Genomic DNA, 288,358 nt, shown 5'->3' with positions numbered 1-288,358 from the left:
AGTGATAGATTGGGAAAACGTTATTTGGGGAGAAATTGTATACTGACTCTAAAGTTAATTTTTCTTCTTTTTTCCTATTTACCTTCAAATAGCTTTCTCCAGTATTTCAATCTTGCAAATAGATTCCACCAAATTACAGATCTCCTTGACTTTAAGACATGGTTCTATCCCGATAAACCCCATCATAAGATAGAAATACAAATCGAAAATGCATTTAATGCACCTTTTGAACATCCCACCTTAGCCAACCCACTTTAAATGCTCTCAAAATACTCACATTAGCCTATAGTTGAAGTCATTTTATACAAAACACTTTTTTATAATAAAATGTTGAGTGTCTCATGCGGTTTACCGAATAGTACAGTCTGTAGTTATTGATGGTTCCCCTCGATTTTTGCGTGACTGGCATTGTGCCAATGTCCAGCATTGTGAGAAGCTATCGAACCAAATATCTCCAACCCTGGAAAAAAATCAAAATTCAAAATTTGAAGAACAGTTTCTATTGAATGTGCACAGATTTGTGCCATCATAAAGTTGAAAGAACCTAAGTGGAACAATTGTAAGTCAGGGACGATCTATAATCCACAAAGCAATTCCATGGGGAGAGAATAAATTGAGTCATTTTGTAAAATGGCAAAACAAAACATCTGAAACCTTAAGGATCTTGAGATCACTTCACTTACCTGGAAATCATGTGTAGAGACCTCCCCAAAGGAAAGCAGAGACATTTAGTAAATATATGTTGCGGTGTGCCATTATCTTACTCGTGAGACTAAAATCATTAGCTTCTCATTCCAAGACTACTTGTGTACAATTCTCATAAACTTGAATGTAAGGTTGTACATTGCTTTAACAAATTATAATGGATTTGAGAGAGAGTTAAGAGATTTAAAAAAAAAAACAATAAGTGACGGCACAGATCCTGAAGATAAGGAGATTATAAACCATAAGCGTAGCCAATTAACTTTAAAGTGTAGCTTTTCCAGAGTCAGAAGCAAGAATTGTCTCCAAATAGAATCTCAAACATATCGTTAAACTAGCTCAACCGTTGCCATGACTGAAATTTATGAAGAAACTGGATCATCATGTTAGAGTTAAATTATGTCTACTAAATATGTTGAGTTTGTTTAGAAAATCGAATGCTATCAGTGCCAAAATAGAACATTTTTCCTCCATAAGACAATATTGATGAATTTATCCATGTGTCTGTGTAAATGTATGTACGTGTGAGGATGTGTCTGTCTTTCTAGATTCTCAATGCATTTGCATATTGATATCTAGATACCTGTTTTACTTCTTAAATTAACACCACCTGTAAGAGTCATTGATCTAATAATTACTTTATGTTCCAGCTAATAATAAATGCTGTTGAACAACACTGGATCTGGCATCGATCCATATATCTCATTAGAAATTTCCTTAGAACGCAATGCATTTCCTTTCATTAATTAATTTGCTTATGAAGCATCTTTTGGCTTTCATTTCATGCTTCAGTAATCAGTTTCAGACCAATCCTTGGACTAGATCTTTAGTTGTTTTGCACATAATTCTGGAACAGTCAGAGGATTAATCTTTACTCAGTTAACTTTTCAGTGAGCAAATCTACTTCATAGTCCATGTTATAACTCTCTTTCCAGTTGCCAAAAATATATTCTCATGTGGACATAAAAGCTCTGGGGAAAATTTACATATACTATGTTCACCTCACATGTTCCAGTCACTTCTTAAAAATTAAAAACCTACATGCAGGAACACCACCTTTTTTTTTTCTTAAAGATTTATTTATTTATAAAAGCACTGGGTACAGTCAGAAGCGCGGGAGGGTGAGAGAATTCACCAGAGCCAGAGCGGGGAACAGAACAGGCAAACTGAGAAATACACTGCTGAGGGGAGCAGCGGGCGGGACAGGAGAGGTCTGCGCCCCAAGTGGGACACTCGCCGGTGGCCGGGGATTGAATTGGCGCTGCAGAGGCTGCGGGCAGCTTCACAGCCCAGTGCTGAACCACTGTGCCACCAGGGGAGGCCCAATATAATAATACATTTTAATGTACAAAAGATTCTTTTTAAGAAACCTCATGGAATATATAAATTTGATGTTTTTGCTATTATTGTTTAAGATCATTTGTTTATGGAGATAGAGGGATGAGTTATAAAATAGCATTGACATCACAGTTCTTAGTTACCATTCAGGAATGCCTACCATTTAATATTAATGGAAAACTCAAAAGATAGCATAAACAACATAGAATCTTCCTTGAGCACTGTGTTATACTACTTGGAATATCTATTAGTTCTATTTTTCTTCAAAATGTAGAACATATTTCTTTTGAAGTGAATTTTAATGAGTTAATCATAACACTTCCCATTTTCATAATTTATTTTAATTAACAATAAACTGAAGTATTACATGCAACTATTTGAATACTACTACAAGGCAAGCATATGTCATATCTATTACATGGCAATTAAAGAGAAAACATGGCTCTAATGCAGAATGGTCATGGGGCTAGGAAGCATGACTTGTTCTAAGGTGTCTGACAATTCCTTATATTTAAAGGAAAAATTATAAGAACATTAATATGAATAGTACACGTTTTGAGCAATGTTAATTTGTCACATTGCTAAGAAAAAAAGTTGAACTCAATTACAGCTAATTTACATAAACTACCGGTATATATTCAGCACATTTGTGTTGTGGATCAAACTGTTTTTAATTACCAACTATATATATATTCTGTGATGTAGTTTACAAAAGTTATATGAAAAAGTTTGATTGTGTATCTCTGAGAGAATAATTAACTCATATTGATAGAGGAGATTTCAAGGCTCATGTAATCTTAACTTCATCTATTCTATAACCTCTGTTCCAGATATAGCAGTGGGGGTCAGTGAAGGGGGCAGAAATCACACAAAAAAAATTGTATCAGGAAATTTTAAACAAAGAATCGATAATGGAATTGGAATGAGAAGTTGGATAAGAAAGTTCAGGAATCACTGGAGAGAGTTCAGGAATCACAGATGTAAGAAACAGCCAACACCTTTAAAGCTGAGGTAGATTGCCTAAAAAAAGAGGTCCCCACAGGGTGGAGAGCTAAACCTCCTCTGAGGGGACACATTCATGGTTCACTGAATAGTGTTGATATCACCGAAGTATTGTACTAATGGAACCATCTTGGAATGTGTCCCTGAGGTGCTGAGGGATAGTACTTTGCAGAACTCTCTGGAAAGTCACCCCCTGGAAAGCCACTCACCCATCACCTGTGGCATTCTAGTGGGGAGATGGTGGGTATGTCTGGAGAAAATACAGGAACCAGATTTGGGAGAATTATTTTACTTTAGGAAACAGATATTGGAGAAATTCTATTCTATCTATTTTTATTCCAAAACCATACTGTTTCATGCTGTTTCGCCATACTAAAGATATTATATATCTTTAGATATTATATATCTTTGTATAGTTTTAAATATGGGAGTGTGATACCTCATTTCTGATAAATTTTAGCAACTCTGCTAAAAAATATTTCAGCTCTAAGATAAAGCAATCTCATTCCTAGTATCTATATGAAGTATGCAAATCACTAATTCAAAGGGATATATTCACTCCTATGTTCATTATAGCTCTTTATAATAGCCAAGTTATGTAAACAACCTAAGTTCCTCAACTGCACGAGTGGATCATACTCAGTGGTATACAATGGAATACTATTTAGCTATAAAAAAGTTGTAAGTTGCATTTGTGGCAACATGAATAGAACTGAGGGGATTATGCTAAGCTAAAAAATTCAGAGGGAGAAAGAAATACTGGAATATTTAACTTATATGTGAAATGCAAAGAAGCAAAACAAAGGAGAAGACAAGATTAAACCAAGAAATCTCACTGCAGAATTGAGGCTATCAAAAGGAGAGAGTGGAAAGATAAAGGGGCCCAATAAATTGTGGTGAAGGATTATGGGTGTTTTGGTGGTGAGTTTGGTGTGGTAACACCTGGAAAAGTGTGAATGCAACCCCTACATCACTTACAGTATTGTAAACCAATTTTATCCCCCAAAATGATACAGTTTATTTCCTGGTCCCTTATTTAGGTTTTCTAAATCCCTGCTATGAGTGAGACCATCCAGTATTTTTCTTTTTCTTTCTGGTTTATTTCACTGAGCATGATCCCTTCAAGCTCCATCCATGTTGCTGCAAATTCCATGATTTTATCTTTTTTGATTGCTGAGTAATATTCCATTGTGTATTATAATAAAGTAAAATCAAAATCAATAAGCAACTATAAACCAGAGACACACTACAGGGGGGAGAGTTGGGAATAGAATAAAAATCATGGGGTGGGTGGGCATTGTATGGGGACTATAACCAAAATGAAGATGCATACATTGTGCAAAAATGAAAAATGATGTAAAAATATATAAAATTAAAAATAATAATAAAAAAGATACAGTTTAAAAAATCTTATGCCACTGGAGCTGAGAATCTCATATAGCTGTGTGTTACAGAAGCCATATATCAGAAAACCTATGAGTAACAGTTTAGCTCTCAAAATCTGCGTGATGAAGGAATCTGAAAGCATCTCAGTAAAAATAGGAAGCGATAACCTTCATTCTTCAGTGTCCCTTCAGTGCCCTATATTGATAACATTTAACATTTTATCTACTGGCAAAGGCGCAATCTTTAACGGGCCTCGATACACATTTGCAGAGCAAGCACTGAAGTATGGCTCTGTAGTTGAGATGTCATATATTGATCCCCGAAACTGTCCATTACTTTGGCTGCACAGCTTTCAAATGTATGCTTCTATAACCATTTGAAATGCATGGCAATGAAATATTTGACAGTGTGTTTACCTTCATCTAAAAGGTATACAGGGTACAACTCTTCTTACAAGTGAAATAGATATCACATTTCAGGATTAGGAGAGGCACAGCCTGAGAGTTATTGTGTCCAAGTTGACATGAACTCTTCTTCAAATTCCATGACATTCCCATTGACTACTCACCACCCTCCTTCTAAACTTCCATAGTGGCCTTAATCTTCACAGTCCCTAATCTTCACATCCCTTAGGGATGTCATATTGCTTCTGGTTCATTATATTGCTATGGAGTTAATGTCCAGGGACCACCACTTGGTCTTTTCTGTAATGATCCTCTGCTCAAGGATGAGGGAGACAGGATGGAGCTGTTCCCAAGTATGTTTATTTCATTTATATTTCAGGCAACATAGAGTAGATCTGTGAACTGTTTGTGTCCATTGAGATCAGACTATACCTATAGTCTGTTATAGATGTAGTTATATAACATAAAAATCAGTTGACCACTATAAAATACCACTTTGGAAATTATGAAATTTTGGGTCTCTAGAAATTAGCATCATTCAACATCAATGTCTTAGAATCTTTAAGAAGTCTGGGTATTTCCCTTTTCTCTATGTCCAGTCCCTCTAGTAAAATGCTACAGGTTATTGAGGGGAGGTTTGAGGCATGTTTATGGCATTTACTTGCTGCAATAGTACAGGATATTTGCTCAAGAAATTCTACCCTTTTCCATCAAAGGACTCTGGATCTCTGTACTGACAAATGTCAATAGATATGTGACACCTCCAACCTCATTACCTTTAGGTCTGGAAACTGGAGAGAGGCTGTGACTCTCCATTTTAATCAAATCAATTCAAGATTTTGGACTAATCTAAATAGTTTGCTATTGTATAGCTCAAATGATATCCATTACATTCCTCAGAACACTGTGATCAATTAGCCACTGCTAAGACCCCAGAGAGGCAAAACAGTCTGTTCATCAATACAGCACTGTCTCCCCATATTGTGCATTTCTCCCCTGTCTTTGGTAGCTCTGCACTGCTACTTGTTCTCCACTGTGGCGTCTCACCCTCCCCATTGAACCACTCCGCACATCACAATACTGACATCACCTACAACTGGAGCTGGTCTAAAAAGGGAAACAGTCTCAGAGTCTTTCAAGGCTACAAATGTTCTCATGAATGAATTTCTCACTGCTTTATTGAATGGTGCGTCTTTTGGTTCTCTTATGGGGTGTATGTGGGAGATGTTGTGCATGTCACATGAGGGTAAGTTCAGAATTAAAAAAAATGTTTTTGGACAGCACCATTATAATATTACTTCAAATCATATATCTCAGTAGTTCCTTTTTTTGTGTAGGGATAGATTTCTATAACTGATATTATTGGGAAAGTTAATAACCATGCCAATTTAATTTTAACAGATGGGCTAATAATGAATTGACCATGTTGTCATCCATTTCTACCTTGACATCTGACATCACTTGTTGAGTGAGAAACAATTGATTTATGCCTATTTTGTAACTAACTTGCTTACCAAAATTTTATATTACTGCTAATCTTTCTACATTGTCTTTAAAGTTTTGCAAAGTACAATTATATTATCTGTTTACATATTTTATATGAATCATTTTCTTGTTTCTTCAACTCTCCAATATTTTTTGTTTAAAATAATTCATCAAAATATTTTTGGCATATAACAATGTATAAGTTTAAGGTATGTGATTTACTAATTTAAAATATTTTATAGTGTAATCTAATTGTCATTTTTTGGTTAGTTTATCTATTCCTTACATCACAGTCATGCAATTTCTCTTCTGTAGTGGGAATGATGGTGATGCATCCAAAATACACTGAAAAAAAAAATGTAGCGCCAGTGGTGATTTCTGGGTCCCTAATGTCAACAAAAATAGCTTTGACATTTTATCACTTAAGATGGTGCTTACTTTTCTTTTTTTGGTAAATATTTGGTAAATATTTTGTTTGATTTCATTGTTTGTTTATTTAATAGCTATCTCAAAAGCTGCATTTCACCTCCTCTCTCTCCCCACTTTTGTGGTTGAAATCATTAGTTCTTCATTTCCCTAAACTCTGTTGCATCTGGGCATGGCTTTGTGTAAATATCCTTAAGTTTTTGGAAAATATTTTCCCAGCTAAGGTGGTGAGTAGAATATAAAATCAATTTAATGAATGGCAACCAATTTTTTAAGCATTGAGTGAAATCAAAATGTCAGGATGTGATGCCATGTGTAGCTCTGATTATTAAAACAATTGCTTCTATTAGTATATATATATATGTGTGTGTGTGTGTTTGTGTGTGTGTATATATTTGTTGATATATAAGCTAAAAATGAATTTCTTTGTATGTTTTTTGTTTAAAAATTGTGACATAATTAAGCCATAGTTATTTGAATTTGCTGCCACTTGTAACTAAAAGCATCTGAGATGTTAAAGCATCTGAGATGATTCCAAAGTGGATACAACATACAGTGTGTTTTAGGTAATAGTCTTGAAGATGGGGCCTTAGTTGTATACAGGAGCAAAGGTGATTAATGATCTATTTCAGCTGGAAAATCTGTAGCCCATGAATGGAAGTGGAGAAATATTTTCTTTTTTAATCAAACTGATTTTTTTCTTGGGGTGCATACAGATGGGATACTCAAACCCAATTGAGGAACACTTTATAAATTAACTAATTTACAAATATGTTATGAAAAACTAGCAGTGGAATATAAAGTATTCTGAGGATATCAGTAGCTCAAAGACATTAGCAATGCCACACCTGAAGATGTAAGGGTCTAAAGTGAGGCTTGTGGGTCCTCCCTGGTGGTGCAGTAGGTTGAGTGCAGCACAGGTTTGATTCCCAGCCGGCCAGGGAGTTACCCACATGGCACAGCAGAGCTCTCCTGTCTCACCTGCTGCTCCCCTCAGCAGTGTTTTTGGTCTGTCCGACTGGTCTTCTCCCTATTCTGTCTCTGGTAAATTCTCTCACCCTCCTGCGCCTCTGGCTTCTACCCCAATTCTTGTATAAATAAATAAATATTTAAAAAAATAAAGGGAGGCTTGGAGCTGTAGAAGAACGTTTTATATAGAGGTTGTAGATTCTGGCAGGGAACAGTTAGCCTGCCCTTATATCTATGTCTGATGCCTCCATTTAGCTGGGTGCACACTGAAACTAAAGGCCAAAGAGATTTAGCTTTATGTCTATAAAGATAAATCTCTACCTGAAAGCAAACAAAAAATTAGAGATCAAAAGATATCTCTATACTGATAAAAGTTCAATAAATAAAAATGCAAAACCTGTAAACTTATAGGCATGTATCATTAACCTCAAAATATTTAAAGGATTCGCAAAATTGCAGAGGAATAATGGACAGATGCACCTCTTGAATGGGAGATTTTTAATTCATTTCTTTCAGTAATGGATAAATGAAGCAGAAAACATCACTAAGGATACAAAAGATTTGAATAATGCAATTAACTAATTTGATCTAGCGTACAAGTGTACATTATACTTGATAACAGCAGAATACTTTTTTAAGCTTCAGAGAGCACTTATGAAAATTGACCACATACTGGGGTATGAGGAAATCTCATCATATTTCAAAGCTTTGTTATCATGCAGAAAATATTCTCTCTGTACACAACAAAATGAATTAGTGATCAATTATCTCAAAAAGATAACCAGGTGTGTGTGTATGTGTGTGTGTGGGGGGGGGTGTTGGAGAGAGATTCAATATTAAATTAGTTTGTGGTGTAAGATTCCTCATGAAAGTAATAATTGACCGAAGACTTGAATTTAATGAAGGAGCTAATGAAGTCGATTACCTTGCACAATTCTATTCAAGGCAGGCTGAAAAGCTGGAGCAGTGGCCTTAATAGTGAATAGCAAGGAGGGAAAACATATACTTTCATTACATTAATATGTTGATATCGACAATTTATTACTGTTAACAGGAGTTGACCTTTATTTGCTTATTTATCTGAGGAACCGTCTTTTATTTTATTTTCTGTTTATGTAATATTGGTTGACAAGACCATGTATTTTAGGAGAACAACTTCACACCTCTAAAAATGTTTGATTTCACAACGTATCTGTCTGCCCCAAAGCTGTAACTCTCCACTCCTGTATATTGAACCCTTCCTCCTGATTCTACTCCAACCCTTCCACTCAGTTAGCCACTATCTTGTCAAAGTCTAAGGGCTATTTTTATTGTTCTTATTGTTTTGATCATACACTTTGTTTTTAATTCCATATGTAAGTGAAATCACATTTGTCTTTCTCTGGCTTATTTCACTTAGCCAAATGGCCTCAAGTTTCATCCGTCACAAATGACAAGAATTCATCTCTTTTTAGACAGCTGAGTAGTGTTTCTCTGGATATATATCTAGACATGGAAATTCTGGATCCCATGAAAGCTTTATTTTCAGTTTTGTGAGGCATCCCCATGCTGGTTTCCATAGAAGATGTACTTATTTACATTCCTACCAACAGTGAATGAGAGTTAGAGTTCCCTTTTCCATACCATCATCAGTACTTGTTGCTTCTTGTCTTTTTGAATTAGCTTATTTTAAATAATAGTTCATAGTACTATGCTACTACAGCAAAAAAAAAAAAAAAAACTAAATAATATCACAGTGAGTGGAAGATGAATGAAGAGGACATTGATTACAAATTGTCATTTTAGTGGTTCATGTTCTCATTTTGTAACAGCTCTGGTAAAACCATCACTTGTGCTAATTTGGGTGGCAGATCATACTCATTCTGAGCTTGAAAATCTAGTAGAAAATATCAGAAAAACAGCCTCATCATTTATATTGATTATTTAACACTTGACACTAGGAGATGACCTCCAAAAAGTAATAATAGAATAGAAAATAGATAAAATTGAATAGAGCAGGTGTTAATTTGTTGGGCTCAGAGCCCCCTTCAGAGTCACAATTTTTTCATTGCCATCAGAGAAAGGTGTGACTACATGCCCTACAAGTTATTGCTTGTAGGATGTGAACTGAAGTGGTCTTTGCTATAAAAGTTAAGGTTTGGCTCTTAAAGTTAAGGATTATGTGCATTGCTTCCTTTTTTTTTCTCTTTTTCCTTTGATTGCAAGGGATGCTCTATGCTAAGCGCCACAGCAGCCATCTTGGAGTAGAAATTAGAAGCTGAAGATGAGATGGTAGAACAAGTAATAGAAGGATCTAGTCTCTTGTGGCTGTAGTGGCATCACTGATCTCAGAGGGTTGTCTGTCCATACTTTTTAGATAAAGGAGACATACATTTCTACCTTTTAAATTAACAAGTATTTTGAGTGTCTCTGTTATGCAGCTGAATTCATAACCAAAATAACACACTAATTTAGCATCTATACACTAGTTTAGCCTCCACTTTATGAAAACACTGAAAGTTTATAAGGAATACTGATGCTAAACAGAATCAGGAGGTTTTCTATGTCAGAAATCAAATACTTCTTAATGAGTTATAACGTTTTGCAAGCCAGAAATTTTACAATATTTTCTATTTATCAGCAGAGCATGTAAGTTTTATAAATAATCATTTGGATCTGATAGTGAGTTTAAAAAATGTTGGGTATTCACAGATTGCTGATTTATTGCATTATGAATTAGGTGATTGGAGTCTGTGTATGGTTAAATATGCAGTAATTCCTTAGCTGTTTCACATGATTAATACTGAAACTGGCTCAACACTTTACTTCTTGCTATGTATACTTGTCTACCAGGATGATAAAGCACTAATAGAGTCTTATTGCTATCCAGGGGCAAAATGTGTTTCTCTTCAGCATTTTTGTGACTATCCTAACATTTTACAATGAATGCTCATAGCAAAATGAAAGAGTTGGAATATAATAGAGATGAAGCAAAAAGTAAATGACAAGGTAGGGCGCAGATAGATATTTTTCAGATAAAAATTATTCAATATAACCCTTTCTTCTTGATAATGACCTGTGAGAGAGAATATTTCAAATTACTATTTCATGGAATCATAGGTTGTAAAGCTGAAAGGCATATTGAATAATAATCTGTTGCAAACCCCAGTTCCTAGGCAGGTAAGGCATTAATATCCCTGTACATGCTGGTTAATAACATTTCCCAAGCTTACTGAGGAGAAAAGTCAGGATTAGATCCAGACTCCTAGACACCTGATGTGTGACTTTTTAGAACTTCTTGATAATGTAATGTAAAGTTAGATTTGGTGATTCATTTGTTTTTATTCACTTAGCTACACAATTCACTTACTTTTAAGTATATAGGATATAGGTAGGTGATGGATCAGTAGTCAGAGAAAAGAGGATACCATATGGCCAGTGAAACTATGGATCATATTAAAGTGGTAAAAAAAATAGAGAAGCTGGTACAATTATATAAGATAATTAGTTAAGTTTATAGATGAAGGGATATATGAGCTTGTTAAGAATACTCACCCATGTTTTATATTGGAGGAAAAGGTCAGAAAAAGAACATTTAAGCCTAAAGCAATATTGAGTGTAGGGTAAAAGCCATGCTAGACCATGGTTGATTAAAAACACAAGCTGTTGTTTGTAACTCAGAATTGCATGAATTGGTGGAGCTGTTCAAAGTGTTCATGGACAGAGTCTGCAGCCTGATTGTGAATTGCTTTGTAAGTCAGCAAAGAAATTTGGATTTTCATCCTGTTGGGCAAAAAAAAAGATGAAATGATTTGTCTTTTTTTTTAAGATGAACCCTGTCTTCACACTAAAAGGTAATACAATGAATTGAGAGGTGATGAGAACATACTTGTCCATACCAAATGCAAATTTCAGACAGTCTTTATCTTTCTGAGACTTGTTTTTTTTTTTAAAGAAAATAGCAATAAATATCTATCTCAAACAATTATTAAACTCACAGGAAATGTAAATCAGATAATAAGTTTAAAAAATGCCAGCTAAGTAATAGATATTGAACAAATAGTGTTGTTATTCATATTATCATTATTTCTTATTTTTACACTGTTCTTTTTACTTAAATTTAGAAATGAGTATCCTATAAGAAAAAAAATTAAAAAATTGAACCTGGAAGGGAGTTCAGAATATAAATATTTATTTGGCAGTCATTACTGTAGAGGTGTAGTTAAACATGCAAGATGAGACATAATTCTAATAGAATTTTGTTCTGTAGTTGTTTATGTTGAACAGGAAATTGAGTTTTATGAAATTTGAACAATCTAAGTTAAATGAATAAGCACAAGAGCCTGTTAGCTATCAGCAATATGAGTCTACAGAACTGGTAGAGTCTATGCCTGAATAAATAACTTTCAGGCTTCAAAGCATCCTCTAAGTAGTAAAGTAGGCTGGCTTTAGGCCAAAATTAGAAATATGCAAAGTTTTTCTTCAGAGGCTGCCTTTTCAAATCCATTTCAGGGAGTGATGGGGGAGGGTTTATAGAATAAGACCTAAAAAAATTCCCTCTGGGTTTTTAAGCCTGGAGCAATCACAGCTTATTCTATTCTCTCCATCATATATTTTCATAAAAGTGAAATCAAGTTAAATGAATATTTGAAATGACTTGAAGAAGAATGAAATCACAAAAGGGAAACATAATATTTAGGAAGCCCAGGGAATTGTATAGAAGATTTGACTTTTATAGTCTTGGTTGGTATTAATTACAAGTATATAAAACTCAAGATATTTGTAGTGGCCACTGACATAATTATACAGCAAAGATACTCATCACCAGCTTTTTAAGTCACTGGTAAAACCTGAGACTTTGGTGACCCCCAATACATGATCTCCAAAGACATAATCCCCAGAATAGGTGAGATACTTATTTGGGAACTACAGGCAAACGAATCCTCCTTCTATCCTTTAAAAGGAAAAACCAACCCCATCATCATAATCAAAACCACAGATACCTATAAAACAGTTAGTGAATCCATGTCCTTTTTAATAATTATTAAAAGGACTTGATAACTTAATAACTAATTATTAAGTCATTTAATCCAAGAGCAACCTTATGGGGGTAGACACTATTGCTACCTCTATTTTACAAGGCAGAGTTTACAAAACATCCCCAAGATCATATAAGAAAAGTCCTTTATTTATTTGGCATCATTTCCACAGACCAAGGAGTCTTATCCTCATTCTGACTATCCAGGGCAAGTCATCTTCTTGAGTCTTGAAGAATGGATAAAAATAGCAGCAGTTTAGATTGCATGTGTAAATGGATCCTGCTCTGACTAGCTCTCTGATGTTGAGTAGTATGTGTATCTATTTTGAATTTCAATTTCTACATCTGTAAAATGAACACAAGGGTGAAGGAGAAAAATGAAGTGTGTTGGGTCATTATGAATGCCCTGATGCGGACCTCGCAGGAAACCCATTAATTGGAAGTGGAAGTCAAATAAGATGGCACCAGTGTTCTCATTTGTACCAAGAATTTCCAGACTCAAAAACCACATATGTGGATTTCGGTAGATCCACCTGTTCTGCTCTCCTATACCCCAGCTCTTGTATGCATTAATAAATTAAATAAATCATTTAAAAATAATCCCTGAGTAGCAGAACTATTTTTATAGATAGCTGTATACATTCTTTCTGAGTGCTGATATGAATGGTAGGGGTGTAACTACTGAGAGCTCACAGTTCTATGATTCCCTAAACTTGTTGACATGTCACTCTATATGTTGCCAAAACCTCCAAACTTCAGATATCTTTTTTTGAAATGTGAGGCAGGCAAAGCCAGGGGGGACTCATTCATTTGCTACCATTATTATTTGTTTTATGGCTTTTACTTTGTTTATGTGATGACTGCCAAAAATACAATGCTAAAATAATTTTGAAGGATGTCTAAGTCATCATTTTTTACCCACACTTAGATGTGAAATAGTCTATGTATGAAAAAGTCATGTAGCCTCGCTCAATGTCAAGTACTTAGGACTCTTTATTAGGACACGCCTAATAAATGGCTATAATATTTTAAGACAGGGAGGGCTTTAAATGACATTTCAGAGCATATCATCTTTATAGCTGTCTAGTTATCATATATATCAGGTGCCCCTACTTAGTAAGAGGGCTTCTACATATGGTAGCCAATAGTATCTGTGTTTACAGATGAAGCTTAAACTTTTCTTGGTTTGAAACTTCAAAATTAAGTAGCTTCAACTTTTGCAAAACTCCCCAGAATTCTAATTAGCGACTATAAATCATTACTATGCTATAAAACCCAATTGAATATGTCTTTCCTCCTCCTGTGGAATATCTTTTTATTTGCTTATTTGTCTTATATTTACTTGCTGAGCTTCTGCTAATTGAGACAGAGTGTGCTATGATTTTTTTTTTTATATTCCCATCTATAAAATGAGACTTTCAATTGACCACAAATTTGAAAGCTTATAAATATTTTTCTCATCATTTTGCATTTCCCCATAGACTCCCTGAAATTAATAAACATTTTAAGTCAGAGGAATTGAGAAACAGAAGTGAATTATTTGCAAAGACTACAAAGTAAATTAAAGAAACAATTCAGAATCAAGGTGAGGTAAACCAAATCAATCCTAAATGCATTGAAGTTCGTTTTTACAAATATTAGATTGTGATTCTAAACTCAACTGATATTCCATTAATTGATATATTACTTTTGGCAGTATTTCCACTAAATATTTTTGGCAGATTTAAATCTACTTAGTGGACTACTCTCATGTAAATTGCAAACCTGCCTGGGTTATAAACAAATTCGGTTTCTGGGTCTAATTTCAAACAAACTAAACTAGGTTTAAGACTGGTATAAAAAATATTGTACGTGATTTTTTTTTTTAATTCTGGAATAATCATACAGACTTTTCTATATGGACTGGAGCAATTTACAGTCCCATGAATGTTTTAAAAAAATTTAAGTAAAATTTTATTGATTTGCTGTTGGTTTAAAATACTGTATGTTGGGAGTATTCTTGTCCTTTTGATGATAGCCATTCAAGCATGCAAGAAGTGACATTGTAGTTTTGATACAAATTCCCTTTGTGGTTAGTAATATTGAACATGTTTTCATGTATCAATTGGCCATCCCTTTATATATTTAAAAAAAAAATCTCCCAATGTAGTGTCCATTTTAAGATTGGGTTACTTGTTTTTTTTGTATGTTTTTTTTTGCCACTGAGTTTTATGGGTTCTTTGTATACTTTGATTATAAACCCCTTATCAGATAAAAGGCTTGTGTGTATTTTTCAAAGTCTATTTTTTGTGTTTTTATTTCTTTTGCCATGCAGAAGTTCTCATTTTGATGTATCCCCATTTATTTTTTTTAAATTTGTTGTATGTGCCTTAGATGTCATAGCCAAAAAATTACTGCCAAAACCCATTTCAAAGACCTTCCCTATGTTTACTTCTAAAAGCCTATGGTTCCTGGCCTTAGTCTATCTCCGCCATTTCACGGTATAAGATAGGAATCTAGTCTTATCCTTTTACGTGAATACCAATTTTGTCAGTATCATTTATTGGAGATAGTCATTCCTCCATTGAGTTCTCTACCCCCTTGTCAAATATTAGTTGACCATGTATCAACGGGTTTATGTTTAGGTTCTCAGTCCTAGTTTTATGCCAGTATCATAATCATTTAATTGCTATAACTTCATGATATAATTTGAAATCAGAAACTGTGTTGCTTCCTTCTCTAGTTTCTTTCTCAGGATTGTTTTGGGTATACAGGGTCTTCTCTTGTTCCGTGTATATTTTAGGATTGTTTTTTCTACCTGTGTAAAAAAAAGTACCACTGGAATCCTTCTAAATGAATCTATCATTGAATCTATAAATGGCTTTGTATAATATAGATATTTTAACATTATTAATTATTCTAATTCATGCATTTTCAGTTTCTTTCATCAATATCTTACTTTTTAGTGATGGGATCATTCACCTCCTTGGTTACATTTATTTTTAAATATTCTATTGTTTTTGATGTTATTATAAAATATTTTTCATTGCTAGTGTATAGACACACTAGTGATTTTGTGACCATTAATTTTGCATCCTGTAACCTTACTAACATTATTGATTAGTTCTAACAAGTTATTGGTGAAGTCTTTAGGATTTTTTAGGCAAAGCTTCCTTGATTTACCCCAATAAACCCATCATTAGTTGCAAATATCAGAAGTTGAAAAATTCATTAATGCATCAAACCTATTGAACATCATAGCTTTGCCTAACCTACCTTAAATATGCTCAGAACATATATATTTGCATAAAGCTGGGCAAAATCATGTAACACACAAAAAAATAAAATGTTGAGGCTGTCGAAGGGGAGGGGAAAAGTGGAGAGTAAAGGTGAGTGAGGGCCCAATGAATGCCTTTTGGTGAAGGACCATGGATGCCTTGTTGGTGAGTGTGGCTTGGTAATGTACCTATAAGGAGCTATGATGCTGTATCTCTGAATCATAAACAGTGTTGCAAACCAATATTACCACAATAAATAAATAAGCAAATGAGATATAGGACATCTCATGCATTTACTCAAGCCTTTACCAAGGGTGAAAACCAGAATATTTCATGGGTTCTCCCCATTAACATACACTTCTGAAAGTACAGTGGGTCTGAAGAATGTTTGAAGCATGGAACAAAAACATATTGCTAGATTATGAGGCAACTGCTGCTACAGGTTTATCAATTATTAAAAATGTGCTGCTATTTTTTTCTTACATGAGTCATAATTTTTTATTCTGTGCTAATCATCATGTACAAAATAATGATAGAAACTGAGGTATATGCTATTATTGCTTAGTAATGGACATTACCTTTCTCTCAAACTGTGAAAATAATGACTTCATCTAATGCCGAGATTAGGGTATTTTGTTGTTGTTGTTACTATAGTTATCTGAAATGCTCTACAGTTTTCCAATTCCTCCAGCACAGGGCAATTATTCTTGTGTGTTTAGTCTGAGATCTGGAGAAACAAAGGCTTTTTCCTCAGTGTTTCTGCACCATCCTTAGTGTTTTTCAGACATTATAATCTCAATGTCCTGTTGTTCCCTTTTCTGATAAATAAGATCTGGCACATTCTGCTTGTAGTTGTTGTTTTTTTATATTTTTGCTTTGAAATATATATTTTATTTGATATTGCATTTTTTCTATTAATTTTTCAGTGATACATTAAAATATTCCTGGTATTCCCTTGTTCTCTATGTTTTGCTTTCTAAAATGGCATGATACTTTAATAATGTCATCATCTACATATTTGAAAAATGGTGATACACAAACATAAAGACACTGTTGTCTTAAAAGCCATGAAGCAGCTGCACATATATTGATTATTGTGAAGTGAAAATAGCAGGTGGCAAAGCAGTGTATTTATTTCATTCCGTATGTATGAACAAAATTGATAGATGTGCTTATCTGTGCTTGATCTATCTCTGGAGTACAGAGGAAAGAGTTAAGAATGATTGGCTCTTGGAAGGGAAATCCAATAGGTATAGAAGTTATGAGTTACTTTTCACAGCATACACATTAATAGTTTAAATATTATCAGCCAAATTACCTAAGACAACAATGTAAGCAGTATAGTTTATGGCTTGAATTTTAATGTATTTATATATAATTGATGTGGAGAAATATTTCACTTCATTTGTAGAAAGTGTGTCTTAAATCATGGTCTTTCTGAAATAGTTCTAAAGCACACAGGGTTTTATGGGATAGCAAGAAACTGCTGACCTAGATCTGTAGATTTCAACTCTGGATACACACTAGGATAATTCAGATACTTTAAAAAATACCAGAATCTTCATCAGAATTATAATTAAGTTAGAATTACATGTGCATGATTCATTAATCTTTTATTTAACAGTCCTTATTATTTTCCATTGGGGGGAGCAAGAAATAAATAAAAATAAATATGTATAATTTAATAATTATAAGAATGTGCATATATGCAAAACTCAAGTGAAAAAATAGAATGTTTTGAACTTTCCAATCACCCAATCACAGTTTCTGCCTCAGATAATTGTTTAGATTATATAGATAATTGTCTGAGAACAAGGTCATTTTTTTAGGTAACACTCACTACTTGAGATACAACGATATTTTTATGAGATTCTAATATCCTTTTTCTCTAGATTTTATTAGATTATTTATGAACTTTTTCTGGAGGAAAAACTCCTGTTGATTGCACTGATGTTTTATTCACTACTGTATTCAGACCCCTACTGATCGCTTTTCCTCTCCTATGTTCTTTCTTTGTCTTCAGAACTTTTTCAGATTCATGCAAAATAGGTTGGATTCATGTTCTCTCCATTTCTCTCTAAGCAGCAACTTCTCCTTTATTTACTATGCACATCATAAACATATAGAAATTGTTGTTTTATTCTTCCTGATAGTATATGTGCTTAAAATTATCTTCCTACACTGAAAGGTGGTCTCAGGAGGGAGGAGAGTTATTACATATATTTTTATAATCCAATCTGAAAGCCAATTTTATGTATTTAAGATGATGGTAAATAAAACCAGTTGGAGATATTTTTAAATTCTCCTACATTAATGAATATTTTACTGGAAAATTGCCTTTTGCCTATGCTTTCAATTTCATTGTATTTTTCAATGCTGATCCTGTTAAAAGCCATGAGCTGCTAAAACAGGCTACATAAATTGTTATTTTCCTGCCTTTCTAGTTTCTGCCTTTTCAATTACATGATATAACTTAATGATCTCTGATGAAGCTAATGTAGACAAAGAACAGGAAGAAACTTGGTAAAGTTCCTACTATATGCTTGATTAAACATAAACCAAAAGCTTGTTATTAATATTGACTGGACTGCTGAAATAAGATCTGTTGGAAAGCATAGATTCAGCTGCAATGTCTGAAAATAAAGGCAAGACAAGCCTAAACTATGTAGCAAGGAATAATAGCAGCAATAACTAACTGTAACAGTGGTTCTATATATATATACACAATACAATAAATGGTTATATATATATAACAATGATAGTTTTAAATCACTTATAGATTTCTGAGCTGATTTGCAAAATTGGAATCTTTAAATTGAGTAGTCGATGAAAGATCTGGAAATGGGAAACATTCAAAATATTCAAGTTTTAGCCACTGGAAAGAGGCAATAAAGCTGGGATGGATTTTGTTCAATCTGATAATGGAGGAGTGTGAAGGAAAAATGGTAATATCTGGTTCAGTGTAGCCCTGTGATCCTCTAAGGCTCGTCCTCCATTTTAACCTCCAGGACAAGTCTACACATTGAGGGAGACTTTAGGGTCAAAACTGGGGGATAATAGTGACAAATATAGAACACAGAAAGAATGAACAGAAAGTGGAACAGATGCAGCCAATCTCAGAAAACATGAAAACAAGCCACTCTAGCAAATGAGAAAACTTAGCTGATCCGCAGGTCTGATTTGACTGAAACCTAAAGACTGTTTTTTCTACAAGTACATGAAAACAAATAACACCCCCTAAAGAAAGTCATAAAAAATGCAATTAACACTCTCTAAAGTGATCATGAGTCAAATAAGAAGGAAAAAATAAAATCATATTCTTACAGATTCTACACTGAAGGTAGAAACATTCCTAGGAAACAGAACCAAACTGTAACCTATTGTTTCAGATTGCCTTACATGAACAAAAGATCCTGTAAAGACTTTTACGACTTAGATTGCCTGACAATTTTCTCTGCTCATGTTGCTCTTCTTTGTCTTTTGTTTCTCTCTCAGATGATGATTGTTAGCATCAGTTATCTGAACTCGATGCTGGAAAACATTCTTTTCGCTTCATCTTTCACAAACCTCCTGTCTCTTATCTGCCACAAAGGTCTAGAAATGCTTCCTGCTAAAAAACCTATTGAATCCTTTTCCTTCTCTCTACCCTCCCGGTCACTGAGTTTAAGAATCTGCCATCCCTCACATGTATTTATTGAGTTATGCTCTTCATTTGCTTCCCTATTTCCAATTATTATATATAAATGTGTGTGTGTCCACATTGCAAATCGATTCCATAGAGAAATGATATGAAATTCAAATAAGCTAATATTTATCAAAGCATGCCATTAATCACCTTTAATTTTCTTACTGCCTGCTTCTCCATCTTTCCTTCTACAATTTCTTCTTATGCAATTTTAGAATAATTATATTTATTTGCATAAATCATTATCTTTTATATTTTATCTTTTAGCTTTCAGAGTTCTTTTTTCCTAGCATTATTGAGATAGAATTGACAAATATATCTCTACATAGGTTTAAACTGCACAATGAATTGATTTACATCTATTGATACATATATTTTAATTTACTACAACAAGCATCTTAAATATCTTAATTAATTACCACAATAATCCATTATCTCATACATATACGAAAGAAAAAAAATTTTCCCTTGTGATGCGAACTCTTAGAATCTACTCACAAAAATATCAAGGCACCCACACTGCAGTGTTAGCTACAGTCATCACACTATACATCATACCCCCAGTACTTACTTATCTTGTAACTGGAGTTTGTACCTTTGAACCCTTTTTATCTCATTTCCCCACCCCCTTTTTATCTAATCCTCCCCACCCCCACCTCTAGTAACTATAAACCTGAACACCTTTGCTATGAGTTTGTTTTTCAGATTGCACATTATAAGTGAGATCATGTAGTATGTGTCCCTCCCTGACATATTTCACCTAGCATAATACCCTCAAATTTTATTCATGTTGTTGCAAATGGTAGATTTCCTTCTTTTTTATGACTGAGTAATATTCCATTGGATACAGTGCATATACTACTATTTAGTCATTTATCTGTTCATAAACTCTTATGGTGTTTTCAAGTCTTGGCTATTAAAATGAATGTGATTATAATTATGGTGGTCCTATGTCATCTAAAGCTTTTACTATTTTTAAAAAATAAAAATTGTATATATTAATTTGTACATGATGATTAGATGTGCATATCCATAGTTAAATGATTACTATAGTCAAGCTAATCAATATATCATCTCCTCATGTAATTGTCATTTTTAGTGTGTACGATGAAAGTGTCCAAAATCTACTCTGTTAGCAAATATATTTAACATAGAAGTATTAACTATTTTTAATAGCTAATAATGCATTAGAGCTCTAGAGTTATTTATCCTACATAATTGCCACTTTGTGTCCTTTGGTAAGCATCAACTCATTCCCTCACCTCCACCCTCCTGGTAACCACTGTATTAATATTCATTATTTATAGAATAATGCTTATAGAATTGTCATTTTTTCTAGATTTCACATATAAGTATGATCATGCAGTTCTTTGCACTGTGTGTCTGTCTTATTTCCCTTAGCATAATGTCCTTCAGGCTCATCCATGTTGCAGCAGGTGGTAGGTTTCCTAGTTTTTGAAATGAAATATATGCATAATATACACTATATGATGTATACAATATGTATTAATTTTATATGTAATATATATATCACCACAATTTCTATGCCTTTTTATGCCTGGATTGCCCAATCCCAATTGTTCAAATGCCCAAATCCAGGGTGTAACTTCAAACTCAATTGAAATTTCATCTCCTCTTGGGATATTTCCTTGACTTCATAGATAAAACTTGACATCCGTTTTCTATCCTATTTTATTGCTATTACATTTTACATGAAAAGTTCTCTATGGTTAGATCAGTGGTCAGCACATTTTTTACAGTGAAGGCCCAGATAGTAAATATTTTAGACTTTGTGAGTCATATACTCTCTGTCATATCTATTCAATTATGCCATTGTATTGTGAAAATGACCATAAGTAATATGTAAATGAATGTGTACAGATAAAACTTTACAAAACAAGCAGCCAGATGAATTTGGCCTCTGGACTGTAGTTTGCCAGCTTTTGATTTAGTTGACTAAATCAACTTGCTGTACAATGTAGATGATGAAATATTAGTATTTGTTTCATTTTGATAAATATTAAAGTTCGGCGTGCTTAACCAGACCTTGAGTTCCCAGTGGAAACAACTTGTATTAATTGGCCATTTCTCATCACCAACAACCAAGTCTTGTGCATAATAAAACTAAAACATAATGAATTCTATGAATAATTATGTAGATCATAACAAAAAAAATAGATGTTGCACATTTTGTTCTAATATTGTTCCAAAAATGGCTGTGAAAGGAATCGGTCAAGAAATGCATACCCCCATTATATATGGACCTGCCTGTGTGAACATCATGACACACCAGATTGATGCCATACGGTGCTTAATTAGAGCACTGCCTTGTCCAATCTGTCTATGGGTCCCTCCAATGTCCTTCACTCTTGTACTGCCTTGTCCAATCTGTCCATAGGTCCCTCTGAGGTCCTTCACTCCAAAGGAAGAGTGTCACAGTTTGTTAAAACACAATCTAAGGCCAAAAATATAAGAAAAAAATTGCAATGGCTTTATTTTGATTGCAATTATTTTAGCTTGTAATGGAATATTGTTTAACTATGGATCGTTCATTTTATCCTAGTGATATCTGCACAGGATGATTTTTATGGCCACAGTAAGTTATTTTGGGTCTTACATCAACAATAATCTTTCCAGCCCTCAGGTCTCTATAATTCACTGTCTTTGACCTACAAAATCTAGAACAGGAGCATTACAGCAAACATTAATGCTTGCTTTATAGCATACCATAACAGATGGCTTTATTTCAAAGATTAAAAACCTTGAAAGCCAATGTTGGTCTCATTTAGGTACAAGAGATTGGCAGATATCTTGAGTGTGAATTCTATATTAACAGGATTTCACAAGCCCTTTGAAAATGAGCCAATGAAAGCAAAATTAATAAGGCATACTCTTGAAGTTTGCTATTAAAATGAAATGAATGAATATTAGTGTTTGCAATATTTCAATATCTATAAAACCCCAGTGGTATTTTTTAACCCTAAATTTAAATTACTTGTAATTCTATGGTCCTCATGAGGAACACAAGAAGTGGACAGTGTAAATCTATGTATTTCAAGTGCATTTGAGTGTTTGAGTGTGCATATGTGTGTTTTTAGCACATGTATAACTTATTTGAAGTATTAGGCATTTTTAACCCTTACCTTTACCATAACAAGGTGCAACAAGTGGGGCCATTTAACCAACACAAATTTACTATCTTACAGTTCTGATGGTCAGAAATTTGGGATAGATCCCAAGAAATGTCAACAAGTTTCTTTTCTAGACATTCTAGAGAAGAATTATTTTCTTTGCTCATTCATGTTAGTAGAATTCAGTCCTATGTAGCCATAGAAAATGGTCCCTGATTTCTTGCTATCAGCTGAGATCATACAAAGCTTATAGAATTTTCCATGTTCACTGGGTTTATATTCTCCTTATTCCCTTTCAAATCTAGAAAATGTAGATGGAGTCCATATGAAATTAGTCCCTATAAAGCTAGTTTACATCCATCCTACTACACCCAGTAATTCCAAGTAGCAAAGGAGTAATTGTCAACTGGTTACCAATCAGAATGTAATAGTAATAATGGTCATGTTTTGTATTTTTGGGTTATAATTTTTATAATAAATAGGGAACTAAAATGAAAGGTACCTAAAGAAGGTATTTGATATGAATACTGGTTATATGAGTTGTAGGCAAAAAAAAAATATATACTGCAATGATATTGATTGAGCAATAAATACTCTTTAATTTTTAAATTTTAAAGAATATTTATAGTTGTAATTTTTAGAACTGTGAAGCTTCTGAAAGTGATGAGAGCTTATGTTGTATTTTATGTTCTTCTGAGTAAAAGTTCTAGTTGTGTTATATGTGTGGATCTTAAAGATTATTTCTTAATTAAAAGTGAAAAGCTTTAATATAACCACCCAAGAAGGCTAGCCTGAAAACTTGTTGCTCTGCAAAATAAATTCCAAATGGTGCTTGTCTAATTTATCATCCTACTGAATTTTAAAAGATATGGATTTGGTTTCAATTTTAGCTTTTGAGGCTTAGTTTTTCATCCCTAAAAGTATTTTATAAAAATATTTCAGATAAACCAATATTTTTTATTGGCAATGTTCATTTAATTTTCCATTATAGGAATAATATTTGATATTTTCCAATATAATTTAAAATCAGTGTATTCAGTGTTTTCAGGGGATTAAATGGCATGTTGGAGACTTTCACCTGAGAAATGAAAAATATCAAAGATCAAATATTATTCCTATAGTGTGAAATTAAATGAACAGCTCCAAGATGGTTTTAATAGTTAAGATTAGGCAGTAAGAAGAGAAAGAGAAAACTGGAGAAAAGCTTAAAAGAAAACACCCAGATTTAAGCAAGAAAAGAAAAAAAATTATGGAAAGGGTGAGATGCATATGGAATATTAAATTGTATGTTTCTGGAGCCCTTAAAGAGGCAGAGAGAAAGAGGAGGGAGAATATTCAAAGATCTGAAGAACAACAATTTCCAAAATTGATGAAAAAAAATGTCATTTCAGAAGCTTTATAAATCTCCAGACAGAATAATAACAAGAGAAACTATATCCAGACAGACATATCATAGTGAAAAAAAATGAAAAATTAAAAAAAAGAAAACATTGTTTCCTTAGGTATGTTTGTGAAAACTCATTGAGCTTATGTATCTGCACTTCATTTTTTTTAAAGATTTATTTATTTATGCATACAAGAGCTGGGGCACAGGCCAGAGCTTCGGGGGGTGAGAGGATCCACCAGAGACGGAGTGGGGAGCAGAATAGGCAGAATGACTGAAATACACTCCTGAGGGGAGCAGCGGGCGAGACTGGAGAGGTCCGCCTTGCCATGTGGGCTGCTCCCTGGCTGGCCAGGGATTGCATCATAGTGCTGTGCTTAACCCTTTGCGCCACCAGGGAGGCCCTGATATGTGCGCTTTAAAACCCACACACAGACACACACACACACACACACACACACACACACAGTCCCGAGATAAAATACAGACAGCTGATTTTCAAAGAACAAGAAGACAGATACTAATTTTTCAGAAGATATTTGGGAATGTCTCATCCCCATTTTTAAAGTGTTGAAAAATAACTTCTAGATTGGAATTCTGTGCACAGCGAGTGTGCTCTTTAAAGAGATGAAGGATTAAGAAATTTTTCAGATAAACCATAAATGAAAGAATTCATCAGTTCCAAATTTACACTTAAGGAATTCCAAAGGAAAGAAAGAAATTCATCCCAAGTGGAAATACAGATGCTGATGAAGGGACAGAAGGAAAAGACAAATCATAAATATGTAGTAGGTATAAATTTACAGAACTGGAAAAGGTAATATCAACAGTAATGTCTTCTGAAATTCAAAATATATACATTTAACTGCAGAGAAACAATGGTCTAACAGGCAGGAGGTGGTAAGTGGAGAGAATGTGCTGTAATATCATGAACAGTATGGGGGGGCAAAAGCCTCATTTATACGGATTTCATCAAAGCTGCTCATCGTCATCTAAACATCTATCTGTTCTTTGTAAGATTCAATGATCTCCCCAAATGTTGCTTATTTCTGGGAATTCCATTAGGGTGTCTTTTTGATATTAAAGTTACTGGCCTGAGTTTTGTTGTCAAGACTTTTAAAGTGTGTTTTCATTTTGGATCTCATGTAAGGTGATAAGATATTGCCCTCTGGATTCAAAAAGTCATTTCTTGTGGCCACATAAACCTTAACAGGTGGGGTCCTATATGACTGAATCATATATTGTCTTGTAAACCAGTGTTCCCTTAATTAAAAAAAAAAAAAATGAAACACCGCTTATTCTATTTTTGTCTAACAATTATACGTGTTTTATAAAAATAACATTTTACCTATTAATATATTTTTTGGTCTGGCCTGTTAAGGTAATTGTGAAATGTTTTTACTATGATTAATCGCACAGGAGAGCATAAGGGTGCTGAGTTTTATTGCCTATCTCCCTCTTGTGCATGGTTTTGTCTTCTAGGCTCTCTCCTTTCATCAAATATATAATTGGATCTACTTAGCTCGATAATAAGTCTTGCTGCCTGTTGCGGTCTACCCTCTTTATAATTTTACTTACTTACTTCATTTATATTTATTTGTTTATTTGGAGTGTGGCCACATTGGTTTACAATACGCAGGTCTTAGAAGCGCAGGCTCACACTTCTTCAAATGCATTTTACCACCACTCACACCCACTACCTCCGCTGTTCTTTCTTTCCTATCCATTTTATTTTTCCAAATAGTCATTACTTTTTTTTACTCAGCCATTTGTTTCTAGAATGAGTTTGCCTTCTTCCATGAAATTCCCTTTTGAGGTTTTAATTAGAATTGCTCTGATTCATCGACCCTGGTGCACCAAGTTGAAAGCCCTGCAGTCCATCACTCCCAGCAGCCCTGATGTACTCAGGCGCCTTGGGCACCCGCTTCCTGTGGCTGGTAAACCACACTCCCCACCCCGAGTTTGAACACGGGTAATGCGGTTAGTACACACATTCATGATACAGAGTGAGCGCCTGCAATCTCACACTGAGTGTGTGCACACATCTGCACACACAATTATAAACACACCTGATTTCAATCTGCTTATAGGTTTTTACGTTTTCTCTTGTGAAGGTTTTAATTCCACATGGCAGATGTGAATTTCCTTTCTTTTTCATTTTTTAAGACAGAGCTAAGCTTTCTGCAATATGTGCATCCTAGTGCCTGCTTCAATTTGGAAAATGGCCAGTAGGGTGTTCAAATGCAGCCTCCACTCTGGCTTCCTTCCCTTCCTTCCTTCTGAGATTGACATAAAAGGTGTCCTGTTCCCCTTCCTTGCTCCATATTTCTTAAGAACTCATCTATTTTCCTCCTGATTGTCTTTATTGCTGCATTCCAGCTTACTTCTTCTGACCTACTTCCTAGTGTTCTTTTCCAAATTGTGTCTGCTTGACCATCAGAGCTCCACAGTAAATATTTAACTTTTGCTAATGTATCTTTCATTTCTAGGTGTCCCGCTGGGCGCTTTCTCCAGCCCTATGCCACTTGTCTTGCAGTGCTGGGTTGCTTGTAGACATTTTTAAATTTGACTTTCGTTTCAAAAGACAGTAAGCACCATTGATTTACAGTCTTAGGATCAGAAGTCTTCGTGGACTCTTTCTGTGTTGTTTGATATGTTACCTATTTTGTGTATCTTCTACCCTACAAGTGTTTAACTTTGGGCTGCCCCAAGTCTTTATTAACTGCCCAACTGGTTTCTTTCTTTATCCTCTGGAGAAGAGGTCTTGACATAAATGATCACAGTCACTTTAAATTTCATCTGAGAATTCCAGCATCTGTGTTATATCTGAGTCTAGTTCTGATGCTGGCTTTTTCTCTTCAGGATATGCTTTCTTGCCTTTTATCATGGTTTGAAATTTCTCCGGAAAGCTGACATTATGTACCAGGTAATAGTGACTGAGGTCAATTGCTCTTTAGTGAGAAATTTTATGTTAACCTGGGTTGTGTTTGGTGATTGCTGAAACTGTAGCTGCTGGAGGCTTCAAATTACACCTGTCCCTTTGTTCTTTCCTTGGGCCTCCCTAAGTATTCCCCAGAGAACCTGAATCTTAACCACTCTTCCAACAATCTCCACTATTACTATGTGTGGTGATAGGGGTAGCAGAACAGAAGCATCTGTGTTTTAATTTAAAAATTAAATCTTTGTCTATTATTGGACCTGTGTTTCTGGGATATTCTCTACACAATATTTATTATTTACTATTATAGTGTTCTTTTTTTAAGATTTATTTTTATTTATGCATACAAGAGCTGGGGTGCAGGCCAGAATTTCAGGGGGTGAGAGGATTCACCAGAGACAGAGTGGGGAGCAGAACAGGCCGATCTACTGAAATACACTGCTGAGGGGAGCAGCGAGCGAGACAGGATAGATCTGTTGCTCCATCTGGGTCAGCTCCCTGGCCAGGGATCAAACTCATGCCAGTTTCTGGTGATAGCCTGATGGAGCTGAGACTTTAACCCCTGCACCACCAGGGAGGACCCTGCTGTGGGTTTTGGCTCTCTATTTGCTTAGCTTAAATAAGACAAGAATATTAGAGGAGGCTGGCATGGGAGAACTTTTCCTCATTTAGGTGCAATAAGTTTCTGGTAAATGATTGTCTCCAGCTGAAATCCTTTGTTATAGAGAATGCTCTGGGAATCTTTCAAAATTATTATTTATCCCCAGCTACCCAAACCACCAAGAGTCTTTCTTGACTACTCACCATGAGAACATTCTAGTGGTCCCATAGATAAGTAAATACCAGGAAGGTTTGGGGGTATCTTAAACTTTAACCCCTAGGAGTTTCTTACTTTCATGAGACTCCAGTACATGAAAATGACCTTGGAGTGTCTCACCACTCCATATCCCTGTAGCTGCCACTCAAGGTAGGCAGATCTCTGTTGTCATTGGAGATTCCCCTGATGTTCCAAATTTCAGCGTCAGTTTGCCTTGTGACCTCAATTTTCTGAGGTTCTAAGAAAAGTCATTGATTATTCATATATTCATATTTTTCTTGCTGTAAGAATGGGAGTAATGATTTCTAACCAATCTTTGCACATTAGAGTTGTAGGAAGAAATTCCCACTACTAGATTTTCAGTGGTCCAGTTGTACATATATGTGTGTTTTTGATTAAATAAAACATTTATGTGGTTCAAACCATAGAACAAGTATAAAAACAGATACAATGTATCTGTTGTAAAGATGAGTCCTTTCTTTTTTACTCATCTGGGAGGTTAAGTATATAGTTTGTGTAACTTGGTAACTGATGTTATTTACCCTCCCAGATATCATTTTGCTACTACAGATTTGTATTATTTTACATTTTTTAAACAAATTCTATAAACAATATTGATATCTTCCCTTTGATATTATACTTCTTTCTAGTCCCAAGGAATTGGTCATTTTTACTTGAATAGCATGACCTTGTATGCCTTGATTTAATTAATTGATCAATTAATTGTTAGTATACAGTCAAGTTGTTTTCAAGATTTTGCTACTACAAATGTTCTTTTTTTTAAGATTTATTTATTCATTTATGCAAGCACTGGGTACAGTCAGAAGTGCAGGAGGGTGAGAGAATTCACCAGAGTCAGAGCGGGAACAGAAGAACATGCAGACTGATGAAATACACTGCTGAGGGGAGCAGCGGGCAGCAGGAGAGGTCTGTGTACCATGTGGGACCCTCACCAGTGGCCGGGGATTGAACCGGTGCTGCAGAGGCTGGGGGCAGCTTCGCAACCCAGTGCTCAACTGCTTTGCCACCAGGGGAGGCCCTACAAAAGTTCTTAATTGAATAATCTTGCCCCGGAACATTTTCTGTATGCATGATGATATCTGTGAGAGAATTCACTAGATTTTGACATAATGTATATTCACTTGCAATTTTGATTAATATTAGCATCATATCATCTCCATCAATGTATTGGGTCTACTTTTTTAACCGTCTCACTAATGTTAGGTTTGATCAAAGTTTATGTTTGCCAGTATGATTGGTGAAAATTACATCTTAGTGCAGTTTGAATTTGCATTTACTTTTTAAAAAAGTCATTTAATATAGTTAAGAGCCACTTTTGTACCACTTGCCAAGTTTTTAATTAGACCATTTCTCTTTTACTCACTTATATTCAGGAAAATTGACATTTTCACTGAGATATGAATTGGGAGTATTATTGCCCAGTTTATCATCCGTTTCTCTTTAATCTTTTGACTTTCTGTGTGTGTGTGTGTCAGAGTTCTTTTTATTTTTTTTTTAATTTAAAACCTCTTTATTGAAGTAACACTGAGTTATGACATTATACAAATGTCAGGCATGCATTGCTGTACATCAATATCTGTTTATACTACATTAAGTTCCCTAGTGAAAGTCCAACTCCATCCTTCATCATACAGTTGATCCCTTTTATCCCATTAGCCCACCTCCCTTCCGAAACCACTAATTTGGTCTTATACTAGTAGTTTATTTTTGTTTTATTTAGTTCATTCATTTGTTGCTTTATTTTACTGCCTGTGAGTGAAATCATTTGGTGTTTGTCTTTCTCCAGCAGTCTTATTTTACTAAGCATAATAAACTCTAGGTGGATTTTATTTTTTGCAAATGGAAGAATTTCATAGTTTTATAGTTAAGTAGTATGCTTAGGTGTATCTCACATCTTTAAAAATCATCTGTTTGTTTAAAAAATCACATAGATTGTTTCCAACTCTAAGAGAATTACTGTGAATAAATGCTGTCATGAGTATGGGGCCCATATATCTGTTCACCTCAGTGTTTTCTGATTCTTTGGGTAAATACCCAGAAGTTGGATGACTGGGTCTCCACATTATTTACTATAATGGCTGCAACATCTGACATTCCCAACAACAGTGCACAAGGATTTCCTTCCCTGCATCCTTTCTTAGCCTTGTCCGAGTTCTGTTTCGGCTGTGTGATTGCAGATAATTTCTTTCAATTTGTGGCCAAGAGATTTGTTATCCCTCTGTTGCCCAACCCACAAGAGACTATTGTGATGGTTCACGGGTGACTTAGTGGTGGAAATTCTACAGGGATTACACCTCAGAGGAGAAATCAAACATTGTGCAAAAAATGAACAAGGAAAAAATAACAAATATTTTTAAAAAGCATCTGCTTTCAACTGGTAAAAACAAAGCAATGATTTAAGATGGTTCAGTTTTTCTCTCAGAAACCAAAGAATCAGGGGGTATGAGCAAATGTTTCACCAAGATTTTATTTTAAAATCATGTAATTCCATGGAACTCCACATTAGAAATATAAAATTAATGGGCCTCCGTGGTGGCGCAGGTGGTTGAGCACCGCACTGTGAACTTTCTGCAGCCTCTGCAGCATGGGTTTGATCCCAGCCGACTGACGAGAATCCCACATGGTGCAGCAGACCTCTCCTGTCTCACCTGCTGCTCCCTTCAGCAGTGTATTTCAGTCCATCTGCCTGTTCTGTTCCCCACTCTGTCTCTGGTGAATCCCTCACACACACACCTCCCCACACATCTGACCTGTATCCCTGTTCTTGTATAAAAATAATCTTTTATATATGTATATAAAATTAATGCATCATATTGTCACATTTTTATAGTCTTAGAAGTAAATTTTTAGTCTTAGAAGCCAATTCAAACAGAAGATATTATGATATTTCCATTGTCATACAAAGATAGGGAAGAACATGCTTTTGATATCTGCTGTTAATTAAATCAATATACATGAGATAATCTAGCAGAGGCGATTATTTAGATACTTGTTATTTGATTGAGGCCATTTAATTAGCAATTAAAATCAGTTTAGCTTACTCCTAGTAGTAAAAACGCACATTATGGTTCTATTAAGGTTGTTGTATTAGACATGTAAAATATGTAAATTAAAGATTCAACATTTCTCCAGCAATGTTATTTTGGTCTGCTATATTTATTATGGTTAAATAATACATAGTTACTATCAAGTGATCTCATTGAAAGCCATTACTGAAAATTAGTATTCTATCTCATGGAAAACTTGATCAAGGTGTTTTAAGAATTCCCTCATTTCAATTGCCATGTGGTATCCTAATAACTGAGGGAAAGCCTTTATAACATTTGCTACTGCATCTTACAAAGTGTGAAAATAACTGAAGACAAGTAGAATTAATGGCTGGAGCATTGTCCCTGACCTTGAGTCATTTCTCAATTCCAAATGGTGGATTCTTGCTGTGGCCAATCAAGAATCTCTCTTAATCTGTCTCAACACTCACTCATTTTTAGGATTTGAATCAGTAACACTTGTTTATACACAGACTTATGCAAAGACTTTCTGAATTTATCTAGAAATAAATTGTTCTCTTAAGTTCTTTTTTCATTCGATATCAAATGAATGAAGTTTCCTCTTCAGACAGTGAGTTTAACAGTGGACTGATATCAGTGTTTAATTTCAACAAGAAGCATGCCATCAGGAAATTAAAGATTTTCTCTTCTCAAGCAGTAATAATTCATTTAAAGAATAAAGTGAGTAATTCCCTTAAGGTCTCTTAAGTCTCTTAGTACATCTGAAACCACTGGTCTTCTATCGAGATTTATATTCACTTATTCACATAAAGACTGGAATTTCATGATTTTTCTCAGTATCCGTCCTATTACCTAGCATTGTTAAATGGTTGAGCCCAGCCCCACTCACCATTTGTCTCCATTCTCTCTACTCTTAAATTTGATGTTTATATTTATTAACACATGTAAAGTACCTATTTAAATTTTGTTGTTAATATGATAAAACTTCTATTTCTTGCGCTCCTCAACACTTATTATCAGGGCAATACATATTAAAACCTGAATAAGATATCATTTCATACCCCTGAGATTGGCCCAAAAAAGACTAGAAACAAGTGTTGATGAGGGTGTAGAGAGAAGGGAGCTGGCACACTGTTGCTGGGAATGCAGACTGCTCCATCCCAGTGCAAAGCAGTATGGAGGTTCCTCAACATATTAAAAATAGGTGTACCATATGACCCAGCAATTCCACTCCTAGGCTTCTACCCAAAGAATTCCCAAACATTGATCTTTCGGGATCTAAGTACCACTGTATTCATTGCAGCCCTACTTACAATAGCCAAGTTATAGAAACAACGTAAGTGTTCTGGGACAGATGACTAGATTAAGATGTCTCACACACACACACACATACACACACAAGGGATACTACTTAGCTATAAAAAGGCAAGGTCTTATCATTCATAACAACATAGATAGAATTGTAGGCTTATGGAAAGGTAAATAACCCAGAAAGAGAAGGACAGATTCAGAATTAGAAGTACTTTATTCTGGAGTAATAAGATACTTTTTAACAGGGTTAATTCTTTCTAAGGTGCTCATTTAATATTTCTGTAGATGGGCTCACAATGCCATCCAGTTCTGTCTCTTCTCTCTTTGCAACGTGCAGGCAGATGACGTTCCCTTGTATTTCATTCCATTTTTCAGTCTTAATTACAATACTTTTTAATCACAAGTAGGATGGCTTTCTAGATGTCAGCTACACTGTTCAGACTCCCTTTTTTTAATGCTATTCTTATCTACCATAATCTGGAATTTGGGAATTAGCTGCTCTTTAAATTTACAACTATGATCCCATCTGCTTTTACTTTTACAAATAAATACATAACAAATAAATATATACATATATACATATGCATATATTATTTTACAGATAACTATCTATAGTTTATATTATATATATATATATCTCCAGCTCTCTCAATATGTTAATCCTCTGCCCATGCCATTCATTTTACATTTATGAGTTTATTCTCATTTTATACCTAGAATTTCAGCAGTGTCTTTAGATCATAGGGGTTAAACTAATACATTTTCTTGGTCTGCTATAATTCTTTGCCTCTATGCAGTGTACATTATTACCAATTCTAAATTGGTACAAAAGAGGAATTTAAAGTTATTTATCAAGATAATTAAAACTATAAATGTCTTCTGAATATGCAATTTTATTTTATCAATTTATATTAGAGATTAACTTTTTTTCAGATATACAGTTACAAAGATGATCAATGGCGGATTATTATGAAAGTTAAAATTAGAAAGCCTAATATTTAATAATGGAGATCAGCTTGATCAAATATCACACAAAATAATTTAAGCCATTATAGGCATAATCAATATTCTTGGAGTAATTCTGTTATTTCTACTTTGTCATAATAATTTTATAACTTTATTACATTTAAACTTCTTATTCATTTCATTTATTCACATTTTATTTATTAACACAAGACTTTGAGGAAGTGTAACATCAACTAAAATAAAAATGTGGCTAACAAATAAATCAAAAAACACAAAGCTTATCTTTTAGAGGAAAAGAGGATGAATATTTTTAGCAGGGATGTGAAATGCACCGATTTATAAAATTATGATCAGAATTTGATTCAACTATACATGGAAGGTAAGACAAAACAAAGATGGATGTTTCACATGTTATTAAACTCAAGTAGTAATTCATCTTCTGACTGATGTTCAGAAATGAGTCATTATGCATATAGTCTTTTTTGATATGATGGTGGAAGTTTCTGGACAGTTACTTTAAAAGTAGTACTCTTTAAAAATGCTGTTCTGGGCCTCCCCGATGGCGTAGGGGGTTGAGCGCAGTGCTGTGAAGCTATCCACAGTCTCTGCAGTGTGGGTTCAATTCCTGCCCTGCCAGGGAGATACCCACATGGCACAGCAGACCTCTCCTGTCTCACCCGCTGCTCCCCTCAGCAGTGTTTTCAGTCGCCTGCCTGTTCTGCTCCCTGCTCTGTCTCTGGTGAATTCTCTCACCCTCCGGAGCCTCTGGCCTGTACCCAGTTCTTGCATAAGTAATTAAAATCTTTTAAAAAAATTAAAAAATGTTGTTCCCCTAAAGGCCCTTGTTGTGGCCCTATTTAAGGACAAAGTTCATCCTCCTAAGTCATAATTTATTGCTGGAATATCTTCAGCACCACAACAGAGCCCTTTATGCTTTGTGTTTCAATAACTTTATTGCTGCTTGAGTTGATTTTCACATATTCTGCTCTCATTATATTTTTTTTAATTGAAGTCACTTTGCTTTAGAATAGTATGTAAGTTTCAGAATCTCATTATTGAAACTCACCATGTATATATACTACATTAAGGTCATTGGATAAAGTCCAATTCTGTCCTCCACCAGGCTTGTATTTGGGTGTTTGTGGAAATTGATAAATCTCTTCTAAATTCTAGGTGGTAACGTAAATAACCAAAAACCAGCAGAACTATCTTTAAGGTGGAAGGCATTGCTCTAATTATCACGAGACACCAATAGTTAAGATAATGTGGTAGTAGTGTCAGGAAAAACAAAAGGAACTTAATAGAGAATCTACAAACAGAGCCTAATAAATAGGGGCATTTGATTTAAATAAACATAACTATAGCTTCAGGCAAAGTTTTGGGGGAAATTTGAGACTTGTACCATATGTTAAACACCGGTAAACAATTTCAGGTCAAGTGTGCTATCTAGTTGAGAGACAAAACAATAAATAACCAGAAAATAATGTAGAACTTATATTTTTAGAGTAGGCAAAGTTTTGTGAGCTTATTTTAACCAAATGTTTCCCAAACTTATTTAACTACAAAGTGTAGATGTGTGTTTACACATGTGCAATCTCTGTGTGTGTGTGTCTAGTATGTGTGTAACACATTGGGAAAATAACATTTCCCTGAAACTCTTTTGGAAAAGGTTATTTTGGGCTCTTTGTTTTCTTATCAAGTTAGTAAAGGACTATCACTGTAATTACAGATCAATGCTTTATTTCTCTTAGCACACTCCCATGGAGCTCCATTCCAGTTGTTGCAAATAGCAACACTTCATTTCTTATAGCTGAATAATATTCCATTGCATATATATGCCACATCTTCTTTATCCATGCATCCATGGGCACTTTGATAGTTTCCATATCTTAGCTATTGCAAATAAAGCTTCAAAGACCATAAGGTGCATATCACTTTTCAAATTAATGCTTTTGTGTTCTTCAGATAAATACCCAGAAATGCAATTGCTGGATTGCTGGATCTTATGGTAGTTCTATTTTCTATTTTTCAGAAACCTCCATCTTGTTTTCCACAATGGCTCTATCAATTTACATTTCTACCTATATTAACAAGGGTTTTGTAATACTTTGTAAACACTTATATTTCTTTTTTTTTTTTTAATGGAAAACACTTTAGGAACATTTTTATTTGATAAATATAATTTCATAAACTAAAAAATTACTGAGCTGTACAGTAAGTATGCTGTATTTATTCATAAAATAGAGAATTTTTTTTTATTTTTTTAATAATAAATTTTATTGTTATATTCCCCATACAATTGCAGCCCCCCCATTCTGACCCCAATCCCTCCCCTCCCGCCCCGCCCCCCAAAAAGTGTCTCTGGTTCATAGTTTTTTGTTGATTTTGATTTTCACTTTCTTATAGTTATTCATTTTCCTGGTCCCTTATTTAAGTTTTCTAGATTCCTGCTATGAGTGAGACCATCCGGTATTTTTCTTTTTCTTTTTGCTTTTTTCGCTGAGCATGATCCCTTCCAGCGCCATCCATGTTGCTGCAAATTGCATGTGTTTATCTTTTTTGAATGCTGAGTAATATTCCATGGTATATATGTACCACATCTTCTGGATCCAGTCATCTATTTTTGGGCATTTGGGTTGTTTCCAAAGCTTAGCTATTGTAAACAGTGCTGCTATAAACATAGGGGTGCAGGTGTTCTTTGGAATTGATGTTTCTGTGTCCTTTGGGTAAATACCTAGGAGTGGAATTGCTGGATCATATGGAAGCTCTATGTTTAGTAGGTCCAGAAATCTCCACACAGCTCTCCACAGTGGTTGGACCAGTTTGCACTCCCACCAACAGTGCAGGAGAGTTCCTTTTTCTCCACACCCTCGCCAGCATTTGTTGTTGCTAGTTTTTTTAATATGTGCCATTCTCACTGGTGTAAGATGGTATCTCATGGTAGTTTTGATTTGCATTTCCCTGATGGCAAGTGATGTTGAACATTTTTTCATATGCCTGTTGGCCATTTGCATTTCCTCTTCAGAGAAGTTTCTTTTTAGCTCTTCTGCCCATTTTTTGACTGGGTTATTTTCTTTGTTGTTGTTGAGTCTCATCAGCTCTTTGCAGATTTTTGTGATCAGTCCTTTATCATTAGTGTTGGGTGCAAAAATGTTCTCCCAGTCAGTGGGGTTTCTCTTTGTTTTTGTTATTGTCTCTTTTGCTGTGCAGAAGCTCTTTAATTTGATGTAGTCCCAGCTGTTTATCTTTGCCTTCACTATCACTGCTTTGGGTGATGTGTCTGTAAAGATGTCTTTGATGTGCAAATCACGTAGTGTTTCGCCTATATTTCCTTCTAAATATTTTATGGTTTCAGGTCTTATGTCTAGTTCTTTAATCCATTTTGAGTTGATTTTTGTGTATGGTGTGAGGTAGTGGTCAAGCTTCATTCTTTTGCATGTAGCGACCCAGTTTTCCCAGCACCATTTATTGAACAAACTTTCTTTGCTCCAATGCATAGTCTTTGCTCCTTTGTCAAAGATTAGTTGACCATAAATCTGTGGGTTTATTTCTGGATTTTCTATTCGATTCCATTGGTCTGTATGTCCGTTCTTGTTCCAATACCATGCAGTTTTGATGATTATGGCTTTGTAGTATAGTTTGAAGTCTGGGAGTGTAATGCCTCCATTCCCTTCTTTTTTTTTCAGGAGAGCTTTGGCTATTCGGGGTTTTTTGTGATTCCATATGAATTTCATCAATAATTGTTCTATTTCTTTGAAGAATGACATTGAAATTTTGATTGGAATAGCATTGAATCTGTATATTGCTTTTGGAAGAATGGCCATTTTAATAATGTTTATTCTTCCAATCCACGAGCAGGGGATGTCTCTCCATTCTTTGTGTCTTCTTCTATTTCTTTTAACAGTGTTTTATAGTTTTCTTTGTATAGGTCCTTTACCTCTTTTGTTAGATTTATTCCCAAATATTTGATTTTTTTTGTTTCAATAACAAAAGGGATGGTTTTTTTTTGATTTCTTCTTCTTCAGATTTATTGTTTGTGTATAGGAAGGCTACTGACTTTTGCGTGTTGATTTTGTATCCTGCCACTTTACTGAACTGATTGATGAGTTGAATTAGCTTTTCTGTGGAGTTTTTGGGGTTCTCTATGTATAATATCATATCGTCTGCAAATAGTGATAGTTTGACTTCTTCTTTTCCTATTTGGATTCCTTGGATGTCTTTCTCTTGTCTTATTGCCCTGGCTAGGACTTCCAGTATTATATTGAAAAGCAGTGGTGAGAGTGGACATCCTTGTCTTGTTCCAGATCTTAATGGAATTGCTTTCAGCTTTTCACCATTGAGAATGATACTGGCTGTTGGCTTGTCATAGATGGCCTTTATGATGTTGAGGTATGTTCCTTGTATCCCAAGAATTTCAAGGGCTTTTATCATGAATGGGTGTTGCACCTTGTCGAAAGCTTTCTCAGCATCTATTGATATTATCATATGGTTTTTATATTTCTTTTTGTTCATGTGTTGGATAACGTTGATTGATTTTCGGATGTTAAACCATCCTTGTGCCACTGGAATGAATCCTACTTGGTCATGGTGAATTATCTTATGGATACATTGTTGGATTCTGATGGCTAAAATATTATTGAGGATTTTTGCATCAGTGTTCATTAGGGAGATTGGCCTGTAGTTTTCCTTTTTTGTGTTGTCCTTGTTCGGTTTTGGTATTAGTGTAATGTTGGCTTCATAGAACGTGTTTGGTATTGTACCTTCCTTCTCAATTTTTTGGAAGAGTTTGTGAAGGATAGGCACTAATTCGTCTCTGAATGTTTGGTAGAATTCATTTGTAAATCCATCAGGTCCTGGGCTTTTGTTTTTGGGGAGGTTTTTGATTACCATTTCAATTTCGCTAATTGTAATTGGTCTGTTTAGGTGTTCTATTTCTTCTTTATCTAGCTTTGGGTGATTGTAGAGTTGTAGGAATTTGTCCATCTCCTCTAGATTGTTAAACTTGTTTCCATATAACTGTTCATAGTAGTTACTGATTATTCTTTTGATTTCTGCTGTGTCCGTTGTGATTTCTCCTCTTTCATTGATGATCCTGTTTATTTGTGCTTTCTCCCTTTTTTCCTTTGTGAGCCTGGCTAGGGGTTTGTCTATTTTATTGATTTTTTTCAAAGAACCAGCTTTTGGTTTCATTGATCTTTTGGATTGTTTTTTTAGTTTCAATTTCATTTATTTCTGCTTTGGTTTTTATTATTTCTTTTCTTCTACTGGTTTTGGGGTTTTTTTGTTGTTCTTTTTCTAGATCTTTGAGCTTCGAGATTAGGTTGTTTCTTTGAGTTCTTTCTTGTTTCTTGATGTGAGCTTCTATTGCTATATATTTTCCTCTTATTACTGCTTTTGCTGCATCCCATACATTTAGGATATTGGTGTCCTCCTTGTCGTTCAATTCAAAAAATTTTTTAATTTCTTCTTTGATCTCCTCATTAGTCCAGTGGTCTTCCAGTAGTGTGGTTTTTAATCTCCATGAGGTAGGAAAGTTCCTTGCCTTCTTTTTATGGTTTATTTCTAGTTTGATGCCTTCATGGTCAGAAAAGATGGTTGATATGATTTCAATCTTGGTGTATCTGTTGATGTTTGTCTTGTGCCCCAGTATGTGATCGATCCTGGAGAATGATCCGTGTGCACTTGAGAAAAATGTGTACTCCGTTTTTTTGGGGTTTAGTGTTCTATAGATGTCTGTTAAGCCCAATTGCTCTAGGTCCTTATTTAGAGCTTTGGTTTCTTTACTTATTTTTTGTCTTGTTGATCTATCCATTGTTGATAGTGGTGTGTTGAAGTCTCCCACTACGTATGTGTTTTCTCTGATGTCTGTTTTCAGAGAGGACAACAGTTGTCTGATATATTTTGGTGCTCCTTCATTTGGTGAGTATATGTTAATGAGTGTTATTTCTTCTTGAAGTATTGTCCCCTTGATCATAATGTAGTGACCATTGGGGTCTCTTTTTATCTTTTTGAGTTTGAAATCTGTTTTATCTGATATAAGTATAGCTGTTCCTGCTTTCTTTTTTGGTCCATTTGCTTGTAGGATTGTTTTCCATCCTTTAACTTTGAGCCTATTTTTATCTTTTGTAGCTAAATGTGTTTCCTGGAGACAGCAAAAGGTTGGGTTTTGTTTCTTAATCCAGGCTGCAACTCTGTGTCTTTTTATTGAAGAGTTTAGTCCATTTACATTTAGAGTTAATATTGGTATGTTAACATCTGTATTTGCCATTGTGTTTGTCTTTCCTTTGATTTTATTTATTTATTCTTTTAATAACTTTTTTTTTTTTTGGCCTTCTTTCATTGTTATTCGTCCCTCTGAGGTTCTGGCTTTAGGACTCCTTGTAGTATTTTTTGGAGTGGGGGTTTAGTTGCAATGAAATTCCGGAGTTTCTGTTTGTCTGGGAAGGTCCATATTCTTTCTTCAAAGAGGAAGGAGAGCTTTGCGGGATAGAGTATTCTTGGTTGGCATCTGTTTTCTTGGAGTCTGTTGACTATGTCCCTCCACTCTCTCCTTGCCCGAAGTGTTTCTTCGGAGAAGTCTGATGTCAGCCTGATTGGCTTTCCTTTGAATGTTATCTGTTTCTTCCCTCTTGCCAGCTTCATTATTTTTTCCTTGTCCTGGATTCTAGGGAGCTTTACTATTATGTGTCTTGCTGTATTTTTTCTTTCGTCGTGGAAGTTTGGTGTTCTTCTTGCTTCTTGTATATCAATTTTCAGCTCCTTCTTCACATTTGGGAAGTTCTCTTCAATTATCTCTTTGAATATTTTCTCTGTTCCTACTTCTCTCTCCTCTCCTTCTGGTATTCCTATAACTCTTATATTTCCTTTCCTCATGGAGTCAGATAGTTCCCGAAGTCTTTCTTCATTCTTTTTCCTTCGTACTTCTCTTTCCTTTTCTGTTTTGGTTCTTTTTATTTCTGTGTCTTCAAGAGCACTTATTCGTTCTTCCATTTCATCAATTCTGCTTTCATTGCTTTTCCCAGAATTCTTTAGTTCTTCCACTAATTCTTTGATCTCCTGCATTTCTTTTACTTCCCTCTTTAGGGACTCAATTTCATTCTTCTGATCATGATTATTTTTCCCTTATCATTGTTTTCCTTTATGACTTCTGTCAGTTTTTTAATCACGGCAATTTTAAATTTTCTTTCTTGAAGGCTCAGAAGTTCTTCCAAGTTACTGTCGTTGCCATCTGGGGGCTGGTTTTCTTTTTGTGGTGTGCTTTTTCTCTGGAGAGTTGCTAGGTTGCGTGTGGTTCTTCTCCTCCCTACTGTCTGTTTTCTAATTTGCCGTGTGCGTTGGGACACTGTGTTGTTGGGACTGGCCGGCATCTTGGGTGGGCTTCTCTGCTCCCCTCTGGTTCCTCCAGGAGTCATCTGTCAGTTTCAAGCAGTCTTTATTGGAGAAAGGTCCCTGTCCTAAAATGCCGATGTGGGGACACACTCCCCTGTGCGCCTGGTCTGCCCCAGCGGTGGGTTCCTGTTCCCCCTCTGGGCTTGGACTGCAGGCCAGAGGGGGTCTGGCGTGGGCGAACTTCCCCTGCTCACCTCTGGCTCCTGAGGAAGCCTTGTGCAGGTAGTCTTTACTGAAGAAATGTCCCTGTTCTAAGATGGTGATGTGGGACACACTCCCTGCGCGTCCGGTCTCAGGCACACTCTTCTGCGCGCCTGGTCTGCCCCGGCTGTGGGTGCTCTCTCTCCCTGTGGGCTCAGACTACTTGTTCGGAAGGGGCCCGGTGTGGGCTCACTCCCCAGCTGGCCACTAGCTCCTTCAGGAGCCTGTGCTGGCTTCAAGTCGCTAGGTGGTGCCAGAGATCTCTCCTAGAGCCCTTGGGGAGCGATTTTCCACCCCGTGGGACAGGGAGCAGAGCGGGGATGGTAGGGTACACCTCAACGGCTTTGGGGTGCTGTGTCTGCCTTGTGCCCCACCGTCGTGGGGAACCCACGCCCCTAATTTCGTGCCCCGGGTCTCAGTTCCAAAGCCCTCAGTTCCAGGACGCGGGCTGTAGCCCAGTTCAGTGGCGCGGGAATGGCGCCTTTTGCACCGCTCCCGTGCCCGGGTGCCTGGTTCCTGCTCACTCAGGGAGGGACCTTCACCTCAGTGAGGACCTCCGTGCGTCTCCCCGCAAGCCTAGGTCGTCTCCCCGCAAGCCTAGGTCGTCTCCCAAGCCTAGGTCGCAGGCGCGGGGACCTGGGCAGCAGCGATCCCGGTCTGCACTTGCTTTTCAAGTGCGCTGAGCGCCGCTTTCCCGCGCCAGCTTACCGGCAGCCCAGGCTGTGTGCGCGTCTCCCGGGGTCTTTGTTCTTCTCTAATGGCACCCGGAGCCATTCGCTCACCGCCGCGGCGGATCCTGCAGGGTTCGCCTCAGCTCCCGTTCACGGGGTGTGGTGGCTGCAATAGTTCCTTTCCGCTCACGGTCCCGCTTGCTGCGTTGTTTGTTCTTGTGGGTCGTTTTAGTGTGTTGTTTCCCTCCTCTCTGCCGGTCGGAGAGTGCCGCCTCTGTGGGCGGGGGAGGGGAGCAGGGTTCTGCGCTTCCCTCCCTTCTAGTCCTCTTTTATGGCCACTTTCTTCTTTGGGTAGTTTGCTGGAGTCACCCGTTTATCTTCCGTGTCCCAGTTCTCACTGGGACCTGCCGCTTTTCCTCCCTATTAACTTTTTTTAATGGGAGATCTTACTCGCAGCGTCTCCTCGCCGCCATGTTGCTCCGCCCCCCAACACTTATATTTCTTATGTGTTTCACAATAGCCATTCTAATGGCTGGTTACTAGAAGGAAAGGGTCAGAAAGAGAGTGTGGAGCGGGTAGAGGGGTTGGATTGGATAGTGATGAATGTAAACTAGAACTTTGGAGCAGGCATGATGTGTTATTTGCAGATGTTGGGGTGTACAAGTGCACATCTAAAGCATGCACACTATTGTAAACCAATGTAACTCAAAAGTTACTATGAATTGGAATAAACTTATTAGAACAATTCAAAAGAGATCTGGATTCAGGTCTAGGGAAAGAGAATCAAGACAGGGGCCTGCCATTTTGTTTCACAGTAAGATCATAAGCTAGGAAATATTTTTGGCCATATCTCTAGAAACAGTTCAAGAGTGATAATAAAAGGATAACTAAACTCAAGTTAAGTGCATATGTAGCAATTTAAAGTCACCAGACAGTATTAAGCAGAGAACGGAATAAAATTTGTTAAGCTTCTCTTTAATTTTATTATTAGAAAAGCAGCCAATAGAAAGATGCATTTGTATCATTCATGCATAGATTCTTGAAAGTTCTCTACAATAAAAGCAACCAAAGTTTACCCTGTTTAAATAGATCAAATTTATGACATATTTGTACCAGACTCTCTCTAGGTCTATTTTTTTCTAAAAGGCACTTAATGTACTAAGACTCACACACTTTATTAAGCTGAGGATAATGTTACCTGCACTTCATTAAATGATAGAGATGTGTATTTCCATATAGAAGTTATGTCCTTTAAATAAACAAAACATAGTATCAAGTGTATAAAACAGGGTGGGTAATTACTGAAACATGCCTGCTCCAGGTAAACTTCCCTTGCAGAGAGCTTGGCAGGATGAAACAATCTATCATGGGTCCCATTCAAGGAGAAGTAGTCAAACTTATGTGGGGCAATTTGGGTTTTTAATGTAGGTTCTGAATCTTTTAACTGACTTGAGAATTCTGAATCAGGTATTTGGATTATAGCTCAGAGCTTATGTTAATAAAAAGGACTAGTCTGAGAACAGGCAAAGTTTTATGTCTGGGATCTCTATACTGTTCTGTTGTCCTATTTGTCTTTGTGCCAGTAGTTGTCTTTTTTGATGCATTGTTTTACTTTATCTGTGAAATAAATAAGTAAATACATAAATACATAAATAAATAAATAATAGAGACAGCACCCAGGGAACACTTTGGGCAGTACTGACATTTTAACAATGTTAACTCTTTCAATTCATAAGCTTGGAATGTGTTCCCATTTGTTTATGCCTTTGTTAAAAAAATTAATAAAAATGTTTTATTGTCACCTCCTTGTTTGATTCCTAGGTGAATATGTGAATGTACCTAAAATAAGGTCTAGTAAAGAATATAAAAACAGCTAGCTACATTTATTTATCACGGGTTGAATATTTTGCTAAATGTTTTACATATATAATCCACTTAATAAGATTTGGGGGTAGAATAATTTTTTTTTTTTTTTTAAAGGAGGCATGCTTTATTTATTTATTTGTTTGTTTGTTTGTCTGTTTGGTTACACATGCACTGGGTACAGTCAGAAGCGCGGGAGGGCGAGAGAATTCACCAGAGCCAGAGTGGGGAGCAGAGCAGGCAGAAGGACCGAAGCACACTGCTGAGGGGAGCAGCGGGCGGCAGGAGAGGTCTGCGCGCCATGTGGGACCCTCCTCTGGTGGCCGGGGAGCAGCCGGGGATCGAACCGGCGCTGCAGAGGCTGCGGGCAGCTTCTCAACCCAGCGCTCAACCGCTGCGCCACCGGGGAGGCCCGGGGGTAGAATAATATTTATCTTTATTTTTGATAATTAAAATATTAGGTACATAGAGATTGAATATAGTGCTCAGAGTTACATAAGTTTTAAATAAAGTCAGATTTATCTATGTTCCAGATATGTTGTGTTTGACCATTAGGCAACACAGTCACTTTTAGAACAGGTAGTTGAATACAAGCTTTTCCAGACTATATGGGAACCCATGCATGTGCAGAAATAAATAAACAATACATACATACATACATATAAATAAATAAAATTGGAATGATCCCAACTATTCTACATATTATGCTAACATCTTACTATATTGCTAGAAAACACATTTTAAAAAAAAATTCAAATTTGAATTGAAATTTGATTTCAAAATAGTTATATATTCTACCAATAAATATATAGCTTATAAATAAGGAGTGAAAAATTTAGATCATAATCTGAGATCTTTATGGGAACTTCAACAGCTGGATAAATCAGTCTATTATATTTAAATGATACAGGGTAAAAGGCGAAAGATTTATACGATCTGAAGAGAAGAGCTTCCATATGATCCAGCAATTCCACTCCTAGGTATTTACCCAAAGGACGCAGAAACATCAATTCCAAAGAGCACCTGCACCCCTATGTTTATAGCAGCACTATTTACAATAGCTAAGCTTTGGAAACAACCCAAATGCCCCAAAATAGATGACTGGATCAAGAAGATGTGGTCCATATACACCATGGAATATTACTCAGCACTCAAAAAAGATAAACTCATGCAATTTGCAGCAACATGGATGGTGCTGGAAGGGATCATGCTCAGCGAAATAAGCCAGAAAGAAAAAGAAAAATACCAGATGGTCTCACTCATAGCAGGAATCTAGAAAACTTAAATAAGGGACCAGGAAAAAGAATAACTATAAGAAAGAAAATATAAAAATCAACAAACAACTATGAACCAGAGACACTCTATGGGAGGTGGGAGGTGGGGAGGGATCGGGGTCAAAATAAGGGGGTTGCAATTGTATGGGGAAATAAAAATAAAATTTATTTAAAAAAATAAATGATACAGGGTTTTGAAATTCTGTGGATAGAAGTTAGGCTATAAAACCATTACTGTTATTAATATCAAACATTTATTTGATAAAATAGCAGAGTCTGAGATTGTGGCACTTTAAATAACATGAAAATTGTTAAAATATTTAGTAAGTGATGAAATGTGCATATGATAAAATGCTGCCTTCCATAGTCACAACTTTGATAAAGGACATTCTGTATATAACAGCTGTTTGCGAAGTTGGCTTTGGCTACTGAGAATTTCCTAGTACTGTTTTCAACCTAAGAAAGTTCACTCACTATGCTTCCAAAAAATGTTATGCTTTGTGTAGTACAGAGAATGAAAGATGGCAGATAGATAGATAGATAGATAGATAGATAGATAGATAGATAGATAGATAGATAGATACCAATATATTTATGTCACTATTCTTACTATGTCACTATTCTTATTAAGTGGGTCTCAATTTTCTTGATATTAAACATAGATTTTGCACTCATGTTTATAAGGTAGTTTTCCATGAACAGTTCATACCCACCATCTCCTGTGTATTAGTTGTTTTGGAGAAGAGTCGTGATCACTACCGTTGGTACACATAGCAAAATGTCACAAGGTTATTTTTGGTGATTATCATAGTTTGAATATCTTCAGATCAATTCTTTAGAAATAATTGATCAACTGATTGAAATAATTGATCAATTATTTGTAAAACCCCAAAGCAAGCCTAATCCAGGAAACATTTTGTTTTGATCTTATATATACTCATATTATCAAAGCATAACATTTTATAGTTAAAGATTCTGATATATATTGGAGATATTTTGGAAAACACCTTATTTTAACATTTTATATAAAACAAATATATTTTAGGGGTTTCCCCAGGGCTTGGGGGTTAACTCTCAGCACTAGCACCGCTGCAGCCTGAGTCAATTCCCGGCCAGGAAGCTGAGCCACATGGCGCAGCAGACCTCTCCTGCCTCACCAGCTGCCCCCTCAGCAGTGCATTTCAGTCAATCTGCCTGTTCTGTTCCCCACTCTGCCTCTGGTGAATCCTCTCACCCCCACACCTCTGCTCTATACACCAGTTCTTCTAATAAAAATATTTTTTTTTAAAAGGAAGAAAAACATTGTACTCAGAAAACAGAATTGGCAATGTTTCAGTTCAACTGAAAATCTACCAATGGTTTTAAGAGCTTACTATGTTTCCAGAACATGGAAAATACAGATATGGCATGTTGTGTAAGGAGTTTAGGTCTGGAGACATAAGCTCATAGATGGAGCAAGTGACATGAAGCTCCATGGCTTCACACACTAAAAGGTGGCAGCTAACCCAGACTTAGGATGAGGTAGCCGGAATGAGATAATGGTGTATTTTAAGCTTATTCAGTTGGACACTCCAGTCAGCTGCTGCCCCAGATACGGTCACATCTCTAGAAGATACAAGTCCAGCTCCTGGGACCTTGGAGTCAATGAGGGATCCAGTGAATGTTTTCAGCTCTACTTGTGTATGTAGACAGCCAGATCCATTCTATTTCTCTTAAAAAGGACAAAAACAAATTTGTGTTACTTTCCTCAGAGATATATCAACTCTCCAGCTCTCAGTGAAAATGTCACATGTATGACACAAAGGAATACTACTTAGCAATCAAAAATATTAATGTATATCATTTGCAGCAAATGGATGGAGCTGGAAGGAATTATGCTCGTAAAATAATTCAGAAGGAAAAAGAAAAATATCAGATGGTTTCACTTAAAGGAGGAATATAGTGGAACCAAATAAGGGATCAGGAAAAAAAAATAGACAAAGCTAGCAGGCAACTATAAATCAGAAACATTCAACATGGAAGGGAGAGGAAGATGGATCAAAACAGGGCCAGGGAGAGCACAAGAGGCTATGGTAATGGTTCAAGGGTGACTTGGTGGAGGCAATTTTACAGGGACTACCCCTGAGAGGGGAAACCAAACATTGTACAGAAATGAACAATGCTGTGAAACACGTATATATAAATATTTCAGAAAATGTCACATATAGGGATCATACTTGTTCCTCATTTCACATTACATCAGTGTGGTCTCCTCCATGGATGTCAGCACCTGGTTGGACCTGGTGGATGTATGGAATTCCACAGAAGCCTCCACAGAAACATACCTGCTCAAGGATGGAAAATAAAACCCCATGAAAACTCAGTTTCTAACCTTTAAGTTTCCAGGTTTTCTTTGGTCTTGGTCATGGAAAGTTATCCATATAAGGCAAGTGGCAGGAGACTGTATGTGGAATCTCCTACCACCAGGGAGGCATGATGCCTTCTGGATTTTAAAGCAACATATAATGAGTATATAACAGCTTGCTGCAGCAATATATTTACCCAGTAACCCTGAGGCTTACTATTTTGACTGAGACCAGAACAATAGAAGGCTCTAGAATTTGGAGACATGTTGTGCCGCCAGTGAGCCACATAAACCAGGAGATTTAGTGGCACTTAAAGCATCAATGGCAGTTAGGTTGTTTTATGGAACAAGCAACCTTTAGGAAACTCTGGCACATGCAATTTGAAGCAGTCACTCCAAAGTCTGAAGAGAGCTCTTCTTTGTTTGAAAATAGCAACAGTAGGGGCCTCCCTGGTGGCTCAAGGGGTTAAGACGCTGCACTAAGAAGCTATCCACAGCCACTACAGCATGAGTTTGATCCACGTCCAGGGAGATACCCACATGGAGCAGCAGACCTCTCCTGTCTCCCCGCTGCTCCCCTCAGCAGTGTATTTCAGTCAATCGGCCTGTTCTGTTTCCCACTCTGTCTCTGGTGAATCCTCTCACCTCCCACACCTCTGGCCTGTACTCCAGTTCTGTACACATAAATAAATAAATCTTAAAATAAAAGAACAACAGTAGAAAAATAACTTGTGTCTCCACCCGAGGTCCTGCTAGAGAGAGGAAATTTGAGTAGGATCTTGAAGATGCTGTATCTCCTGAGCTGCCTGTGATGCGCTGGGTGTTTTCTGACCACACAAGCTGTACATTTTGGCATTTTCAGTAGCAATCCGTCATTGAGAGGAAGAAGTTTCTGTTTTTCTGGACTTGGATATATCCTGAAGGTCCAATTGAGTTACAGGAGCAAGAGGCTGAGATTTCATGCATCTACTTGGAAAGCACATCTTCTCCATAAACCCACACTTAGGACTTGATGAGGAGTTACTTGTGACAAGTTCTCTGATAAAGAAGACATTAAAATTTGGGTTATAGATGGTGTTGCATGGCATTCCCACTCAGGCACCACCCAGAACACAGGTGAAGGGAAGCCTTCCAGAAGCAGAGCTTGGAGTAAGCATAACTGCTGGTTGACTCTTCCTGGATAAAGAGCTAGAGCGACCTCAAATCCACACTGATTTCTGAGCAGTGGCTCATTATTTGGCTGAGTGGTCATGGACATAGAAAGGAAAATATTGAAAGCTGATGACAGAGAGGCTTGGGGCAGACCTCATGGAATGGATGCTAGGGGGAAGCTATTTTTGTATTGTATAAATGTCCACCAGATGGCGACCCCAGCAGACAAAACTGTTAATAATCATGGGACAACATGGCCCATTAAGCAGATGCCAGTGAATCTCTTTGCCAAGCAAGTCTAGTTGTTGCTGAAAAAATAAGCCTATGGACCTAGTGACAGTGAATGCAAATATGGCAGCTATGCATGGGCTAGACAGCACAGGCTACTACTTACTATGGAAAAGGTGACCTCAACTACTGGTGAAGACCCAGTATGTCGCCCTAGGAGTGACACTGAGCCTCCTGTATAATGTTTCCTGAGTGAACACACTAGCCACCTGGTGACAATCTGGTTGTTTGAGTGTATCTGGTCGCTTCCATCACAGATGGGGAAGCAATTTATTCCTTTTGGAATGGACTCTCATCCTAGAGATGAATTTGTCTCCACTGCCAATGGTGATTTTGCCAAAACACCATTCATGACTTTGGAGCTTGCTTTACTCATTGTCAGAGAATTCTCCCAAGTATTTCTTCTGAACAAGGACCTCATTTTAGAGCAAATGGAGTGTAACAATAGAATCCTATCCAAGGAATTCCTGGTTCCTAACATACTCCCCATGCATGTGATGGAGAGGTGGAATGGGCTTCCAAAGACTCATACCTTGGGTTAAATCCATAAGCAGAAGTTTAATTTTGAATCTTTTTTAAAGATTAATTTATTCATGCATACAAAAACTGGGGTACAGGCCAGAGGTGTGGAGGGTGAGAGGATTCACCAGAGACAGAGCGGGGAACAGAATAGGCAGACTGAAATACATTACTAAGGGGAGCAGAGGGCGAGTCAGGAGAGGTCTGCTTTGCCATGTGGGTAGCTCCCTGGCTAGGGATTGAACTCATGTTCCAGTGGCTGCAGATAGCTTCATTGGTTGTGTCTTAACACCTTGTGCCACCAGGGAGGCCCTAAATTTGAATCTTATATACCAATATGTGCTCCTATTTCTCCCATAGTTACAATTTATGGATCCAGGGTCTAAAGAATAGAACCAAGAGTCATTCTACATTTTGGTACACCTAATGAGATATAAATTTGGCCTTTGATGGTTTAGAAGCCTTAGTTTGCTAAGAAGAAATGTGCTCACCAGGTGTATACAACAAGTTGCCCAGGGAATGCTCGCTGTCAGCTTTTATCTATGTGTATGTAGTAATGACCAAAAGATTTATCTTAGGTATTCCAACATTGCTTTATAGTTCTTTGTGGAGGCAGAAATATACAAGAATCACTTTAGGTAAACCAGTCCATCCTTGAGGACTGATATTTCATTTCCATTTATTCCTAATAATATGGTCTTCAAAATGAAATAAAGCTTAGGCCAGGAGCAACTCAAGAGCAATGAAAGAAACAGCAGGGCACGTTAGCAAAGGACACTTAAGGAGAGTTGGGCCAATTCCTTTTCCCAGTTTTAGCAACATGTATTTGCTCATTTCTTCAAGCACTTTTCAGGCCTAGCAGATAAGTGTTAGCCCACAGATCTCACAGCAACAGAAATTACTGCCATGGTTACCAACTATCACTGAAAATAAAAGGGTGGTTTGGTTGCTAATGGAGCTCAAAGTACTCAAAAAGACAGGTTTGGAAGGAGGGGTGACCTGAAAAAAGGGAGATATCTACTTGCCATAACTCAAATTCTCTCATAAATTTTCCATTTTCTGGTAAGTAACATTTCGGTTTTTTGTAATACAACAAATGAAAGGAATCCTATGATTCCAGAGCCAAGACAGAGCCTGTGGCAAAAAAACTTTGGGTCAAAAAAAATGAAAGAAAAAAATTTTGAAAAAGCTACAGCAAGTTGAAAATTGTAAACTGGATTTGTTGCAAGTTTCAATCTACCCAAGAGTAGATCATGCTGAGAATCATTACTTAAAGTTCCCTTTGAAAAATGCTACCAGCTCATGTAAATGAAGACCGGCACTGACTAGCATCACGCCATCATTCATTACAAGCAGGAATAGGTGTGCATGATTAATTAGCCAACCTATTCAGGCTTTCATGGTTGCAAACACTATGTAGGTTAAAAAAATAAAAATAGAAACCTTGCCTTGGTGTGTTACAGAATCTATCACCTTGAGATTGACAGCACCCCTCGAGATGGCCATGATAAAATGTAACCTGGACATTTTAGAATTACACATTAGGCGTCACTTCCTCTTGTTTTCCTCAGTACTCTTCATTCATTCTCTCCTTTCTCCCCTCTGCCTCCTCCCTCCGTCCCTTTCTATTTGAATCTTCGGTAGCTAAATAGGTGTGTTACACCACCTTGTTCCTGCTGGTATTGCATTCATAGAGACACACTCAACTCAACTAGCTTTTCAGGCTCAAAATAATTCATTGGGTTGAAATGAGATCACACAACTGATGGGTGGATAGAGAGATAGAGAATGATTGATAGATGCACAGACTAGATAGATAGAGAGATAGATAAATAGGATCAGAAAAGTGTGAAAACAGGGAATCCCTGGTGGCACAAGGGGTTAAGACGCAACCTATGAAGCTATCCACAGCCATGCAGCACGAGTTTGATCCCAGCCAGGGAGATACCCACATGGCGCAGCAGACCTCTCCTGACTCACCTGCTGCTCCCCTCAGCAGTGTATTTCAGTAGATCTGCCTGTTCTGCTCCCCACTCTGTCTCTGGTGAATGATCTAACCCCCCACACCTCTGGCCTGCACCCTAGTCCTTGTATGCACAAATAATAAATCTTTGAAAAAAAAGAGAAGTGTGAAAACAAGTGTGAAAAACCGAAAGGCAATTTTAAACCTATCCATATGATTACATTACACAGGTGTGCAGTCTCTGCCTGGTTCTCCAAGTGTTTGCATCAAATACAGAAAATAGCTACTCCTATGTGACTAACTGAGCTAGCATCAAAGTGATTTCAAAAATAGCTCAGGTTAAAGGTAACGGAATTAGATACCAGGTCCTTTCTCATCTCCAGCATCCACCTGTCACGGCTTACCTAGAATCACAGGTGTTCATTCAATACTTAAATCAATTGGACGTGTCCTCTTGCTCTTTAAATTACTCTTACCAGTTTTCCTCAAATTCTCATGTCTCCTGTTATCTTAGGATAATTTTTAGATAACGCTCAAACCATTTCATTCTCCCTGTTAAGGTGTCAATTTCTTCCCTCTCTGAAGTGCAAACCCCATACTTACTTCTTGGAAGGTTCTTTTTATCCATGATTTTGTCAAAAGCCAAGGGTTCCCAGGCATCTAATAACTTTGCAACATTAGTTGAATAACAAATAATAAATGAGCCTTTAGGGGTAGAAGTAATATGGAGGACTGATTAAATACAAAGGCATTTAGAACCCAAATAGAAGGAAAGACCAGAATTATTTATTTATGCATACAAGACTCAGTGTGGGGAGCAGAACAGGCAGACTGACTGAAATACACTGCTGAGGGGAGCAGCGGGGAGACAGGAGAGGTCTGCTGCGCCATGTGGGTAGCTCCCTGGTCAGGGCTCAAACTCATGCTGCAGTGGCTGTGTGTTGCTTCATAGTGCTGTGCCTTAACCCCTTGAGCCACCAGGGAGGTGCTACTTATTTTCTGTTCCCTCAGTGTTATTCCTAAATGGGTTGCAAGCACATATGTTCTTCTCTTGAACTTTATTTCCGAGAAATCCAGGCTAAGGCAGAAAGCAAGTTATTTTCCCAAAACTGAGAAGGGTGTGCTAGAGTCACAAGTTTGGAAAGGCAAAACTGGATTACACAGAAAATCATAAAAGAAATGAATGGCAAGATTTTTCCCCCTGAAATACAGGTTTATATTTTCGCCTCAATTTGACTATCTTCCTGAAAGTAGGCCTGTGCTTAATAATTCCAGTGTTTCCCCAATTGCAGATTGCTGAGAACATGACAGATACTAATAGACACTTGTTGATTTTCTGGTAACACTGATATTCATTATAAATGGATTTTTTAAAGTATGAACTATAAAGTCTTATATATGTCGTTATTATATTTTTATTAGAATAAACATATACCAAAATCTATACGCTGTTAATACAAAAGGATGTTTTTTAATATAGAATGATGGATTTAGAATTAACGCGATTTGTGGTTGTTATTTTGATTATTCTTTGAAACCTGGGATAATGTAATTGTTATAAATTCAAAAGATTGAACTGTTTTTATGTTTCTTTTTCCTCTCATAAACCAATTGATTTTGTTGAGTGGTATTATAAGTCCATGTAAGAGAAACAGCAATAAGCATTAATCAAATAAAGCACCTATAACAAAAGCACTAGATAGAATTATTGCAGTATACCCAAATAGTGATCAATTTTGAAATACAGTGAATTGCACATTTTTTTAGTGCTTAAACATGTAAATTTAGGGACAATTTCCAGAATAGTAGTATGAGGAACTTCCTGCCGCCCCTGTAAACAATCATAACCAGTGAAAAATTATTTTAAAAATCAACCAACTGCATGACCAAGGATGGAGTTAGACTTTTTTAAAAAAATATTTATTTATTTATGATTACAAGAGCTGGAGTACAGGGGCCTCCCCGGTGGCGCAGCGGTTGAGCGGTGGGTTGCAAAGATGCCCGCAGCGTCTGCAGTGCCAGTTCCATCCCGGGCGCCAGGTGAGGGTCCCACATGGTGCGCAGACCTCTCCTGCCACCTGCTGCTCCCCTCAGCAGTGTATTTTGTCAGTCTGCCTGTTCTGTTCCCCGTTCTGGCTCTGGTGAATTCTCTCACCCTCCCATGCTTCTGACTGTACCCAGTGCTTGTATAAATAAATAAATAAATAAATCTTTAAAAAAAAAAAACCAAAAACCTGCAGTACAGGCCAGAGGTAGAACAAAGTAGAACAGTAGAGTCTATGGCACCTGACCATACCTGCTCCCTCCCCCGCATCTTACTACGAGATCTCAACGGTTCTACTCTGAGTTAACGGGGTCAAGAAGATGGGACTCCAAAGCTCCCCACCGAGGGCTGTGTCACCACCCCAGCAGGTCCAGGTAGCCAAAGAGTCTCATTCTCTTTCCCCAGTTCCGTGTTGTAAAGGCTAAATATCAAGTCAGTACAGCTGAAAGGTCTGGTGATCCCTTTCTCCACCCAACTCCCATTTTGGGGGGACAGCAGGCCTACATATAGGGGTCCCTAATTGCTCTTGCCCTAGTTCACTCATAAGGTAAGAAAAAAGCACACAGAGAGAAGCAGGCAACTTCCCCCACCCCACCCTGGCTCTGGAATGGTGGTGCCATATTGACACACGGGTGCAACATGGATAAGCCACGAGTTATGCTCCGGGAGAGAAGCCAATTAGTGTGCCCTTCTGTTTATAAGAAATACAGAGAAAGGGTAAATCTATGCCGTTAACTGACCACATATTTAAAAACATTGAGGTGTATGCTTTATTTTTTTAATTTTTTTAAAGATTTATTTATGTATGCATACAAGAACTGGGTACAGGCCAGAGATGCGGTGGGTGAGAGGATTCACCAGAGACAGAGTGGGGAACAGAACAGGCAGACTGACTGAAACCCACTGCTGAGGGGAGCAGCGGGTGACTCAGGAGAGGTCTGATGTGCCATGTGGGTCACCTTCCTGGCCAGCCGGGGAATCGAACTCATGCTGCAGTGGCTGCGCACAGCTTCCTAAGTTGTGTCTCAACCCCTTGTGCCACCAGGGAGGCCCCTGAGTTGTATGCTTTAAATGGTTAAATTGTATACTCTATGAATTATATCTCAGTGGTTATATAAAATGAAATCAACATGTCACATGTTTTATTTGAATATTTAATATAATATCAAACAGATAAGCATATAATTTACCTGTGAGTAGCTTTTTATTTTTTGCAACACGTAGACAAAGGCAGGAAATTAAATTTTAAATGTATCTTAAAAGCTGAAATAGACTTCGATTTGAATAGCAATTCTGCACATTTGTAAAATAAACTCTGGAACCTTTATATAAACAGAAATAAATGATAGATTTGGGTGTGACTGAGCGTTACCCAATGTATAAATCCACTCTGGAGCTCGGCTCCTGGTATAAAACCTATCTGTGATTTTTCAGGTGTTTATAAAGCTGCACCTGGCAGGCTTGAGGGGCAGGGGAGGAGGAAGTTGCCCTCCGCACTTTACTAGGGAGCTGCAGAGTCAAGGACTCAGGTGGCCCTGGCTGGTGACACTCAGTCACATGTTAATTTCCCTCCCCCAAGACTTCATCCCTGGATCTCTTTATCTGAGGCTTGGGGCAGAAGGCTTCCTCAGATAGCTCTGCTGCTCGGTCTCCTTATGAAGGCAGCATGGGAAACCTTGAAGAAGTCTTCACTGACTCAGTATCCACACCTTTCCCAGCCCCACCACACCCCGCCCCCTTGCATTCTGCAATCCCAGGCTCCATAAAACAACGAGAACTTTTTTGTTTGAGTTCTCTTGGCAGAGGGATGACTCCCCTCCCAGGGCTGTGAGGGCCTCCTGACCTTGACTGACAGAGCAGGGGGCTGTGTCACCCACCCTCGCTGATTTTGGATTCTTGTTTGTGCCACTGCAGTGATTGATGCAGAGCTGAAGTCATATTTTTGGCTATTGCTTTAATTGGCTACTCTGACACCTGCCAGCTCAGCTCTCTCTTTCACAGCTCAGCTGAACTGACAGGTAACGACTCGACCGCCCATTGCCTCTCTTTGCATGATAATATGTTCATTTTAGAGATGGTCTCATCTTCACAGAGTCTCTAACCCACTATTTCAGGGCCTTTTCTAAGTCTACCTGTATTGGTTATCTAGTGTCATTCCCCTTCTACCATAAAACAAAATTATGCACACTGTGTTAGGGATTTTAGGATTTTCAGGTATGGAGTCACTTCTATATTGACCATTCCTTTACTTGCAGTATGTAGAAATTTCAAGATATAAGAAGAAGGAAATAAATCCAAGAGGTTAAGTGTTCCTTACTAAGCAGCATCCACATATTAACTGGAATCCTTCCGGCCTTTGTTATAAGTAATCAACTGTGATCCAAATTCCAAGATCCTTGTCTGCCTTGGTGTCAGGGAAAGACCCAACCCAGATCTTGAAATAAAGCCAAAGGGGAGACCTGTTTTGCCCCAATTTACTATCTTCTCCATTCAAATATCATGTGTCACTCATTTTCTTAGCAACGTTTGAGGCTGAGTCATCTATTCTGATTCTAAGTCCCTTATGTCAGCTGAAGAAATAAGACTAAAATTCATCTGTTTTCTCCAACTGGAGAAGTTTAAAAAGCATCAGAGTATTTTGTGACCAAGAAGAAATTTTAAGAGATTTTGTACTCCTCAGCTATTTTCTTCCTTTGAAGAGATATATAAAAATATATTTATATATAGAGAGAGGGAGCTTGAGATATACATTGAGCACATATTGAGATATATTCTGTTCTCTTCCCTTGAGAGAATATATATATATATATATATATATATATATATATCTCAAAGGAAGAGAATAGAATAAATATTGCTCTATTGGTTATTTGTGATGAGTGGCTGTCATGTGTTATCATATCAATTTTATCCAAGAAAATAAAAGGACACGCACTGCATGGTTGTGTCACAATCTGAAGGATATGAATTCCTTAAAGCTCATCCACCGGTGGAGTTTGCTGAATCAAAGTCAAACCCCCGTTCTACATTTTCAGGTGAGCTTTTCCACCATGTAGTGCTTTGAACTTTAGTCCCTTAAATATACATAACTGTGTTTGGGGGTTCATGTGGCTCCATCCTGGAGATTCACAAGCTTATAAGTACACTAAATCATCTTTGATCTTCTGTCTTTAACGCTGAATACTCAATTCAGTATTCAAGACAACATTCAATCCTTTATGTATTTCAAAAGGAACAAAGTTTTTACTGGTTTGTTTTCCAAACCAGATATTAACAATCACTGTTCTTTCCTATTTTTTTTAAATTATTTTCATGTTTTTATTGAGGTAATGTTGGTTTACAACACTGTATATGATTTGGAGGAATAAGTTCACACCTTCTCAGATGCTTGTCACCACAGCACACCTGCCCTCAAGCACCGAGAGTCCTCCAGAACAGTCCATCAGCCCCTCCCCATTTTGTTCCCCATCTTCTCTCACCCCTCCGGTAGCCGCTAATCTTTTTTTAAGATTTATTTATGCATGCAAGAACTGGGGTACAGGCCAGAGGTGTGAGGGGTGAGAGGATTCACCAGAGACAGAGTGGGGAACAGAACAGGCAGAATGACTGAAATACACTGCTGAGGGGAGAAGCGGGGAGGCAGGAGAGGTCTGCTGAGCCATGTGGGTAGCTCCCCTGCCGGCTGGGCTCAAACATGCACTGCAGAGGCTGCAGATAGCTTCATAGGTTGCATCTTAACCCCTTGTGCCACAAGGGAGGGCCTGGTAGCTTCTATTCTTTAGTCAGATTTCTAGGGTGTTTTGTCTGAGATTTTAGCATGAATTGACTACAGCTTTGTCCACTATTGATTACCTGTAAATAGTGAAGTTTATTTTAATGAGACGCCTTCTGAACAACTTCAGATGACTGCTATTTAAGAATGGAGACCTGGCTGATCATTGATTTCAATTAAGTGCAAATGGAATATTTCTTTTTTAAGGGTGGAGGAGATGGACCTACAGCATAGAGGAGTTGGAGAATAATCCCTTCTCACTGGTTTAAAAAAAATTTAGATGCCAGAATGCATGAAGATATGACTATTTTGTTTTATGGAAATAGCACAAACCTAATGGTTGGGAAGAAATTGAAATTGGACATTGTTGATTATGTAGTGTGAAAGCATTAAAAAAAATACATGCTATTGGTTAGAGGAGGGAAGTAAAGAGTGGATAATGACACTGATAATATTTTATAATTATGACACTAGTCCTCATCTCATTAAATGACCAAATGGACCATTGCTGGGGTATTTTTTTTTTTTAAGAAGCAATGTGAAATATGAAGGAAATTGCTTTAAATGTTGCAAAGAACTTGTAAGAATAACAGTCATGCCCTGAATGATCTAGGCTGACTCAAGCAAGGTAGTTTTTTTTCCCTGTGACAGATATTGAAATGATCAAAATACAAAGATGAAATGTAAAGACTGTCGCATGCTTCAAAAATAGATTGGATCTGGGCCTCCCCATGGTGCAGGGGTTAAAGACAGGGCGCTATCAAGCTATCCCCAGTCACTGCAGCACAAGTTCCACACCCCCCCCAACTTGGTAGGCCAGGGAACTGACCCATGTGGGGCAGCAGACCTCTCCTGATCCCCTCAGCAGTGGATTTCAGTAGATCTGCCTGTTCTGCTTCCCATTCTCTGGTGAATCCTCTCACCCTCCACACCTCTGGCTCATACTCTAATTCTTATATGCATACATAAATAAAATCTTAAAAAATAGATTGGATCTTAGTTAGATTATGATTTTACTGTGCATCTCAAGTAAAAATATACTGCACATATAGATTTTTATAGTTGCAATCATGAGCTTAATGAGGATGCTTAAGGATAAAATGACAATCAAACTACATTAAAACAAAGTAGAAAATCTTGATTTAGAAAACTTCATCACAGACATAAAAGACAATAGCACACAAAATTTTGGGTGGGGAAGGAATCACTTTACTTTCTATGAAATATTTGCAGTAGTCAATCCTTTATGTGGTGTTTAATTTTTTCCCTAATATTGCTGCATTTTGTTTTGTTTTGTTTTTGTCATCTGGAGCTAAAAAATGAGGATCATAAGATTTTTCTAAGGAATTCAAAAGCTTTGGGAAATTCTTGGGATATTTTCAAGATTATCATGAACTAAGAAACACTCACTAAACCTGTGACATAACACAGGTCAATTTCCCTTGTCCTCAATTTCCTTTCCAATTTTCTTATGTATAATTTTTAGTCTCCTCACTTGTATATATTCTGTCTATTGAATATCTATAATGCTGGCTTTATTCCTTTATTGATAATTATTTAGTCATGTTAAAATTGAAGCTGTCCAGTTAGGGAATAGGAGAAATATAGTGTTTAATCAACTATATAGCAACTGAATTTTAGCCGTAGGACTATTACTATCTTCCTCAATGATTTATGGGAGACTCCCTATATCTCAAATTGACTATAAAATAGTGGGAATGGAATTCATACTTGTTGAAATATTGATGCCTACATTGAAGGGTGTGTAATAAGAAAAGAGTTTTATTTCTTTCATTTTTTTTAATGGAACACAATATGATTGTTCTTGTTCTCGCCCATATTATTATCAAAATGCCTTCTTGGTAAGTTTCAAATTGTGTCAATTGCATGCCCCCCTGGGTTTTATTCACCAGATTTGAGGTATGAATTTCTCATATGTGAATATGAATCTGCTGAACTAATTGACTTTAAAATTCCATCAGTTCAATTTGAGAGGATTAAATATTTGGATTTTAGAGAGAAATGCTGTTTTTGATGGTTTTCTGTGAAACTTCTCTTAACAGTCATATCATTAATAGTTGTTTAATATGTGGTGCAAGAGAATTGTGTACTGAATATAATTTCTATTGCATTGTGTATACATTTTGTTCTTAGAAATGCCATCCTATTATCCAAATATTTCAATAATTCAATTGAAAGAACACTCTGTACCTAAGACATTTTCTTTTTTTTTTTTTAAATAATAAATTTTATTTTTATATTCCCCATACAATTGCAGCCCCCCCATTCTGACCCAAACAAAGGTCAATGCTTTACAACATTACAAATGCACTAAATGTCATTAATGATAAAAAAAAAAAAAAAGAAAGAACACTCTGTAGAGATCAGGCAATACATTCATGTTTTCAAGGACACAAACAAGATGATGACATGCCCTTTAAAGAGTTTACACTTTGATGAGTTTACACTTTAATGACTTACACATTAAAATTTACACTTTAATGACAATTTAAAGACTAAGCTCACATCAACTGAAGAAAATGTATTTGGTTCCCTTTAATTATTTTACAATTGTCAAGGGAAAACAATGTCATGGCTAATTAACAAATTAAACATAATTTAATATATTTACAAAAGAATAATAGTTCAACTTATTTTCTGTGCTTGTAAATTCTTCATAAACGTATGATTTTCACTAAAATTTTAAGAAAGCAGTAAACATGTATACAGTGTGTTTTAAAAATTGCATAGAAGATTGAATCAATCAGATATACAGAATCTATGTTATAAAAGTATATTTTATAATCATTAGCAATATTTCTAGAAGATGCCAGGAGACTATTTAGCATTAATAAGCTCTAAATGAGTTACAAAGTGCACTTAGAAGAAAATTGGGAGGGGGGAAATTATAAAAATTTAACCACTTTGGAATTTCTTCTCAAGCTGCATGTTCTCTTTTTAGTAAAGAGCTAAACATATGCTTTCTTGATTATTAAAACTTTTACTATGTAATGCAGTTTTCCCTCAATATTAAGCCATGCAGCACATGACAATAAAATGTGCTGAGTAATTGTTTTTAATCATTTTATCTGTTTGAATGGTTTTCTTTTCTTTTTTTAAGATTTATTTATTTATGTATACAAGAGCTGGGGTACAGGCCAGAGATGTGGGAGGTGAGAGAATTCAAGAGAGACAGAGTGGGGAGCAGAACAGGCAGATTGGCCAAAGTACACTCTGAAAGAAGCAGCGGGCGAGACAGGAGAGGTCTGCTTCGCCATGTGGATTTCTCTCTGGCCAGGGATTGAACTTGTACTTCAGAGGCTGTGGGTTGCTTCACCATGCGGTGCTTAACCCCTTGCGCTACTAGGGAGGCCCTGTTTAAATAGTTTTCTTTTTCTTCTCTTAATCACTTTGTCAGCCTTAAATGTTGTCATTTGCAAGATTATCTCAAAATCCTGTTGCTTTCTACATTGCTGGTCCTTTCTGTTGTGATAGAAAGCAAAACAAAACAGAACAAAACAAAACAAAAACAAACAATTGGATCAAATTTCTTTTTTTTTTAATTTTAATTTTATTTTTATATTCCCCATACAATTTCAACCCCCTTATTTTGACCCTAATCCCTCCTTTCCCCACCCCCCACCCCCCATAGAGTGTCTCTGGTTCATAGTTGTTTGTTGATTTTGATTTTTACTTTCTTATAGTTATTTTTTTTTCCTGGTCCCTTATTTAGGTTTTCTAGATTTCTGCTATGAGTGAGACCATCTGGTATTTTTCTTTTTCTTTCTGGCTTATTTCGCTGACCATGATCCCTTCCAGTGCCATCCATGTTGCTGCAAATTGCATGTATTTATCTTTTTTGAATGCTGAGTAATATTCCATGGTCTATATGTAACACATCTTCTTGATCCAGTCATCTATTTTTGGGCATTTGGGTTGTCTCCAAAGCTTTGTTATTGTAAATAGTGCTGCTATAAACATAGGGGTCAAATTTCTTTTTCAGAATTACATGCAACATAAATTTAGGAAATCTCCTCTGACTGGTTCATGACTCCTTCCCTGTACAAGCAACACGGAACACAACAGGCAGACTACTGAAATGCACTGCTGACAGGAGCAGCGGGGAAACAGGAGAGGTCTGCTGCACCATGTGGGTAGCTCCCTGGCAGCAGGGGATCAAACTCATGCTGCAGAGGCTGCAGATTGCTTCATATTGTAGTGCTCAACCCCTTGCGCCACCAGGGAGGCCCAATGTGTGCATATAATTTTAAAGGCTTTTTGTAGAGGCACTTGAGCCTACCTACTTCTCATCCTGCCTTCTTTTCTGCTAAATAAATTGTGTTCTTCACATAGCCACAAAAATGTGCTTTCTCAACTTTTTTGTATATAATAGATGCATCTGGAGAGATTGTATTCTCCAGAATTGCCCTTCCCCTTCCACGGGAAAACTAATTTCATTAATCTGAATGAATCTCAGTCTTTTTTAAGGTCTCCCTCCCACCTCTCACTCTCTCCAGCTGACACCAATATATAATCACCGTTGATAAACAATAGTAGATTTAGTCATGTGTTTGTGTTTTAATGGACATCGATTCTACAAGTTCTAATTAAGCAGCATAAAATATATTTTAAAAAATAAAGTATATTAGCAAATAGGGTATTAGACGGAGCAAAAAATCAGATTTCAGTGCAAAAACAGGAAATCACATCGACAACAACACGTCATCATGGAACTACTCGGGGATCAGGTACCATGGCAACCGCGGACACACCTGCACTTCGCCCCTGGTGTTACATTTTTTATGCTGCCACCTTCTCGAGACTTGATTTCACAAGTCCACCTTTCTGAATAGCTCATGATTGAACTGCCTTGAAGTAACTCTCATTCTGCCTTTGGTTGGCCGGTGAAGATTACCTGCTTGTGGTCCAGCTGCAAAGGATGCTGGGAACATTTGGTCTCAGGTAGCACTGAGGGAACACTAAGAAAATTGAGAAAGGCTGCGCTTATTGAAATGATGACAGTAATAGAGAAAAATGGGCCAAAAAAGACTCCTTCAGTTTTGAGGTTTGTGAAATAGATGGGAAAATTTTACTGAAAAGTGGGTTGATATTCATTGAAGACTTGTGGGGTGATGCACTGGATTATTTTAATATCTTTAGTAAGAAAATGAGATATTTAAATCATTTGGGGCAGATATCATTATACCAATAATCTGAAAATTATTATTCTGTAAGACATTTAGGAATCCTCAATCTATTACAACTAAAGCTTTTAAAAGAAGAAATTGCATGTCTGGAATTGGGATAGAACAGTTCTCTTGATAAAATCAAGTAAAATACTGAAGTTTTGAAAAAGCATGATTTTAACCAATGTTCAGCAGGCCTAAATGTAAGGAAACAAGATACTGAGTCTCCATATGGGATGAAATCAGGAAACCTTAGCATTCAGAACCCACAAAAGTGCCCTCACAGTGGGAGTTTCTGTTAAAACTTGAAGCAATTCAATACTTATTTGAAGACTTTGTGGAGTCCAGGGGGCCGAACACAAACCCCAGTGCTCACAGCAAAGGGAACCTGACAAAAGATCTCTGTACAGTGCTGCTCCCCCAAAGGCTATACCTGCAGTGTAAGAATGAAAAAGAAATAATAACTTTCACACAAAAGGTGAAAGCAAGAAACTTGTTTTCTCAGCACTTGAACTAGGTGGAGGGAAGAAGAAAAATTCCATCTGAAAGTTTATAAACAGCAGTAAACAATTGCATGGTTTGGCAACATATTCATGCTCTCTGCATGACCCAAGAAAACCTCAGAGAAAAATTCTTACAGAGAGACCCTGAATTGATGGAACCACAAAAATAAGTCCTTTGAGTAGGAACTCAAAGCTAATCAAGGCCATGGGGAATTTTCCATGAAGAGATGCCTTGACTTTCAGGAAGGAGAAGAGAGAGAAAACATCGGTAAATGTCTAGAATAATTCAGATCAATGTATACAAGACTTGACTGTGTATGATACCCAACAAAATGGTGTTTAGGAAAACAAGTATTTTATAAAAGGGGGAGATATGATGTACAATAGAAGTGTATTTGTGGAGTTAAATCTTTGTTCTGCCAGAAACCAGAGGGTGTGTGTGTGTGCATGTGTGTGTGTATGTGTGTGTGTGTGTGTGTGTGTGTGAGAGAGAGAGAGAGAGAGAGACGAGAGACAGAGAGAGAGAGGTGTATTTGTGAGGTATAGTGAAGTGCTAGATTTATAATTTATACAATTTATATTTACAATTGATTGCTGTATGTCAGAAGCCTTACTAGGTTGTTTTATAATTGTTATATTCAAGTAGTCTGGAATTAATAATGATTTTTTTCTTTAAGAAAAAAGCATTCATTCTAATGCTTTAGCATTTTTGTATTTCAACTTTTGTAATATTTTGGTTTATTTGTATTGTTTGTTGCCTTTTTATCAAAAATTATGGTCTGTGCTTGGATGATCAGGGAGGTGTGGTAACATGTATCTATTCCCCTAAGTCATATGCAGTGTTGTAAATCATTGTTACCTCAGCAAAGAGAAATAAATGGTCTGAATAATTCAAACTTTTTAATCATTAACAGTTTTTTTTGGACTAGTATTTGATTAAATTTTTCTAAATTTCCCATGAATAATTAAAAAGTTACTCATAGTCTTTGAGTCTCAAAGAATCCTGGAGAGGTTGGGCTGTCTAGAAAAACATTGTAAATTATTCTCTGATCTTTAGCTCAATCTACTGGTCATTGAGGTGCTGACTGCCTAGGTCAAGGTCATCCATTTGCACTTGCCTCCATACCAGGCCCTTTTCCAAGGCTCCAGAGTCTGTGATGCCAGAGGTTTAGCCTCTCCTGGTAATGAAATACATCAGTACCTCTGCCCCACTAAGAGGGTATGTGCAGGACCCCCAGCCATGACCCCTGGAGATGAGCATTTATATTTGATGCAATACCAGACCATAAGGATTTAATCCTTGACATTAGTTTGAACTCATTTCTCAATTTCTCTGATTTCTCTGTCTCTACAAGGAGAGATTGAGTTTGTTACTAAAAATTAGCATCTGATGGGCCTCCCCTACTGGCGCAGCGGTTGAGCGCTGGGCTATGAAGCTGCCCGCAGCCCCTGCAGTGCCAGTTTGATCCCTGGCCGCTGGCAAGGGTCCTACATGGCGCACAGACCTCTCCTACCGCGCCCACTGCTCCCCTCAGAAATGCATTTTGTCAGTCTGCCTGTTCTGCTCCCCGCTCTGGCTCTGGTGAATCCTCTCACCCTCCCGCGCTTCTGACTGTACCCAGTGCTTGTATAAATAAATAAATAAATAAATATTTTTTTTTTTTTTTAATAGAGGCATGCTTTATTTATTTGTTTTGTTTGTTTGTTTTTGTTTATACATGCACTGGGTACAGTCAGAAGCGCGGGAGGGTGAGAGAATTCACCAGAGCCAGAGCGGGGAGCAGAGCAGGCAGAAGGACTGAAGTACACTGCTGAGGGGAGCAGCGGGCTGCAGGAGAGGTCTGCGCGCCATGTGGAACCCTCCTCCGGTGGCTGGGGAGCAGCCGGGGATCGAACCGGCGCCTCGGGAGCGGGCAGCTTCGCAACCCAGCGCTCAACCGCTGCGCCACCGGGGAGGCCCAATAAATAAATATTTTAAAAAAAGAAAAGAAAAAGAAAATTAGCACCTGAGAGCAGGATTCTAAAGTTACTTTTCCCTTTTCCTGAGAAGCTGATTTTCCATGCTGTAACTGCATTGGCCTTTGACTACTGCCATAAATGTCTACTAATGAGCCTGCATTTCTCAAGATTTTTGAAGTATCCATTTGTATACTTTCAAACTCAGTTTCATTTGGATTCATTGTTTTCTTCAAATCCTCAGATTGTGAACATCTTCCTATTTTTCCTTCAAGACAATCTTCCCTGGACCTTAAATCTGTCTCAGTAGTTTTTGGGATTACATCCACAAAGTTAGTTATGCCATGTATTTTCTCTTCAATAGTCTTGGACATGAGCCCCCACCCTGAATGTAAACAGGACAGATCTCCTCCTCGCACTGATGTGTAGAAATAGCTCCTAAAACAAATGATTTGATTTAGTATCCATTTCCCTGACTGAATAATTCTCCTGGGGTGCAGGGGATTTAAGCTTTGTCTTAGATGGGGGGATGTCAATTTCTCACTAGCCCCACAGCATTAAATAACCCCCAATGTTGAGAATGATCCTTTGGCTTGAAGCCAAAGGACAACAATGCTTGTCATTAGTGTTGATCATCTTATTCCTCAAGGTCAGAGGACTCTGTGACTTTGCTTAACCCAGTGGCTGATGCCTGCTGCTTTTCAAGGCCAACTTGAAATCCTGCCACTTGAGATGTGCATCTATCCACTATTTACCTTAATAAAAAATAATGCAATGAAAATAAAATAAATGGCAAGAGACAATTTTACATTAAAAAGGAAAAATACATCATTGATAGCTATGAGATTCTAATCTCAACACATAGTGATCCAGGCTGTCATTGTTGGATGGCTTACAAAAATTCTCTCACAGTTCTAGAAGCCAAAACTCTGAGATCCAGGCATTGGCAAGTCCTTGGTCCCTCTCTAAGGTCTAGGGAAGAACCTTCCTTCTCTCTTCTTGTTTGGAGTGGTGGCTAATACATCTTGGAGTTCCTTGGTTTCTGACAGCAAAACTGAGATCCATTCTTCCTTCTCACAGCATCATTCCCTTGTCTGTTTGTACTTCTGCTCAAACTTCTCTCCTCTTGTGAAGAAACCAGTCATAGAAACCAGTCTAGTCCTGTACAACCCGGTCTCATTGTCATCTGAAAAACCCCTACATTCAAATCAAGTGGCATCGATACATACTTGGAAGGACACTTTTCACCCCAGGAGACAGGGCCATGAGCTCTGCAGGTTCGGGAGATCCAGCTTCTGTCTCCTGAAGAAGACCAATTTCCTCTTCTCAGATAATAGGTTTGTCTGACAAGGTCATGTTCTCAAAAAGTTCTACTGAGTTCCCACTAGTGGAAATAAATAATAGACATCATATTGGGCCACATTTTTTTTTTGTAGTGCCCAAAAACATTTCAAGGTATATATAGCAAGAGTATTTTAAGTAAATCCTATTCTAAACATTTAAATTCTGAACCTTCTCTTTCCTAAAATCTATCAGCCTGAGAATCTTTCATCCAAAGAGATGAGATGAGAAATCATTCCCCTCTCTCTTACTGCTTTGCAGAAGAAAGGATTTGCAGGGATATAAACCGCAGAAAGTTTGAAAAATTTGAATTGTTTTCCAGAATGACTCCTTTGAGGAAGCTTTGTTTGTCCCTGTCTTATGTACATATCTGTGTCTTAAGTGGCCTAAGAAATGGAGTATTTTGTTTGGAATTGCATATATTTTAGTGCAGGACAACAGAGAACCAATGACAATTTTCATCTAGAGATCTTGCCTCTTTTATTCACCAACTATTGTGAAAAAAATAATCACACCCTAGAGAATCCCAGGAAAGCAAAACTAGGGTGCTTCAGGAAGAAATATTGAAGATGGCAACAAAGCCTTTTGTTCATGCAAGATATTCATGGGAAGACTCTGTCTTCTGTCACTATCTCAGAACTAGATTTCAGAAATGAGCTGGCTGTCATAGGAATGCATATTAATATGTTTATTTGAATTGAAAAATGAAGTCAGACTTTCTCTGACAGAGAGAATTCTGATCTGGCTGATTAGTTTGAAAATATTGACTGGATTTGCCAATTAGGTTATAGAGTTGACATTTTCCAAATCGAATAAGGTCCAGATTTTGACAAACATATATAATAATGAGTGTGAGAAGATTAAAACATATTATCCAAAACACTTATTGGCAAAGACATAGTGAAATGAACAATATTTCAGTCTTCCCAGGTCTGAGTATATTGCATTAATGAAGGTATGTCAAGGTGAAAGATTAACATTATAATTAAGAGCATCTGGATAAGTCTCAGTAAGATTTTGCTTGTTTATAGGTTTATTTTTGGCATGTTCTCAAGAAATTGAGAACTGAATGAGTCAAATTACAGAGTAATAAATTCATTTGCAGGTGAGCGAAATAGCCACAAATTACGTCCGACATAATTTACACTTGTCTGTATTACCGACCATACAAGATAATTTGAAACATGTATTTTTTATTTATAATGAAAAATACATTGGAACTATTTAAACTGATGATAAATAATTTTAGATCCTAACTTAAAAAATGTGTGAGAGGACACACAGTGCAAGTTTTGAAAGTACAAGCTAATGAAACTATTTGAAAACCCTACTATTCTAGAAAATAGAGAATTGGTTTTAGTCTTATGAGTGTGAGTAGAGGGCAGGAGAGAGGTACAGAGAAATCCTCTAAAATACTTTTCAATTTTTTGTAATGAATTTGTGTCAAAAATTAAGATATACATACATTAGTAATAGATTATTCTGTTACACTGTTTCTTTGGAGCAGTGTTTGTGAATTTGAATTTTTTATTATTATTTACTCATATAAAATGACTCATATTCCATTTAATTCTTTTCCAAATTGGTCAGGGCCATATATTTTAGTACACATTTCTGCTAGAAATATGTTCCTGTTTAACTTGGATTTGATTATACTAAGAAATAGAATCTTCATTATTTAAGTAAAGTGGGACTTTTTTACACCCAGACCTCTTTATTGTGAAATATAGAACACCTTTATCAAATGGGTTAAAGTTAGTAGACTGTACCCACATACATTCCTATCAAACATGCTTTACCATATTGTAGAGAGAAATCCAAGGATTTCTGCCCAGTTTTATTTTTTTAAGATTTATTTATTTATGCATACAAGAACCTGGGTATAAGCCAAAGATATGGTGGGGAGGGGTGAGAGGATTCACCAGAGACAGAGTGGGGAGCAAAACAGGCAGATCCACTGAAATGCATTGCTGAGGGGAGCTGAGGGGAGTCAGGAGACGTCTGCTGTGCCATGTGGGTCAGCTCCGTGGCCTGCCAGGGATGGAACTCATGCTGCAGAGGCTGCAGAGGCGGTGGATAACTTCATAGTGCTGTGCTTTACCCATTGCTCCACCAGGGAGGCCCATTTCTGCTGTTTTAATCCCAGGAAGATAACAGAGTAGAGCATTGCAGTACAATACATCATGAAGTTAACATTAAAAATTGTAAGTAAAGTCAAATGACTTAACAAATATAGGTAATATCTACTAATCACACTGCAACATCCTCATTTTTTACTACACATACATCTAAAAATTGAGAAGAAAATTCTGCCAAAACCCACAGAAAAAAATGGGCAAAGGTATTAACAGAGGATTTTCTGAGATATGTGGGTCTTCAACAATGGAAAAAGACAACTCTGTCTTGACTGCAGAAATGTAAATACAAATGGCATGAACATATTATATCTCAATTATCAGGTGGGTAACAATCCAGGAGTTTACATGATTTATTTCAGAGACCACTGAGAAATAGACAACTAGACATACCAATATGTTGTAGTGCGCAATATGGTATTCTTCCTATGTCTGAATTTGGCAATATCTATCAGAATAAAAATTACATTTACCCTATGACTCAGAAATTGAATTTTTGGGAATTGAGCCTAATTCTGCTAGTTTGGCTATAGATAACCCTAAAATCTCAGTGACTTTCAACAAAAGCATCTATTTATTGCCTGAATTATTGATAGATTGGAACTGCAGGCCAGTTTCTGGCCTGTTGGTGCCTTCTCATTCCCAAACCTGGGCTGGAGTAATTCTGCTAACCTGGACAAAACTGTTCTTTGGCAGGAGGCAGAAACACAGAGGCTTCTGCTGGAAATGAATACTGTTACTTCACACATTCTATTGGACAGAAAGTCACATGCCAAAGTCAAGGTCATCAGGGTAGTGACTTATATATTCCATCTATTGGGAAGCGTTGCAAAAATCACTTGGGGGAGGACCTGGGTGACTAATCCTGTTCCAGCGAGGAGTATGTACCTACTTGCTCATGGATAAAAAGGAATATATGCAAGGTTATTTGTTGCATTATTGTTAATAAAAAATAAGAGCACTGATTTGTAAATATTTCTGGAAAGGTATCAGATAGTCTCGATAGATAGATAGATAGATAGATAGATAGATAGATAGATCTCTTATATCCTTTCTCTCTCTGCATAAATATCGTCCTTTTGGAAGAACACATGGGCATAGTTCACAATAATGCCCTCTGTGTTGAGTTCCTATTTCCAGCAGCAATTGTGCTTGAGTTATTTCAAGGAGCAAAGTGATCTTTCTTGGACTACAGATATTACATCATTTAAAACACGAAATTATGCTTCCAATTCATTCACTCAATGAATATTTATTGAAGGTCCGGTGTGGTTCAGCCTGACTTATGCTGAGAAAATCTGATGGATTAGGTATGTAAGATAGACATACTTAACAAAAAATCAATATCTCTAATTCCAGTTCTTCTTGCTAGCCTGCCTCTGCCTGTCTGTTCAAGTCCAGGTATAGGCATTGAGTGAGGAAGGAGAGAAAGGAAGACTTGGGGCAGGAGGGAAGAGTAGAAAAGGACTTATATTTACCTGACAAGTCCCCTTTCAGAGGCATCTAGGTTTTAAGGTATTATATCATTCATGCTTTTCCTGATTATCTTTTTTCTCAGTAAATATAGTATTTGATCCTCTAAGACCTCTGAGGAATAAGCAGAGGTTTAGAGCAAGTGTTTAAATGTCATGTGGAATTTGGTATACAGTCATGAGTTGCTGTGTATTAGCTCTCATAGCATTTAGAAAATTATTTTACTTGGAGTCTTTATTGCATTCCTTTCTGCAAATCAACAACACAACAAAAACAATAATAATCACACCTGCCTCATTTGTAAAAGTACTTGAAAATTATGTGCTTACTCAAAAGAGTACTTTCTTTTTTTTTTTTTTCCAGGAAAAGTTCCAGCCTGATTTCCATTTCTGATTTTATCATTGCCAATCAATGTACTTTAAAATCCATACTTGGTAATAAATTATACTTTCTTCATATTTAAAGTGATTGGAAATATTGTTTCAAAAAATGGTTTTAGTCCTCAACTAACCCATACCACCAATCCTCTCTACTCTCTGGCAACCAGTTAGCAATTTGGATTTTTTTTTTTTTTTTTTTTGGCAGATTCTTCCTTTCAAACTCCCAGGGTTTAAAAAGATCATTTAATTATATCTGGATAGGCTATCATTATGTTTTCTCTTCAAACTTAAGCAAATTCTCAGTTAAAATCACTCACCAGTTGGCTTTTATTTTAGCCTATCTTCCCTTTTCGTTAGGTATCTCTGTGTATCCAATCATTTTCAAACCCTTTCTCAAATATCTTTTAAAGATACGGAAAATGTCTGAAGATATATTTTCTAAATTCTTGACTTGGGACAACTGTCTTTCTAATCAATTAGAGAGATTTCTCAGTTCTTGGGTGACTGAAGGATTCTTGGTTATCTGAACCCTCTCTTCGGATCCACTTTCATGCACAATCCTCTCTCCACATTTTTCAGTGCTTTTTTGTTCCCTGTGTTGCATAAGGAAAGTTGGAACCAAGTTTGATTCCATTTCCACTGAGAGAATAAACACATTGCCATATTTTGTTGGAAAATCTGAACCATTTTTCCTTTATCCCTCCACACCTGGATTTTAACCAGATATGTTGATATGTGTGAATTTTGTCATGAATTCTGTTGGCTACTCAGGAACCTCTCAATCTGATAACACACACCTTACTTGTGTTCAGGGTAGATTTTAATGCTGCTAATTGTAACACTGTTCTCCATTTTTCTCCCTTTTGGAGAATTCTTTGGGGCTGTCCCCTTGGAAATTCTTTTTATATCTACCCTTGTCTGTTTGAGATTATTTCAGGTTTCATAATTTTCTCTCATAATCTCTCATGTGCTCTCTCTCTCTCTCTCTCTCTCTCTCTCTCTCTTTCTCTCTGTCTCTCTCCTCCCATACCCTCTCTTGCTCAATGGAAATGTTATTTAAAATATTACAAAATAATTCATGTAAAGTCTTTATTTGAGGAAGACTTTCTAATCACATACCTCTGAAAGCTATTGTATTCATTTTGTTTGATTGACTCTTCCTTTAAATCTAATTAAAAGGCAGACCCTTCTTCCAGGTGTTCAGCTGAACTTTCATCTTTCAGGGCTTGGTTGCCTTAGATGTGGGGTCTGTTTCATTTGTTGTTGTTCCTTTGCCACCCTGTGATGACTTGGCTAGAGTCTCTGGACCATACCTGGCCAGTGGGTGATAAAGACACAATCATTTCCTCCACTGAGGATTATCATCCACAAACAGACTCTGTTTGCTGAGCCAAACTTCCCTGCCACCTCTGAAATGGAAAGCAATCTAGTCTTCCCAGACTGCTGTCCATCCAGGGATTGGTGGGTTTAACAAGTTGTCTTGTAAGTTTCTGCATTAAAGTCCCTATAAAAACTCTTCCAGAGGGCTTCCCTCATGGTCTAGGAGTTGAGTCTCAGCACTATGAAGCTATCCACAGCCACTGCAACACCTGTTGGGCTCTCCTGCTTCTCCAGCTATTCTATCCCCAGCCAGGGAGCTACCCACATGGTGCGGAGACTGTCTCCCCTTTGCTTCCCGACAGCTTTGTCTCAGTCAGTCTGTTCTGCTCCCCACTCTGTCTCTGGTGAATCCTCTCAGCCCCACCCTCTGCATCTCTGGCCTGCACCCCAGCTCTTGTATACATAATAAAAACAAATCTTAAAAAAAACCAACTCTTTCTGAGAGGATTAATAATTCTGCCACCTACCTCTGCATGGAGGCAGGAGAGCACAGTTCCGCTGGAAGCAGGGGGCTCCAACTTGCATGCAGATGAACATGACCCAGGCATCCTTTAAAATTTTCAACATTTAGGTCAGCCCAAGACCTATTCAATGAGACTTCTTAGGCCTGAAGCCCCAGCAGCAGTTCTCTTTATATCCCCCAGTTAGTTCTAATGTGCAACCAAGTGATGGATACTCGCCTTGGAATGGCAAAGGCAGCCCCCTTCTCTGCCTGCATCTGTGTCCTCCCACTGGGAGAAGCACCTGTTGGGCTCTCCTGCTTCTCCAGAGGTCGATGTGCAGAGGGCAGGGAACTGCTCTTGAGCTGTGACTTCCCAGAATTCAACACTCTGTGGGCATTCTTTTTTGATTTTTTAATTCATTGCCTGTAAAAAAAGAAACAAACAAACAAACAAAAAAAAACCTCACATTATTCACTATGCACCAGATTCTCCCTTTCAAGAAAAGAATTTCCCTTCTTTTCTCTTTAATAAAACATGTTAGAAATCATTCCCAATGGTAATATTCTTTGATACAGTTTCCATTCCCTAAATACTCGGACAGCGTTTTTGCTGTTATGAGACATTTTTCAACCTCACAAAGGTTGAGGAGAAAACCTATAATATGCACTCTGTAAGCCCAGCATGAGAGTTAGTTTTCAAGTTCTGGCCTGGGGTTCTCCTTACCTCGGTACATTTAATTTAGATAGATAAATAAAAGGAAGTGATTCTCAAAGAGACAATGTGACACATTCCCACCAATTTTTATTTCTCAAAATATAGTTCTGTCATTCAGCTTGTCAGAGCAACTCATCAAACAGCTTTTTTCTCCATACTTAAAATTTCTAACACTGTTCTATTTTATATATTCTCTAAGGATTAATAAACTATGTAATTTATATGTGGTTTAAGAAATTGGGACTCTCCTTACTTAGTTTAATTCTAGAAATTTTCAGCCTAAATTGACCTAAAATATATCATACATTGACCTAAAATATCTAATCTGTGAAGATAGGTCAAATGAGATTCAATGAACTCCATGAGGAGAAATTCTCTTTTGAAAAAATTCACATTGCTTCAGTACTAACAAAAAAATAGTATGATAGCTTTTCTGTTGATAATTAGACAAAAACAAATGTATTTATTTTATTATAACCTCCTGCTGCAAAGGAATGACAATTTTTTATTTGGAGAGAATTTACAACTTAGAAACTTGGAAAACAAAACAAAGTGAATAATCTATTTTGTAACAATTGTCTACATTAGAAGCCAGGAGAACATATTCTGGCAGATTTCTTGAAACTCACATAGAAAAAGAGAATTATTCCTCCACAGCATCAGGGCCAACAGTAGGGAGCCAGCACATGTAACCCTTCCATGCATTTGTGTGTTTTTCCCTCTGTGTGCCTGTAGGGGCAGGAAGGGAAGGTGTAGGTTTTCTATGATCCCATGCAGATGGGTGAAGGAGAACCTGGAGCCCTCAGTGGCTTTTTCATGCTTTTATTGAGTTTACCAGGTACATGGCAGAAAGAGGTGCCAGGGGGCTGGGAGTGCAAGCCTTCACTCTTTCTGGGCTCTCCGGCGTTCTCTCTTGCTCTCTCTTCTCCTTCTGGTTGTTCTGTTCTCGTTCTCTTATAAGCCAGTCTCAGCCCAGGTGTACCACCTATGTATACCCACACCCCACTCCAGGTGCCCGCCATCAGGCATGCATTCAGGACCCCAGGGTTCCATCATCAGTCCTAATGGTGGGAAGGCAGAAAAGCCTGTTACTCATTTACCCTACAGTGCCCCCCAATACTTCTTTTGACACATGGATTGTTGGTTTGTTGCAATATGGGGTGATTCAATATATGAATATCTATATGGAAGTTCTTCACTGAGTTTTACTTGATTTTAAGTTGTCTTATTTTCAATATTTCTCAAAAAAGATAAAAATTCAAGTTTCAAGTCTTCCTGTGCAAAGTTGATCCTTGTAACATTGGTAAACATGCTATAATGATTCACTCGAATAGCGTAGAAATATTACATCTTTATTTTAGAACTCCTTCGGAATGAGAAATGATTGTGAAAGGGACTTGCACACTTCATGTTATTTGTGAAATTCTATTTGTATGTTCATTTGACAATTTGTTCTCATTAATACATTTAGATTTTTGTATATATAAAAATTAAACTTGGAAGGATTTTTAATCTGCTATGATAATAATGGAGTCCTATGTGTATGTTCAAAAACGAGTTAATACATCAGGAAACTACTAAGGACTTCTACTGCTGCTTTTTCTTGTTCTTTCTTAATACTGATTGTGCTGTGTTGCTCTGTGGTAGTGTCCAGGATGCATTCAGCTCAGAAAATAGTGCAATACTGCCTCTTATCTGTAATTGTGGCTACACAAGCTTTTCAGCCCTCCCCTGTGCTGGCAAAATTGACACAAGAATACTGTCTCCTGTATTTTCTCCTGAACCACCCTAGAAATAAATAATAGTAGCCAAAACACATAACCATGAAGATAAAGGAAAACCATTTTTTCTTTCTGATGATTCCTAGTGGGATTAACTATTTTTTTTTAAAGAGCATAGTTAACATTTACATCTCATACAGCTGATCCTTTTCTCTAGATGACCCCTAAAGTTGTCTTAGCTATAGAGAGATTTTCACTTGAGCAGTCCTTTTCTGAAGAATATTTCATACTGAAAAGTCTTTGAAATATCATTTTTCATCTACCCTCCAAACCTATTGAAAATGTCTCCGCAGTACCTGAAACATTTTCTCTGTTGAAATATATCATTTTACATTACTCAGATGTTCTGCAAATTCATACAGTGGCAATCATAATTTATTGAAATGTCTTCCCGCCAGTCAGAAATGAAGAAAACGATCCAGTGCATTCAAGAGGAAAAAGAAAAGACAGATGAAAAAGTAACAAAGCTACTCGCTTTAGAAGTAACATAAGATTGTTCTTGGTAAATAATCCTAATTCCAGCAATTCTCTGTGCTGCTGCTTATTTATTTAAAGTGTGTGAAAGATTGAGCCAATCAGGTGGCAATCTTTAAACTACTTACCTCTAATGAGCTTATTCTTCTCCTTACATCAGCAGTTATTAATATTTACCCACTGGATTCCAACAATGTAGACTTGCTTTCCTTTGCAACTAGACAGCATAGGATATCCTGTCCTTAAAATAGGATACACTCTCCTTAAGATCAGAAGGAATCCTGTGATCTTCATGCAACTTACTTAATTACCTATTTTTGGAAAGCTCTACCATTTCTTCATCTCTCTTCCATGACAGATCGGCCCCTGCCTTTATGCTTAGGCGCCTACCCCATCTGCTTCTAAGGCATTTGGGGGACCCCCATAGCTTCTTCCATCCTGCCCTCTTTGCTGAATTCCCCATGGCATTTAATTTATCTGGCACTTGTACCCCTTTTCTGGTCTCTGGATATGTTGGGCTACATCTCATCAGCTGCTCTTTATCAGATCGACAATTATGCATTATTTTTACCACTGGTATCCAACCACTTAGACTTCTTTTCTCTGTGCCTCAGCTGTATTTCACTTCTTTTATTTACTTTTTGCAAAATTGCTGGAAGGGTCCCTGCCACTCTTCACGTTTGTTGGTTCTGAGCTTAGAGTCTCTCTTAGATGGTTCGTATCTGTGCTACAGATGTCGGGCTTTTTATGCTCGTCTCACATCCACTTTTGGATTGTAGTGTTTAGTTGTGTTGTTTTATTATGATTGTTATTGCAGTAACATTGGTTTACAATACTGTACATGATGCAGGGGAATGTGTTCACACCTCCTCTATTGTTTCTCTTTGTCCAATTCCCCCTGATGAATGTAAAATTGATATTCCACTGAATCGCTCCTTTTCTTATTTTATAGAACCATGCAGGGTATCGGTACCATCAGAAAATTGTTATGAGGATAATATGAATTGATAATGGTCATGGTAACATTGCATGGTATAGCTCGATATCTATTCTTAGTGATTTTTATTGTTGTTATTACATGTTCTGTCATTTCTGAAAAAGGGGAAGAAATATTATTATTCCGATTTTATTACCTTGCTTTTTCAATACCCCATATTTGTTTATGTTAGAATGTATGTCATTTCAGCAGATAAACTCCTCAAAAATAAAACTGGGTGGCTATCTGGAAATGACACCATTTCACAATTAAATGTGAACCCTCTACAAGAAAAAAATATTTTATTGAATGAATTCACCATTTGGTTAACTCTGCTTACAGTAGATATTTTTTAAGGATTTTTTTTTTTCTGGGCACAATGTACAGTAATGAACTTACAGCTCTTTCTCACGATCTTCTTTAAGTATATTTATAAGCTTAAACCCAGAAATAAACTTGTAAGTTAAAAGACATGAGATGCTCTTTTTAAAAATTATCTGTTTATTTCTTTTCTTTCCTTTTGATTGCTGTAACATTGGTTCACAGCTCCATATATGATTGGGGCGGGGGTGGGGTAGGCTCACACCTTCTCAGAAACATGTATCCACACCCCACCCACCACCAAGGCCCCCATAGTCCTTTCAGATCCACATTACCAGATGCTTCTCTAACGTGTGTGCCAGTTTACTTGAGCACGAAGAATGACTCCGTGTCCCTGCTTCTCCATGCTTTCCTCACCACTGCTGAATTTATTTCTCAGTGTCAACAATTTAAGAACTGAGAAATGGCATCTCATTTTACTTTAGCTCTCTCTGTGACGACCAAATTCTCATACATTCCCCTGTGTTCATTGGCGATTTTGAAGGAGCTTTTGAAGGTGATTTTGCCCCAGCTGCTCTTCATCTTCCTCCTCAAGACCAGGTATTCCCCCTGCACTGAATTACCTTTGTCTCTTTCTGCTTTGTGTTCTTTTTTTAAATATAATTCCATCTGTTTTCCTCAAAATGTCATGTGTGTTGACATTTCTTATTTTATAGCACATTTAAGAATATATGTCTCTCTTGCTCTCAGTTGTGAGGACTAGATGAGTTCACACAACGAGGGTCTACAGAGGGCCTCGCACCCTGGCATAGAGCCTGGTATGGAACCTCGAATTTGCATTTTTATGCTCATCGTATAATATGTTGATTATCATAGTACAGCTAAGTTTTTTTATTTAAAGAACTCTATTAAGATAGCAATTGCCTTTTAATTTTTGTTTTGTTTTTATATGACTACATACACACAAATGTATCCATCGCTGGTTTTCTACATAGTTTCCATGTGTGGGATTTTTTAAAAAATGATATAAAATAGAGGAGAAAAATTGAAAAATATGAAAGAGTAATAAAAAATTAAAATAATAGAGATAAGAACAAAAACCCAGTGCTTCTTAGTGTAGGGGCTGGAGTGGGCACAGGGCAGGTTTTCTATGATTCTATGCAGACCGGGTAAAGGGGGTGTCCTGGGGAACCTCGGTGGCTTTTGCAGGCTTTTTTTTGGGATTACCAGGTACACACGGCAGGCAGGGATGCTGGGGGCCTGGGGACTGGCAGGCCTCCCAGCCCCCAGCAAGTCTTCACTCTTTCTGGCGTTCTCTCGTGGGTCTCCTTTCATTCTGCTTTCACTGGTGTCCCTGTGACGCCGCCCTTAAAAGCAGTCTTAGCCCAGGTGAGTCCCATCTACCTATGACCACACCCTACTCCAGGTGTCCGCCATCAGGCATGCATTGAGGACAAGGATCCATCATCTATCCTGATGGCGGGAGGGCAGAAAAGCCTGCCACTTTCACCTTACCCTACACTTAGCTAACGTAATATTGATTAAAAAACAAAACAAAACTTCAACTAGAAAACAAAGAAGAAATGAGATAATTTAAGTGAAGCAAAGTGGGAAAGCAGAGGAAAACAAATGAGAAAATTAAATGTGCTTCAAGAAGAGAAATTAATAGAAAAAGGTAGGCCGCCCCTCCCCCACCAGCCATGAGCACCAATTCTTTATGCCCAAATGTGCAGCTTTCCTGCGGGCCGTGGGCCATGCAGATCCCCCTCTCAATAGTCAGCCGGGTTCCCTGCTGACCCTCCAAAAGCAGGAACACATGCAGCTGTAGCATACAGATCAGAAGACCTAAAGTCAATACCTGGTATGAGGAAAATTAAAGCTTCCACACAAATGTTTGGAAACTGCTGATAAAACCTGAGCATGAGGGCCTCCCTGGTGGCACAGGGGTTAAAGGCAGTGCTATCAAGCTATTGCCAGCCACTGCAGCATGAGTTTGATCCCCAGCCAGGGAGCTGAACCACAGGGCGCAGCAGACCTCTCCTGTCTCCCCGCTGCTCCCCTCAGCAGTGTATTTCAGTCAGTCTGCCTGTTCTGCTCCCCACTTTGTCTCTGGTGAATCCTCTCACCCCCCCAAACTTTTGGCTTATACCCAGGTTCTTTTATGCATAAATAAATTTAAAAAAATCAATCAATCAATAGAGCATAAACACTCAGCTCGGCACATTTGGTAGAAGAGTTGCCTCTTCTGCCCTAGCCAGCAAAATAAACACCTGCTGAAGCAATGTCCAGAATGTGCTGTCACTGTTTTGAAAATGAACACTGTCATCAGCGCATCCTTCGTAAAGTGCAGGGAAATGTAGCTGGTTGTTGTGACGTGGGCAAGTTGCTTCAAGTCTCAGAGCCTCCTTTTCTAGGTGTAACTACCTCCCAGGGCCATAAATCTTCGTTTCTTCATCTTTTAAAGCACAGAACTCATGGCTGGTGTTCTCTTTTTATTCTTTTAATTCTTCTGTCAACATTTTATATTTTTATTTCACTCAGCTCTCCTTGTTTGGATGGCTTCTGAGTTGAATGTAATTCTTATTTTTGTTCTCTACATAAACTGTTTTTCCTCTGCCTTTCTCTGAGGAGTTTGTTTTTTATTTTTCCTTTGATTTTCTGGGCTGTAAAAATGCTGAGCCAGGGTCATAGCGTGCGGCTTTTATCCTACTTTGTGTTCTCTGAGTTTCCTGGATCTACAGTCTGGTGTCTGACATTCATTGAAGAAATTATCTGTCATGGCTTCAAATTTTTCTTATTCCTCTGTTTCTTCCCCTTCTGGGGTATCTGTTCTGTGTGTGTGAGATGCTCTGAGCTATTTCCCTCCAGTCTGTGGCTATTGTATTTTTCAGTTTGTTTCCAGATTTGGAAGTTCCAATTGAAACACTCCCAGAGCTCTGGGATTCCTTTCTCAGCTGTGACCAGTCTACCCATCCCCCATCAGACATTCTTTAAAAAAACAAAAGTTTTATTTATGCATAAAATAACTGGGGTGCAGGGCAGAGTTGGGGGATGGGTGAGAGGCTTCACCAGAGACAGAGTGGGGAGCAGAAGAGGTGGATCTACTGAAATCCACTGCTGAGGGGAGCAGCAGGGAGACAGGAGAGGCCTGCAGCACCATGTGGGTAGCTCCCTGGCGGGGGATTGAACTTGTGCTGCTGAGACTGGCAATAGCTCATAGTACTGAGTCTTAACCCCCGCACCACCAGGAAGGCCCCCAGCAGGAATTCTTGATTTCTGTCCCAGCATTTCTCCATCCCCAGCACTTCTTTCTCTAGCACCCCGCAACACACACACCCGAGGACTGTCTCTTTCCCCTTCGCTGCCCATCTATTCTCTCCAATTCTGTTTTTCCCATCAAAGCCCTCAGCATTCGAGTCACAGTTGTTTTTACTCCCCAGCCTGATCACTCCAACTTCCCTCCCTTCACTGTGCTCGGCTCTGATGCACTGTGTCCGGTGAGGCTTCTAGAAGGCCTGCAGCACAGGGTGCAGCAATAACGCCAAGCAGGGCAGTCCCGAGCAGCTGAGGCAGGTATGAGGCAGCCGCAGCCCCGGGTCAGGCCTGTGCTACCTCCGGGAGCCTCACCAGCGCCCCTGCTTCTCCTCTGCCCTCGGGTGGGGTGGGGGCTGTTGCTTTTCTCTCCTTGGTGGAAACTGGAGATGGCTGGGATGAGCCTTGCCGGTCCCCCAGGTGAGCCAGGATCTGCCCCAGCTGCAGCAGGTGAGCCAGGATCTGCCCGAGCTGCAGCAGGTGACCCTGGATAAATAGCTCCTCCGGGCGTGTTTGCTGAGAACACCACGGAGCTCTGGCGGCGCTCCAAGGGGTTCCTCACCCCTCTTGCCAGCAACCCTAAGAGCCATCCTCAGGGTCCCCCAGAGCGCCCCTGCCTCAGACCCTGGCTCCAGCCTCCCGCGCTGGGCGCTGCTCCGATTTCCAACCTCAGCCCAGGCTCCTGGGACCTGCTGTGGTGAGTCACATCCCCGTATCCCCAACCCCTGAGGGACGGGGTGACCCTGTAATCATGTCTCAGTCTCAGAAAAAAGGGGTGCGTTTTCAATTGGTTTAGTTTTTCACTTGCGTTAGTACCAAGTGGCAACTTGCACTGCAAATCTCTCCTGTGCTTTTATTTTATTTTATTTTTTGGTATTCTGCTGATGATTTATTTACTTTTATTTTTTAATTTTATTTTACATCATTTTTCATTTTTGCACAATATATGCATTTTCATCTTGGTTATATTCCTCCTTATTTTGACCCTAATTCCCACCCCCCAGCCCCTTGTGTCTCTGGATTATAGTTGCTTGTTGATTTTGATTTTTTCTTTCTTATAATTAGTCTTTTTCCTGGTCCCTTATTTAGGTTTTTTAGATTCCGGCTATGAGTGAGACCATCTGGTATTTTTCTTTTTCTTTCTGGCTTATTTTGCTGAGCATGATCCCTTCCAGAGCCATTCATGTTGCTGCAAATGGCACGTGTTTATCTTTTTTGAATGCTGAGTAATATTCCATGGTGTATATGTACCACATCTTCTTGATCCAGTCATCTGTTTTGGGGCATTTGGGCTGTTTCCATAGCTTAGCTATTATGAATAGTGCTGCTATAAACATAGGGGTGCAGGTGCCCTTTGCTTTTCAATAAACGGCGTGAGGCCTAATACCGAGGACTTGCCAGGCCTGCGTGTGGAGAGACGGTGCGTTCATTTTGAAGGCTGTGTGGTCGTGACTATTTGATTTATTACGCATTTTCTAAGCATTCAATGAGTTTTCTGTGGATGGGAATTTGGCGTCTTTCCTGGTGAGAGCGAATTGGGTGGCGAGAGAGTCTGTGCCGGTGAGGAGGTAGGTGTTTCCAGGCGGCCTTGAAGATAGATTTCTTCTGGATCAGAGAGTCAGTGTGTGTTACTTTTGCTAGATGTCACTGAGACGCTGCATTAAATTCCTCCACTGAGACTCTGCATTATTTCGGGAGCTCCCCAGGGGTGCTGGAGAAAGCCTGCTTTACTGCAGCTTTATGTAATCGTGTATGTTGTCAAGTGTATGGATTTCTGCTAACCTGAGAGGCCCCGGTGATCTCAGGTGGTTTTAATTTACATTTCTCTCGGTCTGGCAAGGTTAACCATTTTATGTGGAGAATGGCCATTTGAATTTATTTTGAACACATGTGTACATGGATCATTTATCTTCTGCTCATTGGGTTAGAGTATTGATTTTTTTCTTTTCTATTTTTAGGAGGTTTTTCTATGTTAGGAATATTAACCTTTTCAGTGATATAAGTTACAAATAGAAGAACCTTTTGAACAGTAATTGTATGGTAGTAGGTTGAAGTGTGGTATTTGCAGTGTTCTATTATCTGTGCTTTCCAAGTTTTGAAAATAAGGCAAAAGAACTTTAGTGGAATAAGTGATAGGTTTATTTCTATACTATGAGACATTTTTCTTTTATGATTCATATCACAAATTTTATTTTCTATGGAGAATAAGAGGCAGACACTAGTTTTCTTTAAATCTGAATTTTTTTTCACCAAGAATATAGTATATACTCCATAAATGATGGATTATATTAAACATACAAGTCATTGTCATAACTGAATTTCTTATGATTGTAGGGAGATATTTTTTTCAGGTTTTCAAATCCATCCTCCTTGCTTGGTGAATGAGTCACTGAGGACGAGAGACTTTGATTTATATTCTCCAGTGCGTTTCCATTTAGTCCAGTTCCTTGTAGCACAGCTGTGCTGGGGAAAGGTGAACAAGAAAAACAGTGTAATTTCTTCTTTCATTTTACTTAAAGTGCAAACAAGGAAAAGCCTATATGTTCTCTCATTTTACTTAAAGTCTAGTGGAAAAGTAAGTAGGGCATTCAGATCAAATGGTGTACCTGGGCTCCCATCTTGAAGGTGAGAGGAACTCTAACAAATTGTACAAGATGTGATAACAGGTGGAGAACCTGAAGTCCTAGCCCAGCTCCCACAATGTGAATTAAATAGTTTTCAAATAAATATTATAGTTCTCGAAATGCAGGTTTCACGGCTATCTGAAAGTAGAATGTTACTAGTTGGTATGATGGGGTCCATAATCTGGATGGTCTGGGAGTGCTGTTACCATGAACTTATAATGAAAATCTTTGCTAGCACTCTAGACTGCTTCCAAATACACCCTACCACATAATACCAAATAAGGTAACTCTAGTTTTGGATTGTGGGGGAAACCTGTAAGTTAACCACTGCTAATAATTCTACTGGAAATAACTTTAAATTCATTAGTTTTTTTGCCTGTCATTTTTCAGATTGGTTTTTGTAAGAATTTTTCAGCTCAGAATGGGGAAGATTATTTGTACCCTAAAAAATTAAGAGATATTTACAGAGAAGTTAGCTAGACATTGATAAAACATTAGATTTTATTTGAGTCTTCAATTGCGATATGTTCTAGGAATAAGAAAACAGGTTTTTAAGCTGGGAAGTTATATTTGTGAGGTGTATTTATGGATATATAACAAACAATATTACACAAACTTATTTCGCCTTGAAGTTACTCATGTGTTACTTTTCAGGAGGGAAAATGTAATGTGACAGTCTTGTTCATTTGTTCATACATTTTAATGATTTTTTGAATTGTATCCTACCAAAAGACAGGCCTTGTAGTAAATGGCTGAGTAATGAAATTCCTGTTAGGTGGTGCATCAGATCACTAATACATTCCAATACTAAACTACCTTTCCAACAAGTCTTTTATTTTTAATAAAAAATATCCTATTGTTCTGGAGGAACATTTCTTGAAAAACTACAAAATGAATATTTTTCTTTAATGAGATTAATTAAAAAATAAAAAAATTAAAGTCAACATTCTTTAATATGCTACTGATTAAATTTCTGTTTGCCAGATCTAATACCTGATATCATAATTTCCCCCTTGTTAGCTCTAGGATTAGGCAGAGTGAAAAGACCACATGACAGACTTAGCAATATTTTTTAATTTGGAAAACATAATATATAGATTTTAATAAAATTGAATTTTAATTAAAGTCATCCATACTTTGTAATAACTCAAATAATTTAAAATAGTTTTAAAGGTAGATCTTGTTCCTCCTGTATTTTTTTTCCTTTCCTCTTCCCATATTCATCCTTCAAAGGATTTTCATCTCTATTTATATTCCAACTACTTCCAAATATATTCCTGAGGCTCAGAACTCTTCCCTGCATTCTAGATATCTGCATTTATTTTCTTATCCGCTTCCCACAATAATGTGACTAAAATTTCAAATGCAACATATATAATATTAAATATATAACTTGTTAAACTTTCCCTTATTACTATGCTATTATATAGCTGTTATTTGCCTGTCAATCTACCCATTCTCATATACACAGACACACATACATATAGAAACTGATTCCCCTTCTTTCTATCTTAAAAATTTATATATTGTCTTTTACAATCATATGTGAGAAAATAAACGTGTAGATATATCTACATATGTGTACATATTAACTTTTTGGATTTTTAGTTTGCACGTTATGAAAAGATACTGTACTTGGTTACATAAATTTTAAATACTCTGACATCTCTCTTCCTGCTTTTTATGCATTTAACCAGCTCCAACTTAAATTATTGATTGGGACTTAGAAAAACATTAAAGCTATAGAGAGAAAGATATCTAAAAAGTGAACAACTCTTTGATATTTTGTTCCAAGTTCATATTTAGAAATTCTTCAGCAATGTTCAAGTAATATTCATTACAACAGACACTTAGAGTAGAATAAGGCTAGTTAATGTTTCTTTAATACATCTGTGGGTACTGTAATTTTTTAAGGGTAATGGATGATTTAAAAACTAAATTTCTCACTGCACTTCTCCCTAGAGCTTAGATTTTTTTTTTTTTTTTTTTTTTATAAATTTTATTGTTATATTCCCCATACAATTGCCGCCCCCCATTCTGACCCCAATCCCTCCCCTCCCGCCCCCGCCCCCCTAAAAGTGTCTCTGGTTCATAGTTTTTTGTTGATTTTGATTTTCACTTTCTTATAGTTTTTCATTTTCCTGGTCCCTTATTTAAGTTTTCTAGATTCCTGCTATGAGTGAGACCATCCGGTATTTTTCTTTTTCTTTTTGGCTTATTTCGCTGAGCATGATCCCTTCCAGCGCCATCCATGTTGCAGCAAATTGCATGTGTTTATCTTTTTTGAATGCTGAGTAATATTCCATGGTATATATGTACCACATCTTCTTGATCCAGTCATCTATTTTTGGGCATTTGGGTTGTTTCCAAAGCTTAGCTATTGTAAACAGTGCTGCTATAAACATAGGGGTGCAGGTGTTCTTTGGAATTGATGTTTCTGTGTCCTTTGGGTAAATACCTAGGAGTGGAATTGCTGGGTCATATGGAAGCTCTATGTTTAGTAGGTCCAGAAATCTCCACACAGCTTTCCACAGTGGTTGGACCAGTTTGCACTCCCACCAACAGTGCAGAAGAGTTCCTTTTTCTCCACACCCTCGCCAACATTTGTTGTTGCTAGTTTTTTTAATATGTGCCATTCTCACTGGTGTGAGATGGTATCTCATGGTAGTTTTGATTTGCATTTCCCTGATGACAAGTGATGTTGAACATTTTTTCATATGCCTGTTGGCCATTTGCATTTCCTCTTCAGAGAAGTTTCTTTTAAGCTCTTCTGCCCATTTTTTGACTGGATTATTTTCTTTGTTGTTGTTGAGTCTCATCAGCTCTTTGCAGATTTTTGTGATCAGTCCTTTATCATTAGTGTTGGGTGCAAAAATGTTCTCCCAGTTGGTGGGGTTTCTCTTTGTTTTTGTTATTGTCTCATTTGCTGTGCAAAAGCTCTTTAATTTGATATAGTCCCAGCTGTTTATCTTTGCCTTCACTATCACTGCTTTGGGTGATGTGTCTGTAAAGATGTCTTTGATGTGCAAATCACGTAGTGTTTCGCCTATATTTCCTTCTATATATTTTATGGTTTCAGGTCTTATGTCTAGTTCTTTAATCCATTTTGAGTTGATTTTTGTGTATGGTGTGAGGTGGTGGTCAAGCTTCATTCTTTTGCATGTAGCGACCCAGTTTTCCAGCACCATTTATTGAACAAACTTTCTTTGCTCCAATGCATAGTCTTTGCTCCTTTGTCAAAGATTAGTTGACCATAAATCTGTGGGTTTATTTCTGGATTTTCTATTCGATTCCATTGGTCTGTATGTCTGTTCTTGTTCCAATACCATGCAGTTTTGATGATTATGGCTTTGTAGTATAGTTTGAAGTCTGGGAGTCTGATGCCTCCATTCCCTTCTTTTTTTTTCAGGAGAGCTTTGGCTATTCGGGGTTTTTTGTGATTCCATATGAATTTCATCAATAATTTTTCTATTTCTTTGAAGAATGACATTGAAATTTTGATTGGAATAGCATTGAATCTGTATATTGCTTTTGGAAGGATGGCCATTTTAATAATGTTTATTCTTCCAATCCATGAGCAGGGGATGTCTCTCCATTTCTTTGTGTCTTCTTCTATTTCTTTTAACAGTGTTTTATAGTTTTCTTTGTATAGGTCCTTTACCTCTTTTGTTAGATTTATTCCCAAATATTTGATTTTTTTTGTTTCAATAACAAAAGGGATGGTCTTTTTGATTTCTTCTTCTTCAGATTTATTGTTTGTGTATAGGAAGGCTACTGACTTTTGCGTGTTGATTTTGTATCCTGCCACTTTACTGAACTGATTGATGAGTTGAATTAGCTTTTCTGTGGAGTTTTTGGGGTTCTCTATGTATAATATCATATCGTCTGCAAATAGTGATAGTTTGACTTCTTCTTTTCCTATTTGGATTCCTTGGATGTCTTTCTCTTGTCTTATTGCCCTGGCTAGGACTTCCAGTATTATATTGAAAAGCAATGGTGAGAGTGGACATCCTTGTCTTGTTCCAGATCTTAATGGAATTGCTTTCAGCTTTTCACCATTGAGAATGATACTGGCTGTTGGCTTGTCATAGATGGCCTTTATGATGTTGAGGTATGTTCCTTGTATCCCCAGAATTTCAAGGGCTTTTATCATGAATGGGTGTTGCACTTTGTCGAAAGCTTTCTCAGCATCTATTGATATTATCATATGGTTTTTATATTTCTTTTTGTTGATGTGTTGGATAACGTTGATTGATTTTCGGATGTTAAACCATCCTTGTGCCCCTGGAATGAATCCAACTTGGTCGTGGTGAATTATCTTATGGATACATTGTTGGATTCTGATAGCTAAAATTTTATTGAGGATTTTTGCATCAGTGTTCATTAGGGAGATTGGCCTGTAGTTTTCCTTTTTTGTGTTGTCCTTGTTCGGTTTTGGTATTAGTGTAATGTTGGCTTCATAGAACGTGTTTGGTATTGTCCCTTCCTTCTCAATTTTTTGGAAGAGTTTGTGAAGGATAGGCACTAATTCGTCTCTGAATGTTTGGTAGAATTCATTTGTAAATCCATCAGGTCCTGGGCTTTTGTTTTTGGGGAGGTTTTTGATTACCATTTCAATTTCGCTAATTGTAATTGGTCTGTTTAGGTGTTCTATTTCTTCTTTATCTAGCTTTGGGTGATTGTAGAGTTGTAGGAATTTGTCCATCTCCTCTAGATTGTTAAACTTGTTTCCATATAACTGTTCATAGTAGTTACTGATTATTCTTTTGATTTCTGCTGTGTCCGTTGTGATTTCTCCTCTTTCATTGATGATCCTGTTTATTTGTGCTTTCTCCCTTTTTTCCTTTGTGAGCCTGGCTAGGGGTTTGTCTATTTTATTGATTTTTTCAAAGAACCAGCTCTTGGTTTCATTGATCTTTTGGATTGTTTTTTTAGTTTCAATTTCATTTATTTCTGCTTTGGTTTTTATTATTTCTTTTCTTCTACTGGTTTTGGGGTTTTCTTGTTGTTCTTTTTCTAGATCTTTGAGCTTCGAGATTAGGTTGTTTCTTTGCGTTCTTTCTTGTTTCTTGATGTGAGCTTCTATTGCTATATATTTTCCTCTTATTACTGCTTTTGCTGCATCCCATACATTTAGGATATTGGTGTCCTCCTTGTCGTTCAATTCAAAAAATTTTTTAATTTCTTCTTTGATCTCCTCATTAGTCCAATGGTCTTCCAGTAGTGTGGTTTTTTAATCTCCATGAGGTAGGAAAGTTCCTTGCCTTCTTTTTATGGTTTATTTCTAGTTTGATGCCTTCATGGTCAGAAAAGATGGTTGATATGATTTCAATCTTGGTGTATCTGTTGATGTTTGTCTTGTGCCCCAGTATGTGATCGATCCTGGAGAATGATCCGTGTGCGCTTGAGAAAAATGTGTACTCCGTTTTTTTGGGGTTTAGTGTTCTATAGATGTCTGTTAAGCCCAATTGCTCTAGGTCTTTATTTAGAGCTTTGGTTTCTTTACTTATTTTTTGTCTTGTTGATCTATCCATTGTTGATAGTGGTGTGTTGAAGTCTCCCACTACGTATGTGTTTTCTCTGATGTCTGTTTTCAGAGAGGACAACAGTTGTCTGATATATTTTGGTGCTCCTTCGTTTGGTGAGTATATGTTAATGAGTGTTATTTCTTCTTGAAGTATTGTCCCCTTGATCATAATGTAGTGACCATTGGGGTCTCTTTTTATCTTTTTGAGTTTGAAATCTGTTTTATCTGATATAAGTATAGCTGTTCCTGCTTTCTTTTTTGGTCCATTTGCTTGTAGGATTGTTTTCCATCCTTTAACTTTGAGCCTATTTTTATCTTTTGTAGCTAAATGTGTTTCCTGGAGACAGCAAAAGGTTGGGTTTTGTTTCTTAATCCAGGCTGCAACTCTGTGTCTTTTTATTGAAGAGTTTAGTCCATTTACATTTAGAGTTAATATTGATATGTTAACATCTGTATTTGCCATTGTGTTTGTCTTTCCTTTGATTTTATTTATTTATTCTTTTAATAACTTTTTTTTTTTTTTTTGGCCTTCTTTCATTGTTATTCGTCGCTCTGAGGTTCTGGCTTTAGAACTCCTTGTAGTATTTTTTGGAGTGGGGGTTTAGTTGCAATGAAATTCCGGAGTTTCTGTTTGTCTGGGAAGGTCCATATTCTTTCTTCAAAGAGGAAGGAGAGCTTTGCGGGATAGAGTATTCTTGGTTGGCATCTGTTTTCTTGGAGTCTGTTGACTATGTCCCTCCACTCTCTCCTTGTCCGTAGTGTTTCTTCGGAGAAGTCTGATGTCAGCCTGATTGGTTTTCCTTTGAATGTTATCTGTTTCTTCCCTCTTGCCAGCTTCATTATTTTTTCCTTGTCCTGGATTCTTGGGAGCTTTACTATTATGTGTCTTGCTGTATTTTTCCTTTCGTCGTGGAAGTTTGGTGTTCTTCTTGCTTCTTGTATATCAATTTTCAGCTCCTTCTTCACATTTGGGAAGTTCTCTTCAATTATCTCTTTGAATATTTTCTCTGTTCCTACATCTCTCTCCTCTCCTTCTGGTATTCCTATAACTCTTATATTTCCTTTCCTCATGGAGTCCGATAGTTCCCGAAGTCTTTCTTCGTTCTTTTTCCTTCGTACTTCTCTTTCCTTCTCTGTTTTGGTTCTTTTTATTTCTGTGTCTTCAAGATTACTTATTCGTTCTTCCATTTCATCTATTCTGCTTTCATTGCTTTTCCCAGAATTCTTTAGTTCTTCCACTAATTCTTTGATCTCCTGCATTTCTTTTACTTCCCTCTTTAGGGACTCAATTTCTTTCTTCTGACCATTGTTTTCCCTCTCTAGGGACTCAATTGCATTCTTCTGATCGTTGATTATTTTTCCCTTATCATTGTTTTCCTTAGATTTTTAAAAACATTTACTATTTACAATTATACATAGCATCTTCTGTTAGATTTAAGAAAGCCCACTTTTTCAAAAAAGCACTAATAAAGTCAGCAATGGCTAACACACTCAGCCCTAGTAAATTCCAAATATTTTCCAGATTCCTACATGTATTACTCAAGTTAACCCTCAGACTTGCTATTATTGCAGGTGAGAAAAGGACTTTCTGATGAATTAATTAGGAACAGAAAGAATACATTAGAGGTGGAACAGAAGCAGGCAGTTTAACAACTGTGCTCTTTATACTAGCACAATAAAAGAAGAGTAAAAAAAAAATACACACTTTGGGTCTCCTGTTGGCCTAAGACTTAGTCTCAGCTATCACCACTATGGCTGAGTTCAATCCCCAGCCAGGAAGGTGACCCCACATATGATGCAACAGACCTCTCCTGTCTCACCTGCTGCTCCTCTCAGCGGTGTATTTCAGTGGATCCACCTGTTCTGCTCTCCACTCTGTTTCTGGTGGATCCTCACCTACACCCCAGTTCTTCTATGCAAAAAATAAAATAAATTAAAAATATTTAAAAATATACACAATTTCCTACCCTGTTACCCGGCTGGGGAATGGCATTTGGAGACTATGAGTGGTACCAAGAGAAGGCATATTCAGATATTAAGATTTGATTTGTCTTAAATTCAGTGATGGAATTTAGGGGCTTAGCATAGAATAGACTCATAGAACACTGCACAGGATAAAGCCTTGCAGTCTGAAGAACTAAAAGCGAAAGTGAAACTGTTTTTCTTGCAAGATGGAGGGCTAATGAGGATAGAAGGATGGAGATGTCAGTGTGCCTTGCTGAGGAATGAAGAACAGCTGAAGGAAGTCTTCTATGAATACACCCTTATTTTCCTGAACAAAGTTATGTTTGAGTGAGTGGGATTGATAGGAAGAGAAGAAACAGCTTATGTGAGTGACAGCGATGCAAAATTAACAAGAAATCAATAATGCTGTGGGACTAATATTCACTGAGAGCAGAGGAAAAGTTAGAAATTAATTGGTGTAAAAATATGGTGAAGAGATGGAAGCCAGTGGTATGATGAGAGCAGCACATTTCTCAGAGCCCAGAAGGTCCCAGCAGGCAGGAAACAGGAGCAAGAGGATTTGCAAGGGTCTGAGAGCTGGTAGGACTGATGCAGAAAAGTTGAAAGAGAAGGTTTGAATCGTTGATGGTCAAAGAAACCTTTGTAATAACCTACATATAGCAGAAATTCATTAAAAGTTTTTTATTTACTGTCAAGAAGTATTTAATGATAGAAAAGCTTCATTTATCCACATATTTGCATATGGTATTTTTTTATATGTGAATTACAGAAAATTTCTGGTGATTAAAAAGCCAGACCTAACCAAGAAACCTAAGGCATAGAAACACAATTGGGCCACTTTCAGGTTTTTGTAAAATGTTTATTTCATGTTTATTGTTTTTGCCACATTCAATAAATACATTTAGGGGTTTTAGCATTTGGCATGGTTTCAGAAAGAGTGGTTGTGAGTTAAATGGAGTAGCCATCAGGGTGGACCAGACAGACATTGTGGAGCATTGAGAAATAACCAGCAACAGCTGCCTCATCGATCCATCGAGTTCCTCCCGGTGCTGGCCACCATTCATTATGGAAACACTAGTGTTAAGTTGGAAGGGATGGATTTTGTCCAAAGCTGCTTAGAAAGTTTATTTTGTTGCAGAAATAAATTCTAGACTTTTACCCAGGCAGGGAAAAACAAGCAGTACTTCAGGAATGGTGATATCAGGAGAAGTTTTATTACTCATGCATGAGATCCCAGACCTGGGTAGTCCCGTAAGGTCTGAGCACCAGTCTGAGGACAAAGGGTCTCTTTTATACACAACCATCTTACATTGATAACATTGGTTAGTCAGCATACAAATTCTTGACACAGGACAAGGGGAAAGATACAGAGCTTTGAGGGTGGCCTGGGAGATCAATCAGCCTAGCAGGCTCCAGACCTTGTTTAGATCTGCTTATTAAGGAAGCAAACTTGCTATTCACTTTACATTTCCAGGTCTATGACTCTTTAACAGGGGATGATTTCCTTTTCTTAGCAGTTTCCTTTCAATTTTGGAGTAAAAACATCTTTACTGACACAACTTTGAGAGATGGTTTGCTTCCATTATATGAAGGGAAAATGTGGTCTTTATAAACCTAGTGGTACTTGAGTAAGAGAACAGGCAATTCATATTGAAAAGCAGAAGAGTAAAATTAAAGGAGAAAAATACTCCACATGGTCAATGGGAACAAAATTGACGTTTCTGATTAGCCCAGGCTGGTGGAGAAGCATGTGGATACTGGGGAAAAAAAAAACTTACATAGAGAGAAAATGGCAAGGATTGCAAGGAAAATGAAGTCACACCAAATGGAAAAGGATACAGAGCGTGTTCTCAGAAGTTAGGAAACCTTTGGCTAAAGTTGAGTTTTTAATAGGAAGTGATAGTTTCCTATTAAAAGTACACTCAAGTTAACATGCTCTTAAGAGGCTACCTAGTCATACATCAATGTTTTAGGTAATTGTTCCTAAACAAATGACCATCTCAACTCTTATTAACATGTTAATGGATGGAAAGGATTGTAAAGGTTATCTCACAGATTTCCATCCTAATTGATAAAGGGTCTAGTGAATCCTTAAACAAAGCTCTATTTCTTTTCCTGTAACTTGCATTTATTGAATCTAATTTTATCTTCTAGGCCAACCTGGAATACATTACTCTTTTCCTCACATTACACAGATTTAATTATTTTTAGAGCTCTTTTGTTTTCCTTCAAGTCTTCTTCAAGATGAAGATGCCCCATTTCTTCCACTATTTTAAAAATGATTTCACTAAATAAAAACTTAAGTTCTCGTCTCCTCTCCCTCCTATATTTGCCAACAGCTCCTAACGTGTAGAACCTCTAAGTCTAAACAAACTATCCAAAATATAATCTAAGCAGTTCAACAAAGAGGGACTATTATTCTTCTTCCTATTTACAGTAAAATCCTTAAAATGGTGTAAAATCTTTTTATCATTTCTACAGTAAATCACTCATATTTAATATGCAGGGAACTAAATTCTTTACATTTTGTTTCCGTATATCACACTGTTAAGTCATGCATTACCATCTTGCACTTGACATTTACATGCATCCTCTATTAAATGTCATCTTATTTCATTGTGTATTGGATTTTTTATTTTTTGCTAGCCTTCCCACATTCATGTTATTTAAAAATTAGCTAAGTGCATAATCAATGTTAGTCTTGAAGGAATTAGGTAAAATTTATTGAAATTACATGACTACAAGTTAAAGATAAAATTACCGGAATACATATTCTCGTACAAATAAGAGAAGAGAGGCATCTTACTGAACCATAATTGTATACCAAACTGTGTTTTCTGCAACGGAGTAGTTAAATTTTGGGGGAGGGTACTAGGGTTAAGATACTTGTACCTAAGTCATGCAACATGTGCTATTTAAATTTAAATATGTCAAAGCGTTAGAAGATTTTCAAGAGGGAGGGAGATTCACTGGGGATAGAACATGACAGTGAAGGGAGGTGGTGAGTGAATATGGATATCAGTGACATCGTAGACATCTTCTAGGATGAATGAGACAAACTTTGCACAATATATTCCATTTTCATTTAGACTTATTTCTGGCTGATGATTTTCTTTTTCTGACCTAAAGTTTATTATTTTTTTCCTCTGGGGAAATGTTATATATTTGAATCAAAATAGTGCCTGGACTAAGTGGTGTGATAAAACCAAAGACTGACGTTAGATAATATACTAGAAATAAACTAATCCATCAAAAGAATTCCTTTCTTAAATAATTGAATTCATAACCTATAACTTTGAATTTCAAATTGTATTCATTCATATAATAATGGCTTCCTAAATTACCTTTTTCCACTTGAAATGCCAAAAACACTTGATAGCCCAAATTTTCCCATTATAAAACTACTTTATTTAATAAACTATCTTTGAAAAAATAGGATCATTACTGGCAAATGGTAACGACACTGCAGTACTTGCAAATTTAGGTCACTATATACAGATCATCTCAAAGAAGATTTTGTAGGTGGGTGTTGACATTTTCTTGTCACTGGGATAAATATCATGGTGGATAGAAATAGTCCTTGGTGTGTTTGAAATCTCATGAGGCAGAAGAAATATTTATTCATTGTTTATTAAACATCTATTGATAAAATATTTTCCATGTGCCAGACACTTCTAGTCATTTGAGATGTTTTAGTTAGCAAAACAGGCAAATGTTCTTGCCTCCAAGAAGCTTATAGTTTAATAGTCAGAGATGGGCAATAACAATACAGGAGTTGAGTAATTGAAATGATGTGTTAGAATGTGATATTGCTGTGCATTAAAAAAAAAAAAACAGGAAAAAGGAGTCATTTACATTTTAAGAGGTGTCTAGAGAATGTGGTCTAACACTGGTGCCTAGCATAGGCTTCATTGATGATACAGGGGACTAGGTATTTAAGACAGAATAATGGTAGATAGAAAACCCATAGAAGGGACTTGGTTAGTGTGCTCAGAATTACAGAAATTGGCACTCACAAAGACAGTATGGTATAGATTGAAGATAAGGTAAGATAGGTTGTAGAAGGCATTGTGGACTCCTAGAAGGAATTTAACTTTTACTCTTCATGATCATTATTTTTCAGGGATTCTTTTGGCTGTTGTGTTGATAATAGACTGGTGATATCAGGGAAGAACCATTTAGGACACACTGAAGCAATCCAGGTAAGAGATGATGGTTCTTCGCATCAGAGTTGCTGTAGAAGAAAAGGTAAGAAGTGATTGTTTGATTTACCCTTCATTCTGAAAGTTAAAGACAATTTCCTAGAGGTAGGATTTGAGTCTAAAAGAAATATGTATATTAAGGGAGTTTTGGCATATTTGTGATTAATGGAAGGATTAAATTAACATCAAATGATATAGGGAAGGTGATGATTGGAATCCTGTTTTGTATAGGAGTGTTAGCAGTTCAAAGTTGGATCTGTTTGTATTGTGATCTCTAGTCAGCATTCAAGTGGAAATACTGGACAATTAGATGAATAAATCTGGAGCCACAGCCTGATCTACAAGTATAAATTTGGATGTCAGGACCAAATACTAAGTCTTACAACACTAAAGCTTTTGTGGATGAAGAGAGTAGGGTGTTACAGAAAACCAATTTAAGAAGTGACCAATGAAGAAGTAGGATGTGATGTTGTGGAAGTCATGTGAAAAATTGTATTTAGAATGAACGATGAATGTTTTACTTCAAACATTGCTGGCAGTTCCCCAAAAGATGAGAACTGAGATTTGACCTTTGGATTTAGCCACATGGAGAGCATTGGTGATTTTCATAAAGTATTAATGGGAGTAAAAATCTAGTTAAAGTTGCGTTTTTGAGTGTGTGTGTGTGTGTGTGTGTGCACGTGTGTGCATGTGTAGACCAAGAAAGTGAGAGGATTGAGAGTTCAAGAATCAGTGGCCCCAGGGACTCCTACCTCCTGCTGTTCATATCCCATGTAACCAGCTTCCAGCAGGTGTGGTGTGGACCTAGTTCATTGCTTTCAGTCACTAGGAGTACGGCACAAATGATAGGGCACCACTCCCGTGATTAGGTAGCAAAAGACTGAACTTTGTTTTGTTGCTGTTCTCTCCCTGGAACATTCTTGAATCTCTTGCTTGCTTGCTGTGATAAAATTCAGCTTCTTTGTTGTGAGATACTCTGGGGGCAGGTCCACATGGCAAGGAATTGAGAGACCTTCCACCAACAGCTCTTGAGGAATTGAGCCCCTGTCCAGCTCTCCGCTAGGAATTAAATTCTACTCACAAGCTTGCGAATGATCTAGAGACCAGAGCCTTCCCCGTTGACTGTCAATGGTTGAAGCCATGTAGGGTTGCCACATACAGGGACGCTCAGTTAAATCTTCACATAAATAGCTGTGTGTGTCAGCGTACAGTATATGGAACAGGCACTAAAATTATTCATTGTATGTCTGAAATAAAAACTTAATTGGGCTTCCTTTATCTAATCTGCTAAATCTAGAACTTCTAGCTGTGAAAAATCCAGAGTCAGATGACTGGGCAGAGCTTCTCCCTGATTCCTGACCCAGTGAATAATAAACATGTGTTCACTGCTGCTAGGTTTGTGGGTCATTTGTGACACAGTCACAGCTAAGTTATATAAGGCAATTTTTGATAAATGTCAAAGGAAAATAGTGCTAGCTCAGGTTTGCACAAAAGCCAAAGAAGCATTGAAGAAAAAAGTAGGGTTTGAAACTGTCATTTTTTGGTTAGAATGCTTTTGTAGATTATAATATACTTAGAAGTTTAAATGTGTTTCTTATTTAAATCCAGCCTGGTAGATACCATGACTCTTCTGTTCTCTGATTTGCTCATCTATGACAAAATAATTAGGAATTGTGCCTTTGAACATATTCCTAAAGTAGCTTCACTGTAATATCATTGCAAAAATGCAAATCATATTTTATGGTATCTCCTTACTGGGGTTCTATTCTAGCAATAGCCAATATATGCCTTTGTGCTAAGCACTGTTCTAAATGCTTCTACATATTAATTTCTTTAATCATCATAATCACTAAGTTTACATAGATGGGGATAAAGACAATGTTGGTAATTTTTCTAAGATTGTACAGATACTAAAAGAGCAATATGTACTGAGTAGACACCAAAAGTCTTGGAAATGAGAATAGACTTTCTCTGTTCTCTATCACCTGCCACAAATTCTAATCTTTTACTGTTTAGATTAGCATTTTTATCACAATAAACTTGATTTCTTGGAAGTGTCATTACTTTTTTCTGAAATCTTATCCTTGGAAAATCCAAGTAGACAGTCAGCTCCATGATAAAAATAAACCTTATTTATATTTGATTTGATGGTCCTCTCTGTTGGGTAGTCAATCAATCCGGGTTTAAATCTGTTGTGTCCCATATGAACTTCAAAATCTTCAGGAATTTCCATTCTCTTAGCCTCAGTTTTCTCAACTGTAAAATGGAAATAATAACTATTATTATAGGCTATGGAGAAGATTAAAGCTACGTTGTAGTTTAAGGGCCTGGTCTAAGAAGTACATAGACATTCCAACTCCGTGTCCTCTACCTTGCACTCATCATGGTGCCTCCTACCCAAATAGTTCCTTCTTAGTCACTGAAATCTGGCCAGAATTCCCAGCCAACACTGAAGTAATACCTTGAAACCCAGAAATTTGTTTTTGTTGAAACCCAGAAGCATTTTCTCTTTAATTTTCCTTGTTTTCTCTGGAGTTTTTGACCCTTTTACTGTCCCTTCACTTAAAAATTTATTGCACTCTAACTTTGTTTGCATTGTCTTTTACTGATAATCTCACCATTCTCTTTGATCCTTTCTTTTTTATGCTATTTTAGAAGTGCTGTTAATACAAATCAGTCACCGAGAGTTACTAAGAATGCCCCCATCTTTTCTGTAAGTTCAGTGAAATCTAAATTAAATTATAAGCCTTTTTTTAAATTTAAAAATGAATTTCAAATTTCATATGGAAACATGACAATCTCAAAGGACGGTTTGCCCTATCAGATAACAAAGGCAGACTACCAAGCATCTAAGTGTTCAAATAATTTGTACAGTGAAATTTTGGCACACATACATACAAATTGAGCAATGAAAAATAGTAACTACTCTCATCATTTACTAAGTGGCTTGCTTGGTGTCTAGACATAAGTGCTCTTCAATTCTCGGACTTCTATTTACATAAAAATATTAGCTCTCCAAGCCTCTTTCAAATCCTATCTTGTGTTGGCACGCTCTATTACCATATCTTCTATTCTGTAATTTTCCCTAACTAGGATGTTTTCAATAGTTCTTTGCATCTGATGGTGACTCACAGCAAGGAATTTTCCTTTGAAGTCCACTGTGTGATATTTATCCCCACAGAGATTCTCATTTATTCTAATTCTTTGTTTTAAGACATTTTTGAATATCGAGATGTCCAAAACATGGTATTTTTCTCAGTCCCTTACAAGTAAATGATTTTTTTTTTTTAGTAGTTATTGTGCTACTTTGTCAGATATTAACTGTAGCATCTCTCTATTAGTTTAGTGGCATAATTGTGGTTGGGAGGACATTTCATTTGATCAGCAGTGTTCCTAATAATAAAAATAAAGTGACAGGCTGGTATGATTTCAATGAAAGACATTTAATTTCCAAGGGCTAGTGTTATAGAGAATAGTATCACCCATTCATAGGAAACAGCAAGAGTCATTGTAACCAACATGCTCACCTTACAGGATATTGTTCTGCTTCAGAATCTATTTGAAAAGATCATGCCAGTTTCAGATGGCATTCCCAACGTGAGAAATTGAAAACTCTATTACAACCATCACTCATGCACATGTCAGCGCGGGTCCCGTTTTCCTTCCTACTGACTAATGTAATTAATCTTAAAAATAGTTTCACATTTTTTGTACAATTAAAAGCAATCTACTGCTGAAATGATCTTAAATGCATGAATTCTCTTGAGTGCTAGGTTTCTTTTTCTCAGTTTTTCTCTCTTCCTTGTTCGTATTAATCTAAAATAGTTGCATTTTAAAGAAATGAAGAGAAAGGTGGTTTTTCAAAGGAATGTAGGAATGAACATGGATGAACTGTTCTAAGAAAATGAAAGATTCCTTATTGTTACTGAAATATCTATTTTATTAATGGTTTTGTTTTTAAACAAAAGGTAACTAAAATTCATGGAGATATATGAAGGTAATTGGGAGAAGGAAGCTGACAGCCTCCAGCTGTTAAAATTACTTACAAGATTCTGCCTCTTACAAGCTGGGAGACCTGCTTGCCGAAGGGTGATGACTGGGCAAGGCAGGGGTAGTGTCGGGCTTGTTTTCCTGCGTGGATTGCAGCAAGCATGTGAGCAAGGCTGTCTTCAAAGGCCCCAGCCATTTGCACCCAACATGGGGCAGTGTTTAATCTGGATGCCCCTTTGACCTGAGACTTGAACAGTTCTTTGCGGGGAGCAGCATTGGAAGGGGTGCAGGACATAGGAAAGGTGACTCAAAGTCCACATGGAGCAATGAGAAGCCTAGAGGGGCTACCCTGGAAATGATGGGCCACCCTGATCCATGGGTGGCCTCATATTTATAAGAATAGGGTTCAGAGAAGGTTGACAAGTACATAGAGGAATATACATGTGCGGGGATACATTAGGGGGGTGTGTTATCATCTGGTGCAAGCTGGGGTGGAGAGACCAGGAGCTGTTGCTTGGTGAGCTCCATAGTTCCCACCAGTCAAAGCATTCGCTCTATTCCCTGTTCATATCTAACTTTCTGCTATTCCTTACAAGGAAGGTGTTGGAGCCGATCTTGCTAATCCGGCCATGACATCTGACTGCTGTTTTCAGCAGACAGTGGTTTTCCAGTACATTCCTCATGCCAGACTTTTGTCCTTGTTGAGCAGCCTCCTGCCTGACTCTACCTTTAGCTTGACCAGCAGGAACTCTGGACACAATAGTCCTGAGAACGAGGGCTGGGGATTGCACAGTTCTTCATGATTGGATGCTTCCCTTGCCCCCATACTTGTCCCCTCCGGTTCCCCCATGAGCTGTGCTCCTCCATAAGCCTTTTGCTCTCCCATCTCAGCTTAGAAAGGCAGCACTGTGCAAAGGGAGTTTTTTTTTAAGTCAATATGGAATCATATTACACGTTGGAGACAAAAGGAGATACACAGACAAAACAGACATATGGTACAAACCAAATAGCACCATATTTTTTATCATTCAGGTAAACTGGGCTTCAAATCCTAGCTAAACTGATTCCTTTGGATCCTGTTTGAACATCTTTGAAATGGTTTAGGTGAGAAAAGTAGGCAAGAGAAGAAAGTTCTTCAAAGCAAAAGCATATACATGCTGACAGCACAATTTGATACCAAACAATGACGATGATGAGATAATGGGAGATTGTTCTTAAAAATTACCTTTCATGTTATTTATTGCACGTTTTGAGCTGATGGCTCTCTGGAGAAAAACAGGTTTGTATCTTGATAGCATAGAAAAATCAACAAGTTCATTTGTGTGTTTCAGAAGTGACTGAATTCTTTGAATACTTGTCAAACATTCTGATTATTAAAATAAAAATTAAAAAATGTTTACTTGTAGATTTGCCACACTTTTGCTCAGTAGCAATTATTGCTGTGTGACTATTTTAACTGCACAAGCATATTTGAATTTAATGATCCTTGTTTTAATCACAATGGGCCCAACTGAGGAACTGCAGAGATAAATCAATATCTGCTACTACAGTATTATAATTGAACTGTATACAGATGTTAATTAATGTAATTGCTGGCTGCCCTTGTGGTATGGATAGTATCTGTCATTTGGCCTTTAGATGGAGATTTTCAGTGATTTTCAAATACATGTAATATGTGAAATGCACATACATCTTTATGAAAATGTTGCTAATAGAAAACCCTCCATTTCTTTTGTTTTATGGGAGTGGAACAGAGTCTAGTAGAGACACTGGCATTTTTTTAAAGATTTATTTATGCATACAAGAGCTGGGGTACAGGCCAGGGGTAGGGGAGGTGAGAGGAATCACCAGAGACAGAGTGGGGAGCAAAACAGGTGGTTTAACTGAAATACACTGCTGATGGGAGCAGTGGAAAGACAGGAGAGGTCGGCTGTGCTATATGGGTCAGCTCCCTGGCCGGGGATCGAACTCATGCTGCAGTTGCTGAGGATAGCTTCATAGATTGCGTCTTAACCCCTTGCACCACCAGGGAGGGCTGACACTGGCATTTATAGCCTACAAATGTTACCACTCTTTTCCCATTGCTACCTTCCTCTAATCTGAATTCTCTAACCCAGTGAAGAGAGGGGTCGTCCCAGAAGAGCTAGAAACTCGATGCCTTAGATAGGGTTTCAAGAAGTTGTGTTCTGGAAGAGATTGTTTCTCACAGCTAAAATACTTTTCCCTTTTGTTGGCATGTAGGGTTTAGAGTCCTGGCTCAATTTTTCACTTCCTTTAATGTTCTTTGTAATTCTCTTCTCTTTTCACATCAGGTAGCCCTTACTCAACTTCCTTGCAGTTATTCTTAGGAGTTATTCTTCATATGATTAATCTTAGCATTTGACTGGATTCAATTTAGTAAGAAAGTACTGTATTTTTGCATTATTACCTAATTAAAAAATCTAATAGTTATTTTTCAAAATACTGTAACTTTGGCGGGGAATTACCACACCATGCATTTGCTTTGTATGCATTTCCCCCACAATAATGTAACTTTAGTGTGTCAACTAAAAATCCATGAGAATGTTTAAAGTTTAATCACTTTTATTAAATTGACCTGACAGTCAATCTACTGTGGACATTACTATTCTGTTTTATCTTTAGTTAATCAAGTTGAGTGAAAGAAGCGAGCCAGTCATGGAGACTGAATTTCATATTTATGTTTCCCATTAATAAAATTTAGTATCTGTGGGAATCACTCTATTGATGGATGTGAAAATTAAAGAATAGAATAAAAACACATTTATTTGCTCTTACAATTTTGGGATTCAGTTATAGCTAGTGTGAGAAAATGTTACAATGCAGTTTCCTTGAATACAATTTGTTTTTTTTTTTGGCCGTGATCCTTGTTCTCTATCCTCAATTCCATTGGTGGTATAAACAGAATGACCTGCTCTTCCGCCATCTTGGTTTTCCCTCCCAGACTGAAGCAACCAGGCATGTCTCTGTGGTCTTAGGCAAAATGAAGATGGAACTAGCTTGCATGACTGTGTCCCTCTTAGCAGAATCTGCTGGGGTGTTAAAGACTTCTAGATGGTTGAAGAGTTCCTAAACAATCCCAGTAGCGTGAATGGCAAGTGGTATTTTTGCAAAGTCTTGGAACAACTGTTTTGTATTTTCTTCAATGTGATGTTTTGGGTATTTATTTTTATACAGGAATAGTGTAAATTTATTTACAAATAGCTTAATGATAAGAATGATTTTCACTTCATACTTTCTTTACTTCTGTGTTTACTCATTTATTCATTGAACAAATGTTATGAAGTCCTTGCCATGTTCGAGGCATTGTTCCAAATTGTTGGAATGTGATGGTAAAAAACAACAGATCTGTCTTCAGGGACTTAGACTATTGAATTTTTGAGAATTCAAATTATTAGTCACTTGAATATATGATGAGCAATTTTTATTATAATTTCAGGTGAAATTGACCTTTCTGAGCAATCTTATTGCTATACTGCTAAAGCATTATTACTTTGACATGTAAATCATCTCACATCTTGTAGACTTAATAGCTAAAAATCGATCTGCTAACATTCTGTTTTTACTGCACGCCTTGTACTTGGGGGTAACACATTTGTACATCATTAAGATTACACTACCATTCTACAAAATAATCTAGCAGTCTACAAAATAATCTAGCAGTCTACAAAATAATCTGGCAGTCTACAAAATAATCTGGCAGTCTACAAAATAATCTGGCAGTCTACAAAATAATCTGGCAGTCTACAAAATAATCTGGCAGTCTACAAAATAATCTAGCAGTCTACAAAATAATCTAGCAGTCTACAAAATAATCTAGCAGTCTACAAAATAATCTAGCAGTCTACAAAATAATCTGCAACTTATAAAAAGTCAAGGTCAAGACACAAGTGATAGATTGTACAGTCACTGACACACACTGACACCAGATACATGTGTGTGAGTGCCTGTCTGTGTGTGTCCCCAAAGCTGTTTATATGGATAATGACATTAGAGACTATTGTCGTTCTTGGAGTTCATGTATACAAAAATTAGAGACTGTCATTCTTGGGGTGCACATCATTTGCCTTCACATGAGGATGCTGGCATGAGGCAGTGCATTGCAAGAGGTACAATTCCAGTCCGTCAGGCAATGTGTGACAAGTGCAATGGGAAAAGATGGATTTAATACAAACATTTCAAGAAAGTTGTCAGTTTTTCTTACTTTTTGCTGAGGCGCCTCAGGGGAAAAGGAGAAATTACCCACTGAGATGAGTTGTGGGAATCAACATAAAGGAAACAAAAAGGATTCTGCTAATACAATGACACTTTCATCTAAACAACTGAGAAAGTAGAGGGCTCAGTTAGATTTCAGGAGATATTCTTTGCATTTAGATTTTTAATTAGATAAAGTGCACAATTCAATTCCCTAGAAATCAAACAAAAATAATAGACTCCTTGAACTACCAAAAATATTTTAAGGCATTTGTGGCAAAATGATAATCCAATATGGAAAAAAATCCAACATTCTCTAGTTTGTTTAAAACAATAGACAATAGATCAATTAGTGAATTAAATATATTGCTTCGTGTTCTAGTTTATTTAAATTGTTTTGGGATCAATGAATAGTCAATTGATTCTTTAACATCTATGATATTTGGTTTCCACCCATACTTGCATGGATCTATGTAAATGTAGTACTTTTCATATTCAGAACTTACTAGTCGTTTGAAATCTACAAAAATAACTGGTTTAGGTTTTGAGTGTCAGCCTGAGAAGAATGCTCAATAAAGTTTCTAGGTGACAGTGATCATTTTCTGTCAACAGGAACAAAAAGTTCAATGCTTGATCTTTATAGCTTTTCCTATATTTGGCTCATTTGTCGTTGGGTAAGGGTAATGGAATTCCATTTCTAATTGACTGAGAGTTATTCATAAGGAACAGTACTGACTGTTTCCTATTTTTTTCTGCATAATTATTGCTGAAGTGTTTTAAAAAATACTGGTGTCTTGACTAATCCTAACAGAATGGTTTCCCCCCAAAACATTTTAAATTTATTTGCTCTCATGACATGCTTTTAATCTCCCAGAAAAGCGAGAAACTCACAATGGGTGAGCTGGGTGTGTGTGTGTGTGTGTGTGTGTGTGCAAGTGCACATACAGGGTGTGTGTTTTAACTTTAGAAGAACTTAAGAAGAGTTACATCAATAGTAAAGGAGAAATTAGAAAGGAAGTCACATGTACTTCTAGACCTAATGTGTTTGGAAATCTAGGACACTGAAGTTTATTTAACTTAAATAGAGCTTATACTTCTTGTCACCCCACTATTACACATCCTTCTGGAGGACCACAATGCAAACTTTCTACAATTTGTCAATAGTGGTAATGGACATGTAATAGGAACATTTCGAATTTTTTCATGCGAGTATATAGGAGTTTCTCTTGGGAGTAACCTAGAGATAAAATTATTAACTAATGCTAAATCCATATATTCAACATTATTAGATATTCCCAAATTATATTTGAGGGTGATTATAGCAATTTAGTCTCCAAATTAATGTGCAAAAGTTACTTTATTTAGCATCTATACCAAAGCTTTTCATCAACACCCTTCAATTTTTGTCAATGAGTAAAAAAATAGATATCACTCTAAAAATTGCATTTATCTTACTCTTGAGTTTGAATATTTTGTCCATATATGCATAAATCTTGGAGTTTCTTATATCATTTTCTTTTTTTTACATACTCTTTAATATTTCTTTTGGATTCCCTAATTTGTAGTTTTTCATTTGCTGTATAGTAAGCATTGAATGATTCTTAAAGTATGTTAGGATTATCTGGCAGTGTACAATTTATATTTTTCACCAGGAATATAAAAGCTATTTTAAAAAATCTGTATCAACTTTATCATAATTAAAACAACTTATTATAAATACATTAAAAATGTATGTACCCCTAATGACACACGCCCTAAAAGTTATAAGGAATTTTACTCGTGTTTGTACCTTATATTTTGCATCTTCAAAATTTTCTCTCTAAATATGCTTTTACATCTGTGATCATAGACATTGTTCTAGATTTTCTAAATATTCTGGTACTTTGTTTTCACTTGGAGATTTAATTCATTTAGAGCTTTTTTTATGTGGTATGAACCTGAGACCTTAGAAGTGATGTTAGTTTTCTATTTTTGTTTGACAAGTGACCATTAAACTTATTATCTTAAGGCTCCACCCTTTTATTATTCAGTTTTGAGGGTCAAAAACCTGTGGACATTACTGGCCTCTTTACATGGCACCTCATAAAACTGAGACCTAAGTGCTGCCCAGTTGCACGAATTTGGGGGCTTTGGGTTTCAGAGCTTCTTTTTAAGACCCTCAGGTTGCTGACAGATTTCAGTTCATTCATTGTAGATTTAGGTCCTTATTTTCTTGATGATGTCAAGTGGGATCACTCTTAGCTTCTAGAAACCACTCAGGTCCTTTCCAAATGGCCCGTCCATCTCCAAGCTAGCATTTGAATCCCACACTCCCCTCCCTGTCACCCTGTCTGTCTATCTCTCTGTCATAATATGCTTCTTGCACTTGGATTTCTGACTTCCTCCTTTATTATCATGCACAGAAAACATTGCTTTTATTGATTTGTTTTTCACTCCTTGACTTATCAAAACTCTTCTATTCAACTGATAGGAAATTAAAGTATTTTCATCAAATCCATGTTTTCTTAAACAGTGTCAGTAGTGCTCTCTTTTCTTCCTAAGAAACTTTCCATGGAGTCCTCTGATTTCTTTCTATTTATTCCCTTTTTTCTTGAGGTAATGTTAGTTTCCAATATCGGATGTTACCTGTGGGCAGAGATTCGTAACTCTTCACATGTGTGTTACCACACCCACAAAGCTCCCATGATCTGTTTTTAAAGGGCTCACCTGAGTAGGCATGGTCTACCTGGGTAATCTGATGCCAAGGTCAATGCTTAGTAACACTTGAATCACACTACAAATGACTTTTATCATGTAATGTGACCAAATTTTGGATGTGATACCAGAGAATGGAGGATACGTGGGTCATCTTAGAATTTTACTCATTGGGAGTGAGTTTGTTACCCTATTATTTTACAGTTCCTACATGCCTTCTGTTTTAATCTTATCATTAGAGAGCTAAAATAGAAAAAAAGAGAGGCTACGTCCATGTGCCTCAAAAATTATCAGAAATTTTCAAAAATTAATTTTATAACATAATCACATAATGAAGATTACAGTACATTTCAGGACATGTTTATTTTTCTAGTTAAAAAATTATGTCTTTCAAATTTCCTAGAACTGAATCATTAACAAGGAAAAAAATTTATCTACTATATTCTTAGTGTGTTGAAGATTCTCTCATCACTTTTAATGTGCTACATTTAAATTATGACTACATTGATAGGGAAAGGTAGGATAGACATGTGCGTATTAAGCATTCTCAGAAATTAAGCTGCTGTAGAAATCTTTGCCCTTTCTCATTTTTTAATCCCAGCAAATGCAGCCAAGTGGAGTTTTGTGATGGATTTGCAAACTTTCTGCAATTCCTTAAATTATTGTTTTGATTTCACATAAAGTGGATGTTGCATGCAAGACTAACCTAGGCAGAATTGCTCTAACCACATACTGTCTTTGATATAATAGCAATAATTGAAATAAATGAGCTGTGTTTTACTTTGCAATTGAATTATGTAACTTTAGTTAAAGGAGATATATATATATATATATATATATATTAAGATTTATTTATTTATACAAGCTCTGGGTATAGTCAGAAGTGTGGGAGGGTGAGAGAATTCACCAGAGTCAGAGTGGAGAGCAGAGCAGGCAGACTGACGAAGTACACTGCTGAGGGGAGCAGCGGGCCGGTCGAACTGGTGCTGCAAAGGCTGTGGGCAGCTTCGCAACCCAGCACTCAACTGCTGCACCACCGGGGAGGCCCAAGGAGATATATATTTTAATGTAACCTGCATATACCTATATATAGACAGTGTGTATCTGTATGCCCTTTTATTTTATAAATTAAGAGAATCATCCATTTGTTGTAACCTAATTTCTTCTTTATATGAATGGAACTAAGTCTGAGCTGTATCCCTTTAATCACTCCCACCTTTTTCTTTAGACATTTAATGCCAGTTCTGTGTAAGCTTGAATGCAAGATGGTGATGATATGAATTTGCCTTTGCTATCCTTGATTTTAGTTTTCATGCAATTGATATTTTTCTTATTTCTCTAAGTCTATTCTTATTTTTGGTTCTTTGTTTCAAGTTCTTGTAACAGCCATCATATGTTCTTCCTACTTCTGGTTCCTAAGTTTTTTTTTATATCACTTTCCCACTAATTGTGAGTATTAAACTTTCATATTTTTTATAGCTAGGTAGTATTCCATTGAGTATGTATTCTGTAATTCCTTTTTCCAGTCATTAATTGGTGGGCATTTAGGTTGGCTCGATGACTTCACTTCATGAATAAAGCTACTATGAACACAGGTTTGCATAAAACTTTTCATATTGGCTCTTTCTTATTCTTCGGGTAAATACCTAGCATTGGTTTTGCTGAATGGGATGTTAATTTCCATTTTCACTTTTTCGAAGAATCTCCATACCATTTTCCATAAGGGCTGCGCCAAATTACATTCTATCATTGGTAGGTGAGCTTCCCTTTTATCCCCACATCCTTCCCCCCCAAAATGTTGCTAGTGTTTTTTTCTCCTAGGGGTTAAGTGTCATCTAATTGCATTTCCCTTATAATAAGTGATGTTGTGTGTCTTCATCTTCTTTGGACAATTTTCATGATTCATTATGTTTATTGGTCATTGCCTGTTTCATAGGCTTGAATTCAAACTTCATTTTGTGGGAATCTTTGGTTTGGGGTCACTAGATACAAAGCTATCCTAAGAATATGAGGTGCGTGTGTATACAAATATGTGTGTGTATATGTATAATGTTGAATAGTGATTGAATGGGTTCAACTGTGCTGTAGCTGAGCTGTTCTCTTGTCCTTTATTCATTAAAACAATTTTTGACTTTTGAAACATTCATATCTATATACAAGGTATTTAATATCAGTAAGTTGTCATAGAATGTTCAAAGCTAGCATATATTCACCATTGGGTCATTCATTTAAGAGGCTTGCACATGGTGGCCCATGAACTTCTCAAAACATGTTTGCACTTAACTTGGTGGAGGCAACAAGTATTGCAACAATTTTCCCAAGGAAAAGTGGTGGGACTGGGTTCCAGGACCTGTGGCTGGTCCCACATCCTGTGGCCAGTTCCACGACCTGTGGATACTAAGGTACAGCCAAGTGGGTCATGGGTGGGGGCACTGAATTCCTAAAAGGGAAACTGTGCCCAGTTCTTAGCAGCGCAGTTATGCTTGGTGGCAACATTTGGTTTCATACTGCATAAGCAGGTAATTCCTCTTTTCCCTTCCATCATAAATCTAATGAAATTGTTTTGTTTGTGAAATTGGATTGAGTTGTGAGATACTGCAATGGAAATAGCTATTGAATATCTAGAAATTTAACTCAGAGTTCAGTACTGCTCTATGAGCAAGTGAAGTTATTTGTTTCTATTACTATTTGGAAAGCTGACACAGTCAAGAGTACATCCTTTGATTTCTTAACATTCACATTTATTCAGTAGACACCTATGAAGTGTCTGCCATGTTGCAGACATTGAGACACACACACGCTAAATAAAGTCTGAGGGTGGACAAAAATGGATTTGATTCATTTCAGTGTTTCGGCATGTGCAGGGACTGATGTTGGGTAAATACTCATAAAAAAAAACAAACAAATTTTAAATGATAAGACATAAGTGCTGTGGAGAGGCACATCTTGCTATGAGAAATACTAAGTATAGAATATTTTGATGTTTAACTTTAAAGAATATTTTAGATCTCATGATAAATATGATCATAAGAAGCACCTTGGTTGAAACTTTGGGTGCATGCTGGGATGTGTGTTATAGGAGTAAGAGCATTCATTGCCTGATTTGTGGGCTCATTGTGTTTTTCTTGTTAAACTGCTATCTTGCTGTGAAACATAGTAACACAAAAACATCTTTTTATTTATTGACAGAAGAGTTACAAAGTTGGATATATCATTTGGTCTTATTTTTAGCTAATTTTAAATCAACCCCCATTTCCCCCTAATACCCGATTATTTTTTTCCATATAAATTGTTCTACCTATAAGTGGCCTATGGGTGCATGAACTTGCTTGATCACAGAAAGTGATTTTCTGTGAGCTTTCCTGAGATGAAGGTAAATTCTCTTTGACTCATTCATTTTTGGTGCATGTAGGTAAGCAACACAGTGATTTTTTGAATAACTATTTAAGTTTGTTTCCCTGTGTATTTTTCTCTAATTACTTGTGCAATATCATTGCCATCATTGGTGCCACCTCTGTTTTCTATGTAAAACTTGTTATTAAAAATAGCAAAAATTAGTAGAATAATTTTGTATGGATAACATGCAAAATTGAATCTTCATTATTCTAAAATGAGAAATTTATAATCATAACAGTGAAAATAATTTACATTCCATTTTTTTATGAGACAATACATCACTTTGTAAAATTTGTTTCCAGATGAGGAGTAACTTTATATAGTGGGTGATAAACACCTACAATTGTTTTTTTCCATTTATTTTTGTTTTTCCATTGTGACATTAGTTCCTTTTTATGGGCAGTAGAATGCTGAGTGTCAATTTAGATTTCATCACTAGATTCGTGGGAAATATTAACACAGGTTTGGGTCATATATTTAAATGATCTAAGAGAACATGCACTAAAAGAAAAATAATAAAGTCATATTCAAAAAAAATGAAATTAATTACATCCTCTAGTTCCTTGAAAAAAACATGTTCACTGCTCAAGACTTTTTAAAGTCTTCTTTTTTTGACCTTTTTAAAACATCTACCTGGTCACATAACACAGAAGCATTTTTCTATTCCAAAAGTGGATACAAATAGTGTTAGTGGTACACTAATATGTTTTTCTGAGAATCAAAAAGATTGTTGTTTTTTAATCATAAAACATGATGTTGTAACCCTCCCCCCAGATTTACCCACTTCCAATTCCCCCTGTGAATTGAAATATATTTAGTTACATCATACAAATGTGGTTTTATTTTTCAAGACCAGATTATGTGATGACAAAACAATTTTCTGATTGAAAGTTGTTTATTTTGCTTTATCAACTAAGCCAGGCAAAATAAAGCTAAGTATCATTCTTTATCCCCTTATAAGAATATACTGAAATCATATCATGAGTTTACTCGAATTCCAGTTGAAATCATGAATTTTTATCTAATTTTGCTTTAAATTGGTCACATTTTTATCTAATTTTCACCCAATGGTAATAGTGACACATTATTTTAAATTAAAACTAAGTGATATTTTCTATATCTTAAAATACTCATTCTAAATGATGAAAATTAAGATAAAGGAGATAATTTACCCAAATCTGTTTTGGAAGTTTGAAATTTTATTTCTGGTAATTTCCTATTCTTTATTTTTATCTAACCTATGAATCAAATACTAAAGCCCAAACAGAATCTCTCTTGGCTCTTTACAGCTCAACCTCAAGCCAGACTGCATTCACAACACTCTGAGTTCCTTTCTCACAAAATGTGGCTTTATTTTTCAAGACCAGAAAATGTCAGATAAAGTGTTGAGCTGTGAGAATCTTGTCTAAAAATGAAATGTCCAAAATCCAATTTACTCACTTGCTTCTCAAAATCCAAAGAATACATAGAAAACATGTTACATTTTTTTCCTAGTACATAGTCTTTTTGAATTTGGTTAAAAAAAAATGTTTTTTTTAAAATGTGTGCATTGTAGTTAGATGAAATCCCTATTTGACCCAAAACATCTGAGTTTTTCATGCATCATTCTAAGGAAGGGAAATACAATTGATAGAATGTGTGAGAAATAGCACAATATAGAGGTTGAATGTGGAGGTTGAAGTGAAGTATACAATCAGCAATTTTAGGATATTGTTAGATAACTTTGATTTATTGCTAATAGCAATCAAGTCCTTTTCACTGGTATTTTTGTAATAAATGTATTAAAATTAATAAAAAGTTGAGTTTTGGCAGAGAGAGATTTTCTTTACTTAAATATTAGAAATTATACATTATGCCTCATACAAATGCCTAAAACCTTTCTTTAGAGAGGGTGGGTAGAGAGAGAGAGAGAGAACACAAAAAGAAAATATATTTTATAAGTGCATTTATAAGAGCATGTAAATGACCAACTCTGTGAAGACAACAACGCTTTAAAAAGTAATGAAGTAGATGTGTTTCATGACGAGAGGAGTAAAGAAAGTACAAGAAAATAAGACCGGAAAGGGAGAAAAGCCAATGAAGGAGGGTAACGAGGCCCTGGAATAAAGTCATGGGGACAGGTTCAGTCTTATGGGGAATCTCTAGGAAACTATATGAAATAATCTCTCAAAATTCTCTTTCTCGACTCTTCTTCCACTAAGGATAGTAGGGAGTTCTAAAGACACAATTACTATATCCTTTTTTTTCTTGTTAATAAACTACAAAAATTATGAATGTTGTTTACAGCATTGAGAATGAGAGAACTGGGTTTGCAGGGCAAACAAGCACCTGGAATCTTTGGAAAGATCAGCCACTCCAAAGAGAATGGAGCACAGCCTTTGGAGGATCACTTTCCTCTGAAGCTTCAGTGAATAGGCAAGTTGAGAGTAGCACACAGGGGTCTCCCCGGTGGCACAAGGGGTTAAGTCTCAGCACTATGAATCTATCAGCAGTCACAGAAGCACAGGTTCGATCCCTGGCCAAGGAGCTACCCACATGATGCAGCAGACTTCTCCTGTCTCCCCGCTGCTCCCCTCAGCAGTGTGTTTCAATAGATCAGTCTGTTCTGCTCCCCATTCTCTCTGGTGAATCCTCTCACCCCTATACCTCTTGTGTGCATAAATACATAAAATAAATCTTTAAACCAATAAGTGGCACACAGAATAGCAGCATTGAGGAAAACCCTACAGCCATCTAGCTACCATCCTAGGCACAGGTCATGCAGGGCAAACACCGAAAGAATGCATAGAAGGTAACCATGTCAATGACAAATATCAAAACCCACCATCTCTGGCACAGATGCAGAAACACTGAAAATTGAGTCCAGAAAGTTATATTCTTGTCTAGGCAGCAATGCTATGACACTATCTCATATGATCAGATTAATAAAAAAAATGACAAGACAAACACAGAAAGCAAGAAAGTAGCACACTGTCAAGAGACAGAAGGTAAAGCTATACCTGAATAGCCAGATAGTGACCCTCTCAGCTAAGAATATTAAAACAACAGTGTTTAATATGGAGAGGGGGCTAGTGGAAGAGATGGGCTGTCTCCGAATTTCAGGGGCGAGATGGAACACACAAGAGGCAGTAGACATGGGAAAGCAACAGCAACTAGTTACAGGAGGACTTTGACAGACTCATAGACGGACAGAAACAATAGGAATAATCTGTGTGCATGAAGAAAGACTCATAAAAATTACCCAAACTGCAACATGAAAGGGAAAAAGCATGGACAGAAACAAAAACAAAACCCCCAGAACATCCAAAAGCTGGAAGACATATCAAAAAAATCCTAACATGCCTGTAATTAGACTCTTACATGAACCCGGAGGATATTAAGCTAATGGAATAAGACAGACACAGAAAGATAAACATTGCATAATCTCGCTTACATGTGGAATTTTAAATAGCTGAACTCCTGGAAGTGCAGAGTAAAATAGAACGGTGGCTGTCAGGACATGGAGGAGGAGGGAAATGTCGATCTAATGGTACACAGTTTGTTATGCAAGGTGAAGAGGTTCTAGAGAGCTAATAAATAGCAGGGTGAGGTGTGCTAAGAGGTAGACGGTCATGTTCTTATCATTGAAAAAGTAATCTGCATGAGGGATGGAGAGATTAGCCTGCTTTGTAATAGTGACTATTGTAACATGGATCAAAACATCAAGTGTATACCTTAATACAAAGAATTTCTACTTGTCAATTAAACCTTCAATAAAATTGAAGAAAAGGAAAAGCTCAGGTCAGAGAAGAAAAAAATTACATGTAGAACAGGAATTAGAATTACAGTAGTCTTTTCTTAGCCAACAAATAAAGATGTCTCTGTATACAAAGATAAATTACCATCTATGTCTCTGAGGAGCCAGGAAAGCAGTAACACCCAGCAATACTGAGGACATCAAGTTCCCAAGGTTCATTTCCATGTATTGTTCCCCCAACAAATCTAGCCAGGGCTCTTTGGTGAAGTCCCTTTTATTAGAAATTCCATTAGTTTTAAAAATTACACTTGTTTTTTGTCCATCATATCTAGAAAAGATACATTCTGATGAGTGGTTTCTTTCTAGGTGAGCTACTCTAGACATGACCATGTATCCCTAAAGAAAGTAGTATTAAGTAATATTGCATCCATTTATTTATTTTGTATATTTATAGGCTCAGCCTGGAGATAGTGTTTTTCACACATACAGTAGATTGAATTGTCACAAACCTCTCAACACGTATTTGTGCAATGTGAAATTAATATAAGTTGTAAAGTTCACATTGTAAAAAAAATTAGCTGGAGCTGATCACTTGAAAATATGAAATGAACACTCTATTTTAGAGATATAGATAGTCACAGTATTTTTTAGACTGAGTAAATTCTAGAATGAAACTCAAAGCATGCAAAATGCATTTTTTAATAACCCCCAAATCTAATAAAACCTGACACTTTGGAAAATTGACCACCATCCCTATTTACACAGGTTTGTATTGGCTTCAGCTACTATCATTCTTTATCATAGTTGTAGCCACTGAAGTCTAGTGTTTATTGAAACACTTCCCCAAATATAAGATTTCAAAGGTTTAATGGCTTGCATAATTTTGGAATGAAATGTAATTATTTTTAATCCATTTTTTTAAACCTAGAGTCCCTGAATGATGGTGGTTTTTAAAAAAAATCTCACTCTTGCTTGGTTTTGCATAGAAAATGAATTTTAAAAATTAACATACTTTCTATACCATATTTCTGCAAGCTAGATCACTTGTTCATTTCCAACAAAAATGTCACCAGTGATCCAGGTCTCAAACTTAAAACATATCTTTATTTTTCTTGGATTTATAGGCATTCTATAAATACAAACTTGATGAAAATTCATCTCGGGGTGATTGAGCCCAATACTGCTCAGTAGCTAGAATAGACTTACCTGATGCTTATTTAATGTGATTATCTAGGTTATCTTGGCAATTCTATTTCTTTGAGTCCCAGGATTTCTTAAATAATGAAAAGAATTTAGACATTGTGACCACGAAAGCATGTCCTATGTGGTATGACATATGCAGAACTTTAATGATTGTGCAAAGTCAATGCAGGGAGTTACAGGTCTTGAATGATCAACTAGTTGAAGGGGAAGTTGAGAAAAGCAGGGTTGGTCACCCAACAGGCTGTACTATCAAAACAGATATGACTGCAGAGGACATGCTTGTTTGAGGAGTGATGGGGATGCATGAATGATGCAGTATCTGTGACAAAAACCAAAGGTTTTCTCAACTTACACAAGATTTTGCCACTGTAAGTTGTGATAATAGCCATCTTACTGACACCTCTTCTTCTGGCAATTTCCTCTCTGTAGTGTTGTCAGAGAGCACTCAGTTTGCATATCAACATGACCCCAGCCTTAGATGGCCAGAACACAAATGTACATATACTAATGGTGCGTTTCTAGCAGACAGTCATCCCACTTGGTGCAGGGAGAGAGAATAGTGACTCCCAGACAGGAAGGCCCCATGTCCTCCCTGGTTCTAGTGGTTTTGAAAGGGGTTCGTTACTGACGTCTCTAACTTTCCTGATGTAGTGCAATAAAACTCCAGTTATTCCTTCCTTTTTCTGGAGTTTCACCTGAATCATTTAACTTTTCTGTCTAAAAATCTCACCAAATTTACTGGCGTAAGACAATTATTGCTTTGGAGTCCTGCAGTCTGTTGGCAGTCCTTCAGTCTGGTTAGGCCCCATTGATATTAGCTGGGCTCCCTCAAGTATTTGTAGTCACTTAGCAGACCAGCTAAAATCTGGCTAGACCAGCGTGGCTTCAGGTGCATGGCTGGTATCTGCTCCACCTTGTCTCTGAGCTTCCAGAAAGTCCAAGCTAGTCCAGGATGTTCACAGATGGATTGTTTACCTGGTGGCTGAATAGGATTTTGAGAGAAGTCAAGGAAAAGTCTAGGTGTGAGATCAGTACACCCTGACATCTGCCACCATTCTCCAGGCAATGAAACCCCAAGGGTTGGAGATATAAACTCTATATTTTTTACATCCCTATTAATTTAGAATGAAAGTATGTTTTTCAAATTGCATTAACAAGCTATACTCCCCCATCCCTTGTGACGCTTTGACCCTACCTTTCCTTCTCACTCTTCACCATGAAGCCCTCACGATGTTTGTTATGGCCACTGGATTTAAAAGTGCTTTACATTGGCAAATTGTTTGCTATGTGAATGTCTCATTTTTTTTTATCATTCTGACTTTATTGCAAACTATTCTTTCAAATTTCCTGCATTTTGACCAAAACCAAAATGACTGCATCCCATCCTTTTTATGGCTACATAATACTCCATAGTGTATATACACGTTTTCTTGATCTGCTCATCACTGAAGAACATTTAGGCTGCTTCTTTGTCCTTGCCTTTGTAGATAACTCTGCTGTGAAGATGGTGGAGCATATGGGGTTTGTGTTGATAGTTTCATATTCTGTGCATAGATGCTCAAGAGTGGGATTGCTTAGTCATATGGTATTCTATTTTAATTTTTAAAGATCAATCCAGATTGCTTTCCATAATAGTTTCATTAGTTCACATCACCACCAATAATGTAATAGGGATCCTTTATGCCACAACTCTCTAGCACTTGTTGGGGGTCTTTTTAATATATCTTTAATATGCCTTTCTTCTATGTGCCATTTTCATGGGTGTGAAGTGGTATCTCTTTATGGCTTTAATTTGCATGTCTATATTAGAAGTGACAAACATTTCCTCTTGTCTTTTGGCTTCCTGGATATCCTCTCTGGTGAATTGTCTGTTATGTATTTTTTAGTGTTGAATTGTATGAGTTTTCTATGTATATCTTGGGTATTAATCCTTTAAATATAATTTCCTGATGAGAATAAAACTGCAAAATCACAGTGCAAAAGAGCATAATTTGGCGAGCAATTCAGAATTCTGTCTACTTTTGAAATCCACCCCAGAAGAAATTGCCATCAAACTTGTCCTAACACACAGCGTCTTCATTATAAAGAGACTTTCGTTGTTGAAACAGAAGACTCAGTCATGCTGTGAGATTCACTTCACAATGCTTTCTTATGACTGGGAATTTATGAAAGCTTTGTTTAATTAAATTGTTGAATGATGGTATAAAACTTCGTGGCACTACTGTCCTATCTAATAATAACAGAAACTTTATTGCTAAAATAAATTATTAAAAATGACTAATAAGAATCATGCATTTGGATTAATGGTAGTACTGTTTAACTAAACTTTACCAAATTGCTTTGAACTAAAAGAAAGGCAATTTTTAACTACCATAGTGATGTGAGGCACATAATTGTTAGAAATAGAGATCAATATGAAACTTTGACTTAACAGGCTGCTTAAACTATTATACACAGAGAAAGCAAGAACTGCTCAACTTTAGGGTATTAAATGCATGAGGCACAGATGGACTGAGTGGATGAGGGAATTATATAATTACTACATAATTAGCCAGTTGGGAAAGATAACAGTGAAGACATCTTCCATATTATACTTTCCCATTACCACAGAGAAGATAAAACACCTAATATAATAGATCTGGATCCTGTTTAGAGCTATTAAGTACTGGTTCTCATTTTACTGTCAGTTGGAGGCAGGGGTCAGAGTGGGTTGACATTATTTTTTAATCTAAAATTATATAACCTTTGTCATACTTACAATCATCTGAAATCCTAACTATTTGAAATAAAGGTTGACTGCAAAATCATAATAATCAAATAAAAATATTAAGTCCTTATAGTGGACTTCTGGTAAACATGTCAATCCAAAGATTTTCTGAAATGAATTCTAAGCAAGACCAAAGTGTTTCTGGTGTTATCACCTCACCTCTTTATGCTGCCAACATTTGTGAAAGTTGATCTTTTTATGTCTTTCCTTTCTCCTGAGACTCTGTAATAATTGATTGGTATATGCAACTTTTTAAATCAAGCATAGTTCACTTGGTTTCTTCTTGAGAATACTAGCAATGTCTCTATGTAACTGTTGGCAAGCTTCTCTTCCCATTTGTCATAAAATACACTTTTAAGCAGTTCCTCATGGAAAAAATTTCTACAGATCATAAAACAAATCACTTGGACACATTGCTATGGCCAATTAAAGAGAGAACCTCAGGTAACACTAGGGCTGATCTATTTCATCTCCCCACCTACAGAAAGAGGGAGTGCAGAGCCTATTAAGAAAAATCAAGGACCTTGCTGATGGCCTAAGGGTTAAGTCTCATGCTATTACCGCTAAAGCCTGAGTGAGATCCCCGGCCAGGGAGCTGACCCAGTTGGCACAGCAGACCTCTCCTGTCTCGCCTGCTGTTCGCCTCAGCAGTGGATTTTGGTCAGTCCACCTGTTCTGCTCCCCATTCTGTCTCTGGTGAATCCTCTCGCCCTCCTGCCCCTCTGGCTTACACCCCCGTTCTTCTATGCATAACTAATAGATAAATAAGTTGTTTAAAAAAACCACCATGCAAATTGTGCTGATTTAAAAAAAATAAGATGATGTCTGTCTATATGATCCCATCTAATTCAAATTATGAAAGTGATTTACTACTCATAAGACTATAATATTCCTTGATTTAGTAGTTTCCAATTTTAGAGTAGGTATCATTAATTCAGTCTGAGCCAAGTTTTTACATTATTTTCATGTTTGTGTATTAGAAATCCCAGTTACCGCATAATAAGAATCTATGATGGTTTCCTATGAGCGTGCATGTTTTTGCACAGCCAGCCCCATAGTATAGTTTCTCAAACTATAACCTGTTCAAGCTATTCATCTAACCCAACTGGAAGCCAAGTGGGAAGACATAAAAAGTTGTGCCTTAAGCTGGTGCAAGCAAATCAATGGATACATTTTTCTTCTCACGATATGGCTTTGAAGGCCTCCTTCGTCTGATGTCTGTTTAGTCTCCAGGTATAGTTCATACATGTTTCCTTGTTCTTCTTGGTGTCATTTGCATATACCTGGCCTTTCCCTAGGTCACCTCCCTTTTGAAATTCCAGTAATGATTTACAAACCAGTAAAAGCAACACCTCCTTTATAAAACCTTCCCTTCCCAGTTTACCTCCAGCCCTGTTGAATTTCCACACAGCATAAAGACCATAGATGTCTTTTTACAAATGCAAAAAGTAACTTGCATCTTCTTTTATTGAGGAATTAATCCCAAATTGTGATGATTTGTTTATTTGTGCTTTTCCCCCATACATTGAGATTCTAGGAAGAGAAGCTATTTCTATTTTTTAACATAATCTGTATAAGTGGCCAGAGAGAAGTCAGATTTCCATTAAGTAAAGATGAGAGGATGAAGACAGATTGAGAATTAGAATGATACTAGAAATGTGCAAAGATTAAGCCCCGGTTTATTGATATTCCTCTTGGTGGCCAACATTTACTGGCAGTGATCAGTGTCTAGCAATACTCACCTGCTCTCTGGGACATTGACTATAAACCAGCTCATTGAAAATTAGGCATTCTCACATGAGATGTCTCAAGGAGAAACATTTAGTTTCATGATCTTTGCAAGGGTCAAATTTTAAAAAGATAAAAAAATGATTTGAAATTTTCATCATTGGCAAATAAAAGCAATATATCAATGTGAAACACACTATGAAACAAAAGATGAAGAACAGCGAAACAGTGAAAGAATCTACATGAACTTTTAAGCAAGCAACTGACAAATTAGATTCAACCTCTACAAGAAAAAGCTGCTGATTTTATCTGATTACATTAATTGATTCACAATGAATTTGGAAAAGTTGAGTGTCTCTGTTTGACAATGTTACTGTTTAATACAGAGGCAGGGAGAAAAGAAAGAGGGAAAATTTGTTCTAGCTCCAATAATATGTGTAATAAGTACATGAGGGATCTCCTATGGAAAACAACCAAAAAATCAAAAATAAAACATTTAAAATGTAAACTTTTTAGAAAAACTTTGATAACCTAGCATACTGTGAGGTTGTCTTCTTAAGTGTAGCATGAATTGAATATACACATGTGAGTTGTATCAATCCATATTAAAATATATTAATTGTTCATAATGTTATCATACATTGCACATTACTTTTTTTTATTAATTTAATACTTGAGTCTACAGATGTTACCTTATTCCAACTAGAAGCTAGAGCTTCAAGAGAAATAATATGCAAAAAAAAATTTCTATTTTGGAACTTATCAGTCCACAAAATCTTTTATCTCTATTATCTTACTAAGCACCTAGTTTCCCAATGTTGAGGTGAATTTTGTTATTTGGATCACATGTAGAACTAACTAGAATCCCTGCAGATGAAAGGAAAGGGGAAAACAATTGGCCAACATCTCTCAATGGGCTGTTTCTAAATGACGGAGTAGTCACATTTGACAGAGGAAGTCATCAGTAGGCCAGCGGAGAACTACACAGTACTATGGGTCTCTTGCCTTTTATTTTCATTTTTTGATTGACTTTTCTGGAATATTTCTGATGAAAATCTTAGTCCCTGAGATGTTCAGAGATGGACTATTTATAAATGAGATTATGTCCATCTCTGAATCTATTGTTAGTAGTTCAGAAAATATTCACATGTACTTACAACAACAGAAATTCCTGAGGGCTACACAAATAGTAAATCATTTGATCCCCTTAGTAACTTCCAGTAATAGCAAGTGAAAACTGAGAAACTGAGTCACAGGAATGGTAACTTTCCCTGAATCTAATTTAAAAAACCCTAATAAGTGTCAGAGCTGGAATTTGAGTGCAGATATTCTATCTCTACAGTCAGTGCACTTAGTCTGTTTTCCCAATTCATTCTACAGAGTACAGTGATTTAATTGCATGATAGAAAATTAATGTGCTTTAGTGGGAGACTTCCATGGTTAATGTACTTTTGGTTGCAAATATCACCTTGAACCACGGGAAAAATATGGGCCAAGGAGCTAACAAAATCCATCTCTCCCTGAGCACAATTTCCTGTAGTTCCTTGAGGTATTGATCCCTGTCCTTCCTCTTTCTCTTTAGGATAACCCGATTCCTCATTGCCACTTCTCTTGGTTTCTGCTTCCTGAGATCCCCAATCAGTCTTGCTGGTGTGATCATCCAGGTCTCATGTCTGTGTTGATATCTGACTGGTGCTCCTGGTAGTTGTCACATGCCAAAAAGAGCTGGGTTCTCTGTAGCAGGCTTTCTGTGGTCAAGGTGGTGCTGTCACCCCCATGTCTGCCCATGCCCAGGCAGTCTTGCTATGTAGTTCTTAGGTAGACATTTCCATTGATGGAATTTGTTTGAGTTTCCAGAGACAGAAGTAAAACCAATCTCATCATCTTGGAAGGTCATGAGGACAGCAGCAAGAGGCTTCAGCAGGAGGTCAACTTCTTTTTCTTTTCAAGATTTATTTATGCATAACATAGATGGGATGCAGGCCAGAAGTGTAGGATGTGAGAGGATTCACCAGGTCAGAGTTGGGGGGCAGAACAGGCAGATCTACTGAAATACACTGCTGGGAGGAGCAGCAGGGAGACAGGAGAGGTCTGTTGTGCCAACTGTGTCAGCTCCCTGGCCGGGGATTGAACTGCTGCAGTGGCTGCCAATAGCTTCCTAGTGCTGAGACTCAATCCCTTGTTTCACCATGGAGGCCCAGGAGGTCAACTTCTGACACAGATTTCACAAACTCCCAGCAGGCAAACACAGCTTCTCAGCCCCACTCCACAGCTTCCAGCCTGCCTCGGTGGAGAACACTGAAGATTCCCTCTGACTATTTTTCCACATGCTCCTCTGCTTTAGTCCAAGATCTTTATGTGAGTTTGTGTTGACTTGGAGCAGCAAGCTTCCAAATCTTCCTCTTTGATCTTTCCCAACCTTCTTCAGCTTCTCTTCCAGTCACGGAAGATCATAACTCCCTTTTAACTTTTTAATAAGAATATAGATAATCTTTCTCTCCTGCATGAGCCTTTACTAGTACATCCTTGTGATATCACAAGACATCTTTTGGGTTTTGTTTTTCATAGACAATACTTATGTAAAATTGGGGGCCAGCAATTTAAAAAATACTGGCTGCTCTTAGGAGAGGGGCAATGTATTTAAGCTGTTTCTTTTTTTCCTCCTTTACAACACACATTTAATGACTGAAAATACCTACACGGCCACATATGGATATAAACAGTGTCTTACTTGAATGGGTTTTTGGATAGCTCAATTACGGAAACTAGAGAAAACCCATCCCTGTGGGACAGTAAGGCTAGTGTCCCCTGAAATTAATGCACACCAAGTAGACTCACATTATTGAGAAAGAATTTAAATTTCCTTGTACTTGATTTAAACTCTCCCTGGAAACAGAAAAGAAAATGAGGGCATGAAAATACGGAACGTTACGTGTTAAAAAGAACTCCATTCATTTAAAGTCAAGCTTGCAGACCTAGTAAAATTATATTTAAGGGCCAATATAGTCAGCAAAGCTTATCTTTTCCATCCTAGATTCCTTTCTGTAATAAAACTTTCAGGGCAGGAAAATGCTATCTTGGTAAAGGAAAATGGTAATCCAACCTCAAAGTCAGGCTGAGGCAGGCCTACCTGATCAAGACAGCAATGATGAGATGTGCAGAATGAGGCGCCAAATTATTGCTTTGCTCATCACTTTTATAAAGAATCACATGCACAGGGGAAATGAAGGGAGGGGAAATGAAGTCACAGAAATGGGCCTGTATCAAAGAAAATAGATTTCACAATTAATTTTTCTATGCGTAATCACTATTTCCAATATTTAACAAGATAGTTTTTGCTAGTTCATTCTGATGGTAAAACTAAATTGAGGTGGGCCTCCCTGGTGGCACAGGGTTTAAAGACAGTGCTCTCAAGCTATCAGCAGCCACTGCAACACGAGTTAAATAAAGATTTATTTATTCATACATACAAGAACTAGGGTGTAAGCCAGAGGTGTGGGGATAAGAGGATTCACAAGAGACAGAGTGGGGAGCAGAACAGGTGGATCTACTGAAATCCACTGCTGAGGGGAGAAGCAGGTGAGGCAGGAGAGGTCTGCTGCACCATGTGTATCAGCTGACCAGGGATCGAACTCCTGCTGCAGTGGCTGGTGATAGCCTGATAGCACTGAGACTTTAACCCCTGAGCCACCAGGAAGTCCCTGAATTGTAAATGTTAATCTCATCTACAAAATACCCTCACAACAACCTCTCAAATCACAGGACCAAGCAGCAGGGCCTCCTGGACCGGCTAGGTTGAAACGTAAAATCCACCATTACGTGCACCTAATTGTCCCACATAAAGAGAATTCCATGTGGTGGAATTCATCGCTCTACAGAGCAATGATGAGCCATGAAACACAATGTGAAGAAATTTTTAAATTACAGAAAACCCTGCAGAGTCGTTAATCTTCTATATCAATAAGAGGATGGGTTGTGGGTCCAGCTGGGTGGTGACGTAATACAAGTCATTGGACTTCTCTTGCCTCAGTTTCCTCATAGGCACTCGTGTCACCTCCACTTTATGGATTTCCTAGGGGTTTTGTAAAGAGTCAGTTATGAAAAATATAGGTTACTTAGAAGATTACATACGTACCCTAAGATTACCTACCCAGATTATTGGAATATAACTCATAGGATTGCCTTATTAGAAATAAATACCTTTTTCTAAGAAAGTTATTTACATAATGGCAGACAGTCTATTAATGATCACTTAAAAATTTCTAAGTGAAAATGTTACTGTTGTTTTTTAACATAACAGTTACCACTGCCACTGGAAATTATAGTTGTGAAATGATGTAAGGTAAGCGCTTAACTAGCAGTGACAGGGGAGTTCAGAAAGATGCTTAGCAAAAAATTCACACTATAAAATCTGCCTTGGACGATTTAAATTGAGGAAGGTATAGAAGATATGAAGGTAAAAAAGACTAGAAAATACAGCACTGGACCCATTTTATGTTTTCCAAAAGGTTATAGAATACTTGAAACTGCTCTGAAAACAATGTACTCTGCTAATATTTCAGTATGAATAAAAAACAAATTATTACTTCAAAGAAAGCTTTTAATTGACTTAAATCATTGCATATCAGTAATTTGCCAGGTTAATACAAAATAAAATAAATTCTTACCCTATGATTTTACATCATTTTTTTTAACTCCAGTATTCATTCAAATGCATATATAAGTATAAAAAGTTGAATCTGAACATTTTCTATTAATGAAAATGAATGTAGTAAGTCATATATAATCTCTTGAAGCTCAGATAAGATATGACACTAGTAGTTAAAAAATATGTTAGATAAAGCTTATAAAGTAAAAGTCGAGGTAAAGAATGTAAGCCTGTTTTAAGTAATCTCATAGATTTTTAAATGCTATATGAGAGATTGAGAACCAAGTCTTGGTAATTCCCATAATGTGAAATGTAAACCTCTCTAATGTCATCATATAAAATGATACCATTAATTTTAAGCATTAGTTTTATTCTATCTATGGAAATAATATTTAAAGAGCTCCATGATTATTTTATTCAAACTAGCCATCATCAAAGATGTAGGTAAAAGCAATAAGTTATTTTATAGTTAGCGCTCTTTCCCGGGTTAAGAAAATAGTTTATTAAAAGGAATAAAATCCAATTTAATTTTATGTAAAACAGAATTTGTGTTGTAAATGTAAAAGTGCCAAATATTATTATTTTACGTTGGCTTTATATATTTACATAGTAATTTATTTTTTTTCAGTTTTGTAATGAAAATTACAGGTGCATAAATAAAGGAAAACATACAGATAATAGAACTTCAGGTCTAAAGACAGATGCCAACTCTTCCATTCTGCCATGAAATTGACAACTTCTGGCCCTTGTCTCCTACTGCAGGCCTCTCCTGTTCTCAGAATAGCTCTGCTTCTAAGCAAAGGCCCACCTTATTCATTTGAGTATTTGTACATGCATTCAACAGATTAGTGAGGTGCTTACTATGTGCTTGGTGTAGTTTCAGATCCAGGAAATACACAAAATAATGAATACTAGACTTCAGGGAGCTTAAATTAGAAATAGGACAGATTTTTTTTTTTTTTAACACATGCACAATTGAGCGCAGCAGACCATCCTCAGTGTTATGTCAGAAGTGTGTAGCCTCTGAGTATAGGATTGTCAACTCTATCCGAATCAGGATGGGGCAGGTAGGGAATGTTAAATCTAAATTTATTGAAAAATAAATATTTGCAGAGCTGTCTGTAAAGATATTTTATATAATGTGAATGGTTGGAGCTCAAGAAATTCTCTTGAGTGGCTCAAGAGAGAATTGAAGAATAAAATAAGGTCTATTAAGAGAGACTGAAGGGAAGTAACTGGTGGCTCTTAAAAACAATGCTGAACGGATGTCAATTTACCTTTTTTCTTACCCTACAAACTCAACACTATTCACCCTCTTCAGTTGCAGCCAACCCAGAAGTCTGTGTGATGAGGAAGAGCGTTCCACATTAATCTCCTAAAAAGCTTAATCTTTCTGTAGTAATTCCATTCTCTCTCCAGCCTTGCCAATGCATGCTCATTTCTCATTCAAATGATTAAAAACATTCATAGGCTTAGCATAAACACGTTTGTTACCTGCCTGATTTTTACTGCCTTAGTTGATTGCCTTGTACAATTTTTTGAAACATGGAACTAGCAGACACCTGTAAGTCAGACTGTGCTAAGTCCTGTCCCTTCGTAACACACTCTCCAACTTAACAGTGAATCTGGCTTTTATGACATCTCTTCTTTAATGTACTTCTACTTCCTGAATTAAACTCTTCTTCTTGCATATACAGCAACTCCCTAGGAGAATGTTATTAGGTATTTTTTTCCATTAGATTTGACAAGATTTTCTTGAAAAAAATAGTTAAATGTTAAGTCCAGAGAGATATTAACTTTATCACTTTGCTTCAAAGAAATGGAAGACATCATATTGGATCAATAAAAATGCTATGTGGATAATTTGTTTTCAAAAGGCAAACAAAAACACTTGAAACAAGTCTCATCCATGTTTAATTAAAAAAGTTTAATCTAAAATTTTGCTTTTGTTCCTTATAGTGTACACATTTAAGGAGAAGAAAGTGGTGGTTTTGTTTTCCTACAGAACATGCTACTAAGAGTTGAGGAAGCTTTTATCTTATGTGGTCACTTTGTTCACGTGACTAGGGCAGTGTAAAGTGACTTAGGATACAGGGAACATGATTTCAGTGTTTGTGTAGTTTCTCGAATATAGTTTCAGCAATTGTCCCATGAGGTAATCTTACTAATATTTACCTAGACACTTTACTCCACATGATGATTTGATTAAATAAATGGAAAATGTGTTTTTTATCGAATTAAAGTATTGCTTTCTGATAATTGCTGATTATCTGATGGCTGTTGATCCTTAACATATGAGCCGCATGGTCACCCCCAGATATACAGGAGTGGTTTTCAATATAAATGACTCGCAGAGGTTACATCTATTCCTCCAATAAGTAGGAAGAGGCTTGTATAGTAAATGTTGCATAGAAATGAGATACTGGAAAGGTAGAAATTACAGATGACATGAGAGTTTATGTCTGAGTAAATGAGAGTAGGAAATCTTTATTGGCGGAGAGATATATTCTATCAATTACTGAGAGAGGTGTTGATGTTTCCTACTAAAATTATGGGCAGGTTTATTTCTCCTTCCAGTTCTTTCAGATTTTGCTGCATATATTTTGAAGCCCTGTGATTAGTCCACATATGTTTAGAGCTTTTATGGTTTTTGGAAAGTTGACTCCTTTGTCATTGTATAGATTACCTCTTTTAGTTCAAGTACATTCCTCCTGCTGAAGTTCACTTTGTCTGAAATTAATATGTTCTTTTTTTTTTTTTTTTTTTTTTTTTAATAGAGGCATGCTTTATTTATTTGTTTGCTGGTTTGTTTGTTTGTTTTGTTTATACATGCACTGGGTACAGTCAGAAGTGCGGGAGGGTGAGAGAATTCACCAGAGCCAGAGCAGGGAGCAGAGCAGGCAGAAGGACCGAAGTACACTGCTGAGGGGAGCAGCGGGCGGCAGGAGAGGTCTGCACGCCATGTGGGACCCTCCTCCAGTGGCCGGGGAGCAGCCGGGTATCGAACCGGCGCCGCAGAGGCCGCGCGCAGTTTCGCAACCCAGCGCTCAACCGCTGCGCCACCGGGGAGGCCCAAATTAATATGTTCTTAATTGCTTTTTATTATTAGTGTTTGCTTGTATCTTTTCTATCCATTTTCTTTTAACACATTTATGCCACTATTTTTAAAGTGAGCTTCCTGTTGACAGCCTAAAGCTGTGTCTTGCTTTTTCACCTCATTTAGCAATCTCTGCCTTTTAATTGCCATTAATGGAATGTTTATTATTACCATTGATATGGTGGGATGAGAATACCTTTTTGATAGCTGTTTCCTTATTTTCTTTTTCCATATTTATACTGTTTTGGTTAATAATTTTTTTTAGAAAATCAATTCAATCTATACTATTGTTTATATATAGCTATAAATATTGTAAGTATTCTGATTTGTAAGGCTCATCTTTCTATATTAGGAATCTATTCTCGAATAATATACAACTTCATCTGCAGAGTTGAGCACCTTACAACTATATTCTTAATGCCTCTTCCCAGACCTCATAGCATATTTGTCATGTAATTTAATTTTTCAGGTGCAAAAAAACACATAGTAATTTCCAGTCTTTTGCTTTAAAGTCAGTTTTGTTTTAGGACAAAATTATTACAATGTTTTATTTTTTTGTATTCTATTTCCATATAATGGGTAGATCTTTGTTTCTGTAAAGGATCACAGTACGTTTGCCTGAAGATCTTTGGCATTTCTTTCAGTGACAATCTACTGGCAATTAATTCTGTCAGTGTTTGTCTCAAAGAGTCTTTGTTTTTCCAGTTTTGAAGTTAACAATGAGCACTCTGGTACAGGAATGAGAAAAGGCTCAAGAGCAGATGTTTTCTGCTGTCACAAAAATTCTGGTTAGCAAGCAGTCATGTTGTATTGAACTCTGCTAATCCAAGGATTAGTCAATATTATCTCAGTCGGCAGATTGAAATGATTGAGTTAATGAGAAATAAGCAGCTACTTTTATTGAGTTGAACTTAGGTGTGTACGTAAGCCCGTATAAACCTCAAACCACATCCCTTATGTAACCATCTTGGAGCAAAGGGCAAGAAAATGTTGAGCAAGATTGACTCCTGGTCTTGGGAGACTCCTAGTATTGTAGCCATGTGATTTTTTTAATGTATTCACTGAGCTACAACCAAAATCCTTGACGTCTGCCTCTGCCTAAACAACAGAAGATGAATCTAATAGTAACTATGCCGTGGCCCAAATGTACCAGTGTCCACTGCCAGTCACATTCATTAGAAAAAAAAAATCCCCTGCCTTTAAGACTAGGAAAGCAGAAGGAATAGGCAGCTGGTGCCACTATTTATTATTCTTCTAATTCATCTAAATATAAACATTTTTCCCTTTGAAAGACAGGTATTGATTCATCATTTTCCATATGTGAAATTAAAGGAAAATTGGAATAAATTCTTTGAAATTAAATTAATCTAGCATTCAGGAAACAAACCAAAAATCCATCTTTAAGTACTTGCCAAGTCCAGATACAAATAAACAACTTTTTATTCCTCCATAAGAAAAGTAAATTAGGCCATAATTTATGTTCTTGCACATGTTTTTACAGATTTCCTTATATACGTAATTATTAGGTTATTCCTAAGTAATATAGTTCAAAATATTAAAAGGTTAGATGATCACTGTTTTGATACTGAAAGTATAACACCTTATAATAGTAATGCCTAAAATGCAACTAAATAGCTAATTTTTTATTTTAATTTTAATTTTTTTAATTTATTTTAATGCTATTTTCTTTTTACTTGATCATTTTATATATATTATATATATAATATATATTATATATATATAATATATATATAATATTTATTTATACAAGCACTGGGTACAGTCAGAAGCGCGGGAGGGTGAGAGAATTCACCAGAGCCAGAGCGGGGAGCAGAGCAGGCAGAAGGACCGAAGTACACTGCTGAGGGGAGCAGCGGGCGGCAGGAGAGGTCTGTGCGCCAAGTGGGACCCTCCTCCGGTGGCCGGGGAGCAGCCGGGGATCGAACCGGCGCTGCAGAGGCTGCGGGCAGCTTCGCAACCCAGTGCTCAACCGCTGCGCCACCGGGGAGGCCCTCATTGATCATTTTTAAAAAATATTTGCTTCCCCCCAACCCCCTCAGGTTTAGTCCCCTGAGGAGTTTTCTTCCACAATGCACCTGTGCACCATCACCTCAGTCCCCTGTGCTCCTCCCTCCTTCCCTCTCATTCCTCTCCTGCCTCCTCCCCTGCAGGATGTCTCTGGTTTATAATTGTCTGGTTTTGCTTTGCTGTGTTTTTGTACTGTTATTCTTTTTCATACCGATGTCTAATTTGGTTCCCTTATAAGTGAAACCATCTGATTAAAAAGCTAAATTTTAAAGAAGAGAAAAAAGGAAGATAAGACAGCACTAGTGTGATGCATGCATGTGTGATATGAGAGTTTTATAAAGGAAACTCAAGATGTGATTCCAGGGATTTCAATCCTCCTAAAGTCTCAAAGATCATATTCAAAGTACTGTAGAATTCTGGTTCAGTTATCTGTGTTCCCACGTAGCTATAGTCAGCTTTTCTCTCCAGTTTTCTTTACAATTTTGCTTCCTGGATGACTGACAATCCTTGGGGGTCTCTTTTCTTCCCTCCAACACCCTGTTCCTCAGGCGCATTTGGCTCCTGAGTCCTGCAGACTAGGCAGTCAGCCCTCTGGGTGGGCAGATCCTCTGGCTTGGTTCAAAGAAACCGAAACAAAGCCATATATTCTATAACAATGAACTTTGCTGTTAGACACAGTTTGTCAGTTTTTGTGAAAGTACCTTCTGTCAATAGTCTGTCCTGTGATTTTTATAAGGAAGAACAAAACTTTGAAAAATATAAATCATGTACTTGAATAATTGAAGCCAGACTCAAAGACAGACATGAAGCAAGTGACAGTGATGAGACCACAACAATAACAACACCAAATACCGGCTTCCCTTCTTAATAAGTTGGGAACTGCCGCTTAAGAGCAATTACCTGCATCATTTATGCATTTACAAAAGAGAAGAACCAAAATGTGATTCCATCAGTAGCATCCCATACCCTTTACAATCACTCTTTGGTCACTGCTAAGGCAGGTGGCCGACTTCCACATTGTGAAAGGTATGACACAGCTCAACCAGCCAGGGGAAGGATAATCTGGCTAAGAAAGTATGTGAAAAAACATGAATATAGCTTAGATTTAGTTTATGGGGTATATAACACCAGTGTAAATATCATAGGATGGTCTTCAAAAATATTTTCAACACAAAACTACAAATATTACATTTTAATGTATGAATCCCTTATTAATGAAGTAAAAACTACAGTTGATTTTATCCATACTTGGAAAATAATACTTTTTTCACCCACAGAATGCACCAATACTTTTTTTTAAAAAAAGATTTATTTATTTATTTATACAAGCACTGGGTACAATCAGAAGTGCAGGAGAATGAGTGAATTCAGCAGAACGGGGAACAGAACAGGCAGACTGACAAAGTACACTGCTGAGGGGAGCAGCGGGGAGACAGGAGAGGTCTGTCATGCCATGGGGGACCCTCGCTGGCAGGCTGGGATCGAACCAGCGCTGCAGAGGCTGCAGACAGCTTTACATCATGGTGCTCAATCACCTGTGCCACCAGGGGAAGCCTGATTTCAAGATTTCTTTAACTTTTTTTTTTTAAAGATTTATTAATTTGCATACAAGAGCTGGGGTGCAGGCCAGAAATCGGGGGGAGGTTGAGAGGATTCACCAGAGACAGAGTGGGGAGCAGAACAGGCAGACGGACTGAAATACACTGCTGAGGGGACCAGCAGGGAGAGAGGAGAGGTCTGCTGCACCATGTGGGTAGCTTCCTGGCCGGAAATCAAACATTTCAATTGTTTCAGTATCTTGACTGTGGTGAATAATGCTGTGGTGCACATGGGTGGGACTGCGAGCTTAAGTTCTTTGCAGTGTAAACGTGTTGCTGTCCCTTTTTGGACTACGGCTTCCCCAGACATTGCATTGCTGCCTGTCTCACTTTTCTCTGACCAGCGCCCTCCCACCAGCGCTGCCTCCTCCCCTTAAACACCTGAATCATAACCCATTTTCCATCCACCTTCCTTTGCTCCTTTTCTACAAGTATTTCCAATGACGTTCATCCCATTGTAAGATGCTTTACAATTTATTTTCTGTTAAGTTTTTTGGAAGTGAAACAAGAGTATTGAAAATCTATGCTTTGGAATGCAATACATGATTTTTTTACATAATCTTTATACACCTAGTGGAGTTTTTTCTACCCCTTTCTGTAGTTCTGTGTCCCCGACGTCTGCACACAGTAGCCGTCTGTTGTAACTTTCAGAGCTGACTGACTTTGCTCTGTTGTGACTGGGCTGTGATTGTGTGGAGCTTCAAACTGAGCTGAGTTTTCTGCCACCACCTGCCAGACTCCACATCCTCCACATACATACTCTTGCCACTGCATACCTCGGGGAATCTCTCTTACTACTTCTATCTCTGATCTCACTTCCTGGGAATGTTGCACACAATCTAATTCTGTCCATCTTGTCATTAATTTTTATAATTTTGCGAAGCCCAGCCCTCTCTATGGACCCCGTGTTACTTCCATCTCCCAAATTAGGTAAATCAGCACAAATGAATTTACATAAATTAATCAATTGGTGCAAATTAATCTGTACAAATTCAGAATCCTGGTTCATTCATTCTTGCCCATGAAATGCTATCTTCCAGTTATTTGTTCAGATGTCTATTGCTTACATTAAAAAGTACATTCATTATTCATGAAGTTATCCAACTTTTTTTTTGGCAATTCATAATAGACTTTTAGTAGAAATCAGTACCGGGAATGAAATTAGCTGAACATTCACCGGCAATTTCATCCTTATTTTCACTTGTTAAATTTATCAGAGGGAGTCATCATCTTGTAAGGCTTTGGAACTGCTTTATTAAAAATTTTAAAAGGTTTGTATTTCCTCAGCAACATGTACCAGGGGTGTGGAGTTGGGCGTGATGTGCAAAGTTTGACAGTTGTATATTTTCTGTGCCTGTGATTATGCACAAATTCACTGCCTGATAACTGAGGTTAGTCACTTTGATACAAAAGTAATCAAATACTAGAAAATGGATCCTAGCAGATTAAATTAATGAATGATATGCCCATAATATGTAAAGAAAGAAATGTAGGACTTTGTTTACTCAAAGATAAAATCCATTCAGTCGCTCATTATGTGATTATTTAGCCCCTTGAAAACCCAGACATTTTCCTGAGTCTGGTTATAATGAGAAAATTAATCAAACAAGTGTGGCATTTATGTCACATGCAGTGTATCCTAGAATATCTAGGCTAGAAAGTATTATATCTTTATGAACTGAAAAATACCAAATAATGCAAAAGTACTTCAAAAGTATCAGAACAGGTTATGTGATTAATTGACAATCTGTCCATATAACTTGTTTTTAGTTTTCCTCTTGTAAAATGATGTATATATTTGTACAGAAATATGACTGGACCATCATATGTATTCATCCGTACAATTTCCTTATCATGCTTAGTTTGGCTACAAGAAATAGGGAAATTGTTTTTCATTTATTTTCTGTTATCTTTACACAGGAAGGCCCACCTAATTTAGGAAAATAAAACTGCTCTTTTTAAGCTTCTGTTTGCAAGGGTATTCCACACTGCCACCACAAACTATTCCCGATTCAGATATGGTTTCCATGACCTCATAGTTTTTGCTTATAATTTATGAAGCAGGCAGGATTTTGTTTGATTTCCCTAAGCTTCACTGAACTTGTAGGCTTGAGAACAACATTTATTTTGACTTGAAAGCTGAATAAACACAATTTTACACAATTTTAACGAGAAACATTTATCAAACCCATTGAGTTAAAATAGTGGGATAATTCAACAGAATATTTATGGGTTTTCATCTTTCCTTAATGTTAAATATGTCAGTAACAATTCAGGATATGGATTAGGCTACAGACTCTAACCTATGCAGAATAAAAGTGGGTATAGGTTGATTCTAAGAAATTCACATCTGTTTTCATCTGTGCAGCTTATTAAATCTGCTTACTTGTCTAAGTTCCATTCAGTTTACTTGGCTGATTTGATTTTGGCATGTCTTCTTGAATATTAGTCTGTGTTTTAAACAAAGAACTATAAAAGGCAATTTGGAAAGTGAGAAAATTGGACAATTCTATGAGCATGTCATCATCTTAATGAAGTACTTAATTCTATAATCACATTTGTTTTTTAAAAAAAATTAGTGTGAGTTCAAGGGATTTTTAAAATTTCTTAACTTATAGCCCTCAAAACTTGTATCAAAGAAACCGTATGCTCTGACTGGTAACAGGATGTAAAAAAATGTTACCACTATATTTCAACCAGCTCTTTAAAGAGTAGACAACCTATGAATGGTGCATCGTAGATTTTATTCTAGTTTCCCTGGAACATTACTCATTTAAGATGAATGAAAGCTAATAACTATCCTTTCTCATAAGACAGAAACATAGGGTGACACATGAAACAATTTTACTCAGTTTTTCATTACAAAAAAATCATATTCTGTTCAAAGTGAGTTATATGGATATAAGATAGTGTGAATTAATTTGGACACAGAGTAAAATTAGCTTTGGGTAAAGTGATTATTCAGAAGCTCCTAAAATTTCATCTCAGATGGATTTGTAATTGTGTTTAATATCATTAAAAGCAAATTTCAGGAGCTGCTCCTTGGAATTGTTTGAGGCACTGTATCCATGCTTTAGTATTAGGGAAAAAAATGTTTAGTGCAAGTCAGATAAATAGAATAGGAGGTTGGCATGATTGACATAGAGTCAGCTGGGTCTCCAGTAGAGATAGAGTGTGGTTTGAGACGTGGTCAAGTATGGAAACAGCCACAAGTGACATTCCCATAGATCCACACCTCCATTAAGAATGAAGCACAGGATATGTTGAGTAGTCTTCTAGGAGCTGACACACTCAGATGAAGGGCACACATTAGATTAGCTGTGAGAAACTGACATTTTATTAACTTCTACTATCCCAGAAGAGGATAATAAATATGGTGCATGTCAAAACAGCATCGTCTCAAGCATCACGGTAAATATAAAGGTAGACACTAGTAAATGAATGTTGATACAGTATCTCACATCTAAAAAATGAAAATAAGATGCAATAAGTAAGTGGAAAATCCTGCTCAGAATATAATTGTATTATGTGAATAAATTTTCCTTCGATTGGCTTTGGGAAGAATCCTAGTTGATATTCTTATTCCTTCTTCATCTCCCCAGAAGTCTAAATTAATTACCTCCTATTGATTCTCTCTTTATGTCATTAATATTCTCTTCAGTTTTTCTACTTAAATGCAGCTATATAGTCTACGGCCTCCAATCCTGTCCATTCTAGGAGACAATGAAAGTTTTAGTCAAATTTACTTCTCAAACACATAGAGTTGATCTGAAAAGACAAGTTTAGATGGGGAGAATTTTTTGATTAAAGACAACCAAGAAAAATGACTCGATTGCAAAATACATAATTTAAGCTTCCAATAATAGGAAAAGTAAACATCCCAATAAAATATGCAAAAGAGGAGTCTCTAAAGTGCCTAGATAGCACCTATATTCTATATTCAAAGTATTGGTATTATCCAAAGTATCTGTGCAAGGGAAATAGACTATAGATGCTTAATATCATTCATCAAAAGGAAAATGCAAATTAAAACCACAATAAAATACTTGTGCAAAACTTAGAAGACCTAAAATCAAAAAATACATCCAGACAATATGGATAACATGGATATAACATGTTGGAATGAATGCAAAATGATGGCACAGCCACTTAGGAAAATATCCCAGCGGCTGCTCATAAAGGTTGACACATAATTACATATATGTAACATATAATATGTCACAGCAGACCCAATCTTAGATGTTTTGTTTAATTATGAAACATCAAAGACATGAAAATGTATGTTTGTGCATATTTTTATAGTTAAATCCATTATCACAAAGAGTGGAAACAAATTAGTGCTTTTTAACTGGTGAGTGAATAAGCAATCTGTGATACATCAATACAAATGACTATTAATCAGCAATAAAAAATGAATAGACTAGTGATCCACAGCGTGGCTGAATCTCAGATGTCTTAGCTGAGAAAAATTCTGACTGAAAAAGCTCTATAATGAGTAAGGCATTTTGGAAAGAGCAAAATTATAGTGATAAAAAACTTGGATCAATGGATATTAAGGCCTAGGAGTGGTGAAGGTGTGGGGATGTGATGGAATTGGTCTGTAATTTGATTGGGGGGTGTGCATCACTATTTTCACTGGTCAAGATTCACCAAGCGTACCCTAAAATGGTGAGTTTGCTGTGTGTAAATGATCTCTCAGTAAATCTGATTTAAGAAATGATGTGGTCAGGGCCTCCCCAGTGGCGCAGCGGTTGAGCACTGGGTTGCGAAGCTGCCGGCAGCCTCTGCAGCGCCGGTTCGATCCCCAGCTGCTGGGCGAGGGTTCCACATGGCGTGCAGACCTCTCCTGCCGCCCGCTGCTCCCCTCAGCAGTGTATTTCGTCAGTCTGCCTGTTCTGCTCCCGCTCTGGCTCTGGTGAATTCTCTCAACCTCCTGCACTTCTGACTGTACCCAGTGCTTGTATAAACAAATAAATAAATCTTTAAAAAAAAAAAAAAAAGAAATGATGTGGCCATTCCATTATTTAAAATCCTCAATGATTCCACATTATCAAAGAATGAAATCCACACTCCGTAAACTCCTTACTTTCCCAACCAAATGCCTAAAGTACCTAGTTTCCACTCCAAGCACCTTTCTGCTTTACACGTGAGTCACATGGTTTAAACTTGTATATTATTACTCGGGTGTGTAAAACAGTGATTTTCTATTTTGTTTTTCTCTAACTGAAATCAACTTTTTCTTGAGCTCTCATTTCCCTTCAGTAGAGGAAAATACATAGTCTGACTTCATTAAGGAAGCGTTGGGCAGTACTAGTTAAAGCCATCTATTAAGGTTAATTTCCCAATCACAGTTAATTAATTTCCCAATCACAGTTAATTTAAAATTCAAATCAAAACATTGTTACCTCCACATGATCTTTCATCCCACTGTGAGCCTCAGGAGAAATGATCACGTCACAACCCCAGGGCAGGAGAAGGTGAGGTGGGGCCCTGCATTGGCACCAAGGCCATTTGTGACCTCTCCTATGTGCCTTGACCTCTCCAGCCTCTGGTTCACCTTTAGCTCCAGCATCTGCTGTGGCTTGGCGTGTCTGTCCACAGAGGCATGTGTGACTCCTGTGCTGCACAGGGTAGTTGCTATTCAACCAGTGCAAGGGCCAAAAGACTTGCATCCTCTTCTGCAGACCACAAGCATCTTCTAGATAATTCCACACGTCTATTTCTTCTCTGAATCACAACTCATAGAATAAAAACTTAAATTCCGTCTCCAGAGCATTGAATTTGACTTAACTAGCTCTTAGAATAAAGAACCCATTTGCACCTTCAAATGCCTGTGTCTTGTCATGTCAAAAAACTAGATTTTTAAGACAGTTTATTTTGAATTGGACTTTACCAATCTCTTAGAAAATCAAAACTGAAAAAAATGTTGCCTTTTTATTCCAATCTTAAAATACTTAGTCTTTCCCCTTTAAAACAATCATCTCTGGATGAACAAAAAACGGGAAACAAAGATGTAAAGGAAAAGTAAGTAATTATCTTGGATTTTGTGATAGAGCTGCTCTTCTCCCTTCCTGAACAATTCCCATGAATCCTTTGGGTGTGTCTTTAAGTAATACTTATAAGAAAATTCTGATCCCCAAAGACCACTGCCTCTTTTTGTTGGCCCATGTTTTCACCATAGTTTATATTATCAGATTGATTGCAAACTCTTGAATTAAAAATTCAATGTTGATTCATTTTTTAATTTATGAGGTACTTGGATGAGTTTTTATTCTACAGTGACCACTCGGTGTTCTTTTCAAGTTCATGTCTAATTTGATAGCATCTTTTTCAGGGAAACTGGCTTGGTGATGCGACTGATATGACATATTTTGGAATTGGCTTGATGGACTGTGTGTATAATAATGCTTTTTGACTATTCCATGTATTCATTAACTAGACACAGAATCTTTGCATACTGGGTGCACGGTCATATATAATATTTAGAAGCAATAAGCAAAGTATTTGAAAACCAATGCTGTCTTGGTCCAGCCAAAGGGAATGTAAGTTCAGCCCACCAGTCCAGATGCTGGCACAGGTGCCTGGCTCTGAGGTGGCAGCTGAAATCAGCGCTGTCTGGTGCCCTTGGTGAAGCTCCTTGTGTTACGCGGGTCACATAGCTTTAATGTCTTTTTGAGTGTTTAGTTTATAATTGAGGGCATTGGTATTAAATGTCTCAGTATATGATGATGAGTTCCACAATTTCTCAAAATATGTGTTTCCATTTCTGCTTTATATTTTGTAAAGCTCTGCTTTTAACTTATGCTACATAAATAGGAAATAATTATAGTGTCCTCATGAGTGAGTTTCATTTCTTTATCCTGAGCAGTGTTGTATTTTCAAGTGTATTTTTCCTGAAATGCATATGTTTTGTACATACATATATGTACATGTTTTATAGCTCTGCAGTGCTGTTTGTTTTTTTTTTTGTTTTGTTGTTGTTACTCATTTGTTATACTTATGTCAGAGTCACACTTAAATTATAGATCACTAATATTTTCCCATTGTGTCTAATTTGTCCCAATTAGATCCGTATCATTTTTGCCTTTTGCTTTTTACTTTTTCTTATTACATTTTATAATATTGTGACAGAGATCCCTTTTATTTTAAAGCTCTTGTTAGTGTAGACAAAACATGGATTTTTAAATACTATTTTATTGATTTCACGATATTTAACATAATGCTACGTATTTTTTATAAATGATCACTATTTCTTTTGATAACATTTTCCTTTCATGAACACCATTATAGAAGGAATTCTTCCTCTTTACTATGTCTTTTTAAAAATATTTAAAACTTTTTAATTGAAATAACATTCCATTGTAACATTATACACATTTCAGCTGTCATCCTTAAAAATCAGAGGGTCTATATACTATAGTAAATTCACCAATTGAAGGTCCACTTGCCTCTGGGAACCACTAATTGGTCTGGCAATCGTAAATTTGTATTTTTATTAAGTTCATCCACTTTCTATATTTTAAAAAAAGTATCTTTAGCATTCAGAACTGCAGTTTCAATAATTCAATAATTTCTTATGTGCTGACATTTTTCAAGAAATTGAGATTAAGGAGAACTGTGTGAAAGTCAAGGCACAATATTTAAGTCTTTTTTGTGTATTGACCTGTAAGGACAGAGTACAACAGGATCCAACTAAATAGAATAAACTTGTTTCTCAGGCGAGTCAGCTTGGTCCTCAAGAGAAAAAGATAAAAACAAATTGAGTGTTTCAATGTCAACAAGGTCTTTCAACCAGGGTTACAAGCATGCATGCCTAAGACACCTCAAGGTTATAAAACAAATTCCTGAAAGTTCAGGTTTATTGTTTTGCACTGAGTCACTGTAAAACCTTCTGAATCCCATAGGGAACCTTTTATTTCAAAATCAATGTTAGAGTCTTGGAGAAGAGCACTGTCTCGGAAGTGATGGGCAGGCAGTCGGAAAGGATTCCAGGTAACTGAAGTCAACTTCAAAGGATATTTTCAAAATGTGAAGAATGCTCATCACAGCTCCCTTTTACACAAACACCCCAGAAACACTATCCAGTTCACCTACAAATAATTCATAAATTCGTCACTAAGGATATCTTTTGACCTGATGAGAAAGCATTTTTATTTGTTCAAAATAGAGATTTCAATGTGTCATTTCTTTTTATTTATTTATTTATTTATTTATTTATTTGTTTGTTTGTTCGTTTGTTCGTTTGTTTTGTTTATACATGCACTGGGTACAGTCAGAAGCGCGGGAGGGTGAGAGAATTCACCAGAGCCAGAGCGGGGAGCAGAGTAGGCAGAAGGACCGAAGGACACTGCTGAGGGGAGCAGCGGGCGGCAGGAGAGGTCTGCTCGCCATGTGGGACCCTCCTCCGGTGGCCGGGGAGCAGCCGGGGATCGAACCGGCGCCGCAGAGGCTGCGGGCAGCTTCGCAACCCAGCGCTCAACCGCTGCGCCACCGGGGAGGCCCTCAATGTGTCATTTCTTCAGTAGACACCCAAGAATACCGTATATTCTGTAATTTTGTTCAAGGCTCAGCAATGCACTGCATTTAGAATGTACCAAGTGTGCAGGTATTTGAGGTGAGTGGCTGTAGCCAGACCTAGTTTGGAAAACAGTAATAGGATGAATCAGAATAGTTGACTCCAATATCTGTTTAACTCCAAATATGTTTTTGATGTAAGTGAGCACATAGAAATGATATGTGAGGCTCAGCAACCACCCTCCAGTAAAGATATTTAGTCTTGGTTGTTGTTTCTAATAACTTCTTAACTGTTAGGCAATGAGGTAATTCACTTACTAATAGCCTATAAAAATGAATGGGTGACAAGCTCAAAAATGTACCTCTGCCTTGGAAGACCAGTTTAATTTGCTCACTTGTCTTCTTGTGTCTAAGACAAAATACCACAGTGGTTGTGCAGATTCACAACCTTGATTTTTTCAGTTAACACTGAGTGGTCATATGGGACTTCCTTAAGTGCATGCTGAAAGAAAATGTTACCTTTATTTTCTCCTGAGAGTTTTAACTTGATATATGTAATATTTCAATAAAGAGAAAAAGGTTGCAAAAAATAACATTTTTGGTATTTTGTAGATACTGGTTTTCAACAGAGAATTGGCATCACTTTTTGAAAAGTGTCCAAGAATAGTACTTTGCCAATTTGTTACCCACAATCACCCAATTAAAAAATTCAAAATCAACTTATTTAACATTCAGTTTCTTGCTGTTTTTATGCATTCAATATTTTATGTATTCACTGACCTTATTTTTATGTATTGATAATCTCTTAATCACATATTATAGATAAATGCAAGATAAATGTAAATATGACTTTAAAGAATATTTTGTTTTTTTCTAACATTTTCTATGAGTTAATATTTTTTAGGATTTTCCCCCTACATTTGAGTTAGTATGAAATGTGAGTTCAAAAATTATCCAAACATGCATTTTGATAGTCGAGTAATTATTAAAAGTACACAAAAAATTAGTTATCTTTTATGAATGGAGGGAGCTTTTTAAAAGGGTGATTATTGCCTATTGCTCTAATGAGAACTCTTTCTAGTTTTCTAGATGTAAATGTTGAGAAAACTTGTATTTCAATGGAAAGATAAAAATGAAGGGAGTTTTGTGAAAGCATTGTTACTCAGTTCTTTAAACCCTCTTCAAATTATATTCCAAATAACATAGTCATTTCTTATAAAACCTATTTTTAATGTTCTATCAGCTGACAAGTTGATTACTTCCTGCTTCACTTTTATTGATAGCAAGGAATTGGAAATGACCTAACTTTCAAAAAGATTTGTTACCTACCCATGAAGATCAATCACCTACCCAGTTTCTAGGAATTGTACCTAAAATGGCTTTACTAAGACTTTTTAAAAGACAATTATTCCTTTTAATTCCTCCTCAATTTAGAGGCCAAGTGTTTAACCCAATATATTAAAATTCATTAGAATAAAATAGATATAATTTCAGGGTACCCTTCTCAGAGCAGTATGTATTTTAATTCTTTTTATATTATCTCATGTTTTCAGTACATTGGAGTGATGAGGAATGATGGTGAGATCAGCTGATTGGCAAAGTCAATCCCTGTCAAACACATGGCATTTACTATTTCTTAGAAGGGTGAAGGAAACTATGGGGATTACACCTAGAGGGTGGGGGGAAGCAAATATTGTTTAAAAATGAGCAATGATGTTAAATGTGGCCCTCTTAGGCAAACCTGGAGAAAAGTAAATGTGTGAAAGGATGCAGAGAGGAGAGGCCATAAATGAGAACTTTCCCTCAATTGTAGACTGTCATAGGCCAGTTTCAAGAATACTTTTTCTCTTCAAATTACTTGTGCTTACGGAAGACTTGAGCAGTAGTGACACACTCCTGGTTTTACGGGCCAGCTTGAAGGTGATGGGTATGTGGTGTGAGGTGGGGTTTGTTTTTATTTTCTGTATTTTCATCTGAGGGAGGCATCCCAAATATTGAGCAGGCCTACTGTGTGCAGTGGTAGTTGGGTCCACACTTCCTTCCTTTCAGGATGCACATCGCTGCTTCAGGGCTCTGCGTTGTGTGATGTTCTCTCAGCATCAGTATGACTGTGAGTATCACAGCTTTGCAAACATGCTTGATGTGTAATATGGCAAAGCAATAACTTTTATACTCTTGCATTTTTCCTTTGCTTTTAGGAGTTTCTTAAATATTTTCTTTCATTCCAGCTTCCAATTAAACCAACGTCCAATTAAATTGGAAGTTAAACTTCATGTTTTGGATGTTTTCAATTTTAATAATATTGAGTCCTCTATCCTTGAGTATGGACTGTCTTCATGTGGGTCAGTTTTTTAAAAGTTGTGAGTTTCTACATATAGTTCTTGAACATTTTTGCTAGATTTATCTGTTTTTCTCTTTTAGTACAACTGTTAATGATATTGAGTAGATGAAATAAGTAAATAAATCAAACTGGTCTTTAACATTAGGACATAGTGGTTTACTTCAATAAGGTTGGAACTGATTTGGTCCTTAGTGGCAACACAGTTAGCTCTTTTCTAAAAACACTGATAGTCTCCATCTTTGACACTTTTAGAGCATTTGCATTTGAATTGATTATTGATATATTAGATTAATATCTATCATGTTTGTAACTGTTCTTAATTTCACTCGCTGTTTCTTTCACTATCACCCCCTCTTTTTCTGCCTTCCCTGGTTCTCCTGGTTTTAATTAGGCATTATATGATTCCATTTTCTTCATTCTTTTAGCATACTAAGTCAGTAATACTTCCTTTTACTTTCATTTTAATAGTTGCCATGGAATTTGCAATGTATATTTCAACTAATCTTAGTCCACTGACAAATAGCACTCTCAATTTCATTTACTTATCTTTTGACTTTGTTATTTTCTTCTGTTAACTGTATTTGTTCTTTTTCTAATTCCTTGAGGTGTAAAAATTGGGTTGCTTATTTGAAATTTTCCTTTTTATGATTTATTATAAACTTCATGTTTAGAAGTAATTTTTGCACAAGTTTTGGTTTGCTGTGATCCACTTTCATTTGTTGCACAATGTTTTTTTTTTTTTTTTCAAATTTCTCTTAATTTCCTCTTTGAAATATTGATTGCTCTAAAGCATATTGCTTTTTCCCACATATCTGTGAATTTTGTCATTTGTCTCCTGATTGATTTCTGGTTCCATACCATATGGTAAGAAAAGATTTTAATTAGCTTAAACTTGCTAAGATTTGTTTTGTGACCTATCCTGTGATTTATCCTTCAGAATATTCCATTCATACTGCATAAGAATGTGTATTCTGCTATTACTGAATGAAATGTCCTATATATGTCTGTTAGGTCCATTTGATCTAATGTATTGTTTGGATTTAACACTGTTTTTATGCCTGGATCCATTGTTCAGAGTGGAATATTGAATATAATGATCTTCTTTGTATCTTCTTAAAGCCTTTGAGTTTGTCAAATTTTCTGACAGAAGTGAAACTCCCCCTGCTCTCTTTTGGCTTGGGCTTGGATTGATTATGTTTTAACATCTTTAATTTTATTTGTGTCCTTAAAGCTGATATTAGTCTATCTTGGGCATAATAGGTGTTTTTAAAAATCTATGCAGCCCCTTAATGCAGTTGGAAAATATGATCCATTTACATATAGAGTAAATATTGATTCATTGGGCATCCTACTACCATCTCATTAAATGTTACCTGGTTGTTTATTGTCACCACATTTCTTCCTCTATTGCTCTATTCTTTTGTGAATTGATGATTTTCCATATCCTTACACTTTGATTCCCTCAAATTACATTGTGTGCATCTCCTGTAGATTTTTGCTTTGTGGTTACTATGAGACTTACATAAAGTATCTCATAGATATAAATCTGTTTTTTACTAACTTTAATCTCATACAAAAACTTCACCATTTCCCCTTTTTGATGTCATGATTGACCTCTTTTTATATTGTGTATTAAAAAAATTTGTATCCATAGTTAATTTTAATGTTTTTTTACTTTAGTGTGATACTAGAACTAATTGGTTAACAGGCTACCACATTACAGTATTTGAGTATTCTGAATTTGATTATATGTTTAAATTAATATATGCTGTGCCTGCTTTCAAGATTATAAATTAAATCAAAATTCTAATTGTGTAATTTGCACAACTGAATTTGATATTTCATAGTAGAAAAATCTTGGCTGCAAGAAATTAGACTACTGTAGCCCTACCATGGAAGATAGCTGGTCTGAGGTGATGGGTTGAGTTAATACTATAACCAAAACTCCATAGGAGCTTTATTGTCATATACCAAAATCAACCATAGGTAACAACCTAATACATTTTGATGCCAGTATATGCTATAGATCATTATGATCCCATTTTCCAAAAGCAAGATGTTCAGCAAGACTATGATGACTTAAATCCAAAAATTTCCAAAGGAAGGACAGACTCCTAGCACCACTTCTGGCACCAATTCTGTAGCAATCAAGGTCATGTCACAAAGCAAAAATGATATAGTGCTTTGGAGAATGATTTACTAAGATGTATATTCCTCAGTGAAGCATAGGGTTAAGAAATACCCTATTTACAATTGCAACCTCATGCACTGTCTAAACACCAGTTGATGTATTTTCCTCCCAAATTCTCACAGCCATTTATTAAAACATATATTTTATTTTTATGTGTTTATATGCTTTATTATACTAAAAGGTAAACGCCACCACATCAGAGATGTTTACCTTCTTTGTCCTTTGTGTTATTCCCATTACCTAGAACTGTGTTTGGGATATGACAGTTCTCAGCAAACATTTGTCAAATAAATGGAATGACTTTCATTTCAAGTAAGCAGTGCCTTCTATAGAAGGAGAGGCTTAAATTTTCTTCTTACAATTAGGACAAATAATGATGTCAATTTTAAGAGATATAGATGCATTTTTGGAAGTCTGATGAAGCGATACTATGACAGGTTATTATTCTAAGAAAAATGATGCCTTCATGGATGTTTTTTGACCTAAACATTGAAAGCATTTTTTGTGGGATGCACACAATTTTTTTTGCTACCATCTGAGAAAAAGTAGAGGATTTTTAAAGATTCATTTTAAAATTATGTTTATAATAAAATTGAAAGTGGTGGCAAAGAGCTAATGACACTGCAATGTAGTTTTACATTAGGAAATGTTTACATACTTTTAGCTTCACTAAACAAACTAATATTTCTGACATTGAAAATTAATATGTCCTTACATCCTGCTTTAGAAAAAGTATTCCATCTGCACATTGGTTATATTTGTCTTTTCCACTTATGTCCTGGCCTTCTTGCCCAGAGCAAAAGGAGTAAAAAGGAACTACTAATGGTATTTATTACAAAGAGTAATCAACCATAAAGACTATAATTGAACATACAAGTGTAGTCATTACATGATTAATTACTTTGGTGAATCAGCCTCCTACATATATCATAAAAATATTCAAAGGAGCTATAACAAAATGTACAAAAATCTGTCCTGTCATCAGCATAATCACTGTCATCTGTGGCTTATTTGTTTTCAATGTTTTTCAGTTTCCGCCATTTTCCCGTCCATGCTAATCCTCTATATTAATTTTATTTTAAGATGAATGTTTTGACGATAAAGTGGTAGCAAAGCAGACATTGACTGAGACAAATGGTTTTCAAATTTCTGTCATATGCACAAAAGATTAAACTCAATGATTTGACAATTTAGGCATCTATTATTGATTTCTAACATTTCTATAATGCTTCCTTTTAGTAGGTGATATATCACTGCAATTTTTTTCTCAAGTTAAAACCAATTCACTGCCATATACAAGGTTCTAGAAAAATAGTGCAGAGAATAAGATTAGATCTGATGAAAACTGATTAATAAGTGATGATTTCTTCTGCTCTGGATGCTCTCATTTTTAAATAGAAAGCCCAGAACATCTACAGCCCTCCCACTGCATGAGGGAAACTGCCTGAGGAGAAAAACTGTCCCACTGCAGATGACAGATCTGAGACAGAAGCATCCATGTCATTGATGACATCCTTAAACTTTGGAGTCAAGTAAAGCTAAATTGTGCCCTGAGTATGAACTTGAGTCTCTTAGATTATTTCTCTTGCCTGTGCTATTATTAAAATTATTTAGCTTTACAATGAAAGGTAACAGGAATTTATCTCCCTAATCACTTCTCACAATCTAACACAGAGATCTTTAGTCCCATCATTCTATTCAAACCACTCATTTTCATCTGAAATTTCCAGTATTTATGTTTTGATTAAATTATCCTTGGATGCTATAAGATCTTCTTTCTGTTTGTTACAGATGTGAGTAATCACTTCCACACCACTGAAAACTCTTTCCAGTGATTCCTGTCGCAGTATCGGGCATTTCATAGAACTTGGGTCATACAAGTACCCCCTTGGATTTTAGAAATGTCTCTCAAAAATTCCACTCAGTCTCAATGTTCCAATAAATCATGAAGCTATTCCTCTGTAGTATTAGTGTGAGGCTTCTGTTAGAAAGATTTGAGAAACTGGAAATTCAAGTTAATTGGAAGAATGATAAGAGTAGCGTGATAGAGCAGTTTGAAAGAGAACACAACACATTGCATATTGCCTCATAGTTAACTCATGTTACATATTGAAAAAGAAAGAAAAAGCAGAGAGACATAAGGGCAATATGGTTGTATATAAAACAACTGCTTTATGTTTTTTTAAATTTTATTGATGAATACTTGACAATATAATTGTATATATTTCAAGTGATTTGATATACATAGATAGTGTAGAATAATTACCAAAATTAAGATAATTAGCACATCCATTAGTTCACATAGTTAACTTGGGTAATTCTTTTCTGCCTATGTGGGTATGGATAAGAATACTTATGATCTGCTTCTCTCAACAGCTTTCAAGTATACGATAATATAGTATTAATTATGTCACCAAGATTTACTCTTAGTAACATTCAAGTACACAATATGCTATTGCTAACCTAAGTCATCATTCTGAAGTATAGATCCTTAGAATGTACTAACACAACTGGAAATGAGCATCCTTTGATCTTTAACATCCTATTTCCCTCCTCTCTTAGTCACTGGCAAGCACATATCGTTGTTTCTGTAAAATTAAATTTTCTTTTTTTATTATTTAATTTATTTTATGATTCTTACATCATTTTTCATTTTTGCACAATGTATGCATTTTCATCTTGGTTATAGTCCCCATACAATTCCACCCCCTTTATTTTGACCCTAATCCTTCCTTGCCTCGCTCCCTCCATAGTGTGTCTCTGGTTTATAGTTGCTTGTTGATTTTGATTTTTTCTTTATTATAATTAGTCTTTTTCCTGGTCCCTTATTTAAGTTTTCTAAATTCTAAATGAGACCACCCGGTATTTTTCTTTTTCTTTCTGGTTTCTTTTGATTCACAGGCTGGATTAAGAAACTTTCTTTTAGATTCCAAATATATAGTCTCATAAGCAATATTTGTCTTTCTGTCTTATTTCACTTAGAAAAGTAGCTTCAAGATGCATCCATATGGGTAGAAATTTCTTAAATTTTTGGCTAAAATTCCCTTAAGTTTTTATGTGTGTGTGTACACATATACACACGGTAGATTGCTGTGTGAGTATAAACATTTTCTTTATCCACTTATTAAAGAACATAAGTTGTTTCTGTATCTTGACTGCTGTGTATAATGCCGCAATGAACATGGATTTGCAGGTATCACTTCAAGGTACTGATATCAGTTTATTCTGATATATACCAAAGAGTAGGATTACTAGCTCATGTGTCAGTTCTATCTTTAATTTTTGGAGGATCATTACACCAATTTCCATAATGGTTGTACCATTGTACATTCCCACTGATGATAAAAGTGTTCCCTGTTCCATCCTTGCTAATATTTGTTATCTCTTATCTTTTTTGATGATGCAGAGTAGCACTATGGTTTTGATTTCCCTGGTATTTAGTGATGTGGGATTGCCCAATCATGTGGCACGTCTATTTTTAATCTTTTGAGAAACTGCTGTACTGATTTCCATGGGGCTTGGACTGGTTTGTATCCCCATCAACAGTGTGTAAGAGGGTTTCTTTTTCTTTACATACTTGTCAACATTTGTTATTTCTGGTCTTTTTTATATTGGTCATTTTCACAGGTGTGAGATGGTTTTTGATATTGGTGGACATTTAGTTATTGAGTTTTATGAGTTATTTTTATACTTATTGGATCTTAGCCCCTTATCAAATATAAACACACAGACCACTTAGAATAGAGAGTCCAGATATAAAGCCACACCTATGTGGTCAGTTAATATTTGACAAGGATGCCATAAGACACAATGGGGGAAGAAGTCTCTTCAGTTAAGGTATTGGGGAACAGACACTCACATGCAAAAGTATGAAATAAGACTCCTATTTTGCAATATTCACGAAGATTAACTGGAAATGGATCAAAGATCTAGATATAACACCATAAACCATAAAATTCCATAAGACACTTGAGGAAAGTAAATCTGGCAGTAATTTTTTTTTTTTTTTGGATAAGACATCAAAAGCTCAGGAGACAAAAACTAAATAAATGAGAATACATCAATTAGAGAGCTGCTGGGCAGGAAAGGAAATGATGCATTTTTTAATATATTTTTTTTAAAGATTTATTTATTTTTATACAAGAGCTGGGGTACAGGCCAGAGGTATGGGAGGGTGAGAGGATTCACCAGAGACAGAATGGGGAGCAGAACAGGCAGACAACCAAAATATACTTCTGAGGGGAGCAGTGGGAGCAACAAGAGAGGTCTGCCATGCAATATAGGTATCTCCCTGGCTGGCCAAGAATTGAACCCGCAGTGCAGAGGCTGCAGACAGCTTCACAGCCCTGCACTCAACCTGCTGCGCCACCAGGGAGGCCTGGAAATAATAGATTTAAAAGGCAACCTACAGAATGGGAAAATTTTTTTGAAAAGTTAAAATTGACCTGCTAGAGTAAAAATATATTTATTACAAAAAAAAAAGAAATAAACCCCAGTGGATTTGACCAAGAGTTTATGAGAAGATATATGAACAGGAATTACAAATTTCTGAGGAAATCATCAAAATATAGCCCAAAGATAAAAATATATGAAAACATCAGAATAACTTAAGAGAAATGGGAAGACAAGAGGACAAAGTCAAATAGTTGAAGAAATAACTAAAAGGGAAAAGGCAAAAACTTTTAGTATATATATTATCAAATGGTATAAAAATAATTCTAAAATTCAAGAAGCATACTGAGTCCTGAGTCAGACTAATAAGGCATTACCACTAGAGAAAACAGACTTTCTGAACAGGCACTTCATAGAAAAGATCGATTACATTGGAGAAAATAAACGTCAGACTATAGCCTTACAATTATAAGTCACAAAGAGTGCCAAAAAGCCATGGCATGTATTCAAAATGCTATAAAAAATAATTTCTACCTAGACTTTTACACCTTCTGGAAAATAAAGAAAAAGAGGAACAAATACAGAGAGGATGTAATTCCCTGAGCATAATTTAAAAATTACTAAAAATGCATTCCAGTTAAAATAAAATTAAACACATAAAGGACCAGGAAACTAATGAATAAAGAAACTGATAAATACATTGTTATGTCTAAACAACCATGAAGTGCAAAAATATCAACAAATATTGAAAGCCCTGGGTGGAATAAACACAAATATTTGAGCTTTCATGAGTCTGGCTATTGTGATCATTTTTCCTACAAGGACTGTATAAAAATGTTGAATATGTTTCTTTAAAAAACATTTTAAATTCATTATGCAATTGTAACAAAGGAAAGGAAATCAAAGATGTCTAAGAAAGAAGCTTTGGTATCTGGAAACTGTTATTGTCTTTCTGTAAAATTAAGAACTTGTTTAAAATAGATAAAAAAGCAAGATAGATATAAAAAGCAGACATGTCCCTTCCTCTGTGATGGTGTAGACTCACTGCTTTGTGAATGCAGTGAGCAGATATCCAATCCTGTTAGAATTGTGGTAGTTGATAAATTTATATTCCATCTTTTTTTCCATATCAATGAATTCACTTTTAAAACTTTACTGCCTTTTGTCACGTTTACTGTGCTCATCATAGATTTGAGTTTTCTGTATAATTTGTTGGTTTTTCAAGTCGATGCTCTTATATTAATTTCTTTCAATAGGGATTACACAAACAATATTTTTTTAGTGCTTGTTTAGTATGATCATCTTACTGGATATAGAAGTCCTAATGGAGAGTTGTTTTGCTTTGAAAACCTTGGAGATAATGTTTTTGGGTTGATTATTTACTGAAAGTAAGTCTAAATTTCATGTAGCCATTGCCCCTGTCTACATAACTTTTCAGTTATTCTGTAGTTTTAAGAACGTGTCTATTCCTGATCCTTCTTCCTTCAGTATTAAGTGTGTAGATGGGGATTCACTTTCTTTTCACTGCTTAGAAATCAAAGTGCGTTTTGGATTGGCCACCAGTGAGGTAATAGTGAGCCAACTATATTGCAATGATTTTGAGGATTACATGTAAAATTAAGCCGTTGTCATGGACTCAGGCAAGTCACTTCTTAATTCATAATTATTGATTACTCTGCCCTCCGTCCCCCTCCAGGACAGTATTCATTTTATCTTACAAGTAAGCTACTTTTACCTGAACCATCAGTCTGTGGAAACCAAATGTAATAATTGAATTTCTTTACTAATAAATAAATGTATTTCCTCCTTTTTTCAGGACCACTTAGTACTCAAGCCCAGTTCCAGAACCATGACCTTCCATGTTTTCTATCCACTCTCACATTCCTACTTGTCTTACCCATTCCTGGGCTTTGAAAACCATCAAGACCCAATTCCTTCCTGGAACTACAGACGCATAGTCCCATCACCCATAAGAGCTACTCCAACTAATAACAATCATTCCCCTATCTTCTCTTTGCAATTTTTGCTTGTCCAATGATGCCAAAGGCTTGAACCCAAAATTTGGAGAGGACCTCGATACTCATTCTTTTATCCACCACCTCTACAGATGTCTTTTCTACCCTAAAAAATTTATCCAAAATCATCATTCTCCCGATTTCTACTTCCATCACTGTGGGCCAAGCCACACAGCCCTTCTGCCCATGAGCACCAATAGCCTCCTGCCTGGTGTCCAGCAACCACCACCTCAGTCCCCTGTAGTCTGTTTCTAGAGCATCTACAGAGATCTTTCAAAAATGTCTGATCAATCTTCTCCTGTGTGTAAAATACTGAATTTTTATCTCACTCAGAAAATCCAAAAAACATACAAGGTCCTGTAAATCCCCACCAGCTGAGGGTGGCCACCATTGCTCTGAACCCCTCTTCTTTACTCCTTCCCTTTATTACTCTGTTCTGGCCAGTGTTTCCCCTTCTTGAATGTTCTGTACATGACTCTCCCACTGGCTGACCTAACCATCTTCAGTATCTTTACAGAGTTTTCACTGAAGAACCTAGTTGAAGTTGTAAACCACTTCCACCCCATTTACTTATATTTTAATACCTTGGATCTTGCTTTTGATTCTTAATTTTAACAACATATTAATACACTATTTTAATAGTGTACACTATTAAATTGAATACACTAATAATCATATTTAATGAATTGTGACTTTTCGCCAAATAGAATATTGGCTATGTGTAAAAATGATTCTTGTCTTTAAAAAAAATTGAATTACCATTGGTTTTCATCCTTGCTAGTGTTTGGTAGTGTGAGATTTATGAGGTAAAGCAAGCAACTAGGATAGTTTCACACATATTAAATGCTCAATAAATATTTCTTAATGAAGGAATGAGGCATGTGTGTGTTTCCATAGTAAGTTCTGAAAGGATAAAAAAGTAGCTATGAGAAAACTCAAGTTTTAAAACATGAGAATGAAACCATAGAGAGGCAGATGGGAATAATGAGTTATAGAATATACCAGAAGAAGCGGGAAGAGATCGGATGAAGTTCGTTGATTGAAAAAGATGAATTTTCAGGCAGACTGCTCAAGATCAGTTGAGAGTGAACTAGCCTTGAGCACTAAGTGGTCATGAAAAAAGGGGGAAATGCATTTACTTAGTAGTAAAGAAATTTTATTACATTTGGTTTCCCCAGACTGATGGTTTGGGTAAAAGTAGCTTACTTATAAGATCAACATATTTAAAATGCACACAGAGTCTAGCATACCTGATTTGGTCAATGAATGTAAATGACTGTCTTAAACATTGTCTCATAAGGTGTGATATTGGGCTTGATAATAAACCAAAAATATACTAAATGCAACAGAATGACATGTTTCCTGGCCTGCTAAAATTTATGACCTGAAAATGACACCACCAGTAAGTAAAAGTATCCAAATAAATCAAAGTATATGTGTACAATGTAATAGCTTCAGTAAAGTAAGTTTAGTTCAGTTATAGTGAGGACTTTAAATGATTTACCAAGGATTTTTTTTTTTTTTTAATTTTAGAATCAGTTGTATTGGTCTCTATTTTCAGCTAGTAATCTGGGAGAAGTATATGGTAAAATAAAAATCTAGCCCTGATTTTTTGTTGCTCTTATTCCCATTGAATTCTTTCTTAGGTACTACTGATGTTTCCTAGACTCATTTTTCATTCTGCGATTACCCTGGGATCTCACACTGGGATCTCACACTGAGCATTCATCAGTATCACGTGCTCATTGTGAATGGAAACAGTCCTGTGCATGTGTTACAGCTTATTAATTAAATACACAAATGGCCCCCCTTCCACGTTCTTACGATGATCTGGAATTTACCCCAGAAATTAATTAAATCCCTTTTTACCGTTACTAACGACACAATTCAGGGAAGTTATGAAGATTAATTCTAATTTATTATATTGTCAAAGAGAATACTATATGATGTTAAAATGTAAATGACAAAATATCTCTAATTACCGTGAAGTCATTGTTTTGGTTATCACCATAGCTGATTTGATTGCTCCTGTGAAATTGTTTTCTTTAGAAATCAGACACAGATGTCTCCAGCAGCAACTGCAAACAGAGCATGTTCACATACGCTTCTTTTATGGAGAAGTCAACTATGCAGCAAACCTCCCTTCTGAACAGGAAAGCCAATGAATCTGGCATAAATAAAGCAAAATTTTTGAGCAGCCGCAGCCAGTGTATCCATGATGTAAAGATGACAAACACAAACAGAAATGTAGGAACACATGGAGGCCAGTTCAATAACGAATACAAAGGCATTATTATAGGCTAAATGGGTCTATAACTAAGCATGCACTTAATCATTTTTTATGGCAATTCCTTTCAGTGATCATCTCGTTTAGGATTGAGCTAAAAGAAATCTCTCAGGAATGGGCTTATAGATAACAACACTTGCGTGTTGGGATGGGATGTTTTGACATGTGAGTCTTTTGACAATAGAATCCCCTGTGTGCTTTTCACTGATTTTCCAGCTATATCTGACACTTAACATCATATTAGTTTCAGGTATACAGCAACCTCTTTAGATGCTGTATATGTTGCAAAAGTTTTGTTAGTATCTATCACTTCACACAGTTACAATCCTGTAATGAAAATCTTCAAGATTTTTGAAACCTCTACGATTGCTCTCTTAGTGACTTTCAAACATGCAATCAAGTATTTATTAGCTGTAGACACGATGCCGTACATTCTACCCTGTGACTTGATAACTGGAAATTGTGGCTGTGACCACCTTCTCCCCATTCACCCTCCAGCCTCCCTCTAGTAACCACCGGTCTGTTTCTGTATTTCTAATTTTTTTTTCTTAGATTCTACAAATATGTGAGATTATACAGTATTTGTTTTTCTGACTTACTTTGCTTAGCATAATACCTTCATAATATTGCAGATGGCAAGATGTTCCTTTTTATGGATGAACATATTCATACAATATAGATAATATATATAATATATATTAAATATATATATTAAATCATCCATTTAATATATATAATTCTTTTCAATAAATGGTATGGGGAAATATATGTCATATATATGTAAATGAATATCATAAACATAGTCTCAAAGTGTGATGGTGGGCTTGATAGTAAATCAAAAATATAAATGCAACAAAATATTATACAACAAAACAAATGCAACAAAATACACATATGTATGTGTTCACCCATCACTGGGCACCAGTGGCTTTTGCATCTTGGCTGTTGTAAACAACACTGCTAGGAACTTGGGGCTGAGATTATCTTTCAAGTTTGCTTTTCTGTTTCTTTGGACAAATACCCAAAAGTGGAATGCTGGATCCTAGGGTAGTTCTAATTTTAAATTTATTTGCTTGTTTATTTATTACATCTTTGTCCATTTTTGCACAATGTATGCTTTTTTCCTCTCAGGTGGAGTCCCCATAAAATTGCAACCATCAATACACCCGTGCACCATCACCATAGTCCCTTGTGCTCTTCCCTTCCCGGCTGTGATCCTTCACCCGCCCCTTCCCCTGCAGAATGTCTCTGATTTATAGTTGCCTGCTCATTTTGGCTTTTCATTTATTATTTTTTCCTGATCCCTTACTTGGTTCCCCTATAGCCTCTAATTTTAAATTTTTGAGGAAGCTTCCATCTTGTTCTCTCTAGCAATGATATCAGTTTACATACTCATCAATCGTGCACAAGTTCCCCTTTTCTCTGCATCTTGTCCACTGCTTGCTGTTTCTGGTCTTTTTGATAGGAGCCATTCTAACAGGTGATAGCACCTGGCAATTTGACTTGTGTTTCTCTGATCCTCAGTGACACTTGGCATTTTTTCATGTACCTGATGGTCATCTGTATGGCTTCTGTGGAAATAAGTCTGTTCACATCCTTAACCAGTGTTTCTATTTTGCTCTTAAGTTATATGAGATCTTTATATATTTTGGATATTGATCCTTTATTGTCTTTTGATTTTGCCAATATTGCCTTTTGATTTTATTGCTGGTTTCCTCTGCTATACAGACACTTCGGTTTGATGTAATCACACTTATCTTTGATTTTTGTTGTTTGTGCTTTTGGTCTTAAATCCAAAATTATTGCTAAGATTGGGCAAGGTGTTTAGTATCTGTGTTTTCTTCTGGGAGTTTTGTGGGTTTCATGTCTTACACCCAAGTCTTTAATCCATTCAGAGTTAGCTTTTGTGTGCTGGTAAGATAGTAATCGAGTTCATTCTTTTGTATGTGTCCAATTTTCCCAACACCATTTATTGTGAAGAATGCTCTGTCCTCAATGTATGTCCTTGGTTCCTTTGTTGTAAATTAATTGACCATAATATGTTTTCCTGATTTTTTAACTACTATTTATTTTATCTGGATATTTAAAAACTTTTATTCCCAAACGTTTCTTGCTAGTACATAGAAATATGACTGTCTCTTATATTTTAAAATTTACCAGTGATAATGCTGAAAAAACTCCAGTTCCCATTAAAAACTATATATTTCAAAAGACAATAAAGTGATATCATTAAAATACTGATTGGGGGTGGGGGAAAAGGCCTGTAACCAAGACTTATGTGCCCAGAAGTGAAGTACAGTGTTGGTGTAGAGCTCAAAAACAGAGTAAAGAGTAGGAGGTGAGTTAGGAATATAGGAAATAATAGCCAGACACTGGACTTATTTTTATATAGTGATTATATTACATTTCCATTGATATATCAATAAATACATATGTAATTTGGGGAATATACAGTATAGATACAAATATTTGACTATCTTTTAAAATAGAGTATGTATAAAATAGGAAAGCGTTAAAAATTGAAAAGCTAAAAAAAATGATCGAATTCATAGAAATAAATTTAATGTATAATTCAGTGCAAAATATTGACCTTCTCTTATAAATAACCAAAATGGATAGCTTGTATCACAGAAAAAAACATTTTGCTGTTTACAAGAGGACATCTTAAAATGTCACAGAAAGCTAATAAGAGCAAACAAAAATAAAAATAAAGGTGTTTATTGCCATAAGTTTATATTAATTAAAAGTTGAATTCATAAAGGAGATAAAATTGTCAATGATAAAGTATATAACATAATAAAAATAAAGTAATAAAAGACACTTTCAGAAATCATACACAACCTTAAGTGTACTAAAAAAACTTAAACACAGCAATTAATAGTTTTTACATTCATTCAATTTATTAATGCTTCAGTGCAGAAAATATCTTACATGCAAGCAACTGTAAAACTTTAAACATAAAATTTTCAAATGCAGAAATTCAATTATCAAAACATAATGGGATTAGGATTAATAAAATAATCATGGAAATATTAACCATCTTAGAAACTGTAGGCGCTATCCTAGTAATTACTCAATTAAAAATGTTATTATTGTTTAAGACATTAAAATTAACCATCTGAGAAATAATGAAAAACATCAGAAAGACCAGCAAAATTAATTCCTTGGCAAATAGAAATACTATAATAACAAAACAAGATAGCTGTGTATAGAGGGATTGGAGGAACAATATTGGTTGTTCATCTGAGTTTCCCGTAGCTATGGAAACTTCTCTTCATCCACAAGGAAGAAAAGTTTTCTGTATTTCTCTCTTTTATTCCACCTCTCTGTCCTCTGTGCCTCCATAATAAACCTTCTATTTTATACCATGTTTCACTGCATTAAGGTTAAAAGATGCCTCCCTCTTTTATGACTTCTGAAAACTTGTAGCAATTCAGCGTGGTGTTAGTGACCTGATTTTTCCTAATTTTCAAAAAAAAGTTTAGTTTCATTCAAATTTTGAGATCTTGAAAAGTGAGAAGGATGAGGACAGTTCAAAGCCTGGGAATGTCCTGGGACGCATCGGGATCCTCTCTCCACAGGTACATAGTGAAAAGCCCTGGAGAAAAGGGCTGCTTGGGGGGGCAGGTAGCTTGTGAATTGCTCAGAGGAGTTTCCTAAATCTTCCATCAAAACAAGTGACAGATGTTTATATTTTTGCTCCAACATTTCTGCAATAAAGGGCTCCTAGCTGGACTTTTCTAAAGAACACTTCACCTTTCCATAAATCCACATCTAGATAGGAAATAGGATTTGCTTTAAATCTTCAACCAACCCTCCTAAATTTTGTGAGCTTCTGATTTCTCTCTATTTATTGTGTTTTTCTCTTCAAACTTTCAGTTAAATTATGCTGTGAGGCGAATTATTTTACTATATAGAAAAGAAAATATTAAGTGGTATTGAATTTTGTAGACCTTCTTCATTAAATCATTGTCGAATTACTGACCCATCCACAAGAATTTTTTCCTCATTTTGTAATTGGATGAAAGATGCAGGCCCTTTAATGAATCAATTTCCTAGTCTCATTGTACTTTTCAATTTTAAATGTTTCATTATCTACGGTTTGGCACTCCAGATAGCCTGTTTTTAGAGATTTGTTCCTCTAAAAAAATAATTCATTTTCATATTATGAAAATTAAAAAATTGATGAGGACTTACTCATGCATATAAAACTATCTTAATTATGTAGCTTCCACAAGTGAGGAAACTGAATTATTTCTTGTCTTTGATGTTTATACACACGCGCGCTCACACTCACATATAAATGCAGGCAAATCCTTCTTCGGTTCTTAATTACCTCTCAGATCTTCATTGTGATAGTGTATGAAATCACTTCGGCAGTGTTCTCTGTGATAGTATATGAACAAATTATTTTAATGTTATAAAAAGTGTTAATCCCTTGGCCTGAGACTTTCTATCTCATTTGAAATGGTTAGATGTTTTTTTCTGACTTTCTCTCCCATCAGGACTTGCAATTCCCTGTTGGCAGGGTTAGCTGTGGCTGGCAGAACCTAGGAAAGCAATGCACTGTAGTTTTGTTTCACTGCACCTCTTCACTAAACCTTTTTATGTTTGTTTTTATTTGTTCTACTTACTGGTTTTAAGTAAAGGGAACCTCCCAGTAATACTGTATTTCTTCTGGGCAAAGGACCTAATAAAATCATTTTTTTGTTAGCCCATATTTTTCTAGAATAAAGGTGCATATTCTCAGTCCCTTTTCATTGAATCTGTCACATTTCCTTTGCTTACAGAGTAGTTCACAATCAAATGATTGGAAATATCTTTTAATCCCTCAGGCTTTTGGAATTGAGTTAAATTATAAAGTTTGCAGGCATAATAACATCAACAGTTTTTTTTTGGAAACATTCAAATTCCTTTTAAAATCTAGGTTAAGTGCCCACCTGTAAAAGATATGATCTCATTCTGAGGCTTGTGAATAGATGATTCCTTCAGTGAGATAGCAGCTCATTAGATTGTGGAGTGAGACGGGAACTTGGGTAACTAGTGTTGATAGCTGCATAGCTATTTTCAGAATATACAATCAACTTCATGCTTCACACTGCAATCTAATATAAGTCCCAAATATATAACATGCACTAGCAGGAAACACGTAAATTCTTTTATGACTATAAGGTAGGAATGCCTTTTTAGCTGGAACTTGAAAACTAGAAGTCATTAAAAAAAATTGGTAAACTTAACTACATAGAATACCATAGAAATAGTGAAAAACAAGTGAAATAATGAGACTATCCATTAGAGTCAAAAATAAGCCATATGGCAATGAAAGTATCTTTAAAATAGGAGAAATATACTTATTCGTATTTGTATTCAAATTCATTTTCATGATTAGGCAAGATTCTGGAAGGAAAAGAAAGTAATGAATGCAACTATAACATGTTAATTTGGGGAGAGGGAGAAGCTGAGATGACATGAATGCATTACACCTCAATATCTTTCCCTAATTGTAGTTGTGAATTCCACAATGGTTTACATTTTCAATAAAATCAAAGGAAAAATAGTAAATGAAACAAAGAAATGGAAACAAATTTAATACAATGAAAAAGAGGAAAAATGCATCTTTAGGACATGTTACTTTAATGGTATATTTTTAGTGGAATATATTCCAGGGACAAAAAACACTGCCCCCCCCCCAAAAAAAAAGCCCTTAAATTTCTTAGTGTTCTTGCTTTGTGAAAAATTTAGGTATACTGGAATATTATATGAAATTAGTAATTGCTCAAATTATGTTAGAAATGATTATTTTTATAGCCCCAAAGTCCTAGCTAGCACAAGAGCAGGAGGCATCAAGCAAAATTTACACTCCAGAAAGTGATTTCTAAAAGCCTTTTCCCACTAAAGTCAATAATGGTTCTTAGCAGAACAGCCCTAATCTGTAGATGGATCTTATCAAAAGTGTGTAAGGTCCATGAGGAAAGGTGCCCACTGCTCAGCCAGGAACTTCAGCATTAGCAGTGACAAGCCCCAATCACACTAACAACCAAAAAGACACCCATATGTTGCCAAGGGAAGCGGTTATTCCAACAACATCTTCTCTAAAATGTTGTAACTATATTTAATTCTATCTTTCAAAGGGAACTCAAAATGCAGACTGTCTATATTCCCAGTTACTTCAGAAAAGTTCTACTTTACAGAGATGCACCAGTTTATTACTATAAAACACCCTGATTGAGTCAGACAATAATGACCAACAGATACTAAAATTATTTGGTGAACATAGATGTGGACATGAATCTCCACAAAGCGCTAAGGCATTTGTTTGTACGATAATTTAAGGTGGCGATTTGTAAACTAATTTAGGAGAGAATAGAACTTTGCAATGAAGTAATGTCTCCAGTTGAACAAGTGATTGGCAGCATTGTTAATGGAGGTTTGCCTGGACAATGTGTACAGTCTACCACCCTGCTGTGTTTGAATAAATACACAAGTCACCAATTGTATATTCTTGCTAAAATGCTTAGTCTGAATATAGCTCATCATTTAAATTTAATTGTCAGTTTATATAGACATTATAAGAATTTACAACATGTGTAGTACTCCCCCACCAGGAGAGATATCCAGAAGACTTGGCATTTTTTAAATAGGAAAATTAACCTAATATCTTCCAAAATCTCAATATATTAAGAAATGGTGGTGAAGAACTGCCGTCAATTTAGAGAACAAAATATATGAAAAACAATTTAAAGTGTGGAATTTATGTAGATACTAGTTTGATCTGGCCAGGGTCTAATAAGCCTTCATTAAATTAAAACCTTTTTTTTTTTTTTTTTGAGAAACTTTGTGGAGGAATCTGAGATACAAGGCTTAGTTTAATTTTTCATTGTCAAAATGATGTATTGGTTCAAGAGTTCAGAGATTTTGTCTGAAAATGACATTGACATCTTCCTCTAGTTCCAGGGGTTTCCCAATTCCTTCAGGGCATAGAAATTGATAACTAAACCATTATAATACAAATTTACACCTGATCCTTACTGGTTGTCATGGCTGTGTCCTGCGATGGAATGGCAGTGTCGTGAATACTGAGACACTAGTTTCCTGCAAGCCTTTGATCACAATGTATTCATAAATCAGTCAGTCCCTGACATAGCTAAATGTGTATTTCTTTTTAACAACTCCTTAATACACATTTTTGATTTATTAACATAGAACTTGCATCACTATAACTCATGCTTGAATGAAACTTCTGTAATAACCATGTTCCCCCATAAGTTACTCCGTGGGTGTCTGGCACTTAGGACAATTGACAACACTTCAGTGTGACACGTAGAGGTATTTTTAGCAGCAAAATCAAAGAACAAAAATATGGAAAAAGTTCCACTAAATAGACAGTAAAAAGGATTCTCGTTGACATTATGAAAGCTCAAGCAAGAAGACTTAGCATTCCCTGTTTCATTCTGTTGTGAACAAGCTTACCGATCAAATGATTAAAATTTGTTGTAGCTCTGTGAATGTCTGAATGACCATGAAAGTTACATCAGTGTGAAATTTGGGGACACAAATAGGCAAATTGCAAATAGGAAACCCACAATATATGAGGATCAACTATAATTTGCTCTTTGATAATATTACTATTATTATGAACACCAGCATTCCCTCTTCACATCCATATCAAATGTAATGTTAATAGCTAGTTATGTGAATACAATTTTCTATAAATGCAAATGGCAGACTTGTGAACAGAATAACAGATGTGATTGTAAGAGCTACGTTGCACCCTGCACTGAGCAATTACAAAATTATTCAAAATGAGTTCATTTTTTGAATCACAAGAAAGTTCAAGATTTCAGTGAATTAGTATCATAGTTACCTTAATCTGAATATATGACAACAATGTTATAAATCCAGATTTGATGGGTAATATCAGAAGTTCAAACATGTCAGAAATTTAAAAGTCCACTGTGATTTCTGCTCTGAACTAGGATATATAAAACTGCAACGTCACTCCCTCTGTAACTGCAAAAAAAAAAAAAAAATTATCTACAAATTCATAACTTTCATCCAATCAGAAATGAGGCTGTGGGCCCATCGCCTGGCCTTGACCCTCAGGGCAGACAGTTCAAGGGAGAGATGAAGCAGAGCACAGAGGAAGGAAAGTAGATTAGAAAAGAAAGTAGATTAGAAAAACGACAAGTTGCTAAAAACCAAATGTGCAAGAAAAATATTTCCATCACTTAGCTTCTTGAAATTATTTCTACTGAGTTAATATTGGTTTACATCATTGTTTCCCTAAGTATAGGGCTCCCCGCCCCCCTCTTTCAGGCACTGTTGCCAGGGTCAGCCCCCCACCAAAGAACCCACAGACCCTGTACCCCTCCCTTTCTTTTCTCCTGTTCATGTCCCTCTTTCTCCCTCCACCCCCACTCCAGTAGCCCCAGTCCGTGTTCAAGGGTTTAGTTTTTCCTATATTAAACATAACAGACTTGAGATGGCTTGCCTTAAAAGAGGCGTGGCTGTGTGGTTTGACTGGGGCTGGTAGCTGGGAGTTGTAGCTTTGGGGGACACCCCCACTTTTTCATAACAAGAAGGGCTCCTGTGTCTAAATTGTGTGAAAATGGTTTCTGTGAAATGTCATGGAATATTATACATATATATGTTTAATTAGAATATTCTTCAAATTGCATTTCCTGAGAGTCTGGAATTTTGGTAAAGCATGTCGGAAGTGCCTATGTGACCCCATAAATTCTTGGGCAGGCAGTCCACCTTCAGTTTCTCCTACATATAGCATGTCTTATGAGGTGTTACAAATTGTAGCTAGAGGAATTAAGCATATTTTGAAAATATTTATATATTCATTTGGGAAGGACTTCCTAAGCAAGGCACACAAATGTATTAATCAAATAGAAAACACTTGTAATATTAAAATTAAGAATATCTAGAAGTCAAAAGACTGAATAACTGAAAAGTAAGACACACGATTGAATAACTGAAAAGTAAGACACACGATTGATGTGAAATTGACAAATTGCTAGAAAAAATTGATAGTGGGGCATATAAAATGTCCTTAAAACACACAAACATACTGTCGATGTGAAAATGGATGAATCATGAATAAAAAATAGATGTGCAAAGAATACTAGCCTCAGTAGTTACCACATAAATTCAAATTTAAAAACCAAGAGATGCTGCTTCTCCCTGCCAAACGGGTAAATCATACAAGGGTTGTGGATCATGTGGAACAATTGTGTTCTTTGCAATTTTATGTAGCACCATCTAGTAAGCTTAAATATGTAAATACCTTCTCTGCAGCAGCTCCATTCTATGCAACCTGCAATAACTCATGTGCATATATATTATCCCAGATGTGTGTGGTAGTATTAGCTTGTAATAGCAAGAATTTAGGTGTGATATCAGTGATCATAAATAGTGGTGCAGGCATCCCACGGAATATTATGCACATATATATATTTGATTAGAATAATCTTCAAATGACTTTTCCTGAACATAATTAAAGTAAATGGATATCCATTACGGAATTTTTTGAAAGTCTATAACATTATTTAAAAACCATCTGTAAGCTCACCACTTGAAAATATGGTTATTTCTTCCAGTCTAATTTCTATTTGTTTGGATACAGACGAGGCAGCCAGCACTTGCTCTTCCACTTACAGGCACTTTTACCTGGGGTTATTTAAGGTGCGTTACCTAATCTGTTTGTTTTTTTAAAGGAGGATAAGATTATGTCATAGTTTTTTGGTGATAATGACATAAATTAGGTAGTATTTGGCTTCCTCTACATTCTGCCTTTCCCTGATCCCCTCTCTCCTTCCCTGTTTCTCTTACACACACACACACAGACAGACACAGACAGTCTTTCTCCCTGGGAGGTTCTCCTTTGGACATCATTTGGACTCCTGCTGAGAGCTGCACCCCCTCTAGGGAAGGGTCAGGAAATCTTGGAGTCTCTTCAAGAAAAATAAGACTGTTTTACTGACTATAAAATTCTAATATGTGCAACTGTGTGGTATGTTTCTTCCCAAACAGTCACATATATAAAAAGTCAGGACTAAAGTTTTGAAGATTCTCTTTTTACTTACTGAGTTTTGTGTTAATCCCTTCTCCTATTTGTCAAACTAACAAGCAGCCAGATTGCACATAGGCAAATTGAAAATATGAAATCCACAAAGTATGAGGATCAACAAGCTACTGCTCTATATATTATATGACTATTAATATTACGAACACCAGCACTGCCTCTTGAACACAACTATCAATGACTGTTTCAAGGACTTGAAATGCCAGGCTCAGGTGGGTGTGCCATAACCTACTCTGACCTTCAGGATGCTGCCTCCTGTGTAGCACAGGACTTAAGAAAATAGCTTGAAAGAGTTGGCCACAAGTATTGTCTCTAATCAGAGCTGATAAATGCACCCACGCTAATACAGAAGACTTCATCCTTTCCATCCCAGCTATATTCAACACCAATTAACTCTCAATGAAATGAACCTGCAAGTCATTGGCAGAGATTCTTCTAGTCTTACTTTTTTTAATCTCTGCTTCCCTACTAGCTCTAACTTCAATTTATCAACTGGAAATGATAATCAGAGGTTGACCACATGACACACTTTCATTTTTTTCTGTAGTACTGGAAAATATTGTAATGTTACAACCTTGGTTAGTATGTAATCTGCCTTCTAAGATATGGGAGGCAACACATTGAACAGCTATTTTGCCATCACATAAAAAGAATCACTGTCTAACTTGCAATATCTGACCGTTTAGTATTTGCCTTTTCATCTTCTATATTGTCAATTTCAAGGTTGGTGATGTGTTAATTGCACTGGTCACTTTCAGGGACCAAACTCTGTATCAGTTATGACTAAATGTATCCCTCTATAACATCCAAACCAATAATAACATAGAAACTTACTGAAAGTAGTTTTTCTTGCTTCTTTGAAAGGGTTCCAGATATAGGCAGTCCAGGATCGGTGTGGTTTTTATGGAGTGCTTAGCATTGTCAGGAAGCCAGTCTCTATCTGAAGACTTGTACCCTGGATCACAGAACAAACTCAGGGCTGAATCATCTTCCTAAGAAGCCGTTGTAGCTCTGGTCATCAAATCCATCTTCTTAAAAGCATGAAATAGGGAGAGGGAGGCATAAAATAAAGAGCCAGTGGAGTTGGTCTTCTCTAAGGAGATTTCTGGAAAACAGAATCCAACAGTTTGTATTTGGAAATATAACTTCATAATCAGGACATCTCCACATCTTTAGTTTCCTAACGGAAAAAAAAATGCAATGGAGACTATATGGTGGGCAGGTAACTAGATTCCTCTGCAGTCTAATCCATAATTTTTGCTTTTATGTGGCTGATATGTTCCACTTTGCAGGCTCCCAAAATGTAGTTATTATGAATGAGGATGGGTTGATATTGATTTTTGCCATCATCAAACTTTTGGGGAATTCTGTTAAAGCACATGTTTGTAAATTCAATAAAACAGCAAATGTTTCAATATATTAATTTCCTGATAAGCAGACTTTAGTATTCCACAACATGTAGACCACTTTCCATTTTTCCTTTTATGACAAGTAGCAAACGCAGATATGGCTTTAAATGAAAATGCCCTGCAGTAAATTTTAGATTAGATTTTGTTTTTATATCGATGCTACTGTTATTTTTAATGGAATTTTCTGAGACAATGAAACAACTCACAAGATTAAACTTTTTAATGAAACCAATTTTATACATTAAAAATTAACATATTTTGAAAGATAACACTGCCTGTCACTGGTAGGGATAACACTCATTCAGTGTTCATTGTTTGCACTACACCGAGTTTTATCTTGCTGTACAACTGGGGAAAGATACCACCTGGCATATATACAAATCTGAAGCAAATACAAAGCAGTAATTTAAAAGTGAAAAAGTAGGTCCATTTATTTGTTCAGTTTCACTAATTGTGGTCAACTACACATAGATTATATTTCCCTTTTTGTGTCCTAACTTTAGAAGACAATATTACTTTCCAAGTCTTCAAATTTGAAACAGAGGAATAGTTGCCAAAATAACTTATAATAACGAAACTCACAACTGGTCAACTCTTGGATAAGATCATTTGGGATTCAGTTTTGGGCAATGATTATCACTTATCCATCTTATATTAGAACTCATTTATTCACCTACTTGGAAATAGTGTATAAATGCATAGAACAAGAAATACTTTCGTAACTAGCAGTAGTGCACCAATGATCACAGCATCATTCACAACAGCCAAAAGTGGCAGCAACCCAAGAGGGCTTCAGCAGATGGGTGGATGAGCAAAATGATGGGGGTATATGCAATGGAACCTTATTCAGCTTTGAAGGGAAAGGAAATTTTCACAAATGCTACCTGGGTCAAGCTTGAATGGTCTGAATAAAAGATTGAATGACAGGTTGAATGAAAGAAGGCAGTCTCAAAAAGACAGGAGCCCTATTATTCCACCTTTGAGTAATCAAATTCACAGAGACAAAATGTAACTGCAACCAAAAAGTTAATCTGGAGCAGAACCTGCACCACAAACATGATAGTGTTTCCTCTGACTCAGTTAAGAAACACAATTTCACATTTTTTCTTACATGGCAGACACACTAAAATATGTCTGGCCAAGTTTCTGATTTAACATAGTGTATAATTGAGTAACTGTGTGTTCGTGACATTTTGTAGCTTGTATCTGTATTTAAAAATTAATATGGGTTTATGCTTTCACACTAGGAAACATGATAATTGTAGGCTTATTTTCTTTCCTTATTCATCATCATTACCTCCTTTGCTGTTCTATCCATGGAGATTTTTGCAATGTTATGATTAGTTCATCTCACAGAATATTATTAGGATACTGTCCAAATATTATAGTCAACAAACATGCCATTGGAGATAGGGAGATGATAAAACACTTTCCCTTAAATTAATATTCTATGTTTTCATAGAATTTAAGGGAATGAGACACTTGCCAAATATGTTCAAGTGTATTTTATTACTTGACTAAAATATCACAAAATGGAACATGAATACAATACAAGAGGGAACATTTAAAAAAAACCTTAATATATGAATACTTAACCATGTTTCAAATAAAGAAAATAAAATCTATAATTTTCCTGTACATGAAATTAACTAATTAACAGATGAGTGTGTGAAATATCACTAGAAACAAATATTTACTAATGTAACTTTATAATATCAAAAACAGATTTTTAAAGAATATTTCATTGATGATTCAGGTAACAGTTATAAATTTTTTTCCTAGCAAAATGATTTAAAAGCTTATGAATATGAATGGACTATTTATATAGAATAATAGCATTAGTATGGGAATATATATAGGAATTTAGATCATCTGAAATTTACTGCAAAATTTGCCTTCTTAACTTACATTTTTCTATATCTATTTTTATCTTAAAAGAATCCTTCAGCATGAAAAAATTACAGCAGGTTGAATTACAAAATTTAAGAAGTATAAATTGCCTATTATACATACATTTCAATGATGTTCAAAGGAACATGATTATTCCATTTGCAATTCAGTTTTAAAGTCTGAATACAACATATACATTTTATGTCACAATTTTTCTTTAAAAATTAAGTTCAGAGTCTTAAAAAATATACCCAAGGACAGAAGCAAGCTGAAGTACTGGAAGACTATAAACAGTGCATTTTTCTCTCTAAACTTCTGTTTTCATAACAATGCTACATGTTACATCTATAAACACTGTATATTTACATTGTGTGTTGCATTGGGCAGGAGAGATATGTGTTCCATGAATGGGGAACATTTTGATTTTATTTGGTTTGACTGGTTACTTATGTCATAAGGTTATGTTTCCAACCCTAGGAGTTGCCGATTGAGTGGGGGCAAAAGTGTCAAGACTGGACTATGCTGGTGGCAGTTGTAATAAAATGAAAAGAATGTAGATATGAAATTTTGAGGGAAATTATTTTCCTTGTCTAATTGCTCTGATTAGGACTTCCTGTCCATATTGAATGGAAACGGTGAGAGTAGGCATTCTTGCCTTACTGCAGATTTTAGATGAAATGATTTCAGTCTAACTTAGCATCTTCATTGTATTGAAATAAGTTCTTATCTAGTTTGTTGAGAATTTTTGTCATGAAAGGAAGTTAAACTTTAAATGCTTTGTCTGCATCTATTCATATGATAATGTGATATTTATGATTCATTTTAATGTCTATCACCTATATTGATTTGTGCATGTTGAGCCATCCTTGCATGCCAAGGAAAAATTCCACTTGCTTCATGACCTTCTCATGGACTCTTGAGCTTAGTTTGCTCATGTCTTGGCGAGGATTTCTTGTTCCATGTGCTTAGGATCCTCACCTATAGCTTTCCTTCTGTGTGGTGACTCCCAGCCTGATGTTGAACTCATGAAAAGAGTTTGGAGGTACGCTTTCCTCTTTTATTCTTTTTTTTCTTTTTAAGAAGGATTACTAATTAATTCTTCTTTGAATGCTGGGTAGAATTGACCTGCCAGGCCACCTCCCCCCGCCCCACTGAGATTTCATTTTGGCGATTATTGATTAAATTGCCTTAGTTTTTACTGGTCTGTTCAGGTTTTCTATTTCTCCTTGATTCTGTCTCAGCAGTTTGTATGTTCTACAAATTTATTCATTTCTTCTAGGTTGTAACATTTTTTGGTGTATAATTGTTTATATACTCATTTGTGATCTTTTTATTATTTCTGAGGCTTAATTGTAATGCCTCTGCTTTCATTTTATATTTTTATTTGAGGTCTTTTTTTTTTTTCTCTTTTATTAGTTCCTTCCTTTTGCTAACATTTGGCTTAGTTTGCTTTTTATCTAACTCCTTGAAGTGTAAAATTAGGTTAAATTTATTTTAGTGTAGGTGGTTGTCAGGATAAATTTATCTCAGTACTGCTTTTACAATATCCCATAGGTTTTGGTGTATCATATTTTCATTTTGTTTGCTCAAGTTATTTTCTGATCTTTGTCTTATTTTCTCTTCCACTCAGTGATTTTTTAGCAGTGTGTTTTAAAATTTTCAGGTATTTGTGAGTTTTCCCATTGTACTTTTGTTACTGGTTTCTAGAGAATTTCACAACACATTGGTCAATTTACTACAAGGATAAGGGGTGGGGAGCGTGGTATGTTCAACTGAAGCACTAGAATAATAATGCCACTAAGAGAAGCAGAGAAGCCAGTTTGGTTTATCAAGGCAGTAAGAGCTTTGGGGAAGGAAGATTTACAATCAACGTTTAGAATGAATTCAGTTTGGAGGATAGATGTAATATTCAGATGAAACTAAGGTGTAATACAGGTATAATTGCATCCTGAGAAAAAAATGCTTTGAAAATTACATTTTATATACAGATTCTTTTTTATTGTAAGGGAAGTCTATAAATTTGGGTTAATTATAGAAAATATTGTAAAATTGTTTTCTCACTGTTTGCATCATTGAAATATACAATGTGTGTTCTAGATTCTAAGTTGGAGTAGTGTCTACCCCTGAGTTTTGCTGTTATTGTCAAGGCTACTCTGATTCAAGAACTCTCTACAAAAGGAGCTGGCCATCGCTCTTTTCATAGGATTATTGCACCTGCACTCCCAGCTTTGCCATCATGGAGTAGTTAATGACAGGAGAACAGCTTGCAATATGGACCAATTTTAGGAATTTTTGACAAAATTTAGGGGGGAGGAGTCATTTCTACAACCCAGATTTTATTAATCAAGTCGAGCATCTGATGTTTACCACATTTGATTTAGATAGTATAGGAAATATTCATTATCTGTAACTTTCAAAAAAGAAATCGTGTGTATGCAGCCTCAGCTTTCTCTTGTAACTTTAGTTTATACAGTAGCAGATGTTCTTAATGTTACAAAGTGAAGAAAATATTAGATAGTGTCTCCTTTTTTAGCCTGGGGCTGAGGCTGCAAATAAGAGGAAGAAAATATTATCCAGGAGACAAATGGAACTGTACTATAGTTCTTTAATTCCAAGGAAATGAATAATTATGCATAATAAATTCAGGGGAAATATTAACATAAGAATTTGTTTCAAAAACCTGGTTTTAGTTCACCAGGTAACTTGGTTTACCTCCAGGGTATATTTTATTATTTAAATTATAGAAAATGTGATGAGCAAAATGTTTAATAGAAACTGAAATTTATTTTAAATGAGATTAGACTATGCCATTGTTCCTAAACAATGGTAAATGAATTTATCATTTCAATACCCATTCTTTAAAAAATCACTTTGTATCTTTTGAGATTAATCAGCTTCTCAAAATTTCCTATCTACATATAAAGTAGTAAGCAAAGGACTATCCTTCATGATAGCTGGAGGAGTCTTTCCAACACTTAAAGCAGCTTTGCAAGGACATGTTCACAGGTACCTCAGGGGTATTAATGAACCAATTTTTAAAAAAAATTTAGTCATGTTTTTTAAGAGGTTATAAGGAATTATTCAGAAATCACTGCATTTATTATATATATACTAATGTACATTTTTTAAATAAAATTTAAAAATTCAGACAAAACCTGACTTACAGTTAGTATAATAATATTCACAGGGAGTCTCTGCTTTAGGATAATTCCATTTCTAAATGAGCTTCTGATTTGCTAATAGAACATTTTAAAAATGGCAGATGGAATTTAGGGATAGCAAACAAGAAAAATAAATGTGGTTATCTTTTGAAAAGGAATGGTATCCAGATAATTGCTAAGTAGAAAGGTATTTTCCTCTAATTTACTCTATAGAAAATGATTCATTAAAATTACTAGGCTTAGATTAAAAATGAATTATTATATAAATTTAATATAACAGAAATAATCATGATTCATATTTGTATAATTAATGTAGTATAATAATGAATCATAATACTTCACTTGAATATATACAGGAAAATATGCAACTAAATACAATGTCTTCCATCCTTGTCAATTTTTCTTATTTTACTAGTTCGATATTACTACTTGGGCCTTAAAGTTTGCTTTATGCTAAATAAAATTGTCAATGGAATTTTAAGCAGTTTTGGTGACCACACTTAGACTCTGCGTGTAAGTGAAAGAAGATTTGATTATAATTAGGGCACATACTACCCAAAGATGAAAAAGCAAATCAAGGGCCTCCTAGTGGTGCCAGGGCTTAAGTCTCAGTACTCTGAAGCTCTCAGCAGCCACTGCAGTATGAGTTCTATCCCTGGCCAGGGAGCTACCCACAAGGTGCAGCAGACCCTCTCCTGTCTCCCCGCTGCTCCACTCAGTAGTGTATTTCAGTCATTCCTCCTACTCTGTTCACCATTTTGATTCTGGTGAATCCTCTCACCCTCTGCACCTCTGGACTACACCCCAGCTCTTGTATGCTTAAACAAGTCTTAAAAAAAAAAAAAAAGCAAAAACAAGCATGTGGTAAATGTGGTATTGGCAAGAGGTAATGAAAGGGGACTGAAACCTCCCATTAACTGTTTCACAATCTTTTTTTATGATTTCACAACCTCAAAGATACGACAGCTCTTTTTTTCCTATATTATAAATGGAGATTACATCTTCATATCAAGAAGGGAGGAACTCTTCTCAATCTGTTTCCATTCTGAAAAAGCCAAATGAATGTCACACTAAAAATGGTACCTATTAAAAATTCCTGGGATATGGTATAATCAGTTTTAGATTTAAACATACTTTAGTTTCATGTCAGTTGTAAAGAAGTTACTAGCTTTGAAATGGCATTAAAAAGAAATAAATGACACAAAAAATGATATATATTTAGTCAAGTATTATTAAGGTTCCTTCACTTTTATAATGAACATTCACTAAAGGACAATATTCCCTTGCCTATTTCTAAACTCATCAAAAAATAAAATAAAATCCATGTAGGCCTCCCCTGGTGGTGCAGCGGTTGAGTGCTGGGCTGCGAGTGTCCCACAAAAAAAATAAATAAACAAAAATAAAATCCATGTGTAACCCCTAGGATATCTTTTCAGATAGAGGTTTACTCAGCTATCATGGCTGGACTACAATATTACATAACTCAAATGTAACATAAGAAATGATTTTCTCAAAGTCATTATTTTGAGTCCTCATTATTGTCATGTAGTGTCGGTGAAAGTATATTTTGAAACAAAGCATGCCTTGTTACTTATGTTTGCATATTGTCAGTCTTAACAGAAATTGATATAAAGCAAAAAAGCTTTAAAAACCTACTTCCAGTAAGGCTATACTTACAGGGGCTAGATTTACACTACTGACTGAAACAACCAATTTGTATACCTAATTAATGACTCAGTGGTTTGAAAGGTATTAGCTATGGCAATGAAAAATGGCAGTCCATAGACAACGTCAATAACAAGGTGAATACTAACCCAAATGTAGTGCTTTGAATGAATCTTTAGGTTGTCACAATGAGAAAGGAAGAAAAAAACCATGTGATCCCAGCCAAGCCCATTTATGTCCCTGAGTTGAAGAAATAAAGCTGAGAATACAGGCAGATTCAGTGTTTAGACCTCACAGTATATGCTGCTATAGGGGAGAGGACTGCCATTATAAAATGCTGGAAATTTGTAAAATACAGATTAGTACAGAGATGTTAAAAATAAAAAAAGAACTATTCAAGGCTAGAGCAATAGAAATACGAGGTTTTATTAGGAAGATAAAATGGCTGGAATTCTCAGGGTGGCAGAAATATTGTCAATCTCCAACAATAAGAACAGAAAACCTTAGGATGAAGATGGGCTGGGGAAGACTGTATGAAGGTTCCTGATTAATTCACATTAGCTTGAGCACCTTTCTGGAAGTATCTAATAAGCTCTCAAAATAAAATCCAAGAGATGGAACTATTTCCAACTTTTTTTTTTTTTTAACATTTTAAAAGGCCAGGTTGATTAGGAAAAGGAACGGTACCTGCATAGTCACTGTGGGCAGGAGGTCTACCTGTGTCCAACTAACTTAACTGCATCCCAAACAAAAGTTTAGAGTATGTATAGGGTTTCAAATGTATTCCACAAAGAATACCAAGAAACCAAAGAAAATTTACATTTGCATGCAATGAAAATTAACCATGCAAGACATAATGAAAAAAGACAAATCAATAGATATAAAATCAGAACTGAAATGTTTTAGTATCTATATTTAATATATCCACAAAGGTATGATACAAAAGGAAGAGATAAACAACAAATCAATTAAAACCTTTAGAAATAAAAACAGTATGAGATGAAAATATCTCTGGATATGTTATTAATGACACAGCTCATCATTGCAGATAAAGCATTAAACAATAGAGTGTTGGTACATATTCATATGACCTAGTATGTGTAGGTTGGGTCCACACCAAAGAAAACAAAACACAGAAATGATACTTGAAGAAATAGCGGTCAAAAATTTCTTTAGAAAATGAAAACTAAATAGAACCTTTTCATACTCAGGTGAGTTACAAGAAGTCCTCAGCAAGAGACCCACCCTACAGCAAACATAACTTCAAGTGAAAGGAAAATGAAATTAGATGGAATACTGACTCTAGAAGAAGGAAGAGAAACAGAAATGGTAACTATGTGAGTAAATACATAAATTTGTACTTATATATTAGCAGATAACATTTGAAAACTGATTTTTCCTTGTGAATAATATATCAGTAAAATATAATAATTTATGGAAATGAAATATTTTTAAAGTATAGTACAATAGCACATAGCAAGGGAGAGCATACTTATAAAATTTTTATAATATATAGTACATTATAATAGAACTTGAAGGTAGACTGAGATAAGTTAAATATGTACAATAGCTTATAACATACAGATAAAATAACAAGTCAGACAGTTATAGTTGTTAAAACAAAGCAGATAAAATTAATTTATAGAAAAGATTCTATAAATAAGAAGTGTAACAAGACTAAATGAGACAGATAGAACATAGCTGGATCATAGGTTAAATATTTAAATAGAAAAATTAAAGCAAATCATCTTGAAAAATTCCAACTAGTAGGGAAAGATGGTCAAATTGCTTACAACAATACATTTCAAACAAAGACACAATACCTCAAAAGTGAAAGAATAAAAAAATAAAGCCATAAAGCATAGCACTAACCACAAAAGTGGGAGTCAATCTATTATATCAATAAAGGAGATTTCAGAGCGAAAGACATAGTAAGGAGTACAGGGTCACTTCTTAATTATAAGGGGCTAAATTAATCTAGAGTATATAGTAGTCCTAAATGAGTGTGTACATAAGAGCACTTCAAAACCATGAAATTCTGTTAAACCATAAGGAGGAAATAGACAATTATAGTGAGCAATTTCAATACCCTTGAGTATCAGTCTCAAGAATTGACAGAACAAGTAGATAGTAAGGATGGACCATCTGAACTCTACCAATCAACTTAACCTAAGTGACATTTATAGAACTTTCCACAACAACGACAGAAAATGCATTCTTTGCAAGTGTGCAAAGTCCTGACAATGGTAGAACGTATTCTATGACATAAAACAAATCTCAGTAAACATAAAATGATTAAATTTATAGAGAAATGTATCATCTGACCCTAGTGGAGCTAAATTAGAATCAATAACAGAAATTTCTTTGGAAAAATATCTACATACTATGAATGAATATCATATTTAAAAAACATAGATCAAATTGGAGATCAAAACAGATCTAGAACATTATGACATTATGCATGAAAAGTAACACAGCAAAATGTATGTGATTCTCTAAATATTGCTTTTAGAGACATAAACCACTAAATGCTATATTAGAACAGGAGGAAGATCATACCTATATTACATCTTAAATATATCAGCTAAGTAACCAGCTTAGGCAACTAGGAAAACAAAAGCAAAATAAGTGCAAATTTAATGTCTACCTACACTAATTACAATAGAAAATATTACCACTAACAGGAATGAGTTGCCATAATTATAAGATTGTTTTTCTTTTAATATTGGTATAATTTCTAAACAGTTTTTGGCCAGTAAATTGAATAACAGGAGAAAAAATGGAGCAATTTCCTAAAAGACACTAAGATTAAAATATTTCCCCCACCAAAAAAACCCCCCAAAAACTTACCTCTTAATTTGATCTTATTTAGAATCAGGGTCTTTGAGAGGTAGTATAGTTAAATATGGCCACAAGAGTAGATTTAATCTCATTTTGATTGATGTCCTTAATGTGTTATTTTGGAGTCACAAATCATGATTTCTTTAGTGGGACTTGAGATTCTAAGATCAATGATTCTAGAGATCTCTTTTTGCTTTACAGTCAGGTGCCTGCTTTACAAGGTCTGGTGCATTGTTTCATATCCCAGTTACCTGTTTTTAGATCACCAGGTAATTTTCTTTGCTCTCCATCCTTACTCCAGTCTTTCCACAACTGCAGGGTCTCTGCCCGCCCTGCAGCCCGGCCCACTGATTTACAGACCCAGTATAGTGCACCCACTGGGACTCTCACATTGCTGTGGGGTTCCTGCTCTCTACCACCATCCTGAATATTGAAGCATGTCAGGATCTCTCCTGTCTCCCACATTACACCAACATACCACACCCCCCAGTCTGGGTGTCAGTCATGCTTAAATACATGTCTTTCTCATCACAGAAAACCCACTCCTGCTTCTCAACGCCTCCAAGGTTATGACTTATTGTCAAGTCCCACGAAGGTGTCACATTCTAAAGATTATGGATCAGAAAGGAGGCTCAAGAAATACTCAAATCATGCAAACACTTCATGCCCACTTGTTTACCCCCAGCCACCTGCATATATTACTGGTCCTCACATTCCTGGGGTCTCTGTCCCTACATCCCAATGACAACCTTGTTTTCTCTCATGCAGTCCAACTTCCCCCTGACATCTCGGTACCACCACAGCCTGTGTCTTCTGCATGACGCACAAGATTATGGAATCACTCCGGTATCTCAGCTCACCCACAACAGGTTGCCCCCTGAGAATTTATGTGCTATTTTATTCTAGCAGTTTTTCCTCTTGAGGATCTACCACACAAAAAGTATATAGTCCATTTTATTTTTAGAGAGTGGGAAAAGATGAAATAATGCGAAGAGGGAAGACTGAACATTCAGAGAAGAATGTGCTTACCCTGCCCTATTGCTCTATAGAGAACTGTACTTTGTGCCAGTATTTTCCTTGGTGTTTGGAGTAGGTACTTATATGTAACTGTTTGTCTATAACCATCTAATTCCTTCTAAATTGCAACCTCATTTTTGTGTTGTTCTATGATTGTTGCCCTGCAACATCTTCCAAATGTTCTTTAATACCAGTGCATTTTCCTGTAAAGATAATACTCACATTGCATAACTGATTATAAAGGAAAGGAATTAGGTAAGGGATGGAGCTCAGAGAATCACACTATTCAGAAGCAAAAGGAAATATTGGGAAAAGAAACCCATGTTTGTAACACAGTACTGTGCTGTGAGAATGAGTGATTCCTTCCCCTCAACAGGAATGAAAAGAGGCTGCCACAGTTCCCTCTTCAAAGGTAGTTACCAGGATTGAAGTGGAGTAGCAAAATGCCCCTATGTATAGGAAAGGTATTTTTTATTTCACCTTTGACTTGTGTACGTACCTGCTGTTCTTGAAATGACCTAGATGCAGGAAAACATTACAGGGACACAGGTTTCCCAGTCATCTGTTACTAATCCTGCCTGATAATTTATATCGTAGTGTATTTAGCATAAAATGTGGATGTCAATGTATGGCATGTCCTCCTAAATACTTGTTACAGCCCCAAAGTGTTTGTTTTATAGATGCCTATAGGTCATGCCCAAACCTTTGATGTCCTCAGGTCCATGGAAAGACAAGAGTGATTAAGGTTTGTTTGTTTTTTTTTAACTTCCCATTGATAGGATATTGAAAAACCAGAAATCTGATGTTTGATATTTCCTGACTGTGTTACATGTGCCTAATCTGCAGCACTGACTGACGGGGCTGGGAGAGGGTGCATGCATAGTTTAGGAATCTGCACATCCACATTGTCAGACCTGTGGCCTGTTTGTTTAGCGTAAACTTCCCAGCCCAGACAGCACCTAGAAGAGAAATGGGCCACTTCTGCCAGAGACAGAACCATCCTGGAAGCAGTGAAGTGTCCTCAACCCAGATGCCCGTGGAGGGGAGACAGGGCCATCAAACTCCCAGAGTTGTTAACTACCTGGAGTGAAAGCCCACTCACTGATCATTAACTGCCTTTGTTTAATTCACTCTAAAACAGCTTTAGAGATGAGGTGTTTGAATGGTTTCTTTGGCGTGTGATGCTTGGCGTTCTCAGACAAGCTGGCTAATCGAATAAGGGTGCATAATAAAGATTCAATTCCTGTCCTGTGCCTTTTTTAGCTTCCTGGCCTGTCGCAGGCAAAGCAGCCGGATCTCAGCAACAATCCCATTTAAGACTTGATAACCTAGGCCCTCAGCGGTGTACCCGATCCTGCTGGCAATGCTCTGGGAGTGCAGTGACAGGAGAGGTAACCTGGGCGGGGGTGCAGTTAACTGGCTGCCACTCCCATGCCGAGAACAGACTAAAAGAGTGTGCACCTCTGGGGGCCTAGGTGCTGTCTGCCCTGTCCAGCTCTGGTGCCTTTGTGTGTTCACAGGTTGACTATGGTGGCATCAAGGAAACAGGTCTTAACTGTCCATTAACGGAGGACTCAGCGCAGAGAGAACAAACAGAAACACCTACAGCTCGTCTTCCCCTGAAAGTGAGTTCTGACTGCAAACGCTGCCAATGAAGGTCCACTTTCTAGTCTGAATGTAGGTGCTGACTGAGATCTTGGGGTACAGATAGGCCTGGGCACACTAAACATAAAATAGGATGCTTGGGCCTTTATAAAGGTGTAAAGACCCCAAAGAGCTTCATCTGCACAGGAGCACTCTGGAAGATGGAGGGAGCTGACACTGCATTAACATCCACTCACGCAAACGCTTTCCCTCGCCAGAGAAGGACAGATCTCTTTCTGTCCCCCCAGAGAAGCCCTCCCATTGCCTTTATTTACTCTCTAGGCTTATCAAACTTTGTTTTCCTATATCCCCAGGGAAAGAGCATGGGAAGATAAGAAACATCTGAATCTCTGACCAACAGGTGTGAGTGGAAACCTCCAGACACTTGTGCTACAAGGACAAACGTGCTGCTCACTCTCTGATCCTGTGTAACTCTCGACGAACACCCCACCCTCTGCCACAGAGCAGGACGGGGTCTTTCAGACACAAGTCTGCTGCCTGCCTCAATTTGTCAACAAATTAAACTATTTTCCTTTGCCTCAAACTCTGTTTCCTTTCATCGGGCAGGGGAACCGAGACCAGCATTCGGTATTAAAAGCAGGGGTAGAGGAGAAATTCCTTAGCCTTATAAAGCCTATCACCTGTGGGCATAGCAGTTGGATGCTTCAGGGCTAGGGTTAGAGCAATCCGTGCTTCCCCTATTTTCTGCCTCACCCCTGATCTAGTTTTCTTACTGATGATTGAAATTGTCAACTAGTTTCCTGTCCTATCACTTCTAAAGGTTAGGAAACACTTCCATTAGTTATGACAGCACTGTATGGTGATAACCACCATTAGCATGCTAGCTAACATCTACTTTTGTAGCATAATAGCAGATACTCACTAAACACTTACTGGGGACATATCTGTCAAGTACTGTGCTAAGCAGTACACATGGATTATCTTATTTCAACCTCAAAATAATTCTAGGTTTACCTTTGGTTCCTAGTTACACCTGAGGTTAAGACACAGGGGTAAGCAGTTTGACCAATGCTGTAAATGTAGAGGCAGCACCAAGACTCAAGTTCACGGGACCAGGCTTGGACTATAGCTGTTCTTCTTTGCAGGTTGAATTTCCCTGGTAAAACCCAGAACCTTTTGTCTTCACTGAGAATTTCTGGTTAAGACCTTAAATCTCGGCATCAAACCAAAGGATTAATTATAGAAGGCTGGAAATGTCAGTCTGCTAGTCTATCAGAGAGTCTATTTCCAAAAGTAAGGCAGTATTGACATGTATTGAAACTGGGTTTTTTGATCAAATCAAGCTCCATCACTTTGATTACCTTTTCCCACATCCTGACACTAGATTTCATATGAATATCATTGTCAGATTTTGTTTTTGTTCCTTTTATTTCACCATAATGGGAAAAACAAATTATGTCTTTAGTTGGGAGTTAGAAATGTTCCTTTCTAGCCAGAAGCTTAAAAACTAATTTTAATTAGTTTATAATAAAATTATCCTAAGCCAAGGAGGAGCTCCTTCTAGTGTTTTAATTTCCTGATTTAATATTTCTCATACCTCTAAAATAAAAAAGACATTAAATTTTCTGAAATCAAAATACTTAAAGCTATGAAATTATTTTCATGGTCTTCTCTATGATGGTATATTCCATATAGAGAAATTAATAGAGATAAATGGATTGTTTACTAAAGAAAAGCACAGAGCCCTAGCCATAGAATACTAGAATTAAATTACTAAACAGATAAAAACATTAAAATGCCAAATTATTCTCTATATGAATGTATGTTTTGTTAAAGAATAATACAGTCCTGTGTTTTATGGCAATTGCATTATTTTTTCTGGAAAAATTTTTTATGGAATAGAAGTATAGAATATAAAATTAAAAATGGTGAAAATAAATAAAAAATATACACCCTGTAGGTGAATTTGAATTTTTTTTTGTTAGGGATTTATTTGCTAATAAAATTAAGTAGGGAACAGATGAAAATTTGACAAAAGATATTCCAGGAGTGGGAGCAGGCATATTTAGGAAAAGCTTTCAAATTAAGTGTTTTTCTTTTAATGACTTGCCTCTAAAAAAAGCAAGGCTTAACTTTTCATCTCTCTTAATTAGTCTCTTTTGTGTCCTCCATAAAATGGTTGGAAACATATCCTTTAGCTTTCCATTTTTATAATTCTCAAATGCCTAATCCAAGCCCATCCCATACATTAGGATATACATTTACATATTTATTGCACTGAAATACGGATGCTACTTCCTTGCTGATTTTGAATAATTGGTCTATAGGAAAACTACATAAACTGTAGCAGATTTGTCGTAAAGTTAAGTATGCTTATTAGCGTTCTTTACCATGACCTACGTGCCTATTTAATAGAAACTGCACAATCTATTTCAACAGTGATTCTTGCAGTGCATGACCTTTCAATCACAAAAACAAACCTGTAAAAACATCTGCTAATGATTGAGATAGAGTAATAGCCTCTGAAGTTATATCCCCAGTTCAAACAAAATTCCACACATAATATGAAATAACACTTTTCAAGACATTGAATATTATGCAGTTAAGGACAGTATTTCCTAAAAGATAACAAGGTGACCTCTGTGATTCCCACAACACATTTTCTGGACAAAATGTTCAAGATGCATTTCAGTGAAATGAGACCAGGCAGAGATGCTACTCTTATTTACTTAATGAGGAGGTGAGAATCTGGGTAAAACAAGAGGATAGAGCTTACAGGAGAGAATCCTGAGAGGAAAAATCTCTAGTGAGAGCAAAGTGAAAGTATTTATAAGGTCTTCACCTGAATATTACTGATCAGATCTGGTGAGCACACAAGACCTTAGACAAAACCAACAAGCCGACACACGTGGAAAAAATTCCCAGATCCCAAAGTGTAGAACCTCATAATTGCCAGTTCCATCCTCAGGGATTTGCCCTAACAGTGAGGAAAAATTACACTGATACTAAACTGTTAGATCTACCCTAATAAAACTTAAAAGATGGGAAAATATCACACCATTTTCAGGAAAATTGTGATCAATAACAAATCCCAGTACTATATAGGAATGCAACAAGGTACAGATGCCACAAAATGTCCACCTCAAATTACCAGGAGTGTAATCAAGTAGGACAATATGACCCATGATGCAGAGAAAATCAAAATTAGCAGAAACAAGTTGTAGAATTCATTAACAGTAATGCCGAAACATTTATAACTGTATTCTATACGTATCAGAAGCTAGAGGCAAAAAGGGAGCACATTAAGTAAAACATGGAACTATAAAATATGCAAATTTTATTCTAGAGATGAAAACTACAGGGCCTCCCTGGTGGTATGGGGTTAAAGTCTCACCATTAACAAGTTATCGCCAGCCACTGCACCATGAGCTTGATCCCCAGCCAAGGAGCTGACCCACATGGCACAGCAGACCTCTCCTGTCTCCCTGATGTTCCCCTCAGCAGTGTATTTCAGTACATCTACCTGTTCTGCTCCCCACTCTGTCTCTAGGGAATCCTCTCACCCCCTACACCTCTGGCCTATACCCCAATTCTTGTAGGCATAAATAAAATCTTTAAAAAAGAAAACTACATGTTTGATACATAATACACTGGATAGTATTCATAGCATATTAAACATCACAGAATAAAAGATCCATGAATTTGAAGACATAGCCATAGAAAGTATTCAAAATAAGGAGGAGAAATAAGTGCACAGATTGTGCATCAAGTTATAGGACAAACCCAAACTGCTTATTACTATGAAGCAATTAAGAGTTCAAAAAAGAGGGAAGAAAAAACATTGAAACTTAAATTTGAAAATGGCCCAAATTTGATTTAATTTGCATAAAACTATTGATAAGTATCAAAAAGTTATCAAAGGAAAAATAGAAAAACCCATATAGGAAAACAGTGACAAGTAAACCCTAGAATCCTTCTCACAGATATAAGCCAGATAGTAGTAGAACAGACTCTTTAAAGCACTGGAAAAATGTGTAATGCTATATTCCTGACACATTATCAAAAACCAAAAACAATTCTATACATTTAAGACCTAAAATATTTCATCTACAAATATGAAATACAAGAAACATTAAATAAAAAAATTCAAGAGATAAAATGAGACCAAATGCAATCTACACATCCACAATGGACTGAGGAGTACCAAATAATAATTATGTAACCAAGTTGTGGTTATATAAATATCTCCAAATGATATATTAAAATTACCAACAATAATATTGTATTATGGACTAGCACATATGTGTGATCATAATGACAATTGTAGAGGGAAAATGAGATATACTGTAGTAAGGCCCTCAAATGTATAAAATATTTTTGAAATACCATTTGAGAGTAGACTGATAACTTAAAATGCAAACTAGAAATGTCAGCAAACATTAAAATAACCAAAAAGGACAACTGTAGTAATAATGCAACAAACCAAAAAACTTGAATCATAAAATACACTGAATTAATCCAAAATAATGCATTACAGAAGGGAAAAGAGGAGCAGATCCAATCAAAAACAGCAAAAGACAGAATGTGAAGAAACTAGAACAATGATAATATTAACTGATATAAACTATTTAATAGGCAGTGATTGTCAAAATGGATGAAAAAGACCCAACTATATTCTTCTTACAAAATTCTCATTTAAAATATTAGATGCAATGAACAAATAAACTACCAGAACTCATTCAATAAGAAACATGTTGCCTATACCCCTTTATCAATTAACTATGGTTAAAAACCTCTCTAGAAAGAAACTTGACAGGAAAAATGATAGACGTTAGCAAGCAAATTAAATCCAACAATCCATAAGGGGCGTGATAACCCATGTCTTGAATTATTTACAAATATTAATGTACTATGAATCAAAGACCCCTATAACTCACATATGACCACATAGACAACCATGTAACTCATAAAACCATATAGCCCATAACCACATAACCCAAACTTCTAGAAGAAAGTAGAGATCACCTATCATTAGACCAAGGTTTCTTAGAGGAATACATAAAACAGTAAGTCATATATTCAAAAAAGAAATGCTGACTGAGATTTCTGATAAACAATGTAAAGATAAGTCACATGTGAAAGAAATAATCATTTTTCTGATAAGTAACTAACATGCTGACTAGATAAAGAAATCTCAAAACAACAACAAAACCAGGAGCTTGATTGGAAATTGCAAAATATTTGAATAAAAAGTTTTCTGCTTAATAGGAAGAAATGTAAACTGCAAATAAACATTTGAAATGTTATTCATCATCATTATTAAAAAAATCATCAAAAACATAAAAAAGCGGCCTCCCTGGTGGCACAGGCATTTGAGCACAGCGCTGTGAGGCTGTCTGCAGTCTCTGCAGTGCGTGTTCGATCCCCGCTGGCCTCGGAGCAGCCCACATGGCGAACAGACCTTCCCTGTCTCGCCCACTGCTCCTCTCAGCAGTGTAGTTCAGTCAGTCTGCCTGTTCTGTTTCCTGCTCTGTCTCTGGTGAATCCTCTCACCCTCCCACACATCTGGCCTGTACCCCAGTTCTTGTATAAATAAATAAATCTTTAAAAAATTATAAAATGTATAAAAAATTACAATCACAACACCAATGGTATGACATAACGAAATGCTGACAGGGGATGTTGATCACTCCAATCTGGAGAAAAAACACAATTAGCCAGGAAAAGGATGCTCTTGGAAAACACATGGCACAAAGTTGAGGCTGAAGCCCCTCTACAACTCAGAGGCAGCACAGACTTCACTGGAAGGGACACCAAGGAGACCCACGATTATGTGATAATGTTGGGTAGAGAGATGTGTGGAGGTGGCAGTCTGGGGAGAGACCACCGGATCACCAGCCCAACCAGGACTCTGCAGAGGGCAGAACACAGTGTGAATGCACATGCCCTTGGCCCAAGTAAAGCCCAAAGAGGAGAGTTTCTCCCATGGTGCTGGACCTTGGTAAGGAGAACAGAGAAATTGACTTGGACTATACTCCCTCTCGCCTACCCATTGGGAACTATCCTGAAGTGCTCTTTAATTGACAATAGCACCAGACTCTAGAGCCTCAGATCTGGGCCTGCAGGCAGAGGATATCAGTGGTGCCATGAACACAAATCAGGCTCCCTCCCAGCATGTTCAGGATGCCAGCTAACCCTCTCTACATCCCTCTTCTTCCTACCTGACAATATAGCCTCTTTTTATAGGTCCAAACACCTAGGGTAACCAGCAGAAATGAAAAATAATAATAAAGCATCACCTTCTGGAAACTTCAAAGATAAGCAGCTCAGCTCTAAATGGCTGGTCCAGATTTCCAATGGGGAAGCTGGAAAACACAATACCAGCCCAAGATACATCAAGGTGATATGTTATAAGGAAAGAATGACTCTCCAGGTCAAGCTCAAAAACATCAAAGAATATGTCTTTCTAATGGATAAAAAGATAAAAGTACTATCATAAAGAAACTAAAATAGATACAAGAGAACTCAGAAAAGCATGTCAAAGAAAGCAAAGAAAACTCAAAGAGCTTAGGAATAAAATTATGTGGAGAAGGTACTGACTGTTTAAGTAAGAAACTAGTGTTGATCCAGGATATGATGTATTCAGTGAGTGTGATCCATAGTGCTATTGAAAACTGTGGAAGCAGAATAGACTAATAGAGGAATCAGTGAGGTTCAAGACAGAAACATGGAAATGACCCAGGTATACTAGAGAGAAATAAAATACATAAAAAGAAAAAGAAATGCTATAAGATCTATCAGATTCTCGTCGGAAAGGCAACAGGATGATAAGGGCTACTCTAGAAGCTAACGAGGGATAGAATGGAACAGAACTCTTAATCATATAAATAATGACTCATAACTTCTCAGACCTGGGGAAAGAATTGAATATAAAGGTTCACGAAACTCCTAACAGTATTCCTGGTTATCTAAATGCAAAGACCCTACTCAAAGTTACGTATCTGTGAAATTATCAGGAGTTCAAGGCAAGAAAATTAAAAGTAACTAGCGGGGAGAAAGGTTACTTATAAAGGTACTCCCATCAGGCTATCATCAAACTTCTCAGCAGAAATTCTATAGACCAAAAGACAGTGATGTGACATATTCAAAATACTCAAAGAAAAAACTGCCAGCCAAGAATACTATATCCTGTAACATACTTTCAGCAACAAGAAACAAAGACTTTCCCAGACGAACAAAAGCTGAATGAGTTTCTGACTACTAGACCTTCCCTAGAAGAAATATAGAAAGTAGCTCTTTTAATTAAATTTTAAAAAAAGTCCATTCCCACCAACAGAGGAACATACTGGTCCAGCCTATGAAAAGAAGTGTGGAGATTATTAAAAAAAACTAAAAACAGATTTACCATATGACCCAGAAATTCCACTCCTACATACCTCTCCAAAGAGCACAAAAACACTAATTCCAAAGGAAACCTGCACTTTTATGTAAACATATTTTGAAAACTAGTTTGTTACATTCGTAAGACATTAAATATACATGTCCCAGCCATTGCACTCCAAGGCGGGCATGCAAGCAAAGAAACAGGCAAATAAAAGGCGCATGACTTTAACTCATGCAAAAGTCAAAGTAAATACCTTAGACAGGTGAATTACCACTCCAAATCTCAACAGCAGGTAAACAATCCTCTAGTTTCTTCAAAACTTGTGTGCAAAATAAAATACATGTGAAAATGCGAGAAATTTCATCATACAAATTAAACACTAGGTTGAAGTATATTTACCAACATATTATTTAGAGGGACTTGATGTATCAAAGTATATATTTAAATAAATGTCTAGAACTCTTAAGAAAGCCAATGCAATTCAAACAAAATCGGTAGAGAACATTAATGCATTTACATTAATTATTTAAATGCAAATATGCCACAGATTTCCATAAATATGGTCTCTTTCAGTATTAAAATATAAAAATAACAATTAAATGACTTATGTTTATATTGGCAACATTTAAATTGGTAACATTTAAATTGGTGAGAGTATGCTATGCTCCCTGTGTCCCAAAATCATTTAATGTGTGCTTATGTACATCAATAACAATATTTTCAACATGGAGAAAATGTTGTAAACATTTGTTACACGTTAGGTAGAGGGTAAAAAAAGGTAAAAGGAATATAAGTATAAATAATAGAAAGTGCTATTAAAAAATCAGAATGGCTATGTTCCAATAAAAAAAAAAAACTCAGGTAAAACATTTATAAAAATGGGGGGCAGTGTCCATCTGAAAGGAGTTACACCCATACACCCAGATAGAATAATGATATATGTTTGTGCAAATATTTGTTCAGCAATGTAGGTGAATTTTAGTAAAAGTATAACATCCACAAAAAGTTGAATGTAGGTGACTATTAAATCATAGCACTGATAGATGTTTTATTTTCATAATTTGTGCTTTACTTTAAAAACAACTAATCATTAAAAATGTTAATTTTAAATACAAAAAATCATACAGCTATATAAATGATTGACAAATCAATAAAATTGGAAGAAAAAAGATATTCTAAACACATTTTTGGTGTATCTTAGTAAATTGAGAACATATTTTGCTACCTCACTTTTTTATTATGTAATATTTTTTAAAAGACTTTATACTGAAAACATAGTGAGGAAACAAATTTATGAAACTATAGAGGTAAGAATAGATTTTTTTAAAAAAATATATATTTAGGTGGAAAATGTGTTAGGGAAGTTTGGTCGTTATTTTTAATCCCATGCAGAATGGAACAGTATTCAAGCTGGCAGTCTAAAAATGTAACAATTTAAGATTGTGTTCACTCACCTGGAAAGCCCAGTGGTAGCTCCAGCTTCCTCCCCATTGATACCTATGCATCACGAACGTGTTTCTGCATTGCTTCCTTTTGTGTAGGATTTATTTTCAGGCGAGATACTGAAGGTTGACAAGATGGCCAGAAGATGTTCTAGCCTCACAACCAACCAGACAAGGACACCAGTGAATATTTTTCCTCTTTAGCACATGTAACCACAAAAGCTTCAAGATGACCTTACCTTGCTCTTCCTTGGCTCGGATGGTCCATCCAACTTCGTGCATCTTGGGATGCAGTTCAGTCATTGGCAATGTTCACTGCTGAGTCAAACCTCAGAATCAGAGTGGAGTCTGTCTTACCTGAACCATAGCTCCAGGGAGTAGTCCTTCACAAAGACTGGAATGCCAGGACCAGGTGAATAGGGCTGTCCACAGATCAGGAGAGTCTACTACAGTATGTCCTTCCTAAAGGAGAGAGCAAATGACAAAAATATAAAGAAAAGGGTAATTCTGGCTGCTAAGTTAATATACATTGACTACAAGAAAGTCATACCAAGCATAGATAAAAGACAGATTGAAAAGTCCATTTATTGCAATAAAATTTCAATATTTTTACATAAAGAGTCCTTATGAGTCACAAGACAAAAAAAGATAATAAAAAATGATAAAGGACAAAGGCAGGAATTCTCAGTAACAAATGCTGATGGGTTTGTAAAGGACTCATTAGTAATCAGTAATGCAAATAAATGCGATCACAAGATTTCACTTTTCGCTAATTAGATTTGGAACTGGAAATGAAAATATGATCAATTACAATGGTAAAACAGTTTGAAAACTGATACTTGCATACATGGTTGATGGAAATATAAATTGGTAGAGCTTTATGTCTGGTACAGCTTTTAAGGTTGACAAGTTGACAGTAATCTGTCAAAATCGAAAATGTGCATTTCAAAAATTTTCACAAATACACACAAATGTATATTTATAAGAATGTTATTGCACCATGGTTTGAAACAGCAAAAAATAATGGGAAACTGAGTATCAGTAGGATCCTGATTACTAAATTGGGGGACTGCATAATTTCGACAATAGGAAAGTCCATAAAAGCATGAAATACCTATACGAACAGAAATGTAAAGCTCACCTGCCTGGCATATATGATTTTATGGAAAGTAATTATATAGGCCTGTGCAAGTACACATTATTCCTGATTATCCACAGCCATATCTCTGTGTGTAAATGCATAAAGAAAGAGATGATAGGCATACACTTGAGGGAGGCTGCTTCTGTGGAAGAGAAGGCACATGGAGAGGGAAGGGAAGTGTATCTGTGTTGCTAAAAGTTTTGGGACTATTTTCAAAGTTATGGTTAGCAGATAGAAGTTCTACAGATGCTAGGCAAGAGCTCTGGGAAGCAGATGGAAGCCAGGCTAGGACAGCCTGGTCTCTGTGGAGATGTGTCTCAGGCCTGGTCTTGTCTTTCCTGTGATCAACACACCATTAGGAATTTAGCCTCTATGTGTCTTAAGTTTCTGAAATTGTTCACATTTTCCCAATGGTTGAAGGAGCTAGGTTCAAGCACTACACACTTCCTCCTGATGCTTACTTTGGTTTCAAGGTAAGTTAGCTGTTTTCACTTTCTTTGTATGGTTGAAAATAGCCCAACAATTCACTTTGGAACAAATTTTTGTGTCTGGTGGGGTGGCCTGGTGAGCTGGCCTGTGCTCAGGTGAGCTGGGACTGTGCTCAGGTGAGCTGACCTGAGCTCAGGTGAGCTGGCCTGTGCTCAGAGGAGCTGGGGCTGTGCTCAGGTGAGCTGCAGTGCCAGTGGTACAGCGCTGCTGGTCAGCTTACCTAGATCAGCTCAAGAGAGTCACACAGCCCTTCCAGGGAGTCACTTCACTAGACCACTGAAAGGTGTTTTGTTTTTTTTTTTTAATGTGAGATGGAAAAGTTGCCCTTTTATTATAAAATATTCTTTTGGAAAAACTTACTTGTCTTCATTTCTTAATTACTTCTGAAGCCTAAGTTTTTGGGGAGAATAATCACTAAAGTATATAGAGCACTAAAATAATCCCCCAAAATATAATACAGGCAAAAGCAAAGTTATCATATGATTTATCAAACTATGATTTGATTTTGCATAAACTTCTAACTAACATACTTATATAGTTATATACTGAAAACATATACAGTAAGTTATATACATAACTCAGTGTAAAAAGCATTTAACATCTGCAATTTTAAGGCACTTAGCGAATATTTGGTTCCTTTTTTATACTCTTGCATGAATGTTCTGATTTATTGAATTTGCTTTTAAAAATACTATCAACTTTATCATTTTCTGTTGTGTTTGTTGTCTTCAGTTCATTCTTCTGTGTTTGTAAATTATCTTGCTATTGTGCTTCCCCTGGCCTGAGTAAAAAATTTTGAAATCCTGTTGCTGATTCTGTGGTGATAAGAATGTTTAGTCTAAATGTGCCTTGAGGGGAGTTTTTGGGATCCAAAGTTTGGATTATTTCTGACTTTTGGAAAAGAAAAACTAAGTTCCTTAATGTCACTTTAATGTATTATTTAATGACTGCAATAAATCCTGATGCATTTTTTTCTCTCTACAAAAGAAAAATCATCACTTAATATTTAATACAACTTCTCAATTTATAATTAGGGTTACAAGTATTCATTTTCCTGTTCTTGAGACAAACCTTTGCATTACACAAAATAGCTGTGAAGAAACTTTTATTCCACTAATAAATATAACAAATACTGGAACTTATAACAATTTTTAAATCAAAATTACTTCTTGCATAAGGATCTTTTTTCACATTGCTTCACACAAAAGTAAATGCATAAATTTGTTAGATTTTCTACCTCACATATTTTAAGTTCATTTTTACATTGGCAAACTATTTGGCTATTGAAGTTATAGGAGGGAGTAGTCATTGTATGAGAAAAGAAAATACTCTAAAATGTATTTGACTTTTATAAAAATTTTGCTAGGATTCCACAAAGATGTGCATTGCATGATAATCCCATAATGCCACATAATTCAAAGTAAAGGAACAGTTTATTCTATTTTGGGGACTAGCATAGAGTAAAATAAATAGGTCAGAATAAGTAAGACTTATTTAGAGAGAAGCTCACGCACATAATAGTGTGGCATCTGCTCCATGATGAAGAAACAAACACTCTTATAGAGTAGTATATTTACTAATCATTATATTCTATAGATTTTTTGATTTAAAGTAGTGTTGTATTACCAATATCATAATTAGCTAAACTGTCCCAAAATAAATATTATCCAACGAGTGTTTTTTTCATGACATTAAGAATATCTTAAAAACCCCATATTAGTAGTGGAATAATATATTATAAATTTATACATTTATTTTAAAACTCTAGTTTTATACATTTAGGTTCTTGTCCACTTTTCTCTATTTAAAATAACTATACAATGCTATTCCATGTAAAGAAATATACTTATCTATATTTATCAGATTATGTCCAAAGAATTCTGGAGAGGTAATAATTGACTTAATGAGCTGACTTAATACTTAATCTATTTATCCTCTTAAAATATGCTGCTTATTATTTTTGAAAAAGACTTACATATTTTCATCTATAACAACAGGAAAAAATACTTTCCGTTCTATTTATTTTGCCACCATAATAGATGAAGGATGATTCCTTACTGACTTGCTTGCACTTCCTTTTTCACACTCAGTTAATTTAATTTTGATTCCTTACATGCTATTGCCCTCAAATAATTATGTACCTTGTGTTTTATGTTTTAAGGCATTGATTGAAGCTCCAGAATAAACTAAAATACTTTCAAAAATGTGAAGAAATTTTACGTCAGGCATTTCATTATTCCTCAGGAATAATAGATATTTCCAGTGTTTTTTTTTTTTTTTTTTGAGGGAGGGGAGTAGAATTTGAGTTTGATATCAAAGATACTCCCTTTTAAGCGTTGTTGAGATATAATTTAACAATGACTAAGTTTAAAGTGTATAAGGTGATTCATTTTGTATTTGATCTGGGATTGTACTGAACCAGGAATAACCACTTCTGGATCCTGATAGAAGAAAGTTTCTCTCATTTATTTTGTGGTTAAAGGATTCTTAAAAGTTATACTTTACGCTCAGGGGTATTCTAAATTTATCCACAGAAGATAATTCCAAAATCTGTAAAGACAATTATAAATTTATATCATCATCAGTATGCCCCTGTGACAAATAAATAAAAACTAGACAAAAGCAGCATGGAAATTACCAGAAAAAAAAGAAGTCACCTTGGAACTTACTGAGATGGCTCTATTTTACATTTAGGAAAATCACTTGACTAGTTTACTCAGGCTTCTCCATTTATGCTCTTAAAGAAGGACATTTTGTTTATTCACACCTAGTTAATAATGTATACATTAAAACCCATTCTGACTAAGATCATGTTCAAAATAACAAAACATTTAAACATTATCAATAACTACATACTGCAGACTGCTCTGTTCTACTCAATTATGTATCATTTTCTGAATAACAAAGTACTGACTAAGAGAAATGTGTTGGCTGTCCCTGTCCTCATCATTATTCACCTAAAACATCTCTTGAATAACTACTGTATGTTAAGCCACATATACTTGCACTGTCCTATACAATAGCCATTAGTCACCTGCGCTGTTGGACACTGACATGGCCAGTCTCGCCTGAGGTGTGCTGAAGTGAGATGGACACAGCGGACTTCAAAGTCTTGGTATATTAAAATAAAAGCAGCTACCTCATTAATAACTGTTATAGTAATTACATATTGAAATAATCTTTGGATATGTTGGGTTGCCAACAGTATTATATAAATCTCACCTTAAAATATTTTAATGCGACCAAGAAAGTTTTAAATGACATATGCAGTTTACATGCTTTTGATATTAGACAGAGTGGTGACACTTAGGACACAGATAGCAAAGTGCATGTGCTTTGCTGTCAAACAGTGACAACTATTCATTATTTCTGATGCTTTTTCAGCTTAATAAAAACTCACAGGTGCCTAAACAAGTCAGCCTTTGTAGTTATTTGACACTCTAGGTAGACGAGGCTTAAAGTAGTTAAATAATCCCGTCTTTCACAGTTGGTAAATATGGGAAGTCAAATTTAAACCTAAACCTATATAGTATTCAAAGGCATTTTTTCTTTCTTGCATATCCAGAAGGGGCTAAGACTCAATAGAAGACTCATTAAAATATAAGATAATAGATTCTGTCACATGAGCTGATTCAGAGCTGCTTCCTGGAGAAAGTTTTAGCTCTCTCTACACTTCACCCCATGCAAAAGCTGAATATTTGTACAATAGATAAATTTGATATTTCATAATTTTAGCTAAAAGTCAACTTTTCACCTCCACAACTTTTTTTTTTTTTTTTGGTAAAAATCTTATGTCCTCTATGGCTAATTCTCACATTGAGTAGATTCCTTTCCAGCAGTGATAAGCTTTGTGACAGAAGTGAGATATCCTAAGCTTTCATTCTTTTGGACATACAAGAAAGCAAAGTCTTATATCAAATAAGATCACCACAATACGGTAGACCTCCAAGCTGATACTTTCGCTCTCCCTTTAAAAAACTTTTGATATTTAGAAATATGCCCTTGGATTTTGATCATAATGAAATATAATAAATAGCCAAAAAAGAGAAAGGGATAGTGCACCCACATTTATGTGAGCAGCATGAGTCAGAAGTTGCTCACATGAAGTATGATCACATTTCATTCCCCTGAATTTAGTGCTATGGGGTCTGCTGCTGGAGTGGAGGCTGGGAAATCTAACCCCTGCTGAGCAGCTGTGCACCCGGGGAGGCTACTTCTGAGTAGGACGGAACTGACAGACTCAGTTAGTGAGTCCACCACAACATGTTTGCCTAAAATATTTCTAAAAAACTTTCAAATTGTTTTAAGAAGATTGTCTTCGCAGTGCCATCACTTCCTATTTTGTAATTGTAGCCAAATGTATCCATAAATGTCCAGTTCTTTCTAGTAAAATAAAGATATTTAGCACAATAAAGTGAATACTCCAGAGTTATTGGGAAATCTTAAAGATTATAATGTATAAAGGTACACTGTGAACTTCAAAGCTCTAAATTCAAACAAATTGTGATTTCCTTCTGTTAATTGTGAAGCCATTATTGAAAAGCCAAGCACTGTCATTGAAAAGCTATTCAAATTGAGATTTAGGGTTACTAAAAATATCAAAATATCATCAATGTCGTAGTGATCAAATTCTTTGAAAAAGATAATTCAAGATGGAAATAAATAAAAATAGAACAAAGTTATTTCAGGGAAAATATAAGACATCATAGCTGAACAGACAACACAAAACATTCATACTTAATGATTGAATCAAACATTATATTATTAATGAATCTCTTAAGTTTGAAAGTTAAGATTACCAAGAGATTTTATTCCTTGAGTTTAATCTAAAAATTACTTCTTTGGAGCAAACAAATTCGAAGATTTAACTTGGTTACTAGTAACAAAATAGAAAAAAAATGTACCTTTCCTATTTACCTGCTTAATGCACAATATTTTCTAAGTAAATATGAATCAAAGAGACACACTACGGTGGGGGTTGGGGGGAAGAGGAAGGATTAGAGTCAAAATAAGGGGGGGTGCAATTGTATGGGAATATAACCAAAATGAAAATGCATACATTGTGCAAAAATGAAAAATGATGTAAGAATTATATAAAATAAAATATTAAAAAAAATTTATCTTAGTGATGTGGATTGTATGATTTTATTGATTCTGTTAATTTTTCTAAATATGAGATATCTACAAGTAGAACCATATTTTCATATGCTGTCACTGAATGAACTGAAACTAAATTTGATCACTTATGAAATATGCACATTTTGTTCAGTTAAATCTAAATCAATATTGACTCATCATCTTTAGTCCACAGAAGACAACATCCAAGTGTCAAACTCCAAGCTCGTCAGCTTCATCAGTGATTAAATTACCTTTAAAACAGAGATGTGGGGAATTGAATTTGCTGATTGTAAATGGAAAAAAGATTGGATTGTAGACGGGTTCCCAGAAATGATTGAATCCTTTCTGGTTGAAGCAGTATTAAATAAGATGATTAACAGGAGACTGTATTTTTTTTTCTTTTATAATGTGGATGGATCAGCTTTCACAGTGAGTGCCAGAAAGTACACATACAGCCTCTCCATTAGTTGGAAAAATGGGTAATGGAAACTTTATGGAAAGTTACATTTTTTTAAATGTCCAGATTAGCACAAACATAGCCGGTTCTATCTTCTGATTATATAGCAACAGAAAAATATACTGAAATCAGTTCTTTAACTCTAGAGAGCACAGTTACTTGGGGAGGTGGGGAAAATATGTCCATGAGGTTTCTGAATGTTGCTTGCCCATTCCTGAAATCCATCAAAACAATGAACAATTCACACCTGTGCTAGGGCATTGCTACTTTACTGAAGCATTTAAACCTATCAGCTTTCTTTGAATACTGGGAAATAAACACATCAGTAAATAGAAATATAATATGAATATAAATATAAACATGGAAATAAACATCTGGAACCTCTAAATTCTTAAATTTCATTGATGTATGCGTTAATCAAATGTGTAACAGAAAAGTGAGGATGACAAAGATTAAAGCATTTTTATGAAGTGTCATGTATATAAGGATGCAAGTTTGAATCGCTTCTCAGAGACCATCTCAACATTGCACAAAACCATTGCTTCTTAGTTCTTAGGAATATGGCTTTGGCATAAGGTTGTGAATTAACTACTCTTCAGCCCCCTTAATAATCCTTCACTATTTCATCATGAGTTCGATAACATAATACTCTTTCCCAACATTTATTTTTAACATTATTTTCTCAGCTACTTTGCTTCCATTACCTTACAAATAAAAAGTTCTAAAATGTATAGTAAGATTATACCACGTCACTCCATGCCTCAGAATTAGTCCAACACCAGGGTGCTCAGTATCTACCACAATAACCCCCACTAACTAGGTAGATTCCCTCTAATGAGAAAACCCTCAAAGACTTGATTTTTTAAATATAATTTACAGATGTTTAACGAATGAAATATAGGCCATAATTTTCTCCAAAAAAAATATATCACTCTCACTTCTAATTTTGCCAACTCTGGTTACACATGGGCTTTATTTTTCTGAAATAATTTCCCTTTGTTATTCACACTGAATAACTTACATTAATAAGTATTTAAAGGCACTGACTTCTTCCAACTACAATCTGTCCAGAGCCCATCCATTCTATTTATTACAACAGTTGCAGAGAAAAATTTCAAATATAGCACAGAAAGTTCCCAGATTGCCCCACTTTCCCTTATTATTAACATCTTAGTTTTTGCTACAATAAGGAACCAATAGGAGTAAATTATCATTTTAATAAGTCCATACTTATCGTTTGTTTTTCAGCCAATGTTTTTGTCTTTGTCCAGATTATACAACTACATTTAGTCCTATGTCTCCATATGTTCCTCTTGGTTGTGATAGTTTCTCAATGTTTTTGTCTTTGTCCAGATTATACAACTACATTTAGTCCTCTGTCTCCATATGCTCCTCTTGGTTGTGATAGTTTCTCAATGTTTTTGTCTTTATCCAGATTATACAACTACATTTAGTCCTATGTCTCCATATGTTCCTCTTGGTTGTGATAGTTTCTCAGACTTGTCTTATTTCGATGACTTGACAGTTTTGATTGGTCCAGTTCAAGTGTTTCGAAGAATGTCCCTCCATTGTTATTAGTCTGATGTTTTACTTATGATTATATTGAAGTTATATATTGTCTGTAGGAAGAATCCAGAAGGGCCCTTTTCATCACATCATATCAAGTTCTATGCGTATCAACATGATGAATGGTTGTCAATATCGGCCACACTCACCAGGCCGTGGTCAAGTTTTTCAAATTCTTCCCCCTTTTGTCTCCCTTCTAGCACATTTCACTGTGTGCAGCTAAAACTTAAGGAGTAAGGAGTTACATTTCTTGAGGGTGGACTAGTAATACAAACTATTGGCTATTCTTCTGCCAGGAGGCTTGGCTCCACTCCAATTTATTTGTTTATATTAGTGTCATTTTATGGCAATTGCTATTATACTTATTTTATGCTTTTACCAGACAGTTAATTTATTTCAATGATTGTAATTTTAGGAAAAAGTGACCAGGGATCTCTTTTATAGTTTCTAATCATCCATTTCCATGTTCCACAAGCCCATTAGGATTTTTCTTAATATATATATTATATATTTTATATATATATATAATATATATATATATATATATAACATCATTGTTACTTATAGGGGAACCAAGTAAGGGACCTGGAGGGGGGAATGATAAAAAAAAAAATCAGAGACATTGTGCAGGGGAGGGAGAGAGGGAGGGATCAAAACAGGGGAAGGAAGAGCACAAGGGACTATGGTGATGGTACTTTTAATATATTTTTATAAGTATTTGAACATTTTATTATAGATGTAATTTGACAACCCCAGTATTTGTACTGTCACTGGGTTGACTTCTAATGACTACATTTTTTTTAGTTTGAAAGACATATTTATGTTTCTTTGAGCAATAATGTGTTTTAAAATTTTATATTGACATAGTGGACTAGATACCATGAAGGTGCTAGGCTGTCACTGTCCTCTCAATGATTTTTACTTTAGTGGGGAATTCAATGATCAACATGAAGTGAGGGAGGTCTCATTTGATGCCTTTTGTATCTGGGGAGCCTACTGATTTTTCTGACCTCTCTGCTTGCTTCTCAGTAAGAAGAAATCAAATTCCATCTCTAAATTCTTTTTTTTTAAGATTTATTTACTTATTTATACGAGCACTAGGTACAGTCAGAAGCGCGGGAGGGTGAGAGGACTCACCAGAGACAGAGTGGGGAGCTGAACAGGCAGAATGACGAAGAACACTGGTGAGGGGAGCAGTGGGGGTGGCAGGAGAGGTCTGCACACTATGTGGGACCCTCTCCGGAGGCTGGAGATCGAACTGGTGCTGCAGAGGCTGCCTGCAGCTTCACAGCCCAGCGCTCAACCGCTGTGCCACCGGGGAGGCCCTCCATCTCTAAATTCTATCTCCAAATTCTATCTCCCATATAGACATCATCGAAGTCTGGTTTCAGACTATGTGAGGTAGGTCTATGGAAGTCATGTTCTAGAATGAGGACACCACTCCTACAGCGTGGCTTCAATGGAGTATTCGATGGAGTCACTAGGTCATCAGGGTGCTAGCAATGGATCAGAACCCAAGGACTCCAGCACTTCCCAGTCTCTTGTCAGTGCTTAACTGTCAGCCTCATATGACAACTTCCATAGAGCTGCAGTCTCCTACTGTACAGTGTAGACAGCCCGATCCTTAGCTAAGAACTTTGGGGGACAGTTGTTTTGACTTTCTTGGATTCTTCTCTTCTATACCATTCTCATGTTTACATTACCACTGCTTCATCTGCCCCAGACTCTGAGTTTTGCCTTGTCCGCACAGCAGAACCATGTGATTTGTTGGGACTGCACTTTCCTGCACACCGGCCAGAAATTAAACAGCATTAAATGTGATATTTCCCTTACGCGTGTTCATACACTCCCGGGTATAAGGTTCTTGCACACGCATACATTTGTCCTATGCCATAAAACAGCTTACATATTTATATGTATCTGTGTAAATTCATACACACACATTTATTGTTTTAGTTTTTTGATCATTTACAATGAAGGCTAGTCTGGTTTTTGATGGGAAAAAAAAAGTTCTCATAAAAAGTGAATTAACATATTTTTTTGCTTTCGTAAAATGATTATAGTTTCAATCTTCACTATTGTATTTACAATTTTTACTGTATATTAAATCTCATCTTTCCATTATCTTTCCATGTAAAATAACAGTTTCGTTAGTGTTGGAGATTCCTTACTGACATGTTAATGCCATTTCTGTAGATCTGAATATTTCGTAATATTTCCAATATGATTTCAAGATGTATGTTCAGAAAAGAAAGACAAAGTGGTTGTTTACTGTGATTTATATATAGTTGTGTAAAATATTCTCTGAAGCAAACTTATTTTTTTAAACACAAGCATCAATTAAAGGGGAATCAACTTGGAATAAACCAATGTAAAAAAAAAAACACATTTTCATTTCACTGCAAGATTCCAAGATGAACACATCCCAAGATGAATACAAATCCAAAATCTCACTGCAAAATTCCAGAACTCAAATTGTACTGAGTTTTCTGTAGTTATATTTGTATCTTCATCCATCTTTAAATGCTTTTCTCTGTTTATTATTGAAATCATATCCGCTGTGTTTATCTACTATGTTTTTTAAAGTTTAATAATTTTAGGACTGTATTAAAAGTAATTATCCACTTAATATGTTTAATCACATGTTTTTTCAATGACTCTAATCCACTGGCAGAACTGCCTTGATCCTTCGTCTTCTGTGAACCTCCCCCAACAGTAAGCTTCTCTTAATTGTGAAGTTCCTACTAGCGTGCATACATGGATGACACAATGTGTTAATGAAATCATTAATTAAATAATCTAGGCACCAATTTTATATTTTTCTTGGTCTTTTAATGATGATAACTAATAAAATAAATTATATCTAGAGTTTCTACATTGCTGTCTAGTGGAACAGATTTCACTGCAGATGGTTTAGAGCCGGCATTAGCAGATACAATCTGTCAGCATCGACTCTTCAAGCTAAATGATAAGGAAATAATTGTTTCTCTCCTTAACTTTACTTCCCTCACTGGCAAATCTTTACCCTATAGAACAAGACTTTACTTCTAAGTAATTATGGATGTATGAAAAATTTGAGATCTTCCAAGAGATGGCAGAAATGTAGATACATGAAACAGAGTGGTGTGAGATAAAGATTTCAAAAGTAAATAGGTAGACCATAAAGAAAATGGTAAGGAAAAAATGTTATAAAGTAAAGCAAGAGAGGAAATATTCACTAAGGAGTTTAATTTTATCTACTATCCATTTGACATTATCCAAGAGTCTCTGAAGAAGTTTAAGCAAGTAGGTAATGAGGTCAAATCCTCACTTTGGTATACCAAAGGCACATTAGCCACTCATGTTCAAGGAGTGACTTCCCCAAGGTGAGTAACTGATCTTGGCTATGGTAACTGTGTCCTTTATTCCTTCTCTGTTCTTCTCTACTACTCTCAATTGCCAGACACATCCATCCCTGGGGCCATTCATTTAGAGTGATCCTTTTCTCATTGAGGGAGGGACAGTATCTAGAGAATTGATCTTAGGTTCACATAAGGATAAGCGATTTGATTAACTTAGCATTCACGGAGAAGATAGATTTCAAAACCTCTTCTGTGTTAACAATGACATGTCATTTATTACTTGAATAGTTTCAGATAAATGCCTTAATATCTGCTCCTGGGAACTTTTGGTAATTTCTAATGATATGAAATGTACAAAGAAAAATTCCTTGCAAATGTGAAAATCTCTTGACTCCTACATAGATTCTAGACACAGAAAAGAGTTTGGAGGATCACAAATAATAGAAGTTCACTTCTGCCATTCTTATTTGAGAGTATAATGATAAGAACACTAATGATGGAAAATACTAGATGCTTAAACTATACTTAGCATCGGAGTTGATAAGCAGTTCTGTTGTATCCCCAATTAGAATTTTAGTTGCACACATATTTGACAAACATGAATCTTGATATCTTGCCACCGAAAAAACCCAGAATTTTAGACTTGAAATATTCAGCCCAACAGTACCTTTTTTCTTTTATGAAACCTCCTCAATTCTCTATACTTCAAGTGTCAGTGTTTTCTAAAATTTCCCAATTTTTGCCATTCTCTCTAACTTCTAACTCTTATCCTCTAAAATGTTTCACTAGAAAATTAAATCATGTTAAGAAGCAGCAAAACATAAAAGGTAAGGACAATAACTGAATAACTTATTGTAAAATGAAGGAGTGTATCCTTAAATGTTTTGATCCAGTCACTTCAGAGATAAGGATTCCAGAAAGAGATGACTGTAAATAGGTTGACCACTGCTCTGTTGAATCTTGGACAGAATTTATTCCTATTGTCCTGCTATCACCTCTCATTGAAGTCCCCCGATGAGCAAAGTCACTAAAAATTAGTGACACATTATACTACCATTATAAATAAAGTAGCAGGATCAATTTTGGGCAAGTTCTATAAATTTACTTGCTTTTAGCCATATCTTCTTTATTGGTATCCATCAATGACCATACTATATCTTACTATTTCTTTTTTTTAAAGATTTATTTATTTATTTATACATGCACTGGGTACAATCAGAAGTGCGGGAGGGTGAGAGAATTCACCAGAGCCAGAGTGGGGAACAGAACAGGCAGACTGACGAAGTACACTACTGAGGGGAGCAGCGGGCGTGTCAGGAGAGGTCTGTGTGCCATGTGGGACCCTCACTGGGGGCCGGGGATAGAACCAGTGCTGCAGAGGCTGCAGGCAGCTTCGCAGCCCAGCGCTCAACTGCTGCGCCACCGGGGAGGCCCCATATCTTACTATTTCTTTTTCCTGACCTTACTATTTCTTTTCACCTTTAACATATAAAATACCTATGGGATGGGAAGCGGGGAGTCCCTGTTAAACTCCATCCAGGCTTTGCCTTACTGACATTCCTAAAATTTAACAGTGTTCTTGTCATTTCCCTCAGATGAACAGATTTTGAAATTTTTCAGGTAAGAGGCATCGCCCTTAATTGCTAGTACACAATCATCTCACTTCTCTGAGGCCAGAAGTGCATAAGCCCGAGTAAGTTTAAGGTGGTGGCAGGCAACGTGGAGAGACAAGAACTTGTCTTTAAAAAAATATTCAAATATATTATCCTTTTACCTATACTTTGATTTTCTGGACGTGCCTTTCATATAAAAGTCCTCATTAAACATTTGGGTAGTGAATGAATGACTGGGCATGAACTATGTCTGTATATAAAATCTGAGGTGACCAGGACACCTTCCAATGTCAGGAAAGAGCTTAGGCAGCTGTGACCCTTAGGAGACAATTGCTTCAGCTGGAGCTCATATAAATTCCTCTTGTTAAACAATGATCATCTTTTGTTGAATATTCAAAAGTATAGCAACTGGTTTGAAATTTCTGTCTATATAAGTGTTCCCAGCTTCAATGTGCTACACCCAAAATCAGTGGAGCAATTTCAGTGAGGTGATTTTCATGAGGACTCAGGGGGAGCTGGAGATGTGTGTGAAGAGAGTCCAAAGGACCATGTGCAGGTGTCATGGGATCTAAGGAAGAGAAGGGCGCCACAGCTCCTGCCTGGCAATTCTGGAGAAATGGTTGGGGGCTCAAAGTAGCAAAAAGCCTTCCTGTATTGCTTTGTGAACAGTGGAGCACAAACAGAGCTGCTTTGACGACCAGGTGACAATGTGTGAATCTGAATTAGAAGGAAAATTTCTCTATACACCTGCCTGGCATGGTATAGCTTTGGTCAGTGGAGGCTCTAGGAGAGTCAGTATGTCCCCGAAGTCTTGAGGATTGTGTCTTCAATACAACCAGTGTTGAATGGCAGTGATGGGGGGCCTGGCAGTGACAGGGGATGGACACTACTGATATTGAGGAGCAGGTGAGGAAGACCATCAAGACATCAGGTGAGAGAAGATTCAAATAGCCAACCAGAGTGTGGTGTGTGGCAAGGTGCTAATGAAGGCACTGTTCTTAATAATGATTAAAATTTACCATTAGATTTGAGGCATAAACTATAGAAACAAGTGATTCTTAATGCACCCACAATAATGCCCACCACTGTCTGACTGGACTCGATAAAATAGAGTTTGCATGATTCCCTGGTCTTTATTCCTCAAAGATCCTGACATTTACGATCTGGGAAGGATCCACTTCATAATATTCCCAGTCCAGGCTGACTCTGGGCATCCCTAGACTAGGATTACCAGATTAGCAAATAAAAATTCAGTGCACTTATTTTAATGTTAACCTCATATAAATAACAAATACTATTCAAGAATGCTCCAAATACTGCCTGGAGCACACTTTCAATATAAAAGCTTTTCTAACATTGAAATTTAAATTTAACACTATGTTCTCCTGTCTGGCAACTCTACCTACATCTCCACGCCTGTTACTTTCATCACCTCCATCTGCCAGATGGTCATCCCATGTATTTCTTTACAGAGGCTCGCATCAGGGAATCATACCTGACCCCAGCTCCCATCTCTGGTGGCTTAACATGCTCCCTCTCTGAAATCCCTGCTTCTAGGTGGCGCCTTTTGCAGCTCATGACTGGGCTGGTGAGCAAGTGCTGTCTTGATTCAGTTGTGCTTGGCAGTTCCTCTCCATTGTGCCTCTGGGTCTTCTGTGCTCACTCTCTGGCTGCCTTTCCTTCTGCTCACCTGTTATAGATGAAGTGTGACTTAATAAAAGGGGTTGTTCTTGTTCGCCATCCAGTGTTCTCCTTGCAGGTAAAGGAGTGTGGATGATGGTGATGATGGGCGTGGGGTGTATTCAGGGACCATGAGGCCCTGCTCAGTTATATGTCTGAAACCCTATTTTGGATACAATAAAGTTCCCTGCCTAAGGATTTCTGAGCCCTAAGTAAATTAAATAGAGTAAAACATCTGTTCATGTGTCCCCATGTGAAAATAAGAAGTTGTTTTTGTTGTTACTTTTGTTATTTGGCTTGTTTTTGATGTGTTTGAGCTGGTACAAAAAAATGCAAAGGATCTCAAACAGGTTTCACCTGCGCCTTTTCATGGCGCATTTTCTGTATCAGCTCAGCCCAGAAAAAACATTTAGTGCACTTTCTGGTTAAGTCCTTTCCACCTGAAGTGGAACGTTTTCAGTTGCATTTAAATTTTTTAGACTTTTTCAGAATAAATATTTATTAGGTTTTTCCCACTTTTTTCAAAGAAGATAGAAGGATTTTAAGTGTAGAGATTAGGATGTAAGTGTAGAAACAGCAGGACACAGAGCAACTTACTCTTGAATCTGTTACTTTCTAATGTGCCCCCCAACCCTGGACATGTTTTCCAGGGTTTTCTGTGAGAAGAGAATGATTATACTACAGTGGCACATGAAGAGAAAATGAGATATGTGGTGTAACAACAACTTTTTAAATAGTATACACTTAAATAGTGTCATCTCCATAAAAAGGCACGTTCCCTGCCCCACCTAATGACAGGTGAGCTGGACAGGGAGAAGACAGAAGGAGACCTGGAGGAGCAGAGACATGTGAAGTAGCTGCACTTGCTCCTTGGCCTTAACCTTGCACCAGGGACTTGGGGGACATGGAAGGAGACATTTGAAAGAGACAGAGACGTGGGTGAGAGCCCCATGGGGAGGCTGACAATGGCAGCCTTTATCTTGACTTGGATTTTGATTTTGCTCTTTTGCTTCCACACTCACCTGCCCCCTCTGAACCCTTTTCTGTGGCTCCCAGACAGAAAATGCCTTAGATGTAAGGTAAGCTTTTAGGCCTCAGTGGCCCTGCTTTAGGCCAATCCTGTTTGGCTGGGCATCTATCCACGAGGGGATGGGTAAATTTGGGTGTTTCACTGGGAACTATAGACTTTCTTTTCTTCTTCTATGCATACTGTCCTATTTAAAGTCTGTTAAAGGTCTTTCACACTAATAATACACTTTATGGGCCTTCCTGGTGGTGCAGGGGTTAAGGACAGCGCTATCAAGCTATTGCCAGTCACTGCAGCATGAGTTTGATACTTGGCTGGCCACATGGTGCAGCAGACCTCTCCTGCCTCGCCTGCTGCTCCCCTCAGCAGTCTATTTCAGTAGATCCACTTGTTCTGTTCCCTTCTCTTTCTGGTGAATCCTCTCAACCCCCACACCTCTGGTTTACACCCCAGTTCTTGTATGCATAAATAAATAAAATCTTTAAAAAAGAATACACTATGTGGCAGATGGCAGCACCTCTTTAGAGTGTGCAACTTTGAGGGCCCTGGGGTACCCCTCAGTCTGCACACTGACAGTAGGGTGTGTTCCATTCTGAAATCCATCAAGGAGTTACTTAGAACTATGTATTCTACTTTATTATAAACTCATCTAGCTTTCAAAGTGCACTCTTTAGTGGAGACTATAGGGTTTTGATCCCACGCTGCGATAAAGGATATGGCCTATTTCTTTCCTATAAAATGGTTGAAAGAAGTTAATACTCATCACACCCTTAAATGACTCTCTTTGATGCCTGATTTCTGCAATTCTCTGAATTTCTGTTTTAAACATTATTGCTTCCAAGGGGCAGATTGTCACAGGTTTCCTCAAATTAAGGCCCAGGCATATTTATGTCAAAGGGAACTTGGTTGTCAAATGGACAACAGGGGAAATGACCACAGTGTAGACAGGGAAGTTCTAGCACACTAAAATTGCAGACGCCAGTCCTTACTCCCAGTTTCTGCAACAAAAGGCTTTGTGATTCTGACAAACCTCTTCCAACCTTCTGAGGCCTCCATTCCTTTAAATATAAAATCATGGCGATAGATGTGTGTGGTTCCCAATTTCCAATGATGAAGAACACAGCCACCCTGAGATTTTCTCTTTTAATTTTTAGTTTCCTGGATCCCACTCCAGATCTCACGTATCTGGCAACAACCACATCTGGGGAGCTTCCCTGTGCCAGCAATTACCTTATGAAACAGAACTAGTCAAGGATCAAAGGACTTGGTGCTGCAGAAAAATATGCATTAGTAATAGAAATAGAATTAAGTGAAAAATATAAGGTACATGGATAATAAATAATGCACATCGAGATGAAAGAGGCTAGGGAAGCTGCAACATTACATCCTAGGCAGAAAATGAGATTTTTAAAAGCCACTTTGTGGGGCCTCCCTGGTGACACAGAGATTGAGCGCTGGGCTGCGAAGCTGCCCGCAGCCTCTGCAGCACCGGTTCAATCCCCGGCCACTGGCGAGGTTCCCACATGGTGCGCAGGCCTCTCCTGCTGCCCACTGCTCCCCTCAGCAGTGTATTTCATCAGTCTGCCTGTTCTCTTCCCCACTCTGGCTCTGGTGAATCCTCTCACCCCCCCGCGCTTCTGACTGTACCCAGTGCTTGTATAAATAAATAAATCTTAAAAAAAAAAAAAAAACACACTCTGACCAACAATCCTGGAAACCATAATTTTTATCTGTTCCCAGGTGATTTTGAAGGAAAGAATCCCTAGAAACCCTAAGAAGAATCACCAGGTTCATGCATGTAACGTTTTCATGTAAAGCTCTTTACAATGACAACTGGTCTCTTGTTTCCTTCTATAAAAGAGATGAACAGTAAATAATTGACAACAGTCAAAGTGCATGTTGCAAATAATTGACAACAGTCAAAGAGACAGTCTGAGTTTTTACAAACTGCCTTGACTAACAGACAAGAGGGAGTGATGTCTGTTTTATTTCTCACTTGGTGAGATATGGGAAGACAACATGGGTAAAATAAAACTAATCAAACCTTCTGTTGTAAGTCAGTCAGCAAATAAACTTCATATTACACCCCTCTATCAAAACATGCTTCCTGCACAAGAGCTCATCTTTTTCTGCTGTCTTACTGTTAACTGAGCACCTGTTATGTTTAGAATCATGCACAGAAAAATCATTCTCCTTGTGATCAAAGATGATAGATGGTGAAAAAAAAAGACATAACAAATGAGGCACAAGTAACTTTTCATCAGTATGAGAACAACAATGAGTAAAGTGATTATTAGACTTTCTGGAAGAAGAAATTAAGTGGAAAGAACGCACTCGACCGTCTGCATGACAAGAAGTGGTCTGAGTATTTGGTGGTGCTGAGGATGGGGAAGGAGATGCAGATGTGGACACGTCACACGTATAGGCACATCTTTTTGCTTTCGTAATAGAAGCCAACTTTCTAGCCTTTGGAGGAAAGCCTCATCTGTCCATCACACTCTTCTAGCAACTCCTCCCCCAACCCTGCCTATTCCAGATGTTGTACTCTGTTGGCTTTTCCTTTAGCTTCCTCTGTATATGACATGTGGACAATCTCTCTACATAGTATGTCATTGTCCTTCCTACTTAGTTCTTTTCTATGTTGTCTGATGCTTTGGCTTGTTTCTATGGCCACATTTAAACTTTTGACTTAAATTCTTGAGTTCTTAGAGTTTTAGTGTAATCTTAGTCTTCTGAGTTTCAAGCACTGACTTCCCAAACACCTATATTTCATCATCATTCCCCTTTCCAAAAAGTGAGGATGTGTAGATCAAATTATTTTTACTTCCTTTCCAGGCCAGGCCTGAAGTTTTGTTAAGTTGGCATCATAATGGGATATTAATTGATCCAGATATGTTGCTCATGTTCCTTGTTATTCTCGCTTCAGAGTCCTAATGTTTTATTACAATTCTGAAACTGCACCATCTAGGTAATTGCATATTCTCAACTTATCACTCTACAATTTCTACTTTTTTTACTTTCGGATCTGCTGCTCAAGTATAGTTAATGCTACAGCTCTCTAAACTTAGTGTCAGTATGCAGTATTTATTATTTGTGTTCATTATTTTTTACCTAAATGTGTTCTATACCTGTGACTTTAAATATTGTGAACTCATATTTTTCCATAGCACCAGTCCCATCATTCTTTGAGTTTTTCTATAATGAAAGGCTCATATTGGTCCAGAAAATTCTTATATTGGTAAAGAGAAGCCAAATAAAATAGTGGGTACCCAGTTAAATTTGAATTTCAAGTAAATAATGAATAATATTTAGTGTCATTATGCTTATATAGGTCATACCAGTAAGAAGAATATATTAAACATTTATTTTGAATTCTAATGTAAGTAGGCTTTAATTTTATTTGCTAAATCTGGCACTCACCAGAAAGTTATCAGGCTTCCCACAAGATAGCAGAACCATGTTTTCCTTCCTTCCTCTTCCCCCACTTTCTCCCTCTTGCTACTCTGAACAGGCCCTTCAGTTGTTGCTGCCACCAGGACAGTCTGGGTTTGTAACACTTCACTGCAGAAGAGTCACAAGTCACTGTCCTCTGACACATTTGTGCATGATGTCTGAAGTTTTTCTGTCATGCCCTCAGTATCTGTTCTATAACCTTCCATTGCTCCCAATTTCACTCAAGTCTAAATTTCTCAGCTTAATTTTCAAGCTCCTTCTTAAGTAAGTGTGTGTGTTTCTGTTCAACTGTCGTCCCACTAATTCCCCAAGTTAATACCTTACTGCAAAAGCTTCTGTAGAATAAACAGCTTCCGTAGTGTGTACCTCCAACACTGTGGTCATGCTATTTCTGTGTCTTAGATATCTCCTTTCTTCATAATCAGTTACTGTCAGGCTCTCGAATTTCCTCTTTTGGATGCTTCCTGTACTTTTTAATCTTCTTTGCAATTACCCTTCTGTTGAAGTTATCTGTCACAATTGCTTTAATACATGATGATATAATGCATTTGCTTAATAAGCCATCTTACTGCTTCCTCCTCAATGAAATACTAATATTGTTGAGGTCAGTGAATATGTCCATTTTTGGCTGCTAATCAAATCACAGAATCCAATAAACATATATTGAATGGAATGGAAAATGATAATGACCTCCTAATTTAAAGTGTACAAATTTCCACTGAGAAGAAAATGGCTGAAATCATGTGGGGTCCAACCTCACCTCTTTTCGGGTATTTGTTGCACTGGGTGAAAGTTGCATTTAGTAACTAGCAAAGTTGGGGGTGGGGGTTAAAACTGAAAACAAATCATCTGGCATTAATCATGCAGCTCAGAGTAAAAGGGTCAGGGCCTAGACACTCACATATAGAGTGTTTTTGCAGAGTTCAATGAAGTACTTGGAAGTCTAAAGGTCTATGCTCCTTTAGGGGAGGCCTCATCTCTGCAGCTCCAGTCCCACCCCTGCCCTGACACTTCAAGTTCAGATCCCACCATAGGTTGCTTGCTGGCCTTTGGGGAGCAGTCACTGCATTGAATTGAGACCAAAGCAGGGGAGGTCAAAGAGCAGCATACATGATTGAAGGTCTGACATTAGGAAAATGGGCATTTCAGTAATCATTCTGAGCTTGATCTGAAGACAAATAATAAGACACAGACACCTTTGATCTAGAGACTGAGGCCCAGACGTGGTCTGGTATTTTTTTTTTGCTCGCACTATATCTCTAGAGTTCATATAAATCAATTTACAGGAACATTATTTATTCCTCTCTCCAAGACGATTTGCCAGAATGAGGTCAGAAAGAAAGATTAATATGACACCTAATACTGCAGCAAGAAGAAAACCGTTTTTACAATTAGGGTCAAATCTTAAAGAGGCAGGTGTTTTTGCTTCACCAGAAAATATTCACATCACTGTCTCTCGCCCAGGCCCATAGCGGCCATGACAGTACCGGCGAGTGCCTGCAATCCTCATGCCCAACTACTCGCTCACCCTCTCTGAGCCTCATTCCTGTCATTTGAAAGTGAGACAATGTCCTGGGGATTTGTGAGAATTAGCACTGAAATAAGCAATGGAGGACATGTCTGGACCCATCCCTCAGCCACAGGGCCAATTGAGTGGCCCTGGGGCAGCCCTCCCTTGCCTGAGGCATCAAGGCTGGGTCTAGGAAGGATTTTGTACAGCACTTTGATGTGTTCTTTCAAGTGCATTTTCTCATGGACTAAACTAAATAAATACTCCTTTGGTAAGCAGGGTTTACATTCTTAGCCTTACATTTTTCAGAGAAAGAAACTGGATGACAGAAAAGCTGTACATACTACCAAGGAAAGATTACTAAGGAAGAATCAGGAAAGTTGGTTAAATCTCCAACTTAACCACTGATTACGTGATGGCCCGGAGTGCTCAGCCCTCTGTGAATCCAAGTTAAGTCCTGACCGAGATGTTTGCTGCAGCCTGGCAGATCTCCACAAGTCTGGATGGCAGCCCAGACAGAGACCGTAGTGTAAACAGAATTTGGGATTTTCTGGTTACTGGGTGGAATGGCTTTCCTCACTTCATAGCTTTGCTTCCTTTGCAGTTCCTGGTGGCATTGATTTCCTACATTTACATCAAGAAATAGAAATGTCTTTGCCCTTGAAAATCCAAATGCTGAGTGTGTGTCTTACAGTAAATGTTGCTCACCCACCAATGATTTGTTGTAACTGCATGGGGGACACACATAAATCAAAAATGCATTTAGAGCTCTGTCCAAATTATAAATTCAATAACTTGGTCCAAATTATAAATCAAATCACTGACTCCTATGCAAGTGTCAATCAATGGGAATAGATTAATAACCTCAAGCAGAGTGACTAGATGAACTGAGAAGTTATGGCAGCTACAGGATTTCAACTCTAATTGGAAGAGCTCGTCTTGGTGGGGCAGAGTGCTCCTGCACCCTGGTAGCAGGGGTAGAGAAATGTGTAGGTCACCTACCATGGGCTTTGCAAAGAGGTCTTCCTGTTCTCCCAATGGCCTTTCTGCAGGAGGAACACATTCCTATGATTATAGATCAGAGTGAAGTAGCTTGGCCACATCACATGTGACTCAACCACTTGAAGACTCTCTAGACATTCACTTCATAGCAATTGCACTAGCCTGTTTTTGCACAATTTCAGAATTGGAGGGTCACTTGTGGGAGGACTCTCGGAGTCAGATTATCTTCAGTAGAAATTGCCTCTATGGGTGGGAGAATATAAAGATTCTAAGAAGTCCCAGGTATATTGCATTTACCTCTTTAATGATGAATGGGTTTAATTTTCCTTGCTCAAATGTACTATATCAGCTTATCCAAATGTGCATTCCAACTATGCAGTTTCATCACACAGAACTACAAGATCGCTAAAGATTGCAGAATTAGATGCTTTGACTTTCCTTGTTTTTAGAATAACTTGCCGGAGCTAGTTAGCCATTACCTGCAGCTTCCTCCCCCGCCTAGACCCAAGAAAGTTCTGGCCATATCATGGGGTTTTATGAGGACTAAAAAGGGAGAAAATAGGTATTTTATGCCAATAACTCAGTATTCTGCTTCCCAGATTTCATATATTTGGTTGAGAAAATTGGATTTCATTTTATAACTTAATGTGAGAGGAGTCCATTCAGCAAGACAGGCTCTGTGCTAGCTATCTTCACACACATGATGTACTCTAGTTCTCAAAACAACACCACCAGGCAGTTCTTAATTACTGTCAAGACTTCTTTGGACGCCCTGAGCTCTGTGGAGTTACTTGGAAAATAGAATAAACACAGAATCTGTCTCACAGAAACTTCGGGGACTTTATGGACATGAATCGCATAGGAGGGATGATCCCACAAAAATTCACACAGGTGGGCCTCCCCTGGTGGCGCAGCAGTTGAGCGCTGGGCTGTGAGGCTGTCCACAGCCTTGGCAGTGCTGGTTCGATCCCTGGCCACGGAGAGGGTCCCACATGGCATGACAGACCTCTCCTGTCTCACCCGCTGCTCCCCTCAGCAATGTACTTCGTCAGTCTGCCTGTTCTGCTCTCCCCTCTGACTCTGGTGAATTCTCTCACCCTCCTGTGCTTCTGACTGTACCCAGTGCTTGTATAAATAAAGAAATCTTAAAAAAAAAAATTCACACAGGTGAAGCCTCTCTCCATCTTGCAATAACTTCCAACAAACCCCACCACTCACTAGTTGCCCAGTATAGTGAGAATCCCAGCATCACAAGAATACAGGCTGCATGCCCAGGAGACAAGAGAGATGGTGAAAGTGGAGATTCGCCTCCTACCTCGCTGTCCCTCTCCACTGCACTGCACAGCTGCACTCACTGTTGTCAGTAGTGGCAAGATTGCTATCTCCAGCCAGTGAGTCTTAAACAGTTCAGCCCAGGTCTAGGTGGACAGCAGATGATCCCAGCATCATCCGAAGCCATCACCAGCCACAAACACTAACTTAGTTATTGATGACTCAGTTATTGCTTCGTACATAGATGGGAGACCAGAATCCACGTTGAAGGGAGAGAACACTGGCTATTTCAGGAAAAGCAAATACCAGGTAACAAAATATGCCAAGGGAATACAAGAAAAGCAATACAAACCAAGGAGATAATTGAGCTATTCACTGTCCTCACTCACACGACAGGAGTACAGTTCTTGTCAATCCTCCTAGGTGAGTGCTATGAATTTACCTTTAAGCCACACAGTATTTTCCTCATTTCACGTTTGCCAAAACTGAGGTACAAAGAAGTTAACTAAGTTTCCCAGTTAACATGGCTAGAAATTGAGGTAATTGATCCATTTATATTCTACTCCAAAGCTCCTTTCAGTTGGAGTCGGTTCCAGAAACAATATAAAGAGCTCAAAAATGTAGTCAAGTGCTTCTGTGAAACAGACCGTTAATGGGACACAGGTTTAATTTGTTGTATAACTTCAACTTCGAACCCAACCATTTTTAACATTGCACTGTCCTGTTTCACATGAGGTGTTTGTACTATTTAATGAGTCATAATAGCTATAGGGGATTAAAAATATAGAAAAGTCCTACTTCTGGAACATTCCCACTATGCTGAATTTCATATCAATTTTGTCTTTGATTTTTGTCATTCACTTTGATAAGTGACCCAAAATAAAATACCTACAAACCTCAGGTGAACAGTTCAAGAGTGCTGAGTATATTCACATAGTGGTACAACCAGTCTCCAGAAATCTCCCACCCTATAAAACCCTGCACCCATCAACCACAGTCCCACCACCCCCTCCCAGCCCCTGGCATTGGTCTACCTCTGTATCCACGGATCTGATGATTCCTGCTCTCTCATATATGTACAATTATACAGGTTTGTCTTTTTTAGGATTAGTTTGTTTCACTGAGTATCATGTTCTCCTCAGAGTTCATCTACCTTTAGCAGGTGTCAGAATCCCCTCCCTTTTTAAAAACTAAGAGCCCATGTCATGAAAACAGCAAATTTTGTTTATCTGCTCATTGGCCAATAGATACTTAGCTCACTTCTGCTTTCTGGTTGTAAATAATGTTGTTAGGAAGATAATGCCAAAATAATAATTTCTTTGATTTTCCTTTTAATGTTATGGTGAATGAAAATATTTCTAAATAATATGTTATTTACTTGTAAGTGTTTTAGCTGAGGCTTGTATTCTGAATTGCATCTGTGTTAAAATTTCCCTGTCAGATTGAATTCCACTGTGTAATTCTCATTCCTGTTGACAAACATTTGGATTACTTCCATGTTTTCCTTGCTAATATGAGCATGCTAATTTGAACATTCTTGTACTTTGGCTGTTGTGTCTTCTACAAACGTGCTAGTTGACTGGAATAAATGATGAGAAATACCAGCATCATTTGGGCTGGATGTCACTTCTCTCAGTAACAAGTTATGCACCTGTAACTGAGTTTAAAAGTTATAATTAATATAGATTTTGAGGATGAAATGAGTTTGTGTGCCTAATTGATAACCGTATTTTAATAACCATATTTTGATATTTTGGTATTTAGTATGTCTTTCACATTTTAGTATGAATGAGCACACTGACATAAAAGGGTAAATGATGCCAAACTCAATTATATATTGAAGCTACAGAGAGAGAGAGAGAGAATATATGTGTGTGTTTAAGACATATACCATATACGTGTAATTAAAACGACAATAAGACTGTTGAGACATTAAATAAAATGTACCAGCTCTGTACATGAGTTTGAGGAGGCTATTCCTAGGATATTAACTATTTCAATTCATGACTTTCCATGTTTCTTAACTCATTAAGGTATTTTCTGTGTTGTAGGGTAGAATTTTATAGTCTTCATAAAGTTGTTTTTTGTTAGTTTGTTTTCTGTAGGTATTTTAGGTACTTTTTTTGGTACTTTAAAATCTCTTATTTTAAATGGTCTTTTTTATTACAGTTTCTAGCTGATTTTTTATCTTTCTCACAGAAATGCAATTTTTGGTATATTGATTTTATATCCAGCAATCATGTAATTGTATTAATTCTAACAAAATCCAATAAACCTTTACATGTCTCCAGAAACAATTACATCACTGGCATAGAATTAGTTTGATTCTCCTCTCCCAAACCATATTGTATAGCATTATATTGTATTTATATTATTGTCACCTTCCTCTTAAACTACATTGAAATGAAGAAGTTGGATTAGTGAGTGTATCTCTTCCTGATCAAAGAAAGATTGATATATGTACTTTTCCTTTAGATAACATGGGGCAGGGCGTAGGGGGGTGCTGTGAGTATTTAATAGGCTTTTTTACCAAGTTAAAAAATCTTCTTTCAATTAGTAAAGTGCTAACTTTTAAATTCTTAATTCACTTTAAATGTGTAGAACTCTCCTTTATGTATATTGGAGCTATCACATGACCCTTTCTTCTAGTCATTTGCATGCTTGATTATATTAGTACTTACCTAGTATTGAACTAAAGCTAATCCAAGATGGTTTTGTATGTTACTTAATTGAGTCCATTTATTTTTGGTTTAGAATTTTGGGAAACCGTTTTCTGTTCATTTCTTGTTATACTTATTTGAATATTGCATTGATGTTATGCTACTTTTCTAAAATGAGTTTGAGAATGTTTTTCTACTACCTGCAAGAATTTATTTAGGATTTTAATTCTAATTATCAGGAATGCCTGATAGAAATAACATTTTTCAGTCTTATGGTTTCCTAGAGGTAACCTTTTTAAATAAGGAATTAATTGCATTGATGACAAATTGTTGGTTTCCAATTTCACCTGGAGTCAAGATTTGATAAGTTTTATTTTATTAGACTTTTAAAAACATATTTTTCTTGTGTTCTTATATTTGTTGGCATAAATTATAACTGTTTTTGGCTTTTCCATGTCTTCAACATCTGTAGTTATCTATCCTTTTATCAGGTCAAAAGTCACTCTCTTTACAACATTCTTACTCATTTCCCTAAAGCACATAAAAATAAATACTAGTTTTAGTTTCCTCTTAGTATCTATTCCTCTTATTATCTATTCTACTTTTCTGTGCATTGCTTTCCCTATTTTGTAATGTAAATCCTAACTCCAGTATGTTTCCATCCTACATGACTGCACCACTTACCTTTATCATGCCAAAAATATGATCAATACCCATGGAATTTTCCAGTCTCTAGGTGCTACACCTCAGAACTTGCTCATTTTACCACTATCATGGTTCCATTTTCTCTTTTTTCTCCACCCTCTCCCTACTCTTCTCCCATCTTTCTCCTCCCCCAGAAATGTAAGGAATAATTTCCGCTTGAAGAATTGTATAAAACTTAACTGCTGATGAATTCTTGACTGTTGATGAACTTTTCATGTAACTTTAAGTTACATGAATTTGTGTCAAATACATGTATATACATATTCTAGATAAACAATGTGTATGCACACTAAAAACAAAATAGATACACTCTACATATGTGTATACACACATAAACATATAAGCATAACTACTACATAGATCAAATATAGAACATTTATAGTAAACCAGCAAGCTCCCTTCCTCCTACACAGTTAAAACTTCACAAAGCTAAATGCTATTCTTACTTCTATCATGAATTATTTTGCTTAGTTTTACACATCTCAAAATGGAATCATACTACTTGTTATAAGATCCATTTAAATTGTCATGTGCAGCAGATAGTTATTTTATATCATTTATATAATTTATTGATTTTGCAGTTGCTGTATATTTTAATTATATCCATTATCTTGTTATTAGGAATAAGTCTTCTAAGGATATCCAGGTGTGTGGTTTTTGGTGGATGAATGCATTTATTTTGGGGAGGGGTGGTTATATACTGAGAAGAGTAATTACTTTTAAGTACATATTGTATTTCCATTTATAAATTCAAATAGAGAAAAAGAAGGAAACTTGTCAACTTGGAGTAGGACAGCCTGGACTTCTGAATCTCTGGGTCTCTGTATAAGTCTGACTTCCCACTGACCCTCCGTGGGCTTCATTGCCAACCTGTAAAATGGGTTACTAGAGGCTTCTAAGTCTGTTTAGCTCTAAACTTTTATCTTTTCTCATGTGGCAACTTCAATATTCAGAAATGCCCTGTTATGCTTAAGGCCATAATCATTATTTCTGGTGTGGTTATTGGCCTAAATTTTTTTAAAAAATGTAATATAGCAGACTTGAAATACAAATTTTCTTCTACCAGAGAAAGTCCCCATTTTTACTTATGCTTATCTAGAATGTCATTCATTTCTTTATAATATGAAGAAAGTCCAAATACAGTGAGAACTTCTTATAGTCTTTCTTAATGAGAATAACAAAGATGTAGTTTGCTCCTTTATCATATATATTTACATATTTGTCACTCTTTTAATCAGGAATAACTTAACATAATGCTCTTTTTCACAATGGTTTACAGAACATGTAGACTTTGGCCAAAAGAAATATACAAAATAGGGAATTGTAGATGCACTACAATTTTTTTTTGAAATTTTCCATTCACTGTATTAATGTAAAAGTAGATATGAGATAAAGTATCATAAATCCCCCTCCTATCTGTCTCTATTAGTCTTTTTTCTCTCATCACTCTATAAAATTTTTGAATAAAGGAAATGTGTAGTCAGAAAAACTATTTATAATATTTTCTCAGAAAGGAATCATAAATCAGCTAGCCAAATTTATTCCCTAGAAATGTAGCCTGCTGTAGCCGTTCTAGGATAACATCTATTTTAGTTATTTATTAGTAGGTATTAGTATTCTTCAACATTTCCCCATTGGACATTTTATCTAAAAGTTACGAATGCTAACTACACAAATCGAAAATTGTACAGAGAACACTTCATGCTCCATCTAAATATATTTGTCACTTGTATAGAAGCTGTAATCTCAAAAAAGGACACAGCAAGGTTCCTTAAATGCTAGTCCTTCATACGTGATTGCCCGTAAGTGAAGGCTATTTTAAAATGCTTTCTGCACCAGCGGAACTTCAGACGACTTGGCTTCCCTCACGGGAAGTAAAGAAATGCTGGCAAAGACTAGGGAAGGAAAGCATATTGCTTTATCATGGGTGAAACTCAGCAATGGGGTATTCAACCCTGTACAGTAGATGAACACTCAGTGGCCTTTTTCTGGAGTTTATATTAATTCCCCCTCTTTCATGTTCCCGTTTCTACCAGAATAAATCCATGGGTACCGAAATAGCATTTAGTAGTGTCTGTGTACATATATGTTTACACATGTTTTCATGGGAGAGACAAAAAAGACAAAAGAGAAAACATGTTAAGTTAAAGATAAGGAAACTGAGACTCAGAGAAGTTTACCTGCCAAAGTAGGTGGGCCTGGAAAGCATGATGCTAAGGGAAATAACACAGTGCAAGACAAGTATCGTATAATAAATATTATTGCATAATATCTCCTCTATGTGGAAACTACAACAAAACCAAAAAGTGAACTCATTGTAAAGAATCATAATTTTGGTTATCAGAGGTGTGGCTAAATGGAAGATGAATTAGATGTAGCTATTCAAAATGTACAAACTTCTAGTTATAAGTCCTAGGGATCTAACGCTCAGCGTGGGGACTGGTTAGTAATACTATGTTGTATATTTGAAAATTAAGAGATTTTGCAAGTTCCCATTGCAAGAAAAATAAATTTAATGGTGTGTGGTGATGTGTGTGAAGCAGGGTTACTACTATGTCATCTCACAATACACGCACATATTGAATAATTATGTTATCACTGAAACCAGTAAAATGTGATGTCAATTATATCTCAGTAAAAATAAGTTCCTGAAAGAAAATAGTTCTCAACTTTCTGTGGGTCTATATGGATTTTACATCCATACGGGCTTCCTAGGTATGTTTTGTGTCCCAGACGTGGTATATTACGAGGCTGATAAATAAGAACCATTTCACAATTGTTTCAATGGGTTCACAAATCTCTTCTATATTCTCTTTTCCATTTCCTGAATGTTAAATTTCAAAATATCTGTTTGGGTTATTTTATTGTCACTCATATAGTCTTGCTGGTCCATGAGCTATTTTGATAGAAAGCTCCAAGTGGAAATTTCTTATATTATCCCTCCCTAGCAAAACAGCAAAAACAATGCTTTTGTGAGAATGACCAACCAACATGCATCATAAAATGATTGAGTGTCCAGTCACTATAGCCAGGTGTGGAGTTGCAGCAGCAGATTCTGGATTACAGCCACGACAGTAACATCAGCGACAGACTCCAATGCCCATTTCTACTTAAGAGAAAGAGGTTTCAATTCCCTATCTTTGCATTGTGGTTGATATAATATTTCACCAAGATGACACAGACATAAGGTAGATAGCTAAGGATGGATGAGTCAAGAAAGTGTTCGGATGAGGTGGTCAACAATGGAATTTTCAATGCTCACCTGCATGTGGAAGTGTGTGATGGAGACATTTACTCAAGCAGAAGCTCAGCCATAGCAGGCTCCAGCTAGTACAAATGGGTCAACATTGCTGAAATCCAGAGAGCAGGACAAAGACCTGCTGACAAACTGAAATAAGAGAGGGCAGAGGAGTCTCTGTCAGTGTTAGTACAGCAAGCAAGGCTCACCTCAGAGAACTGGATGTTGTTCTCCTTGAGACTAGCTGGAAAGCACTGCCTTTCAGAAAGATTTGTCTTAAAGGAGTCAAGTCCAATTTAAAGCAATAACGATCACATCTATAGAGTTGGAATTCTCTCACTTCATGAAAAAAGGATACTATGGGCTTGTAGCCTATAGAAGAAAGCGGATGGAGACTAAAAGAATATTTTTGGAAAGAAGGCATCACAAGATGAGAAACTGGCTCACTCAAGGCCAAAAGCTGGAGGTGGGGCTGGAAGTAATGAACATAGTTGGCAAAGTAGCCATAGAAGAGATCCAAGCACAGACTGGGGAAGAGATATGAAAATTGAGGCCCACTGTAAAAAAGAAAAATCACCAGCCTTTTCAAATCCACCTGCTATAAATTTGGAAGTCCAGATCAGAGGAGGGAATTTGGAGATTGAGAATCATCGGAGAATCTCACCTTTCAAATCTCACCTAGTCAATCAAGTTTTTTTTTTTTTTTGGTTTTTTTAGTCAATCAAGTTTTTAAAAAGTTACCCACTCTGCAAGGGACTGCACCTCCCCCAAAGAGGAGACTGTAACATTGCAGTGTCTGCCCTGGCAAGAGGCAGCGCCCTGGCAAGAGGCAGCCCCCTGCCCGCGTCTGTCTGTACAGGTGTCTCCATCCACCTTCTCCCCTTGCAAAGCAGTAGAGGCCGCTCCCTTCCCTTCTGCGACTGGGACTGTGCAGGCCTCTCTTTGAACACACCTGTCTCTTCCAGGGACAGCCCTTCCTGCCTGCCTGTGTCTGTGCAAGCATCCTTTCCTCCCCTTTCATTTTTATAATAAACCTGCCCTTTTAAATATAACTAAACATCTCTGCCTCCTGGGAAAACTTTCCTGGGGAAACACGCTGCTTGCAGGGAGCTCTCGTGAAACTTTGCTCGAGGTAACATAAGGACCCAGATCTCTGAACCCGACACCTCTCCAAACCGACATCAGAACGATGAAAGTTAAATGTAAACTTAGGTGTTTTTTTTTTTAATTTTTAATTTGGAGGATTAGAATTCATAAAGTATTTATTTAATCAGGATCCTGATAATTGTTAACAGGCAAAAGAGGAAAAGCATCTAGAAACTCAGAGAAGGAAAATAATGTTTTGCAATAAGGAATCAAAATATTTCATAGAGAAAATGTGTTTGATCTGACCTGAAGTGTCGGGAGAGATCTGACAGACGGGAGAAGAGCAGTGGGAACTAGGAGGCACAAATGAATTTTAATAAATGAAAGAACAACAAAAGCAAATGATGAAAAGTCGTGGACCAGCTTCTTCCATTCAAGGAAAGCAGAGTAAGGAGATTTAATTTAAAATTCTGTTATAACCCTTACCTCCTTTTTTTTTTTTTTTTTTTTTGTGGGACCCTCGCTGGTGGCCGGGGATTGAACTGGTGCTGCAGAGGCTGCGGGCAGCCTCGCAACCCAGCGCTCAACCACTGCACCACCAGGGGAGGCCCAATATAACCCTTACTTCCTAAGTAACCTACTTGACCTACCACTTGATTCACTGATTTGTAACAAATATCCATACTATTGTAGAAAGATTTAAATAAAGGAGCATAGGGGCTTCCCTGGTGGCGCTGCGGTTGAGCGCTGGGTTGCGAAGCTGCCCGCGGCCTCTGCAGTGCCTGTTCGATCCCCGGCTGCTCCCCGGCCACCAGAGGAGGGTCCCACATGGCGCACAGACCTCTCCTGCCGCCCGCTGCTCCCCTCAGCAGTGTACTTCGGTCCTTCTGCCTGCTCTGCTCCCCGCTCTGGCTCTGGTGAATTCTCTCACCCTCCTGTGCTTCTGACTGTACCCAGTGCTTGTATAAATAAATAAAAAATAAAATAAATCTTAAAAAAAATAAAATAAAATAAAGGAGCATAAGTAAAATGCTGAGCCTGTAACAATTTTTAAATGTTGATTTCTACAACCCTGAAACTATTTTATAATACTTTTCCTCTTTTTTAAGACTTTAGTTTTCAAAGAGAGACATTGTAAATAAAAATACACTCGAGGCAGAATAAGAGGTATTTTTTAGCTAAGATTTAGCTTGAGTAAAATGACAATTTTCTACAAAATGAGGCCAAGGTGAGTTCCTTGGAAGAATAAGTGTTAGCATCAGGAAATTCATACTTCTTCCTGCACCCCCCATACAGAAAAGTGGCTCGTCCTAATAATTTTTTAAGCATCTTTCAAACTGTTGCTCATACATTATCGAGGCCAAAATAGTTGCTTGCAGGTGAGGTAATTCACATGCGTGATAACCACACAGTCCAGCTGTAGCCCCCTTGGGACCCTTTTCATCTGTTGATGTGGTGTCCCAGCCCTTCCCCGAGAGTTTTCAAAATGAAAGGACCATGTCCTATTATAGCCTGAATCTGTAGCAATGATAAACCATCAGGAACATGAAAGGAGTCCACTAAAAGTTTGCTATAGAATAATCTAGAGGAAAATGCTGAAAGGGAAGAAGAATCCAAGTGCTAACCTCAAATTTTTGCTTAGAAATTTTGTCTAAAGCCTTTTATTTAATGGCATTTGTTGCTTTATAGAACATGCAAGCAAGAAAGAAAAGGAGGAGGGTAAGGAATGAGAAAAGAATTACCCCAAAACGAAACAAACAAAAAATGAAGTTCTATGCTAGAGCTATTGTGATCAGTAGGAATAAAAAAGGAAAAGTTATCATGCCTTATCAATTGTCAAAGATTTTTTTTAAAGTTTTATTTATTTATGCATACAAGAGCTGGGGTACAGGCCAGAGATGCGGGGGGTGAGAGGATCCACCAGAGACAGAGTGGGGAACAGAACAGGCAGACTGACTGAAATACACTGCTGAGGGGAGCAGCGGGCGAGACAGGAGAGGTCTGCTGCGCCAAGTGGGTTTCTCTCTGGCAGGCCAGGAATCGACCTCGTGTTGCAAAGGCTGTGGATTGTTTCATAGTGTGGTGCTTAACCCCTTGTGCCACCAGGGAGGCCCCAATTGTCAAAGATTTTTGAAGCCTCATGTAACCAGATTATCAAATCTCTTACTGTGAACCACTGCCAGGTTTTTGACACTTTTTTTCAGACATTGTCTTCCTTTTCTTCTGATGTCTTTTATGTGAACACCCCCATAATATGATGCATTTGTTTTAAAATGTTTCATGAAACTTTGGAGCTCCTTGCTTGAACTTATATATAATAGAAGACTGGGTAGATTCCTGTGACTTTTAAATGAAAATGTTTATAATCAAAGCCAACATATGGGGGCGGCAGATGGTCATCTCCCTCAATAATGGCTATGCCAGGAGTTCATTTAGAAAGCTAAATGGAAGAGCACTGAGTTCCAAAATGCAGAAGTTGCAAGGAAAATAGCATATTGAGGCCCAAGTCCATCAGTTATTAACTGATTCAAAAGAATGAACCCCACTAATCACCCAACGCTTTGTCAAGCAAATTCCACAGTGCCTTCCAGCATCCAAAGCACAAAGATCCAATTACCTATCAACTCATTCATAAGCAACTGGAGAGTGGGGAAGGAAGTTATTTCTGTAAAATGCTTAAAAATAGACTGTTTACTATTAAAAAAAAACAATTAATATGTGGTTTTATCTCTGATAACAGGATATGCCCACCTTGTCAACCTCCTAGCCACAGGCAAACGGGATTACATTGTTTCATGTAAGACTGGGAAATTGTGCTGATTACATGCCATTCACCAAATGAAGGTAGTAAGGAACTGGAGCTGCTGAAATCTCACTCAAATAAGAAAACATTCATAAAGTAGAAGACAATATTTGTCATGCTTCCTCCCAGCATCACAACTAAGGAAGAGGAGGCAGGTGTCCAATGCCCTTACATCCACAAGGCTTAACACACATTTTGTTTTTTTCCATTTTCACACAACCAAATGACATGTTCCTAGCAAAATGAAGAAAAGCAAAAATAGACATTTTTTAAACATATGAACATTATGGTTATTCTGTCTTCACAAGATACTGTCCTTTGCTGAAAGTGGATCGTCAGAAGGAGGAAACAGTTCTTGCTTTGTTAATATTAAAAATTTTATATTTCAAGAATTAAATCTCTCTATGTGATAAATAAAACATGTAATCATTTGCATGGATTTCTCTATTATTAATCTTTACTGAAAATATTGATTTTGGTCAACATCCAGTGCCTCGGTATGAAACTGTGAACACATGAGCTCCTCCCCTCTTTCCATTAAACATCAAAGAAGAGTATCCTGCTGTCCATAAAGTACAGATATTCTCAGATGAGATCCAGCAAGAAGCCAGATTTACAAAACAAAGAGTCTGCAGTTGCTCTGCAGCAACAAGGGCATCAATGTGGCCAGTGTTTGATTTCCATGCCTAAGAGAGCTGCATCCATTCAACGGAAGCAGACTTCCACTGACTAGTAGATACACCTGCACTGTCAAGAGAGAGGCTTGACAGTGACTTGACTCCATGTTCTAGTGATGTCCGTAACAAATCCCACACACTAGAAACTCCAGTACCTCCCCCAAAAGGCCTTTTCTTTTTTCCTGAATTATATTTGGCCTAATGTTCTGATTGTGTACTTCTTTGACTCTGCAACAGAGTTCTTAGCACAAATTAAAATTGCATTCATGGCCCTGTGTGTTGAAAGTACTATATTTGTTTACTCAAATATAAAATACAGCCGGGAATGATAGGTTAGGGCCAGTTGTTGAAGGGTATTGAGGACAGGTCTCCCAAGATGTTCAGAAAAGGTCCTAAAAGACCTTTAAGAGAAAGTTTTAATGCTACCATAACTACCTAGAAAAAATGAAGACTGGGGACATTGAGCAAATTCAAGTTTATCTGGAAAAACCTGAAATGGTTTTCTATCAGAGAAACCTATTTATAGGACAGAGCAAACACCTAGATTATCTGATTTTTGTCAGAGAGACACCCTACCTTCCACTGTTCCTGTAGCCCCGGTCTCTGTCACATTCCGTAGCACAGGATACAAACCCTCAGTTGTATTTACTCTAGAATTTACAGGTGTATAGATTCTCCATGTGCGTATAATTAAATCTGTTATGTTTCTCCTCATCTGTCTGATGGCTCACCAGTCTGAGAAGAATCCAGAAGAATTCAGCTCAGAATGTTCTATTCCTCCCCAACATTAAAAGCTGGACCATACAAAGACATGCTGTATAACTGATGTGGACACAACACATATTTAAAGGATTTCTAGATCCATAGGTAAGGTGATCACATTGACATCTTAAAAAGATGACAACATAGATGGGAGATTAAAAGAGTAAGTGACCAAAGGCAAGACTATCTGATAGGAAGCTACTTTACAGTGCAGGAAAATGAGGGTATGATGTACAAAAGGACAAAGTAAACACAGGTAAAATATTTTTGAAATGGAATCAATAAAACCTAGTGACTTATTAGATCCAGTTGGATGTGGAATGAAGGCCAGGCAGAGGCCACTCTCACCTGAGGTCAATACAAAGGAAAACAGGTGTCAACGGTAGTCTTTACATTTTAATAATTAAATGTTGTGTTGAATATGATCACCCAGATGGAATATATAGGGAGAATAAGGAAACATCTTAAATGTAAAGAGACGTTTGAAGACCATAACGTCCCTAGGGCAGCTAGAGAACAGAGGACCTACAAAAATACTATAAGGAATGAGGATAGAAGAAAGGGATCTGGGTGGAATCAATCTATAAAAGCCAAAGGAATAAGTAATATTTAAGGGGAAAAAAATGTGGGCACTACTGTCAAATGGTGCAGAGATGAGCAAGAAATGAGCACAGGGGAGTTGAGACCTAGGGAGGCCATCAGTGGCTCTGGCCAGGGGTCCCTCTGGGCTGGGGGTGACATCAGTCTAAAAGCAATTGATGGGGTGCAGAAGCAGGAGGTGCAGACACTGAGGTGGCAACTACTGACTCCCTCTGAGATCCCAATGGGAAAATTAGGAGGGTGTGTGAGTAGGAGAGAAGGAAGATGCAGACATAGCCAGTGGAACGAACAGATAAGAGACCATTTTCTGACTGTGCAGGAAAGACAGCAGGAGCCTCGCCTGCATTCAGAAGCCACCAAGGAGGGAACATTTGAATACATGAGAGTGCACACAAATATTGACCTGATCTCTGTGGGAAAGAAAGATATGGCTCATGAGCACAGCTGGAAGGATTCATTTTTTTAATAGAAAGAAATATTGCCCCCACCCACACAGATTTCACACGAGAAATATCAGAAATCCCTTTGACAAGTCTTCTTGCCATACTGCTCTGGAGTAGCAGAATCCTCAGAGGTTCCAGAATTAATGTTTCAAAATTCAAATGAAAAAAACATGATTAGATTCAAATGGAAAATGCGCTAAGCTGAGGTGATCAGGGTGCCCCTTTCCATTCAGAATGTGCATGAGGCATCAGTCAGTACACACAAGGCAGCTCCAAATTTGAGCCACAGTCAGCGATAAAGAGGCAAGATGGCCTTTCTTGTGTCTCTGTAGAGAGCTGACCTCTCCTACACACAGGCTACCTCTTTATAGTCTACTGTCAACCCTACTCAACCAACACACATGCACCAACACACCCAGTCACTGAACATCCCCCCTTTTCTCTATTTTCTTAATTGTACTAGGCAGGATGCAGGGGTCCTTAACTGTGAAAGCAATTTCTGCATCTCCAGATACTTTTAATGGAGTAAAATTCTTATTTTCTCCATAAATTTTCAACACTGGCACTGAATTCCTACATCTACCTTTGTGGGGTCTGAAACTGATCCACTCTGGGGATCTTTATAATAACAAGAATGTGAATCTTGAAATTCAAAATTAGGTGCAGGTCTCATTAAAAGAAAAATGAAGTGACAGACACTGGAAAGCTTCATTAGCCTTCTGCTTAACTTAGTTAACCCAAGGGATTTTGTTATTCTCCAAAGATGAGGTATGGCGGTTTCTATCTTCCATGAATCTCAGACCACACCACAGCCCAAGCAGCACATAGACCCAGACAGAAAGCATGCAAGGAGCTGCTTTCCTAACCTCCATGCATGGAACTTTCACTACGAAAAAGCAGCTCCATAAAACTGAAGAATGTCTATCTCCTCTGGTCCAATTGCAATTTCACCACGGATCATTCTAGGGCTCATCTCTGCTATGCCTCTCTCCAAATCCAAGCACACACTTAATGGCTTGAGACCTGCCTTCATCCTATCTCCTGGTTCCCCCCCTCTCTCTGCATGTTCATTACCATTTATCTTGAACGTTGACTTAATTTTCCCAGTGGGCTTTCTGCCGGAAATCCTTCGCTTCTAACCGCTACCTCATTGACTCTACAATTTACACTAGATTAAATGTCTTAAAATTCTTCTTTATAGACAGCGCATTCTTGTTCCAAAAATTGTCCGTGGTTCCTCAGCCCTTCAAAATAAGATGCAAATAAACTGGCAATCAAGGTCTATCACAATCTGAGTCCTCCATTTACCCTGTTTACTTTCATTTACTACTACATTCTTTACAACACTACACTTTAGACTAATTGGTTTATTGGTTTTTCCACATCCACTTTAATGCATACACTTTTATGTGTCTTTCCCCAGGTGGATATCCTCAGCAATTTACACCTCATCTATGAAGGCGTGATCTATTCCAAATGAACACTACCAAGTGTTATACAAATCTTGTTTAAATTTTAGTAACTACTTTTTTAATTGCTTGATCACTGCTGTGATACCTAACATTTTGTTAATGTCATCTTCATTTTTCCTTATTTACTTCCTATTGGTTCATACAGAACATAAATACTTTGAGTTAGGAGCATTTAGTGAAATTTTTATTTCTCTGAACACTAAGCACCTTGATCGGTGGATACATGTTTGGAAAGATTTGAATTTTGAGTAGAAGATAGCAAAGCTAGACACCACTGGGCAATTATTAAGTTGCTGTTTTATCATGTAAAATGTATTCACTATGCTTTAAAATTATCACCAATACACAGGCTTTTGCTTCCAAGTCCTATATGTGCAATTAGTACATGAAACAGCTTTTTTATTTTATAATGTTATCTGCAGAACAAAAAGGTTTGCAAAGCAAGATAAGCCTCCTCTTGTTTGATGGTAGAAAAGTCAAGTGCATTTTCACACACACTCTTATGGATGGGCTCTGCAACGCAGGAGACTAACAAGTTGTTAACCACGTACTTTAAAAACTACTTAAAAACAGGAGTAATATTAGAATGCCTTGGAGTCCCAACGACGCAGGAGATGGAGTGCAATCAGGGCTCAACCTGCTCCCCTTCTTCATGTCTGCCCAGAGTGCCACTACTATTTATAACCTCCTCATAGGCTATTTCACAGATACTTAGCAAATTCTTATACAAGTTCCCAGTGTGTGAGCTATTTACAAAAGGTATTTTTGAAGATGTTTGACCTCTTCTTTTTTCAGTATTTTAAGTTGATAAATATCAATTAACGGGCTCCAGGTCTACTTCTCCCAAATAAATTTTGCTGGCCAATTCAACTGAATATTATGATTGAATATATAATTCAATGAAAGTAATAAAATCTTGACAAATTTCTGGAACGTTGGGTTGTTCTCAATCACGAGATCGATACAATGGTCAAGGGATTCTAAAAATTATGCCACGTTGTCATCAGTCTGCTTGCTTTCACATTGCCATCCAATTTCATGATCAAACCCTATACCTACAATTTCAAAATGTACCCCACACCAGGCCCCTTCTGGCCTCAGCCCCCAAGTTTTTAGAGGGTGCCTATAATGTACACATTTCCTTAGATGAGTTGTCCAGAATAAAGCTCTGCATTATACATTAGAGTGATTATTTATACAGCAAGTCCATAGTATTATGTTACAAGATACAGAAAATAGGTGTCACAAAAGAGAAAAATCAATGAATAAGCAAGTACCTCCTTGTTCCCCGACACTGCATCCCCTGCCGCCCTGTGCCTTGGCTCTCTCCCAGCCTGTCACTACGTCTATCAGTCTATCAGCTTTACGGAGATGTTTCTATGTATAATTCATTGGCACTATTTAAAAGTTCATAGATTAAAAAAATAGATTATTTTGGGAACACTCCGTAAATACCTTTCTCTGGAAAACCCATTATTGTGAATGGCAAAAAAAAGACAAAAGTGTATTATGCAAACAGCTCAGTTTTGAAATCAGAGGATAAGTAAGCACAATGGGCTTGGAAAGAGTCTGGCTCCCCTGGAGAGAATGCAGGGCCCCAACAGTGTGCTGGCCGGAGGGGTTTCCACTGAGCCTCAGCCTTGCCTTCTCCCTGCATGCTGGTCTCAGCCTTGGGTCTGGGTCTTTACCTCGGGTGCCCTGTGTCAGTAGCTCTGGGTCTTGGACAGGAATTTCTGCATCGAAAGTTCCCTTTATACAAGCTTATTCCCATTTCTAAGAAATGATTTCTGCTATGAGTACTTTATATAAAACTTTCTCTGTCCAACTGCTGAGTGATATCTGTCTGCTGACTGGATTTTGAATGATTCATACCCAAGGCCTCATGATTTAAGATAAAGATGGACTGGCCCGTGAGCAGAGGAAAGGGAAATCTATTAATAGATGAGGTTTGGGTATCCAGAAAGAAGAGGAAGAAAGGAATGAAAAAGAAAGGAAGGAACTCATGTTTGAACCAATATTTCCTGTTAAACACAAAGTCAATTCAGAAGGTATTAAAAATGAAATGTGAACTAAAAAATTATAGAATTTTAATGGAAAATATGGGAGAATATCTTTGTGAGTTTAGGGTAGAAATGTGCATAAATGAGACATAAAATGCATGAAGAGGAATACAGAGAAACTCAGTATGTGGACATCACCAAACATCCTGAGGAAAGTAGAAGACAAGAAATCAGGATGAAGACATCTTGTATTTCAAAAAGAAAGAGCCATAACCAATTTTAAAATGAATTAGACACTTGAAACACTCTTTCTTATAAGAAAAATCATCTAAATAGTTAATGATCACATATTCAACATTTTTACTCATCAGAAATTTCTAATCAAAACCACAGTGATACATGACAAACCTTCCCACTTGGCAAAGGGCAAAAATCCCGTATACCAAGTGTTGTCAAATTTGAAAAATAATTCACACAAAGAATATAAACCCTATTGAAGGGCTATATGGGTGCCTGCATTATTGCAGCTCTGTTTACAATTGCCAAGGAAAGATGAGTGGATTAAGAAGAGGTGGTACAATCTTACACCAGTGAGAATGGCACATATTAAAAAAACTAGCAACAACAAATGTTGGCGAGGATGTGGAGAAAAAGGAACTCTCCTGCTCTGTTGGTGGGAGTGCAAACTGGTCCAACCACTATGGAGAGCTGTGTGGAGATTTCTGGACCTACTAAACATAGAGCTTCCATAGGATCCAGCAATTCCACTCCTAGGTATTTACCCAAAGGACACAGAAACATCCATTCCAAGGAGCACCTGCACCCCTATATTTATAGCAACACTATTTACAATAGCTAAGCTTTGGAAACAACCCAAATGCCCAAAAATAGATGACTGGATCAAGAAGATGTGGTCCATATACACCATGGAATATTACTCAGCATTCAAAAAAGATAAACACATGCAATTTGCAGCAACATGGATGGCGCTGGAAGGGATCATGTTCAGCGAAATAAGCCAGAAAGAAAAAGAAAAATACCGGATGGTCTCACTCATAGCAGGAATCTAGAAAACTTAAATAAGGGACCAGGAAAATGAATAACTATAAGAAAGTGAAAATCAAAATCAACAAACAACTATGAACCAGAGACACTCTATGGGTGGTGGGGTGTGGGGAGGGGAAGGATTGGGGTCAAAATAAGTGGATTGCAATTGTATGGGGAATATAAAAATAAAATTTATTAAAAAAAAAGAAGAGGTGGTACAGAAACGCAGTGGAATACTATTCCATTGCAAAAAGATGAACTTCTGCCATTTGCAACAACATGGATGGCCCTTGAGTGGATGATGCTTAGTGAAATAAGAAGAAAGACTAATACTGGATGGTTTCACTCATATGCAGAATATCAAGAAACAAAACAAAGAAGAGACGAAACTAAACCAAAGTAAACTCTGGAAATCTGACTGCACAATTGAGTCTCCCAAAGGGGAGGGTGGGGGTTGGGGGGCACAGTGGACTATGGTGGAATACTGGATGCTTTGGAGGCAAGTGTGGTATGGTAACATATATGGGAGGGGTGTGAACCCATACCCTAAATCGTATGCATTGTAAATCAATGTTACCACAATAAAAATTGATACAATTAAACAAATAATAAAAACAAAATTTTGAAGTGGGGTTTGTGAAGGTTCCCAAAACAAAATAAATGAAAATGTATGAGGGTGTGTGTGCTAGAGTAAAATAATAATCTTTTAAAAAAAATCTCAATAATATACAAAGGTAGAGCAAAGGCAAATGGATGCTCATTTGGAAACAATATTTTTATCATCTTGATTAATAAATCATTCTTCAGATAGTCTACTCCTTTTTGGTGTGGTTTAATTTGACTGTGAATTCATCCAGCTCTTCCTGATGTTTTTGATTTAGATTTTGGTTTCCTCCTTTGACTAAGTAATATGTTATTAAGTTGCTGCAAATTTCTAGAGACATAAATGTATAGATTTCACACATATAGAATTTGCTTTTCTTGTCTATACACTTGTGCCTAGCAGCCACAGATGAATAAGCAAATCTCATTTTACCCTGCCAACATTGAATTTGACAATTTCCCATTGCTTTAATGAGAAACAGTATCGCATTTTTTTAATTGGCATTTATTTGTTGAACACTGAGTTTCAGCAAATTACTATTTAATGAAAAGAGAACACTTTTTTTTATTCCCATACTCTCTCCTCACATGAATATTTAAGTTAGCAAGATATGAGTCATTTTATTTATATGTGTAAGCCTCCTGGACCAATACACAAGTCCAGGATTTCTATCATTTGGTCATTTTTGCTTGGTATATACAGATATTTCTGCTCAAAGTTTCAGGTGTTATAATTGAAAATTACAGAGTATTTTTTATTCTACAAGTCCAAGTTCACACCACCTTCAATTATTCCTAAGTGTTATATCCTTGGGGTGTATTCAATTATCCCTAAGTGTTAGATGCTTGGGTTGTATGTATATATATATATATCAAGAAATAAAGGGGGAGACAAAACTAAACCAAAGTAAACCCTAGAAATTGAGGTGCCCAGGAGGGTGGGGTTTAGGGAGCACAGGGGGAAGGGGAGCCAATGGACTATGGCATATCGCTATACATGTATACGTACACATGTGTATGTACATATACACATATGCACTCACATACAAACATACAATCATGTGTATGTATGAAATGTACATGCTTGTTCCTAAGTGCATATTGTTAATGTGCATCAACTTCATTAATTTATTTTTGAATTTATTTTATTTGTCCACCAGGACCTGCAATTTGTTGTTGGCTGTGTAATCATTTTTCTTGCTCCTTCATAGACCTCCTTATGTGTGTAGTATTTCTACATTTTGTGTTTATTGGAGCTCAGATCCAATTGCCAACATATCTTAAATAGCAGTTGCCCAGAAAATTACAGAAAACACAGCTTTTTTTGTGATTTATGTACAACAGTTCGACAGCAGACAAATAAGACAATAAATGAGGTCACCATAAGCAACATTCTGGGAAAAATGGAATAAATTCACCACAAAAATTTGATAAGTATAATAATTGAAGAACTCATTACTTCATAAAAAAAGCATGCAAAAGTTGACAGAATATAAGAATAGGTAATTTGTAGAAGAGTAAATCCAAATGAATAATAATAAATGAAAATATATTTAAGTACAATAGTGCAGGGAATGTGAATTAAAATAGCGTGTTACATTTTGTACTTATCAGGCTGGCAAAAATTTAAAAGATGAGCTTATTGTTAGAAAGGAAACAGGAAAAAGAATATAGTCATAGACTTTGTATCTATAAATTGGAATTAATAAGTCCTATGTCTAATACAGATGAGTGAGCAAATCTCATTTACTTCTTGCCACCATCGAATTTGATAGTCTCCCATTTGCTTTGATGGAAACAGCATTCATTTTCTCATGGATGTTATTTGTTTAATGCTGAGTTTCACCAGATTACTACATGACTGATGAAAAGGAAAAACATACTGTTCAAAAGAAACCCTGACCCAAGGCACTTCTATTTCTGAAATTCAACGGGTTTTTAGTTAGTCAAACACCAAATTAGACAAATTTTCTATGAAAAAAGAAAACTATAATCTCCTTAAATATAATCTCCATTTCTTTTTCTCCATTCTACAGTATGATATAAAAAGAAGTTGTAACAAAGGGTAGTGTAACTTTTTTTTTTTAAATTAAGGAAAACAAACCCTTAAAATTATTAGGGCATCTGGAAAAGAGTAACGGGGAAAGCAGAAGCAGCAGAAAGAAATGAAGGAAAATAGAGATTTCCACGTGGCTTAGCAGTTTGCTATAATGCTTGTGAATGTGCACGGCCCGAAGATTTTCTATCCAAGGATGGTTAAGGTATATTTAGGACAGAAATATTAATATGGAGGGCCTCCCTGGTGACCTAGGAGTTAAGTCTTAGTGCTATCACCTTTACAACCTGAGTTCCATCCCTGGCCAGGGAGCTACCCACGTGGCACAGCAGACCTCTCCTGTCTCCCCACTGCTCCCCTCAGCAGTGCATTTGAGTAGATCTGCCTGTTCTGTTCCCCACTCTGTCTCTGGTGAATCCTCTCACACCTACATGATACTTCCATTTTTGTTCTTTTTCTCAGGACTGCTTTTGTAGTTACACACAAACTTTAGGATATTTTTGTTGTATTTCTGAGGAATACCATTAGGGTTTTGATGGATAATGCATTGAATATATATATATATATATTAAATATATATAGAGTTTTTAGGAATGTTAATACTTCCAATCCATGAACACAGCATGTCTTTCCTTTTGGTGTATTTTGTTTCATATCTTTCAATAACATCGTATAGTTTCAGTGTACAGATGTCCATGTAATGATACTCTTATCTTGTGGATATCCTTGCCTTGTTCTTGATCTTACAGGAAAAATAGTCAGTTCTTTGCCATTAAGTATGATATTAATTATGGGTTTGTCCTATGAGGTCTTTATTATATTCAATTAAATTCCTTCTAGACTCATTTTGTTGAGGATTTTTATCATAAAGGGATGTTGGCTCTTGTTAAAGGTGCTGATGATCAAGTAAGATTTATTCCACAGATGAAAATATGGTCTAATACATGCAAATAAATACAGGTGATACACCAGGTCAATGAAAGAAAGGACATAAATCATATGATCACTCAATAGATGCAGAAAAAAGCATTTGACAAGATTCTGTATGACTTATTTTTAAAGCATTGAAACAGGTAATATTGATAATAGAATTATAGTATTGTAGCATGTTATTATAAAATGTAATAACATGTTATGTAATTTAATTTATCACCTTCTATTTCTTCATTCTTTCTTCCGTCCACCCACTCACTTGATCACTGTTATTCTGTCTGGACATTCTGTTGTCTATGGTCTATAGGACAGTGATAGCTTATGGCTACATACACCTACCGTAAGTATATTTGCATTCTTTCCTTTTGAAATATTTCCATATTTTATTCTAGAACTGGAGTTATAAAATTCTGGGTAAATTATTCTAATAAGTAGTACCACCACCCACCATCCTACTGTCCCTTTACTTGACTCACCCAAAAAAGTAAATGAAAATTTCTGTTATCACTGTCTGAAAGATAGCTCTACCAGGGGAGACAATGCTAAATTAACTTTCTTGCATTTTTGCACCCTCTTGTTAACCATTCTGATATGTAGTGATCAGTTTTATCTTTGTAAAACAAACCAGAAACTTGGAGTTTAATTACTCCATGAATCTGTAGGTAATCATCAAATGCATTTGGTTTAAAAAAACCTCTCTGTAGAATTTAAGCATTTGAAAATAATTACACTTTAAAGAGCATTTAAACAATCTTCATATTTAATTCATGAATATGGAAATTCTTTGGATTTTATGACCAAATAATTTGAGATGCAAAACAACTTAATGTTTTCTCCTCTGACTCAAAATGTCTTTTTGCAACTAATAAAAATAATCACTCTCATTTTCTCTTATATAATAAACTGTGACCTGCACAGTTATAAGCACTGTATATATTACACTGATCATCACAACTATACAAAATAGATATTAATTTCTTCAAATTAGTAAGAAAAATCAGAAAAGTTATAACTTGCTTAAAGCTACAAAAGAAAGGTGGTTAAAACCTAACTTTGTCTTGTATTTTTAATTGTTTAAGTTGTATTCACCATTTCAGTACAGCATACAGTTTGAGGAATTTTGATAGTTGTGAGCTGCTGCTTAACTCTTACCACAAAGACTTGATCAAGAACATTGTCCTAAAATATTCTCAGTGACTTTTATAGATCATCTCTTCTTCCAATCTCTAACTCAGGCAAATTTCAGTCTGTTTTCTGTCTCTGCAATTTTTTTTCTATTGATAGAAGTCCATACAAATGAATCCCCCCAGATGAGTCTCTTATGTGATTACTCTCATTTCATGTGTTCTCAGATTTAGTAGAGCTCTTGTGCATATTAGCATTTTATCACTAATTGCTGAATAATATTCCACAATAGCAATGTGCCACAATTTGCTTATTCTTTCATTAGTTAATGACTATTTGAACTGTTCCAAGGTTTTTGGGTATTTTCCCCCCTTATTATTATAAATTATGCTACTGAAATATTTACACAGGAACCTTTAGGTAAGGCAATGTTTTCACATTCTTTTTGTGGAAAGTATCACAGTGGTATTGCTTATTGGTTCCTAAGGTTATGGTCCATTTTATAAAGATATTAGTACCCTAATTGTATGTAGCTGTGACAGTCAGCAATCCTACTAGCATTGTATGAGCTCTGGCTTCTCCATATTCTTGCCAAATTTTGATATGTCATTTTTTTTTTTTACTTATATGGTAAGACTGGTTCACATCATTATTTGTATATTAGAAGTATAGGGTCTCCCCCCATCAGACCAATTGGCCAGTCTTTATGGTGTGAATACTGAGCCTCAAATCACAGATATATCTGGAGATCCAGCTCAATTTAAACAGGATAACATCTATACTCTTTTTTTTTTTTTAGGGATTTATTTATTTATCTATACACGAATGGGAGTACAGGCCAGATGCGTGGGAGGGTGAGAGGATTCACCAGAGACAGAGCAGGGAACAGAACAGGCAGACTGATGAAATACACTTCTGAGGGGAGCAGCAGGCATGACAGGAGAGGTCTGCTGCAACCATGTGGGACCCTCGCTGGCCAACTGGCCAGGATCGAACCGGCACTGCAGAGGCTGCGGACAGCTTCACAGTGTGGCGGTCAACCGCCTGCGCCACCAGGGGAGGCCCACCATCTATAATCTTAAGTATAAAATATTTTTAAAAAGTAAGCAGGTACACCTCACCTTAACCATCTGACGACTATCTTGCCTAAATCCCACCCCCATGAGTAGAGGCATTCTGGCTCTTAGTGGACACAGATGCTAAACTACAATGAGCAATGCATTAAAATTAAGTCTTTGCATTTACAACTTGGTTCACCAAGTGGAACCCTCTGATGGTTCCTCCCAATTTAACCAGTGAATATTGGCCAATATAAATTAAAACAGTTTTCAAATACTGAAACCCATTGAACAAGGTCAACCGAGAGAAAGGTGATTACAAGGTCTTGAGTAGTTTGGTTAAGTCTGACTTTCCTCCATTCTGACTGAAGTTACCCAAGTCTCTCTTATCGAGAGCACAGCTCCGCCCTTGTCCTTCACCTGGGAACATTTTCTTGACTGCACGTTTGCCCTCTGATGATTTCCTGAGTTACATTCATAGCATGTTTTTGTCTCCTATAGAGCTGTAATCCTTTCTGCTTATGTGAATAATACCTGATGGGGTTAACTCCATTCTCCACTTGCTGTAATTCTCTATGTGTAATCTCCAATTCAAATCTCAATTTACTGTGTTTTCTCTGGAATTTCTAGAATATCAGAATATCACGTTGTTGGGGGGTACAATATAAATGTCATCTACCACAACAACTTCATGCTGAAGAAGCAAATCAAACATTTTCATGTTGCCTTAGAAGCAGCATAAAGATGCCCCAGGAAAAGAACCTTATGTGCTTGTAAAGTTGTACCTCATGCACATCATCTGGTTTTTGCTTTTAAAAGGCTCATAATGTATTAATGATTTTATATATGGTAAGATTGATGTTCAGTCAGATTAAGATGTTCAACCAAAATAGTAGGTAACAGGTGCAGGTGTCAAGTCAAAAAATCAACTTCTTGTCTCACCAGCTTCCCCATATCTTTCCACCATATCACAGGGCTTAACGATTTTACCATTTTTCTCTTGATACCATCTTTATCACTCTACTTTGTGATTTACTTTAGTGTCCCTAAGCACACTCAAATATCATACTCCCCACTGGCTCAGGTGTAATAAAAGCATTACTAATGCAAAACAACTGCACATCTTCAGAAATCAAACTTGGACTGAAGTATGCAAAGTGAGTGAATGACTGGAGTTGGGTTATAGAAATGTATTTACATTACGACAGAAGACTTCTAAAAATTTTCATCCATTCTAGCTAAGACAAGCAGATGATCATCCAAAATAAACTCTAGAAAAGCTCATGTGTCATTCAAATATTTTCCTAATTCAATTTAATATGATTATGTATCTTTGCAATATAGGGATAAGTCAATAATTTTATTTCAAAGGATCATACAAACATTTACATTTGGGTCCTTCAGTTCTTTCAGAAAACCCTAAGTCCAGGATTCTTTTCCATATTGACAATTTGTTGTTCTCTCTCCCTTTGCTTCCACAGTAAATAATCCATGAAATAACCATATTCTTTCTTTTATTTGCTCACAATCCTCCCCCATCCCTGTCGTCTTCTTCCTCTCCTCCATGACTCAGTCATATGTCTCAGGTTTTTGTATTTTTGTTTTTTCTCTTAGTTTACATACTCTGTTGATAGGTAAGAAAGCACAGCCTAGTCACTGTTCTTCCAAATTCTTGAAAAGTGAATTAAAGGTTTTTTTTTCCTCAAGAAAGGGTTTATAACCCAGGATTTATAAATCCTAACTCTTAGGATTTATGGATGGAGGTGATATCTATTTAATCATTTGCAATCTGATTAATATAACTATTTAGATGTACATAATGTCAGGACCAATTCATCAATACATTGAGAAAGAAACATTTATGTGTTTCAGAAATTTTTCTTGAGGATGACTATAAATAAAATATTACTAGTAAGGATGAGTAGTATGGAGATAAATATTATATTTACAAAACATTATTGGAACTGAAGAAACCAAATTTAACCTGAACAGATCAAAAGCAGAGTTTACATTTTAATCGTAACAATATTTCTTCATATATAACTGAACACCAAGGATTCCTGTACAGCTTAATATTCCCTAACACATGTCCTCTTGGAGTACAAAGAGTGGAGGGGTGAATACTGCAGGGGAGGATTGTGGGTGCCTGGTAGGGGTGTGCTGTGGAAACAGCCATCAAAAGACCTTTGAGTCTGGGCCTCTGTCCTATCCAGTGTAAACCAATGTTACCTTAAAAAAAAAAGAAAAAAAATAGGAGGATTTGTTTTTCATATATATTCCACTTATAAAATTCTAATAGTGGAGGGAAAAATTTAAAAACCCAAATATCCTCTTTTCCATTCCTCAAATTTATTGTCAAGAATCTTATTGAAACAAGAATTTTATTTTAAAGTAGTATTTTACCCTGCTGTCTGGCGTTATGAAAATATAGAAATATACACACACACATATAAATGGAAAAACACATCATTTGCTTTTTCAGTAAAACCAGGTCAGGTAAAAATCAAAAATTCTAAAACTTCAAAAGAAAATTCACATCAAATCACATTGACCTCAGTCCATTTCTGATTTACTTAACTTTGCCTGATTTATGCTGATTATGTAGCTGTAGGATTATGGCTTTTTATGAGCATAAGAAATCAATGGAAAGATAGAGCATTAATTTGAGTCTCTTGATAAATTGAGAAATAATAAAAAAAACAGGGATTATCACTAACCTAATATCACTAGCCTATTATAATTCTTAAGTTTAAATTTTAAAAATCAATTTCATTTTAAAATGGACACACGATAACAATTGGTATAAATATTACAAATAACCTCAGAGTTTCATTTGCTTTTCCAAGAGTTTCCATGACATTAATTCTAGCAAACTACTCCAGGCTGCCCTCATGCATAAACCACTGGTCCCTCATAATGGTGTATGGCATTTCAATTTCAGACCTGCCCTCAATAAACAGGATGAAGAATTACTGTGCTCATGTATTAACTGCTTTGTGACTCAATGTTTATCTACCATAATCAATAACACACAAATTTCAAAAAAAGGCAAAGCACATGAAAAGTAAAACAATTTTAATTCATATGCTAAGCAAATTCTTTTTTCTTTTCTGAAGAAGAAAAGATTATTAAGACCTTAAGTGCCACAAGATAAACTTCATTATTCAGAAGCTATAATGTAAATGAAGCAGTAAAGTGTTCAACCAATCTGCTTAGCTTCTAAAGGTGATTTTGTTTATGCACTTATTGATTTTTTTCAAATGTATAATCTAGTCTCGCTCCTCTACCTGCCCCTGTAACCCCCTCAATGTAATAAATATTATCTGGGGAAATACATTATGCACAAAGCAGTATCTTCCTGTGTAAAGAAATGCCTGGGGAGTAAATGAAGCAATCTAAAGAATCTTGAGTACCATGAGTTAATCACATTGAAAAACAATTTCATTAAAACAAAAACTTTGGTTTTTAATTAAATTCTAAAATATGTTTTTGAAATTTTTGCATGCTATAAATTCTGTATTCAGAAGACAAGATTCTTTCCCTCACTTATTTTCTTTCCAGCCCTGAAAGCCAATCTTTGAGGTAGCTTAGTACCATCTTAAGGGAGTACTAATGAAACATTCCATTAAGCTCAGTTTTTATTATGAGTACCAACAACTACACAGCATGTCAGTATCTACCATTGACTGCTCCTACACAAAAATGCTATTCCTGACTTTGCTGTCTACTTAAAATTTTAAAACCAAATGATATGAGAATTATCATCTTCCTTTATTGGCCTGAAAGTGAAAAAAAAATGATTTTAGAATTAAGGTTCTTGTGGCTTGTATGCTATATGGCTGTTCTTATTATTCATTCAAAACATTTTTATTTAGCAACTACTATGTGCCGAGTACTCATCTAGACTCTGGGGCTACAACAGTGAACCAACAAAAAGCACTTTCACATGGAACACACATTCTCATGTGATAATTAGCCCCATTCCATGGGAGACTAGGAAGAGTGACTTGGGGAGGGGTCCAGATGATAGAATAAGACAGGAATGGTTCTCAAAAAAATGCACAGAAAGAACCTTTGTGAAGGAATAATATTTGAACAGAAACACAGTTCAGGTCATGGAATAAAAAAGCTAATGGTAACCCTGGCAGAGGAAGAGCAGATACAAAGGCTCACCATGGGAGGAAGACTCAGGTTGGAAGTAGGAGAGAGTGAAGTGCAGGAGAAGTGGGGTCTGTCATGGAAAAGGGGGAACAGATGAGTTCAAGCCCGAAAGTACAAACCAGATCAAAGCAAAGCCCACTGGTTTTGAAGTGTACAGGAGGAGCATTTGAGGTACTAAGTAGAAAAATGACCTGAATATTTTTGCTGTAGAGGGCTCACACTGGTGGCTGATGGAGATTATCTGTTATTTACATGTCTAATCTCAATCTTTCAATTATGAATTCAGAAAAATATTTATTCCTAGGGTGTCCCATGATCATTAACTGACTTACATGTATAACATTTGACACAAAGTAAGATCTCAACAAATATTTAATTGTCTGTTTCTTTCTCTTGAGTTACCTAAAACAATATCCCTATTGCTTTCAGAGTGAATTTTACCCATCACGCTAAACCCTCTATTTCTTCTTTTTTTTTTCTCCTTCTCCTCTGCTAGGTTCTCCTGTCAAATATTTTCCTCCTCATTATCTTTCTTCCAAAGGCTTTATTCTCGGTCTAAAACCATATACATGTCCTCTTACCGCAAATAAAAGCAATTTTTTCTTCAATACTCTTATTTCAGATATCCCATTGAAATGCACCATTCCACTTCATTTTGGTACAAATTTTTTATAAAAGCAAGAGTCAATATATAATGTTTTCATTCCTTTCACCTTTCATCGTCCCCTCATGTTCATAGCCTGACATTTGCTATTACAATTCTGTCAAGCCTAAGTCCTTGATTGTTCTACCCCATGGACGAGGCCATGCAAGGCTTTAATCACAATGGCAATGAAATAATTCTGCTGCTGCAGGTTGAAGAGTAACATGTTGTCAAGCCTTCTGAAAGGTGCAGATAAATTTTACAAATGAGCAGATTTGTCATTTTTTATCCTTGGAAAAGAAAACAGCATGAACAATGTCTGGGTAACAGGAAAATAGAAATGATTTCAGAGAAGTGAGTGTGGAGAGTCCCAAGTGAAAAATGACCCTTCTGGGGGGTTCCCCTTCTGCCATGATGGGGGTGCTACTCTTGGACTTGTCTCCCTGCTCTAAAGAACCTGATAATTGCAAAAATCATTGTAAAACAATGGAGAATCGACATTGCAGAAATTTGATCATGCTACAAAGGAAATAAATGAGCGGAGGTTTATGATTATTTGGTTTCTACCTAGAGAGACTTTTTGGACTGCAGCACAGAGAGAGAAAATAACCAGCTTGATGTTCTGACTGGGCTGAGCAACCAGACCTTAGACTGGTGGAAGAGGTATCTAGAAAGAATGGTGGTCTAAGATGATGGACAGGGTTACTGTGACGAGGGGAGCGATGAAGAGAGAGACTCAGGAATCTATAGTAGCTCCCTGGATGCACAGCTGCAGGATGAACTACATATTTGGGGCGAATGATAAGCACACATCTAGGATGACAGCTACCAGGGAGCCAGCTACTAGGGAGAAGATAAAAAATAAAACAAACCTGGGAGTGCAAACTGGTCCAACGACTATGGAGAGCTGTGTGGAGATTTCTGGACCTACTAAACATAGAGCTTCCATAGGATCCAGCAATTCCACTCCTAGGTATTTACCCAGAGGACACAGAAACACCAATTCCAAAGAACACCTTCACCCCTATGTTTATAGCAGCACTATTTACAATAGCTAAGCTCTGGAAACAACCCAAATGCCCAAAAATAGATGACTGGATCAAGAAGATGTGGTACATATACACCATGGAATATTACTCAGCGTTCAAAAAAGATAAACACATGCAATTTGCAGCAACATGGATGGAGCTGGAAGGGATCATGCTCAGCGAAATAAGCCAGAAAGAAAAAGAAAAATACCGGATGGTCTCACTCATAGCAGGAATCTAGAAAACTTAAATAAGGGACCAGGAAAATGAATATAAGAAAGTGAAAATCAAAATCAACAAAAAACTATGAACCAGAGACACTTTTTGGGGGGTGGGGGGCGGGAGGGGAGGGATTGGGGTCAGAATGGGGGGTTGCAATTGTATGGGGAATATAAAAGTAAAATTTATTAAAAAAAAAAAATAAAACAAACCCAGAGCCCCCGCAAGACCAGGACGAGGTTGAGATTTTCCAGTCAAATGTGAGTGGCCACAATGAATGCGCAGAGCATTCAGTTACAGCCCCAGAGGCATTACATTCCAGCAGTCACCAGCACTCACTGCCCACAACTCACCCATTGAGTTGGTTTGACCTAGCTTTAGTCAGATTCCTCTCCTCCCCACAGACCTTCACACATCCTTAAACTTAAGAGAGTAAAAGAGGCAGAACATTCTTCCTAATCAGCTTGTCCTGGAAACGGGGCAACCTGATTAAAGAAAATTAACACTGATTATACACAAATTTGTGTATATTGTACAAAACAGGAGGAGGGGGAATAAAGTGTTTCCAAAGACCAGCACATTTTTAATGTCAGAACCTGGCATAGGTAAAGAGATGAACATTTCAGACAAATCTAACTCATGACCACTCACGCAAAGATTCCCTCAATATACTATGTTAAATTTGGGAAATATAGCGAGTAGAATATAGTCTCACTAAATGGGTTCTATTCCAGTGATGCCACAGAGGCATAATATTTGAAAATCCATGGGTAGTATGTATCATTAACAGAATAAAAAAAGAATAAATAGGAAAGAATTTCCCCTGGAATTCCCAGTGCTTCTCCACAAAACCCTAGTCTTTATATCTCTTCACATGTCCTGAGAGGCAGATTGCAATCATTTGTTCAGTCAATTGTTCTGACCCAAAAGATAATAAAATTTAATCTTGTTTCCTTGAGAGGACTGACTGGTTATACTCTAGTAAAATCCCCACGTCTCCAAATGTGGGAAGACTCCACTCCATGCTCCAGGATGAGAGAGGACCGTATGCTGTGTCATCTTGGAATTGTGAAAGCTGAGACAGACTCTGCTGCCAGCTTTTGGAGAGATTTTTTTTTTAAATGGGCCAAATGCTTAGAGTCAAGAGGAGATCTTTCTAGAACAGGAGAAGGATTAAAGGGTGTCCAGCTTCTCACTGAGGAAAGTTGAGCTCCCTCTCATTCCATCACATTAAGAGTAAACTCCAGAATAAAATAATGTCAGAAATTATGTATGTCAGAAAATTAATGAGAAATCTCTATCTGATACAGAATACCCCCTGTGCACATTCAAAATAAAATAAATATTCCAAAAAATAAACAGCCCACCCAAATATTCAGATATAAGGTCAATATTTCATATTTGATTATTTTCTAGATACTAGATGCACAGAAAAACATGCTAACTCTATAGACAAATAACTGACTAATTGTATTTTGTTAAAGTTAACATCTGTCGATAATAAGCTAGCATTAGGAAGAGTGAAAAAGCAAACTTCAAACTGGGAGAAGATATTTGCATTCTTAGATCCGACAAAGGTGTCACATTTACAACACTTGCAACTCTGCATGGAAAAAAACAAGCAATCTCCTGTAGAGATTTACGAAGATTCTCAAGAGGTATTTCCTGAGAGAGGATTTCCAGATGGTCACTGAACATATAAATAAGGACTCAACTTTATTAACCATCACCCCCCAAAAAAAATTGCCAATAAGATCCACATGGCCTATGTCTTCACACCCACCAGGAGAGCTAAATAAGACAAAGTGTTGGTGAGGCTAATGTGATAATTACAGCTCACACAAGGATGACAGTGTCCTGGATACTTAGAAGACAAACTTCAACCACTCGGTACTAAGTATTGTTCAGTGACACTACTAACCCACCACAGGTGGGAACACGGTATGGGTATGTATGTGTGCGTGCGGTTTTATACATGCGTATTTGCATATTCCTATTTGCATATAAAAGGTCTTATATGCAGAATGTAAAAAACTTCAAATCAATAGAAAAATGAAAGACCATAGAGAAAGTTTCAGAGACATGGCTCTCCAGTATAGGAAAGGATGATCGACTTAACTCACTTCACTCAAAATAAAGAAAACACAAATGAAATTTAAAGATACGGTTTCTCATAAATGTGAAGAAAAAACATAGAAGTTTGACAATTTCAACATCCTGTGCTGGTATTTAAATGTATATTTCAATATTACAAATTTAGCACAATCATGTGCTAAGATGCACTTTCTTTTGTTAATGAAAAAATTATAGTCAGTTAATAATTGCTTTACCACATTATCTCACAAAAAATGACAGCACTAAATACGTTTCCTTACTTATTTTTATTTTTTATCAAATTATTTCAGTTTACCTGGGAGACTCTGGACCAAAGGACTTGATATAATCTTCCCCGTTATTAATTTATTCTTTTTTCTGGATCTCTGCTAAAACATGCACATAATGCTCATCTAATTTAGATCTCATAAAGAAATATCGTCTCTGATTTTTTTGGTTATATTCTTGAGATTCACCAAGAAGCACTATAAAAAGCAGCTACTTCATAAATTTTCTGTATATTTTATGAATAGAAGAAGCCCACTGGGCTGCTCTTTGACAATTATATTAAAAGTAATTTAATTGACTTAATTAAGGGAAATATCTTTTAGAAATTCAAATTAGAAAAACTATATTTCTTCTGAAAAAAGTGGTATGTTTCCAGTTAGCTAGATTTATTGCCAACTTCACATTAAATAAAATAAATCTCACTTATAGAGATGCTAAATATTATATTATTAAAACATTTCATTATAACATAATGCTTACAATAGTATATGTTATAGTGTTTATATAGTGCATACACAGTGCTTGCTAGAAGCTATTAGTGCTTCTGTTTATATTAAAATTGACCTAAAATCATTTTTGGAAGTAGGCAGAACATATATCAGTGTATTTTTGTTCTATTGTAGATACAACAAATTACCAGTAACACCTTAAATAGCATAAATTTATTAGCTCACAATACTGTGGATGAGTCTGGGTTGACTTATTTGGTTTCTCCATTCCAGTTTGCACCAGTTACAGAAAATCAAGACGTCTGCTGACCGGGCTGTGAACAAGAGGCTCTGGGGCTAACTTACTTGGAAATCCAAGTTCATCATTTTCTGCTAAGAAAATTAGCAGAATCTAATTTTCTTACACCTCCTTCTGGGGCCATTCTTGCTCCCTGGAAGCGATGGTCCCTGCCCATGGTCTCTGTCTCAAAACCAAGAGAGGAGTTTCCAGTTCTTATCACTCTTGGAATCTCTCTGCCTTCTACCACATCTGTTCTGTCTCCAGCCCGATCTTTGCGGTATCTGCTTTAAAGTGCTATGTGATTAGTTAATGCCCACTCTATCTGGGTGCAGTGTAACCTTCTGTCTTCAGATCCATAACCTTACTTGCAACTGCAAAGTCCCGTTTGCTTATAATTCAAAACACCCTTAGAGCTTTCTGAGTCATGGATAAGCATCTTTGCAGGAAAAGGGGCATAAAAATAGCGTCACAATAAATAATGGAGCAAAACAACAGTTGACTATTTTCTATATTTACCCCCATTCTGAACACGAATCATTATAAGCATAGCTTATTATCACTCAATTAAAAATTCATGTAGGACATATCATTAATGTATTTCCTTCGATCAGTCAAGTAAATTATATTATTGCAAAACATTTGAAATGTTAAGGATGATAATCCTTTGAAAATTATTTATATTGGGGAGAGAAAATAAAAACCTTTCTTTAGTATTTTTTCTTATTGTATATTCTGGAATCTAAACTATGTTTTAAAAAGCTGCCCTATTTGTCAATCTGTCATGAAATATATTTCAGCGTCAAGCTTCATGCTTCTGGGGAAATCACAAAACATCTCATTCAGCTGAAGAGGCGGAAACTCTAAGCAGCGCAATTAATATCTTCCATTTTTGCCACGGGCTCGAAGGCAGCTCCTTGGAATCAGAATCACTAATTGTGTCTAATAGCTTACATCTGGCTTGTGCAAATTCAGCACATTAGGACTTGCTTTATGTGTCTTGATGCCTGGGCACCAAGGAGGTGGGCATGACCTGAGCTTCAGAGTAGCTGCTACATCCTAACCTCAAGAAACAGAATATTCATTTATGGATGAAACCTGGCTTCAGGAAACTGTAGATGTTCCTCTGCCGACTACAGCTTTATTCTAACTGGCAGGCTTGAATACGATGATAGAAACACCATAACAGCAGAAATCTTCCCTGGAGTGTGGCAAATGAAGTTTTGCTTAAAAAATTTGGAATAAAGAGGGTTTTACACTGATTCTCTTAATTTTATCTTTTTGTGTGCTTCGAATGTTTAAGGACCTGGCATACATTAATTATAATAGATCTATCAGGAAACCACTCAGCTAAGACACGATCCAGAATATAGGAAAAGCTTAGAGTATCTTGAAAAAAGGAAACTTTAAACCACTTCACATCCCCCCTAAGCACTGCACACCATCTTCTAATCCCCAAGTCTATGAAACTGACTATTTGAGAAACCTCCCAGAAGTTGAGTTTTATAATTTTTGTCCTTATATAACTGGCTGATGTTGCTTCAGCTAATGTCTTCAAGGTTCATCCATACTGTTGCCTATGGCAGAATTTCCTCCCTTTTAAAAGATGAATAATAATCCATGATATGTACCTACCATATTTTATTCACCCACACATCCATTAATAGACATTTAGGTTGTTTCCATATCTTGGCTATTGCAAATAATGTTTCAGTTAACACAGGATGAGGATACAGTGCCACAAGTTGGCAATGTGATACTGCACACTTAACATTTTGTTAAGATGGTAGATTTCATGGTGTCTTACAACAAAATGAAACAATCAACATCAAAGGAGTGCAAAGAAGCTTTTCAATATGATGAATATAACCATTACCTCGATTTGGTGATGGTTTCACATAATATATGCATGTGTCAAAATCATCAAATTGTATAAATATGGGTAGTTTTTGTACATTAATTATAACCTCAATAAAGCTGTTTGTGGGGGGGGTCTTCCCCGGAATTACTGATCTTCCCCGGAATTACTGCACCTCTCCTAGTTTGTCCTGGGTTCAGCCACTGGTCCACGAAAACAAACTTCCCTACAGGATGTGGTTGCTTAGCAACACACCCAGGGCTGTACCATGTACACATGTGCTCCTCCATGCGGGGGGATGCTGGGCACCAGAACAGAGAACAGCCTTGGGGAAAGAAGGAAGAGCGACTTTTCCTGGGTTTTGCTCACAGGTCACTTGGCATCGGCCTCCCTCAAGGATTTTTCTTTTGGCTCCTGATTGCCTTGCTTCCCATTAGCAGTTCTGTTCTTAAAAGGAAGAGAAGTTTCCTTTGCATTGCAAGTGCCATTGATAACACCTTTAGGAAGGAAGAGCACTCTTAGACCTCAGCTACTTGGCTAAGGGAGGAAATGGGTCACTAAATGTGCTATAGATGAGTTCCCTGGTACTTTATGGGGACTCGGAGTGTTAGAAGACCCCAAAGAATAGTCCATCAAGAAGACACCCAGGCACCAAAATTTTAAAGACAAAAATGAGAAAACCATGACATATGACTTACTATCTGGTATTGAAAAAAAGCACTCAACAAAACATATGGCACTATATAAATATATATGTATTTATTTAATTTTTGATTTTTATATGTAGAGAGCCACAGACTTTTTCCTTGCAGAGGGCAACTCAATTCATCCCTATGTGTCTGATGTGTGTATGTGTGGTGTTTCATTTTGATGATTTTTTCTTTACCAATAAAAAGCAATTACAATAGTTAATACCAAAGTTTTCCAAGACTATGCACCCGCTAGTGGAAATACTAAGTAACAATTGTTCATCCAGTCATTAAAACAACCCAAAAGTATGGGGAGTATCAACATCCCCATTTTTATCCCTGAGAAAAACCAAAATGCAGAAAGATGATGTCGCTGACCTGTGTTACCTATAAAAGAGATGTGATCAGGGAGTGTTGGTGACACAGAGAATGAAAAATAAATAGCCCTTGCTCTGACCATGTCCAGAAAGGGCCTCATGGAGGTGCAAAATAAACAGAGTGATGCCCAGAAGTCAAGGGCTTTGCCAGCAGAAGAGCATGCCCTTCTGGGGGAGGCTGCAGACCACATGGGAAACAGAATGTGGGGTGTGTGCCAAGGGGTGGAGCCAGGAGGAAGAGATGCTGAAACAGCACAGGAGGGGGTGGGGACATTGGCCCCTCCTCATGTCAGGGGCACAAGGTGACTCTCAGGTGGGCCCCTGACTGTGAGGAAGGGAGTCTCACAGAAGTAGGAAGGCTGCCCTGCTCTGGAGTCAGGCAAGTGAATGGCAAAGCAGCCACAGGGAGGCTGTCAAAGTAGGAGATAGCCTGGGAAAGAGTAATAAGAAGTGCTCAGAGAAGGACCTCCCTGGGGGTGCAAGGGGTTAAGTCTCAGCACTGTGAAGCTATTAGCAACTACTGCAGCATGAGTTCAATCCCTGGCTGGCCAGGGAGCTAACCCAGATGGTACAGCAGACCTCTCCTGCCTCCCTGCTGCTCCCTTCAGCAGTGTATTTCAGTCAGTCTGCCTGTTCTGATCCCCATTCTGTCTCTGGTGAATCCCCTCACCCCCTGCACCTCTGGCCTGTGCTCCAGTTCTTGTATGCATAAATAAATCTTTTTTTTTTAAAAAGTAGTGCTCAGAGAGGCTGAAGAATGGAGGATGCATGCAGATGGAGATACTGCAGCAATGCTTAGTGACAGGGTTGAAATGGCTCTTGCATTTTCTTTGGTCTTCCAGAAGGTTTAAATCTACTGAAGAATGCACTGTATGGGACAGACAGAATTGGACTTTTGGAGGTGAACTTCATGTAGTATATATACATGTTGATTTTTCAGGGATGCCCATCTGAAACATTAATAAGGCTAAAATTCAAGGTTCCTTCCATTTTTTAAAAAAACATTTAGTTAAAAATAACTGCATGCTCAAGTCTCAGTTGTTCTACTGGAATTAAAAGAGGAGATTTGTGTCCACCCCGAGGTAAAAGTTAACAAAGATGGAGGAGGCCGCTGGGCACCAGTGTGATTAAGTCAGCAGTAATTACTCCAAGACTCCCAAGGGAGAAGAAATGCAGGGTGACAGAACAGAGCCAATTCTGGTGCAAAAGTTGCTTTCTTTTCCATCAGGAGTTCATGATATAAGAATATGCACTTTCAGGCCTCCCCGGTGGTGCAGCGGTTGAGCGCTGGGTTGCGAAGCTGCCCGCAACCTCTGCTGCACCGGTTCGATCCCCGGCTGCTCCCCGGCCACCAGAGGAGGGTCCCGCATGGCGCGCAGACCTCTCCTGCCGCCCGCTGCTGCTCCCCTCAGCAGTGTGCTTCGGTCCTTCTGCCTGCTCTGCTCCCCGCTCTGGCTCTGGTGAATTCTCTCACCCTCCCGCGCTTCTGACTGTACCCAGTGCATGTATAAACAAACAAATAAACGCTGGGTTGTGAGGCTGCCTGCAGCCGGTTTGATCCCCACAGCCAGTTGAGGGTCCCATGTGGCGCACAGACCTCTCCTGCCGCCCGCTGCTCCCCTCAGCAGTGTACTTCATCAGTCTGCCTGCTCTGCTCTCTCCCCTCTCTCTGGTGAATTCTCTCGCCCTCCTGCATTTGACTGTACCCAGTGCTTGTATAAATAAATAAACAAATCTTTAAAAAAAAATACACTGTCCTATGTAAGCCTAGGATGAGTTTTTTTGTACATTTTACTCATTATTCCAAACATTCTTGAAATAGTCCACAATTTTGAATGTATAAAATCTATGAAAGCATGCAATTTTTGCTCATTGGAAAATGTCAAGAGACTGTCAATTTTTAGGCTCAGCTGAGTGAACAAACTTTGAGTTGCACTATTATCTCATTAAATATAGTACTGTTAAGAAAAATTTCATATAATAAATTCTACCCTAGAAATTCACTATGATCAACACTATTGTAATATACACTTACATTTCAGAAGATAGAGCTCATATGTTCGTATCACAATAAAAATTAATATAATTAAAAATAAACTCATTGTCTTCGGTGAACTCTGGGGACTTGACTCTAACAGCAAGGGAAACAAAAGCAAAAATTAACAAATAGGACTACATCAAACTAAAAAGCTTCTGAACGGTGAAAGAAAATACTAAAATGAAAACACATTCTACTGAATAGGAGAAAATATTTGCATATCATACATCTGACCTGGGCTAATTTCCAAGGTTTACAAAGAACTCACACAAGTCAACAACAGGAAAATAAATAACCCAATCAAAACAATGGGAAGAAGAACTGAATAGACACTTCTTCAGGGATGACACACAGATGGCCAATAGGCATGTCCCCACTTCTCAGGGAAATGCAAATCAAAACCATTATGAGGCCCATATCTGAGAATGGCCCATATCAAAAAGACCAGAACCAGTAAGTGTTGTTGAAGATGTGGGGAGAAAGGAACTTTTACACAGGGTGGTGGGACTGTAGACTAGTCCCGAGCGTCATATTATGGAAAATAGTATGAAGGTTTCTCAAGACATTAAAAGTAGATCTACCACGTGATCCAGCAATTCCACTCCTGGCTACCTGGTGAATTCAAACACTAGTGCAAACACTAGCTCAAGTGTATGCACTATCACTGCAACAGTGTTTACAATAGCTAAGTTACAGAAGCAACCTAAGTGCTCAAGGAAAGAAGAGTGGATAACAAAGAGATACATGCACACAATGGAATACTACTCAGCTATTAAAAAAAAAAGAAGTTTTGCTATTTGCAACAACATGAATGGAGCCAAATAAATCCAAAAGAAAAACACAAATACTGGATGATTTCATTCATAATATGAACTAGAGAGAAAGAAAACAAAGGAAAAAACAAAATAAACCCTAGAATTCTGACTGTAGGATTGAGTCGAGCAGGGGGAAAGGCTGGGGGTGAAGTTGGAGGAAGACGCAGTGGTTAGTGATGGGGATGACAGGACTTTAGAGCTGGGCACGGGCAGTGACATTCATCTGAAGAGGTGTGAACCTATAGCTCTAAGTCATATACAGTTTTGTAAAACAATACAAAATATTTTTAAACATACTAAATTTGAGCATAAAATATATGAGAATAGCACTCGATGAGAAAGATTCTGACAGCGCTATGATGGAGATGATACAGATCACGAAATACAAAAACTACATGAAATACTGACCTTTGGTGTGCATCTCGAGTAAACAGCAAACTTATCTTTATTAAGGTATACCTGACAAATAAATATTGCAACAATTAAAGCATCCACTTGATGTTTTAATGTATAGCCACATTGTGAAATGGTCAATTGAGTCAAACTAATTAACATGCTCCTCACCTCAGTTACCACCGTTGTGTGTATGTGATGAGAACACAGGATCTACCAGCTTAGCAAATTTTAAATAAACAACATAGCATTGATAATTGTAATTCTGATACTGTACACAAGATCTCCAGAACTTGGCAGCTCTCCTGCCAGCCTGGCTCTCTGCAGCTGTTTCTCTTCACAAACCTTTTCCCTTTGTAAGGCAGCAGTGGCAGCTCTCCTGCCCACCTGTGACTATGCAGGTGCCTCTTTGTTCTTTCTCCTCTTCCAATAAGCCTGTCCTTTAAAATTGTAAAAGGAAAAACTCTCCAGAATTTATTCATCCCACATCACTGAAACTTTGCATCCTTTGACCAAAATCTCCCCACTTCCCTCAACCCTACCCCCTGCTAACTACCATTCTGTTCTGAGCATCTGAGTTGGAGTATTTTAGATCCTTCAAAAAGTGAGATCGTGCAGTGCTTATCTGTCTGCATCACTGCATGTAGTGCAATGTCCTCCCAGTTCATGTTGTCACAAATGACAGGCTTTCCATGTTTTTAAAGCTAAATGTTCCATTGTGAGATATAATTCTTACATTGATAATTAAACTCTTGTAATTATTGCACTATTATTCTTAAAAAATATATGGTGTATAATATGGTGTATAAGTTTTATACATCATTCTTAGAAAAATGAATATATACATATATATATACACACATATATTCTTAGAAAAGAAAAAGAATATAAATATATATAAAACCTATTCATTCATCAACATTTAGGTGTTCCAAATCTTGGCTACTGTGTTCATTGTACTATTTACAATGAACATGGAATGCAGATACCATTTCAAGATACGTAACCAGAGGTATGTCTCCTTTAGAAATGTCTAACACATCTTTTGCTCATACTTTAATCAAGTTATTTGATTTTTGGCTATTGAGTTGTATGAGATTCTTATATAATGTAGAAATTAACATCTCATTAGTTATGCAATTTTCTTCCATTCTGTAGGTTACTTTTTCGCGTCATTTCCTTTGTTCTACAGTTTTTTTAGTTTATTGCAATGCCACTTGTATATTTTTTGCTTTTGTTGTCTATTCTTTTGGTGTCACATTAAAAAAAATCGCCTAGACCAAGTCAATAAGTATTTTCCCTAGATTTTCTAATAATTTTATGGTTTTATGCTTATGTCTTTGGTAAATGATGTGACAGATGAGTTCATTCAGCACTAGCCTGCCCTCATTGTGTGTTCCTAGTGTCCTTGTTGAAGATCAGTTGATGTTGAATATATGGGTTTATTTCTGGGTTCTCTATTCTGTTACACTGTTTTAAATGTCTGTTTTTATGCCAGCACCACATTGTTTTGATTACTGTAACTTTGTAATATACTTCTAAAGCAGGATCGTGATGCCTCCAGCTTTGATTTTCTGTCCTATACTGCTTTTGCTATACAGAGTTTTTGTAGTTCCATATGAATATTAAGATTATATTTTTTCTGTTTGTGAAGAATGCCATTGGAATTTTGATAGGGATTGCATTAAATCTGTAGATCACTTGGGTATAATAGATATTTTAGTAATATTGATAATTTTAATCCATTTTTGTCTGTCCATTTATTTGTATGTACTATTGATATTTCTTTCAGCAAAGTCACACAATTTTCATTGTACAGATCTTTCATTTCCGTGGCTAAATTTATTTCTAAGTATGTTATTCTTTTTGTTGTTATTGTAAGATTGCTTTCTTTATTTCCTTTTCTGATAGTGTCATCATTTATATGTAGACACACCACTGGTTTTCATATGTTAATTTGGATTACTTCAACTTTACTGAATTCATTAGTTCTAACAATAGAGTTTTCTACATATATAATCATGTCATTCACAAATAGAGATAATTTTACTTCTTTCTTTGCAATTTGGATGCCTTTGCTTTTTCTTGTCTAATTGCTTCTTAATTAGACAAGAAAATCTTTTGCATTTAAACTTCCAGTTCATGTTGAAATAGAAATGTTAAAGTGCATTCTTACCTTTTACTGAAGCTTGTAGGAAAAACTTTCTTTCCCCATTGTGATGTTAGCTATAGTGTTTTTATGTATAGTTTCTACTGTATTGAGGTAACTTTCTTATATATCTAGTTAGATAATTTTTATTATGAAGTGATGCTAATTATTATTCCACATCTATTACAAGTGTATATGATGTTATCTTTTATTCTGTTAACTTGTTGTAACACATAGATTGGTATATGTAAGTTGGATCATCTTTGCATCCAACAGGTAAATCCCATTGGGTCTTATGGGTCTTGGTATATAATCCTTTTAATATGTTGTTAAATTCTTTCTATGCAAATCCTGCAAAATTAAGAATTTTTAAACCTGTTCAAGAATTTTGACCTGTAGTTTATTTGTAATGTCTTCTGAATTTGCTGTCAGGATGATGCTGGTCTCATCAAATAAATCTGGAAGAATCCACTCTTCTTTTAGTTTCTTGAAGAATCAAAGAAAGATGGGCATTAATTCTTTTACTTTTTGGTAGAATTCAATTGTGAAGTTATTCAGTCCTGAGCTTGTCTTTGGGGCAGAGTTTTGTTTTGCTTTGTTTTATTACTACTCAATATCATTTTTGTTACTGTTCTGTCCAAACTTTCTATTTCTTGATGGCAACACCGTCCTACTTGTTATCTTTTATGTTTTTCCTGCTTGGAAGAATGTACAATTTAGATCTATCAAGACTGGAGGAGTTCTGAAGCACAAAATCTTATATTTGGATTTAGGGGACAAGACTTTTATTTTCTCATGAAAAACAGTTTTCTCAAAAGAGATTGCAAGTAGGAGGGTAGTTCAGAATGTTTCATCTCTTACCTTTCGTTAAGTAGAACATACAAAACAAAACACATCAGAATACCTAATTGATGCAGAGGAATCCTCAATAGAAGTTTCCATCATGTTCTTGAAATGCCCATTTCAAATCTATTTCTCACTTATATGAGTGTTACAGTTTTTGGTCATGATATTCTAGTCCTTGGATTATATACAACTCAGACTGATATTTCTCCTAACAATTATGACTTACAAAATAGCTCATGATAGATTTCATAATCAATCAAAATTAGGATATAAGTCACGAACACCTAATTTGAAGTTAGGAAAGTATTTTAAGTAATATATTTGAAACTATTCAGATTTTCAAAAGATAGTACTCTCCACACATCATATATTAAACCTTTTAAGAAACTGAGGATGCATCCTGCTAGCGAACACACCTGCAGTGAAACATTTAAGGATTCATGAGTCGATGAAAAGTAAACTTACAGTCTCACATTTCCACAGGGTCAGGTTTTGCTTCCAAACATGTTTGCAAGTCTTTTTTTTTATTTTTTTTTAAATAATGTAGTGTTTTTGGTTTCAGAATTGTGAATAATGGATCATGGAGCCTTATTTTGATATCTAATTTACTGTGTTTTAAGATTTTCTTTGCCCTGGTCTTCCCAAATAAATTTAAAAGATGTTTATATTATTGAATGCTAATTTTTTAAATGGAAACATACTGCAGATACAATGCTGACATTTAAAAACAAGCAAAAACTACCTATGATAGTGTTTTTAAAATCAATTTTGTTAAGGGTTGGGGAAGATAGTAATTATAGCTTTTCTGCCAGACATCCAGGTAAATAGGAATTGCTACTAAAAATAGATATCTATGAGGAGGCGTACAATTCTAACAAAGGTATTCATCTATTCTGTTTTATGAGCACAGTTGAATACCTCTTAAGGAGCAAAATCAGTTACTACTGGACAAGTCAATTTACTAAGTCCCCCAAAAGGCAAACAAATGATGCCCCATCAATCCATAGCTCATTTGAAACTACACGGACTCCAGATTGTACATTGTTCATGTCTGAATGTTAGTTATTGTAAAGAGGTGGTGACATTTTCCCCCAGGATCTAATTTCTACAGCATTTCTAATTCTGGATAATGTATTCATTCTCAAGGAGAAACAAAAAGGCAGTATCTTGGTTTTCTGACAGTCTAGATTATTCTTGTCCTATGTTCCTTGTATGTATCTGATTGTATTTCTAAACTCCCATTTATCTTATTCTATTTTTTGTCTTATCAACAATAACTATTTTAAAGTTCTTTTTAATACTTTTATGGAACATAAAGTTTAAGTGAAATAAAGATAGTCAGAATATCTTGTAAGATTATGTAAGCTAAAATGATTTGGCTGGCAAATAAAGTATTTTTAATAAAATGTGTGCACATGTGGATCTTATTCAGGATGATTGAATGTGATCAATACCTAATCCAAGAAGATGTAATGATACAGCTTTTATGTGTCCTCTCATAAAAGTAAGTTATATCTTTCCAGGTCATTAATAATATCACTGATCTTTAACTGTGATCATGGTTATACCTCCAGTTAGAAAATGAGAAGTATCTCCTGATGTCTTGGGGAGAAAGTACTGAAATCGGATGCATGTGTTTTGTGTGTATCTATGTGTTGGTATTTATGCTCTTCAGAGATAAAACAGGCAATTTTATCTCTTCATTTGAATGAGGTTCATGCTTCTTTAATGTCAATTTATCCTAAATATACAATATGGCCATGTTTACTCTTTACTCCAGAGGATATAATTTTTAATGAGGTTTTCATGTATGAAGCAGCACATAATGTCAGCTAAGCAGATAGAACGAAAATTGATGATACTCTTTAATCTTTGAAATTTAAATATATAAGGGACTTAAGAGAAAGTCTAATGAGAATGAACTAATTATTCAGCTTTTCATAGAAGATGATTATTAAAATATTGCTGAAACATTAAGAGAAATTTCAGTAAACATTTTTTTCATGTTTGTATCCTCAACAGTTGAAATATATCCTAAAGATGCATCCACTGTACAATTTTCTTGCTAGAAATTAAAGACATCAGTTATTTTCACTGTTTGACACATTGTTTTAAGTATCATTCGCCACTTAAATTTTATCTCTCTTCTCATCTTTTCCCCCATGCTTATTATATGTGTAAAATATATGTCCTTCATTTCCCTCCAACGAGCACTTCAGTTTGTGAGTAGACAAATACATACACATCCTCTACGCAAAAAGCAAAAGAAAGCCTCAGGGTAAGACTATCTCCCACCTTGATTTGAATGTCATATTTCTACTATTATGCCTAAACATCTTATATAATGCCTACTTCATTTTGGGAGGCTAAAAAAATATCTCAGTGGAAAGTCCAATTCTGGAATTACACAGATATACAGGTAGTTGTAATTAAATATTCTTTATATTATAAAAAAATTACAATCCTAATCTATTCTAGTACCCATTGCTTGTAAACTGTGTTTTAACGTGTGTTATTGAACTATATGGATTGACAGTTGCCATGAATATATTTTATCCTATTTGTTCAGAAAGGTGACTATAGCGAATAATGTATCTTTGAAATTTGCTAGTAAGGTAGATCTTCGGTGTTCTCACCACATGCATAAAAAATGGGAAACTGAAGTGATGGATATGTTAATTTATTGTGGTAATTATTTCACAAGGTATAACAAATCATCACAGTTGCACCCTTTAAACATAGGCAATTTTGTTTGTCTATCATACTTCCCAACAGCTGGGGAAATTAATTAATTTGAAAATTGCTTTTATTTATCTTATGAACTATCTCTCCTAATTCATTTTACCAATAAAATTAATGACTTTTGTGCCATTAACCAGGTTTTCACAAGTGTCAGAAAATACCAAAGTTAAGTCACACAAAGAACCAGAAGACTAGACATACGCTCTCAGCAATAGGTCAGTTTTATTTTATGGGTATATAAACTTAGTCTCAGAGCTACAACATGAGTAACATCAAAATTCTCAGTGTGAGTTAACAGTGGAATTAATTCAAAGATAAGACCTATTGCTCTGATTCCTAGTTTCCTTTTCTGACTGTGTACATTAATCGAACAAGCCAGTAAACACCGAATACAGGGGTCCTGCATTGTGACCAGTAAAAGACAAAGGTGATTAAGTCACTGCTTTATGTACCATGAACTTACAACTTATTGGGGTTGGGATAAAGGGTAAGATATTAATCACATAAGTTGGGATGCATGACATTCTCTAATATTATCTCCAGTTTTGATGAGGGTTGTGGGAAGGCTAGTGAATGAACATTGATGCTTGTATGTCTGATGCTTCAGAAACTTTCAAAATCCATTTACTAATATATTCTTTGATCAAATGAAAGCTTAATTCACTATTTACTATTACAATCACAGCACTTTGCAAAGTAGTATACTGATTGCAAAAAAAAAATCCACAATGTCAAATCTTATTTAAATAAGTACTCTGATAATTATTAGGGCATAAATAAGAGGGTCTTTAATAATTGAGAAATAAAAACAAAAATATATTTTATCTTCTTTGACAAAAATCAAGACATGATGGATAAGTTTAATGTTAGGTAAATAATTGCTTTTCAAGAAGTTGCCTCTTGAGTTTCTCACTTCACTCCAGAAACAAATTGTTAATGTTAACTTACACAAAAAGGAGAGTAGAAGCTGCTTATCTTTTCTCCTTGTATACATATTTTTTTGACTTAACTAACCATTTTCTTTTTTTCTCTCCTTTCTTCCTTTTTATTCCACAGAGGCTTGTTGGTGGCTAATTCTCTACGTTAATCCTTGGTTAATAGACTATCCGATGGGTCTGTAAGCTGAACCTGAGGCAGTCATGAATACGAGCTTGGGATATACGTGTCTTCTTTTTTGGAGAATGGATGAGAGCACTGTCTTTTACAAAAAAGAGATGTATGTAACTTCTTAGGTGGAGACAGTTGTTTTGTTATTGAATAGGCATCCATACTCTTGTAGAATGGAATATGTTGAAGGTGAATAATCAAAGGGGTGGACTGTGCCAGTTGTAATTCATTTCCTTTGCGCTTCCAACCCACCCATCTGTGTCAAGCTTTGTGACACTGGAACTGGATGGCGCAAGCTACATTACTGCTACCTTATTGCATAGATACTTTACTGTATACATGCAAACTGCATTGATTGTGGATCAGTATTAGGTTCCACAAATGCAGAACACTAGGACACTGCCAAATGGCAAGATGAGGAACTGACTCTTTTGTTGAGTTTTCTATTTCCCATCTGCCAGATCACCCACACAAGATCATCCCAGCAAGATCACCACGGTGGCAGGTGGTTCTGCAGCTAGTGTGACAGGGCACTCACTAGTTCTGCTGCTACAGGGACATATGCTCTTGGTTCTCACAGCTCAGCAGCTGAGTCCCTCACAATGTTTCTTCCTCCCGGCACTGGCAGCACCATGCCCCAAGGGCAAACTGATAGCCCTGGCAACTAGCAATGTCCTATCTTTGGTGACTGAATCTTGATTTCACTGGTCCCCTCCTCTGAGTTTCCAGGTCCCTTGCTTATTAACTTCCCCCCACAGTTCAAAGGTGAACTTCTATTTGACAACAAAATCCTCTCTACCCCTTTATTAGCTAAGGACATTTTATCTAGACATGAATTTTCAGTACTAAATTTCCCCTATTCAAATTATTGATAACCAGGAACGTGTAAATTAAAAGACCAAAGATACGCTCTTTCATACCTGGCTGATTCTTCAAATTCTTAAAACTCTTACAATGTAAGTTGCCATCAAGAACATGAGTATGGCAGCTGAATGCATAAAGACTGCAGCAACACATCAAGAAGCAAATTGTTAATGTCTAGGGAATGTGAACATCTTGATATCCTGGGGTCTCGGTCATTGTATGGCTAGTCTATTTTCTAAAATTATTCCTGTTTGTGGGCACACAAGAAAACAATCATAGATGCACTTAAAAAGACAAATTGAAAACCAAAAATTTCATCAATATTAAAATAAATTGTTGCATATTAATTTGATGGTAAAGCATATGGCAATGAAAGTAAATAAATGAATGCACATATTAACAAATCTCGTAAATATAATACTTAATGTTAAGAACTGATAAAGAGAGAACATTGTACAATTTTTTAATGTGCAAAGCAATGTTTTGCATTCATACATATATGTAAACTATCTACTGATACATAGCAATAATAATATATACATACTTACAACATAAAATGTTTATTATAGACATGGGGATGAAAATATCTCTGGGGATCTTAAGAAGAGAATGGCAGTGCCTAAAGGGAAACAGGGAGCTTTTTATAAGAAAATTATTTACTTATATTAATTAAATCTAAACCATTCAAAAATCTTGCCACATCTCTCTTGCCTCCAACGAAGCAGTCATATTAAATACATAAATTTCCCGAAGCTTGCCATGCATTGTTTTCACACAGCAAATGCTTCTTTTAAATCAGTCATTTCTCTTTATGCCTTTAAATTTACCTCCACGATATCTTCGACACCCAGAAACCTATCCTAACTTCTTTAAGTCAAAGTTAAGTGATTCTTCTTCATGGAAGTACATTTACTGCAACATTTATTATTCAGCATTTGTACTTTTCTCCTTTGTAATCTAGACATCTACATACATTTATCTTTGCTTGTCTTAGTTATAATACAATGCCTGGAATAGAGAAATTACTCAGAGACATGAGTGCAAGTTAGATTACTTTGGATACCTGAAAACACCTAACTAGGACTAAGACCTGAGAATTATAAATATTTTACCTAAAATAACTTATTTCTTTGAAGCATCTTAGTTTTTAAATCAAAAGATGCAAACCTACATTTATAGAAATTCTCAGTTTCTATTTAGCAGAACTAACGCAAAGGTAATGAAGTTCATTTATTCATTTAACAAGTATAAATTTAATATCTACTTTAGACCAGATATTATAGTAGGGATTATAGATTTAAGGATGAGGAAGAGGGACATGGCTTCTTCCTAAAAAGGCTTATGTTCTGGCAAGAAAAAGACCAAATATAGATAGATAGATAGATAGATAGATAGATAGATAGATAGATAGATAGATGCCAATTGTCATACATAATTATATTATTATCATTGAAGAGAAGAAAAGTCCTGGTTTCTTGGTATCTTTGTTAGATTACAGATTTATTTAATCATGAAACAATCCACTCCCTAAATTATTCCTAGGTGAATTAAATATTCATATTCAATATCACCTTTTAGATTCAGTTTTCTGATGCTTGCCACCAAAAAAAAAGTATCTTAATTGGTAGCCTTTGCATACATTCATGACTTCAATTAAGTAATGGAAGAATACTAATCAATACTAGGTGAATCTCTTGAGAAAGCTTTGCAATTGGTAATTTTCTACAAGAAGTAAAATTAGTCATCATATAAAGGCTGCACAAAATATCTATGGTTTGATTTCAACTCCTAAATAGGTTTTTTTTTGTTTTTGTTTTTGTTTTTGGTGGGACCCTCGCCGGCAGCCGGGGAACGAACTTGCGCTGCAGAGGCTGCGGGCAGTCTCGCAGCCCAGCACTCAACCGCTGTGCCATCAGGGGAGGCCCCTAAATATATTTTAATAACTCAAAAGGAGAATAAACTATTCTATCACCCAATATGGTGAGGAGACTTTTACCCCATATAATCTCCATCCATGGTGTTACCCCTCTATTTAAGTGATGTTTCATGGCAAAAGGATTTTGCAGATGTAATTTTCAGATGAGGAATCCATTCTTAAGAGCAGTTATCTGGGCAGGCGCCAACAGAAGCACAAGATCGTTGACAAGCAGAAATCTTTCTCTGTCCAGTTGCAGAAAGACTAGGCACAGAGAGCTGCACCCCAAGAAAGGTCAACATACTTGAAGAAGTGGGCGTCGACAGGGAAAGGCTGAGAAGAAAGTGAGAGCCACAAGCAGCGAGTCTGAGAAAGAAGGACCCCAACCCAGATCAGAGCCGCAACCAAAACTACTACCTTGACAGCAGCAGCCTGTTGACACCGCCGAGGACGACACCGTGCTGCCCCAGACTGGGAAAGTTCAGTTTTGAAATGGTGGATGTTTCTATAGAGAATGTCATTTTTGTTTATTTGTGTCACCAGACTATTGACTCTATTGAGCTTGTACTTCAAGATGCAACCTCTTTGGGTTGTAGTTTCAACTTTAGTTACCTTTCCGGAGCTTCTGCACTGCTCGGTGCCCGTGTTCTATGTCCACTCTGCAGGGGAGTCCCTGGGAGCTGGGCAGTGGCCTATGTACCAGCTCAGTCGCCAAGTCCCTGGCTCCTCTGATCACAATGGAGAAACTGCCTCCCTCAGAATTTTAGCTATTGCAGCAATGGTTGCTTCTGCTATGATCTCTGCGGCAAAAGCCTTATTTCCTGGGCCTTAGGGCTGATGTGCATGGAAAAGAAGGAAAAACACACACACACATGGGGAAAACTTCCCTGCTCCCTTACTCAGCCTTGAGGAGACCCTGTCCTTGAGCCAGAACTAGGGGAGCACGCCTAGAACGCTCTGTGCTGCCAATGCCATCTTCTGGATTTGGGAAGAGTATACTGGGGAAAAAAAAAGCAGTGCTAAACTCATAGGTACTTTGATGGCCTCACAAGCTCGAATAGATGTTCCAAGCCCTATGCCAAGGTTTTGTAGTGCATTCAGTGGGAAAGACGGGCTGGAGTGTGCTGACTTATTTCATCTGGGATTGAAACTACTGTGCCCATAACCTTAAAACTTAAAAAAGAATTAACTTATGCTTTTCCAAAATTCCATAGAAAATATATATTTAATAAGGGGCTATCCTTGTGATTTATTGCATTGTCTTGCAGGTAGAAGGAGTCATCAAGAATTAGCTGGTGGAGTTCAGTTCACACTAAATGTAGCATGATAAATGGCAGGACATCGGATACAGAGGGAAAGAGAATACAAAGAAAAACACCTTAAGAGGAGACAGAAAAGAAATGTGGAAGAATCTGAACTATCTCAATAATATTTATCTTAACATCAATATTTTTGCAATAAATAATTTGTAATCCTTATTGAAGATGCAATGAAACTAGAAATATTTAAAGGGAAATCATCATTACAATGAGAAATGTTTTTGAGCTTTTTTAAAATATTTTATTTTATATATTCAATGAGAAATGTTTTTGAAAATAGAATAAAAGAAAACAAGTCAACTATTGGATTTGAAAAGTGTACTTATTGACTACATCTTCAGAAATATTATTATTCTCTGTGCCAACAGAGGGGTGTATCCTACCATGTCCAAAAATAAAGATTACACAAATCTTAATGGTACCAAGATAAAACAGTATACTCGGTGTTGATTCTGTCTTGGTGCAGACAAGACAGAGTAGGCTCTATACTTCACCACAATTACCACCATGTGAATGTTGCTCTTCATGTCCCTTTAATCATCCGTTTTACTCAGCTGATCATTCTTCTCTGTTCTGGTAAGTCTCCTACTCTATTACTCTCTCTTCTTTGCTCTGTGGAGCACTACTAATATATCAGGAGATTTCCATTTAACTGAGACAAATTTCCACCTTCATTTTCTTTACAGCAATGAGCCTTGAAGACAACTTAACTCCTCTCTGACGGACCTCTCCTGTAAAAATTTGCCATCAACCAAAATCAAGACTTCCCCTTATCTGCAGCAATGAATAGTACCTCACATTCCTCCACGGGCTTAGGGTCAGATTTCTACTCAAGCAGAAAATGTAAGCAATCCCCCCACCCTTATAACATAGTAGCTCAGATCCCCATACAATTAAATGATCATTCATAATTCCAAGATCTAGAAAAAGCTCAATTTGAATGAGAAAAGACTCTTACTAGATTCCAAAATCAAGGTGGCACAGCTATCGGAATTAACTCACAAGGATGTTTAAAGCAGCTTCCATAATTTTTTTTCAATGAGAAATTATTACTATGGATAGAAGAATGGGAAATAGTCATGGAAAATAAACAAGAGATGTAAAGAAAAATCAAATGGAAATTCTAAAACTTAAATGCAAACACTGAAATAAAAAGACAAAATCTCACTATCAGGTTTACAAGTAGAATAGAGAAAACAGAGCAAATAAATCAGTGAAAGTGAAGGGAAAAAAAAAAATCAGTCAAACTAAACAACAGAGAGAACAGAGACAAAAAAAAGTACAGACCTGTACAGAACTTCAGGTTCCTAAAGGACTATAACAAAATATAGCAATTAACTATAACATTTAGCTATAACCATAGCTGTGACATATTACTGTAACCATAACAAAATAACATCAAGTTCCCCTCAAAAAATTTTCCCAGGATAGAAAACATAGAGGATTCATTAGAGACAAAAATGTATTAAAAATGGATTCAAAGGGCCTCCCCTGGTGGTGCAGCAGTTCGGCACTGGGCTGCCAAGCTGCTCTTAGCCTCTGCAACACCGGTTCAATCCCAGCCATTGGTGAGGGTCCCACATGGTGGGACAGACCTCTCCTGCTGTGTCCGCTGCTCCCCTCAGCAGTGTACTTCATCAGTCTGCCTGTTCTGTTCCCCGCTCTGGTGAATTCTCTCACCCTCCCGCATTTCTGACTGTACCCAGTGCTTGTATAAATAAATAAATAAATAAATAAATAAATAAATAAAATAAATAAATCTTAAAAAAAATGCATTCAAAGCAAATTATGCAACTGAAATTTTTATAACTAAGAATTTGATGTATCTAATCTACTAAATACACACAACAGAAGAAAAGATTAGTGAATAGAAGATGTGTTATGAGAAAATGCTGAGACTGAAGCAGAGAGGGGGAAAAAGACAGGAGAAAAACAAGCATAGCATGACTGTAAGATTCAATAGAAAGGTTTTACTGTACAATTGGAGTTTCAGAAAGAAAGGAGAGAAAGAATCCGTGGAACATTATTTGAGGCAATAATAACTAACAATTCTAACAATAACAAAGAACATTGTGGCACATACTTAAGAGACTACATACCCAAGCAAGAGAAAGAAAACAACACCTAGACATATTATAGAAAAACTGCTGAAAACCAATGAAAAAAAATCAAAAGCAAGAAATGTTCTCTTCCTAAGAATTAGAATATATATCAGTTTTATAACACAACTAAATCAACCTTCAGAAAAAAATACATAGCTTTAAATGCATAAAAAAACTTAAAAGATCAAAAATTAGTTACTTATCAAGAAACTAGAGACACAGAAATTAAAGCTAATAACAGCAGGTAGGTGGAGACACAAGAGCATAAATCAATGAAAAATATGTCCATACAAAAAAATTAAAGTCAAAGGATTATTCTGTGAGAAAATAAAAACGTATTAAAATCTTACAAAACATTAAGAAAAAAAAAAAAGAGTAAAACAAGTTTTCCACATCCCAAAAAATAAGCATCAACATTAAAAACATAAGGACAGTAAATGTGAATACCTTTATATGAACAAATTTAAAAGTTTAGATCAACCAAAATTTTTAGGAAATGCACAATTTACCAAATCTGTTAGGTAAGAAGAAAATTAGAATATTCTAATATCTATTAGGAATTTAATGCATTTTAATTGCAGAAAGTAAATAACAGGCTTGATAAATTCATCACTAATTTTCTTAAAACATTTGACAGTGACAATTTAGATGAAATGGACAAATTATTTGTAGAAAATCAAAAGGAATCAACAAAAAAAGCTTGGAAATAATAAGTATTTAAAATAAATTTGCAAGATAAAGGTTGATTTACGAAAGTCAATCATTTTCCTACATGCTAGCAATAAACAAATGGAATTTGAAATAAAGAATACAGTATTGTTTATATTTACACCCAAAATGAAATATTTAGGAAGAATTTAACAAGATATGTACAACCTATGTATGAGGAAAGCTACAAAACTCTGAGGAGTCATCACAGAACTAAATAAATGGAGAGATATTCCATTATATGTGTAGAAACACTCAAGATAATCGCTTCTTCCAACTTAATCTATAGACTCAAAGAAATCCCAATCTAAATTTTAGTAAGTTATTTTGTGGGAAAAAAAAATATATACATGTCTTAACTCAGGCTTATATGGAAAAGCAACAGATCCAGAATGCCCACAAACTCTTTAAGGAAGAGCAAAAAAGTAAGGACTGACACTATTTGACTTCAAGAATTTAAAGTGACAATAATATACACAGAGCAAAGCGGTATTGGCAAAAGAATAGTCATAGATCAACATAACAAACAAGAGAATAATGAACCAAAGAAACAGACTATAAACATACCCAACTAATCCTTTACAAGAGAGCAAAGGGAATACAATGGAGAAAATGCAGTCTCTTCAACAAACTGTACTGGAACAACTAAACATCCTCAGGTAAAAAATTAATCTAGATACAGTTCTATCACTCTTTCAAAAAAAAAACAAAACTGTAAAATGAGTCGCAGGCCAAAATTAAAAACAAAACTATAAAACTCTTAGAAGATAATATTAGAGAATAATCTGAATAACCCTGGAGATGGGAATAACTTCTTAGATACAACATCAAAGTCCAAACACATAATTAATGAAATAAGTAAATGACAAGTGGTATTTCATTAAAATAAAAACTGGTGTTCTTAGAAAGAAGATGTCAAGCCAATGATAAGACAAGTCACAGAGTGGGAGTAATATACAATGAACTCTTAAAATCAACAAGAAAACAACCTAATTGAAAAAGGAGCTAAAGACTTTAACAGACACCTCACCAAAGAAGACAGCTATTAGACAACAGCTGAAGGAGTTCACCACCATTAGTTGTCCTTACAAGAAATGTTGAAAGGAGCTTTTACAACTCTGTTGAAAAAACATTCACAAAAATATTGAAGAAGTTGATAGAATCAGAAAGTAGAACTCTGTACCAGAAGAGGGTATTAAACAATAATTCATGGAGCAAAGGATATAAGACACAAACAGCTAAACTAATTACAGACACTAATTTGCTAATGAGCTCACAGTATAAAAAAAGAATTTATGACAACAAAATATTAAAGGAGTAGAAAGGGTGGAACCTTCATAGTCAAATGAAGATATGACATTATCAGCAGAAAAAAAAGATGAATGATATGAGACATCCTCTACAAACTCATGGTAATGACAAAAAAAAAAAGCTGGAACAGAGAAACCAACCATAAACAATGGAGAAACAAGGACAAACAAAAGAGAAACCCATCACAGTAAAATGAAAGATATAATCACAAAGAAAAAATAAACAAGGGTTATTCAGAACCACCAGAAAACAATACATAAAATGGCAGTAGTAAGGCTTAATTTATCAGTAATCACCCTAAATACAAATGGGCTGAATTATCAGCAAAAGCCACACAGGGATTGGATGTATTAAAGTAAGAGGAGCCACGTATATGCTGTGTCCAGGAAATACAGCAGTTCTAAAGAGAAACATACACATAACAAAACAACAGAGAAACAAACATCAAGCAAACAATAAAGAAAACACAGGAACAACTATACTATTATCAGATAAAATATGCTTTTAGAAAAAAATAAACCTATCTATACTGATAAAGGGTCACTCTATCAAGACATCAATTTTCAACCTTTATATATCCAACATATAGCACCAAAATACATAAAGTAAATATTAACAGGTTTAAAAGGAGAGGTAGATGATGACACAATAGAAGTAGGGAACCTTTAATGCCCCAATTTTATCAATGAACAAATAGACCAGGCAGAAAATCAAAAAGGAAACTATAGGCCTTCCTGGTAGTGTAGGGGTTAAGTCTCAGCACTATCAAGCTATCACCACTATGGCCTGAGTTTGATCGCTGGCCAGGGAGTTGACCCACATGGTGCAGCAGACCTCTCCTGTCTCCCCGCTGCTCCCCTCAGCAGTGTGTTTCAGTAGATCCGCCTGTTCTGCTCCCCACTCTGTCTCTGGTGAATCCTCTCAACCCCCACACCTCTGACCTACACCCAGTTCTAATATACATAAATAAAAATAAATCTTAGAAAAAAGGAAACTGTAGCTGTAAATGACATATTAGACCAAGTGGACATAGGAGGCATGTGCAGGATGTTCCTTCCAAAGCAGCAAGATGCACATTCTTCTCAAGTGCACAAGGAACATTCTCAGGTATACACCATATGTGGGGACATAACACAGTTTCAATACATTTATAAGGATTAAAATACTATTAAGTATTTTTCTGATCATTAATGGTATGAAGCTAGAAATTAGCCATAAAGGAAAAGCTAAAAAATAATAAAATCACAAATGTGTGGAAACTAAACATGTGATTGAACAACTATTGGATCAATGAGGAAATCAAAGGGAAAATAAAAAATATATACTCCAAAACAAGTAATGAAATTACTGCTACCCAGAACCTATGGGATGCAGCAGAAGCAGTACTAAGAATTAGTATAGAGTAATTCAGGCCTACCTAAAAACAAGATTATTCTCAAATAAAAATCTAACCTTATATCTAAGAGAAATAGACAATGAAGAAAAAGCAAAGACAAAAAAAAAAAAAAAAAAGCAGTAGAGACAACACAAAAGAAAAATAAACCAAGAACTGGCTCTTTGAATGGACAGACAGAATTGACAACTCTTTAGTGAAACCCTTTAAGAGAAAAACTATTAAAATAATGAAAGAGGAGAAAGACCCTGGAAGAAATTTATTAATTCTTACAATTAATGCAACCTACCAAGACTGAATCCAGAAAAAATAAAACAAAATCTTAAGTCCATGACTAATAAGAAATCAAAACACAAGTCAAAAGCTTCCCAAAAGCCCAAAAATTCACTACCCTGGTAAATTTTACCTAACTTTCAACGAAGTTCTAATACCCTTTCTTCACAAACTTTTCCCAAAATTCAAAAGGAGGAAAAAAACTAACTCATTTTGTGAGGCCAACATTTTCTTGATTTTTAGAGCAGGCAAAACACAAATAAAGGAAATCATAATCCAATATTTCTGATTAACATAGAAACAAAAATTCTCACCAAATTTTAACAAATTGAAATCAACAATACATTAAAAAAATCATATACTATGATCAAGTAGGGTTTATTCCAAGAATGCAAGGATACTCCCTAGAATTAAATCAATGTGATATGTCACATCAGTGAAGGATGAAAACCACATGATCACCGCATAGAAGCAGAAAAAACATTTCCTAAGATTAAAATACCCATTTATCATAAAAACCCTGTCGTGCACACCAGCTTTGTGCACCTTCTTCCCCAGTGCAGTACGGGGACCCCAAAGAAAGTCAGCAACAGCAGAGGGCTCCAGCCAGCAGCCTCCAGCCTCTCCCTTCCCTGGTTTATTCTGCCCAATTATTGCTGCAACACTGATGTATCTGATAGGCGTTGGGTAATTTTTCAAGGGTTGCTGACTTAGCTCTGCTGCAATTTAGTTAAGAATATATGGAGAGGCGAGTCCAGAGTCTTCACTGTGTCTCCATATTGCTGGATTCCTCTCCCCTTAACTTTTCCTCCATGAAACTCCTTACTATGCTCCCAGAGTTCTGGTTATTTACCTACTGTCATTGCACTACATGACATAAAATATGGGTAGACATTTTTTTCTTCTTTTCTATTTGTTTCTTAGAGGGTGAGATCCAAGTCTAGGAATTCTTTTGTTTGTGACTCCAAAGAGCGATGAGAATAGCAAGTTTTAAGCTAGAAGAATAAGGAACATTTATTACTTCTGCAAACTTAGAAACTGAATCTTGTTTTCCTAATGTATGAAACAGGAAATATTAATGAAATCTGCTAGGTGGTGGGGATTAAGACAAAAGACACATTGATACTCATATCTACAAAAATCACCTTTACTTTCTTTTTGTTTCTACCTCATAATAGGATCCTTCTGTCAGGTAAGACCAAGTATGAACCCTATTAATGTAGATTACAAATATGGGGACCCTGAACATCTGAGATGCTGGTGCTATAAATATCAAATAATAAATGACAGTTTCCTTGTCTTTCTCAATTAAGTAGATATCTGATAAAAACTCAATTCTACAGAAAATTTTATTTTGCTGCAGAAATTATCCTTAAATTATTAAAAGTTATTGCAGTTTGAAAGGACTTTGATTTTTATAACCATTGATGCAAATGTCTTTGTAACTAGAAGAAATTCAAATATTATATATATAGGAAAAAAACACATGGCATTCCAGTCAGTAATAACAGCATTTTAAAATATGCTTCAAAGTTCCAGTCAGACTCAAGTGAGAATGAATTTATCTACAAAGAATTTGTATCCAATAAAAATGTATTTATATTTTTAAATATAGTGAAAAAGAGAACCCTAGTCTCAATAAGGAAACACATAAGAGAAATGGCATGTAGTGAAGCTATGGTAAGATGCATTCTAACATTAAAATGTAGGATTTTTAAGTTTTAGAATCAGTGAAAAATATCATTTTGAAGGCTGGGAAAACTGACTTCCTTTTCTCAAATGAAAAATAAGATTTGGAGTTTTTACATTTGTGGAGTAGTTTATCTGATTTGCTTTCCCAACTACACAGTGGTTTTGTCTAAACAATAAGACAACAATATTCTCCATGAAGCAGTGACAAGGCTTGTTGTCACAAAAACAAACTGGTACCACATAAGTAATCTAAACTACCAAAAACATATTCTCCTATCTTTTTTGGAGTAAAAGCAGGGAAAAACTGACTTTGTTGTCTGTTTTATTTACTGCCTATATTAGATACCTGAAATATTTTATAATTTCAAAGGACTTTAATGGCATTAATTTCATCAATATTAATTTACCAGGTAACACACAGTATTGTCCTTCCCCAAGGATTTAAAAATAAATAAATAAATGTTAAATGTGCTTTAATATGCATCAGAATAATTGATAGTAATTTGTTAATATGTCTCCTTCAGGGAAAAAAAGCTTCAGATGGACATGTTATTAAAACTTTAAATGGGGCCTCCCCGGTGGCGCAGCGGTTGAGCGCTGGGTTGCAAAGCTGCTCGCGGCCTCTGCGGCGCCGGTTCGATCCCCGGCTGCTACCCGGCCACCAGAGGAGGGTCCCGCATGGCGCGCAGACCTCTCCTGCCGCCCGCTGCTCCCCTCAGCAGTGTACTTCGGTCCTTCTGCCTGCTCTGCTCCCCTCTCTGGCTCTGGTGAATTCTCTCACCCTCCCGCGCTTCTGACTGTACCCAGTGCATGTATAAACAAAACAAACAAACAAATAAATAAATAAATAAAAAACATGCCTCTATTTAAAAACAAAAAAAAAAAAAAAAAACTTTAAATGAAAAAGAAAACTATAGTATTTGGCAAGGATGGTAATATTCAAAGTAAATTCCCAACTCATTTCAAAATTAAATCTACAGATGGAATCTTATGTTTTAGATTTTTTTTTTAAGATTTGATCAGGTAGCAAGGAGAAAAGTACATCAATGATTCTTATATTCTATAGTATGCCTACTTCTCCCACTTTCAAACCGTAATATTCAAATAGTCATCTGGCATGCAGACGGGGGCATGGATCATAACTATCAACATCACACATGATATGATGCAAATCATCTTTCTGAAGGAGTAGTTATGGCATCTTATTGTGAGGACTAAACAAAGGTCCCCCAAAGATAGCTACATCTTAATTCCCAGGACTCACGAACATGGTACCTAAAATTTCAAATATGGGCCCAGAAATTATAACTAAAATGAAAAAAAAAAAATCCTACTAGATGGCAGAAAATATTTGCATGTCATACAAAACCCAAGGGGCTAATATTCAAGATCAAACAAGACATACAATTTGAAGAAAAGAAATAAAGAACCCAATCAAAAAATGGGCAAAAGAACCAAACAGACCCTTCTCCAGAGAAGACAGAGATAACAACAGGCATATAGAAAAATGCTCATGAGCTGATCATCAGGGAAATGCACACGTGAAAATCATACCACCACCTCACACCTGTGAGAATGACCCATATTAAAAACCTATGCTGTCGAGGACATGGCGGAAAAAAGGTTGGGATGTAGACTGGGCCAGCCCCTGTGGAAAACAATGCAGTTTTCTCAAAATATTTACAATAGATATGCCACATGATCCCTCAATTTCACTCCTAGGTATTGACCCAGAGAATGCAAAAACACCAATTTAAGGAATATATGCACACCTGGGTGGATGGCAGGAAAAGAGACCTCACAAGACTAAAACCTGAGTCACACAAGGAGGTGGGGGTCAAAGGGAATAACAGGACCATTAACCCAGCTGCAGAGGTCATGACCCTTAGGTGCCAGTGCCTTGTCACAAGGCATGACACCCAAGCAGGATCAGACGCTCCAGGGAGTGGAGCACAGGCCTGAGGGGAAAGATATGGAGACTGGGCCCACCCTGGAATCTCTGGTCCCTTTCTAGTTTTGCCTGTTACCCAACAGCAGTGACGAGCAGCCACTCCGGAGGAGTGACCCCTCCCGAAGAGAAAAGGACTGTATCAAGGCAGTCTCTGCACAGGCTCGGGGCAGCACTCCCCCATTGCCCACCTGTGACTATGCAGGTGCCTCTTTTCACCAACTCTCTCCCTCTGCAGGGAGCAGTCTCCTGCCTGCCCATGACTGTACCTGCCGGGACTTCTCCTCACTGACCTCCCTCAGGGGAGGCCGCTCTCCTCAAGGCCACCTACCTGCAACTATGAAGGCCTCTCTCAGCAAATCTGTCCCTTTCCATTCCCCTAATAAACCTGCTCTTTAAATATAACTAATGTCTCTGTCTCGTGGAGAAACTTCCTGGGAAACTCCCCATGTGCAGCTAAAAGGGAGCTCTGGGGACATCTTTCCCAGAGTGTCCCCGAGGACCCGCAACTCCACAAAAGGACACCAGCAGCAAGAAACATAATAGTTAAGTTATGAAAACAAACTAAGTGCTCAATGTCAGATGAACGAATTAAGATAAGGTGTATGTACACATTGGAATACTACTCAACTATGAAAAAGAAATCTCACCGCTGGAAACAACAGGTATGGAACGGGAGGGGATTATGCTAAGCCAAGTCAGAAAGAGAAAGACAAGTATCAGATGATTTCATTCATTTGTGGAATGTAGAGACAAAGCAAAGGAATAGACAAAACTAAACCCAAGCAACCCTAGAAATCTGACTACATAATTAAGGCTACTAGATGGGGAGCAAGAGAGAGGGATCAGAGGACTATGGTGGAGGATTATGGATATTTTGGTGGTAGGTGTGGTGCAGTAACATACATCTGAGGAGGTGTGAACCTATATCATAGACACTGTTGTAAATCAATCCTCAATGAAAAATAAAAATAAAAACACAAACATAAAAATTAAAAAATAAACTTTGCACCTGACACAACTGCATGAGGTCAGAAAGGAGAGGTTACTATGTTGTTGGTTTTGAAGATGCAAGAGTCTGAAAGCCAAGGAATTTGTATGATCTGTTTAACCTGGAAATGACAAAGAAACATTTTTCCTGAAGCTTCCAGAAGAAACGTCAACATGCCAGCATCTTGATTTCTGGCATATAACCTCCAAAGCTGTAATATATACTTGCTGCTGTAAGCTTATGATAATGTTACAGTATTAATAAGAAACAAAGCTATTTTCTTTGTTATTTGTTATTTAATTATCCTTAATATTTACAATTTATGGATAGCAAACGATTTCCAGTAAGTACTTAGTGTTGCCAATCTCTTCCTATTATGATTGTACAAAAATCTGCAGAGAATTCACTTCTCCATCCTGTCCATTCTTCCCCTACAATCACCAAGCCTATGGGTCCTATCTACAGACACTTTAGTTTAAATTATTGAAGTTTTCAATAAGTAATTTTCCTATAATATTTTCTGATGTATGTGGTAAAAAGAGAATGCAGCTAGTTGGAACCTGTTTTTCTACTGCAAACTAAAGATTCTATTCGAACTATGGTCACTGATCCCTCAAAACACTTAAAGCTCAAAGACTGTTAAGCATCTATGCCTGACATTTTCTTTCAAAAGGAAATTAGGATAATCAATCATAATAGCCTCAGGGAGTTTCCAATGAAAAGAGTCATTTGAATATCTGACTTCTAGACTTCCCCTCCTAATTTGTTATGAATATGCATTTCTCTTTTTATAAAATAAAATGAATATTTTATTTTGTGGGCATCAACCTTTAATACAAACTCTTTTTAAAAGGGCCCTGCTTCATTTTGACCTCATGTTTACAAGAAGATGAAGCGACATCCAAAAGTTTACTTTCCATTGCCAGCTATTTTTCCAGTTTTGCTGTGTTAATTATAATGTCTTTGACTTGTACTGTAATAAGTCCAAACTACTAAGGTAGTAGTTGAGTGTTAAGTCTTGTCTATGTAAATTATCTTTAATATTAATTGATTTATTAAATTGCCTTGAGTATAAATATGAAATATTTTTTTAACATCGCTGCCCTCAAATACCCCATATCAAAACTCTCCTTTTTATAACTGAATTACATTGGTTTACACCAACTTTCTTACTAGGGAGCAACTCTAAGGATGGTATAGGTGTTAGGGGGAAAAGGATGTCCCAAAGCTAATTCCATATAGGCTTTGTGGACTCCACCCCCACCCCAGGTCAAAGTCAAAGACACTGGGAACTCCAAATCCCATCACCACCAAAGGGAAGGTGGCTGGGACCTGAGGGTGGGGTTCAGCAGCCAGGTGGATATAAAAGGCAGACACATGGGCTTTGGAGATCCCCCATTTTTGGCTCTCCGCCAGCTCGCAGCGTCCGGCCAGCTCTGAGAGTGACTTTGGGTTTCCAGGTCATAGGATCGGGTAGGATGCATTAAAGACTTTATTTCCCTATTTTCTCCCTGAGTTGTCCATTTTCCTTATTTCCTTTTCTCTTGTAAAGAAACCTTTTATTAACCTTTTGTGTGTGTCTGTAGTAGAGTATTCATAAGTCCCTTTAAAGCGCGCGGGTGAGGACCCACAGCCAGGAACCCGTTTAATATCAGGGCTGCTCTATAACATAGGCAGATGCCAAAATTTCTGAAGCACATTCAATTACTGATGATCTAATATAGTTTGAAACTTTCATTGTCCATCATATAATTGTAGCTTCCTCTCTCCTGAGAGGGGAAGGATAAACCCTGAATGCAGAATACAAATGACAGGACTAAACTAGCTCCCTCCCTGTTCTAGGACTAAATTTACCTACTAGATCAGGGTTATTGGGATTTTTTATTACATGCTGTGCTTACATACATGAATTATTTCAATATAGGAAAACTAAAAGCTGTTGATAGATTACAGAGATACAGTACTTCTGGAATATCTAAGAAAGAAGAATCAAATCATCTAGCAGGAATAAAAACAGTAGATGAGATTTTTAAAAAGAAAGCACAGAGGAAAGTGAATGTTAAAAATGGCAGTTCCTTAAAGAGATAATAGTTAATATTAATGTCTAATATGGTATGTAAATTATCTTTAATATTAATTGATTTATTAAATTGCCTGTATCTCAATGAATTACAAAATGATTATTACTAGACTTGTATCAGATTAAAGAAAATCTGTCTCTATTCCTCCAATTGGAATCTGGGTTACGGATATCCAGAGATGTAAAGAAGATGGTAATCAATGGTTTGCCACTGATAGATGTGATTATATATGCTGATAATTCACTCCTCCATTAGATGGAGCTGCTCATCCCCCAGGAACAGTTCTCTTGTCTTTTACTAGCCTAAGATCACACAGCAGAGCACCCATCTTAGAAAACAGACTAGACTGAAAGAGAAGAAAATGAAGGCACTAACTCAGTTTCTTGTCAGAAACTCACTAATCAGTCACCCCTTAATGGGGCAGTAAGGGGTAGAGGAGTGAAGGATGGAACACAATCCAGTTCAGAGACTGTCAAGATGGCTGCCCACTGCAATTACCTAAGAGCTTTACAAAATACATTGCCTGAATCCTTTTCCCTGAGCCTCCGATTTAATGGTCAAATCTTCAAAATGTTGTCTTGTTGTCTGCTTATTTCTACGTTTTAATGTGAAAATCTGTTACAGTGGGTTTTCATGAGCCAAAGTCAGCAACTGCCAATGAAAACAATTTAGAATGAAGCATGATGACCTGGGAAGCATGGTGACAAGCAGCCTGGGAGGTTTTAGTAACAACCTTTTGCTCTTTTGCTTCTTCTGGTATGCAACTTAGTTCCTGGTACGAATCTCGTTTTATGTTAGACCATGTACCGCCATGAGGCAGAATGGACCTGGGGGCGTCCCATGACTACTGACCCTTTACTCACTCCTTGGTGTGCAACCATATGACTCACCTCTTGGTATGTAGCCACGTCATATCTGACCATGCACAGCTGCCAGTGCAAACCCACCTGGAACCTTGTAGAAAATGAAAGTATATAGAAACCCCTGACTCCCCATAAACAGGGCTCAACCTTTGGGTGCATATCTGCATCCACAGGTGCAATAAACCACAGGAGCAATAAACCTGCTTCTTGTTAGCCCTGGTGTCTACTTTCTCTTCTGCCATATAGCAACACATTTAATAGTGAAGATGATGATTGTGTCCCAGGATTGTTGGGCACAATGAGTAATGACCATGTGTGAATGGAATTAGTGTGATTGTGCAAAGGTAACGCAAGGCTAAGATTTACCCTGGGATAGTGCAGGTTTCTAATCTGGTTTCTACCCCAGGGAGAGCTTTGGTCCCATTAAGGAGCTCATGGATTTGGGGGCACATGGTATACAAGCTGACCATTTAATGGTTTAGCATTTCCCCATTAAACCGAATACCAAAGAGTAAAGCAGGGTTAAAAATCATAGTGGGGCACACAGGAGAGGAAAAGAAGGAAGCTAAAATAGGAAAAATGGAAACTAGGGAGGAAGGATGACAGAGAGATGATAAAAGGCAATAGAAATGATTTTGCTCATGAATTGGTAGAAATGATAATAATTATATATTGACTGAATTCACTTCTATAAAGTGCTGCTGAAAATAAAAGGTCCAAATTGGAGGTTTTGTTCTGTGTCCCCCAAGACTTAATACCTAACCTAACTGCAGTTGCAAGCCCCCTGCACTCTCACCTACCCCAGAAATGTAGTCCTAAGTGGTGAGCATGGGGTCTTGTGGTCAGCACCAGTGAAGTAATCTTTTCCTTAACATCTTTTCCTTAATTTTTTCCTTAATCTTTTCCTTAATTTTTAAAAAAGTAAAGAATTTTATACAGAAAAAGAAATAGAAATGTATCTGATTTTCCTATCCCTTTTTAAATTTGGTTTCCAAACTTGAGCTAATTTGCTAGCTTTCTATGAATTGCTTGAATCATATTGTAAAATAAAAACAAATGTAACCTCTGATTTCAAATTGATTTGGTAATATTGGCTTCATGCAATTTCCACAACTTCCCATGAAAATAAATATAAATAAAAAATGAAAACCCGTAACACCATCAAACAAGCTATACCATTTGCAGCAACTTGGATGGAGTACGGAGGGATTATGCTCAGAAAAATAAGCCAGAAGGAAAAAGATAAGTGTCAGCTGCTGTCACTCATATGTAGAAGACAGAGAAACCAAACAAAGGGTCAAAGACTGTGGGGACCTTGCCAGTTAGGGTGCTCTGGAGGATATACCTGAAAGGAGAGATCCTACACTTCCAAAATGGTAACAAGGTTGTAAACCAATGGTACAATATTAAACCATTTATTTTTGACAAATTTCAAATGTACAATTATTAGCTATAGTTGCATTGCAAAAGATAAAAAAGTAGAACAAAGTTAAAAAGCCATCACTGAATGAACAAAGAAAAAACACCATAACCACATCATTATTACTAGCCTTCCTGCTGCTACCAATGCAGCTTGTCATGATAGAAAGATCATTTGTGACATATTATAGTCTCAGGCACTGTAATATGTGCTCTGAATAGATGATGTTCACAATCATTCTACACTGATGTACCTATCTCTGGTATATAAATGTGGAAACTAAGACTCAGATTTTCAGGGACTTACCTAAGATATAAGTCTCACACTGCCATATGAATGAAGATGAAAATAAAAACAATTTTGTTATGATTTCTAAATTTTCATCAATGTACCTTGTAATAAGACTCAAGAAATACCTTTGAGAGATTGCTTAAGGCAGCATTGGCCAAGAGATTCATAATTTCCTTTAAACCCAATTATACTGTTTAAAAAGAAAACACCCATATCTTTAGAGAGGCAAAACTTACATCTTAAGACTAAAATGACTTGCATTAAAATAAATTTTACTGATCAATACCTGAATTTTAGTAAATATGTATTTTATAATGTAAGGTGAAGTGAAAATGAAGACAGTCCACAAGTCTGTGAAACACCACAAAATATTTACAACCAGTAGATAAAACATCTTTGAATATGCACCTGTAGTTTTTGGCCAATTTTGATTTGCAATGCAGAAAAGCAATAATGATACTTCAATTGGCAAAGGGACACTTTCATTTTATGATCAGATTAAATATCTGGATCAGTGTTTGAAATCTTGTGTAAGAGATGAAATTTCAAGGATGGTCTACATGATATGACAGTCATAATAATGCAGAACTATCTGGCCCAGAGAGTAGGATTATCTGAGGAGTGTATTTAAAGGATTCTTGCTGACAAGTTTGCCTGTGCGGATGGGCACTGCCAACCTGTTCCCCTGAGTCCCTTGTCCACCTCTGTGTGCCTCTCCCAGGCTTCAGCAAGGCACACTCTTCACATGCCACTCTGCAGATGCTGCTGGGCACCAGGAGCAGCTGTGTGCAGCCTGGGACACCTGAGAGTACCTGGGAATTTGCCCTGCACCTGGTTTGGGAGGTCCTAGGTGGCAACCCAGAGGCATCATGCAAGTCCAGCCCTTGGGCATCAGGCCACTTGTATCTATTTAATTTTATTCAAATTGTGTGTGCTGGGGGCATGGGGGAGTCATGGGAATAATGCCTCCTCCAGCTATTCCTACTTCTGCTTTGCATCTCATTCACTGTCCCTATTATCACCTGTAATTAATTGTTTTACTTATTTCTTGCTTACCTATTTTTCGTTTCCTCCACTAGGAATACAGGGTGCACATTATGTATTGGCTGCTAACGTTACCCATCCATGTGCTCATTGAGGAAATCACTCATACATTTGGGATGTTCTGGGAGCCTACCAGGGCCAGGATTGTTTGCTATCAGTGGAGACAACAGAAAAGCATTTGCACCTTTAAACATTGTCAAGTTTGATCCACAGCGCTCCACTGAGGAAAGAGGACCATGACCGATGATTTACTGAGGAGGCGATTCACACATGAACTCATCTATAACCTGAGGAATTGAGCCTTGGAGATGAGCAGGCAGGAGAGACAGAGGCTGGAAGACATGGCGGTGCTGGGTGGAAGTCGATGGAGGGGCTCACTGTGGTCTGAAGGCAGAGCTGACAGTGCTTTCAGAGGGATTGGTTTAGAGTAGGGAGTAGAGAAAGAAAAACTTCGAAGATGATCTCAAGAATTTTACTAAAGAAACTAGTAGACTAAAGAGCCAATTTAAACAGAGCGGGGGACTGGAAAAAAAAAGAAAGAAATTATGCTGGGGCGATCACAAATGCTGTTTGGAAATTATTTCTCCTTAAATATTCCCATTATTCATCCCCAGTGAGGACTGTCAGGTTGGTCTGAGAGTGGACGTGAAGATGGTGGCGCTGTTTGAAGACAATTAGTGCCTTGTCAAGACCATTAGTGAGTTGTCAGTGTTGACCTGAGATCATCGAGGACTCAACAAAGACAGGGAGATTCCAGAACCCACCCTGTGAGCGTGCAGACGTGCCAAGGAAGACCCAGCAAAGGGGACTGAGAAAGAGAAGCTACAGAAATAAGGAGTGTAAAGAAGATGCATTGGAACCGACTGAAAGCTTCTCTGAAGGAAAAGCACAGAGGGCCTTCCTGGGGGTGCAGAGGTTAAGTCTCAGCACTATGAAGCCACTGTGGCATGAGTTCCATCCCCAGCCAGGGAGCTACCCACATGGCGCAGCAGACCTCTCCTGTCTCGCCCACTGCTCCCCTCAGCAGTGGATTTCAGTGGATCTGCCTGTTCTGCTCCCCACTCTGTCTCTGGTGAATCCTCTCACTCCCCCAGCACCTCTGGCCTGCACCCCAGTTCTTGTGTGCATAAATAAACAAAAAAAAAATCTTAGGGGGAAAAAAGAAAGAGAAGGACAGAATTGTTTCAGTGCTGCTACATGAAGCAGGACGAGGACTAAGCAATAATCCTGGCTCCACAGCTCTGCAGGGTTTTCTGGCCCCACCCCCGACAGCAGTGCCTGTCATGCAGCAGGATTCAAACCATCACCAGCTCCTTCTTTGTGTCACTGCTGCATCATGTTGTCACATATAAATGTATAGTGACAAGTTTCCCAGTAAAATCACAGTCTGGGCTTATCTTGGGAGTAAACTGAAGGCCCCACATCCAATATTTGTCCTCAAAGTTCTTCAATTAGCACAAATCCTTCAGGATTTGGGCATTTGTGATGTCCATTTTCAAGACCACAGCGACCAGCTAAGTGGCCACAGGTACTCACGTCTGCCCATCTTTTCTTCCCGGGGGCTCTAGTGCCATTTACAGGTTGAGGAGCCTGTGACTTCAAAATGCCTCCCCAGAGGAGGAAAAAAGTTACTAAATCACTCAGTGTGTGTATTAAGCACCAGAGTATCTTGGGTGAACTTTTTTTTCAGATTTCACATCCAAAGCCAAATTATTTCTAGAGACACAGGAGAAAATGTGCTTTTCATATTCCCATCGCGGCCTCGTGGAAATGCTCTATTACCTGGCGCTCGCAGCAACACCAAAGAGACAGAAAACTACGGGTGGCCTAGTAAAATCTATTCCCTGAGATGGCGCGGGACACTCTCTCATTCCCTGCTCTTATTTTACAGTCTCTCCAGAGTGTCACTGTTTAAAAGTCGACTTGAGGGATGGACCAAACTTTTTTCTCTGCCTGACTCCTCACAGGCCTACTGACCTTTATAAATGACAGCAAATCTCTGTTGAGTGAGAGATGAAGGAGATGAGGAAAACATTAAAATATTTTGTCCTACTTTTTTGGGACTTGTTCAAAATAATCATGGGGCCTATTTGTCACACGAGAGCTTCGTCTCCTCTTTCCCTGCAGCCTCTGACAGGCTCAGAGAAAGAAGCGCAAGGGAAGATGGATGAGCGGTGCTCACGTTCCTCCTCCGTCTCCTTGGCCCTTCCAATTCCGCCTCAGATGAAATATATATACAATATCAAGTCCGTTAAGTGAATGAAACATCTTTAGGGAGAAGGAGAATACCAAGCCCTTTCTCTAGGCTAGAAACAGCTATTAAACCGTCTGTGTCTTTTTCACTTTCAATAGTCCAGTGATAGCCCATCTTTCAATCTGTAAAATGAAAATATGTTTTCCTTTGGAAAAAGAAATGACAGATGATCTAGGCAGGAAGAGGATTGAGAGGAAATGAAAGGGAGAAAACAGAACTTCAGCTGAATAAATACTAACAACTATCCATTGAGCGAAGGGAAAAGATTGACTTTTACAAGACGTTGTTAGGATGAAAGGTTTTACGTTAAATGAAACCATTCACGCCAGTATACAGAGTGGAAAATAATATGATGACATAGGCGCAGGCTGCCTCATTTAGAGTTGAAGGAGACTTTCAAGTTCACTCTGTCACCTGGTGTAAGAATCCCTCCTGTTCTCCTTGATTAAGAGGGCTCTGCTTCAACACCCTGGAACATTCTTTTTTAAGATAGCCCATGCTTTTGTGGGGTATCTTCTTACTTTGATGAATGTAATTTCTATTTGTCAGCTTTAATTGTATGATGTTAAGCTACTCAAGATAAGTTTTGATGCCCATGTGTTTGGTAAGAAATCTTTTCCCTCAGTGTAATCTTCTGTAGGTTAAATATTCTTGGACCTTTCGATTTGGGGGTGGTGATGTTCATTTTAACCTATTATCGGGTTGCACAGTCTCTAGACACTAAATGTTGCATTGCTGGGGGCCTCCCTGATGACCTAAAAGTTCAGTCTCAGCACTATGACCTCTACGGCCTGAGTTCGATCCCCAGCCAAGGAGCTGACCCACATGGCGCAGCAGACCTATCCTGTCTTACCCGGTGCTCCCCTCAGCAGTGTATTTCAGTAGATCTGCCTTTTCTGCTCCCCCTCTCATGCCACCCCCACACCTCTGGCCTCCACCCCAGTTCTTCTATGCCAAAGAAAAATATTGCTATAGCTTCATCATTATTGACTGATTTAAAAATATTATGCCAATGTTCGTAATTTACTTTTGTGTTGTAGCTAATTGCCTAAGATATTACTATTTTCTAAATAGGTACAGCTAATCTGTGTAGAAGTTATGTTTCAGCAAACCACTGTTTTTTGTCTTTTTCTTTGTTCTCTCATGGGTCACTGTGAGTGTTGGTCATTAAACTTCTTAAAATTGGACATGTTGACACATTGGCTTTGGCCAGTAATATAGGAAAAGTGACATTTTTCATTTCTGTGCAGGACCATTTAAGAGCTGTGAGCCTCTTCCTTCCAGCACCTCTCCACTCTCTAGCTGTTCTATTGTAGCGTGTGTTTATAGTCTTGCAATAAAGTCCAGGTACCTTTGAATGAAGAGTGTACACATGTAAGACAACTTCCCTGTAGCAGTTTTTAAGGGAAGAAAATTGGCTTTTCTTTCCTGCAATGTAAGCCATCATCTCAACTGATACAATCAATAAATGAGATCCCACACACAAACTCCTCTTTGGGGTGATCTGTATGAGAGTCAGTTCAACTCAGAACATCACTAACACTATATTAGGGTATACAACTATGTCATCCACAAATACATCCAGTGCAGGTAAGTGCATGCAAGAGCCATTCACTGTTCACGCAAGAGCCATACATTGTTCATGGCAAGACAAGAGTTTGGTGTATGCAAGACTAAGATGTTCTCAAATTCTTAAAGGGGTTGGTGAATCAAGCAGGGATTAAGACATTCTAGAAGAAACTATATGTTAGATGAAGCAAGGTTTGAAACCTAATTCCCAGAGAAAATCTGTGCTGGAGGGGGTATGCTCAGTGAAATAAGTCAAAAGGAGAAAGCTGAATACTGGTATCATCACTTACATGTGAGATACAGAGAAACCAAACAAAGGGTCAAATAAAGACAAACTTAAAAACTAACACTTGAAGGCCGACTACAGACCTGAGGCATCCAGAGAGGGATAGCAAAGTGGAGAGGGAGAGCAGTGGATGATGGTGAAGGACTATGGGTGCTGTGGGTAACTCCACCTGAAGGGGGAGATGTTCTACTTCTAAAACAGCAAAAGACGTGAAAACTAAAGTTACCTCAATAGCAGTTTTTTAAAAAATGCACACACCCTTATGGCCACAAAGACTTTGTATATGTTGCTTCCACCATCTGTAAAATTATGCATCCTAGTCTCATCTTCAATTTGTTAGCTCCTACACATCTTTCAGGTCTCAGGTGAAATACTGTTTCCTCAGGGAAGTTGTCCCTAAAGTCCTAGGCCAAAATTATGCAAATGTTCCTTTTTCCAGATCACTTATCTCAACATGTAGTTATGCTTGAATGTGTGTGATTATTTGATGAAAATCTATCTTTCAATGTCTTGAGAATAGGAACTACGTCTGCTTTTGTTCATTTTTGCCTGGTCCACAATAAAGTAAATAAAAAATTGAATATATGGAAAAAAATAAAAATAAATAAAAAATGCACACAGCACATCAAACTGCTAGATCACACTGTAGGAGTTATAGATCTCTAAGAGGGATTTATGTTTTATATACACATATATGTAGGTATATATAGATAGAACTATCAATAGACAGATCTATAGATCCTTCTTTTTATCAACTCTAATTCTAATCAGAAAGACCAAACATAAAAATATCTCTCCATATGCTTATTGCCTTCAATAAATAAAAACAACTGTAGGTAGCCAAGAACACTAAATGGAAAATACTGTATTTAATGCTTAAATTATGATGCATGAAATTAATTTTGCAATCTAATTCCTTATTTTGTTGTAGTGTTAGGAATAATAAGAGAATAAGTGCTCGTTTGTTTCACATGGGTTGCCCAATCTTATTATTTTCCTATGATCTCAAGTCGTTAAAATATGATTTTAACTTCAGGTAGGTAATCATCAAGTCTGGGAAAAGATGTTTATAATTTAACCAGTAATTAACAATGTGCTATTATTCTTCCTCATTGTTGGGTGTCTGAAGCAAAATAACTCTCCATAGGAAGATACTTAAAAGTGGATTCCCAATTTGAAAAAGCAATTCAATGTTACCTCAATAAAATAATTTTAAAAACCATTTCAGAGGTCAATAATTGACAGCATTGTGAGGATGATGTGCTTTCAATTGACTATGTTAAGAAAAAAGATCATTTTGTTTTTTTTTTTAAGATTTATTTATATAAAAGCTGGGGTACAGGCCAGAGGTGCGGGAGGGTGAGAGCATTCACCAGAGTCAGAGTGAGGAGCAGAACAGGCAGACTGACCGAAGACAGGGGAGGAGTAGGCAAGGCAAGAGAGGTCTGTGGTGCCATGTGGGTTACTCCCTGGCCAGCCGGGATCAAACCGGCGCTGCAGAGGCTGTGGACAGCTTCACAGCATTGCGCTCAACTGGCTGCACCAAATATCATCTAGTTTAATTCTTTGTTACTAATGAGGTAGCATGCAAGCCCACTCAAATACATGGATCCCTGGTCACATTTCATCTGTAACTATTCATGAAATGTTATTTTGCTGTATCTATTTACTGTCTGCAGCATTTCATGTGTTTAATACATGCTTTACACTAGGAAAGAGCATGGAATTTGAAATCAGACAATCAGCTGACTTGTCTCCTAGTTCACATTTAGTTTTTTCAACCCTAGGGCAGCACAGGAGTACATGCAAGAGTATGTAAGTATGGAGAGATATATATATACACACACACACGTATATATATATGTATCATCTATGCAATTACGCCAAATAATTATAATTAAAAATAATATTGAATCATGGGTTTAGATATGTAGGTATATGCATGCATACATATATGCGTATACACACATTTATTTAGAAAGTGACTTATCCTCTGAGACCTGACAGAACCACAGCCACGACCTGGGCACACATCAGCCCCTCAAGTCTCTCTTCCTAATATTCAGACTTGTGGAGCTAGCTGCAAAGACTCAAACAGGAAGGAGAGCTTTCTCATGGAAGGAGCAGAACCTGCAAATCACATTTGCTGGAGCTCATGACCCCTCACCAAGGCTCATGTGAGTCCACTGGGGAGTCAGGCAGCCTGGTGGGGTCACAGAAGACCTCTGGAGGCAGAGGGCCCTGCAGATTCATTCCCTCAGCCCCTGGCTGACACAAACAGAACCAACTCTATCTTCATAAAGAAGTCACCCCAAGGAAGAAGCCAGTGGGTAGCATGGGGTTTGGCCTCCTCAGGGACAGGGAGCCAGATTTCTGTGATGCCAGACTAAGCCCACCTTGAGACAAGTTTAACCTTCATCACCTCTATAAAGTCCCGGCTGCACAGCCACAGTGCTGTATATGTCACTGTATATGACTTTTGCAGGGACACAAACACATAGTCCAAACAGCAAGTTAATTGATTGCTGTAAAGCTAACTTGCTTCACTTATAAAACCATCACTAAAGTACTAATAAGATGACTTTTGAGAAGTTCATAGGATAGAGAATGGTACCTTATTTTTGTAAGTTTTGTTACCTTTATTGCAAAACTTTCATAGGATATTTCCCTTTTAACCTGTTCATTTATGTTGAAGTAAATATTTTGTTTCAGTGTTTGTTTTGTTTTAGACATTATATGATTAGATATTTTTTTCCTCTATCAGAGATTGGATCCACGTGTCATTTTACTGAAAGTCATTTAATTTTTACATGTAGCTGTCTACTAGTTAGGACATTTATTTAGGTATATATAACATGATGGAAGAATTTTATTCCTAAATTGCTAATTTTCCAGAATAATTATCTAGTATCAGTATGGGAGGATGACATAAATATAACCAAAATTATCACTGACAGCCCAATGGATAAAGTAGAAAGAAAATTGAGTAAAGCAAGCTTATTATAAATAAAGCAAGTATACCTTATTACTCACCTTGACATTGGATCTAAGTAAATATTTCATGTATGTTAAATAGCAAAATATAAGCCAATCCCTAGAGACTGAGGTGGGAGAGGGGCGAGGGAACAGAATAAATAACAATAACCGCAAATCAAAGAAAATAAAGTGAAATATTTTGTTATTTTAAAAAAGTTATTGGTATTTTGTAAAAACACTTCCAATAAAAAGTATGCTAATATTGTTAAAAATCAAGACTTCCACCAAAAAATACAAGCATAAAATCAAAGAATTTAAGCAAAATATGAATTACATTAGAATTTGAAATACAAAAATGGATACATGCATGAGTTTCACTCTAAAACTTTCGCTGTGATCTACAATTGAAAAGACATTAAAGCAAATAGATGAATCTCGGCTGTTCTGCGCAGGACAACAATGCAAGTGCAAGCAGTTTAAAACAGATGGACGATGATAATTTGACAGGACTCCCAGTGGACAATTTAAAAAGCAGAAAGAGGTAACAATGACTAGGATGGATTTAAGTACCTTAAGTGTACAAAAATTCATATAATAATTGAAATCAAAAAATCTGTATCATTGGACACCACTTCATCTACTCAGCACGGTGAAGTATTTATTTTCCCTATCCCTTATATATTCATGCAAAGTACAAAATAGGCCAAAGCAGTAAATTTCTTTTTGTGTAGAATTCCAGTAACAGAGATAAAGGAATATAGAATCAGGATATTTCCACTTGAAAATAACAGGTATATGTGTGCTAACCCCTTAATAATGACGCTAGCATGATCTTAATAATGTAATGCTAAAACATTACACTGTAATCCATATAAATTCTTCCCTAAACACCAAGCATATAGGTCTAACTATGAATTTACAGTAAATACTGAGACAAGAGAAGCAAAATAAACAACAAATTAACAACTCCACCAGCCAACGCCAGCAAATTCAGAAGCATCTCTGATGTAATCTAGCTGGTCTAAAGGAGTTGGATTTTAGATGATATAAGGAACTACTATGCTTCTCAAAGATTCAGAACGCCAGGGGAGTTATGTCAAGTAAAAATGCCTGATTCATCTATAACATATTTTTTTGATTAATGCAGTAAACAAGTGAATAAATAGATGCACACATATATAAAATGGGAAGGAAATAAATATGAGGAAGTATTAGCAAAGTTGAAAATTGTTGAAGCAAGATGTGTTTGTTACATATTTTTCTTTAGTTTCTGTGCATTTGAAATTTTCCTTAATAAAAACTTAAAGCGAAGTCATCACAAAAAAAAAAATCAACAACATGTGGCAGCTGAATGTACAAGGAGAAATCAGGTGAGAGATGTTAGTCAATAAAGAAAGCAGAACTAGGCAGAGAAATAGAGAGATTGGCTGATTCCAAAAGTTCTAATTCTCATCTTTATAACATGACAACAAATCCTTCTCTTTGAAAGGTAAGCTAGTGATCTTTCAACTAAACAAATGTAATTAAACTATTTCAAAAAGCCAAAAATGAGTGTTGGTAAACAATGACTCGAAGTTTCACTGATATCACTAATTAGGATTAAAATTAACCTTTACTTATTGAATATTGTGAAAAATTCAAAAACATTGGATTTCCTTGTGTATTATGTATTATCTGTATCATTTCTGTATTATATAATTTTTATAGTTATACATATTATGTTTATATTATTTATCATATGGGTTGCCTTATGATATACATATACAACACCCTATAAATTAAAACTTATTTTGTGTAACTCCAATAAGAAGAAACATAAACCCTTTGTCTATCTGATGGCTAAGGGAACATTCCCTCTTTTGTAGGTAACATAGCCAAGAGCTCACTGTTATACCGGCGCCACAGAAGGGCTTCCAAACTCTAACACACCTTTGAAAAATAGTCTTTTCCTGAACCCAAAGCAAACTCAGCTGCAAAAGCACATAGTGTTGATTGTTCCTGATGGTTTCTGGTTCAAGCCTATGATCCCCCCAGCGCTGTCTCCACTGGGGTTCTGCCTTGCATGGCTCTGTCATTTGATTTGGGCACCCTATGCTGGATGATGCCTTTGAATAAAAGTGTAGAGTTCTTAATAACCATTTTGTATTCTGCTTACCTGTCTGCATTCATAGTGTTGTTTATGTTTCAAATTTATCTGGGCATTGTTTATATGCTTGTCAGAAATTTGATGCTACAGAAAGGTGTTTTTATTTCTTCTTTGCCATTTTTAATAGTTTCCAATGGGATGGTTAGTCTGAATAATCTCAAACTAGCTCTCAATTACCAGAAACTGGAACACTCAATTTTCAAATATTTAGCAAGTACATATACATTAAGCCATGGGTCCAAATGAGGTAACTATTTAGATATGGTGAGTGATTAAATGTTTGAAAACAAATCTCGAAAATGTAAAAAAGTTGGGCAAACAAATCCATGAAATAATGAATAGAGTAAATATTCAGCCATGCAACCAGAGAAGAATAATATCAGAGAGAATAAAGGAAGATCATGGTATGTGAATGGGAAACTATCCAGTGCTAAAGGTAGCACAAACTGTAAGGAATGTAAAATCAGAAAAATAATCACTGGACTTATCCTGGTAAATGCATTAGTGATTTCAGCACTTTCAAAGGAGTGGAGGACACAGACACCGGATCGGCACTACAGAGTGGGGGAAGTCCTGTGAGTTCTCAGTATATATTCAAGAAGCTTTCATGAAAAGGGAAGAAGAGAGAGGACCAAGAAGCCTGGAGTTGGCTTTTGAAGGCTTGTTGTCTATTGAGGGGTACTCAAGAATGAACAGGGTTTGGAAATAAACCACTAGGAGAAATGTGGCTAAAAACACATGAACACAAGAGATGTAGTGGGGGAATTTTATTCAAGGCAAGTGATTGAGACCCACGTAAAATTACTTTATCCTTCACTGTACAATCACCCCATCACCGAACCCACCAGACCTCTTCCCCTGTCCTCCTAGACACCACTAATTTTATCTTATAGCCTAAGATGCTTATTTTTGTTTTGTCTCATTGACTTTTTTTTTCCTTTATGTACCACATACATGAATTCATATGTTGCTCTGTTTCTGACTTACTTCACCAAGCATTATACTCTCTAGGTCCATGCAATTAGACCTTTCATTGTGAACAAAATGGAGTATACACGAATATTGATTTATAAAAATGTACACCTGAAGTTAATTTTAAAAAAATTTAATTACTTCATTAAAACATTTCGGAAAAAGAAACTTTACACTTTAAGGTGCTGAATCTAAGGGCTCCGATCACATCATCAGACACCAAGCCTCCACTTCTGGCTAAAAGTGCTCCCCAATAGTGACAAAGGGGGCTGGTGACAAGGCACCAAGTTTACCAACTTTACAGCTTTGCGTTTCTATAAACATCTCATCAGAAGAGTCTCAGAGAAGACGATAGTTCCAGGAACCAAGTAGGCCAGTGTACAATCCTAAACTACTTTAAGCTTGGCCAGGGAGAGGAGAGGCCTTAATTAATAATGTTACAGCATATAGACTACATCTGTAAGATGTAGGCTTAACCTAATCTGAAAGATAAGACAGGAGCAAGGACCTTACGCTGGCAAAGACTCAAATGGTGATGAGAGGATGGAAAAATGGCAAAAACTCTTCTAAAAAACAGGCTGAGATAGATGCCAAAGGAAACATTGGAGAATTCGCCTTCTCGTCTTCAATGAAGGCTCCATTATAGTTGACGGGGATGGGACAGAGGATCTTAAAAAATAACAAACAACTTGTTTTTGGAAAGAGCTTAAAAATATTTAAAGGTAAAATTTCAACATCCTGAACCCTTGCAGGAGAAATTCCCATTCAATACAGCAATCTACACAATGACTCAAGGCAGTGTGTGCAGCGAACCGACCTATAAAAACACAGAGGTAGAAATCAGGGCAGACGGGAACCACCTCAGGTAGTTTCCAAGAAAAAGAGTAAAAAGCAGACAAACAACTCTGTATCATAGGCTCCACATGTAGGAAGCTTGGAAGTCACCACTGGATCCAAACAACAAGCAACAAGCAAAAGTAATCACAACTCACTCGTATTGGCCAGAAGAGAGAGGAGGAACATAGGCAAAGGCTGCCCCAGAGTTAGAGACAAAAAAAAGCGAGATTTGAGACTTACCGGAGCAGGGATAGAAGCTGAAACCACGCCATGGCGAGCAGCACCAGGTAGGAAAACCCCAACTGCTACTGACAGTTGCTGGAGGCTCATTGCAGGCAGCGCTGAGGGTTCTCAGCTCCTGGGGGTGCTGTTACAGGAGGCCCCCAGCGATATTGTGAGATCTGCTCACATTCTCAACCCGAGTCCTGCAGTAAATAGCAGGGAGAAGGGGGGAAAGAACCCTCTGGGAATATTCCAGAGCATTTTATCCTCAACAAGACCTGCCCTCAGCAGAAACTAATTAACCAGAGTGGAACCTGCTGGGTGTTATCAGAGCCTGACTGGCCTGGAGGAGGGGACATAACCAAACTCAGCTGGCTCTAATCCCCATGCAGAAGGCAGCAAAGCCCCTACTCCAGCCCCCTGTAGCCAAACTGCCCCATGTAAGTGGAGAAAGAGAAAATGAGAAGCACTTGTGGAGCTCCTAGTGCAAGGGCCACAGTTTGCTAAAAGACTGATTCTTAAACGTAGAACTCTAGAGTGGTCACCCTCCCCTTTCACCACATTACTAAAGGTGTATCTATACCATTTATTTTTACCTGATATGTCATATCTGATAAGCAGAATGATCACAGAGCACAGTGAGGGTGATGAAGGGATAAGGCTTGTTTACCCTCTTGCCATTAGCATCTGTGCCGACACCTGTGGTCCTGCACACACACCCAGCTACAGATCCCAGAGGGGACAGGGCTAGGAATTAGGATTATTCTGTTTTTAAAAAGTATCAACAATACACAGAAAGTAGGGTAGTGTTATTTGAAAGTGAACTTGGATTAATGGTAAATGAACATTGCAAACTCCAGGGCGAGCACCAAAACAGAGTAAAATAGTATAACTGATATGCTCAAAAAAAAAAAAAAAAAAAAAAGGAGAGAGAATGGACTAATATAAAAAATGCTTAGTTAAAACCACAAAGGCAGCTAAAGAGTGGAGGACAAAAGCATAAGCATGGAACAAGGGCAACAAATAGAAACAATATGGTAGATATTAATCCAACTATACTAACAATTACCTTGAACAGCAATGGTCTAGTTGCATCAATTAAAAAACAGCAACTGTCAGTAGATCAAAGTACACAATTCCACTGTATGTTGTCTACAAGAAGCCCACTTTAAATATAAAAATACATGTAGAATAAAAAAAAGAATATAGAGAAATCATGCTATCACTAATGAAAAGAAAGCAGAAATAGTTGCATTAATTTCAGACAAAGCAGACATTGAATTAAGGAAAGTTATCAACTATTAAGGACATGTGTAATAATTAAGGGTTCAGTTCTCTATGAGGAACACAACAATCATAAAAGTGCATGTGTCTGGCAACTGTGTGAGGTGGAAAGTGATAGAACTACCAGGAGGAATAGATGAATCCACTATCGTAGTTGGAGTCTTTAACCTCCTTGTAGTAGAAATGGACAGATCCAACAGGCAGAAATCAGTAAGTACACAGCTGAATACAGTAACACTGTCAATCAAGTAAATGCAATAAAAACAATTGATAGCAGACACAACTTCATCCAACAGTTGAATACACACACTTTTCAGGCTCACATGAAATATTCACAAGATGTACCAGATTCTAGGACAAAAAGCACACCTTAGGAAATTAAAAGAATAAAAACCATGCAAAGATTGCTCTCAGTCCACAATGGAATTAAATGATATACCTTTAAATAATGCATGGATCAAAAAATAAATTTCAGGAGAAATTTAAAAATATTCCACCTAGATGAAAATGCAAGCATCTTATCAAAAAATGGGGGAGGTAATGAAAACAGGGCATTAAGCATTGAATAGTTTAAAATAAATATTTCAAATCAATATTCTAAGCTTCCACCTTAGGAAAATGAAAAAAAATAGAATTGCAAACTAAAACCAAATTTAACAGGAGAAAAGAAATTTTAAAAATTGGAGCAAAAATCAGATTCCCTATTAAAAAGAAGAAATCATTTTATAAAAGCAATTTTAATGATGGAAAATGAATTTCATAGAACAAAAGGACCATATCATAAAGGTAATCACTCGCAAAGAGATTTGACAGCTAATAAGACAAAAACTTTTAAAAATTTAAATGAACTTGCAACCCATTTCATGGGTACTCGTATTTACACATTCAACACATGTTTTCTGAATAGCCACTACATTCTAGGTACTCCTTTGACCCTCACACACCCTTTTTTTTAAGTGATAAAAAATTTTAAAACTCCTGATTAACTTAGTGCAGCTATGTATTGACCAAAACACATTCATTCTACACCCCATCATAAGAAACAATTGGAATTCTTGTCTCTTTAACAATTCAACTTCAATTTAAGAATCTCTGAACAATGTCTTTGTCCTTCTGCCTTTTTGCAATTATTCCAAGAACCATCTATCTGTGGATCGAAATTTATAATTAACCCCCATAAACAAATCCTGCATTTTTGTTTCATGGAGGAAAGGAAGAACTAAGGGAAAAGGAGCAAAGTATTGAAATCCTTTGTTTTCCCAGCCTCCTCCCTACATGTTTGACTTCATAATTGGTCCCCTTCACAGATTGGAATTGGATTCTAATTATAGGCCTGGAGATAATGAGGAGTGATGGGGAAGGGACATGAGGAAAATTAACTTCCTCTTGAACAGCAAACTCTGCTGACAGGGCACTAACAGTGTCTTTCTATCAAGAGGAGAGGCGACTGTGACTCAGGTAGGGAAGTCTTAGTGGGACAATTATGTTATTCCAGGACAATTCCACATTATCACACAAAGGCCTCATAGTCTCTCAAACCTAACCTTTCTGTAATTCCTCACCATTCCATCTCTCCTAAAACTTAAAAAAAGAATCAGAAAGTCTGACACCCAGTCCATGTGCCTCCTGGAAAGCAATGAATGTTTATTTTTTCCTCCCATTCCTGTTCCAACACCAATAAGGTAAGTGTCCTCTCAACACATCCTCTTTGTTTAGAGGAGGCATATAGACTAAAACTCTTTTCACTGTGTATTAACTATTGTATTTTTATAATCTAACTATCTTTGCATCAATGATATTTTGTCTTAATAATGGTATTTTCCTAGTATTTTTGTTATTTTAGTTTCAAGTTGCATTTACAATTTAAACTTAATTCTTAATAAATATTCTTTTTTTAGATTAAATCTCTGCAATCACTGGAACCAAGAATCTAATAAAGGAGAGTTATAATGAGTTGGCACATCAAAGCCTTCAGCATCTATATGCAACAAGAATACGATTATAATGTATGCCATCAAATGGCAAGATAATCGTAGGAAAATCAGCCATAGTCCAGCACACAACCTGTCAAAAACCCAAAAATATATTTCCCAGTAGCAATGTAAAATTCCCACACATGAATCCAACACAGTATTTAAAGCTTCTTATGAGAAAAATTATAAATACATTATTGAAATCTACAAAAGAATTTTAATAAATGGAAGCAACTAGATATTTATTTTCCCAAGTTATTCTATTCCTTGAAATCTTTACCAATGGCATTTTTTTAAAACTAAGACAATTATAAGAGCCCCCAGGAAAACAAAATGTACAAAGATATCTAAGAAAATTATGAGTAAGAACAGACAGGTTTTCAGCTAGCCAAATAACAAAATTAATTGGAAAATCCTATTATTAAGATGAAATATCATTGGTGCAAAAATTGATAAATAGATTAGAAAAATACAACAGTTAGTACACAGAGTAACCCAGGCATATGTGGAAATTTGTATATGACATCCATGGTTTGAAATAGATGGGAAAGCTGAACTACTCAATGTATTCAGAGAGGGATATTGGCTACACTCACTGCACTAAAAAGAAAACACTCCCAGTGCCAAAAAGCAAATTGTAAAAAAATTCTAAAAGCATAAAACATATATTGAATAGTATTATTACAAGCTACATTTCCATTTTGGAGGACTATCCAGCGGTTACCAAAAAATCAAGGTGGGGCCTCCTGGGTGGCGCAAGGGTTAAAGTCTCAGCTCTATGAGGCTATCATGAGTTCGATCCCCAGCAAGGGAAATGACCCACATGGCACAGTAGACCTCTCCTGTCTCCCCACTGCTCCCCTCAGCAGCGTATTTCAGTATATCTGCCTGTTCTGCTCCCCACTCTGTCTCTGGGGAATCCTCTCACCCCCCCACACCTCTGGCATGCACCCCAGTTCTTGTATGCATAAATAAATAAATAAAAATCTTTTAAAAAAAATCAAGGTAAACTTCTTTGCAAGGACCCAGTGAGAATATAGGCTGACAAAGCTTCTACTTAAAACCATATGAAGGTTACTCAAAATGTTAGTACCATATGATTCAGAAAGTTCTACTTCTTTGTATTGATCCAAAGAGTGCAAAATCACTAATTCAAAGGAACACTGCATCCCTATGTTCACAGCAGCACTATTTACAGGGGCCAAGTTACAGAAGCAACCTAAGTGGCAAAAAATAGATAAGTGAATTAAGGAGATGTGATCCATATGCACAATGGAATACTATTCAGCCAAAAATAAATAAATGAAAGGATGAAATCCAGCCGTTCAAGACAATGTGGATGGAGCCGGAGGGAATTGTTCTAAGTGAAATAAGTCAGAAGGTGAAAGACAAATCAGAACTCAGATCATCAATCCTATTGTCATCAAGGAGGAGGTTCACAATTCTTTACATAGGATGCTAGGAGGACAGAGACAGTGCATGTAATTTAGATAGTAAAGCCATTCCATGGATTAGCAAAGGTGACATATTAAAAAAAAAAAAACAGGGTTACAGGGAGCAATAAATATCTAGATTGCATTTATATGAAATTGAAATCTATATTATTTTTCATTTAAACAGCAATGATCAATAAAACTTGGAATAACTGGTTGTTTTTGATATTTTCTTCAGCTGCAAACAAAAGTTTAATCAAAACAAATAAAATATCCTTGAAAGGTAACTCAATATTCTTCTTAGAATTCATTTGGCAAAT

General features: G+C 36.6%; 2 long non-coding RNA genes across 2 annotated transcripts; one reads left to right on the top strand and one right to left on the bottom strand.

Moving 5' to 3' along the window:
• The first annotated feature begins 93,356 nt into the window (after window positions 1-93,356).
• LOC129145370 (uncharacterized) lies at window positions 93,357-171,564 on the top strand. Its single transcript, XR_008550896.1, has 3 exons — window positions 93,357-93,420; window positions 169,684-169,809; window positions 171,515-171,564. It is a non-coding gene; the product is annotated as an uncharacterized LOC129145370 (long non-coding RNA).
• On the bottom strand, window positions 158,180-283,551 carry LOC129145369 (uncharacterized). The gene is made up of 4 exons (XR_008550895.1): window positions 283,367-283,551; window positions 183,119-183,223; window positions 161,182-161,452; window positions 158,180-158,267 (listed from the first exon to the last, which is right to left on the bottom strand). It is a non-coding gene; the product is annotated as an uncharacterized LOC129145369 (long non-coding RNA).
• Window positions 283,552-288,358: the final 4,807 nt, after the last annotated feature.

The sequence above is a fragment of the Talpa occidentalis genome, unplaced genomic scaffold (assembly GCF_014898055.3).
Source record: "Talpa occidentalis isolate TD23 unplaced genomic scaffold, MPIMG_talOcc4v2.1, whole genome shotgun sequence".
Classification (NCBI taxonomy): Eukaryota; Metazoa; Chordata; class Mammalia; order Eulipotyphla; family Talpidae; genus Talpa; species Talpa occidentalis.
Note: the sequence above shows the minus strand (reverse complement) of the source record. Positions and strands in the feature narration are given on the sequence as shown.